The sequence below is a fragment of the Rhipicephalus microplus genome, chromosome X (genome assembly GCF_043290135.1).
Source record: "Rhipicephalus microplus isolate Deutch F79 chromosome X, USDA_Rmic, whole genome shotgun sequence".
In the NCBI taxonomy this organism is placed as follows: Eukaryota; Metazoa; Arthropoda; class Arachnida; order Ixodida; family Ixodidae; genus Rhipicephalus; species Rhipicephalus microplus.
In genome coordinates, this window is record NC_134710.1 from 408865808 (window position 1) to 409154165 (window position 288358).

General features: G+C 44.9%; 2 protein-coding genes and 2 long non-coding RNA genes across 4 annotated transcripts; 3 read left to right on the forward strand and 1 right to left on the reverse strand.

Annotated features, from left to right (window-relative positions):
- Positions 1–63217: 63217 nt before the first annotated feature.
- On the forward strand, positions 63218–66295 carry LOC142777399 (uncharacterized). The gene is made up of 3 exons (XR_012888072.1): positions 63218–63447; positions 64421–64500; positions 66093–66295. It is a non-coding gene; the product is annotated as an uncharacterized LOC142777399 (long non-coding RNA).
- Positions 66296–72241: 5946 nt separating this feature from the next.
- On the forward strand, positions 72242–221068 carry LOC142776483 (pituitary homeobox 3-like). The gene is made up of 5 exons (XM_075880251.1): positions 72242–72599; positions 100825–100851; positions 115628–115651; positions 124011–124291; positions 214544–221068. Exons 1-5 carry the CDS (start codon positions 72368–72370, stop codon positions 215060–215062), a joined length of 1083 nt encoding a protein of 360 aa, XP_075736366.1. The 5' UTR covers positions 72242–72367; the 3' UTR covers positions 215063–221068.
- LOC142777046 (endothelin-converting enzyme 2-like) lies at positions 131988–137488 on the reverse strand. Its single transcript, XM_075881350.1, has 3 exons — positions 137105–137488; positions 136007–136693; positions 131988–132953 (listed from the first exon to the last, which is right to left on the reverse strand). The coding sequence occupies exons 1-3, from the start codon at positions 137486–137488 to the stop codon at positions 131988–131990; spliced, it is 2037 nt and encodes a 678-aa protein (XP_075737465.1).
- On the forward strand, positions 168443–171660 carry LOC142776484 (uncharacterized). Its single transcript, XR_012887566.1, has 3 exons — positions 168443–168716; positions 169692–169771; positions 171366–171660. It is a non-coding gene; the product is annotated as an uncharacterized LOC142776484 (long non-coding RNA).
- Positions 221069–288358: the final 67290 nt, after the last annotated feature.

The following is a 288358-nucleotide window of genomic DNA, read 5'->3' on the forward strand; positions in this document are numbered from 1 at the left end:
TTTACAGCAACTTGACTTCGCTCAACGCACGATGAAGAAACGAACGACAGTCTAGGTATTTTTGAAAAATTCGGTTCACAAATGATGATGATGGGAAACTTATTTTCGAAAATGAATTGTCTGAACTCAGGCATTCTTGACTGTAGACCTCTTGCGTTCCACTGAATTATGGAAGCACGCTTGTCTTTTTCTCGGAAAGGCTGATGTAGTCTATGGTGTGCCATCTTGTTACTGAAGTCCAGCAAGAACTGGTTCTAGTGTGTCCAAGATTTGCAGCGCGCATTTAGCGGCAGGGATCTGTAGACTATCCAATAGAGTGCGAATAACATTCATGAACGACCTCAATACAGAAAAAACTTGTACCTCTTGGGCGGACAGACTGCCTGCTGGGGGCATATTCGTTGTTGACTGTCCATATTGTGGTTCCGTAGACACGTGTACCCGCGGTAAAGTGGGCCAGTTAGAGCCGGATGTTCTCTGTTAGAGCCGGATGTTCTCGGCGGTGGTGGTGGCGGTGGCGGCGTAAGTGAAGGCACCTTCGGCACAGGACTGCTTTTTCTTTTCTGGAAGAGAAGTACTTGCACCGGTATAGGTAAAGTGCGCATAGAAATCTATGCCCGTATGACCAATGAAAAAAATGGAAATATACACTGACCGAGTAAAGCTTAAAAACAGCGAATCTGGTCGATCTTGGGGGCTTAACGTGACATTTTTGTCCTTGCTAACGCTATACGTCGTCTCTTGGCATATAGATAAAGTAGAACCACCGCCTGTCACAGATTTTGCAAGAATGTTCCGACTCCAACGCAAGAAACTCACGTGCAAACCTAGCTGCGGCACCACAAGTAAGCACAAGCCTTTCGTCTCTCGTACCCTGCTCGGGCCATGCCGAGCGAAGTCGGCTGCTCCGCGATGCATGCACGGCAAGGTGAGTTTAGACCCAGATGATGCGCATTCGTTCCTTGGTTGTTTATAGGCAACGGCGCGGAAAGTTTCTTGTGAATAAAGGAATGTTTCACTCTTTAGAACACGCACGCATTGCTCGAATCGCATAGTTTGACACCTGGCGTGATTAAACACTCCACAAAATACACGATGCGTTACAAGGACTTCTCCCGCTACAGCATTTTATTAAAGGCGTTCTCTTTATTTAATGCAATAAATAAAGAAAGAAAAATAAGTGGTTCGGTGATAGAACACCTGCTTTCCACGCTGATTCACTCACTCAATACTCACTCGGTTCCGGAAATTTTTATTATTTATTTTATTTGCCTCTCACAATTTTATTATTATTCATAATAATAAAAGCTCCCGCCCATAGTCCGTCATATGGGCGGGGGCTCCGAGAAGTTGGTGAGGCATAGTTTTAAGTCAGGTGGAAGAACATACTCCAGGACCTCAAACATGAATTCTTGGAGCCAAATGCTGCTAAGCTCCAAGGCAGCCTTGAACTCTTGGAACCATGACTCGATACCGGGGGTGCGGAACGGCGTTAGGGGTGGGTCAAAGTGCGGCTGCAAGGCTTGAGCTGGCTGAAACGAACATGGCCGCGAAGCTCAGAGGCAGTGGTGCAGTGCCGGCCGCTTGTACGGTGGTCTGTGATCACCAAATATTGAGGAATGTGAGACGAGACGACAGGGATGAGGTTGTGCACTGGTCGCAGCTTTTTCACAACTGCCGCCGAGCTCCACGATCATGTTCCAGCCAGTGCAAACCTGGCAATTCCAATTCGACCCGCCACTGCCACTGTTCCGGACCTCTCGCTATAGTCATGGTTCGAGGAGTTTGCGGCGGCCTTGGATTGCAACGACACCTGGATACAAGAGCTCATGTACGAGGTATTGGAATATAATCTTCCACATCACCTGAAACGCCACCTCACATACTTCTCCTGGTACCCTTGCCCGTACGATGATCTGTGAGACGCCGTATTCAAGTTTTACGGCATCAACGTGATCTTTTTTTCCCTAAGGGCGATACCACAGCACCTGGCTCATCACCTTCCAGGATGCCTCTCGCACCATGGTCACTCTATACCATTGTCCTGCCGGCTACCGGCTACGTCGGTGTTGGAGGCTACCCTCTCGCTTCGATCAAGCCGTTTACCGAGAGACCCACGGCCCCGGAGTTCATGAATCCTACCTCCGATGTGCCGGTTCTGCCAACAAAGTCATTGCCACTTCTCTCCGTCACAGATTCGACACCGGCCACTGCCTCATGCGTCGTCCAATTCCCTGCAGAGACCTGGATGGCTGCATTGTCTCCACTGGGCGATTCGACGACCTCAGCTGGGCCGGCACACCTGCCTGCAGACTCCACGCCTGTCCCGGTACCTGTGGAGGCCCGTTTCACCACTCCCACTATAAACCCAGATCGCGCTGTGACGCTGCACGCCATCAGATTCCCCAGCACACCGGTGCCTGCTGCTCAAACCCTCGTGGACCGCCAGGCCAAATACGACTACTCAAACGTCTCAGATGGCAGCCAGAATTTTACAGGCTGGACGCTACAGCTTCGACCTCCCCTACGCCCACGTCCCAAATAATAACCGCGACCACGGCCCCATGAGCTGCCGTCTCATCTCACGTTCCTTTAAATTGAATATTAGCAGCTTAGAAACAGGGTTTTTATAGTTAGGCAACACTGGCACTTTTAGGTGGAAGAGAGCACTACTTATGTCACCATTCTTTTTTTTTTTCAGATCGAGACATGTCCTTTAAGAGGCAGCACAAAATTAACGAGTTGATAACTAGGCAGGGAAATTTTCCGCACAGTGGCTTACTCCTAGCCACACCCCTGCCGAAATGTGCAAATCATTTGCATAAAATAATAAATTGGGCTGCAGCGAAGTCAGCTTGTTAAAATTGAGTCTCTCAGTGATCACTGACAAGTGTATGTGTTTCTCGCAAAACACTTTGAATCGCGATAAATTTGCCCTATACAAGCTCGTCGTTTGTACGCATCATATTGCACGGGACACATGATAGGGGGTTGCGAAGACAACGCGCTTATCCTTATCCTCACCGGAGGCACAGAAATGGGTATACATCTAGAGACCTCACTCTATACTACGCCAGAAAACGTCGACGAACGCTGGCTACGACGTGCACCATAGGAACGCCTCAGCGCACTTCTCTGTCTGCCATAAGTGACGCCGGCACTCGTAAGTGGTGGCGAACATTATGCCCACCATGATCTCTGTCTATGGGTTACCAACATGCCCAGCGTTCAGTCTTCTGAAGCTATAATCTGGGCATAGCTTAAGTGCCACGGCATATTCATCGCATATATGTATAGTCGGATTGCCCGTACGCTGGTAAGCCGCAAAGCACAACTCAATTTTCTAAAGACGTCAGTAAAACTGAACTTGAAATAACGTAGCATAGTTGAATCCAAGTAATCTGTGTGGCGTAACATCGATTCTCAAAGTTTCTGGAACAATCAAGAAACGCATCCAACTTCTTGTTTGTTTGTTTTTTTGCGACTGAGAACTGTTTCTTTTTTTCATGGGCAGAAGTTTTTCGGGCGGAAAATGAACGTAGACCACACAAAGGGAATCATAGTGTTCGCTTTATTTTAATAACTTTTATTCTAGCCTCATTTTGTGAATGAGGGAAAGCTTACGAATAGTGAGACAACGTGAATTTTCACTGATAATGTGGAATGATTCAAAAATATTACATCAGTAATTTAGCCTGCAAAATGTCACAATAAGATTCTGGGATACTTTTTAGCAAGTGGCGTGATAAGATTGGGCATCTTTCGGTTCTTTAACATACACCTAAATCTGATTATATCAGCATTTTTGTTTTCTTTTATTTCCACCACATTACCACACCAAAACGGCCTTGTTGTGGCCTAGACTCGAGCTGACAAGGTCGTGCTCATTGCTTAAGCAGCGCGACATACGATACGTAAGATAATTAGTACTCAACGTCTCTAAGAATGCTCATGGTAGATCAGTGGTAATCTTTAAAAAAATCCGACATGAAGTGGGCAATCAGCACGAATTTTCTTGGTAGTATTTTTGCGACTCGGGATCAACGTCTAACAAAGGACGCAAAAAAAAGTTATCAGTATGGCTTTGCTGAAGTGCCTGGGTTAATCGATATGCCACACGTGAGAACAAAAAAAAAATGTTTATAGCACAAGAAAATGCACATCGCAATAATTTTGTTGCTTATATGCTCACAAAATTCTGAAACTTGCATGCTTTCATTTTTATAATTCCGAATATATATTCATCGCTATATATGCTGATCTCACTCGTAAGTTGCTTAAAGAACGTTCCGGCGTTAGATATGTGGGGTTTAACGTCCCAAAACCACCATATGAATATTCGAGACGCCGTAGTGGATGGCTCCGGAAATTTCGACCACCTGGGATTCTTTAACGTGCACCCAAATCTCAGCAGATGGGCCTACAACATTTCCACCTCGATTGGAAATGCAGTCGCCGCAGCCGGGAGTCGCTGCTGTACTCTTTCAAGTTCTTGTATTTTTTTTTTTTGTAGTATGAATCCCACATTTAATGATCGTCGTATGGATGCCCCACTTCATAAGCGGAAAAAAATCGCAGCATATTCACTGAGTTAATAACGATCAGTGGGCCGAAACGCTTGAGGGTTTCATCGCTAAACCATGAACCATCCGTGAATATACATCATCAAACACGAGACAAACACTTTATATATGTATACAAAAAATATTATTCGTAAGTAGTATCCGTCACTTGCGTTCCCCCTTCATTATAACGGCTTTAAGGTCGGTGAATTGGTGGTTTGGTGATGGGGCGTAGTTGGATATTTGCAAGGATGAAGTAGTGGGCAGTTTGCAAAGGTGGAAGTATAGGCGGTCACGTACAAACAAGGGATGAACACAGTGGGATAATCTATGGTTCTTTAACGCGCACTTGGATACAAGTTTACGAGCATCTTGCTCTACACATTGGCTGCTTATCAACAGTATTTGCTTTATGGCCGCTGAAGTAGTGGATCGGTGATGGGGGCAGTGGGATGTTTGCAAGGACGAAGTAGTGGGCCGTTGGCAGAGGTGGAACTATAGACGGTCACGTACATACATAAAAGGGATTGACAGACGCATGCTTTTAGGAGCTTCGCCATTAAAAAAGCCGGTCGTGCGCAGTCATAGACATCATGTGCACCAAACCACATGACAACTCATGAAAGGATGTCGCCATTATTCATCAAGAGAGTACATTTATTGCACAAATAGCTGTTATAGATTTGCACAAATTAACCCTTCATTGCACTTTGGTAAGTGACAGTTGCTTTAGCCCATGACAATTTCAGTAAATCACACGTTTGTCTCGTTTTGCTTTCTTTCACGTCATCTTCGTCACCATCCTGTATTGTCATATATATATACGTCGAAGCGAGATGACGGTGGTTAACCATGGCACCAAGAGGCGATCCACGGCAGTATTCGAACGTATATGAGACTCTCTTTCGGAAGGGCCAACACTGCTGCAGAACCAGCGCACTTCTAGGAACACTCGTAAAGTGAAGAATGGAACATTATTTCGGTACTAAGGACAGATGCTCACACAATGATATGTATCGTCGAACAGGCATGTGCTAGTCCATAGAGCACGCCGATCGAAAAAATAGTGCCACAGCTTGTGCATGCGCACCTCTGTGGCTAGCAAGCCATAGCACATACGATGGGTTAATGCCTTGCGCCAAAATACTAGCTTTACGTCTATCTTAGCGGTAGGCAAAACGTCGCACTTTGCCAGGGTCATTCACAAACGGGCACCATAAATATATTTCCCAAGGTATATGTACGTTTGTAGCGTAACTTCCATAGAAGACTGTGTATCCAGTTGTTGGCGGCTCGTTGCCACAGTCGCCACCTACGCATGGAGGGAAAAACTAACAGCAAACAATTGTATTTGACGTCAATACTTGAAGTGGTAGCGACGTCATACATTTGCCCTGCATGGCGCGAACTTGATTTTCTTTGTTAATTGCTGACCTTGTACACACTGTAATAGATAAGCGATTTTATTGCGCCCTATGGCTCACCAATTATGTGCGCGAGAAAAAAGAAGGCTAACAGGATATTTTGAGAAAGCTGTGTTGTTTTATTAGCTGAATGGCGTACTTGCAACACACACCAAAAAATTTGATGTCACGATGTGATGTCATGATCACAATAGCACAATAGCTCGAAAAGTCATGTTGTCCAATCACAGAAAACCACTGCAACGAGACAGCAGCCTTGATAATATCGCTTTTTGCCGCCGTAGACAAAAGAATCTCGTTGCCTATCGTTTCGCGTTCACCGTCACTAAAGACCGAGTGCGAACGAAGGCAATCAGCTGTGACAGGAGCAGCTATTCTCTGAGAGATATTTAAGCTGTGAAATTTCACGTCAAGGAACTACATATAAACAAATAAGTAAAATATGGAAGGTACGCGCGTAAAAACCTCGCAAAAGTGAGAGATAACTCATTTACCCGGCTATGCGCCGAACTAAACACAAACCCTGATAGCACATTGTGATATCCCCCCCCCCTTCAGGCCCTCGACCAAGAAATGAGGCAATCAGCCATTTGGCCATGAGTGAGGTAAATCGTAAAAAAATATATTGTTACGTAAAAATGACACGAGGGGTGTTTACTTAGAACCCATATTGACACTGATGCGTATAGCATCGACTAAGATGGAGGACAGCACGCACAACCGACAGACCACTTCCTCGCTGCGTCTTCTGACCGCTGATATGTCAGCTACGTAGCATTACCCCCCGGTGGTAAAAGCGCCGTCTCGGTGCTCATTAATTACGGTCTTCAGAAGGCAGGTGGTAAGGTTTAAGCCTGCTGACGTGCACAACATCACTGGGTGTGGTTGCAGGCAAGCTTGTGGTCTCAGATGCAGGAAGGATCTCATGGGTGACGTCAGTCACCTAACGAATGATACGGTAAGGGCCCATGTAGCGAGACAACAGCTTCTCTGATAAGCCAACTCGACGAATTGGGCACCACAGGAGAACGAGAGAACAGGGAGAGAAGCGATCGTCAACATGCCGGCTGTTGTAGATGGCTTTCTGGGTGGCTTGCGAAGCCCAAAGTCAAGAGCGGGCGATCTGACGTGCGTGGTCGGTGCGAGCAATAGCGTCACGTGCATAATCGGATGACGGCGTTGTAGGGGTCGGAAGCAGGGTGTCGAGTGGTAACGTCGGATCACAGCCATAGAGCAAATAAAAGTGTGAATAACTAGGGGTGTCGTGGCGCGAAGAATTGTACGTGAAGGTCACGTAAGGTAGCGCCAGGTCCCAGTCATGGTAGTCGGAGCACACATACATCGCGAGCATGTCCGTGATAGTGTGATTTAGGCGTTCGGTAAGGCCATTTGTTTGGGGATGGTATGAAGCGGTCAACTTGTGCTGCCGGTCGAGGAAGAGCCCAGAAGGTCGTCAATCACTCGGGACCAAAATGCACAGCCGCGATCCGTGAGTAATTGGCGAGGAGCGCCATTGTGTAAGATGACATCGTGGAGCAAAAAGTCCGCAACGTCAGTTGCGGTACTGGTGAGGAGTGCTCGAGTGATGGCATACCTAGTCGCGTAGTCTATAGCAACGGTGACCCACTTGTTGCCCGATTTCGACTCAAAAAAGGACCAAGAAGATCTATACCAACGCGGAAGAAAGGTTGGGTCGGGATGGAGATCGTTTGAAGAAGTCCAGCCGGGGGCGCTGATGGTCGTTTCCTACGTTGGCATTTATCGCAGGAGGACACGTAACGGCAAACGTACCTAGCGAGACCGCGCCAAAAGAAGCGGCGACGCACATGGTCGTACGTCCATGATACACCCAGATGACCAGCAGTTGGTTCATCGTGAAGCTCGTGCAGCATGGTTGAACGCAAAAGTTTCCGAACAATAAGGAGCTCTGGCCCATCTGGCTGGAGGCTACGATGGTACAGCGTGCCATTCAGGAGGACGTACATGCGAAGCGACGCGTCGTTTGGAGCAGATTTGAGATACTCAATAAGTTGTCGCAGGGAAGCATTACGACGCTGTTCATCACCAATCTGAAGAAACTGGGACATGACATGGCGCTGAGGCTAGACTCGATGTCTGATTCGTCGGGCTTATCAATAGGGTAGCGGGATGAGCAATGGGCGTCCAGATGGAGACGTCCAGACTTGTAAACAACCGAGCAGGAATACTCTTGTAGGCGTAATGCCCAACGGCCAAGTCGTCCAGTGGGGTCCTTCAGAGACGAAAGCCAACACAGTGCGTAATGATCTCTGATGACACGGAAAGGGAGGCTACACAAGTAAGGACAAAATTTCGAAACGGCGCCCAGACAAGAGCAAGACATTCCCTTTCTGTTATAGAGTAATTGCGTTCATACTTTGAAAGCAGACGGCTTGCATACTCAATTACACAGTCGTTGCCCCACTGAATTTGCGCCAAAACAGCACCAATTCCATGACCACTCGCGTCTGTTCGCACTTCTGTAGGAGCATCGGGGTTGAAATGTCCAAAAATAGGAGGTGTGGTTAGAGCGGTGAATAGCTGACAAAAGGCGTCAGCTTGAAGAGGGCCCCAACGAAATGGGACGTCTTGTTTAAGAAGGTCTGTGAGTGGCAGTGCGAGTGCCGCAAAGTTTTTCACGAACCAGCGACAGAAACAGAGGCTCATGAAAGTGCGAACATCATGGACAGAGCGTGAGACTACGTACTTTCACAGTGTCTGGTCGTACGCCGGCAGCGTCAACAAGGTGACCCAACACAGTAATCTGACGAAGACGGAAATGGCACTTGGAAGAATGGAGCTGCAGGCCAGCCCGTCGAAATATAGATAGAATGGTCGAAAGGCGTTGAAGGTGCGTTGCGAAGGTAGGTGAGAAAATGAACACGTCGTCCAGGCAACAAAAACATGTCAACCAATAAATATTTGTATAAGCGTGTCCATGTTACGTAAAAATGACACGAGGTGTGTCTATTTAGAATCTATATTGACACTGATGCTTATAGCATCGACTAAAATAGAGGACAGCATGCACAATCGACAGACCACTTTCTCGTTTTCGTCTTCTGACCGCTGATATGTCAGCTACGTAGCACTATAGTTCACTTTGACATACATAAAATTACGACTATTTGAAAAAAATTTTACGGAGTTTTTTGGTTTTGGTTGCTTTTCCCCTCCTCACCTAGTCGCACTTGAATTATCGGCGGCCATTTATGCCTGTGGCAATAGGTTTTCAACACTCCTCGTTCCAAGTTTCGTGACCTACGTGATTTCACCATGTAATGCGTACTCAGGGCAGTGATGGGAAAAAAATGAAAGGCATGCACCCAAGCACCGGAACTCCCACACAGGAGCGTAAGCACACACGTTCCGAAGCGTGCTACACCCACACTGTGCATCACGGATCCGATCAGCCGATCCCTGCGCTGGTGGTGTTGATATGCTTGAAATGGATGTGGTTCTGGTTTAATGCAAGGCCAGTACAAAAGAATCACTATCGGGAGCGATGCTGGCTTGTTAGAGAGACCGCGCACGTGCAGACCATGCTGGTATCATTCCACCAGTGTGCTCCGTCGAAGAGTGGCTGCCGCTATAACAATGGAAATGCTTTTCTAAGCCCCTTTATTCTCAAAATATGTCGCCGTTATTCTCTTTTTTTGCTAGTTAGCTTTTCGGCAAAGTGGTTTAAATATGCGTAGCTGGCAAGGACGCGCATTGCTGCAAAGCGAGTATACGTCTATATACCCACTAAGATGAGCTCAACTTGACCAGGACATACCCACGTGACAGTAAAAGGATAGCCTTTACCCTGCGAATCATAACGGTGGTCTAGTGATTACGGTGCTCAACTGCTGATTCGGACGTCGTGGATGCAATGCCAGTCGCGGCGTCTCAACTCCAGAAAATGCTCAGTGTGCTGGCAACACTGGTCGAAAAAACAAAGATGGCTGCGCTAAACAGGGTCCACGCGGCACTTTCCTTTGGCGCTGCGCAGAAGTTTCTTGATTATGTCGTCGGATTGCATTGTTTCGTCGAAGGCGGAATGTAGCAGGCCGCGGACTACCTCATTCTCATTGGCATAAAGGATCTTACTCGCCGAACAGCGCAATAGTTGTTTTTTTTCCAAGATTTAATCTACATGGTGTAAATGCTCACGTGTCATCTTACTTGATGTGTGGCCGTATTTCATTCTTCACTGCTTTATTGCATTACTATTATTTCTTTTCTTTGTTTTCCACTGCAAATGCGAGGGTATACTGTTGTTGGGTTATTTATTGTGTTATTTATACAAATAATCTTTATATATTGTGTAAATGTATTGCAGTATTGTATAACTGCAACACTTTTTTGTAAATATAATCACTCTTTTCTGTAATATCTATTTTTCTAAGGGTAAATAAATAAATAAATAGTGGCGTGGCGCGTGCAACAATTGAGCCTCTTCTCGGAACTGCATCCGATTTACTTCAAGTTGGAGATCCTGTACAGCGGGCCCAAGGTTGAAGAAGGCAACTGTTTATGTTTTGTGGTCTTCCCCAAAAGGTGCTAGCACTTTTGCGCTGCGTTGCTACATCTCATCATCATCATCATCATCATCATCATCATCAGCCTGACTACGCCCACTGCAGCACAAAAGCCTCTTCCATGTTCCACCTGTTAACTCGGTCCTGTGCTTGCTGCTGCCAATTTAAACCAGCAAACTTCTTAATCTGCCCACCTAACCTTCTTTCTTCCCCCAACTCTCTGGCCTTCTCTGGGAATCCATATAGTTACCCTTAATGATCAGCGGTTGTCCTGTCTACGCGCTACATGCCCGGCCCATGTCCATTTCCTTTTCTTGATTTCAACTATTATATCCTTAACCCCCGTTTGTTCCCTAATCCTCTCTGCTCCGTTCTTGTCTTTTAAGGTTACATCTACCGTTTTTCTTTCCATTGCTCGCTGCTTCGTCCTCAATTTAAGCTGAACCCTCTTTGTAAGTCTCCAGGTTTCTGCTCCGTAGCTAAGTGCCGGCAAGATACAGCTGTTATATAATTTCCTCATGAGGGATAGTGGCAATCTACCTGTTATAATTTGAGAGTGCTTGCCAAATGTGCTCCACCCCATTCTTATTCTTCTAGTTGCTTCAATCTGGTGGTTCGGCTCCGCGGTTACTACCTGCCCTAAGTACACATAGTCTTTTACAACTCAAAGTGGACTATTGCCTATCTCAAAGCGTGGCTCTTTCTTTCAAGGAGAGAAGAAAGGCCCACCTTTCTGCTCTCCTTGTCTAACTCCGTAATCAAAAGTTTCAATTCGTCCTCTGAGTTACTCAGCAATGCAATGTCATCGGCGAAGCACAGGTTACTAAGGTAATCTTAATTAATTCTTATCCCTAACTGTTCCAATTCTAGGCCTCTGAAAACCTCCTATAAGCATGCGGTAAATAGCATTGGCGAGATTGTATCCTCCTGCCTTACACCCTTCTTGAATGGTATTCTGCTGCTTTCTTTATGAAGCATTATGGTAGCAGTTGATCCCCTGTATATTTCTTCCAGGACGTTTATATATACTTCATCGACGCCCTGATTCCGCAGTGTCTGCATGACTGCTGATATTTCTACTGAATGAAACGTCTTCTCGTAATCTATGAAGGCTATGTATAACAGTTGGTTATATTCTGAGCATTTCTATATTACCAGATTGATAGTATGAATGTGATCGATTGTTGAGTAACCTGTTCGAAATCCTGCTTGTTTCTTTGGTTGATTGAATTCTATTGTTTTCTTTACTCTGTTAGCAATTACCTTTGTAAATAGCTTGTATAATACGGAGAGCAAGCTGATCGGCCTGTAATTCTTTAAGTCCTTGTCATCTCCTTTCTTATCTACTAAGAGGATGTTAGCATTCTTCAAAGACTCTGGTACTCTTAATATCAGGAGACACCTCGTAAACAGGCTGGCTAGTTTTTCTAACACAATCTGTCCTCCACATTTCAGCAGATCTGATGTTACCTGATCCTCACTAGCAGCTTTCACTCTAAGCCGAGATTTGACAAAGTAGGACTAACGGCAGTCGTTAAACCAACAGACGAACGGTTGGTCCAACAGGAACTAAATGCGTGACAGTGCATGTCGTGCGCAAACGCCCGGCAATTAATGGACCAACGGGGAGGGTAACTGCGCCGTGATCGCCTTCCGTCGATGCTGCACTGCAATGCTCGGCGTGGTCGGCGATCACGAAAACAAGTTATATTGGCTCTACGCGACTGTGAAAGCGAAGCACTATGAAATGAACAGAAGATGTTATGAGAGGCAAGTACAACGCGCAGTCAGTGCACACTGCAAGCGCTTTCACGTTTCCACTATGCCGGCACGGACGGGCTGAAATCAAGTGAAAGTCTCCGCGAACACGGGCAATGCGGATAACTCGATCGCTTCAATGTGCTGAATTAGTTAGAACTGCGAAGTACACTGACAACGCTAATAAAAGTGAGCAGTTCGTCCGCGGTAGTGTACCCGCACAGTCACTGGCCAAAACTTCAAAGCGTTATATAGAAAAAAGTAGGCTTCGCACGTCATCGGTATCAAGCTGGCTGCCGGTGTGAGTGCATTGCCGGCACACGCGAAGGAAACGTCGAATACATTTTCTTTCGCAAAAAATAATATCTCCTGCGTTAAAGCTCAGACAAGCTTATGTCTTTTTCTCCGTGCGACAATCGTTGTCAAACATCAAGCGTGAAGGCGATCGCAGATACGACTAATCGTGTGGCCGGCGGTGCACAGCGAGCGACTTACCAACACGATAAAAGAACCGCGCCTGCGGACGGTCTCGTCGCTGTAAGTATACAGATATCTACATCACTCCGTAAGACACCCCGAACATTGGACACCTACCTATTGTTGATTTGCGACTATAAAATAACGACGACGCAAATTCCACACGAGCCGCGTGTTGCGATCGCCGGTGGTCGTTTAGCCGTAGTTCTCGTAGGCCTAAGCGACGCCGTCGGCAAGCCGACACGGTATCCTGTCGGCGTGGCGCCTGGCTGCTTCTCCGACTTTCCTGCCTGATCGCCGCTGCTATATATGTTTGTGCTTGCGGACTCGTGCATCAGCAATGGGAACACTGGTTCAGCTGACTTGATCGAAAGCCAGCTGATGATTCGTATACTCTGACTGGAGGGATGTTGAAGATTATTAGATGGATCCATATTAAATGATCGGCGCGCTTCGGTGCTACGAATTAGCCCGTGTAAATTTTTACGTTACGGTGTCAATGTTTATTGTTTTTTAAGCTAAGTAAAAGTCGCCCACTGGCACAACATGGGAGGTCAAAATACTGTGCTATATATATCCGATAGTTTCTCTGTAGTGTAGCACGGTAGTGTTTGCGGTGTTTCACTTTGAAAGAATAGAGCGTATATATATATATATATATATATATATATATATATATATATATATATATATATATATATATATATATATATATATATATATATATATATATATATATATATATATATGTATATATATATATATATAGTGTGTGTGTGTGTGTTTCATGACCAAAAACTGGGTTTTTCATTGCTTATTTAATTGGCATAAACATAAAATATACTGCACAGGTGCAGGGTCGCCACTTTTTTGCCATTCTTCCAGACGGTTCAACTGTTAGTCCCACTGAAGCATTCTACTTGGACCAACATTTAAACCAAGTGGAGTAAGTGCTAGGGGGTAACAGATGAACCCTTGCAGTTGCTACCGCAATTAGTCCTAATTCATTCAAAATCTGTGGCAGCGCATTTAGTCCCCTAAAGGACCAATGGCATACCCCACTTAAGTCCTTTCCGGCTTAGAGTGTTTCCTCTGCATGCTCTCCAAGGCTTTTCTGACTTCTATCATTACTGGTGGGTTGTCATCTGGGTTACTGCTAGATCTTATAGTATTAGGGTCGTGGTTGTCCCGGCTACTGTACGGATCTCTGTAAAACTCCTCCGCTATTTTAACTATCCTATCAATATTGCTAGTTATTTTGCCTTCTTTGTCCCTTAGTGCATAGATTGGATTTGTCCCTATCCCAAGTTTCCTCTTCACATGCTTTGACGCTTCCTCTGTTTTTCAGAGCGTGTTCAATTCTCTCCATGTTATACCTTCTTACATCGGATACCTCACGCCTATTAATGAACTTTGAAAGCTCTGACAGTTCTATTTTGTCTGTTCTACTTGAGACTTTCATGCTTTCATGCTTCTTAATGAGGTCCTTCGTTTCCTGGGAAAGCTTGCCAGTGTCCTGTCTAACTACCCTCCTCCAAATTCCACCGCACAATACATAATGCGACTCGTTAGATTATCATTCATTGTGTCTACGCTAAGGTTGGTTTCCTCAATAAGAGCCGAGCACCTGTTCTGAAGCGAGACTCTGAATTCCTGTACTTTCCCTCTCAGTGCTAGTTCATTGATTCGCTTCTTGCGTATCAGTTTCTGTCGTTCCTTCATCAAGTCTAGGCGAATTCGAGACCATACCATTCTATGGTCACTGCATCGTACCCTGCCAACCACTTCCACATCCTGCACGATGCCTGAAATGCACTCATTATAAAGTCTATTTCGTTCTTATTTTCGCCATTAGGGCTCCTTCATGTCCACTTACGGTTTCCTAGTTTTCGGTAGAAGGTATTCAAATTCAAAATCCGTAAATTATTGCGTTCTGCAAATTCTACTAGTAGCTCTTCTCTGGCATTTCTAGTACCAATGCCATAATCTCCTACTGCCTGGTCTTCAGCCTGCCTTTTCCCTACCTTTGTATTTGTCTCCCATGAGTATAGTTTACTGTGTTTTTACCTTACTCATTGCCGATTCCACGTCTTCATAGAAGATTTCAACTGAAGCGTCATCATGGCTGGATGTAGGCGCGTAAGCCTGTATCACCTTCATCTTGTATCTCTTATTGAGTTTAATTACGATACCTACCACCCTTTTATTAATGCTATAGTATTCCTCTATGTTGCCAGCTATGTTTCTGTGAATTAGGAACTCCACCCCCAGATCTCTTCTATCAGCCAAGCCCTGATAGCAATGAACGCGTCCATTCTGTAGCACCGTATAGGCCTAATCTGTCCTCCTAACCTCACTGAGCCTTATTATATCCCATTTAACACCCTTTAGCTCGTCGAACAGTACAGCTAGACTTGCCTCACTACATAAGGTTTTAGCATTAAACGTTGCCAAGTTCAGGTTCCAATGGTGGCCTGTCCGGGCCCCGCCACGGTGGTCTAGTGGCTACGGTACTCGGCTGCTGACCCGCAGGTCGCGGGATCGAATCCCGGCTGTGGCGGCTGCATTTCCGATGGAGGCGGTAATGTTGTAGGCCCGTGTGCTCAGATTTTGGTGCACGTTAAAGAAGCCCAGGTGGTCGAAATTTCCGGAGCCCTCCTCTACGGCGTCTCTCATAATCATATCGTGGTTTTGGGACGTTAAACCCCACATATCAATCAATGGTGGCCTGTCCGGATCCAGATATTCTTAGCACCCTCTGCGGCATTGCAGATCTGACCGCCGCCGTGATCAGTTGCTTCGCAGCTGCTGGGGACTGAGGGCCGTGAGTTAATTGACGTATGCATGTGCGAGGTATACTGGCCAGATACTGCACCAAGGTGGCCAATCCTTCCCTGGTGAGAACCCACCCCCCCGTTTGCTTGGGTCCGTGGTGTCGATACACACCAAACACCTGCTTACGCAGACGGCCCTGTGTAAGCACACACCGCAACAAGCAAGGCCTTAACAGTTTTTGAAGGAACTACGCTGCGACTTGCGCTGCCAATTGCATGTATCCCTTTGAGTTCTGGCGTCCTGTGAAAAGCTAAACACGGATACCATTCACTTCATTTTAGAACAGAGCTATGCCTGTGCCAGTATATCTTAAGATAATACAAATCGTAGTTTCGATTGTAATAGGAGTGCTCCTTTCCTTCCGTTCGCGATCATGTTACTATGGCTACGATGAATAGGGCCATCTGCACGCATATATGCACGCACGTTACAAACACTACGAATGCACAGACTTGCTATTGTCACGTGGTCGTGACGTCAACGAAGGGAGCACACCGTAGGTTGAAGATGACACTGTTTACTTGGCCGAACTTGTGACCAGTGAAAGGAAAGTCAGAGTACAGCGATACACCAAGGTATGCGTAAATTGGTAGCGTAACTTCCTTGGAAGCCCTCACGTATGGAGGGTACAACTAACACGTAACAAAAAATAAAAGATGAATATGACGTCACAACCGGACGTGTTAGCCACATCGGGCATTTGCCCTTCAAGGAGCGAAATTGATTTTTTTTTCTAAATTGCTGACGTTTTACGTGCCATTTTAAATACGAAGTTTTATAGCGTCTCGTGGCTCGCTCATTGCGTGTGTGAGAGAAAGAAAGATCAACAAGAAAGATTTAAGAAACAAGGTTTTTCTTAGCCAAACAAGGTGCTTGCAATATACACCGAGAATTTCGCAGGTGAAATTGTGACAAAACTGTGGACCAGACCAACAGCATAATAGTCTGAAAACTCACTTTGTCCAAATGTGTAAAACCACTGCAACGAGGCAGCAGCCTTGAGAATATCACTTTGGCAACCGTAGAATACAGCTTCTTGTTGCTCAACTTGTCACATTCACCGTCACCAAAACTGAGGGCACACTGGCCGTGCACAAGTGGAGGCAGTCACAAGCGGCCGTGCACAAGCGGAGGAACTACACATTCTGTAGTTCCACTTTGAAATGTCACACCAGTGAACAGCTCATAAGCAAATACACAAAATACGGAAGGTGCGCACTAAACTACCACGCCAAAGTGAGTGATGCCTTGTTGACCCGGCAATGTGAAGCCCTGACGGCATATTGCCTGGATACGCCCCCGATTAATGGCACTCGGCCAAAAAATGAGGCAATCAATGATTTATCCGAAGTGTTATTTAAATGGTACAGAAAATTTATAGTTAACCTTGACATATGTAAAATAATATCCTTTTTTTAAACATATTGAGTTTTTGGTTTAAGTTATTTAGCGCCTTCTAACATTGTCACGCTTCAATAATCAGTGGTCGTCGATGCCAGTGGCAATAGGTTTTCGTCACTCTTTGTTCCAAGTTTCGCTGCCCATATAATTTGATCATGAATACACATTGGCACTGATAGAGGCGAACAGAGCGCCGGCCGTCGATCGATTCACAAGTGTTGAAGCATGTCGGCATTCATACATGTGCCGTAGAATATTCCAGCGTTATCGCTAGCGGGCACATAGGTTCCAAAACGATCTGTAATGTTCACGTAGTGGGCGTAATCTTAACAAAATTATCTACTACAGTCCTGAAATATTCTCAAACACCGCAAACGTGAATTTTCGCTGAGAAAACTTGCAGTCAAACGGGTGATAAGAAAACTTGAGGAATGAATGTGGCAATATGTACACGCGCAAACACACACGCGCGCTACGTAGGCTCGACCCTCGCAAGCGCGTTTGTGGGCGTGGTATACACACATTATAAATAAAAAAATGTTCTGGAGGAAGGATTACAGCAGCTAAATCGGATAATGAGTAGCTCTACCTCTTGCAAAGGAGGTGATTGACATGTGGAGTTCAACGTCTAAAAACCACCATATGATATTGAGAGACGCCGTAGTGAAGGGTTCCGGAAATTTCGGCTATCTGGGGTTCTTTAACGTGCACCCAACTCTTAGTACACGGGCCTAGAGCCTTTTCGCCACCATCGAAAATGCAGCCGCCGCAGCTGAGATTCGATGCCGCGACCTGCTGGTTAGCAGCCGAGTACCTTAGCCCCTGAAACACCAATGCGGGGCTTGCACAGAAAACAAGCATATGAGAAAAATACAGCCACCAGCACGTAACGCAACAAACTTTCTAAAGCTCTTGCTTACACACACGAAACTATACTCCATGCTCAGAGAAACCTCAATACTAGTAAGAATGCACACACGCTAAATAATGGTGAACTCACGGAGGAGAATCGAGTCGTCACGAGCGAACTGCATGATTAGGACAAACTGTATACCGTATGCCTGTCACTTTCTTTCCAATGCTCAAGTTTCTGATTTGCGCCATTATTCATCGCGCGTCTTTCGCATCCTTCGGGAAGTGACAGAACGATACGTTGCTATCTTCCCACCGCGATGCCAAGCATTGCGAAACATTTTATTGGTGTTTGGGCATCACTTTCTTCTTTTTCAGGCTCCCGTCGTGCGTGTGCTACGGTCAAAATGAAGAAAATACGCGGCCACTTGGTAGCAATCTACTACTAGTAATAGATACGCGCACAACGTGGTAACAACCTTCTTTCAACGTTGACACTGTTAGCGCCATTTCCAGGCGCGGCCGCTAGGTGGCGAGCGCTTAGTTGGAGCCCCGAATAGGCAAAAATGTTTCAGGTCTGTGTACTTAGTTTTTAGGTGCGCGTTAGTGTACCTTGGGTGGTCAAAACTTCGGGTGCACTCCACTACGGCGTCTCTCGCAATCACATCATTGTTTTGGGACGTGAAACTCCCACGATTAATTTTTGCTGGACAAGGACGCGACCGAGCAGCCGTGCTAAAACTCGCTGGGAAGAAAAATCGAGAAGAGAACCTTCCCTTCAATGTGACAAAAACCATCTTGACAATGTGCACTTGTTTGAGTCAAGGAATGGATGAACCTTTCGATGTCTTCAGTGCCTAATTCCCAAGAGAGAAAAAGGCGAGTCACGCATGTATACGCTCTGTGGTGCGGGAGCTATAGAGGGCGCCTTGAAAGGCGTGTGCAGCGCCACTTGTGGTGTAGCGGGTGCGCAACGTTGTGAGTCGTAGCAGACAGCAGCGCCTAATTTCCCTAATAGCTATGATGGCACAAACGCCCACGGTCCACGGGTTAGTGTGTGCTTCCAGCAGTATTTAAAGATATCGCAGGAGGAGAATCTTTCGAGATGCCACCATGAATAAATGGGAAAACTTTCACAAAAACAGGCCATGTTTTTTGCGTTAGTGAGCGCTTTGCTGTCCGTCGCCAGGAATGACAGCCAAACGCGTGTGTCAAGTGTGCGTAATGCATGAGGCTTGCTGCATAAATATCACGGCACGCTGTCATTCGTTCAAACTTAGATTATTACAACTGCCTGCGTACTTGCAAAATACTCGGACCGTTTAGAAGTATAAATGGCTCCATGGGCACTCGCCGTGGAAACTGGCGTGCTTGTTTGTTGCAGCGTTATGCCACGGCGATTGTCTGCCACCAAGTCTCGCGAAGTGCTTTGCTTCATCGTCGCTCATCATGATCATATTCTTTACCTCGCCACTCGCACAGCTCATGCTAAGGGCTTGAGGCGCGGGCGAGAAACGGAACGCGAGAAGATTTAGTCCAGAGAGGACGGCGCATGCCCCGCTCCGTCTTTCGCTTCGCTTTACTGACAACGACGGCACGGTCACTTCGCCCACCGTCACGTGTCTCTCATTCACTACAACCTCTTGTTTTTTTATGTTGCTTTCCGAAACAAACACAGACATGCACATTCGTCGCTACAGCATTCGCAAAGCATCGTTTCTTACCATGTATAGTTCTGCTATACTCTACACCCTGCATCATTTCTTCCTAGAATGCAGATTGTTTAACAGTTAAAGAAAAAGGCTTTTCAATGAACCAAATCTGAAAGATAGGATTCAATTGATTACTTCCGGTAGTTATTTCCTTTGGAGCTACAGGATTTGCTTTTAGACATAGCAGCGTGTGGGAAGCCATATGCGATTTGCTACGCGAGACGAAACGAATTGAATTGTAAGGTTATGTAAGTGAAACGTATTCTGCAACGACATTACGCTTCTTTTTCGGGAATTGAGCTAATTTATTGTTTTTAAAATGATATATTGCTAAAGATCAAAAGATTTATAAACAAAATCATTTATATAACAAGGCACTGCCCATTTCATGGCCGATCCCCCATGCTGCCTTGTGCCAGTTTAATAGGGACCAACCGACCAACTGCTGGGTGGCTACTTATGGTTACGGTAAAATGCTTCGTAATTCAGTTCACCTCTTTACTGATGGACCCATCAACTCAGAAAAGCACTAATTGACCTCACATTGCATTCCTCAATACTGCAAATGGTACACAGTGAGGCAGCAATTATTAAGGTCGATTAAAACGTCCCATCAGCCTTGATCTGAAGTAAATATTTTTGCATGCGTTTTTTTTTTTTTTCACCAACTCTATGGCAGCAAGAACATCACATAAGATCATGGCACCTGTAAAGGGTGTGTAAGACCAATTGAAGCACGCATCGGCAGAATGCGAGACGGCAGAGGAAATGCGAACTAAACACTTTTTACATCCCCACAGCCATGATCCACTTTTTTCGCTGCCCAATAAAGCAGGAACAAGTAAAGAAGGAGGAGGAGGAAGGAAGCAACAAAAGGGAGAAGGCAGGGAGGTTAACCAGAAAGACATCCGGTTGGCTACCCTACACTGGGGGATTAGGGAAGGGGACAAGAAAGACGAGAAAGAGGGAAGATCGGGAAAAGAAAAAAAAGGGTGGGGGAGAGACTGACAGTAATTTCACTGCAGCGTGTAGAACTCTACCACATGCCAGAGGCGTTCACACAAGCCTGTCTTTCTCAGGAAACACAGCAGGGCTTCCACTGCCTTGTGGGATGTCGAGGCATGTGGACGTTGCTGTAATAGCACCTGCACAGAAACAGGCCGATCATCCAGTCGCCGCATTGCGTTGGCAAGTACTTGTCTATATGAGGCGAAACGAGGACAATGACACAGCAGGTGTTCGATATTTTCATCAGTGCCGCAAACATCGCATGCTGCACTGTCAGTAATTCCAATTAACGTGGTATATAAGTAAAGTGTGGGATTGGGCTAGTTGGTAATCCATATAAAACTTCTAGGCGCGTAAAACTTCAGACAACTAACATAAGAGACAAGGACGAGCGCAGACTTTCAACTGATTTTATTACTACTACGACACACATATATATATTAGAAAGAAGAAATTTGTGTGTTGCTTATCTTCTTTCTAATATATATATGTGTGTCGTAGTAGTAATAAAATCAGTTGAAAGTCTGCGCTCGTCCTTGTCTCTTATGTTAGTTGTCTGAAGTTTTACGCGCCTAGAAGTTTTATAACGTGGTATAAGCTTTCGTGAAGGCGACTCCCAGCCAAAGGCGATAGAGAAGCGAAGCTGCACGTCGATGTAGGCCGGGTGGAGGCTGCAGTTGTAGTGAAGGGTCGAGCTCGTGCAGTCTTGTGCGTCGTATGCTTGGTGTGTTCCACTCAGTCAGTGTGAGACTGCGGGCCAGTTGACGGATCTGCCTCGCCGCATCCGTTCTTGAAAGCGGAATCGGAACGTTGTTCACTTCTTTATGTGACGTGCGAGCAGCATGATCTGCAGAATCATTGCCGCCTATACCACAATGCCCTGGCAACCACTGAAAGACGATGTCATGGCCTTTTTGTATTAAAAGGTGGTGAAGTTTCACGGTTTGGTAGGTTAACTGGTCCTGGCATCCGCGTCGGAGAACTGATATCAGGCACTGTAATGCTGGTTTTGAGTCAGAAAACACAGCCAATTTACCTGTTCTTTCTTCTTAATTGATGAGTTCCAGTGCATTGCGCAGAGCCTCGAGTTCTGCCGTCGTTGACGTCGTCACATGTGAAGTCTTAAAACACCGAGTTACCCCTTGTGATTTTATAACCACTGCTCCACCTGAACTAGACGGCGTAGTAGAGCCATCCGTGTAAATGTGCACGTGGTTACTGTACTTTTGTTCCAGTAGGAATAGACTCAGTTGTTTCAGGGCTTGTGTCGGTAAGTCCGATTTTCTCCTCATTCCTGGAATCATTAAGTGAACTCGCGGCCGCTTCAAGCTCCAAGGAGGAAGCAGTGGCTTTGATGCAGGTGCGTACGTCTCAGTAAACGATGAACGATATTTGTAAACAGTAGTGCCATATGTCGTGCGGGGCCTTTCAGCAGCTAGGCTAAACTCTGAAACTTCGTTCCCGCAGGATGCGGCGTGTACCTGTTGGTACAATCGACTACGCAGCAGTTCATGATTCAGATAAACTACGTGGTGGCGAACGTTGGGGGAGTGTTTTGTTCGGCTCGGGCTCTCAACGTTTGTCTTCTCTGACGACCACGCGGCGGCGCGCCAGTCTCAGTGCACGGAGTCTATACAGGCAGCAAAGACCTGTTATATGAGCAGTGTTCGCTTTCTTGTGGTGGTTTCAATTTCAGAAAGGTTCGCTGAGAGCGCATCGTGTTGGTAGATGTGTTTCAAGTAAATAAGCCAGTTGTAAATAAACACGTGTATCCACTTTTATCGAAAAATTTTAAAGAATAAATGGTGGTGGAGCAAGCGTATTGGTCTTATTTATGTTAATTTACAGATATGAGTGAAAACTGTTCGCAGTTGTACAGTACAAGTTATTTTATCATTTTCATGGATGTACTGAAAATATTTCTCACGCGTTATTTTATAATGTTAAAACGTTTCTCGAAGTTCACGGAAAACAGCGTCAACCAGTCTCCTGCCTCGCTAGCGCACACACAAAAAAGGAGCTTTATAAGAGCGTCCATGGCCTGTCTCCAACTCTGGCCATTGCATACTAAAGCGCAACCGCAAATCTTCCTTGCGTTTCGCGTCCCACGCACCGGGTCTGCAGCAGCGGCCCGAAGCTGGAAGAAGCACTGTCAACAGGAATCCCGTGACCTGCAGAGCCTCTTGCGGCTTCCGTCTCGCTTGAACTACAGTGCGCCAGGCACCGGAGGAAGACACAAAGTTCGGCATGTGAGCCCGGAGGAGGCAAGGAAGAGGTCGAGGAGGAAGCCTTCGTGATCCCCAGACTATAATCCCTCCCGGACGTTATGTATGCGGGCTCCACGAAACGAAGGACGCGAAACAGGGCAGCTATCGCACCGAGAGAAGGCCAAAGGAGCTGGAGAGAAGGAAAGAAGGAAGCAGGCCACATTTGCATACGACAGGCGTCCGCCTTTGGCTCGTGGCTGTATCCATCGCAAGCACGTAGAAGGCACGCGCGTGCGAGAGGGAGAAAGAGAGTGGGCCAACAGCGCGTGGGTTAGCGCGGACACGCAGTGCCTCTGTATTTGCGCGAGAAACGGGAGCAACGTGGGAAGCAGGAAAAGCTGCGGTCCTGTAACTTGCTCTCTGCGCAGAGGACACGACGCGTTGTCCTCCGGGAGAGGAGGACAGCCTGCGATCCTTCCTTCGCCCGCACTCTGCTCCCCAGCGGGCTTCCCCACTTCTCTGGTCTCATCGTTTCATCGTCGCCGCTCGCAGCCACCTCCTGAGACCGCTGGTGCACACACAGCGCGCCAAAGCACAGCGAAGCACAATATACATGCACGCACGCAAAGGCACGCGAGTTGAGGCAGTGCATGGCGCTTCCACCCTGTTTTACTGCGTGCGTCGGTGACCGCGCGCGAGCGCTCCAGATGCGTCGCAAGAGCGAGGACACGCTGATGGCCGCGAAGGATGGTGAGGAGAGAGGCGGGCACGGATTTGGAGGGCAAACAAGAATCTCATTACGCAGCACCGCCGCTGCAAATCCCCCGTGCGGGGTTCTCGGGCACGCCGGCCGCGCCAGCCGTCCCCCCCCCCTCTCCTCCTCCGTTGTCCCTTTCTGCCTTGAGCTCTCCCTTCTGCTTTCCCCCTTCACCCGCATCCCTACGCGCCATCAGGCTACAGGGAAGAAAAAGGCGGAGAAAAAGAGTGGGGCGCTACAACTGCCACGCGCGCTTCTGCGTGTCGCTAATCCCGGCAGCGGTGGCCCCGGGACGACGTGCCCGCAACGTGCGCGCGAGCCTCTCCACGCGAGCGATGCAGAGAAGAAGGGAAGCCGCGCGTTTGGCAGTCTGCGCGCGCCTTGGCTGACGGACGCGGCCTGCGAGGCGCGTGGCCGGCACAGCCAGCGAGACAACGGCGACGCCTCGTGTCGCGCTGACGGCAACGGAGAAAGGTTCCGAGGAACGCCGCATGGAGGCGATGGCGCCTCAAACGCCGGCACGCTGGCGTGCCTTTCTCGTAAGACCCCAAACCACTCAAATTTATTGTACCCTGCACATCACGCAGACATCGCGTGTTCACAGCACGTTTTGCTCCCCGCCAGCTGTAAGCACATTCTACCACGCGAGCTTCGTGGTTGTCAATATTTGTCAATGAGCTGGATTAATGAGCCGATGATTTCGGTGGCGGTTAAGAAGAGCAGGTGTAACAGACGTTACCGGTCGCTTATTGCATCAACAAAATAGGCGCAAACGGACGCGATAAGAGGTGATTAGAACGAATGACGGTAGTGAAGTTTCGGTCATGATATGAGATAGGTTGACGAAGGAGAGGGGCTACTGTACGTCACATGGGTTACCACGTGCCTGTAGTCGATTCGTGCACCATAATTAACGCTACACTATTACGCAGTGCATCTGCTAAATATTATGGGAAATTTTGCGATAACATAAGTGCAAGAAATAGATAATACATGAATGACCGCAAGAGTCGAATGAGCCTGCTGCGGTGGCCTAGTAGGCTAAGGTGCTGGGCTGCTTACCCGCACGTCGCGGGAACGAATCCAGGCTGCGGCGGCTGCATTTCCGATGGATGCGGAAATGTTGTAGGGCCGTGTGCTGAGATTTAGGTGCACGTTAAATAACATCAAACTGGCAGGTTTTCTCAAATCTAACTCGTTTTTTTTTTGAAGTGTCAACACGGTTTCAGAAAAAACTATTCATGCGAGACTCAACTTGCATCTTTCACCCATGGATTAAACATCATTCTTGATCATTCATCCATCGCTGATTGCATTTTTTTAGACTTTTCCAAAGCTTTCGATAAAGTATGTCACAAGTTGTTACTTCACAAACTACAAAATCTTAAACTTGATCCGAAACTTTTATTTTGGCTTGAATGGTTCCTTTCTAACCGCGCTCAGTTTGTTTTAGCTAACCATAACGTCTCACCCCGAACGAACGTCTCTTCTGGAGTCCCTCAAGGATCTGCCCTGGCTCCCCTGCTCTTTCTTATTTACATTAACGACTTACCTTTATCTGTTACTTCTCACATTCACTTGTTTGCCGATGACTGCGTCTTCTTTCGCAAAATATCTAATGACAATGACCTATTAACCCTTCAATCCAATCTTAACGCTATTTCTGTGTGGTGTAAAACATGGGTAATGGAACTCAACACTAACAAATGCAAGTTCCTTCGCGTATCTAGAACTAACGGTATATTGCCCACTTACTATCTGAACGATGCTCCACTGGAATCTGTCAGCACTTACAAATATCTCGGAATACATATTACTACCGACCTCGCTTGGTCCGTGCATACCACGTACGTAATTAATAACGCTAATCGCATGCTCGGCTACGTACGTCGAAATTTCTCACAGGCTCCTTCAACACTAAAACTAACTCTCTACAAGACGCTTATCCGCTCCAAACTGGAGTATGCTGCATCAGTTTGGGATCCTAACCAAGAAAATCTAATACACTCACTTGAAATGGTTCAAAATAACTCTGTTCGTTTTATATTCTCCAACTACAACCGGACTGCCAGCATAAACACTATGAAATCCAGCCTCGGATTACCGTCCTTATCATCTCGTAGGATAATCCTTCGCCTTTGTCTTTTCCATAAGCTTTTCTATCACAGCCAGCTACGAAACGAACTCATTCCTCCTCCTCGGTACATTTCAGCTCGCATAAATCATGTCCATAAAGTCGGCTTGCCGTCCTGCAGAACTAACTCCTTTTCCCAGTCATTCATACCGCGTACATCACAGGAATGGAACTACCTACCCACACTGACGGCAACAATCTCGGACCACCAACTTTTTAAAACTGCTTTAGCTAACATTGTATAACGTGTAACACTGAAGTACATTGAATTTTCATGGTTTTGTTGTGTTTATACCTTTTTTTGCTCTGTTTTCTATTGTGTTTGTAACTATTGTAACCCACTCCCCTCTATAATGCCTCTGGCCCTGAGGGTACCTAAATAAATAAATAAATAAATAAATCAAGTGGTGGGAATTTTCGGAGCCCACCCCTACGACGTCTCTCATATCATATGGTGGATTTGGGACGTTAAAACCCGCATATCAATCAAGAGTCGAATGAGTTTCCAAGAAATTCGCGAGCAAAATCTTGTGATGCCCCTTGTACCAAGATTGATGTTTCCTTCTCTACAATCACGAATGACGAGTTGGTACTTACAACAATAAAAGTGTGCTTTTTTAGAAAACTTAGTACTTCGCCAAAAGCCATTCTGTATGCTTGTTATGCAAGTTCTCCAGCAGATGCCGATCGCCTTTTGTGGCTTATCTATAAATTCTTGTGCTTTGCATCTTTGTTATTGTCCATGTGACGCTGTAGTTCATTTTTTGTATAGGACAATTCTGTCGTATGAATGTTCGAAGAAGCCGCCGTGGTGGTTCAGTAGTGACGGTGCTAGGCTACACGCGTTCAATCTTTACCACGGTGATCGCATTCCGATAGAAGTGATGCACGGAGGTCAGCGCACTGTGCGTTGTCAGCATCAGCAGGTGGTCGAAATCATTCGAAGCCCTGTACTATGGTGTCTTTCATAGCCTGAGTAAAGCCCAAGAAACCATACACCAAGAAAAACTTCCAAGTAACTACTTATCAACAAAGTGACCGAAGGAGCGTTAGGTTTTAGAAGCAAAGATATTTGGGAGCGTTTACGTTGATTCATTTCGGCATTAGGCTGTGTAATTGTACATGCAAGATGTGACGACTTCACCTGTATTGCTTTTGACAAAGTGGTGCATTCACTACATGCTTCTTTTTTTTCCACATCTCTCTCCCTCTCTTTCTTATATCCGTTTTGTGTTCCCCCTTGCCGTAGCGCTGCGAATCAATGCGATGCTTTTCTGGTTAGTCTTTCCGCCTTTGTTTGCACTTCTACGTAAAGCTTAAAACGTAATGGCAAGGCTCTAGTGACCACTGCTCTTTATGCTAAGTGGCATAAACTAATAGGTGGACGTTAATATTCGCATAACACTCTCCTTTTATATACTGTCGCCATCTCAGCCTTAGATTTATACAAAGAAAGAGAGAAGCAAGGAAAGTCAGGGAGGTTGACCAGAAGCATGTCCAGTTTGCTACAATGTCTTGGCGAAATCAATATAGGGGTGAAGAGAGAGGCAAAAGATAAGAGTGAAAGAGTGGGATTGACAGAATCACAGGCCTACTTAAGGGATCACATCCAGTCAGGTGGTCAGTCAGCTATGTTGATTTGATGTTCTTAATAGCGCTTTAGTTCAGGTCCTCTCTTTGCTTTGTTGTTTCAGACCCACTTATCTAGAGACACCGAATCTGAATCGCTAATATGATTCTTGGCAGATATGCACGTAACGTTAGTCATGCCGGGGTTTGACTTTTACTACGGCGTGATCCTCTGACAATCTCATAGAATTCACAGAAAACAAGTTTGAACATCACCTTTCTAGTGTATCTACGTAACCAGAACAGCCTTCCTCGACAAACGAACCACTGAGAGCAACGTCGGAAGGTGGATGTGCAGTCACATAGTTCATCCCGCTGTGGGCAAAGAGACACGTTCATAGTTCATCTGTTCGGTGAGGTTAATGCGGCATATATGGACCATAAGTAATAATCTCTCTCCAGCGTCGAGTCGGAGAGGAGACGGGTGCATTATACGCCACATCGCACAGGGGCGCTGCCATGGGGGAGCGTTATTACGACTTTATATGGCGATGCCTATTTATGTGCGTGTTTCTCCCTAACCCCAGTGTGCGTGCGTAGTCGGTGATGAGAACGAATAGGAGGTGTGCGCGCTCCACTGAGCGGCTGAAGGCTGGGCGAGGGCAGAGTAGCAACTTGCGAGCCCAGAGGAATAACTTGCGCTCCATGGAGTCCTTATACACCTCGCGGCGTCGGTGCGAGGGGCGCACGTTGCGGGAGACGTCAGACGCGCGCTCGGTCGCCGACAGAGGGACGTCATCATTTATGAACGCATCGTTTAGCCGCTCCCCACCACGCTTTGTCTTTCCCGCGCCGAGCCGTTTATCGGAAAAAACAGCGCCCCTCGCTTCCTTCGTCGAGTGCGTTCCGAGACCGATGTGCTGTTGCATGTGCGGCGACGGTTTTGCGACGCGGTGTCGAACCAACTGTTCCTCTACGTTGCGACGGCAGCGACGGACACTACTGCATGCGTTTCGCGGGCCAAGTGAATCGTACGGCCTGCTGGGCGATTCGCGTCTCTTGGGGTGGTTGGCTCACTCCGTTCTGGCTTCTCTACGGAACCCGAAGCGTCAACGTCCGCTCATGAAGCTGGTTGAGAGTGTGTACAATCACTCCATATTGCTCACCTGTTGACACCACATAGGTGCACGCATGCCTTATTTGCCTAATCCTGCCCGTCCTGTCTTTTCTCTCTCTGCAGCCTGTGTTTGTGTGTGCAGGAAATCGCTTAGAAATGTTTCATTGCGAAACGCAAGCAATATATATATATATATATATATATATATATATATATATATATATATATATATATATATATATATATATATATATATACTTTGTCACTGTTACATTCACCTTGAATAGCCTAATTCTTGCGATTTCTTCACCATCTAATGAAAAGAGGTTGATGTTGAAAAGTTGTTATGGCACGACTATGTAAGTTGAGATATTGTCCATCGATTTCAAAGGTCCATATTCATGAAATATTGTAACAAAGCAAGCCAGCAAAACGAAACACCCCTTGGCGAAGAAGTGACAAAACTTGCATGGTCGTTCATTGTAGCACCACCCTGTCAGAACAGCTCATCATCTAAAATACACAGATGGGCTGCCTAATCCTTGCGCGTGATTGGCGCTCTTATTTTTTTTTTTTCGTTTCACGAAAAATAAACACTCTTACGCGTGTTGCAATGACTGTGAGAATTCATTAGCCAGAGGAAAAAGCTTCTTTGCAAACAAATCCTTACTGCCGGAAACCAAGCTTTGAAGGTTCACTGGCATTAAAGGTTTTATCGCTGATTGTTTTTCATTGCGCATCAATTTGTCAATAATGCAGCACGAAAGGAAAGTACAGCCGCGACCACATCTGTGTAGAGCACGCGAACAGCCGGTTTTTGCTCTGCGGGGCGAAGTCTTGGGGCAGTATCAGGCTCTGACGTGGTCAGCCTGACAACTAGGCCGTGCATGCTTCTCATACACCACTTCAGAGCCCGAAACTGCCTCAATGTCTCGGCCCGTAGAGCGAAAACCGGCTGCCCGAGCGCTATAGAGAAATTCCACCGGACTTACGTCAAAAAAATGTGGTGGCGCTGTTTTGGTAGGCAAAATACGCTCTGCGTACCGCAGTTTCTGTTGGGTTTTCAATGGTGCATGTGCTCAGTCAAGCAACGAGGAAAAAAAAACAGTGCGCCGACGAACTGCGTCGTGGTTGGATGTGAGTCGCGTCTCACAAGTTAGTTTTGTTTGTTGGCGCACATCGCAGCCCTCAGCGCTTATGGCTTTCACGACGCTTATCAGGTCTCACAACGTCGTTTTGTTGGCGCACATCGCAGCCCTGAGCGCTTATGGCGAAAGTAACGTGCGGACGTCGCTATAATTTTACTCATAATGTCGACATCGGCTCACCTATGTTTACAAACATGGAATGGGTCTATACACAGACGTGGGCGCAGTGGTACAAGTGATTTTGATCATTTTAATGTGCCAATGAAGTTTCCATTTTTTTTTTAATTGAGAAAAAACTACAGCTCCCAAACTTTTGCCCATTACCATGTCGCCAACAACGGCAGCGCCTGCGCCTTGCAGCAACACCGACAAGAACTCTGGGTACCACGGCGCTTTTGTTTCTTTTACATGCGAAGCAGCTTATGGCTGAGTTCAATCCAATGTGCGGCGTGACCTCCCTTACTGCTCATGCACAACAGCTGGCCCAAGCACTTCCAGAACGCGTTCACGCGCTAGTGCGTTCTTATTTTACTTATTTTTATTTATTTACAGTATACTGCGGTCACAAAGGACCATGCAGGGGGGAAGATATACAGTTTCAAATTTACAAGCACAAATGGATTGATTGATATGTGGGGTTTAACGTCCCAAAACCACTATATGAGAGACGCCGTAGTGGAGGGCTCCGGAAATTTAGACCACCTGGGGTTCTTTAACGTGCACCCAAATCTGAGCACACGGGCCTACAACATTTCCGCCTCCATCGGAAATGCAGCCGCCGCAGCCGGGATTCGAACCCGCGCCCTGCGGGTCAGCAGCCGAGTACCTTAGCCACTAGACCATCGCGGCGGGGCAAGCACAAATGGAGCCGTAAGGCACACAAGCTCACAGAAAAGGGAAACAAAGCAGTTTTATGGCATATATAGAAGTATTACCAGCGCAGCCTGTCAAAAAAAAATAATACAGTGCTTAGGAAAGTGATGCACACTATAAGAAGTATAAAAGTAAACAAAAAAGAACTCTTCCCGGAAAACGCCGGGTGCGAAAATGCAGTATTTGGAAACTATGAAGTAACACTTCATCAATAAAACACGCAGTGAAAAAACAACGAAATGCAAAAGTGAAAGCGATGAACATTCGCTGGTTTACTGCATTTCCAAATCAATAAGTAGCGCACTTTCATATGCACTTGCAGATTCTAAAGAAACAATATTTTCAGGCAGCGAATTCCAATCAGAAATGGTTCGTGGAAAAAAAGAGTACTTAAAAAGATTAGTGCGCGTTTGATAAGGATCTGTGTAAGATCTGTGTAAGAGGCTTGGTAAGACGCTGTGGCCACTCTCTGTGCGATAATGGGATGGCGTCGGGGAACGAGATTCTGTAAAGCGTGATAAATCAACGCATTGTATCCTTTAAACAAAACGCGCTGGCATGCGCCTGCGCGTAAGGCCTTTGATAAGCGGCTGTCAGTGCCCCTCCCCTTTACACTTTCACAGCAATAACGCAAAGGCACGGAAAACCAAATTTTCGAAACGCACGAAACGCACGACGAGCCCACGTGCTATCACGTGGCGTAGTGATGAACACCTGTAGCACGCTTCAACAAGAGTTAGGCACTAGTAAGAGCAACCGAAACTACAGTGAGTGTTTAGCGCGTTCCACTTTCGAGGACGCGTGAACATCGGGTACGGTGCCCGTGGTGAACGGAACATTAAATCGACCCATACGCTGTTTCGAATGCTACTCATGGTTCCGTTTAGTGGAGGATGATGTAATTTTTTATAGCTAATCAATTCACCAATGTAGTACCGTGAGGGGAAAGTATAAGTGGTTCAGATTTTTACAATGCACCGCTGCAGCCTTCACTGCTTTTATTGGGAAAAATCCACAGCTCCCCAAATTTTGCACATTATACCATGTAGCCAACAACTGCAACGCCTGCGCCTTGCGGCAAGGCCAACAAGAACTCTCGATATACTAAGCCACTTTTGTTTTTTTATAGTTAAGTGTAATTGAACTCACTCAGTTCGAAAAGGCCTGCTCCACAAGATCATCGCCAAGTATTTTTATTAAAGATTACATAATTGGTGCCCATCGCGGCCCGTCAGAACAGGGTGCTACACGAGCTTGATAGTTTTTTTTTTTTTTCGTATGCAATAGGAGAGTGAAACCTCCTTGTTCAGTCTTCGTTTTTCGATTACGACATGGTAACCAACAGAATAACCCATGGCATCATCCTGCATTAACTAATACCCCTTTCAGGCTAACACATTTTCATGACGCTTGAGCTCCGCCTTCAAGAGAAGAGTGAGAGAGTGCACTCTCGCCCCCCATTCACATCGCCTTTTCAATCACTGACTTGACTTTTCTTTTCTGTGGAGAGTTCAACCACACTTCAAGAAACCGAATGTCTGTGGGTGTAAAATAAACATTTAGAACTATCCTGGAGAGCATATGCAAGGACTGCTGTGAAGTGCCTACTACGTCACCATTCTTCCTTGTATATAGGCGAAATGGCGACATACCCAAGCACTTACACATGCTCAACGTGTAGACGTGGTTGCTGATTATTGCAATTAATTGCACTCTCCAAGCACTTTGTAATAGCTGGGTCTTTAAACCACCCAATCATGGCGCAATTCAGGTGTTTCAAAGCCTGGTGCAAGTCCACCCCCTTCAGTCACGAATTTTTCACGTGCTGTCGAACTGCGTCAAATTCGCGTGACATTTCAAGGAATTCAGTATTACATTTTAAGTAAGAAACTGAAGAAAAACGTTGTTGTGTGTGAGTTTTAGTAATGAAAGTTAATCATCGTGCAACTAATAATCTAAATATTCTGCCACCAGACAGCTTCAGTACTTGCCTAAAAACAATCCAATATTAGGTCCAAAATGCATGCACAGTTTGCTTTTTGGTAGTATTTGTTTGGAGCTAAAAAATATTTTGCGCGTGTATCTTGGAACGCGTCACGTCGAACAATCGTAGAACAGGATAGTGCATCCAGCGATGTGATCCACTGCAGCAACACGCAGCGTAGTAATGTTAAAATATCACCAGTTATCCACTTAGGAGGCCCGCATGAATGTACGCACTACGTTTACAGTCATTTTATGAAACACACGGTGCGTGATTTGCCATTGAAGTTATCGTCTCCATTTGTACACATGCACCATGACTGAAGGGTAGCTTGTTAGGTGCAATATTGCTTGCTATCAGGAGGCTCGTCGTACTGCAAGACACTTGTGTGATTTTCTTTTTTCGAAAGCATTGGCGTGGCTTTGTGGTAGAACGCCAGTTCATGACATACAATGCCTGGGTTGAATTTTTTATCCAACCGATTTTTTTATTTATTTACAGCTATATTCAATTTTCGTTCTAGGACAACTTGAGTTTTTCTTTTACAACCAATGACGCTGACACCGACACCAGAATTTCTGCGAAACGAGGTCTTTAAGTTTATTGCATTAGTCATTTGATTGCCTGTACCGCTATGACTATCCCCTTCTGCCGTAGTCATAATGCTCTGATTATGGCGCGAAGACATTTCAAAATAAAAAATGCAATGTCGTTTTGATTATAATTCGCTACGTGTTACGTATCTAGATGTGCGCGTATGACAAGCCCGATTACGAGCTCGTTCTTTTGCGTCAATAGAGAAAAAAATCAAGCTGAGGAAATAGTGTTTCATTGTTGACCTTCTGTCACAAAATTATATGGTTTGTCAGGAAGAGGGATGGCGGCCTAACAAAGGTATATTACTGGGACCCTCTGGAAGATATATACGGGAATGCACATAAGAGATGGCGCAATGTGTTATTGAGGCCCCACCTGTGTAAGGTACAGCCAGAAAAAAAAAACGCCTGGCCAGCGCGGAACAGGCAGCACAGTAAACTTGAGCAGTGGCCTTTCGTAATTTCGTTTTTAGCTATCTTGGGGCAACTGCTACAAATGAAGTTGCAAGAACCAACTAAGCCATAAGACATCATAATTTTGTCAAGTATGGGGGTTGCCGCTATGTGCCATTACTCGTTATTCTGCAGAGAATCTTGGTACAAGCTACACATCGGTAAAGCATTATTCACACTATGTTGATACTGTGGATGGTGGATGGGCGTATGCCAAATTTTATTCAATGTTCTGGGGGCTCGACTCAGTACTGGGCTGATGACAATAAAGACTCATGACTACGCTTTTTATAATAAGTGAGAAGCTTCAAACGACTCACTTGTTGTTCTATTTACATTGTGTGATGCCTGGTTCTTCGTGTACCCTGATTTCTCGCTACATTACAGTGAAATCTGAGCCGTTTTTTTGGTGCCCCAAATGTCCGTCACCACCACATCTGCTGCCATACTCCGCAACCGCTATCACGCAAAATAAGAACAAAAAATTAAATGCGAGATAATTTTATGGGACTTGAACGTGGGCCTCTGCGGGCAACCGAAAATTTCAAGCACCACATTCTCACGATAGTGCTTGAAACAATTTCGCAAAAACACCATAAGCAGGCGTCATTACAGAAAAGAATTCACGTTATCTAATAGAGCGTGGTAGAAGAGTAAGATAACCATGTGTCACACACATGGTTTAAGGCCGGCGATAAACATTCACCCGAGAGTTATCGCCCCATCTCTCTCACGTGCATCTGCTGCAAACTCCTGGAACATATAATCGCTTCTCATGTTTTCAGGCACTTAGAATCTAACCATTACTTTTTTATCAACCAACATGGATTTAGAAAAGGTTTTTCGTGCGAAACACAGCTGCTGGAATTTACGTCAGAACTACATTGCAACATGAACAATAACCTTCAGACTGACTGCATTTTTCTCAATTTTTCAAAAGCATTTGATCGTGTACCCCACTGTCGTCTGATTTCTAAATTATATTCACTCCGATTAGATTCGCTCACTTTATCTTGGCTTCGAAACTTTCTTTCACTCCGCCAGCAGTTCACGGTAATAAACAATATCCAATCCCCTCTTTTCCACGTAACCTCAGGTGTACCGCAGGGGTGCGTCCTCGGCCCCCTGCTGTTCTTAATTTATATTAATGATTTGCCAATCAGCACCTCATCTCGCATGCGAATTTTCGCCGATGATTGCATTATATATCGCTCAATAACCTGTACCGATGATCACCTAACACTGCAAAATGACCTCAACAAGAATAATGACTGGTGCAAAAAATGGCTTATGTCGCTAAACAAGCAGAAGTGCAAAATTATGTGTTTTACACGCAAGCAACATATTTCTAGCCATTCGTACATAATTGATGACTACCCTCTGTCGTACGCATCATCCTACAAGTACCTCGGTATTCATTTCACACCAAATCTTTCTTGGTCACACCATATCACCACCATTTGTGCGAAAGCTTCAAAATCATTGGGTTACTTACGCCGCAACTTGCATAGCTGTCCATCCCATGTTCGGCAGCTATAGCTTATCAGACCTTCGTTCGCCCACAACTTGAATTCGCCGCATCGATCTGGTCCCCATACCAAAATTACTTAATCAACATGCTTGAAGCTATTCAAAATAGGGCAGCCCGATTTATCTCACGAATTACGACTACCATAGCAGCATAACGGAAATAAAACTTTGCCTTTCTCTTCAACTGTTGAGTACTCGGCGGGATATTTCTCTCCTATGCCTCTTCCATAAGTATGTTTACAGTAACAAACCATTCCCATTTCAACTCGATAAACCTTGTGTTACATCTCGTAGGCTGCATAATAACTCAAGTTTCACGCGATTATATGGGTCAACGGACGCCTTTAACTCATCGACTCTTCCTCGCGTCATCCGCTTGTGGAATGGTCTCTCGAATGACATTGCATATCGATCTGACCCCGAAAAATTCGGACAACTTCTTCACTCTTTCTTTCAGTCATAGACACTTCGATTGGTTCCTTTTTACAAGTATTTGTTGCACCTCCTGTATCGTTCCAGTGTAATTATATTCATTCGTTTTTTTTCATTTCCTCCCGCTTACAGCCTAGGGCCTTGTGTTCGTTCAGTAAAGAGCACGCGCTCTTTTTTTTTTTTTCACACTTTGTGACCGCCTGCATTTTCCTACCTTATAATGTTCTTATACACACGAGAAAAACTCTCTTATCGCCCTTTATTATCCTGTATTTCTTAAACAAGAACAAATTGCTTCCTGCGCGCTGCTCTAAAATATTTTTGGCTACGTGTGTGCTAGGTGTTTTTTAGTAAGTGTATTGCGAATATTTGTTCTCCTCCCACCAGCAATGTTCCGATGTGTAACTTCAAATGACTTTTTGTACATTCTCTCTTTAGTGACATATAACGCGTTATTTTTTGTTGAGTTCTTTCAAAGTTTGATGTTTCCTTACGGTTTTGTCGCGACACTCACCCTCTGTAACCCCCCTTACACAATGCCCTGCAACAAGGGCCTGTAAGGTATTTTTAAATAAATAAATAATAAACAATGAAAACTGCGTGACAATTGTTGCAAAAACAATATCACACATTTCCAACAATCACGTGTGAAGATATACCAATTATATATGTTTTTTGTATGATAATACGCTATTAGTGTTTGAGTGTTATATGTGTCATGGGAAATTTTAAATAGAGAGTGGGTCGTTTAATGCTAACAATTCGTTAGAAAAGCTTCAGCCATAATTCTTCATTGGCATGATCTTGGGTGCTCCACCGGGAACATGGTGTGGCGAAGACCATAGAGTTTCCTAATATACACTAGAGGGAACTCTGGCGCTAGTGTCTATGGGAGCTGCAACGCACGGCGCTTCAGGGAGCAAGGGAATGATGGTTAGTACACACATTTGTCTAATCTTCGTACATCTGACCTGCTTTTGGCTCCGTGTGTGTGTGTGTGTGTGTGTGTGTGTGTGTGTGTGTGTGTGTGTGTGTGTGTGTGTGTGTGTGTGTGTGTGTGTGTGTGTGTGTGTGTGTCTGTGTGTGTGTGTGTGTGTCCTGAAGTTGTTTTCCCACAAAACAACTATTAGCAAATGTTCAGCGGTTGCGCTTCACCATTTCATTCTTTTAGACTTACATTTCCAAATAGGGTCACAAAGTTCAAAAGGGTTGAATATTTCTTTCAAAACAAAAGCGAAACACAGCAATAAACGAAGCCGCAAGTACGACTCGCCACCTGCAAGTACGGAGACTAGGCAAATGTGTGTACTACCCATCATTCCCATGGTCGCTGAACGATCGCAGCGCCAGAGTCCCTTGTAGTTAATTTTAGGAAACTCTATGGCGAAGACGTTGGGCCCATCTGTCCCGACGCAGGAGCGGCCCACTACGTGCTATATAGTTGATGTTCCGACTGACCTAAATAAACTTTCTCATACCATACCATCTGGCACCGCATAAACAAAGTCCACAGAATGTCTTACTGATTGTACCGGGTACTATGCTTCTCCAGGGAATAGTGAACAATGGTATCGGGTTATTCATGCCAGCAGCCTTTATATTTTTGTGAAACGCATTATTTGCCTAGCTGGTGGTACGTGGGTGCTAGCTCATATAGAGCTTGCCAAGGCGGCCGGCGCGCAGTGCGAGCTCTCTACGACGCCGGCTTGATACCGACGGCATAGCGAGGCCTTCTTACCACTTAAATCTTGCAGCCAGTGAAATACCGGTGACACTCCGAAAAGCCACCATCGGCAAAGGCGGGGTGAGCGCGTCGCCGGCGCAACTCTCACAACTCTTGCCGTGGTCGAGCGAAGCCTACTTCGGACCGCTTCCAAGTTTTAGACGGGGAAACTACGGAGGAATCGCTGACGATCGAAACAGCTTACTTTTGTTACCATTAAGTTAGTCTTCAAAATTTTTAGTTACTCGGCCCGTTGAATTGTGGCAATCGCAGCGTTTCATTGAGGAGTCGGACCGATGTCCAGCGTGATTCAACTGTGCGAAATATCTTGAAACGTCTACACTAAACACCAACTGTCGTTGCAAATCTTCACTGCACTGATAATTTCGTTGCCTGTCGACAGATGCTCACACAGTCAGGCACACAAAACACTGGTGTTTCACACCGACGTGCAAATAGATGCCCCGCAAACACGCACACACACAAACACACACACACACACACACACACACACACACACACAGCATTTCAAAAACACCACCAAGTAACTTTTCTTCCTCCTCTAGATTTACCTTACGGAACTCGCACAACTTCTGTAATGAAGTCCGCCCGGCTCCTACTCGATACATTAGCAGCAGTGGACAGCTGTGTGAAGACAACACGCACCACACTATCATGCGTGACATTGTGGCTAGTCCTTATCCGTGGCACACTTCTGACCCTCCCTTTGAAATATCTGAGAGAGAGTGTGCGATGAAACAGGGCAATTCCCTCTGCTCCTGAACACGATGAATCAACCTACCCATCCATTAAAGGATTATTTAAATACCATCCCCAATTTTTCTATTTTATATTCAATACCACCTTAAGAATGAGACACTTCCCGCAGGCTTGGAAAAGAGGAAAAGTAATATTCATAACGAAGCCAGGTTGTCCGCTCAGTTCGCCTAAGGTATAAAGACCAATAGTAATGCACTCGGTCTTCAGTAAAGAATTAGAAAGACTCTAAATCATCGTCTGTATTATTTATTGCACATTAATTATCTTCTTCACAAAATTCAATACGGTTTCACGCATATTAAAAGTGCTACTTTAGCACTGTACACACTCCGAAGCAAATTAGCTGCGCACAAGGCTTCAAAACTTCCTACCATACTCATATCTCTTAATTTTGTAGGAGCATTCGATAGCGTTTGGCTTCCTGCCGTCTTAAACATTTTATGCAAGCACAGGTTTCCACAAAACTTGAACTGCCTACTCAAATCCTTTTTATCGAACCGCAGTGTAAGTTTTTAACCAACGTCACACAAGAGACAGTTCACACAACTATTGGCAACCCGCAGGGCTCCCCTATCAGTCCGCTACTGTGGAACATAGTAATACACAGCTTACTCAATCTTCCCGTGCCACCCGGCGCACATATACAGGCGTACGTGGACGATACTATCATTGTCATCACAGATACGTCAAGACTCCGGTTGCAAGCAAAGGCTGAGCATGTTATGGCTTTAATATCCGGGTGGGCGCGAGAACAAAAAGTTACGGTATAAGCGCCGAGAAGCCCTTCTTCGTGTTCTTTAACAACAGACACATGGGTACATCGAAATTTCTCCCATCTATCAGCATGGATGGCATTTTTCTCAAACACAACAAAGAAATTAAGATTCTAGGCGTATTATTTGACCCCTCTTCAAATTTTCATGTCCCCATTGATTACATTAATGGAAAAGCTGAAGTGTCCATGTCCCGCGTCCTCGCATTTGTTAAATCGCACCGTTTACTAAACGGTACACTCATTAGACGACTCTACCGTCAAGTGATACTGCCCTCTCTAACATATGCATCTCCAGTATGGTGGCCAATGTTTCCATCGAAATTCATTAGGGCACGTGTTTTATCAGTCCAGCGAACCGTCTTAATTTCTTTAACAGGTGCATTTTACTCCACACATACGTCATCCCAACAGATTCTCGCTAACGCGCCTCTGTTACCGCTATAGAGTTGGACAGACTATACCTGCAGAATTTTCCGTATTCATACTCCGGAACGTAACGTACTACGGTGCAAAAACATTCAAACCGGCTGACATACTATATCCATGCAGTCCGTGGGCTCATCACTCCCAGTAAAAAATATAAGTTTAGTTTCATTAAACTCTCACCATCACAAGAAGCGGTTATTTTCAAAACAAAAGCCATTCACGTACACACCGAAGGTTCATACATACGCGGCGGGAGCGGCCCACATTGCTTTGACAAAAGATGAAAAAATCGTAACTGTCAGGAAATTCCAGACCCGCACCGCTTCAAGCGCATATGACACGGAATTAATTGCACTATAAGAAGCACTCTATTTCGTTTTTACAAATAACTTTAACACGCCAGCCCACATTTACACAGACTGTCTAGTGCTTCTAATAAAACTGTCAAGTATTACTGAAAACGTCGAAAGAATTTGTAACATCAAGCTGCTTCTTAATCATATAATCTCGCCAGGCAAAATTAGAAAACTGTATCATGTACCTTGCCATATGAGAATTTTCGGAAATGAACTATAGCTGAAGCAGCAGCTATACATCAGGAGGGAGATCAGGCTTCGTTCGGTACGCCAAAATATCCATTCGGTCAATACGGACTCAGTTTTATAAAATATTGAATTCACAGTGGCACACCCATTGGCAGACTGAGGGACCTGAGACAACGCTATTTCATTGGATATCAAGTCCGTACAAAGTTCTTCAATGATTCCTCCTCCTAAAAGCCTAACACACTTATTGTCTGGTCACGGACACTTCCAGTATTATCTTCATCAATTTAATATAACTGCATCGGACAGGTGTATGTGCGGTGCACCTTGCAAACACGCAACACATTGTGACCCAATTACGTGTGCACAACAGTGATAGAACACTACCAGCGCATTATGGGCTATTGGCCAATGAAAATTTTCGTTCGTATCTACTTCAGTTGGTGACTATCATGCACAACTCTGTTTCTATGACATTCATATGACACTCATTAGCTACCAACACTTTATCAGGACGTCACTTCATACTCCGAATCACCTTCCTTACTATCGTAGTCTATCATAACTTTTGCGTGAATGCTCTCAATTATAGTCGCAGTTATGCCGACAAAGTTAGGGAAAAACCTCTGCGACTGATAACGATAGCATCACTGCTCCCTCTTATACCTAAGTACATGAACCATAGCATCCACAACGCTTGCGCGAGTACCTATCCCTGTTTTTTTTTTAAAAAAAGCATGTCACTATTTCAAATGGTGTCTTGTCTAAGTCCGCAGTGGCAAACAGGCTGCTCAAGGTTTCCTGTTGCATTGCTGGTTGGAACGACAGCCCAACGTGCCTGGCTACACTGGTCCTGGTGAAGAAATGGGCTCCGACATTAGAGAGGCTGTTACTACCATCCACGTCGACGTTTAGCCCATCCTCAAGACCACTGGCTCGCATGCCACTTCGTCATATTGTTTGGACTTTTTCGCATTTAACGGCAACGCATTTTAAATAAACACACACACACACACGCACACATACACACACACAAACACACACATACACACACAAACACACACACACATACACACACACACACACGCACGCACGCGCGCCCGCGCGCGTACGTCATGGTCAAGGACTTTTAAAACTCTTATGGGGAATTTGTAACCACGTGACATGAAACTACGTGGGGAGTTCAACAAGGTCATGTCATTCATACACTCTGTCATCGAGTAGGGGGTGTTTTACGACCACATGTGCCGAGTTCATACCAGGGAGTAAATAATTGGGGCAGGGGAGTTTGGGGGCTCATATGCTGGAGAAACTCCCATCTCGGCTAATTTTCGCTTACAATTTCACTTACAATGTGCGGGTCAGCAGCTGAATACCTTAATTGCCAAACCACCGTGGCGGGGCTGGCGGATGGAAACTTGTGCATGTGGTCGGGGACACACATGGGGATGGACAGCCGGGAAGCAAGGTGGAATTGGGACAGACTGCGGTTTGGTTACCTTGGCGAGAGAATTAGTTTTAGCAGATTGCAGCAGAACATGTATGATGTAAGTAAGAAGGTTTCATCGAACGTGCTGACTGAAGTCACAGAAGCAACTGGCCGCGAAATAGGCAGGAATAGGGTAAAAATAACAAAAATGGGGAGGGGGGGAACTGGGATTCCAGGCTATATCTGACTCTCTGACGATTCAGACAATAGCGCACTTCCTTAATTATAACGACGGAAACTTCCCCCACAAGTACACAGCTACGTCCTGTTTTAAAATATACATATTGGGACTGTTTGCATATTCTTTTTCGCTGTGAACGAGGCTCTCGTGCAGAAAGTCAAATTCTCTGCTTCTGTGCGAGTATATATTCGTGGTCGGTGCTCATTTTAACTCCATAGGCTCGAAATAACAACCATAACGACACAGGAAGATAGAGGTGACAGTAGCACAGCCCGCGGCCATAACAGTGTCCTTACGTACACACTGTGGCACACCGCCGGTAACATTTGCTGCAACTTTCCGGATTGTGTAGTCTGTACAAGTCCGCACACATGAAGCCAGAGCAAAACAACGCTGTTCAAAAATTAAAACCGTGGTAGTCACGGTAAAAACAACTAATCCGATCGGCAGCTTTTCTTCGACGGAGCGAGGCGAGATCACGTGATCTAACCCTGCACGTCACAGCGATTTCAGCGCTCGCACTGCCATGGTTGTGGGCCTCGGGTCCAATAGTGTGTGCCAAAGAATTAACATGACTTATGGCTCAGAGGATTCCTCGCAAGTGTATTTGTAGTAGTCACCCTAAGAGAGAGTCTGTAGAACAGACTCCAAAGAGCCACCGTGCAACCTATTGGTCTTTAATAAAGTTCTTTCATCCATCCATTAATCTATGCATCCGGCCTTCCCTATGACTGCGCCACGTGTTCTGCGCAGGCATCGAGAATTTAAGATTTGTTAACGTGATTTCCTGCTCGACATGACTCCTGTATAGGGCCTTTTTGCGAAGGAGTGGAGTACAGGCACCAGCGTGGCTCTGTGGTAGAATACTTAACTGCACGCAGAGTGCCAGAGTGCCTGTGTGCTCTGAGTTGAAATCCGGATCGATCCTGGATGTCCTTTTCTGATTGCGCGTGATAGCGGCCATGGATACGGGGGGTGAACAAATTCGCAACCAAAATCGGCTGTTCTTATAATCAGAAAATGACATGGCATCTTTCGCTGCAAAAAAGAGTGTAATATTTACACGGCCATGACGAACTGGAAACCTCAATGAACTGGCAGCGCATGCGCTCCCGGCGTGTACGACAGGACAGCGGATTGCCGACTGGTATCCTCGTTTCAGGAACGCCCCCGGAGTGGGACTGCGTCGCTGCCCTGCACGCAACACTCTCCTTTCACCTTGTTGGCTCCCCAGACCCGAGCGGCTTTGAATACAATTTCTCCGGTCGTTATGGCCGGTATCATTCTGGTCCTCTTCTTCAAGTCAGGTTTCGATGGGTGGAGGAGGGCAGACGGCGGAAACTGCGGCAGAGTAGAGCACTCTCGTTTGTTTGGCCCGCGTCGCGAGGCACATCGGCGGGAAAACGACCAAGAGGTAGTGCAGGTCTGCTGGCAGGGAAGCGCATGGCGGTCCGAAGGCCGGCAGACAGCGCCGCGGTCCACAGCAGTTTCACGGCTAATGGAACGATCACGGGTCGCTGAGGAGGAACACGTCGGACGACGAGGCGGGAAGGGGAGCAGCCAGATTTATCTTTCCTGCCCCCTCTTCTCCCTATCTATCCATCGCCAACGCCAGAGAGTCCGCCGAGCGGCGGGACCGTGCGTAGCCAATTGGGGATTAGCGCAGGAAGGAGCGCGCACCGCCTGTTCCGCCGCACGGTCGCTCGTTTGTGCGCGCATCTATCTGCCTATTTATATATGTGCGTGTTCGTCTGCCCCGGAGCGCACGCCCTGAAACGAGCACTCGCACGCACATACACCACGTAAGAGAGGGAAAAAATAAACGGGGAAGGCAGGGATGCACAAGAAGACTCCGCAGCGCGAGACGGCTCGCTAGACGAAAGGAGCTGTTTTTTCTCCTCCCCACTCGGCACTGCTTTCCCCTGTTTTCGCCTAAGCGGGAAAGAAGGGGACGCCGGGATTTGACCGACGCTCATTTCGCTGGCTCGTTCGCGTCCCCGAGCGCGCACTGAAAGCTGGGGCACTAGGAGAGAAAGAGATAGGGCACGTCGGCTGAAACAACGCCGCCGTCTCCGTCGTTACGCTTATTGGAGTCGCAAGTTTTATTTTCCCGATGGGGATGGAGCTGTCTTTGCTTCCTTTCTCTCTCCTCTTCATCTTCCTGTCTTCCTCGGATTCTCCGTGCCAGGGTATTTTCTCGTACTCCTCCCGGTCGCTTGTTAGCTCTCCGCGTGTTCCTGTCTCACTGCCTGTGTGTATACCTTGCACGGTGGCTTCCTTTTGTCGCTTGCCGTTCTCGGTGGCGTAATGGCCACGCTGATGAGATTGTCGTTGATAATGATGGGAATGATGGTGCCTGTAGAGGTGAAAGCATGGCATGCACTAGTTTCTTGCGTCATCCCTCTATGATTTCTTTTCTTTCCTTTGCCTCGCGCCAAAGAATCTTGAGCACGTGCGTGATGAAAGTAGAGAGACAGTTTGGCTTTTATTTCCGTTTGAAGATAGCTACTTGGCAACTCTTTGTACGGTTGCGCCGTAACAACGTGGTCTTACTTCTCGTCGCGAGGCTGAAAAGTGATTGCCGATGCACGAGGGGTAGCCGTGTTTCTAATATTCCTTACAACAGTGAAAAAAAAACATACTAGCAGCTGCTTCCTGAGAAAAAAAAATATTGTAGTGCAAAGCGTCGAAACTAAAAACTAGGTAACTGATGTGTTTATAAAAGCGAATTTCTTCTGGCCAGTCATTTCTGCCAATTAACGCTAACGAACATTCCCAATCCGGTGTAGCTGCAAGCAGACTAAAGTGTAATGAACAAACCAGCACGCCCATTTCTTTACAGCACTCAGCGATGCACTCTTCACGCCACTTGTGCAAGCCCGAGGCGTTCTACTTCCGCGCTTGGAGGTTACAACTTTGGCTTTCATGCATTCAAGACCGGAATGTGGTTTCAAGCTGAAAGTTCATCAAACACGTGATGAAAGCTTAACTTTCTAGATGGGTTTACAGGGCCATTATTTACCACGAATGGCCATAGATATGAACAAAATGCAAGCATAAAGAATAAAGTAAAAAGGTAATTCATAAATTCAGACATCGGCTCTGTGTTTGTTTCGGTAGCCGTTTCACACCGTACTTTATTTCCACGTAGAAAAGTGTTTCTTTATTAAATTTTCACACAAACTGTGTAGTTTTGAGGTAAATGGTAAATATGCGTAGTTACCATGAAAAAAAAAGACTGTGTGAATAGCTTATAGCCTGGTCGCAATCTTGATCCCTCACAGGCAGACATTCGCCGACGCAGACATTCACGCGAAACGAGCAAAACACCATTGTGGACTTGTGATTATGCGATGCTCGGCTGCTAACCGGACATTCGCGGGTTTGATCTCCGACGCGGAGGTCACGTTTCGATGGAGGCGATATGCTAGATGCCAGCGTGAATAGATTTAGCTGCTTGTTACAGAACCATACATTGTCAAAACTTCAGGAGCACTTCGCTGTGACGCGTGTCTCATAACCATATTGAGGTTCTGTCTCGTAAAACCCTGGAAGTTATCCTAGCAGTGAGCAATAATCATACGTGCCCTGTGAACGCTTCTCTTGCAGCCAAGCTAGTTGGAGTCATTTACATAAAGTAAACACATACAATCCATTTACTCCTCATCCAGCACTTTCACCTTCACAGACTTAACGATGCATAAGAGTTTGGCACATAATTTTTGGAGAAGCGACGCAGCTGGTTGCCAAACCGTCACAGCGCTGTTTACTAAGTATCACTACATGTATATGTACAGTACGTTTAAGACAGTCCTGAGCTTATACTAGCTTCACGCAACTTTTGCATCAGTTATTGCGTATTTACCCGCTCAATGTAGTGAGAGATAAACAAAATCTGTTCCACCGGTGACATGTGCGAAAGATCGCACAGCCAGCTTACTCGCCCCTGCATAGAGAAAAGAAGCATAACTTGTGTACTCACCTTCCAGAAGTAATTGACCATGCACCGTGATATCGCAGAACTTTCGGTATGTTGTAGCTCTTCCTCAACGGTTGCTTGTTAAGCATTCTATAAAGGGAACCGTTGGACACTGAAGTGAAAAACGCTATAGGGGACACTCATTTGTAATTTATCGGCCATATCGAAGTGATCAGCATACAAATGAGAAGAAATTAAAGTGTATGAAAAATACGAAACCAGCCGCCGGCATGGACGGAACCTGCAAACTTCGGATAACGCACCTGATAGTGGTTACGGGGCTTAGTTACGCCGAAAGTCTCGGGCTCAATCGCGACAGCGCCGGTCGCATTTCAATGGAGGCGAAACGCCACGTGCCCGCGTATATAGAATCAGACGCGCATTGAAGAACCGTGGATGGCAGAAATTTCCGCAGCTTTCCAACGGTGTGCCCCGTAAACATATCGTGGTTTTGGAACAAAAAAAAAACCCTTATATAATAATAATAATAATAATAATAATAATAATAATAATAATAATATAAGCAATTATTATTATTATTATTATTATTATTATTATTATTATTATTATTATTATTATTATTATTATTATTATTATTATTATTATTATTATTATTATTATTATTATTATTATTATTATTATTATTATTATTATTATTATTGTTGTTGTTGTTGTCGTCGTTGTCGTCGTTCTTTCACATCAACCACATTTGCGTGTGGCAGGACGATGACGCTGTGATGACTACGAAAAAGCGTTTCCCTGGCTGCCTGCCTTGCACACCGGTCATATCGCAGTTACTTTCTAATTAGGTTAACTGACACCTTCACTATTGCGACGGTGCAGGGAACCGAGAAGGCGGTACGAACAAAGGAAGACAAGAGACTCGCCGTTGCCGGAGTACTTCTTCTGTTGCTCGTAAATACACATACGCATGCGACTCAATCTTCATGCATTTGGGTGGAGAGGGAGAGCGCTGCGCTTTCACTGACGCGGCACCTTTCATTTTTGGAGCTTTATCGCGAGTGAAACTATACCATAGACGCAATGTGCACAAAAACAGTGCCCAAAAATTGTTCACCTCGATACACCTTGTATCCATGCGGCAATCGTTTGAAAAGGACTCTCCACAGACGTAGATGTAACGCCTGCACAGGTTCATATATACAATTTTGCCATGCAGATAAATAAAGAAATAAACGAATGAATAAATAAATAAAGTCATAGACATAACTCCAAACATATAGAACTCTTCATGCTTCTATTTATGCTTCGTTCATGCTTCGTTCGGTCATTTAGCTGCTATTCCCACATTTAGGCGAAATTTAGCCAAGATATTCCTCAAGAGACAAACGACGTGTATTCGTTCTAATTGTCTGCCTTTATTCGTTAAATGAATCAAAGTTCATACGATCCCATGTGCCGCCGTATCATGGCGCGGAGGCAGTCATTAAAAGTGTGCATAAATTGCAGGCGTTGGCAGCCGCACGCAGACTGAGAAATCGATCAAAAACCACTAAGCGGATAAAACCTCAGAGCCTGTCACGTTGCGCGAGTAATTCACGCTAATCCTGTTGACGCAGACGAGATTCGGCTTAATATTTCATAGCTGTTGAAGGACATTGTCGATCTGGCGGGAAATCCTTGTGTTGCTTGGTTTAACCCATCGTGCCTGGTTTTTGTTTTTGTTTTTTGTTTTGCTTTATTTTAGTCATCGCAGAGAAGTGTGAGATTCGCTCGAACGGGTTGACAACCACTATCTTTTTCTCGTTATTGCTCGCGATTTCTCCCAATTTTGTGCAAATGAATGAACATCCAGGAAGTGCATGAAAAGAACGCGTGATGTTCAAAAAGGCAATGTTCAAGTATGCCAAAAACAGACCTCCATCTCATACCAAAATGCACTATCTTGTTTTTGTGTGGGGCTATTCACTCCCTCAAATAAGCCTATATCTTGCTCGCGCCAAAGCGTCAGTGTGATATACCAGACTTAAATATACATGTATGACGAAATTATTGTGCATTGCGCTTTCTATATCGCATGTAAGTATTTCACGCTTTATAAAATAAATGGATGGAAATTACAAGCATTCGTGCTCTCAACTTATACGCAAGTAGCTCTCGTGAAAATAAACTGCGACCTTCTGTTGACCTGAATTTTTCTCGCAAGCTTTATCCGTTCGTTGGCTTGCAAAGCACCCTCAAGAATGTCAAACTCAGCCATGTTCACAAACTCCACTACGATTGCACGTTCAGTCTGGCGTATGCCCGATCTTGCAGACCAGCCTGCGGGCCTTGCAGTTTGGTGATTTCGACAGTTAGTATCGTGGAATTCGACACTGCCCGCGTAGGCCTTCTCTGTTCGGGTTTACTATCTCCCTTGTGCTCACCCCCGCTTTGTAGATGTTACTAGTTTTCGTTCCCTTTTTATGGAACGGCTGCTTTCATCTGAATGACGGTCTCGTGAGAATAGAAAATACTAAAAGAAAATTCATATAACGCAACTGTGGACGTCGCAGCGTAGTTTTCTCACCCGCGATAACATATGAAGTCTACAGTCACTATAGCGATCAACTGTCTATCTTGTTCACACACACACACACACACACACACACATATATATATATATATATATATATATATATATATATATATATATATATATATATATATATATATATATATATATATATATATATTGTGAAGAAGAAGATGGGCCTGCAGCAAGCAGCATCGCCAACGCCCGGCTCTCTCGGCTCGTGCTTCGGTTCGTTGCTGTCTCGTCGCTGTCTTTAACGGCTATTAAACCTCTTCACATATATATATATATAAATATATATATAAATGGCCAAAAGGTCGCGGGTGCGATCGCGACCGTGGCAGTCACATTTTGATGGAGACCTGATGCCAGAAGCACGTGTACTGTGCACTGTGAGTGCACGCTAAAGAAGACCAGGTGGTCGAAAGTTACAGAGGCTTCCACGTTGACGGACCTCAAAATTATATTGTACTTTTGAGGCGTAAAACCCCGGATACTTCATTGTTAATAATTTTTTTCATAATTAATACGCGTTAACACGGCAATTTTCGAGCGGTGCCCACAGCATACACGCAACGGTATTCTTCGCACGTGCGGACGTGACGGCGCACGTTGCGACGTGGCCGCGCGGCACGGTTATATGGCCTCGTCGCAACCGCTGTGTTGTTCTTTCGACTGGCCGTGTTATCGCTGATGAGTGCTGGGCCATAAATTGTCCCCCGAATAAAATGTGGCCCCTCCGATAGGCACGCTCGGCGGCCCCGAGGGGGGGCAATCGCGCCTATCTCTTATACAACGACACGACAACTAAGGCGGCTGCAGCACGCCCATTGCGGCATATGGCAGGGCCACGTTCCGCCCGCCGAGAAAACGTGGCCGCTGCAGGGCTTCAGCGTTATAGATATTCACGAATCGCTATAACATAGACACGACGTCAAGAAAATATCTCGCTCCTACGTTGCTCAGTAGTCGGGGAAATCCATTGAATGGTTTGTGCGTGGCTTCGCATATCAATTGCGTGGTCCTTTTGGAAGTGCTTCTTACGTGTATAGTGTGCTAGCCTTCGTTAATCTTTAGTCTGTAGCGGCTGGGCGCTCAAGGACGGTTAGTTTACGGTGTTGCCAATTCTAGTCGGGCAGTGAAAGAAACCGCAGTGTGTCTGATGAATTCACCCACATTGGCTTCTGTAACGTGTCATAATATCGCACAGCGCACAGACATTTTTACCAGTTCGCCTCCATCGGAATACGACCACCGCCTCCCGAATCGAACCTGCGTGTATCGAAAGAGCAGCCGAGCATCGTAACTACTGAGTAACCGTGGCTGGGCCTAAAGTCACAATGAAGCATGAACTTTGAAATGTGGTTTCTTGTTGACGAATGTGAGAAATATATGAGCAGAAGACATAAATATACATAGGTGTTCTATACACTAGTAATAGCCTCATTGAATGGCAGATCTGCGCTTTTTTCTCACGTAATAGCAACGTTATGCCGGCTTCGCGCATTATTGTGACAATAGGTGGCTTGTATATCGCCATTAGCTGCAGGGGACACGCTTTATTCGCCGACGGCCAGCTCCAACTGCTCCGTAGCGCCATTCTGTGTATACTTTGGTTGCGTCCACCGCGTTGGAACAGAGGTAGGTGCTCGGCTGCTACTGAAGGCCGCTGGTTTTGATAAAGGTAGTAGAGAACCGTGTGCTATGTGATGTAAATGCACATCAGGGAAAAGCAGGTGGTCAAATTTTCCACAGCCCTCCAATGCGGCGTTCCTCATAGTCATACCGTGCTTTTCGGACGTAATACCCCACATAACATTATTATTGTACTTTTGGATTAGACCACAAATCCACACTAGCGCGGTGGCGCTACTGACACATGTAACCCAATCTCCTAGCGAATACAATGCGCGGGATCTCGACGGCTACAGTATTCTATTATAGTTCACTATATCTCGGTCACTCGCCTCCTTGCAGCCGCAACTGCCTTCGCGAGAACGCCGCCGCTCTCCATCTGTGACGAAAGTGCGCAGAGCACGCTCCGGCTTTTCTGCGCAGCAACACCTCTTTCGTTGCAACGACACGCCGAAAGTGTGGGAACTGACTGCTTGCTACGCTATAGCTATATTTATTGACCCGCTTTTTTTGCGAGTTCTCCCGTCAATAGCCAAGGGCAGGGCCAACGCATAGACAAGTAAGGCCTTCAAACATTCGTTCTGATTACGGGTCAAACATTTACTGTCTCACGGAATTTGTTTCTGAGAGATTTTTCAGGTTTTTAGCTTCCATATGAGGTTCTTCACTTTTGTTTTTATTACTTAGTGGGGGGGGGGCAATGAAGATTTCAAAAGAAATGATACGACACACAGGCACCTCTCATTTACACACATGAATTCTATGTCGATGTGTAAATACCTTTCCGTACCCAAGGCTGTATTGAAATCATTATTTACAAAAGCACTTTATGGCGTTTTTCATAGGGATATGTCAAGAGGCCACCAAAAGGCTAAAGCCAGCTTTTGGATTGCACCAAGCTGCATCTGCCAGTGCAATACGGGAATGCTCCGCGTAACATGGGACCAAGCGTTTTATGTACCCGTCATGGTGACCATCTTCTAAAGCAATTCCTACTTCCGCTCTTTGTGTTTGCGTGCCAATCTTGGTCGCCAGTGAAAATCGCGACCCAGGTTACTCGGAGAATCACAGGATTCATGCATTCTGTTCGTCCTGTTTCCATCCAAATCCATGACGTGGCAGCGGAGCGAGTTAAAGCACTCCGGCGTGGAACGTGTTGCTCTGAGACGATTAGAGAAACACGTGAACCGGTTCCAGACTGGTCAGTGAAATTCCGTTTCGCTGCTACTAAGAAAGGAATTCGGCTTTTGGTCGACAAGTGAACACTCTATTAACTTCCTAACTATTGATTGAAGTTTTTTCAATTGAGTTCAATGATATGACAGTTTATAAGGCATATCCTTTATTTAGAACTTGAAAAAACAAGTAATTTAGAATGTTAATAGCTAAAATCCTGGTATCATTAGAGGGCTGCCGGAAGTGAGCGCACCCTATGCGCAAAAAACGTTTCCGCTGCCCTTCATCAGATGGTATATTCACATGACGAACGTTAAAAAAAAGGAATGTCGCAGCAGAGAGTGGTGAGGAAGATTGGAAAAGGTACTCTCGAATACAAAAGTAAATGAAATATTTTTGCGTTTCGTCCGCGTACATTTCTTCGTTTTTTTAATTATAAATGACCACAATAAAGTCTGTCACTTGTCTGCAAGAGGAAGCGCCTCAGTGGCTGCCGCTGGCTTTACGCTTATGAAAAATGAATTAGAAATGTCAATTCTCTTGGGTCTGGCGCAATATATTCGGATAAGCACAAAACCTCGCAAGCAGTACATAAGCGGTCTACTTTTTTTTTACCATATTCTTCGCAAACGCAACTATTTTAAAGTTTGTCGCGTGAAGTTCCAGCCCGGCGTATGCGACGGCATATTTCGCGTGCCCGGTGAGCTCAGTTTCAATATTAGCTGGATCAGAGCCTCCCATTAAGATCATTATTATTCCAAGTTTCATGCTTTTATTACAGCTAAATGATGGGCATGTCAAAAAACGTCACTTCCCACGGCTTTTCCATAGACACAACCGTCCAGAAATGAATACCTAATTCAAGATTTATTTAACATTTTCAATAATTCCTTCTATCATTGTAATTTTTGAAGCACAAGGTACTTCCACCTCGTCTTGCAGTTCGTATATGAACCCGAGAGGTACTTGACTGTCATAACATTTATATCAAAAATCTATATTAACAATGAAAGTTAGGGATGCTTCGCACTAAGGATGCTAAGCCGGACGCACCAGCTGAGCTGGACGACCATCTTTGGAAAAAGCAGGCTTAGCTTGTATTCGCAAGCAAGAGCCACTACGTGGTGAACACAGATTCACTTCTTTTTAGCAGCTTGCTCGTGTGGCAAGCCTCTAGTTCTCACGTCTTATCTGTCCGCGTGTACACCAGTGTTTCCAGTGCACACTTCTCCGGTCACCGCTCACGGCGTCGTCTCCAGCGATTCCGACGTTGCTCCCTAGATGGCGCGTCACGCAGTGAACAGGCATCGTTACCCCTCGGCCGCATGAACAAACCAGAAACCAAGGCAGCAGCGCGGCCTTGGCTCCTGGACGCAAGTCGCCGCACATGATCACGTCGAGTCCCCCGAAAAGTTCGTGGAGCCTCTGAGTGATTTGTCTGAGTTGGTCTGCGATGCTGCCGAGGTGTCGGCCGACAGCATGCTGGCTTCATCGATGATGACACACTTGACGTGACATCGAGAAGGCAATGCATCGATATAGGACCGAGCTCAAACATGGTCCCTTCGTATTCGTTCGTTATCTCAACGTTGACATCATGCAAAGCGATTGCATAGTCCAACACATGATGTCCCGTTAAGCTCTCCGATGCGTATCATACGACTCTAAACGTCAAATCACCATCAGGGGAACCTTTATCGACGTTGCTTTCTCGAAGTTTTCGTGGCATCCCATCATCGAATATACGTTTGCAACATACTTTAGTGATCATAAAGTAATAAACTTTAAAGGTAAATGAACCCCCAAGCTCAAGGATGGAACGCCCTTCTTGTACTTTATGACGATGAATAGTGGGGTTTTATAGCGCAGAGACCATGGGTGGCCAACACCACCTAGGGTGTTCGTATATATAGTGCATGTATCATAAAGCAATCATCTTTAAAGGAATACGAGTCCCAGAGCTTTCGAGCAACGCCCTCCTTGTACTTTGCAAAAGAACATAACTTGTGTATATAAAGTGTATATATTTTATCAGAATATGTATAGTAGTCAAGAGTCCGACGGAATCCCGTCTGGTTGGGGACAAACATAGTGCAAAGTAACAAAAACGCCGACCAAGGCAAAATACACAAAAATTAAAAAAACGTTTTGGCTCCCCACACGGGAGCCTTGTTCACAGTCCTGTGAGCAAGGCTCCCGTGCATTCAAGTGTAAATAATTAACATTCTACATGTGATGTATATATAACAACGTTGCCACGTCTATATATGATGGTAGGAGAGGTGTGCAGAGGATTCCCGGGTTACCCGATCATATCCGAGCAACCTCCTCTATAACATCTTCACTTTGTGGATATAGCGGGGATTTCTATTCATTCAAAGCATTTCTTTGCGAACTTCTGCTAATATGAACGTATCTATCTATCTATCTATCTATCTATCTATCTATCTATCTATCTATCTATCTATCTATCTATCTATCTGTCTGTCTGTCTGTCTGTCTGTCTGTCTGTCTGTCTGTCTGTCTGTCTGTCTGTCTGTCTGTCTGTCTGTCTGTCTGTCTGTCTGTCCACCATGACTTTGTGCTATTCTGGCTGTTTAGTTAATGGAAAGTACACCTAATTTGGTATTTCACGCCAAATTTGGCTCTATAAAAACATAATTTACATGTCCTAACATGCAAAGCGTAACATGCATGTCATGTACGGTATGATTTTCGCGACATGGTCTTCTTGGGTTCTTCTAGCTGTTTTGTTAGCTGGATGTTTATCCCGAAATTATTATGGCTTGCCATGAGTGTCTTACATCAATGACAAGCCATGCATTGTATATACCAGAATATGCGTTTGATTGGCGTTATAAATACTAGATTTTACAGCATCAATTTTTATGACGGGGAACGCGCGAGCACGTGGCCTGAGCTCCGCGGCTGGTGCCTACAGCATCATCATGCGATAGATAAAAAAAAAAGCGCGTTCGCTTTCGGTGGCATCGCCCGTTGCGAGACCAGAGTGGAAGCTAAACGTAGCAGCTCCTGTCCAACGGTCGTGGCTTGTTACGTTTGATAACAGATGACGTGAAATTCGGTCATGCTTTTTTAATCGGTCGGTTGATGACGCTGTAGAAAGCCGCCATCGAGCGCAGGTCATGCGCTTGTCTGTTCCCTTTCATAAATATTTACACTGTACATGCATGCACGGATGACAAACATGCAACACGAATAACCGACATCGGCAGCGTTGACCCGACGCATTCAAATAATTAAAATCGGGGTCTCAGCAGCGATCGAACCTGCCCCACCGTGGTGGTCTAGTGGCTAAGGAACTCGGCTGCTGACCCGCAGGTCGCGGGATCAAATCCCGGTTGTGGCGGCTTCATTTCCGATGGAGGTGGAAATGTTGTAGGCCCGTGTGCTCAGATTTGAGTGCACGTTAAAGAACCCCAGGTGGTCTAAATTTCCGGAGCCCTCCACTACAGCGTCTCTCATAATCATATGATGGTTTTGGGACATTAAACCCCACAAATCAATCAATCAAGCCGCGATCGAACCCAAGCGTTCTGTGTCGCAGTAAGGTATTTTACCACAGAGCCACGCCATGTCTCGCAACTGCTGCGCAAAAAGGCCATATGCATGCATAACGTCAGTGCAACGTAAGTTTTGGTTGGAGGGCAGGCTATCGAACTTTGTAACAAAGAAATGAGCATTTACAATACATATGTACTCCAGCGATACGAGCGTCATGTTGGGTAAGCGTTCATTGTTCATAGTTCTATAGTCTTGGCTCTGCTATTCTAGCAGTGTGAACATGGTATTTGTATTTTTATATGATTTATCAAGCTAAGTTTAACTGTCGCTCGACCGCGGAGAAAAACGGCAACAAAAGTTATGGATAATATTCCGATCATTGCACTGTGAAGCGTGCTTTTTTTCAATAATAATGACGTTTGTGCTCTAAAGTGACCGCTGACGTAACTCCAAAGCGTTACTAACGTTCTAAATACCAGTGAAGTCGACGTTCCTGATAAGACCATGTGCGTACACTAACAATTATTATGAAAACAGGTTGACCGATCTATCTAGTAACGCCTGACTCAAAGCCTAAAAATGCCACATAGACAATCACACACCAAGTGTTATGCATAAAATTGGTCCCCTCTAGGCCACGGATTTGCCTGCTTTTTCTTAATGCTATGCCCGGAAGTGCTCGGCATTTCTGGTGATGCGAACCAGGCTACCGAAAAGCTTCACAGCTCTGCTGTAAAATAACAGCCCTGTATAAGCTTTCACCATTACTTATTCTGAAAACATGGAGTCTTCAGTCACCTTGTAAAAATTATGTATTCGATTGAAGTAAAAAAAAATATGCTTGACGTTTCAAAGCCACTATTTCTGAAAGTTTATATTAATCTGGAAGTGTATACAGAGCGCTCTAGCTATCTTTAGCCAGAGTTTAAAAATATGCCGGCAGATTCAATGACGATGCGATCAAACGCATGTTGCGGACTGTTAACCAGAGTGAGTCACACTATTGTGTCTTGATTGATTACCTAATTAGGCCTTTTTAATGTACTTTTGAAGGAACGAAGATGCTAAAAAGTTACAATGAGAAAGTTGCACACTCTAAGGCAAAAGGGTGCGTGGTTCATCCTTCTGGGGAATAATGGGGCTGCCACAACCATTCATCCCTTTAAGGACTAACGGCACTGGGTCTAACAGTTAGTCCCCTCGAAGGACTAAAATTTAGTCCACACACACCTTAGTGAGTAACCGTTAGTTAAAGAGTTCACCCCAAAGGACTAACATTTAGTCCTCACATTTTCACCCTATAGAGCAACTGTTAATCTCCACATTTACACCTTACCGGGCAACCGTTAGTCCTCACAGATACACCTTGCCGGACGAACGGTTGATCCACTCAAATACACCAGTCGGATGAACTTTTTGTCCCCGGTTAAAACATTGTTTTTGTTTATTTTCCGCCAGGCCTAATACTCTTTTCGCCTGTTTTTCTGCGCAGTGAGCAACAAATTGCGCAGAAAAGAACACGCGAAAAAGTAGTTTGCCACCTATGTGTAACTGCTTTCGCAGTCACGGCTACAACGAACGACGAAAGTGAGACATCGAAATCTTTTATTTTTCTACATACAGATGAAGTTTCTTCATTCTTTTAAGTGAATTCATGGTGAAGTGTACAAGTCCAGTCTCGTTGTCAAATCTTGTTCACTCTTTGGGGAGCTCCTCCGACGGAAGCGATAGATGACAGGCATTGCAGACGCCAGCGCATGCAGCCTTCTGCCTGTTGTGTTCCCACGGCTGCACGTACAATAATATAGTAAAGATAGTTAGACACACGTGACAGAAGATGAAGATGCACGCATATGACAAGAACGTGCTCGTTAATATAAAAACAACGTTAAAATATGACACCCAAATAACTTTACCTTCACATCTCGCACAGTCCTTCTGAAGCTGCTCTGACGAAAGAGATGGATGACAGGCATCGCAGACGCCAGCGCACAGTCTTCAGCACGCTGTGTGCCCACGGCTGCACAATAAGTATGTAAAATAGTGAGTCACACGTGACAGAGGATTAATACAAATGCATAGGACAAATACGTGCAACGTGAAATGAAAACATACGTGAGATTTGTCATGCTATAATTTCACCGTGATGTCCCACATCGTCCAAGACTCATTTCGATCCCCGTAGCGCGACAGCTTGGGAGCGGCGGCTGCAGCCACAACTCCACCAACCTCCGGGCCGCTAACAAGTCGGCGAGTCCTAAGCGAGCGACGTCGTTCAGCTCGAGCAAGTGAACGCGAGACCAAACACGGCGTTGCACGCTGAGAGTCTGCCGCCAGCGAACTTCGAACAGGAAAGCCAGCGTACGCTTCGCCGCCGCCACGAACAGCGCCGAGCTGGTTTGGAGCTAGCACCGAAGAAATCGACGGTAATGCGGCCCTTTTTCACAAACTCGAGTGACTGCAGCGCGCAAACACGAGTCCGCCGCCGCGGCCAGCGGACGGCGCCGAGCTATTGGCGACCGACTATAATGGCGACCGATTTTCAGTGAGTTCCGACGCTAGCGAAAGCCCCGCCAGCCCGTGCTGGTGTACTTACAGCGCGCGACACACTACAACCAAGCTCTTTACGAGAACCCGCAACGTGTTTTCGACGACTGCCAACACAGCGACGAGGTCTCAGCCCAATATAGTCCGCCCGGAGGTCATAGCGGCGGCGAAGACGGGCGAGCACTCGACGAGCGAACGTGCGGGAGGCCGACGGCAATGGCGGCCAATTTCCAGGCGGTCCCAAAGCGCAGGCGAACTGCAGACGCCGAAGCTGACCTTCGCGATGCATTTCGTGCGTGCGATATACAACACGACCGAGCCCCTTGTCGGCAAGCGCGATACGGATCGCGCTTGCCGACAAGGGGCTCGATCGTGGAGCAGCTGAGACTGGTGTGGAGCAGCTGAGCCTGACGTCACTCTTTTCTGTGGAGAAGTGGTCAGCTGTGTCGTCATCTGGAGGTGACCGCAAGGTAGCACCACTGCTGGTGCTCCCAGCGCTAAAAATGGCGGGATTGCCGGCAATTTTGAATAGTGCTGGATACCAGTGATACAAATCAAGAAAAGTGATAGTTATACATCCCTCAGTTGCGTTTTAGGTCGCGAGTCACTGCGACGTGGTCTATAGCTACTCGCTGACGCAAAAATCTTGGCATGAGTAAATTTGATATCAGTGCTCCTTTAATGTTCGTGCTGAGTGGTGGGCACAAAATTAGTTTTAGAGGAACTCTATTATAGGCAAACTATATGCAGGCGCACTGAAAGCAAAATAATTTATTAAAGTACTTGAAACTTGCCTGCATCTTGGAGAGCAAGCAAGAGGAAAAAAATATTGGGTTCGTAATACTCGGCTGTAGCTTATTCAAAACATGATTTCCTGCTGAGTAGTAACAACTTTATACAGATTTTCACTTTTTTTATTTGGATACAAATCTGGCGCTAAAATTAATCGACATAGCAACTTAGGCTACTTTCACCTTGACCTTTGGATCTCTCTCTCTCTCTCTCTCTCTCTCTCTCTATATATATATATATATATATATATATATATATATATATATATATATATATATATATATATATATATATATATATATATATATATAAGAGTAGATGCGCTTTATATATATGAGAAAAGGTACTGCGAGTATGCGAGCTCGCGCACTCTGTTTAGTAGTACGTATTGTCCCTCTGGTATGTGACTTATCGACGATTAAGCCTCGTCACGCTCGTTTATAGACTTCACTGTTATACGAGCGCTTTCAGTGTTGACGTGTCTTCGGGAGCGAAGGGAAAACAGCCGCATTTCAATGGAAACGAAATGGTTGAGGATCGTGTACTGTGCGATGTCGGTGCACGTTAAGGAACACCAGGTGGTCGAAATATCCGGACCCCTCCACTACGGCGTCTCTAATAATCATATCGTGATTTTGGGGCGTAAAACTTCCCGTGTTATTATTAAACGCAGACAGCGACGAAATAGATGAGTGCCGTTACCTACATTCATCACATCAATCTACATTTATTCCCCAAATTACATGAACGGCCGAACGATGTTCGCATGCAGATAAGGTTAAGCACCACCCAATATGCAGACAAAGCAGCAAAGGAAGACAACAGGGCGGGATATGTGCGTATATCTCTCATGTAAGATTTTACATGGGAATACGCTTATAAAATCACTTTTTATCTTTAATAGATGCAAAGCAGCTTATAGTGGAGCTCAACCTGTGTGTGAGCGGCATGACCACTCCTACTGCAAATGCGCGAACTCTCCACGAGGAGGTGGGAGGACCTTTTTCCTCGTGTGAGTAGTGTGTGAGGAGGTGGGGTGGAGTTGGTGGCGTGAGCGCGGCCTCCGCTCCACACACAACACTGCAGCGTCGGCGGGAAACGGCCATGAAAGCGGGGTCGACATTCCCAAACGCAACGGCAGCGTCGGCAAGCAAAGCCCGCCGCACACAACAGCGACGTCGAAGCCAAGCGTCACCGCCGAGCCAATGCGTCGGCCGCGGAAAGACGACGCGTGTCCAGAGTGCTTCCATAGAGAACTTCAACGCTCAGACTTCCACGGTGCAAACTCCCATAATATTGCCCGATCTCCCGATAAAAGGGAACCATGAGGTGATGCTAAGCATCACGGAAGGTGCACACGGCGTTTGTATTGGTTTGAATAGGGTCAATGTTAACTACGCCATAAAAGCTAGCACAACCCAAACCATAACTATAAACACTAAGACAAACCAATGGAAACGCGGTGTGCACCCTTCGCACCACCTCATGGTCGCGTTTAGCGCGAGATGGTGTAATTCTTCTGACTTGAAATTGTTTCCATGCAGCCTAAAAATCAAAATCTGGATGCTGTAATACTCAAAACAGGTCAGGTACTCGATAACGAACTGCATAGAGGTGGGACGCTCCTACCTACTGGATAAACTACTGCTTGTAGAAATCCCAGCGAAAGTAATCGCAGCATATCTACGGAGTAACTGATGATGAGTGGGGCGAAACATCTGTACGTCCATTCGTGCTTCTGTCCATCGGTCCGTGCATCCGTTCGTCCGTCTGTCCAATCACAGACATGTGGTCTGTGCGTCCGTCCACATGTCTGTCTTTCTGTCCATCCGTCCGCTTGTCTTTCCGTGCATGCGTCCGTCCGTGGAAGCGTTCATGCGTCCGATCGCGTTCGAGAACGCGGACGGCGCGCGGGCAACACCGACGAGACGCGAGTCAAGGAAGCCGAGTGCAAGCGTCTTCAACGTGCCCGACTCTCTGCTTCGTCCATGCCTTACCAACGATCCACCACGTACGGTGACTATACAGGAGACTGAGGGAGGCACTCTTTCCTCGCGCACCCAGGTTCAACCCGCGCAGCAGCCAATTGCGGAGCACTGGTACAGCGCCATCTAGAATACCTTCACTGAACTGCAGTTTGTATGTACTTGTACTCTCTAACCACTGCGGTGGTCTAGTGGCTAAGGTACTCGGCTGCTGACCTGCAGGTCGCAGGATCGAATCCCGGGTGTGGCGGCTGCATTTCCGATGGAGGCGGAAATGTTGTAGGCCCGTATGCTCAGATTTGGGTGCATGTTAAAGAACCCCAGGTGGTCGAAATTTTCCGAGCCCTCCACAACGGCGTCTCTCATAATCATACGCTGGTTTTGGGACGTTAAACCCCACATATCAATCAATCAATTCTACTCTCTGATTCATCATTTATTTGATCGATTTGTGGAGGTTAACGTCCCAAAACCCCCTATGATTATGAGAGACGCCGTATAGTGGAGGGCTCCGGAAATTTAAACTTCAGTAAAACAAAAAAAATGCAATTATAAGATTTTCCGTATGAAATGAACTGCTTATTTGTTTTCGATTGAGGTATAAAGGTGATTTTTAATTCGACCACCAAATGATGGAAAGTGTGTCTCAATTTGGACAAAAATGACAATTTTGCAAAATTCTTCATTTTTTATCGTGAAGTTTAGCAGCTTGAAAGGTAAAAAAATTTTTCTTCAATATATATCTTCTTTGTAGTAAGTATTCACTACTCAGATATTCATACAAAGTTCACTATTGCAATAAAAAATGCAAACATAACACATTTTGACTAAGTTCTTGGAGGCGTATTTGGCAGTAAAATTGCACTAATATTACTGAGCTTTAAACACCTTACAGATGAAATTTACTTAACATATAGACCAAGTTTGGTATAGAAAGAAGAAGCGGTGCTCTTAAACTAAATTTTTCGAGAAAAAACACCGAAACGGCATGCCGTGAAGTTCAAAATGCAGCCACGTGAACAAAAATTTTTTCTCTCCGAAATATTCTTTAATTCACAGTTTTCACTGCAGTAAATGATTCCGATTCTTTTTGGCAAATTTGTGATGATCGCCAAAATAGCTGGGACGTTTGGCATGGAATGACTTTTACCAGATTTTTACAAGATAGTACACGGAAGAAGAATGCACCTGTACATTGTTTGTGGAAAACTATTTCAAAAAAGTGCAAATGATTTGTGGGGTTTAACGTCCCTAAACCAACATATGATTATGAGAGACGCAAAAAAAAAGTGCAAAGTTCCGATAAAAACAATGACTGTGGGCTATGAAAAATATTCAAATAAAGAACGTTAATATTATAGAAACTTTGTATTTTGCGAAAGGTATAGTGTTGGAAGCAGCTACAGCTACATAAAATGGTCGATTCTCCCTGGTTCTAATACGTGGGCGAAATTCAACAATTTATACAACTAAGAAGTAGAAGGCTGGATATTAAAACTTGAACTAGCTTTCAAAGAAATAACAGTTCAGCGCGATTTCATCGGCAGTGAAGTGGTGACAGTCACAACATTCTAGCAGTGTTAGAACGAGATCCAGAGTCACTTCAAGCAAAATGATGGTTGTACATGTTATGAATCGTTTCTGGACGTCACTGAATAACGTTGTTGCTCGATTTAGCAATGCCATTCCATATCACGGATGCATATACTCAAGTTGAAGAAGACATATTACGGTGTACAATATGTGGAGGGTTGTGGGAGAACTGAATCCTCGAGAGATTCTGCAAACACTGCCGAGAGAACGAAGGCCTCGCATGGCAGCACGTTTAGAGAGAGCGGGAAAAAAATTTGGAAGATCCCACGTACTTGGGCATCGACGTTATGCAAAGAATGCGGAGGCAAAGTGACCATGTTGCATTTTTTTTATTGAGCGACACGCCACGAAATCACGCTAAATATATGTACGAATGTTGTACGCACAGCCATATGTTGAAGAGTTGCAGATGTTTATATAACCAGTTATTTGCACTTAAACAACAATGCCACCTGGAACATACGCATTAGCAACACCAAAAGCTGCTACGAAGCGCTGATGCTCGCAAGGATGCTGGCCCTGGAGACTGCTACATAAATCAACTTCAGCGCATGGCGACTAACCACGATTGGCGTTAACCCGACGTGACAGCTGTATCAAAGGAGTACATATATAATTAGATAGGCAGCACTGCAACCACTACTGACGTTTCACGAAGATTAGCGTCTAGTTGAAAAGTAGTTCCGTGACCTGGCGTAGCTCTGCAATAAAGAAAGAAAACCCATGGCGTAGCTTTGTGGTAAAATGCTTCATTGGCACGCAGAATGCTTGAGTTCGATTCCAGCTGGGACCCCGACATTTATTCTTTGCATTCGTCGGGTCAACGCTGCTGATGTCGGGTATTAAATTGAATGCTCGCGCGTTAAAATTGGCCATGTGTGTTCTCGTCGTTCCTGGTAGATAACAAGGGTCAATCACCTGTGGCACATACGCGCATACCAGCAGCACATACCCGCCCATGGGTATGTGCCACTGTCTGGCGGGAAGTGTTTAACGGCGTAACCGACTGGACTGTGACATTATACATGTCTTCACCTGCGCGTCATATTTTTCAAACCATCTTACCCTCCCATGGTAACTTTGGTTCACGCCAAGTCAAGGGAGTGACCACGAGAGCACCCAAACGTAAGCGGCTAGATACATAGAAATATAGATACGGTCAAAGTCGCTGAAGTTAGACTCTAAGCCAAAAATGGCCAAAATGGGAGCAACGGCTGTTTTTACTCCTTCAGACCGACTGTTACTCTCCGAAAAGACCAAGCGGAACAAGATGGCCGACTTGTTCGAGAATGGGGGAGCAACTGTATTCATCTTAAGTTTGTAAGGGAGCAACGGAAGGAGGAACCGCTGTAAATGCTCTCGTCACGCAACGGTTACTCCCCGGCAGGACACCGCACACAAATATGCATGCCGCCCACATTGATATTCATGGGCCAGATTATTGTTTGTTCTGTGTGCCAAACTTCACCAAACCAAAACAGTGATTTATTTTAGCATCCGTAGATAATAAGATAGCAGCGCTGGCTGAACACAGATGGCCTGAGAATACAGTACGGTAAATACCTAACACACACAGCAGCAGAATGGAGAGTTGGCACGTCAAAGCGGACCGAACGCCGAAACACGTGCAAAACAACAATAAAAAAAGCCTAGACACGCCGTTCGTTCGCGAAGTAAGGGCGTCAAAGTCGATCAAGCACCGAAACACGTGCATAAGGAGGCCCGACACCCCCCCCCCCCCCCCCGCCCAGATATATCGGAGAAGAAAAAAAAAAGCGGACCCAGACGCGCTTTTCATCAGCCATTCACTTAGTAGCACGCTTCACCGTGTAGTTTGAGGGCAGAATGACAAATCTGCGCCATCTGCGCCCGCACGACAAGTGTGGCGCTAGTGTAGCAAACGATGTAAGTTACAAAGTAATATTTATTCAGTGTTTATGTTGACTAGTACTAAATAAAAATTACACTCAACTTTTTATATTTATTTTTGAGTTTTAGTGTACCTCAGTTTTTTTTTTATAATTGTATTAGGAGAACACACTGAAATCATTGCGCTGACGCCTGTGCTGCCACTGCTCGACGTTTTTTTTTTTTTTTTTTTCTGCGCAACTAGGTTCGCGTTCGCACTACTTACTCATTTTCATATGGTCTGTGGTCGGCGAGCACATGGACGTGCGAGCTTGTAAGCTATGTTTTGATCGTGTGTGTGTGTCGCAGATTTGCGTTTCTACTTATTCGTGATGAAGGTTAGTGTATATTTATCTTTATGGAGCGCGAAATAGTTGTGGATTTTGCTGCTGGGTGGAACAAACACATCGTAAACACGTCTTCAGCTATCTGCAAGCCTGTTCGCTCGTCGGACAAAGGACTGTGCATGCATCAGCGTGCAGGTGAGTGGCATTTCCAGCAACATTTAATGCTCTTACAATACATTGTTGAGTGGTTGCGCTATTGAAAGAGAAACGATTTGCTCTTATTCACCTTATCTATTGCTAGCCGTATCGGACTAAATTACCTCTATTACCGCCTGCATACCCTCTTGCTTCCCCTGTCACCACTGCAGTGCCAGTGTACTTTTGCAATTAAAAGTTCATTTCCGCAACACTACCTCGCTTGAAAAAACATTGGGGCGGGGTTGTAGCTGCATTCATACTGGCACTTTTCTACCATTGGCTTTATGTAATGTTAACGGCTGAGTGTTGGGGCCTTGGGCCGCATTTTTTAGAGATGTAAAGTGTATGTAAATCAGTAAGTGAACAAATCATTGTCGCATCACTTCACTGGCATAGCCAGGCGGTTGCGCACAGAATTTTTTTAGGCTGGGCGTCGGGAGCCAAAATTGACGACCATATTCGCTTGCCCGGCCTATTCACATAAGCAGACCCCCCCCCCCCCCCCTCCCCGCACGCCTAAAAAAAAAAAAATCTGCCCACATCACTGCGTCACTTGCTTCACCTCTGCGCTGAACGTACTATTTTATAAGCGCACCATCAAGCGAGCAGTTTACATATTGACAGAACAATTGGAGGAGGAATGACCCAAATCTTTCAGATTTCTTTAGTGATGCAAAACCTTAGCAAAACTGAATATTGTAAAAGACAATCATAAATTCTGTATGTTCTCGTTAGCGCTGTCATTATTCTGCATCATGAAATCTTTATGTGCTGTGAAAACTTGGCATGCCGTTGAAGTCACATATCGACGTTTATACCAATCGACGAAAATTTCGACAACCTCAATAACGCCGTTTGGGATTTGCCGCATGCACATAATTAGGCTGATTCCCACTTGGCTGTTCTTAACCTGACTTCACTGCTACCAAATGAAACAATATTTGATGCATGTCTTTTACTTTTTTTTCAGGGATATGACACAAATTTGGTTATACTGCAGATAAAAGATGCTCCCAACGATGCTAAAGTACAGAAAGCAAGTGAATTTTGGTAAGTGCAGACTTTTTGTACTACGTATATGAAAGCATCGCTTTTTAGGGGCAAACTGTGCATGTGTTGGCCAGAGGATAGTTCATTATGCCACATGGTTACACTGGCACTGACAATTCGACATGGCTCCGCTGGCCCGTGTGTGTGCTTACACTGCTACCGTTAAGATAAAATGTTTATGTTTTCATTGCAGGGATTGCTGTTTGTACTAAAAAGCCAACTGCCAAGATTTGTTTACGCTGGTACTCCTAAAAGTATGCTTTCCCTATTTACATGGATTTTGGCTTGCACAAAGCATAACACTTGGGCCTAGATTCACAAAGCTGTCCATGCGCAGGCCTTCATAACAGCATTTCTTGACTTGCCTTTACCCTGTTTTCTGCAAATGTTTCGTGGGTTTAAAAGTGCCACAGCATGTTGACCTCCCCCACTCTGAAATATTCGCGTTCAAAGTTCCGCAAGAGTGGGCTTAACTTTCTTGTGCACCTCTTTGCTAGTCCAAGATACTGAAGTGTTATGCTCTTACTAGAGGTGGCAGTGTTTCTAATGTTTGTATTTCCATCACATTGACCAAGTATGCGATCTTGGCTTGACTGGTAGCACATCCTCAACAAATGTCTTTGTGGCACATGTAGAAGGCAGTACAAAATAAATAGGCAGACATTCACACCGGGAGCTAACTTCTAATAATGCTTTTTTTTTTTGGAAACCATGGTGTGCTTATTCCAATTTGTCTAACAAGCAGTAACCTGTTTGGCTGTGAACCAACAGGACGTTGAACTAATAAAAGCTTCACATCTTGTTGCTCTCAAATATATATGTATTGGCAAGCTATCTGTGACACTGTCAAACAAAGAATCAGAATATCTGTGCATGCCTTAAGATATATTGCTTCGTTTACATATCTCGTGGCTGTGACTCGTCAACCGAGTGAACAAATGCACCCTAGTTTTCTAAATTTAAAGCATTTTTTGAAGGTAGCACGGTCTACATTTATTTGTCTATAGTTTTGTCCAGCCGTTTGCGTCAGGTACAAAGAAATATACTGAAGATTATCATGTAGCCTCTGCAAATGGTTGCTTTCAAGCAGGCTTTGCATGCTTGGCTTGTGCCTACAGGTATTGCACAATTCAAGACGCAGCAGCGTATGATAGAACAGTAGAATCGAGAGCAACTATGTGCACGAGCTAAATAAGTATTTTAACAAGAGCGGACAGTACGTGTTATTTGCCACACACATGACCTCATTTAGAATGCCCATTGGTGAATGGGCTCATAGAAATGTCACTCAGCTGTGTATAGGAAACAAGTTAACTGAACCTAAGGGTATCTTTAACTGCTACAAATGTGCCTTGTTGAGGTGCTGCACATTTTCTTCCAGAATATTGCTGTCTGAGACATCATGTGAAGAGCGTCTACCACATCAGCATTTATATGGCTTGCCAAGTAACGTTGGCCGAACCTTCCTTTTTTTCACATTTCGTTTTGCAGTAGACATCCTAGAATGTAAGCGCTGCTGCAGTGTGTGTGACTCATTGTTATGAATTGATTCTGGCATGTTTAACCTCACACTTCTATTTTTTTTCTTGCAGCAATGAGATGCTTCACATATGCCTGCGGTGACGTTCCGCTGCGCTAGCCTGATGGAAACACCAGCTGCGAAACTTGAGTTCTTCAGAATTGGAGAAGTTGCCCTTCTCTCACCAATGATGACACAGACTGCCCTATGCTAGAAATTCAAGATTGTTTTTCCACGGATGACGCAGAAAACCTTTGATGTATTATGGTGTTTGTTTGGTGCTGGCTGTGGTGTGGTGAAGTCTACTTTTACGTGTGGTCACACGTCGCCTCATAAAAAGAACAATAAAGCATTTATTTTCCTTTCAATAATGTCCACTTTTTGTGTTAGAAGCACCCAAGCAGTGCTCTTCCAAGGAGCTCTCGCCATGTGTTAAGCGTGTGACAAGCATACTCGAGATAAATACTCATTTCCCCAAGGAGTAACTGGAAGCATGTGCAGTTGGTTTTCAGAGAGTAACTGCGAACACGTGGGAGGAGGAACGGTAAAGAGTAACTGTTGCTCTTAGAAGAGCAACTGGTGGGAGTAATGGTTGGTTGGCAGGGAGCAACTGGTGGGAGTAACTGTTGGTCTGCAGGGAGGAACTGGAGGGAGTAACTGTTCATCCCCCAAAGGAGGAACTGAAAGGAGAGCAACGGTTCCTCCCTCTGCAGTTACTCCTTTTAGGAGAGTAATGGGAGTGGCAATGCAATTGCTCCCTGAAAGGAGCAACCCCTATACCCCTGTTGCTCCGTTTTGGCTTAGAGTGTAACTAAAAATTATTGGCATTTAAAATTAGCATGTTATATATATACGAAGGAACACCAATATCATGGAACTCATAAACCTTACGTAGCGACACGGTATTGCCAGAGTATATAGAAAACAGACCATATGGATGTTTGGCGAATACAGTAATAAATTTGGTGTTTGAGGTATTCGTGGAAAGCTTATTGTTGTCACAGCATTTGGAAAAAGAATACAAACGGGACTGCTGCAAGCATCAGTCAGATATTATTATAATGATAATAATCTTGAGTGTCGGCTTAAGGGCGACACAGACAACAGGCCTGTTGAAACCAGGCGGTGGCTTGAATGACTAGGCCCGGAATATCGGCAAACGAGAGATGACACACATATTGGAGAGCATGTAACGTAAAATGATCAGGGAAAGAAGACATGTACCTCTTTTACACTACACTTAAGCATAAGAAAACACAAGAATAAAACTAGAGGAAGCAAAACTACATGAAAAGCAGAATGTTGAGCTAAAGGTTGAGCAATTCATCAACAGATTATACCCGGCGTGAAAGATCCTAGATAAATAGTCACGCAGTAAGCGTTGCAGCATTGAAGTGATTTTAGGACATTTAGTAGGTTGCGTTTCGTTGTTACTGAAAACTCGCGGTCGGGAAGGTCATTAATAACAGAAGGAACATAGACCTTTCTAATAGTTTTGCCACATCGTGTTTTGATGAATCGTGCAGAAAAGCGGGAAGCGCTTTCTTGATATACGAGGAGCAATGCACTCTTTTTTAAACTCAGAGTTCCAGATTTGCCGTATTACCACAGTTTGAATAAAGGACGCTTTGAAAGAAGGCAGGCAAAGTAAGAAAATGAATTTATACTGTCTGTTAAAGTACGATCGTGAACAATGAATTTGAACGTATTTTTCTAAATGTTATCAAGCCGACACTACCATCGCGAGGAACAAAAAGCAAATGTAATTATTCCATAACGCAGGACTCTGTACACAAGAGTGAGCATAATGGTCCCTTTAATATTGGCGGCCGCAATTGATCTAATATTAAAAAGCAGCCACGAGATTTTTCGTAGTCTGCCACAAATGCAAGCCATATGATCATTACAAGACAGGTCGCAATCGATGAACACAACGTGATATTTTAGAGAATTACCATATGCACTCGGAGTACACACACTGGAAGCGCAATTACGGACATGAAATAATAATAATAATAATAATAATAATAATAATAATAATAATAATAATAATAATAATAATAATAATAATAATAATAATAATAATGACGATGATGATGATGCTGATGCTGATGATGATGCTTTAGTGTACATATCCATAAGCCGTACAAAGAAACTGGCTTGTCTTTGCCGGGCCTAGTTGCACAAGTCCTCGGAGATTTAGGTGGTGGTGGTGCGGCCTATTGCAACACCCCAATAACCAACCGCCCTACCTAAGTCTCCGAGGAATTGTGCGACTAGGTCAAAGCCGGTTACAGCGATGTGTTTATATGATCACAAAACTATTTTTTGTTTGTTTTTGCAAACAAACAGACGAATAAGTGAGACAATTTGTTGTTTGCAGGCAGTAAATCAAAAGAGAAGGAAGAAGGAACCAAGACCACATATTACATACAAGTCGATCATACTTAATGCTGTATCCCAGCTCAGAGAAGAATTTGTTCAACTGCTTTGTCGAAGTAGCCGCCCCCCCCCCCCCCCCCCCCCAAAAAAAAGTATGCTCGATCTCCCCGAAAAAAACCATGATGGGATGCGAAGCAGCAGTGGTTCTCGCGCCATTGACCCGGCTGAAACAGGCGTCGACTTGAGGGCTGGAAGAACGGTTTGAAGCGAAACTCAGTGTAGCCTTTACTCAAGTAAACGTTTCATTGAAACGCAAAGACACAGGAGGCGGGTTCAACTTGGTGTAAGTTTCATCGCACATAAATGAGCCGAAAGAGTGTTTCCACTCGACGTGCGGTTGCGCACGTGCGGTTGCGGCCGGTGGAGAGGGTGAATAGAGAGAAGTGTGTTGCGACCGGGCGGAGGAGCAACACCACGTAGGTGTGCTGGGAGCAGCCGGCAGCTGCTGTGGGTGAGAGTAACGTCAACGCGTAGCTCCGACTTGACCTACTTGGAATCGTTCCAACAACTGCGGTGGGCGGCACGTTAGCACGGAGACACGGGGATACAGCGTTATACAGGCTAGTCAAAGAGCTGCTGCGCTTTAAAAAAAAGTAAAACTCTTCAGGCACTTCCTTGAGAATTTTAGGAATATATGCAATTCTGCACGCTCCTTCATATCTGGCAGAAAACCGCGGTACAGTAAAACACAATCTGCACATAAATACGGCCACTGGGGCCGGGATCAAGCATCATACATGTTGCACAGATGCCAGAGACAGAAACTCATGACATTTCATGCCCTACATTTGCTTTGTATCGGCGCTAATGTCACCTCGTTTGGTGAAACAGCAGAAAAACAACCTTACGTCATCTAGTGATGATGCAGAAGCAAGCATTACGTGCTATTGCTGATGTGCCCTACAAAGAACATACGCATGATCTTTTTGCCCCGCCGCGGTGGTCTAGTGGCTAAGGTACTCGGCTGCTGACCCGCAGGTCGCGGGTTCAAATCCCGGCTGCGGCGGCTGCATTTCCGATGGAGGCGGAAATGTTGTAGGCCCGTGTGCTCAGATTTGGGTGCACGTTAAAGAACCCCAGGTGGTCGAAATTTCCGGAGCCCTCCACTACGGCGTCTCTCATAATCATATGGTCGTTTTGGGACGTTAAACCCCACATATCAATCAATCAATCGCATGATCTTTTTCTCAAGTTCGAAATTACGCGAGTTAACCACACATGAGTATCAGCCTGTGTTCCCTTAAACGTTAAAAGACTAAGGGTACTACTCAAATAAGGAACATCGCGAACTTGTTAGCCAACTAATCATCTCGACTAAACTGAAATACCGAATGATAATCAGTTCCACGACCACACACAAACAATGGCCTTCAAACTTCTCTATGTATGTGTCTTGCCTCAACGCTAAACAAATATAAAATACCCAATGAAAGCATGGGTTATGTTTCTAAAAACGCGCAACTGATGTTATGAACGTTAACCTTGCTTCTGTGTTTCTTGAAAATGTGCGTTTCTTCTTGATTTTAATCAATATATCCTTTGTGTTCCTATTTTAATATCGCAACAAGTGGAAGTTTTTGTCATGTTGCTGCTGCCATTGTACTGCAGGGATCTGCCTATACGCCGCTTTTATCCCACCATCATTGCTGTTTATGTATATGTTGTATCTATGTGGCAATAAAGTTCAAAATCCACTTCAGTGCTAAAAAAAAAAAAAAACCTAGCAGCCTTCGGGTCAGCAGCCCAGCACGGCAATCCCTAGTTCACAGCTGTGGACAGCTGTGCACAGATGAGCCGGCTCTGGTAATAGATACTCCAAAATAGTGCAGTGCGACATAAGTCAATATCTTCTGCAAGGGTATCATAAGTATTCCATGATTTTATCCGAAGATGGCGAGCCAGAGCAATATGACAGGAAAATGATCAAGAATCAGTAAATGACCCTGTATATAGCATGCATTGTTCTGCTTATAATTCATTGTAAGACGTCAAGCGCCTGTAATACGCCTGTAACGTGCCGTCCGTCATTTCATTTGGTCGTCACACTTTGAGCTTATTTGTGTTGTATATAGGGTCAAGACTGTGAGTGTCAAAACATGTTTCTTTAATATGATGATTGCGGGAGTCTTGACCAGATGTCATCCCGGGGCTTATACGGCTCCTCAAGCTGCGTCTTTTATATTTGCCCCCACAATTGTTTAAAATGGAAACTAACAAAGAACGAAGGCAAAAAAAGCATATGGTGACTGACGCTATGCGGTGCAACCTCGACGGCTTCATCTTCAGTCGCTGATATAACTGACGGTATTTGTTCAGGAGTGTCACCTCATCCGTTCACATGACATCGCAATGCCAGCCATACCAGAATGAGGTGTTCTCGTGCCCCTCTATACACTTCGTTGCACACACCAGGTGCAACCCCACGGGAACCCTTCTTGACGTGGATGCGTTCGCACCAATGAATAGTTCAATGATTGTACCCACGTATTGCCTTTTCTCGTTTTATAACGAGAAATAAATGAAGATGCTTTATGCCTAAGAAATAAACAACCTTCATTATCTGTATACGGTTGTCAACGGGCAGGTTCTCGATCACTTAGTGTCATTGTTAGAGTATCGTGGCCTCAAAAATTAATTCCGAAAGCGTATATAGCCGGAGGCATTCCCGGAGGCATTCCCGGAGGCCACGTTTACGACTGCGACATCCGAGTGCTGTCGTGCGCACGTGCACATTTTGCTGGCCGAACGTCTTCCATATAACTGCCGTCTGCGTTATACCTTACGTATGTAACAAAGGATATGTAGTACAGAGATAACAGGCGTGCCAATTTATCATGTATGTTTACCCTTCGTAATTTGTCGCATTATTCGCTGCTTCCTTAATCGAACTTGAAGGAGCCATGCTGCTCGTGATTCCAATCAGGCAACATTTTGCTTACTTGAGTACATGCGTGTTTGTGTGTGTGTGTGGGTGGGGATTGTGTGTGCGTGTCTAACGCGTATTTGTGCGCTACACTTAAGCGTAGCCCTCGAGATACACATCCTTCAAATTGCCGCGCTATGCGAAAACCCCTTGTTCGCACCTCGGACTTGAGGTCTTCGCGAAGGCCAAATTCAGCGACGTCCGGCTTAAAATCTGCTTCGCGCAAAGCAAGCATACACCTCGTTGGTGTTTCCCGCTCGTGGCGAGTTGTATAGTATCCGTTACCGCGGATGTTTTCTTGGCGCCAAATAACCGTAATCTGCGTGCGGAAACGAGACGGAGGAGGACAAGCCTCTCCTTCTCGCGTCATGTCGCACAAGAAAGCCCGCGGCTGGTTGCACCTGCGACACTCTCGCCGCCGCCAGGAAGCGCGAGGGCGCGACAACGAACGGGCTGCGGGCGAGCAACGCCACACCGGCGGCGCTTCTCCGAGGTGCGGAGACCGAGGCAACCGCGGCTCGGCGCGCCGGCGGCGGCGCTGGGTGCGCGCTCCGCGAGCATCTCTCACTCTCTCGAAGGTGTGAGGAAGAGGCGGAGGTTGAGGGCGCTCCGGAGCGCAGAGGCGGGCTGAGAAGCGTCGCAGGAGGCAGGGCGTGGCTTCTCTCTGACCAGTTGTCGAGCGCGTAAGAGGAGCGGTCGAAGAGTCCCCGCCCTTCGGTGACGCGTGGACGCGCGTTTTTCCCGGCGTTCCGCGGCGCGGGGTCCGAAGAGGGAGGAGGACGCGGCTGGGACGCCGGGTGGTTTGGGCCGCGAGGGAGGCGGTGGCGAACGTGAGAGAAAGGCAGACGAGGAGGAGGGCGAAAAAAAGAGGCGGCCATGGAGGTCCAGCGTGGCGGCGCGCCTTGGGAGAAGGGAAGAGAGGCTTCGCGTAAATCCCCCCGGCGCGGAGAGACGCGCGAGCCGGGTCGTGTGGCGGCGCGGCGATGGAGTCCCTAAGCGACCCGCTGTGCCTGCAGGATCTGGTGGCCGGCGGCGGCGGCGACCCGATGACACCGTCCATGACGCTGGCCACCCTTGCGCCGCCGGTGGCGATGCACCATCACCACCACCATCACCACGCCGCCGCCATGGCGGGTCACCATCTGGGCGGTGCGCTCAACACGGCCTGCTCGGCCGTACTGCAGCAGCACCACGACGCCGAGCAGAAGAAGCGAGGTGAGCACGGTGGCACAGCGCCGCTTGAGGTCATTGCGACGCTAAGAGTCGATCGACTACCTGTTGATTATCGTTTGCGATGCAGATTGCTATCGCTGTATACCTCAAGGAGCGATGAGGGAACATCGTGTGACTCCACGTTTATAGGGAACCCTGTAATGCGAGAGTTGCTAAGTCCGGCGACCTCGGGTCGCTTTGAGGCTTGTCAACTGCAGCTCGCGGGTGAAGTGCTGTTTCCCTAGAAGTACCACAGGCTACGAAAACGCGTCGGTCAATACCTAGATGCGCTGTCTTTAAGATCCCACCGAAATCCACCAAGCTACCGCTTGCCGCGCACGTTTGGCGTATAGCTACACGTGGGTGGAAAAGATCAATCAGCTGTGGTGTCGGAATGTGATGGGGTCGTACTGGAAGCTCCAGAGCTGCTTTCGTGAGCGCCCAGTTTCTTACGAAAATTCCTGAGGGCATGTGCTGGTCGTTTCCAAATCTGTCTAATTTCGCACAACCACTGTTTCGAACAGGAAGCACGAGTGAGCATTGTACTACATCCCTGAGGACATACACTGTTTCCTGCGAAGTCCTTAAATTTCGTGGTGCCTGTCACTAAAGTGATTCTATATTTGAACAAGACTCGCCTTTTCGATGAAAAAGCATGCCTATACAAAACCGAAACAGTTCTAAGTTATGTACATAATCAATGTGCATCACTTTCCGAGCTTTCAAGTGCGTGGCTGAATTTGCCCTTCTGGTGGTGGTGGGGAGTGGGTATACGAGTATCATGATATACGTGTCCATTATACCTCCTCACTTATCGGCGTTTCAAATTACCTCATTTGTATTGAAAGCATCATGTGTATACGATAGGCGGCTTTTGTCATCTGTAAAATAATCCATTACTGTCTATCTGTTCATAAGTTATGGAGATAACACATGCCAGCTCCATGGAGATTGCGACGTGGTGAAGCTGCGCTGTGGAGTACGCAGTTGAAGTGATGATCCGAATAGCTTGCCTAAGATGGCGCCGCCAAGACGAACCTTAACGCGTTGTTTGTTAGGCTCTTGTCTATGCGTTTCATTTTCTCGCAGGAACGCGTGATCACTATATTGGTGGCATACGTAGGTACTTTTTTTGCGTCTTCCACAAAAGGACAATATGATTTTTATAAAGTGTGTACGTACTTAAAGTCTACATACACTTGAATTAGCCTTCCATAATTGCTTGTGTTGAGGCGAGGTGGTGAGAAACGCCTTCTATTACGATCTTTCTTGGTTGTCAGGATTTTCCGCGATATATAGTTGTATGCTGCAGGTGTGTTTCCTATTGCATCATCAAGTGTTATATGAGAACACCCTCAAGCATTGCTGCTCGCATATATATTCAATTGAACGAAGGCAGTTCTCCTTTCTGCATGAATTGTACGTAGCATCAAGCGTAAACGTCTTAACATTGCTCTGTGAAAACAAATCATTCACTGCAGTCGTGGACCGTGCTGCTACGGGCCTTGAGAAGACTTTTAAAATCCGTCGACTGCTTTGTTCACGCTATGCTCTTACGTGTGGTTCAGTCAAACGCAGCGCAGTAAATGAACCAATACGCAGATGGACTGCCACTCAAGGAATACTATGCAATATACGCAAGCGAAAAACGCTTATCGGTATCACCATATATGTCAGTGTAATTTACCATATAATGCATGAGTTCACAGTTCATTGCTGAACGTGGCTTTCGATGATATTATGTAAAAACAAAATAATGTTTATGTAACTACGCGACGAGTACCTACTGATTTTGCTGATACCCCTTGATAAGTCTGGCAATGAGCATGAAATAAGGTCGATGTTTGCACCACGAGGTGACATTTTAGCAACGATCCCAGAAATGTTTATACAATGACGCATGAAAAACATTTGGGTGGCAGTTCAGTTCATCCTATGCACATTCAACAGCCATAATGAACGGTGTGTGCTCGAAATCGCAAGAGATAGAAAACAGAGAGCAAAACACAGGCACAGCTGAGGCGCTCCTGCAGAGTGCCCCAGCTGAAATGTTTACTTATATGCATACCACACGTGCACCCAACAGGTTGACATAAACTGTTGCATTTCAATTTGATTGTTCTGTCGTATTCAGGGCTGAAGCGCATGATGTTTCAAAAAGGCGTTGTCAGACCTGCTGTGATCTATCTACTATATATAATGCAAAGTCACCACTTCAGGGCACCAAGAAGCAGCCTTCCCTGTCAATTTTGCGAGGGTCTTTGTGTGCCGATGCTTATACTGATCTTTCCATACCAAAAGAAGTAAAATAGTAATTTTTGAAACAAGATGTGTGCATCAAAATGCTGCTTTCGTAAGTAGTACAACAAGATGATGTGAAGTGCGATGCTTTGAAGTGTACAAAACAGGGCACTGCAGATCACTTCATTGCCAGGAAAGAAGTTATCTGCAGTGTATGTAGAATAGGCTTCTTTCTTTACAATATAGGCGCATTTTCTTGCGTTTGTTTGCTTATAAATAGCTCACTCATATATGTACAGAAAGTGATCTTTATTTACCTGTCTGGGGTACACGTGTATACGCTTTTATACTATGTAGTGCTTAATTGTAAATGAAGGTTCAGCATGCCATGCATTTACCCGCGAGCAGGAGGGAAAGAATACGGTACTTTGGAAATCGATTCTTCGCGCACTTTCAAGAATGCCTACATCTTCTCTGGCTTTCAGTTTCAGACTCCTGATGAACACACGGATTTTCACTGCGAGAAGTGTACGCGCAGATTATGCTATGTTGCTTTTGCCCGACGCAGCGTGAATACCGGCGTTAAGTATTATTTTGTAAAATTAAGAACAAAAATTAAGATGTTCACCCCATAAAGTTCTTACAGAAGAATCCTGCTGAACATTTCGAGTGAGTTTTTTGTTGAATTCAGTATAATTACTGTTGAAATACATTTCTTTCAAGATTCGTTTCCCAGTCGTTCGCTGTGTACCCGCTCTGTGAGCATGAAGTTTCCATGAGAAGTGTCCCGTTGTATGCATTATTATAAAGCAAGGTGAAGCAGCCTGTTGTATACTCTGAGCTTATATGTAGTGGGAATTAAATAAATGTAACCTCTATACTTCATTTCACAATTATAGCGGCACATGAAGACGCACTTCTACAATGTCCTTTTGGTTTGTGTAACAACTTCGAGTTCTATCCGGAGTACGACTGAGCGTAAACATGCGTAGATTTAGGCGTTTCTGTGCGCTCAATTTGTGCCCACTTAACGATTACATCCTGCTGGATGACCCTTCCAGCTTCTTTGTAAATAACGTTGCCCTTGCAGTGACACTCCGTGTGAATTTTCGGCGTGTTTGTATATAATGTGTTTTGACATAATGTTAATGAGATCTAACAGACAAGAATGCCAAGGAAAGTATAGGGGAAGTTATTAGACCGAATGATAATGCAAATGTAAGAAACAAAAGTGGGTGAAAAGATAACTTGCCATGGGCAGGAACCGAACCTGCGACCTTCGAATAACGCGTTCGATGCTCTACCAATTGAGCTACCACAGCGGCCATCCCCCCAACCGCTTTATTGAGTATATAGTTTCGAATTAAACATGGAAGTGTCAGTCGGCGAGTGTTATAAACCTGTTTGGTGTCACGTAGCACGTGAACTTATTTCGGCCTGACAGCTGACCAATAGTCCCTCGTATACAACCTAACGGCACGAAGTCTGCCATGACGAGACCCTCGTTAATGAATTAAGGAAAGAAGTGCATACTTAAGGGCACGTTTTTTCGTGTTTTGACAAAATATTGATGAGATCTAACAGACAATAATGCCAAGGAAAGTATAGGGGAAGGTATTAGACCGAATGGTAATGTAAATGTGAAGAAAGAAAAGTGGGTGAAAATATAACTTGCCGTGGGCTGCAAGAGAACCTGCGACCTTCAAATAACGAAAAAGTTATTTTTTCACCCAATTTTCTTTCTGCATGTTTACATTACGACTCGGTCTAATAACTTCCCCTATATCTATAAATCCTTGTATATATACTGCGTAACCTAAAGGTAAACGGTACTATGGCGCGTTTAGGTTGTGCGTATTTTGCCGAGTCCTTATAATTCAATTTCCCTTGAATGGCACGCTTGTTTAAATGCCTTCTTCAGAAGGGACAACCATAAAAGCTGCATTAAAATTGTAATTGACAAAGGCACTAATTGGCATAGCTAATCACACCCCTACATTATATAAATAGTTCCAGAGGTTCTTTTCTGTGTTTAGAATTTCGTAGGTGTCTATGCCCCTTCTTGTGATGCATATATTTCAGTGACTGTAGAGGTATAACTTTTTTTTCATCACTGCCAGTGTAAGTTTGAACAAATATGCCTGTACACCGAACGTTCTCCTCGCAATAATGTTTTTGGGAGTTCCCCATGTTCATTTTTCGGATCGTCTATAGCACCCTTTCGCCCCCCCCCCCCCCCCACCTATTCACCTCTGTTTGGTGGTTACCATACATGTGGTCATGTGTATTCTCAATTTTTCGCTTTTTTTTTTACTTTTTAAGACTTGTGTGTGGAGAAGACGTTGAATCGTGTGCGATTCCAGGTGTCTTCACTTTTTGGCTAAGAATGCATGAAAAAAGAAATGAACAAACGGGCGAAAAAACGGAAAAAACGAAGATTCGCTTGTTTAAAAAACACACGCAAACACAAACATGATAAGACAGTCTTGAATGCACCGACACGTCAATTAGGTTGATTTCAATCTAACTTATAATAGTGAAGACACACAAAATTCCTGATGCAGCAGTACCACTCGTTTTAATTTGCACTCTGTACAGTATAGTAATGTAACATCATAGGTTGCATCAAGATCCCTGCCAATGGATTTTCACATGTTGCGCAAACTATTGCATCCATAAAACATCATTCAGTCCTTCTAATATAGCACTGCTTTTGGAGGTTGGTAATCCGGCTTCTTCGTTCTGTTACTTAACACATATGTGATGCTATAATAATCGAATAAATTATTTATTGGGATGAGAGTGCCCAAAAATAGTCACTGAGTCAAATCACAGAAGGCTGAATCAGCCTCACGAAATTCCGTTTTTGTGCCAAAATGATTGAACCTTTCTGCACAAGAGCCGTATGAAAATGTGACTCAGTTGAGTTCAAGCATGTACGAGCACTAATGTTCCGGAACAGTGCACCATGTGTGAAATGCGTATTCATTAAGATTGAATATTTGCACGTCACTCAAGGAAGCGCCAGCTTGCCCGTATCAGTGTGCAGTGGATGTAGGCACCCAAACACGATGAGCTTGCTGTGAATGTCGAGCCTCAGATTCTAGTGACGCGTATTCACTTGGCAAGTTTGGCCATGCATCGAGTAGCCTGTATGTTATCATAGTGTAATAACGGTAGTAATAGACGTTCATTCACACCAATGAACTAACTAAATCAGGTTGTGTATATAGGTAGCAATCCAATATCCAGAGCATCAGGAATTATTGTATTAGGAAAGCGAAAAAAATGAATCGTATAATATCCATATATGCTACAATAAATACAAATCCAAAACTAAAATTGGCGATAAATAAACACAAGGCGTATATATATACTTGAGAGAATGTCATCAAAGTTTGCCCCTGAATGACACGTGTATTTCGCTCGTTCACTGTGCCCAAGAGTCTGCTCAAACATTTGCCAACTGCTTTTATTCGACTTTTTTTCTTATCCAGGCCTTCCTAGGTGGTTAGCAAAGCTGCTAATCTCCCACACTCATGTGGTCGTATGGCACAGAGAGCAATTGAGATGTTACTAGGAGCAAATGTACCAATGCACCAGGTATTCATTTATACACTGCGCAAAAGAAGATCAAGACAAAAGAAACAAAACTACTGAACTGTATCACGTGTGCATGAATGGACCATTACGAAAAGGGCACATTATTGCACTGTATACCTCTACCGGAAACAAGATAAGCGAGCGACAATGCGCGAAAGCAGTTTTATAGGCACACTATTGCAGCCCTGTACCAAAGCCGCATCATTGTATAGTGTAAACAACGTTACTGTACCAGAACAGTACCGGAAATTTGTTCTATTTCACCGTATACCAAAAGAGAAATCAATCTTATAAAGAACGAAAATCAATGGCACTATATGAGCAGTTGAAAGTGTTTTTAAATATACCATGAAGTGACAACTCAAGAACACTTCAAGGTAGCAGAATCACTTAGTGTATGATTTATCACGCAAGTGCATACTTACGCAGTGATGAACTAAACAACACATAGTGAGCATGAGAAAGCGCTGTGCTGTTAACTTGAAAGTAATAACTTGTACCGAAATTGGCGTCCGTCTTGACTATACAGAAAGTGCCTTTAATAGTGTACTAATTTTACAGGGTTGAATTTCGACTTACGCGTTCGCGACTTATAAATTCGGGAACTATGGAGATATGCTGAGTCGTCTGAATCCTTCTGGCGGTGACATTTCAAAAATCACAGGTACGCACATAAAATTGAGTGCAGTTATTTGGCGTAAGCAAGCGAAGTAGCTGCCGTGCTACATGTCCACTAGTATATCTGGGGGATACTAATGCGGCCGCCAATGGTTACGGGTTTCCAAGGGCAACTGCTAGTGAATGCGTTTAATTACGAGTTGATAACTACATTCTCGTTCGCGAGCGGGTATAATAAGGTAGCAATCGTTTTCCCGCTTCTTACTCCAGGAATAGCTCGTGGCATACCCTGACGCACCTTTTGTCATTTGAACGTATTTGCTCCAGAAGACGTTGTACACAGTGGGTTGAAAAAAAAAGTAACTTCGTTCGAGACAACAAGTGCAACCTAATGCGCAGTAGACGTCATCAAACCGCGAAGCCATGGGCCTGAAGTGAGGGGTCTGAGCCTTCAAGAGCTCCTGTTTGGATTGAACGACAGGTGATTCAACGACAGGCGACAATGGTGATGCTCAGGAGAGGGCACATTGAAGAAACGCAGATCGACCACATATCTTCATCCTGCAATAAACCTGGTGTATATTAGCTCCTCCGTCCAAGACTCAATCTGATAAGCTATACAAAAAATTGATGTTCCAATCGTTAGTACGAAAAAACTATCCCGTTGCTTTAGTTATTCAATGAAGCACTACGCAGAGGAGACTGTGCTCTCTTAAAAAACGAGCTAGAAAACTTCTTGTAGTCTACCGCGGTCTAGCATGAAGAAACGGCCGTAAGGGAAAAAAAGAAAAGTAGGAATTTTGTCGATGGTGATCTTCGAATACCAAACCGAATACAAATGGAAAAGCACCAGAAGCAAATTATATATAAACAGCTATATTGGAAAACATGTTCGAAAAATGAGCACCTGTCTTATGGTCATTATTGCCCTCAGTGAAGTTTCTACATTGAAAAATTTAATAAAAATAGGTAATGAACCCTCCTTCCAGACTTGGTGAAAAAGCGCATCCTGCGGAAGTTAGACACTGCTACGAACATTTCAGCCAAATCTTGCCGTCGAGGTCGTGAAGGATAGTTCAGAAGCGGTGCGCGAAGTCGCCATCTTCACAGGCGTCCTCTTTTCACACGGACCTGTGTTCGCTCCCTCCGGAACTACCAGCGCCTGCTGTTTATCACGCTATTTGCCAACAGCCGAAACAAATAAGGAGTGGCGTTTGGATCAGATGCGTTTGTTGTCACAGTGTGCCGCCACGGGCCGGCGCCACGATAGGGGCTAACGTTACACAGTAAGCGCAACATTCCGCAAAGGAATCACAACAGGAGAGCGGCCGCGTCTTGTCACGCACACTGACACAAGTTTTGTCCGTGGCATGCCTCCCTGCTTAATGTCCAGCGCCCTATTCGGGCCGAGAAAAAATAGAAATCCCGTGACAACCTCCTGTAATTTCCGTAGTTTCTGAAGACTTCGAGATTGTTTTGTGGCACTTAATTAGTGCGAAAATAAGCTTCAATGCTGAGGTTATTCGATGATTACTTCGAATAGTGGTCCAGAAATGGCATTGTGCCTACCTGCCTTTCTCTTTGTTTCGCGGGCAATCATTTGTAACTTATTTTATCGCTTATAATAATAATAATAATAATAATAATAATAATAATAATAATAATAATAATAATAATAATAATAATAATAATAATAATAATAATAATAATAATAATAATAACAAAAAATTTCAACATATTTACGAACTGAATGATGATGAGTGGAACCAAGCGTCCGTCCGTCTAGTGAACACTCAAAGTACAATCATCTCGCATCTTTTCATAATGTATTGATTATATACAAGTACCGTCATCTAGCGGACATTCCAAGAACTAAACGAGACGTGGCTACCTATTACATACATCGAGGACGCACGAACCACGGGTTTCAGCGCTTCGCCCCGTAAAAGTTTATCCCCTGCGACACATACCCGCCCTTACAGGTATGTGCCATCGGTGTGGTTACAAACGTGTATGTGGTTCTGGAGGTTAAAAACGATAGCGGGACGAATGAGCGACGCCAAAAAGAACTTCGCCTCTACTACTACTACTACTACTACTACTACTACTACTACTACTACTACTACTACTACTACTACTACTAATAATAATAATAATAATAATAATAATAATAATAATAATAATAATAATAATAATGTTTCCCCGGAGATTTTGTGTCCGTTATTACCCATAAATAACAATGCCAACATTGGCTACAGGCTCATAACCTGTGTAAATGTTGTACCGTATAGGTGTTCTGGTACTCTGACAAGTTTGCGCTGATTGAATGAGGGTGGAACTAGTGGAGCTCGCTGTCGGAGGGCCATATCTGTACAAATGCGAGCACGATGGGTGTATAAATCACGTAGAGGAATTTCAACGACTTGTTTTATAGAGCTTGCCAACGGATGCGATTGCAATACATGCACACCTACACGTATATACAATCTCTTCTGTCAACTTTGCGTCGAGGTCCACACGAACAAGTTTAAAATATTTGACTAATAGTCTGTCACGAGGTGATTAATACAGATAATGTACCAATGTGCAGCCGGACGCCGCCACGGTTTTTGCAATAACACGGCCGCCAGAGCTGCATGCCCGTAAAGCATGTGGTTTCTTTCTCGAGAATTGCAGCATGCAGGTCACCTCAACACTCGTATAAGCGCACCAGCGCCCAAAATGCAGGTTCTGTGAAATAGATTTAATTGCAATATACTCCATATTAAATATAACGAATATTCTATTGCTCTACGGAACCGACGCACCAAACAGCGATATACCATTCACTTTGAAAAGGCCCTCAGTGATGACACTTCCCCTCGCCGTTACCAACCGTCGCTGTAGACACTTCGCGTCGTGGCCGCTTGTCGACGCTCGCTCTTTCTTTTTCCCCAATGCGAGGAAAACAGAGTCGTCACTGGGGGCGTTTGCGAAGTGAATGGTGCAGGCTCTGTTTGGTGCGTCGGTTTCAGTTTCGCACACTAAAACTAAATTAGCCAGACTTCATCACTCCGCGGTGATTACCAGAAGCCGCTTTTTCAAAATTTTGAAGTGGCTATGGCCTATTCGTACGAAGGCCTTAAATTCACCCTTTTCATTCGACTTGAAATTTCCACTAATCGAAGAGTTAATAATGTAATTTTTAATTACTACGTAATTATTGTCAGTCCTCATCTGAAGGTACCTTCTGCCACAGGAAAGGCAGAAGGTACCTTCAAGAGGTAGCATGCAGATACCTCCTTTTAATAATTATTTGAAAATTATTGGGCACAATGCATAAAACACCCTAAATATATATATATGGAAAGAGGTGTATACTTAAGGGCTCCTTTTTCCGGGTTTTACACAATATTAATGAGATCTAACGGACAATAATGCCAATGAAAGGATAGGGGAAGATATTAGACCGAATTGTAATGTGAATATGAAGAAGAAAAGTGGGCGAAAAAATAACTTGCCATGGGCAGGATATATATATATATATATATCTTATTATATACATTACATTGGCTCTAATAGGTTCACATATTCAATCCTTGGCATTATTGCCTGCTATATCTCATTAATATTGTGCCAAAACACGCGAAAACGAGCCCCTAGGTATACGCTTCTTTCCCTTAATCATTACCGAGGGTCTCGTACTGGTAGACTTGGTGCCATTAGGTTGTATACGAGGGACTATTGGTCAGCTGCCAGCTCGTAATAAAAAAAAGTTCACGTGCTACGTGACGCCATACAGGCTCATAAAAGAGTGTGCCACACTCGCCGCCATGGCTACAGGTGGCGCTGACTGACACTCCCACATTTAAATTCACTTATAAACCCAATAAAGTGAATGGGAGGATTGCCGCCGTGATAGATCAGTGGTAGTGCATCGAACGCGTTATTCGAAGGTCGTAGGTTCGATTCCTGCTCACGGTAATTTATTTTTTCACTCACTTTTTTTCTTATATTCATTACATTGGTTATAATAACTTCCCCTATACATTCCTTGGCAATATTGTCTGTTCGATCTCATTAATATTGTGTCAAAACACAGAAAAACAAGCCCTTAGGTATACGCTTCTTTCGCTTATATATATATATAAAGAAGTTACTCAGAAAAGTCTACTGAACTTTAGAAAGACTGTTAGCCATTTGCAAACCCCAACCAGCTTTGAGTCCCGTCCACCAGTGAGATTTCTCGGACAAGCTTATAGACACACAAAGCTCAAAATTGCTGACCGTCTATTTAGCCCCTGCAGAGGTCACGTGTTCACTGCAACATCAGCAACCTGACTACGAATGGCAAAGGTCTCGCCCATGTCTCGTCAATTGACCGGCTCCTTTGCTTACTGCGACGACGTCATCTGCACGGAATTGTGAATATCATCTACCCACCTAACCCACTGCCTCCTCCTCGAGTGCTTCGAAATACTAAAACTGAGCAATGCAATTGGCAGGCCCTGTATTAGCGCAGACAATCATACTCGGAAGCTAGAGAACACGAGTGGGCATTCGTATATACTGCGCACGCCTCTAGATTATGCATGCGCGTCCGCATGCATTATCTCTGCAGCTCGTCATCAAAGGGGCATCTCTAGTGCCGACGAGGCTCAAGTGGCTTACTTCCGCATAGCCAGAAAAGATCATCATCACAAAGAAACAGTGGGCAGTGACAGAGAGGCGGAAAGACACAAGGTAGAAGAATAAGCGAGACCAAAGAAGAAAGGCTGACGAGTTGGAGGAGCCAAATGGGGGACTTTAAACAGACTGCTATTTGCGCCTTGCCTATATACATTGTTGCGAACCGCTTTATCTCCTCAGAGACACCTATAGGCGTTGTTGTTCACTGGGTACACATACCTCCTCTTGGTCCAGATCAGGCTGTAGAGATAAGCGTATGCATGTTGCCGTGCTTGCGACGCGAGACTTGTACTGCGATCGCCTCTATCGCGTAATCACCGTTATTTTCAAAGCAGTATTCCCTTACTACTGCCCTTTGAAGGCAATATCTCAGTGGCAACTCTGGCGATATGAAATTATTGGGCTGTATATTGTATAGGTATCAGCACAGAAAAACAAGGGCATATAGGTAGGACATAGAAAGAGAGTTGTTATTTGTACCTGCGTCTCCTCAGTTTGCATGTTTCTGAGGCCGAATAAATAAGTACACCTTCATTGGAACCTGCGAATGTTTCCATACTTAACGTCTATACGTTTTATGACGCAGTTCGCATGTAAGAGAGACACACCTCATGAGCATTTGAGCACGCCATGTGACACGAAGACTTGCAGTAATAAACTCTCATCGATGAAGATAATTTCAAAGCTCAATTAATGTGGGGCTCGTATTACACAACCCTCACCTTCAATTACGTAATGCGTTTTCTTTCTTTTTAAGCGAAGCTATTCGCATATACTCGTGTATAAGCCGCCTCTTTGTATAGCCGGCTACCCTCAATTTCAGACGTGAAAATCTAAAAAACAAAGAACAAGAACGTACAAAAGCAATGGCTTCTGAGATTCCATGCAGATCTCGCAAGATATCCATTGCCTTGTTGGAGGGTGTGTGGACTATACTTGCGGAGTTTGTTGTTTGGCGTGCACCGCGTCACTCTAACGTCGTGTGGCAGAGGACGATCAGACAGGGAGGCAGCCGATGGCGTGAACCCGTGCGACAGCGATTAGACATTGAACAGTGAAATCAGACAGTCATGTTTATCACCATTTTTTTTAAATTTAAATTTGAAGAATTTCTTAGCGAACTTCGGTGACTTTGACCGTGTCTGTATCTATCTATCTATCTATCTAACTATCTATCTATCTATCTATCTATCTATCTATCTATCTATCTATCTATCTATCTATCTATCTATCTATCTATCTATCTATCTATCTATCTATCTATCTATCTATCTATCTATCTATCTATGTAGCCGCCTCCGACACTTAGCTCTCCTGGCCGTTTCGATAATGTACTTATACCAAAAGGGGTGGGGTATAACATGACTGTATAGCGAGCATAAGAGAAGGGTCATAACATAAAAATCATGGCATGTGTCATGAATGTGATTTACATTTCATGGTCTTGCTGCTCTTGCCGTCTTTCCATTCACTTGGCATATTGCAAAACTGATATGGCATGACATTACTGCATGGCGAACATAAGTGACAAGCCCAAACGTGGAAATCATGATATGCATGCCATGTAAGTCATGACTACACGCCACTCTTATGGTGCGCTCGCAGTCGTTTCGCTAGCTTCACATATACCAAATTTGGCATTATGTGACCTGAATGGATGACGAAGGTATATGACTGGTGCAAACTTGATAATCATGACGTGCGTGTCACGTAAGAACAACACATGACACGTTCATAGCACGCTCGCGGCTTTTTTGCGAGCTTCACATATACCAAATTTCGTATTACGTGACGTGAATGGATGACAAACAGAAATGCCAAGCGCGAACATGATAATCGTGACATGGGAGTCATGTGCGGTATATTTACGTCCACCTCATAACGTTGTGCTGAGTTTAAAGTTATATATCAACCTTCCTCATACGTGCTTCGCATATCATCGATTACCACGTGAGATCTGCCAATTTTTACAGTGTGTCTTATTGTGTGCCGGGCCCGATTTGCGTATACTGGAACATGTTCTGATGAAAAGAAAACTGCAGCTTACTGACGAATGCATACAGTGTAACTGACAGATATCGGTGGAGAGTATCTTGGAACCGGCGAGCGCACAGAAACGCGGCCATCAAGGCGGGCTGGTCAGTAGCGTATTTGTATACGTAGTTCTGGAATAACTGATGCTGCATGTCGCGATAATTGGCTTGTTGGCGGTATGCCATTTCTGATGTGGCGATCCGATCTTTTATTGAGGCTACTTTTCATTTTACACAGCGCAATTTTATTGTGACCCGCATATGAAAGCATGACCACCATTTTGCCTAAAGAGTAACTGAAGTTTTATGATGATAGCGCCGGCGTGAAACCGTAGAAGCGTTCGAAATAATAAAAGTGAATACAAGTGGTGAGCCAGCCTTCAATTGCTCTCACAGATGCTGAGGTTTTATATCTACTAATAAGAATTGTTGTTTAACGTCCCAATGCCACGATATGATTATGAGAGGTGCCATAGAGGGCTCCAGAAATTTCGACCACCTCGGGTTATTTAACGAGCACCTAGATCTAAGCGGGCACACAGGCCTGAAGCATTAATTCTCGCCTCCATCGGAAATTCTGCCACCGTTACTGGGATCCGATCCATTGACCATCGGGTCGGCAGCCAAATGCATAAGGTATTGTACAACTGTGGCTGGTCTTTTCTATACCTACAACATACGTAATTAGATGCTCGGTCGGAGTATACAGATAAAGTTTTGTTAGTACCTCACAAAAATCTGTTTACACATGCCACGTTGTTTCCATAAGGCTTTGACTGGTTAGACCGCGCCTGTGTTTTGTATTTTCGTGTTTTTCGTGTCCTATTGCGCTGACCGCCATGAATATATGTTACAACTCGCCCATTTTGCTGCATTACTTCAGCACTCATGCAGACGTGGTTGCCCACTTCGATCCTAACTCGCGCTTGCTGCTTTCTCATTCTCCTGACATAAATAAGTAAACAGTGAAATCGCCCATCACTCTCATAGAATGCTGCAGACAAAGCATCATGTATGTTTTTTTCTTAATTATGGAGATCAGCTGCAATAATTTAGTCCCACCTGCTATACCTTGTCTCCGAGGATTTGAGAGGGTACAGATCTTAAAAACAATGTAAAAAAGCGACGAATAGGTTGCTCTCGCAGTGCCAGGATGCAAATATATATACAGCAAACGCAAGCGTATACGTTTCAATCTTACGGGCCCCAAAGCGCACGACAATGACGACGACGATGACGGGATAAATTTGAGTTGAAAGAAACCCGCATCTATAGGGAACGCCGCCATGCTGGCTTTGTTCCGGCGCTACCGTGTGCTCGCGTTTACTTGCCCAACATGTGCGTGCGGACACTATGGGATGTAGAGCAGACTACGCGGCAAAGATGGTGCCATACTAAAGCGACACTGAAGGCAACTAATAACTGGACGTTGAATGTTGAAATGACGGTCCAGAAACCCCGTAGTGTTACGTTTTTGCCAAGGAAGTGTTTGTTTTGAAATAATAGCACGTTTTAGTGCTCCGCAATGCGTTAGCGCACTTCAATTTACCCGCCTCAAGCGGAACGTCTCACGTCACTGTTGCCGTGCACAACGTGCCCGGCTTCACTGCGCGTCCGCCGACACTAGCAGCAGCAGCACGAAAGTAGCGGTATAGCCATAACAGGAACAATGGTCATTGAACAATTTTAAGCCATGGCCTTTAAAATAGCAAGCGTGATTGGTTCAACTAGGTCCCGCTAGATGGCACGACCTGTCTAGTTTAATCACGCGAAAATTGAATTTTTGAACCACTCACGCCCATCCCCATAGTAATGTCCAGTGGTTCTTTTTTTTCATGAACCGAACAGAAATGACGAACAAGCAGCATTTTATTACATCTCTTGATGAACGGAAGGTTTTCTGTATAGTGCAGCTATTCCAATTACTAGTGATTAATTGTAGGTGGTACCTCTCACGTCATCGCAATCATTTTACGAATGTCCTACGCGTAGCGCATGCGTTCTCGTGCATTTACCTTAATTTCTCGGTAAGTAGGACACTGCTATTGATAATATTGTTGTTTTATACGTCATATATTGAGCTTTCACTCTGACACAAATTGTTATTTAACTTTAGTGTCCCTCTGAGCAACGCTGCCAAAAGCCGCGTTCCAGGGACTGAAAGGCCAGGTGTCGGTGGCACCATCTCATTTTAATTGCGTGAATTTGCTGAAGAAAATTATCAATAAAGGTGAAGTGGCCAGTTCAATTAGGTTAAATGAATGGAATAAATAATAGCATGAGAGCACTTCAACCAACTGCGAATAGGGCTGTAGAGCAGGAAATGGCTGTGGTTGCCTCTCTGTCCACTTTAACGTTCACAGCTCGGTCAAGCATTCTCAATGCGACAAGGAGCTGTACTTTCAGCTACGTTCCCAATTCGTGGCGCGTTTGCACAGTATATCATGCTCTATATCGCATGGGTCTTGAGTACCTCATCCTATTACCCTTCACATTTTCACAGAATGCGTCTGTTGGATGCTTTGTTTAGTTCCACATCAGTGGTTTCGAGTGCAAATATGCCCACACTGAACATTTAGTATAGTGAACACACGTAATTAAGCTGTTTGTTTTATCTCGACATACAAATTTATGTTATGGTAAAGGTTGAGAATCGCTATGAAATCCAGCCATTTTGTTGTTAGGCGATTTACAGTTTCATGAGTTCTCGGTGATGTACTTAAATAAACACATGGTTTGCCTCCGGGATTTTAGGGAACTGCAACGCGTCTTAAATTTAAATCACGCACTTTCCGCACGCCGCCGCAGTCACGGTTTCTTGACCGTATACCACACGCCAGTTGTTACGCCCTATATAGGAGCTATATATAAGGCACCAGCGCGGTATAATATAAAGACCAAGAGGCTTTCATATAAGCTCTGTGCTTGTCTACTTGTGGGATCTTCTGGAATACTAGCAAACCTGAATTCACATGCTTTCGAACGGAATATACGTCACGAAAACCGAGACTATATATTTCTTGTGAAGTGTAAGATGACTGACCAAGATGCGGAAAGATAGGATATGTAGGACGAAATATTTGTTTATAAAGAGATAATTACAAACAACTTGTACAACGAAGTCCCCATTTGAAACGTTTGAAGTGCCAAATCCGATAAGCGCTCACTGACCAGATGTCTGCTGTATTTTGGACATCCCCTGTTGCCAGCAGGCTCTCACGCAACCGACGAAGTGCAGACAGCTCAGTCATCGTGGCGCCTATAGAAAGGGCTTTAGATAAGATAAGAAAATTGGCAAAGTCAGCGTCGTAATGGAGGTCGGCGCGTTTTATTGATCCACTCAAAGTTGTTGACGTGGCCTGAGCGCATATCGACGACGTGGCGAGAGTGGCTTGGAGGAGCTCGAGGCAGTGCTAAACCCACCTGAAGGTGGCGCAGCGTCCTCGCTGGTACTGACCCAATTCATATGAAAAAAAAAAGAGTCAATAAATGAGTAACGCTATTCACAAGAAAAGAAGAACGTCAACTTCACTTCTGAAAAACTCCGCAGATCCCACGTACCTGAGAATCGACGCTATGCGAAGCATGCGGAGTGAAGGTGACAGTCTTGCAATTTCGTTATCGAGCGACACGTCGTGAAATGACGCTAAATATATGTACAAATGTTGCACGCACAGACATATGTTGAAGAGTTGCAGATGTTTATATAACCAGTTGTTTGAACTTGCGCAACGGTGCCATCTAGAACATGCGTATGAGCAACACCAGAAGCTAATTTGAAGCGCTGATGCTCGCGGGCATGCTGGCCCTGGACACTGCTACATAAATCAACTTCAGCGCATGGCGACTAACCACGATTGGCGTTAACCCGACGTGACAGCTGTATCAAAAGAGTACATATATAATTAGATAGGCAGCACTGTAACCACTTTTGACGTTTCGCGAAGATTAGCGTCTATTTAAAAACCAGTTCCGAGATCTGGTGTATATATAGCTCTTTGGTAAAATGCTTCGTCGCCACGCAGAGTGCTTGGGTTCGATTCCAGCTGAGACCCTGCCATCTATTCTTTACATTCGTCGGGTCCACGCTACTGATGTAGGATATTTCTTAACGCTCGTGCGTTAAAGTTGGCCATGTGTGTTCTCGTCGTTCCTGGTTAGATACCAAGTGTCAATCATCTGGGGCACATACCCGCATATACCAGTGGCATATACCCGCCTTTGGGTCTGTGCCACTGTCTGGCGGGATGTGTTTGACGATGTACGTGACGGGATTGTAACATTATTTATGTCTTGACCAGCGCGTCATATTCATCGAATCATGCATCTTACCTTCCCACGCTAATTTTGGTCCCCGCCAAGTTAAGGGGGTGACCACGAAAGCACCCAAACGTAAGCGGCTAGACAGATACATAAAAAGATAGATACGCTAAAAGTCACCGAAGTTTGCTAAGAAATTCTTCGCATTTAAAAAAATGGGGCTCGTGACATTTAGGAACTTCTCCAAGCACATCCAAAATCGATGGTACCCCCCACCCCTCCCATCCAAAAATGTCCAATTTCGCATTTGTATATACGCACGCGCGCATTCTAATCACACACGCAAGTATACATAAAGGTTTGTAAAACAATCAACTTCCCCCTTCTGCCAACCATTTCGACAAAAAATCCCGGCAACGCTGCTGATTGACGTTGCAGGAGCTCGGCTCCTTGAATAGTGAAACGTGCTTTGTCGCTCTGCCGCAACTACAAAAACATGCAGCGAAAATGTGGTACGGCTCTTATAGAGTTTTCAATGCTGCAAATATTTTATTGCTTTAAAAGAATCTGAGGCATACAGCATATTTTTTTATAGCAGGACTGTCGCACTGACTTGGGCTACATGTGAAGGTATTCTCGAAGAAATCACGATGTCACTTGTTTGGACTGAAAGTGTCATTCCTGCACAGAAACAGACATATGCTACTCATATGGTTGATAGTAGCACTTAACTAATAACCAGTGTTTGCTTGCAAACTAAACAATGGATGAGGCGTGGTCTGCTTGAGTAACTGAATAAGAAATGTAACACACACTATAATGAAGCATTATTCAATCAACGTTCTGAGTTTTCCGTTGGCGTTATGTTCAGTATATATCGTCCGCCGTAACGTATTGAGGTATAAAAATCCACGTAATACAGTCAACAGTTTCTTCAATATTTCCCTCACGTAGTGGGAACCCAAACGAAAAAACAAAAAAAAAACAAACAAGCTCACTGTATTTTGTAACAACTATTGAGGCACATCACTGACATAAGGAAAACCAGTTTAGGACTTGGAATTTGATACCCGTATCAATTGGTACTTACGGGGTGTTGCACGTTGTCTGTCAGCTAATGTCTACTTCTTCAAGTAGTACACTTAGAGAGGTGATATACAGCTGCATTGCAAACAGATAATTCGTGCTGCAGAGTCGCACTTAGTTTCTCCCTCGATCACTGGACACAGCTTCATGCATAAATTTAGAAATTGGCTGTTTTTCGATGCCGTTTCTGTCATTGTCAAGGCACGCCAGATAAGCCAATGCACGTTGCCTCTGTTATAGGCCTTTCAAAACTGTCAAAGGTTCTGGACAGCATCCGGTTTTGTGCGCCGACGCAGCATTGGCGGGGAACGAAAGTCTTATAGCCCGCTCATTTTCAACTCTTTTCTCCCAATGACTGGCCAAATATTTAAATACATTTTCTTGTAGACTACACGTTCAACTGTCAGACATAGTACTTCATTTTAGGCGCCTTTCTTATAACTACAGGCTCCAGAAGGGTTTTTCTTTACTCTACAGGAACATCAAAAACAAGCATTCTGCTTTGGTGTTTGCGATAATTGAATTGTACGGAAGTTTCTTGGAAAAGAACACGTGCTGCTGCTATTGTGATCTCCAAACCTAGTGAAAAGATGAGTCGCTTACAACGTTGTCAAATGGGCTGACATTCAGCTCACAGCGATGAGAACTGAACATTTACAAGAGCTGACCTTCGATTGAGCTTTGTTAGAAAAAAAATAAGTTGTCTTTGTTCCCTTCTCTTTCTTCGCCCGTTGCCCGTTTTTACGCCGTTTCCTGCCAAATAGAAAAAAGTCCTTTTGAGACCATTGATTCGCGAGCAAGTTGGTCGCGGTACTTCTGCCGATCTCCTGGTGTGAATGAGTCTTAATACTTGGTTGTTGTGATCCTCGAGATAAGCGATTGGTCTCATCACCTCGGGCAATGAGCCGTTTGTAAATAAAGATGATCTCTCTCTATAGGCTGATGATTTCCCGCCGCCCTCATCGACCGACCAGCTCGGTGTACTCTCGACGGCACCTCGATGATCGCACGAAGTATCAACCATGTTATTATTATCTTTTTTTTTGTCGTTCACTTATTTTTACGCTCGTCTGTAATGCTACTCAGCTTGTAGTATTCTTTATATCTGATCGGCTCGTCTCTGTATTTTCTGTAAGGTCGAGGTGCAGGATGGGCATGTGCCACACATCTCGCTCAAACAGCGTAATTTAAACCGAAAAGCTTGGATGCCTCACTAAACCAGATCTCCTTTTTTATCTTATTCCAATTTCTGTACTGTTGTACTGAATTTGCAATGACCTGTATCATCTAGTACTCGTGCATCATAGTCACCCCCCCCCCTTTCCATGATGTGCCACATTAAAAACGCGGGATGCATTTGTGAAAATAATTAACTAAATGATAAAAGTGACCATCGGTGTCGGCGGCGTCAGCGTACACACCAGCGATGCAAAAAAAGACAATTAACAAAAAGCTCGTGTTGAGGTCATCGCGACGTCACAGGTTCCGAGAATTCCGACGTCCTTGCTAATATGAACGCCATCATACGACATCGTCACTTGTTCGAAAATGGGCCGAGACTGCAGGGACTGCGAAACCGCGTAAGGTGTATAACACAGCTTTTCTTGTTATATTTACTATACGAAACTCTGGCACTGTGATCGTTCAATCACCATTGACATGATCAGTATAGTATAACCGGACTTGCCTATAGTCTTCGCGCTTGCGGGCCTCGAACGCACTTAAGGCGTGGTTTATTGCTACGTTTTGGTTTTGTTTCGAATGAAAGAACGGACAGTATCTGTTGCGAACGTCGTAAGCCGATGTAAATTTTTGAGCTTAAAGACGTCAAGGTAATAAAGCGCAACTGCTGCAATTTCGCTAAACTTCGTCTTGCGGCAAAGCGGATTCTAGCCACACGGAGCCAAATGGAGTCGAAAGGACGAATATTAGACAAATACCTGCACTATTCATTATGCTCACGCTGGCTGAAGCGCCTTGGGTTGCAGTTCCTATTAGACACTAACGCCAGAGTTTCCTCTGCGGTGTATTATGAGGAGACGGTGGTGCAGAATGCTTCGAGTCTATCAGTCCCGGAGGCAAATTTCAATGCCATGCTGGGTGCAGAGGGCTTCGAAGCAGGGGAGACGCAACACAATCGACTGATAGAAAGAAGAAGACACCTTCGAGTCGTCTTAAGGCAACGAATGAGGGACGGTGTGACGTCTTGAACTACTCGTGAAAATGCTAAAACGAATCGCGCCTGTATACGAATTGGCCGTATGTCATAGCTCGTGCAAGCACGAAGCGGCATCGTGGCGATACGAGCACCTCGATAATGTTGGGCAAAAGAATACAGTGCTTCTCAGGTGACGCTTGATAAAACTTGTCGGTGCTGTCTTCGGAACAGGATAGCCCAATGCGGGTGTCCCTATGATCTCTTTCTGATGAAGTTCGTCACTTTGAGAAGGATTCATCAGTACACGTCTCTATGTGGCACCGATCTCAAAATATTGCCTGGGAAAACAAAGAAACGAATCGGAATGAATGAAGGGCTCGTTCTTGATTGTACACAACCTAACGAATGCAAGAAACCATAATGAAAACCAAGAAAAGCACACAGGACCATATTTGTAGATTTCAACCATGATGTGTAAATTATGATATGAATCGAAAACAATTAAAGTGGACAAAAACTAGTTAGGGCCGCTTCGTACTATAGTGCTGCCAAGACTGAAGGAAAGTCGAAGCTTGGCAGCCTTCTTTGTTTTTCATTGGTTTCTCTTTCTTTCCTCCTTTTCTAGTTTCCCTCCAACTTTTTCTTTTATTTTTTCTTTCCGTTTCATGCTTCATTTCTATTTTTTCGTTTTACTTTTATGACGAGTTTTCACTGACTTACGCCAAAACACGACAGCATACGACAGCCCGGACACATAAAGTGCTCCACGCATCGTATCATCATCAAGGCGCTGGAAGAACACAAGGACGAATACTTTTTTCTGGGGTGGTCAACAGTCATTTTATATTATATTGTCACCGTTTCCATTTATTCAGGAAAAGCATACCAGCACCACCTCTTCAAAAACTGGGCTTGCAATTATCCGAACCTGCTCTTCTTTCATTTGTAGCCTCTACACTGGGTTACAACCACAGCGATGTTTTATTCGCCGTTCAGAAATACAGCACTGCGACTAAACGATTTTCTTGCTAAATTTTGGTCTCACTACTTTTCTTCTCCTTCTTTTTTTTCCCTTCAAATTCGCAATTGGCCCTTCAAATCACAATTAAATAACTAATAATTTTTAGGAACGAAGCAATGCAGAAAGTATCGGGCAAATTCACCTTATAATCGGCCAATAACCTCTTTTGGGTATGAGCCATGTGCAGGGGCAAACAACAACAACAACAACAACAACAACATGCTACAGATGGCTAGGCTATAGTGCTTTTGCCTGCGTTACGCCAGGCGATGGCATCGTAAGAGAGCCCGTGCCCCATAAGTGATCCTCACTTAAAAACAACTTGTGGTCAGTACAGAACAAGCACTGGATAATGCGCCCGATGCTCAACCAATCGAGCTGTGTAAGGCGGCGGTCATCCTCCCTTCTACTTCATTGGGCATTTCTGTTTTTTGTTTGTTATTCGATAAATTTGGGTTTCTTCACATATTCCTTGCTTTGTTTGCTATAAACTCAGTCTTGCAGACAGGTCTGTACTTAATAAAATGTTCATTTAATGTTTTTTTATAAGTACTTATAAAAAAATTTTAAATGCGGCTGCTTCTTTGTTAAAATATTTAAATTATGTGTACATACTGCTTTTTTTTGCGCTTTATAGTCTGGGACGGGTTACGGCACCTTGTCAGGCTTTAATTTGCCTTTTTGCCAACCCTGCCCCTTACTTGTGTCTACTGTACTTTGTGTACTTTTGTACTTTGTAATACTGGGAGTGTTGGGCAGCGCCTGTCGTATAGTCATGACTATACGAAGGCCCACAGGAGGGCGAAACATACAGGCCTCGGTAAACTTCACGTGCCTCCCATGCATCTCGGTCACCTACACAGCCTATATGGATGCCGTAGAGACAATGAAGGATATGTGGCGGCGTTATCTTTCTCTTCATCTGGTCGACGGCGATAATAGGTTCGTGTAGTACAACACCATCGAGGCTTGTGGACGGCACACGCTGCAGCTCCTATATTTGACGACGTCAGTTATTCGCCAGCTATCGAATATCTAATTGGTTGAAGTGGAACTCTAGCGAGCGTGCAGCCCTAAATTAGCCAATGGTAGGTGCAACAAAGTCAAAAATATGGCAGTACAGTCGTGCTTTGGACACCTTAGATCTTCATTCAAGCGTTCGGTTCGCAGCACACTGCAGGACGCGCAGCAGGAAGGCTCGCGTCGCTGGGCGCCAGCCTGAGCGAGTGAGCATGAGGAGGCGGAGCGGGCGGACTCCAGAGAAGCAGGTTCGAGACACCAACGTTCGGGCTCCTGGAATCCGTCGACGAGCTCGCCTCAGCGGCTTCCATCGATCGAGACCACGCGTTGGGGCGAATGCGCGGCGGCGCTCTGCAGTGAACCCGCCTTTTTTTCTTTCTTCTCATTTCGCTCGCGCACGTTCGACAGCCACGCTATATATACGCCACTGCGTGGTTCGATCTCTGTTGTTCCATTCGTTTTTGTTCTTTTTTTTTCTTTATCATTTCCCACCATGTTTGTTCTCGCGCCCGCTATGAGTATTTGTCTGTCGCCATTTCCTTTCACTTCTGCGCGGAAGAGGCGTCGCAGACGAGTCTCTCGCAGAGATCGTTCCCACCGTCTCGTTCGTGCTGCTCGGCATCCCGCACGCGCACACGTCGCTTTTAGAGCGGCCCGGCAGACTGACGTGCCAAAGCCGCGTATTGCTCTTCGCGAAGACAGCAATGTCTTGCTGCCTGAAAAGTGAATTTCGTGGAAAGGTAGCATTATATTTCATTATTTTCTTACCGGACGGTAACCTTGCGGCCGGTGCGAGCAAAGTGTGCAGGAGGCCAGCTATTTGAGCTTAGACGAATAGTAAATGGAAGGTTCATACAAGTAAAAATTAGGAAGTTATAGTAGCCGTATTGAAGCTGGAAATGAGTACTGAATCAAGTGGTCGGCGCAGGCTTTTAAAAAAAAAGTGTATTGTTAGCAGCTTCAAATGCGAGCGCGTCAATCGGCATTATTCGGCGCATTACCTCGCCCGATGCAAGAGAAACAGATGCGTTGGAAATTTTCAGTGGCAAGATGAGTCGATTACACTTTAATTACATCCTCGGACTGCATGTGGCAACGCCTCCTAGTTTCTTTCAATGGCAGTGCAAAGGCGCACTTCTCAACGGGAGTCCTCGGTCCACCTTATCTCAGGGAGTGGTCGTGATGGGGCGCTGCATGATGAGCATAGGTCGGCAAAACTTGTGCATCTTACTCAGACTCCCCCGTGAAATATATTTTGAACTTTGGACTCACTCGTACTCACACTCACAAATATTTTCTGCAGCTGGACTCACTCGGACTGAAAGTCACAAAAAAAATCATTCACTCGGACTCGCTGAGACTCAGATTGAGACTGACGGATTGATCTGAGTCAGAGTGAGTCCGAGTGAGTCGACTCATGAGTCTGTCAGCCTATAATTAGCTTTTTCGAGCGTGGTGTCAATGCTCCTTAACACCAATATCTCTCGTAACCGGCGCTCTTCTTGGTGCCGTTTGACATAGCATCTCAGAAAACGAGATCTTAGGGATTCCAAGCTATAGGTACTTTTTCTTAAAATAGGGGCCAGCATAAGATATAATAATCAATAAATCACCTGGAAGAGTTGGTGGGAGAAGGTCAATGCACTACCCTACGTAATTCACACCTCTAATTAATAAATATTGAGGCGATAAATGAACGACACTGCTTTGGAATACCTGTGAGTTGACGTGAGTATAAACGTGACAGTATGGTTTATTGGGCGAATTGGTGATACATAATTGTTTGAGTAATAAGTAATAAGTAATAAGTAAAAAGTAATCGCTCTAAGGCATAGTGGGCGTTGATAAGGTTGGGCTGGCACACGTCATGTTTTTCGCTATTTTGCTTTTCGATTAGGTCTTATCGTATGTACGTACGAAATTGTTTCATGTGTCAGTATATATTTCACATCTTTCCGAATAAACATTCAGTTGGTAGTAAGCGCTTGTCAAGGGCTATCCTGTCCGCGTTCATTTCAAACAATTATATAAACGTGAATCGAGGAAAGGTTGATAGTATTGCTGAAAATGACTAGATATGACTTCAGGTCGGCAACAGAAAGTGGAACTCTCTCGGACTAACTAAAGAAATATATTTTGTGCTTTGTACTCATTCTGATTCAGACTCACAAAATTTTCCTGGGCTGAACTCACTCGGACTCACACTCACGAAAAGTTTCTTAAGCCGGACTCACTCGGATTCAGACTCACAAAAATATTACTCGCCCGGGCTCACTCAGACTCAGGCTCATGGCTCTATCTGAGTGAGTCCAAGTGAGCCGACACATGAGTGAGTTCGCCGACCTTGAATGATGGGCAGCGCTGCCAGCGTCACACCTGCTGCCGAGCGCTTTCCACCGGAGCTGCGATACACGCGTTTCCCGCTCCCATATAATAGGTCTGTCAGATTTGCTCCTTCGTGCTCCTTCTTTGTGACTCGAAGCCATGCCACCGCCGCGTTGCAGCGCAGCGCGTGCAGTAGTGTTGCAGTGACGCATCCCCAGTGGTCGCCCACATAGCGCCACGAACGGCGACGCGCTATCTCAAAACATCGTATCTTTCACAGAGGCAGCGTGACCGCCAATATTGCGAACACGAGAAATACAAGACGCCACCCCGCAGACCTGTGCACAACTGAACCAAAAACTATACTTTATAAGATTTTTCTCGTGAGGCACTGCATGAGGAGTTCTCTTCGCCATGACCACAAAAAACACGTGAAGGCTAGGCGATGGGCGTGAGCAGGAAAGGGCGAAAGGAGACCAAAGGAGACCAAAGGAGAGAGTGGTGAACGGCTGGATAAGGCCAGCGCATCTGGATGGCATTGATAAAATGGACGAGGCGTTACATGTGCACTATGCAAAATTTTAATGTCTTTTTCAGGATGGCTTTCAAATCACAAAAAAAAGATAAGTAGATTCGTATTCACAGGCGCATACCCGGTGGTGCATCTGCTCCACTACACGGCAGACGCTGAAGGGCTGAGCACTGCCGAAATGCCTATAGTGAGGAGAAAGAATTGTTTCTTGAAAGTAGTGGTTCAACCGCGGCTCATAGTGCTGCAGCATTTGGCATCGTTCATCGTAACGGCATTCTGACCTAGATGCGCGTGTTCACTTGAATGTTAAAACAAATATTGGAGATGGTTTAGGGGCCCTGTAAAATTACTGAGAGAGAGTGCTTTCGCACAGGCACTGCATTCCGCGCACAAAAGAGGTGTCGCTTCTAAATGTTCAAGCCAAATTGACTGCGCTGAATCAACAGAGAGAGAAGAACTGAGGACTGGAGGCTGTTCTTCTCTGTTCTTTCTTCAGCCTCCATTAACGCAACATGAAAACATAAACTAAGGCTAATATTTGTTTTATAGAGAACTACGGTTCATTATTATTTTTTTTTCATTTAGTGAAGTTATATTCTCTGTATTAATCTGGAATCGCAAACCGATAAACCTACACTACAATTTTAAATCTAAAAAAGAACACCATCGCTGTTAGGATCTATTCGAAGACTGTCAGTTTGCATTGACTAAGTTGCCCGATGTACACTCGATTGTTACAGCTTAAAGACCCCTGGCAACCCTGGAAATGAATTTCGTGAAGCCTAAACTGGCCATTAAGCGTATACCTGAGGACAAACGCGTGGTCACATGAAGGGCGGATCGGTACACCGCCTCGCTTGTTTAAAAGACACGCTCAGCAACATACATGCTCGTCCCTGGTGGCACAGAAGGAACCGCCTCTGTGCAGCCTTGAGCTGAGCCCCGCAATTATGCGATAGCGATAAAGCATCGCTAGCTACACTGTATGCATGAACGAACGTGCTTCTCCGCCCAAGATCTGTAAACAGAGCTTCTAGAAGTATCTAGTCGGGAGTCATTTTCCTAGGGCCGGCCGAGGCGATGATACGTAAATGCTCTTCGTCCGTTTGAGTGGCTGCTCACGAAAGATGTTTAGCAGGAAAACGTGCGAAGGCGTGGCTTTGAACGGCACTCTTTGACCGCCCATGCACTGATGAACCACAGCCAGATGACGATAACAACAATAACTGCTGTAGTTTTACGGGCCGATATGATTACAGGGCGCGCCGTAGCGGAGGTCTTCAGCATAATTTCGGTTATTCGGGGTTCTTTAACGAATGCCTTAATCCGAGCACGGAAGCGTTCTTCGAATTTCACCCCTATCAAAATGCGCTTTCGAGCTTTGCAGTGGGAAAACTTGCGAAATGCGCCGAGAGTTGAACCTGACGTGCTCATAAAATCTATATGAGATGAAGCAAGTCTGGGTCATTTTCTTAAATGCGGAATAAAAGTATACATAGAACAACTACAGAGACCTATGGATAACGGCTAATACATTGTGCCGTGCAGGCAGCCAACTACAACCACGCAGGTAGTCAATTGAGCAGTCAAGTAAGCGATTTATCAACCTCCTGATTTTTCATCCCCTTTAGGCAGCAGATAAGGAGGCCTCCGAAGATCAGGACAAAAACGAGGAACAGTTATTCTGCTATAAGCCATACATGTTTTGAAGAAACATAAAGACATGATAAATTGGGCAGATAGACTTAGTATATATAGATCAAAAGAATGTACAAAACGTTTCCCGTGATGACAGCATGCGTGTTGTAGGCTGGTGTGATGTTAACTTTGAATATACTACTAGCATTTCCGCTTTCTGTTGTTTATGTATGCTTCCACTCTACCGACACATTAATCTTCGAAACATATCTGCAATGGGACACAAAGCCCTGTTTAGTTTACCTGGTGCGTGCATATATACTGCGTAAGTGAGCGAGTGATCTGCGTGAACCACTTGTTTATGTTATATGCATGTATAATGTGTATTCTGTGTTGATTATATTAAATATGCATTCTGTGTTGATTGTGTAATGAAGTACATATTCAATATTTGTAACCAGGAAAAGTCGATGTCATCTTTTCAGTTTTATCGCTTGTATATTGAGCACAACTCATTTTTTTTTAATGTGCACATTAGTGTGCATGTTTTTGAAACGCTGCACGAATTGAACGGTGGCGGAAGCCTCGTCAGGCTGTTTAAGCCTTTATTCGCTGTCTCCGCAGGAAATGCCCTGAAATAAAATGGTTTTGATTTGACTTGATCAAGTGAACCGCATACCAAAAGATGCCCGTTTCCTACAAGCGATGAAATTTCTGCGCCCGCTGGCACTCGAAATCGGAGCAGTCGAAGTTTCAGCAGTCTTGTCACAGGGTGCGTGCTTTTAGAAAATTTAGCTGGAGCGGAGTATACGTTTCTTTACTTTTCAACATTTAATATGCCTAAATGGAAGTCTTTCAAGATGAAAGCAAAGGTGGTGTGTTTGGTTGATTGTTTGTCACAGTGTTATTCAAACAACTGTGGCCATATTGAGATTGAGAAGGCAAAGTATATTGGTGGCGAATGTTTGAGAGCCAGCTGAAAGATGTCTCTGCATTAGTACATATTTTCTTGCATTTTTTTTCAGACTCCTTGTCCTTCTACTCATCGAAACGTAAGTCATGCTCATTTTCATTCGTTCGTCACCCACCTATAGCTATCTATAGTAAGTTCTAATTGGGCACGTATTGTTCAAACTTCTCTTAAGCTGACGCTGGCTTGCAGGCGTGTACTGTGGCCGTATACGTTCTTGTGACACGTGCGCCAACATCACGTGTGAGTACAGCCCTCACGAGCGCAAGGCCTTCAAAACGAGGCTGTATGTAGCGCAGAACCCAGTTGTGACAGTTGGAAGAGGCTTTGCTATGCACGGTGGAGATTAGGCCAGGCCTCCTTTATCGCAACTGCTGTGTGAGTTTCACCGGCCGTCTCGGTTGTCGTTCTGATCTTCGGGCAGACTCTTGCGCTCGCCTGTAACAGCACAGATGCAACTGACCTTACGGCCGCTTGCTCCACGTATATAGTGCTACATGCAACGCTATAATTATGCTCTTTTGTCACATTTACTACGTGATGTGCTGTAAGAAACCAAAAAAGCAAGAAATTTGTTTTCAGCCTGGTTGGCCTTACAGCGTTGCACGAAGAAAAAAAAAGGTGATTGAGAGGGTCTATGTTGAGAGGGGTGTTGGGAATGTAATAATTAAAATAAAACAACATGGCAAACAAAAATCCGACCGTTGAATATACCAATATATGCGGAAAATGTGTTTTCTATGGCATCTGTTGAAATTATTGTGAGATTAAGCTTGCGAGGCGCGAAGTATCCTGGGCTTGTGAGGAATTCGTGTTTACTACAGCGTGTAAAATTTTATCAGTCGAACACAGGTCTTCATTTTTTTTCCCTACCACGCTGGCTTCGCCATTTCACTATCTTTGACCATCCTAGGCTATTTGGTCGTAGTGGGCTGTTGTGTTTGTTTTTGACTATTTTTGGTACAAAAGGGGCTAATGACATATGCTTTCTGTTGAGAAATGTTCATGTTTATTCGAAGTAATTAAGACTGGAATAAAGCATGAGCTGTTTTTTACAAACAATACTTAAGAGCGAGCAGGTATACTGATCATCATGGAGTCTGCGTGCAGTTGCATTGTGAAACGGTCCACGACTTGTATTTTAGAACAGTTTCGTATGAGATATACAGTACTGTTCAGTGTCAAAAGGCACACTCTAAAGAGCACCTGTCATATTGCGGGCCCGATAACTGCTAGTAGACGTAAAAACATTCATCGTGTGTGGCCCTATATCTTATCAAAAGAAATCAAGACGGTCAAGCAGCAGTGGTCTAATGCAAATCTAAGCCAATATAATTTTGCCAAAATCTAGACATGGTGCGCATGAAAGTGTTCCCTTTAACAGTGAACCCGTCTGTACATATGAGGCGGCACGTACGAAATAAGAATGATACTTGAGCAGAAATAAGAAATACGATTGGAGAGGTGAGAAAAAGTTTTCAGGAACTCCGCGTAAATAAGAACAATGGCTTCATTCTGGGCCAAATTGAGTGTATACTACGTGCAATTGGCGATCTTAGGCCGAAAACGGCTTTCACGGTTTCGTTTATTTTCTGTCGTGAATTGGGGAGCTCACGCACGAAGGCGAGCTGAACCATTTCCGAGAGGAAGTGAAAGGTTTTTTTTCTCTATGCATGTTAATCAAACACAGCATTTAGGCGGCAGTTCAAAAAACATCTTGTCATTTCGTCGTGGAAGCCATTTTCATCCTCTTCTCCAGCACAAACGTTCCACTACGGTGGTCTAGTGGCTAAGGTACTGGGCTGCTGACCTGCAGGTCGCGGGATCGAATCCCGGCTGCGGCGGCTGCATTTCCGATGGAGGCGGAAATGTTGTAGACCCGTGTGCTCAGATTCGGGTGCACGTTAAAGAACCCCGTGTGGTCGAAATTTCCGGAGACCTATACTACGGCGTCTCTCATAATCACACGGTGGTTTGGAACGTTAAACCCCACATATCAATCAATCAATCTCCGGAAAAAACAACTACAACACAAGTTGTAGCCGATCTACGATGTGAATGCTGATGATAGAGTGAAGCTATATGTCTTAAGGTTCATAATGTCGATGTTGAAGTGGCCGACTAGTAGGCTTATATCGGACGGACAGATGGATTCACAGTCGAACGAACCAATGGTCGGATGAACGGATGCATGGATGGACAGATACATGGACGGACAGATGGGCGCATGGATGGATGGTCGGACCAAACGAATGAATGAACAGAGTATAGGGTCCATTTTCTAAACCATATGCGTGCTATGAACGCTATATGAACGGTATATAGCGGGCAGGCCGATGGGGAGCTACGACGACGGCGACAACGGCCATCGTACGAACCCAAGAAACTGGGCTCCTTGAAAAAAAAAAAAAAAAAAAAAAAGACGCCTGTAAAAGTCGCTGGAGTTTTGGCCGAAAGGTCAGACAACATGGGAAAAGTCTCTGCATGACTGCTCTGCGAGGTTTATCCCCTCCTTCCACGTGCATGAGTGCACGCCAGTGCCAGCACAACGAGTGGGCAGTCATATAGATAGAAAGGCAACTGAAGCTGTGATGTCTTTACTTCCAAATAATAGAGCCCTCTTCCACCGTTGTGACATCTGCCGCCAGAAATATAAAACAAGCAAAGATCCTATGTCAGTGCCGCGTCGATTCACGCAGGACGTCGTATGTGTACGCGCACGCTATCACGTTTGTTCGTCTATGAGGGCGAGGGAACGGCCGCAGCACAACGCGCCGTCGGCTTCGAAGTGATAACAACGCTATCCGCGGGCCGTCTATTATCGGTGCGCTGTCCTAAATCATTACTTTAATTGTCCACCGCGTCGGGCAGTTCGTATGGCGTATGCCTTGGCGTTTTCACGTCCCCACGTAAGGGTGAAACTCGCTATACCAAGCACTCTTTCTATATATATATCATTGTACATGCGCCTCTACACTCGCCATTCTTTTCGTTTCACCTCTGCAAATGTCTCCTCCTCGGGCGATTGTAAAAATAATATTATTTAAAAACTAACTGCAGCCGCGCGTGCCTCCATGCCCCCAATTTTTGACCACGTGGGCAACATTACAAACGCGTTAACTGGGCACCCTGTCCCCCCCCCCCCCCCCCCCCTATTTCCCCGTTTTTGCTGAATCTGCTGAACCGGAAAGACGTTCTTTCTTTCTCCCATTCCTTTGTTGCAAAGGGGAGAAGCGCGGGGGCGTTAATTTTGCATGTGTGTACGCGCCCCATTTGGCAGTTTTTTTTTTTTTGTCCTTGCGGGAGCGGTCGGTGTGTATATAGAGGTGCCAACCCATACACCACAGACCTCACTACATGGCCACGTACGAGCCGAAATTCGCCCCCCCCCCCCCCTCGTTTGCCTGTCAACTCGGGAGGGGTGTTCAACAAACCCCGAAACACGAGCAACGCTCAGGCAGCGACACCGTTGATCCCGGCTCCTCTTTTTGCCCCCGCCTCCCATGGGAAGGTCAGCAGGCAACGTGGAGGGACACGCCATCCGCGCGCGCTACTGTCCTCCCCAGGGACGCAGCCGGTGTCAAGCGCGATCAGGTCGACCAGGCTCGAGAGCACGCGTGGACCCGACTAAACTCATCAGCGCGCGACGACGTGTCGGGTTTCTCCCGGGTCCCACCGACGGAACGCTCTCCTCCGAGCGCTCGCTCGCAATCTCCGCGCAGGGTCCACACGTGCGCGCGTACGAACATTTCTTTCAGGCTATTCAACTTGCCTCGTTCCTTTTGCAAACGCTTATGCTTAAAAGTCCCCAATGTATATCAAAACCGCTGTCATTTCTTTGTCAGTAACAATTATGACGTTCTTACCAAATAAGACAAACCCTGAATACACATCGAGTTCGTGACGGTGCCTCGTGCATCGAAATCACGTTTCTGTAAAGAGGCGTGCCATGCTTGATGACTACAAATTAATTATGATTACTCAGAGTTGGTTTGCGCTATAAAAAAAATATTGGTGAACGTGTTCTCGGCCATGGTCTTAAAATGGCAATGTCATAGCCGCTATGCTGCCTCGGCTCCTTATGACAATCTGTTAGACTGGCAAAAAAAAAAAAACTGTTGATCAACAATAGAAGATTGAAATGACTGGTCGCCCCGCCGCGGTGGTCTAGTGGCTAAGGTACTCGGCTGCTGACCCGCAGGGCGCGGGTTCGAATCCCGGCTGCGGCGGCTGCATTTCCGATGGAGGCGGAAATGTTGTAGGCCCGTGTGCTCAGATTTGGGTGCACGTTAAAGAACCCCAGGTGGTCTAAATTTCTGGAGCCTTCCACTACGGCGTCTCTCATAATCATATAGTGGTTTTGGGACGTTAAACCCAACATATCAATACAATCAAATGACTGGTCGTGGCCAGCATTATAAACCTACAGCCTAGTACCGTTGGTCAGGACATCCCAAAGGCACGTGTTATCAGCAGGGAGGATAGTTTATTAAGAAGTGATGATTAGGGACGGTGTGTGTCTGCACTGCAGCTGAGCTGTATCCACAGGACTTCGAATGGAGAGACGAGTAAGAGTGGGTAAATTGCGTCGAGATGAATTGTATGGTGCCCGAAAGCATCATGTGTAATGATACTGTCACACAAGGCACTGGCACCAGCGTCCTCTCGTATAGTTTCTGCGTCTGGTTCGTGAAAGCTCAGGCACAGGCATGGGTGGCTTCGTTGCCTGGCAGGTGCGCATGCAATCCCACACGTGTGACTAAAGAGTGAATTACGGGGTTGGAAGGGAACTGTCGTAAATGAGCCTTCCTTTGTCATGTTTTGTTTATTTCTTTGTTCGCTTAACATGGAGAAATGAAGAAACAGCGTAGCTGAACTATTATTTACCGCATACTTCTCTCTTTGATCCACGTATAACAGAAAAGACGCTGTACTCATTTGCAAAATAAGTTTTCGAATGTGGCAAAGTGGGAACTGTCACTGCCTCAATTCGGTGGCTCGAAAAATACTGGAAGCGCCTCCCACGGTTCGATCTGATAATGCCAGTATTAGTGTTCCCCCAATGTCATTGGAAGCTGTACGTTCTTGCCAGGAGAAAAAATAAGAAAAGTAAGCTTCTCAGAAAATAAATGATATTGAATGGTGAAGGAGGTGTGTGTGTGTGTGGGGGGGGGGGGGTGTTAAGCCTAGCCTTCATTATTACTGAGGCCCCATTGATTGCAGGAATTACAGACAATACCTTGTGTCCGTTGATATTTATGGTTTTAGTTTATGAATCATATCTGACAGATAATGCTGAATATCTGAGGGTGACGTAAAATAAAATTAAATATAAGAGCTCACTACAGATTGCTTGTGGCACGTTTGGTGTTCTCCTACGTATAATAGTTTTGCTTAGTTAGTTAGTTTGTTTCTTTGTTCGTTTGTTAGTCAGTTTGTTGCTTTTGTAAGCAGGATCAAGTCGACAACTATGATCTGGGTCCACCAGAAATAAACGTTGCCGTAGATTAAGACATCATATGGGTTTTCCTTGTGCTGCTCGTGCAAGCTATCGCCAATCTCACTGTTTCGTGCCGTTTACCGTCAGAAAAGCAGTGATGTTAGGCAGACTTAGAATTAAGTATCCAAAGCATTGCATTGTCGTTCGCCGTCACTGTGCCCGAGTCGTATTGATATGCGGACGTTATAATTCGAAGATAGCGTGCGTTATACACAAGGAACGTGAACCTTACCGGCATGTTTGTAAAAATCTCTGTTCCTATAAGTCAGGTTCACTGCTGTTGCGACGTGAACGGTGGCGTTCACATCCGACTGGCGTGTCCACCATGATAGGGCAGTGGACTATGGTGCTCGTCCGCCGACCCGAAGATCGCAGGTTGGATCATGGCCTGCGGGGTGGCGCTTTGGTGGAGGCGAAATGCTATAGAGGTCCATGTACTGCGTGATGTCATACGATTGCCGAAATTTCTAGAGCCCTCCTGTACGGCGTCCCTCCTAATCATAACCTGGTTTTGACGTGTAAAAGGCTGCAAATTTTGTATTATAACCAACTGGCGTCAGTTTTCTCTTCCCCTTGGAACTGTCGGTGTCTGCCCCTATTCACGCCCAGCCAACTCCGATGCAATACAGACTGTGCCGCGTGCGAAAGTGGAAACGGACGCGAGCGAAACCTGAAGAGGTTGCAGGCGCGCGATGCCACCGTCGGTGGAGTACGCACGCACCAGAGTCGCGAGAGCAAGGGCAGCCGATAAGGCCCCCTTTATCGGAGCGTCATAAAAGTGACACGGCAAAACGACACTGAAAAAGCACACAACTCACGGAGACGCGACACCCGCTGCGGCATTCCGGACTTGTCTCGCACGGAACCCAGTTTCTGGGAAAAGGGCCGCTAATTGCACTCGCCTATTTGGTCGACCGCACGACTCTCGTCCGGCGGGCACTTCGTTTAACGAGTGTGCACAGCCCCTATAACTACGAACTTACTTTTTTTTTTCTCTAGTCGGCAGCAGACTCGTCTAATGGCAGCTCAAACAACTAGAGACGTGTGTTTTACTTTCTTTTTTTGCTGTATTTTCCTCAAAGCTCTCTTGACTTCCGCTGAAAAGACAAAAAAAAATAAACAGGGCCCAATTGTATATATGCTGCGAAGGGCGAGCTAATTTCGAGGCCATTGCTCTAGCGCAAAGGGTGTAAAATTGTAACTGACAAGAAAGAACCGTCAGGTTCCTCCCTTGTTTCGTTAATTTTTCAGTCTCTTCCTGTCAGTTTGAACGCAAAGATTTACGACGTTGTAAAACAAATCCTAATGCGCCGTAAGATTTCTCGACTCTCCTTGTATCACGAAATGTATCATGCCTCATACGTTCCAGTGTAACTCCCCTATTCAAACAGCTCATCGTACTTCATCCCGCAGAAGTCCCCACAAGGCCCCAGCTCTTGTTTGCACCTCGCACCATGATTCCTTTTTCGCCCAGGCAGCCACGGACTGGAACGATCTTCGCTCCAGCGTCATCTATAATTCATACACGAATAAACTTAGAAAAGCTATTGAATCATTGTTTTATTCACCATACATTGTTTGCACGCACCCAACTGTAAAGAGCTCCTTAGGGGGAAATTTAGGTATAATAAATATATAAATGGACCAAAATGAAGCCGCTTACGAGCACGGTGTCATTCGGCCTCTTGTTCCATAAGGCCTGTTTGATGGAATGCCCTCAGTAATGTTGCGGGGGTGCCAGAACTATTGCCTCTTTAATTCGCAGTCTCATTTTGACTTCCACCAGTGATTTAATTTTAATAAATTGTGAGAGTTTAACGAACAACATGTGATTATGCGGCACGCCACAGACCAGGTGTCCGACAATTTCGACCGCTGATGATGTGTAACATGCGCTAAATCTAAGTACATAGGACTCGGGAATTTTCACTCCAATCGAAAATGTGGCCGCCGTGGCCGGGATTCGATCCACTTACCTTCAGGTCAGCAGTTGAGTGCCATAACCACAAGGCCACTCCATCTGGTGACTTCAGTTGTAATCTTCGGACACGTACACCATACGCCTGGCATATTCCGCCCCACAATCCTTTACGTCGTGCAATTCAGTGGACTTAGTGAACACGAAATACACGTTGCGCTTGTCCATTTGTGGTGACTGAGAGACTCTTATACACTCTCGCTTTACAGTGCCACTATACCGTATTGGTATAAGACCATTCGGTCAAATCGACTAACGTTTCATTGTCCGCCAAATGAATTGAAAAACAGAGAGTAACTAATGGGACGCATTGTTAGGGATAGCCTGGTGAATACGAATTATTCCTTCCTTAAAGTTAATGACTGATTCTGACGCTTAACTTGTCAGCTCAACAACGATAAATGAAAACATCTATGTCATTACCAGTTTATTCAGCTTAGGTACGTGCTTACTTAGCACCCGACTAGGTTACATCCGACAGGCACATCTTTTTGATAGTGGTTTCATTATGCGAGGTGTTCAATACTGACTTTTACTAAGATTACTTTAAGCTTCAAACATTTTGCTTATGCCCCCCGAAATAAACTTAATAATATTTCATCTCAATTTTACTGTAGAGAATGTAAGTTCAACGTCAGTGTGCATTTAAGTTTCGCGTTTATGTGTAATGGAATTAATGTGTTTAGCCTCCTACTTATGTGCATTAGCTCAATATTTTTTCATTTACTTTTATTCCTTTATCTGTTTTTGTATAATGGCTTACTACTCCACACAAAGAACTTGTCTAATTGTTGGTATTCTATACCGATAAGTACAATTTCCTCGTTCTCAAACTGCTTCTTCTTAATTTGGCGCCGAGGGTTAACTAATAATTAACTGCATTTTTAGACAACTAGAAGCTAAATTTGTGATTATATTTGCGTGTATGCTAGTAAGCCGAGTTGTGCTGTAACAATTATGTTTTCGACACGGGTCACCAAATAAATCAGCAAAATATCTCTCTAACCGAAAGTAGGGTCTGCAGCATTAGTAAAGTAACGATTTGCTTGTTAACTAAGCATGATGTCAGGCGTGTCCAAGAAAAGAGAAGCATATTTCAAGCGACTACTGGGAATAGCACAAGTGTCACAACGCTAACGTGGACCCGCCACGGTGGTCTAGTGGCTAGGGTACTCGGCTGCTGACCCGCAGGTCGCGGGATCGAATCCCAGCTGCGGCGGCTGCATTTCCGACGAAGGCGGAAATGTCGTAGGCCCGTGTGCTCAGATTTTCACGTTAAAGAACCCCAGGTGGTCGAAACTTCCGGAGTCCTCCACTACGGCGTCTCTCATAATCATATGGTGGTTTTGTGATGTTAAACCCTACATATCAATCAATCAAGCAGTGGAATGGAATGAAAAAACTTTATTTCAGTCCTGCAGGACGCGCTTAGCGCGTAGCGGGCGTCTCCCACGTAGGGACCGACAGAGAGTACCAATTAATTAATTAATTAATTAATTAATTAATTAACACTAACGTGGCAAAGAACGCCTGTCTTGGGGGGAATAACCTTCACAGGTTGGTTCGGCCTTCTGTGCATGTCGAATACTTAATATTTCGCGAACTATCAGCGGGAGAAGAGAGCGCACATGAAGCAAGCAGGGGTCTGAGCTCGCGTAGGTTGCAGCGTCTGCCACGGATTATCACCAAGACGGAGTCGTGGATTGCGCGTGTGTCCAGCCATGCGTGTAGAGCCACGGCTACAGGCTTGAGTAGGAAAGCACCCCCCTAAAACTGGCAGACGTTAATATCGGAGCGTCCGACATAATACGTAGTTATACTGAAAATTCTCAATCAACATCCCATCTTTACATACCAGCAGGTTTACTGACACGTGCTCCGCGTGGCAGAACAAGGAGAAACGTGCAACAATGTGTAACAGTTAACCTTATAGTGCAACATATATGTTCGTTGCTGGGTGTACTTAACGAAGTTACGAGGTTGGAACGCCTACAAAAGTTATATGATCAACAATGCGTTTCGTTGCTTAATATAGCCGCCGAGGTGGTACAGTGTTTAGGTTTTTCTGCTGCTGGCCCGAAAGTCACTGGTATGATCCTGCAGAATCATTTTAAATAGAGACCATAATACCAGAGGCCCGCGTACTTAGATTTAGGAGCACGTCAAAGAAAGCTCAGGTGGCCGAAATTTTCGGAGCAATTCATTATGGCGAGCCTCATATTGTAGATTTGGCCCGTAAAATCCCCGCAATTAATTATTGCCACAAAATATTAATGCGCTACAAATGCCATTGTGCTCCATACCTATTTAGAAAACAACGCGTAGGAACGCTTGCCTTTTTCCGTTCCTTTTACTCGTATTGATCGTCTCCCCCCCCCCTTCTCTACTAAATAATATAATAAGAAATACGATTGCCTGGTCATACGCGTGACTCGGTACGTGTTGAAGATAAAACCTCTAAACATTCTGTCAAAAATTTCTAGCTTGTGAGACTAACTTTCACAATTTCTTGGATGGCAACAATATAGTCACTTAAGTTACTCTTAGAAGAAGCTAGAAAGAATACAGAGACTATAGCGGCGCGCTTTATTTGTTCGACGTGCCCAAGGAAGGAATCAGTCACACTGATGTTACGGAGATGCAACCTAGATCCTCTTGAACTACGTAGAAATAAATATTGGCTGAAAGTATTGTTCCAAATAATGCATGATCAACTGAAGATAGATAAGCTCAAATATTTACAATCTCCAGGCAAAAGAAATCCCCTAACTAACCACGATTGCGTCATAAAATCATACCGAACAAATACTGACACATTTCGATATTCTTTTTTTTCCAGATGTCATAGAAATGCGGAACAAACTGCCGAACGAAATAGTTGTTTTAAAAGATGTCACTGACTTAGAAAATCATGTAGAAGCGCATTTACGTGGTTGCTAAACTAATTTTTCTTTTCGGTGCCAAGTGATGTAAGTGACTTCATGTTCATAGCAAATATTTCGCGATATGACTGTGAATTCGGAACTGTTATTTTGAATGTTCAGTTGTTAATTAAGAGAATATGGGTTTTCATTGTGACTTGTGAAGGTATTAAGAAATTTTATGAATATTGTAGATTCTTTATGTATGTCTTCTCTGTTATGACCCTATATAGGAGTTAACAGTATTACGAAATAAATAAATAAACAAACAAATAAATAAATAAATACATAAAATAATTCTACACGTCTCCTAAGTACACGAATTTCCTGTTTATACAGTGATCGACAACTAAACGATCCCAATCGTCACATTTAACCTGTCTTGTACTCGTATATTCCCGACGTCGCCTGAGCGGGAACGCCATCGCAGCGTCCCTGTGAAAGCGGGTAGGCACCTCACCTTCTAAAGGCGAAGCCACCCAAAGAACGGGAAGGGGAACAAAGTGGGATAAAGTGCGTCCTCTTCTTGGAGAGATGAAGACAACGTCGGTCGTCGAATCTTAATAGCGTCGCTCTCCAATCTTCCCGATGGTAATTTGTAGGGGTTGTCCCGTGGCGATTCGTCGCAGGGGGGTGCCCCTTTTTCTTTCTCTTTTTTTGATTAGTCTTTCTTTCTCGCCCCCAGAAGTAAAAGAAGAAAACGTCTGCTGGGCCAACTTCAATTGTCTCCACCGCTTCCGTGTGCGAAAGGTGACTGTTATACGACGACGCTGTGTCGCTCGGCAAACGATTCTCATTCTCCCCGTCCCTATATACAGCCTACACCTCGCGCGTGCAGCAGCTAAAAAGAGCAGTCTCGTAGGATCTCCGCTTTTTTCGTTGCGTGCACCACTGCAGAAGCCGTAAGCGCTTTTCTTTTACGTCGTCTAAGGCGCGCTCGCGTTAAGAAATTTGTTCTTTGTTCATTCCACATTGATCGGCTGCGCGGCACGATTGTCGAATGGCAATTCATGGCCATTGAGTCTTTCAGAAAAGCCCCGTTTCGCCAGAAAACAAAGGATTGGAATGTCTTAGCGAGCAAGTGATTTTTTCGAGTGTATTTATATACGCTCGTGCATCGCTTGGCAAATGGCAACTAAGGAAGCTATGTGAATGAGACTCTTGAAGCGGTGTTCTTTCTAGACCTTAAATTGAAGAAAGAGAGAGGGAAGTCTGGGTTAAAAGAACAAAAAAAAACAGGAAACCTATATGTTTAGGCGCATGTATCTTGCAATTAAGGTTGCATCATGAAAACCAGTTGCCTGCTCCCCACCTTATCATGGCATGGCAGGCTGTTTTGTAAACAGTACTTGAAAAGAGTGGCGGGAGAACCGGAATACGCCTTTGCGGTATGCATGAACCTGACTCATGTATTCCATAACACGCGTGCTGCGTAGTGAAGTTGCTCTCGTACAGCCGATTACTTCATTCATCGTCTATGCCACCTTGTTGTGTTTTATTTTCTGGAAGGCTACATGTCTAAAGGGATTGCAGAAAGGCTAACTACACTGGCATCATCAAGTCGTTATGGTGCAGATGTGGTGGTATTGACCACACCACGTACTGACCGCACCGATTGCTCACGAGCTGCATCCCCTTGGTAAAGCGTTTCGTGCAGAACTCGACATAGCTGCCACTGCACACAAATGAAGCCCAATCCACGTCCTCTAGTTGCCTGCACCGCGCGCCCCTACCATAGCACCAGTGCTCCCGCGGCGCGCTATTTAAAGCGACCGCTTCGCGCATGCTCCACACAAGCGAAGCGCGCGAGAAATGGAGATGAGAATCGTAGCAGTAGCAGCACTCTCCCTCCTCCGTGCTCTCGCGCACCAGGAGGGCACCCAATAAAGCCACACCACCCTTCTCGACACCCGGGCCCGAGTCCAGGCTATAACACACGAGACGAAGTCGATACGATGGGCCCCGCTCCGCTATACAGCGGCCGCCCTTCCCTGGCTGTGCCACGGCGCTGGCTCTTACGTCGACTCCTGCCCCAATCACTCCCTTCCCGACCTCCCTGTAACGTCGCTGCCACCAACGCCTTTCACGGTTTTTATTAAAACTAGCCGCTGCGGCAGTCTGTCCCTGTTTCACCGACGAGTTCTCTTCTGCCTAGAGGACGCTGTCCATGGACGTTGTCCCTGAGTTATACCTGCCATGTTTCAACGCTACTGAGTGACTGAACAGCGCACCAGGAGCGGTGGTAGGCAGTCTCGGTGGCGTAAAACACAGAACGTTGTATCGCTCCGCAGTTATTCTGTCGAATATATTATATTGGGAGCTTTAAAATTGAGGACCCAAGAGGCTCGGGCACCCGCGATATTGGCGAGCTGCCGGTGCGCATCCCCAGCACTTGGGCTCTCACGTTCGCGCTGACGCAAGACCCGAAAATCGAAAGCTATCATGGGTCCTCAAGATGGGTTGCGCCGCTATCCAGGCGACAACACATCAGCCTCAACGTTCTAACTGTCATCCTAAAACCAAGAACACAACTATTTTTGTCTAACAGCACATCTGCGTTAAGGCCTCAAATGCCGGCTATATTTGGGAAGAACCCCTCTACAATTGGTTGCGCAGCGCGACGCCAAGGTCCCGCGTATATAGTTATAGGACTCTGAAGAGCTGCGCAAACAAGATGGCACAAATCGATCGTTCTGGGCTACATCATACGAGTCGACATACATCGCATGAGGCGATAACAAAGCTTGGCTGGCCAACCACATTCACAGCAAACATTCGGGCCCACATTTAAATGCGTGGACCTTCAGGTGCCTGGCTTGTATTTCATCCACTGTCTCTTGTCGCCTGCTCACGCAGTAATCAATACAGGCCTAAAACAAGACCAACAGTGCTCTAAACCAGTGCAAAATAAGCTAACAAGGTCTAAAATTACATAAACTGCAGAAGCAATCAATAATTATTTGCAATAAGTCACCTAAAATTGGCTGATATCTACGCTGCGTAAGAAAGGGCATGCATCACCTCGGCAGACGCATAATTGCCGGAGGAATATCTGGGTTACTCGTGCTACAAACTCCTTTCTTTTCACAGTATTAAGCGCAGCACTTGGTGAACTTTGCTAAGAGCAAAGTTCTCCAGCTTACTAACAAACGTCCCATTTTTCATATGACGTATTGTATTGATGGTGAAAAACTGTCGATTGTACCAAATTACAAATATTTAGGTGTTTTGTATAAGAAATAAGAATGATTTTTTCTTGGAAGGACCACATTAACTATTTAGCAGCCAAGGCTGGCCATGTTCTCAACTTTTCAAAGCGAAACTTCAAGAAAGCTCCTCCTAGGTTAAATAAACTCTCTCTCTCTCTCTCTCTCTCTCTCTCTCTATATATATATATATATATATATATATATATATATATATATATATATATATATATACTTTTCAGACGTGTGCACGTGTGCACAATTTAGAATATATGGATGCTCCACATAGGACCCTGGTAAAATGACTTGCATTGCTGAACCAGAACGCACTGAGAAGCGTGCAGCACGGTTCGTTTCCTCGAACTGCGACTTTTCAATAAGCTCATCTGATATAAGAGCCGATCTTGGATGGCTGACTTTGCAATATAGACGAAAATACATATACGCCTAAAGCTCTTTCACAAAATTTACATTGAGGCAACAGGCACTAGGAAGGAAGCATATATTCTCAATCCCTCATACAGGACAGCCCGTTGTGATCGTTCGCTGAAGATATGAGAATATACTGTCGCATTAACTTATATAAGCATTCCTTTTTCCAAGAACATGCCATGATTGGAATAGTCCACCGGAGAAGGTTATCTTGTCGCCAATCAGTTCCTTCGTCAGGGCCCTTGCTGAGGTTTTGCTCCACTAGGTAGTCCGTCACCTCTACACGATATTCAATAAAATGGTCTATCTCTGTTTTTTTAATCTTTTTTTTTACTTTTTAGTGGTTTTGTGGTAATGTACTGTTCCAGGTTTGACGCGATATATTTTTCGAGTGATCTGTTCAGCACGTACATGTGTCACGTCATCTGTAATCTTAACACATTGCTGATCTTGTTATGTTGACTCTTGATGTTGTACACTACCTGTAATGTACTATCTTTTTTGTTTTTCACCATACAATTATGCCCCTTGGGCGATGTAGGTATCTGAATAAATAAATAACTGAACTTAGAGCAACACCAGGGCCTATGAGAACGAAACGTTTTTTCGACATTTCCATTCTCCTTTAGAAAACTGTTTACTTACAATCATATTTGTTCCTTATTTATCCTTCGTAGACACACACACACACACACACACAAATACACACACACACACACACACACACACACACACGCACACACACACACGCACGCACGCACGCACGCAAATGAAGAGATGCTTTATGGGATTGTAACATTGGTATTTCTTTCTCTTTTCAGACGCATACGACCGGAAAAGCCCATGTGAGTACTGATATTCTCAGTGATGTCTGTTGTAGACGTTCTCGCGAGCAAACGCTCAAGCGCCTAATAGAATGTTACTTTTAAGAACGGTCCACACAGTTTGTCCCCAATAAGGGCCATGACAGACAATGCAAGACCACATAAATAAATGACCTAGCACTTGAAGGGGATCGCCGGCAATTTTCGTTACGTTAACCAATTTTCATAAACATTTAGTATATGTTCTCTGTAGCATATTGATAATATGTGCCAAACTACATAACCGTAAGTGATTTAGTTTTCCAGAGAGCAAATTTTAAAATTGGTAGTTGATTTTGGAATCACGTTTGTAAACGCGGCCCACCCTGTGGATGTGTCATGTGGCGTATATACGTGTCTGGTTTTTTACCCGGCCTCGCCCAGCAAACGGATGCAGCCCATGCTTTCTGATACGAGGCGACAATGACGCGAGAATAGTTCGGTTTATTCAGCTGCATAGCGTATTAGCCGTCGTTGGCACGGGGTCTTACAGTAATATTTAGCAATGATGGGATTGATGCGGGGCAAGTCGGCTGCTTCACGTGCCGGTGCGTTGAAATATAAAAGCGATGCTTCCACGTTCATTTATATGTAGCTGAAATCATCGCTGAACTCGTTACTGGTAAGTTCATATGAGCTGGCACAGCTTAACTCCGTGTCGGATGACATCGACAGCTTGCATTTCGCATGATAGAAAGAGAACGTGGGCTATGCTTATACCTTGGGAAACCATAGTGGCGTGTAGCCATGGTTTTGTGGCGCCATCGTGAACCCAGCACGAAGCAGCTCCCTGTTCTGGTTTCGGTTTTGACTCATTGTTTATTGCTTATTTAAAACTAATGACGAGACTCAGCAAATCGAACCACTCTAGCTGTTACAGGGTTCTAATACTATTTTAAAACGACATTATCTCATTACAATCGAAAATACACTGGTGCTCCCATTTAACCAGCCGTGGTACCCGCCACGGTAAGTCTATAGTGGTCATGGTGCCCGAATGCTCGCCCGAAGGTCACGAGATCGAATCTCAACTATGGCGGCCGCATATTCGGTGGAGACGAAAATGCTTGAGGCCCGTACGCTCAGGTTCAGGCACACGTTAGACAACACCTGGTGGTCGAAAATTTTGGAGCACGGTGTCCCTCATATTCATATCGTAGTTCTGGGAGGTTAAACCCCAACAATTATTGTCATTACAATAAACAGCCGTGGTGATTAGCTGCTTCAGCATTGAGCAGCTAAAAACACGGGCGCGGGTTTGCTTCTTGGCCATAGCAATTACATGTCGGTATAGTTTAAATGTTTTGTATAATCGCCCGTGTACGTATATGTAGGTGCACCATATATATCAAATTCGTTCTTTCTTCTTATGATTTCGCAATATTTTACTTTAAATCTTCACCAAACGCAGCCATTAACGTGCGCCCAAACATTTCCTTCCATTGTTTTAAATAATCAAATGCCACTAGTCAATAAATTATTACAGCGCTGCAATTTCATCTCGAGTTAAACGAGGAATAAAATATTACCATTGCTATTACAAGCGCGTATTTTGGCGTATAGTACAAACTCAGTTATGAATAAACCTACGGTCTCTTTTAACATTGAAGTAATCGCTGCCGCTGTAACTTGCCATTGAGCCATATCTTATTCACTATTTGGCACGGGGAGTGGGACATAAAATAAATTGACACCGGGTAAACATGAATATGGGTGTTCTGATGTGCGATTTGAACTATGGACATCTGCTATCGCAACCCGCGGCTATAGCCACTACGCCAAAAGCACATTGTTCTTTGTGAAGGTGCATTCATGCACTTGCCGCGTTGTAAAAACGTTTGGTATCTAAGCCATTTTCACCATTTCTATGAGTCGGTGCATATACCTAGGCGCCGACAATTTAGCGCTTCGCTGGTAGACTTCTTAACTTGGTACATACCTAAGTTGGCGTATAAGGGCACAAGACTACAAAGACACAATTCACAGGTTCACATATGATACAGTGACACTGTTGCGTACATCTTGAAACGCTTTGCGCCACTCACGTATGGAGCATACCCACATTACACAGCCCCATCGCTATGCGGTTACGCACAACACATAATAAACAGTCGATATCAACGCAAGAAAATAGCAGGAGTATAGACATCGAAATATTTATTAGACACTGTGCGTGTGTTGAAACAAGTGAAAGAGGGTGTTTGTGATATATATGACCATTGTGAAGCAGCAGATAAATCCTGGGAAACCTTCTCCAACGACCCCAAGCCACTACGTGGTACATATTGTAAATAAGTGTATTGCACCCATGGTCGCCTCACACCATTTGTGGAGGTGGCGCCTGTCCCACGTAAATTTTCACTATACCAGTGCACGTTATCCACTTCATAACAATGTAATAAACGTTGCATACCTACTTTTATAACTCGGCAAGGGTGGTCTAGCGTTGCTAATCATGCAGGGATACGCCCACAATCACTGCTAACACTTCGTTTCGAATATGAAGGCCACTTTTATGCTGCAACATGAGTGCGAACGTTACAACGAACAATGAGCTGCACTTTACCTCTCTAGTGTATAGTCAACATGCCAGGTGATCCTACGATGCGCCCACAAGTGGCATATGGGCAGCAATTGTTGACTGCTTTTAATGAGAGCGATTTGAACGATGCGTTGAACTTGCCAGAATATTTTTAGAACGCCGATGGTCTCCGGAAGAATTTTTATTGCGCCAGCAGGCTCACTACAAAGCTTGCTGTGATCACGCATCGATGAAGGGATGTGGTCAAGTCACCGTTAGACTATTCACATTGACAACGATAATTCACACTCGTGCCTCGTGATGGTTCGGTTGTGCAAAACACAGCAGTGTGCGCCTCTCAGATGCTCCATTTCGTAAAGCGATTCCGGCGCCTACCCAGCACCTTTCCAATCCTTATTGGAAGCACTGCGACGTAATATTGCCCGTGGGCAACATTACGTAGCACCGATTTCGTCAATTCGGCCTCAGTACTACGAACCGGAGCCTTGCTTCTGCGATAGTGCATGTGGTTTTGGCTCCGCATTTTCCGGGCTTCTTTATGCCGCTAGGTTGCCACTCGCTCCGCTCAAGCACGAGAGACACGTGCAGGAAGCCTTGCAATAGGTCGTTGGTTTCTGAAGAATCACGTAATTGCTGACGTTGTGTTAAGTTGCCAAAGTGGGCGTAGTAACGACGGTGGGCTACGTCTACCTCTTTTCGCTGCTGACAAACGCAGAAATGTCGAGAAGGAAAGCAAAACCAGCCGAAGCGGATTGTTCAGTACCCTATAATTCACTTACTACAGCCTTTATTTGCAAAAAGTCATGCGGTAGCATGTTTACCAAACGCAAGTGCATAGTCATCACTCCATCACACGTTTTGGACCTCGGAGAGTTTTACTGGCCCTTCAAACTGGACGTGTAGAAGCATTGCATTTCGTGAGTTCTGTCATACGGCCCAGAACCACAAAATAACCTGGAAAATAGCAATGAAACTCAATAAGTGGAGGACCACACAGCTTGCGGTGGAACGAAAGAAATGATGTAGGCTTAACTGTAAGATCTAGAAGGGCAGAAGTATAGGCCATGGATCAAAAAGGGGTAGCGGATGTCCTAGTAGACAATAAAAGAAAGAAAAAGATCAGGGCAGGTGATAATATGCGGTGGACGGACGACCGATGACGAATTAGAGCGTTGGAATAGATACAAAGAGATGTGAAGTACTGCCAGAGATGGCAAAGGTTTGGCGTAGAGAAGAAATGCGGAAATTTGCTTTCAGGAAATGGCATCAACTATCGCAGGGCATGGCTGCGTTCGTGATAACTGGGAGCGGGCTTCTTCCTGCAGTAGACAAAAGAATCTAGTGATGATCAGGGTGACCATGACACAGCAGTCCTGGAGTGAAGTGCGGAAAAACTATCTTTAGAAATTCTGTGTGATCAGATCAAATGTAGGTATTTTTCAAACTATAAAAAGGTGTGTGGAAAGTAATAATCACTTCATTTCTATCAATCTTATTCGAATTCAATGAATCAGCATGTCATATAGGATGACATACACGTATGCCATGCTGACCGCGAATCCCATGGGTGGTCAGCATGTCAGTAAGCCGACAGCAAGTCGGCTTTTCTGTGCGGCAAATTATTGGAGTGTTTTGTTGGTGAACTGAATGATAAAGGCGAATCATAGGTAAAAGGTAAATAGACTTACTGGAAGAAACATGCGCACTTTTCAACCCTAAAATGCGAAAAAGAAGAGCAGACAGAATGCTACAAATGAAAGGGGGAGATAAAAAGAGCGGGTCTTCAGAAAATAAATAAACACAATAAAAACGCGCCATTGCTCAAAAATAAAACAAACACACTAAAACGCGCGAATGTTCAATTAGGCTAGTTTGTACTTCAAACACGCTACTGAAGCACCAATTCAAAAGCGTGTTTGTCGCTTTCCGACGTGAGAGTGATATGCTCCAGCATTTCAATGTAGATTGCTTAAAAGCGGTTCTTCATCGATGCGCCCTAACAGTGTAGAGAGGGACTGTCTCCGGGAGCAATGTTGAGGGCAGTGAAAGAAGATGTGTCACTGCAATTAACCTAACCACCAAATAAATTATTGCAATGTGGCTACGAAATATGTCTATAAAGACACTTCAAGGCATTGGCGTTGCGGACACTGGCCTCGATACGAGGTAGCTTCAGGTGTAATACGTTATGAAGTAGGAAAAAAGGAATTCAGGTGGTAAAGCCGAGCATGCACGAAAACCGAGCGTTGCTCACGTGGTTCGTGTGACGGCAGGCGTTAGTATGCAAGTATTTGTTGTTGCATGCACCAGTTTCTGACATTCAAATGGGTCCCTGCGCACCATTTCCTTGGGTAAGCATGGCAGTGTGATCTACATGACTGTTGCCATTGATGCCGCAGTGGCCTGACAGTCACTTAATTTCTCCTACTTATTTGTTAGTTGACGCAGGCACAAGTGCCTTATTTTTAGCACTAGTTTGTATTGTCGATCACGACGTATACAATGCGGATAACTGATATTGCGGGGCAGCTGCCTTGAAATCCGGGAATGCGTTCCATGTTAGCAGTGCTTCTCTTTGAAGTCATACAAAGTGCGTTGCGAAGTTCAGGAAACTGTAGACGGCAGTCAACGTTATTCAACAAGAGGTTCCAAATCACGTGGTTGGGATTTTTTCTTTCCGGGAAAAATCGGAAGATGCGCAAACAGGCCCGCGATTGTCGAGCCATCAATGTTATAGATTGTCCTGGCATTTATCCTGCAGCATAAGCAGAGAGAGCAGCTTTATCGTCGTCGTCTGAATCCCTCGCAAGGTCGACAGGTGATCGGTATGCTATGGAGCGCTGCCCAGTTGCATTAATTCATGATACTGACCTGCACGGCAGCTGGAAGATGCGTCCCAGTGCGTCGAGAATAGCACATAAAACATGGTGTATTCAGACCACTTCATTGTGGGAGCAAAAAAAAGTGCGTGAACTGCTTCATAGTGACACAGTTTAAATGTTCCAATATATTCACTACAATATTCTATATTCTTCGTGATTGAGAGTAAAAAAGATGCACTGTGGTTTTTTTACCTACTGTGTGGTTCTCGAGTGATCTGATTTCGCAGACGTTCTGAAGGTAACTCATTATGAATGAACTTACCACCTTAAAGAAGAAGCGTTTGCTTGCGGTCGTCATTCAGGTCATGTCGCCAAAGCTTTCACGTGCATTTGTCTCTGAGCTGTCTCACCGAGTACATTCTATATAGTGATCTGGTAATAAGTATCCCTTAGAAATAAAAAAAACACAAAGAAATGAGGCGCACAAGGACGACACGCGTGGGACTGAGCCAAAGCGGCTGCCATGAATCGAACGAGCGAAATAGGCAAGACAAGCAGCAAAAAAAGGGCAAAAAAAAAAGAAGGGACAAACCAGAAAGGCGAAATCAAATGGAGATTTTGGGGAAGTCTAAGAATACGGTTGGAACGAGAGTGAAAGGGGAGAGGGTGAGAATAAGGAAAGCGCCGGGCAGCTGGAAGCAGGGAAAGACGAAGGCCCGGCCATCAATACTTGGGCCAGCGCTCGCCGAATTCCGCCGCGTGGCCCGCGCGCCGGGAGAGCCCAACAAAAACGGGAAGAAGGGCAGAGGCACCGGCAGCAGTGGCGTGGCACTCGCGAGGAAGGCCGTCGCTGCGTGGCGCGCGTCGCGCCTTCCCCTTAAGCCCGCACCATAAAGTTCCATTAGGAACTGATGGGGACAACTGGACCTATGGGGAAATAGAGCTAACAGATTGACGATTGCCGGCACCGCTTCTTCTGGCCAGCTGCCGGGCAATAACCATCGCTGTCCGTTTATGGGAGGCAGCGCCGGCACTTTGCTTGGTTGCTTTGCTCGTTCGGTGTCGCGCAATGCCACGCTAGTTTGGAAAAGAGGGCGCAAGTAGAAAGAAGAGGGTGTCGATGCTTCCAGGATAACACAACAATGGCTGCCACAGGCCTTGGCGCGCCACGATAGAAGCGGAAGAAGAACAGCGATCAGTATATTTAGTGGGCCGAGAAACCGAGACCAAAGTGGAGCTGACTGCGATGCCCCCTCGCGGCTCGAAGAGCTGTCGATGTCCTGCACTAGCAGTGCCGCGCACGAGGAGCTCTGTCGAATCTTTCCTATTTTACCACTCTCTCTCTCTCTCTCTTCTTCCTTTTTATCTCCTTCATTTCTCTTTTAACAAATGAATGGGTTTTTATTCACTATATTCTGTGATGTTTAGCAAATAAATACTATTTATTTTCATGCGCTCTTGATTCGCAGCTACAGCGTAGTGTTGAGGTGACCCGAGACAGCCCAACACCAATATTCAATAGAGCCCTATGACTACCCAGGAAATCATAACGGCGCACGATTAACGGATGTGAAATGTCGCGAAACAACAGCAGACCTCTATTATTCATACAGCACACCTGCAAACAGATACTACAGTAACTCACTGTATTGACAGAACGTCGCACTGCGATCGTACCTAACATGATAGTCGCCACTTTGTGAAGCAAGCACATTCGTAGATCTAAACATCAAGTGACCATAAATGTCGGTAGTGGAACCGAATGTACAGGTCACTAGTTATCCAAAGCGTTGAAAAGATCTATCCCAAGATGATCCCTCTCAGTACTATTTTTATCTGGACTGCATGATAATGATCTGCACTTGTTGACAGCGTCGTGCTCCGTAGATTGACGTTCTGTACACTCGAGAAAGACTCAATTAGAGTTGCTTTTGTGGAGAGTGCACTATTTGTTAGCTTATATTTGGCATTGTTGAGCATGTACGCAAATTACTGGGGGTTGCTGTGCTTTCCTTTTTTCCTAACGCTTCTTTAAAATCATATTTGGCATTTAAAATCATATTTGGCATTGTTGAGCATGTACGCAAATTACTTGGGGTTGCTGTGCTTCTCTTTTTTCTTTAACAATTCTTTAAAATCATATTTAAGGTGACAGCTAATTGTTCTTTCTTAATATTTGTAGATGGCCTTTTGGCAGTTTGACACGATATTGAAAATGAAAACAAAATACCTACAATATTGCGCCCGTTTTCGTGAACGCCATTAGCAAACCTAGCTGAGTGCCTCGCGCCGGATCGGATGACTTCACAAAAATTCTTAAGTAGTATCTTTTTGTAAGTTGTTGAAGAAGTATTTGCTTCGAAACATACTTCACAGCATGTTTCCGCGAACAACCTAGCCAGTTTCAGGGATCATTCATACACGTGCCCTAATGGTTCTGTTGACCTTGGCATTTGCGCGGAATCGAAGCGTAGTACAAACTTTACATGACGTTGAATGCGAGGTGACAAAGAAGTAAAAAAGAATGCACACAGTTTAAATGGCAGTGACTACCTACGCAGCGTTCTATCAAGTACCCGCCTAAGTGTTCAAATGGTTATGTTGCTCGGCTGCTGACCTCATAATGCGGCGTCCAATCGTGGCTCTGGCGGTCAAATTTTCGATCCAAGGGAAAATATTTGAAGCTTGTCCACTCTGGCTTTTAAATGGTACATCAAATCTCAGAAATTTGCGTCCTATCCAGAGTCAATCAATTTGACTCTTTAGTATTATTCATCGCAGTTTGCTGTGTAAGTGACCCGCTGAGAAATTCGCTCTGAACTGCCAAGGTGATCACAACGCATTTTCGCACTCCGAAGGGCTTATTTTAGTGCGCTTTTCCTGTCATCACCCTATTCGCCACCACGTAAACCCTTGTAAATTCTACAGGACTGCAATGTGCTCTGTTCTCGCCACTGACTGGCGCTCTCGTGTGCAGATTCGATATCGACGTCCACCGTACTGCCGGACAAGGCTGCCGGCAGCAACGGCGTCGACGGCGGCGGGGGCCACAACGGTGCCGGCGGAGGAGGCGGGGCCGTCTCCTCGGAGGCCGACGATGACCCCAAGAAGAAGAAGCGGCAGCGGCGCCAGCGCACGCACTTCACGTCGCAGCAGCTGCAGGAGCTGGAAGCGACCTTCGCGAGGAACCGCTACCCGGACATGTCCACGCGCGAGGAAATCGCCATGTGGACAAACCTCACCGAGGCTAGGGTCCGGGTGAGTCACTCGCTCAGGCACTACGCAGAAGCACGTCAGCTATGAAGACGGACTGAATGTGTGTTGAGGTTTCCAAAGCTCCTATTTGTCTCTACTCGCGTTAATCGCGTAGTTTACTAGACGATGCCTGTTCATGACGCCATACTAATTGCTTCTGCGACATAAATTACTGTTCATGTCCTCTTCTATCCCTATTTCACAGAAACCGCAAATGTCATTTTCTCCTAGGATCGTTGTCCCTGGACACGGCCACCGCGTAATACCAGAACCTTTTTTTTTCTGACATGCTGCAAATGAAGCGCGTAGACCTTCCAGATAACGCTTCACGTTGAGCTCACAAGGAGCGGAAGTAACAGAAGCATGCGCGACCGTCGGCGATGCGTCCCATGTCCTTTTGCTCAACACGTGCGCTTTCAGGGGTTGCTTAGACAAGGGACAGCGCTGTGACTTGCTTCCGTTTTCGCGTTCTGCCGCGCGATCGCTTTCAATTGATAGGTGTCAGTTTAAAGGGCCGCATCACTGGCGTAAGGGGGACTCATATTTGCATGTTTAAACATGCGCACACTTTACCTCTGTCTGTCTCTACTTCATTTTCAATGAAAGTGTGAGAATGTTTACACTTGCAAGGGTGGTCGGCTTCGAGGAGAACTGAGCCAGTTCAAGACAAAAAGGTATCAAATATTCTTTCTAGTCTCAAAGCGTTGTTAACTTTCACCGATTGGCGTCACTTGAGTGCAGATAGCTTTAGCAAGGCGAGGCGTTTTTCGCAGAGAGGAACATCTGTATAGATACCTCTTGAGCAGGGCTCTTCATGCAACCCATAATATATATTATGGGTTGCACGACAATGTCTTTTTGTCTCGGTTGGAAACGTTCGCTAAATAAATGAAGTGTTCCTGAAGCGCCACCTGTTATACTTATACGGCAACCACTCGAACTATATATATATATATATATATGTATATATATATATATATATATATATATATATATATATATATATATATATATATATATATATATATATATATAAGAAGCTGGTACACGTACGAGAAAACAAGCAACTTTCTTATTGATTCACGTTTCAGCCATGGCACGGCCTTCCTCAGAGAATGAAAAGTGAACAGGGCATATAGCGCTTTCAAAAGCCACTAATAGCTCAAAAAAAAAAAACGTCAGGGGTTTCAAAGCAAACATTGGTGACAATAGAATTTGACCTGTCACCTCATGTGACAAGATAACTGCTGTCTCTCAAGGCACATATGAACAGGAAGCCATCGCATTGGTCAAACATATAAAACAGTAAAACGACGATTAAGCCTCCAAAGAGACACGAGAGATCAGAGCGAATATGCACACCTATTTCGGTACACATAGAAATATAAAAAAGCACCAAACAAAATTTTACAAGTCACTATGCTCGCTATACAAACGATAGAAAAGGCGATTTTATTGCAATATGTGGGGGAGATAAAGGGGGGGGGAAAGAGGTGTGTGTGGCGAGAGAAGTGAAGCTAGCGTATGAATATGACGAACTTTATAACTCAGAAAGAAGTCTCATGCTTTCATTTATGCGAGCGTGAAAGTTGTTGAATTTAATGATGAGGTAGGATTAAAAAATTTCTCGGTCGTCATGAGTTGTAAATCCACACTCTAGTATGGTATCCTTGATGTTTTCAAAGGAGTGACCTGGTATCTGGACATAATTTGATAGTGGAAGATGAGGTAGGTTAGAAGCGTGGGCTCTATGATTGTTAAAGCGTAATCTGAATGACGCTTCGGTGTGACCGATGTATTGCTTGTGGCATGTGGAGCACTCAAGCTTGTAGACAACATTGGCGCTGTCGCAAGTGAAGTCTCCGTTGATGCTGATGAAAACGCTTGAAGTGCTGCTAGTTACGGAGTGCGAAGTTGTCACGTGTGGGCAGACCTTACAACGGGGTTTATTGCAAGGCTGACAGCCAGCATAGTTCAATCGGTTGTTTATTTCGAACGAAGTTAAGGTATCATGCAGATTTCACGTTAGGCGATGAACCACCCTGAGTGGTTCCGCAAAGATGTCTTTTAGGCGGTTACTTTGAATCAAGAAGTTTTGGCGTATCTTGAGAATGTTGGCCACATTAAGATCTCATGCTGAGTGCGTTAAAATGAGATTCACACTGTTACGCGAAGAGCTTGCTGATGGTTTTTTACCCGTGAGCAAATCTTTGTGGTCAATGTTTTCCGCCTTCTTGAGGGCGTCGTCAATGATTCGTGAGGGGTATCTTTGTCTGGTTAGCGCACCTCGCAGGCACTCGCAGCTGCGAACGAATTCATTTGTTGTTGGAGCAGATGCGTTTAAAACGACTGGCCTGACTTTGTTGAATACTAGTTTTGCAGTGTTTTGTGTGACTATGTATACTTTGAAAATGAAGGTACTGATATTTGTCGGGCGGTTTCTTGTACAGCTTCGTTGTCAGTTTTTGATGGTGCATTGTTACCTTCATGCCAAGAGAATTGACACTGATAGCTGAGTATGAATTCGGGAACGAGATGTTTGGATGTGCATTATTGAAATCCCCAATGAAAGAAAGAAGATCAGATTCGCCATGGTGCCATATTAAAAATATTATCAATAAAGCTTTTGTAGTAAAAAGGCAAGTCACGGCGTGAAAAAACTCGTTTTCTAGGAGGCCCATAACAATATTTCTGTAATTAGGGCCAATCTTTGTGTCCATAGAAGGACCGCTAATCTAGACGTATACTGTTGACCATTGAATTCAAATTTGTTTAATTCAAGAATTTATCTTTAGAAGCGTAGCTAGTGTGGATGAATCAATCGGTTATGGGGCTCAGCTAGTGACCTGAAGGTTGCGGGTACGATCTTGGCTGCAGCAGTCACATTCAAATGGAGGCAAAATACCACAGGATTGTGTACTGTACGACGTCAGTGTCCGCTAAACCAGATTGTCGTAATTGCAGGAGCCCTTCACTGCAGCCTCTTTCATAAACATATCGTGGTTTTGGGACGAAAACATGCAGATATTATCGTTGTCTAAATTTAAGAAGCTTTCTTTGCGAATAAGAATTTAGCACTTCTTTTGCGACGTTGGAATCTGTCGGTGCTAATGCATATGTTTCACGTGAATTGTAAGAATCCTGAAAGCAGCACCGCTTTACCAGATTCAAGTCAGCAATATGGCAGCGAAATGTATCCATGAACAGAAAAATTAAAAGTCTAAGGATTATTTCAGGGCTACCAGTGGCCTAGCTTGAACACTCGACCACACCTTAATTGCAGGGTCGTACCGTGCGTGGTAGAGTTCTGTATGAAAATGTAGCTGCCGTAAATGGGATGAATTAAATAGCGCAATACCGCCTCATCATAGCATGGACACAACAGGACCAAACACTTATTTTCGATTAAACACATTATTCTTCTCCTGATAACTAATTTGGATTACCGCAGTGCCTAAGCGCATGCAAACTTTGTCTTCAGGGCCCCTCAAAACGTATGTCCTCGATGGGCTGCATATTATGTGCATAGCAGCTGCATCAGAAGTGTGCTTAGATCCTCTACTAATATATCTAATATGTTGACCATTCAAACAAATTACTGGCTTTAGAGTAAGCGTTATATGCATACATTAATATAAACATAATTAGGGAAAACTGATTTATCTGCAAAAATAAAAAGGCGAAACGCCAACCCCAATAAAAAAACTTTGAAACAAAAACAAGACGTTTCGGCTTCCACATGAGAGCCTTGTTCTCACTGAAGCTAAAGAATGAAGCTTAAAAATGCCATTTTTTAGCTTCATTTTAAACAAGGCTGCAGTATGGTAGACGAAACGGTTTGTTTTTGTTTTGTCGTGTTTTTTTTTTGTGTGGTCGACGTTCCGACTTCTTTTGATGCCTCCTCCCGATGAGACAGGATCCCGTCAAACCATTGACTGCAAATGATTCATCTATACGACAACAACGGCAATGACATTGCTGGTGAAAACAACAGTTACATTGCAAATAAAAACAATAGTTTATAGCTTTGTTAGGAGATTGCGGCCAAAAGAGACATTTGGAGACAACATCAAGAGAGATAGATACACGCTATACGATTGTTGTATTGCTGCTAGCAGGACTGCACGCTGCTTCTTCTCAGGGGCAAAGAGGCAAAGTGCTGAACACTTCCACACAATACGATCATCCCGGACCACGTATACGTGAACAGGTGTTCTTCGCACTGATTGGGCTTTCATCACGCCAGTCCGACCGGGCACGCGCATGATAGACAGACGGCCGGTGCATAGATCGAAACAAGAAAGGGACGCTGCCGCTGCAAGAAGCGCGCTTTATTGTGCTCACCGAATCGGTGACGTCGGGATTCGAAAAAAAAAACGGCCGCCTATATATACTGTACCATAATATTGGAAGTAGTGTATGGTTCGGAGCCCATCACGCAGCACGCGGATCGGGCCCATGCGCCGTATGCTGTTGGGCAGACCGAAAATTCGCGCCGCCAGGAGCTCAGCGAAACCCCCAGGCGCAGCGGGAGAGGCGCGGGAGGCCGCTGTCATCGACGACGACGGCGCTGGCGCGTAACGCGCCCACCGTTGGCGTACAGTCGTCGCCACCTCGCCGCGACGCCCTGCGGGGCCGCAGGGTCGGATGACGCCGCAGTCGCCACTGACTGATGGCAACTGCAGGCCGTGCCCTTGCCTTGGTCTCGTGAGTTCGGTACAGCGTCGACAAGACTGATCAGGCCGTGCGGCCACGGAGATACAACTTCTGCGATCGAGGAACGGTGCATTGAGCACTCTCTATTGGCTGGGTGATTGGGCGTTCGAATCAGGGAAAAAAAGAAGAAGATTCGGCAGTGAGATCGAAGCGACCGCGAAGTCGCGCAGACCTCGAGAGGCAATCCAGCACCTCTGCTGGCCGCTGGTGCAGGTTGTGGAATGCTGCGCTGAACTTGCAGCGGCCCTCGCTTTATATAAGCTAGGTGGCGAGCGAAGCGCTCGACGTGTCCGTTCCTCAGGGCAGGGACGACAGGGGGTCGGAAGAGGAGGGAGGAGAAGGCGCTACCTATTTTCGTTGCTCGCACCGCTGGGCCGCGTGTCAGGGTGGCGAAATGATATGTGACGTGTGCCGTTTGCCGAGCGCACGTGGCGAGCGGGAGGCGACGCCGGCCGCGTGGACGCATACGTGGGCCATCACCCGCCGAAACATCCGCACGGGCTGTCGTCGCAGCTGGAGTGCACTGTTTCGACGGGTGAAGGGCGAGGGCCCAGGCCGCTTGCGTCTGAACGCGACGATGCAAATGAATTTACGCGTCCTCCGTGGACGAGAAGGAATAAACGCGGATGGCGGAAGTGCATCTTTGAAGATAACTCGTGCGCGTATCTGCGAAAAGCTGGCGTTGAATGAAGTCGCTTGAAAGGCCTCACCTCTCGTGGAGCAATGCAGCACAACCGTGACCGGACAGCACATAGACGTGATCTGGCAGTGTATAGATCGTTTGGCTCACGCACTCACTGAACATGGGGGAGCGTTTGTTATTTGTTCGCCAATAGGGTGCGCACAGAGCAATTTTAGCACATTCGGCTGTTAAAAATAGGGGATGGAGATGTGCCCCATCTTTCAGAGAATGAACCGACATCGACAGGATGGACATCAGTTGCAATGGGAGCAAGCTCTCAATAGTTGCGGTATATATTGAAATGATCTCCTTTGGTATTGCATGCAAAAACCACTTATGTCAGAGACACCGTAGTGGGGGCTCCCTAAAAAATTTGACGCCGTAGCTTTGCATTGGACTCCTAAGTATGAGTGCAGGGTCGCCTTTCCATTTCATCCCCATTGATGTGCGGTGGCGCTGCCATGAATGCACCTCTGAGAACGCACGTAGAGTGATAAGTAATGATTTGATTCGTAGTGTAGCAAAAAAAAAAAAAAAGCCGGAAAAGGGTGCACGTTATCCCTAAACTCCGCATTTGTCATGCAGAAGACCCTTGGGACTCACGAAAGAGCGAATGCAAATTTTCATGGCACTTCAGGGCTTTAATAGGAGACTTGTTGCTGTGCTGCATTCCGGTCTCTGGGACAACAAAGCGCTATCACTTTGTTGCTATGACATTGTTTCAATGTCAGGTAAAGCCGACACCAGTCGTTTGTAAGCACCAGTTAGCTTGGCGGCTTGTTGTATTTTTCTCATATGTCTAGGTGTGGCTTGTGATTAGCGCGCTACATAGCGAAAGAGAGTGAAAGTTGTTTATTGAAAGCAGAATGCTTAGCCAGCGTATTATCTTCTACTTGCTATTCTGCAGGAAATCTGGAGAAGGAGAAAAAGGACCCTAGAAAGGTGTCGGTGGAAAGATAGAATAAAAATATTATTATTAATTATGAGCTGCCACTTATCTAATAGCTGTCCAAAATGATATATAGACAGCCTGGATAGTTACTAAAATGAAAATAATAATTTGAAGAAAAAAGAAATGACATGGTCGCTATGTGCACTTAATTATTGAAGGATCAAAGTTTGATGAGAACAACAGAATATCTGATGTATGCGATTGAAAAGTTCGGCCTTCTGCTGTTTGAATGGGCACGCCCAGTGTTCAGCATCCGTGTTAAAGTAAGGAGGCCTTGGCTACAGCCTAACGTGGAAATAATTGTTTGTTGTGCTGAAGACTAATGCTGAATTTCAAAATAATGCTACCGGCTGTTTCCATTGAATTTATCCTAAACAATTAGGACTTGACAAAATGTGATGTATAACCTCAAGCAAAATGTAACGGGGCGTGAGATTTTTGAGAAAGCTATTTCCGAGATTATAGCCTCCAATTAAATGCTCCAGCATGTAGCAGTCTTTGCGACCCATACAGTTACCCGCTATATTAGAAGCGTTATGCACCAACCGAGCGAAAATTCGCATTTACAGTGGCGGGTGAAACAAACACGGCGGGCGGAACGTGGTGCGGCGCGTTGGCACGGAGACACGGATGAACAGCGTTACAAAGACTAGTCAAAGAGCTGCTTCGCATCTGATAAGGAGGAATCATGCCGAACTCGCGCGAAAGTATCCGGAATCGAATTCCCAAAACTTCTTATTCTTAAATGCTGCTGACTTTTGGTCGGTGACATTGGCTAATAATATGTGCAGTATTATGACTGACTATGGTGGACTGCACCATTGTTTCTTTTTTATTACGGCGTGATCACGCTGTGCTGGAGCCGTAGTGCAGTCGAATATAGCAGTGAATGAAATGCAGCAGGTGAGATTCGTAGGCGAGTGAAATTAAATATGTTTCCGGGCCAAATATGAGATGATTAACACAAATTTGGTGGACATCGATAAGGTGAGATAACTATGAGGCGCGCGAGAAACGCGCTCTTGTGTGATATCACAGTGAAACACGCCAATTACGGTGATGCTTCAAATACGCCGAGTTACTGCATTACCAGAAAATATCGATTTCTCGTTTCTTTCAACAAAGTTTGCTGACCAAATCATGCATATAACTCAAGTACCTGGTTTAGTAAAAAATTTTCAAGTCGAAAAATGTCATGTCAATCGAGCATCAAACGAGCTGTTGAAGACGCACGTAGGCTAAAAGAATAGATGATTCCATAAAGCACAGTCACCTAGTAAAACGAGGGTGTATGATTCGGCTACTAATGAGGGAGAAAAGGAGGAAAAACTGGAAAGCATATTCAGTGGTCAGTGGAAGTTGCAGCGTTTGGTGGGATTGAGCACCGCTCCCTCGGTACAACCAAAGGCCGCTGCGAAGCGTGGCTCGTTGGCAGCCGGTAGGTTGCAGCGCAGCGCCACGGCCGGGTACAGGCCCATTTTGCGGTACTCATACGCTTTTCGCGAGCAGAACTCGAAGCACGACGCGACGAAGAAGAGCTGCTCCTGCGTGTAGCCCAGCAAGCCATTGTTCGGCGGCAGCGTCCCGTAAGCCAGACGCGCCTTCTGGATGCCGGCGGTGTCGGCGAAGGTCTCTGACAGGGCGCTCCTCGCGTGCACGGGACTTCCCGTGTATTCGAGGAGCTGGTCCTGGACGCAGCTGAGCAGCCTGGTGAAGTTCTCAAATGAGCCTTTGCTCCACCAGGTGATGGCGTCGCCCTTCCTGCTGATGTTGCTGAGCCGCGGGTCAAAGCTGTGCGAGAGCTCGTGTCCCAATACCTTGCCTATGGCTCCGTAGTTGATCGCTTTGGGCATCGACAACGTCACGAACGGGGGTGCTATGATAGCCGTTGGTATGACCATGAGGTGGTTGATGGGCATGTAGTACGCGTTCACGGCGACCATGGGCAGCGAGACGTCCTCGCGGTGCACGACGATGCTGGCATTCGGCCTGAGCAGCCGCTTGTACTTGACCAGTCGACGACCTACCGTGTCGAAGAAAGACGCCAGGAAGGGCTGCGAGAACGTCGGCAGGTAGTCGTAGAACTCATCGAGCGCCTCCTCACTCCGGAGGTGCGCCGGCATGGACACGACCGCCATGAGTCGCTCCACGTGCTCGGTGGCTCCGGCGGCCGTCGATTTGTCCATCCAGGTTAGGTTGGCGAAGTTGCGCTTCGTGCTATCGCGCAACACGGACCAAGTGTGCCCGGCAGCTTCAACGGCCTCGGAAAGACGCAACCCATCGAAGAGGAGGCGACCCAGGGCGTACGGTGCGATCTGAAAGGGAAACCTCTTAGTACAACACACGTCAAATATGCGCGGAACGTTGGATGAGTAAAATCTAGCGGGCACACTTGCACGGCGCGTTTACAGTGGCTGGACAAGCTGACATCTTGGCAGAGAGCCAACTGGGGAACAAAACTCATGCGTTAATTAAAATCATGCTGTCTATATTTCGGCACTGCAAACGCTCAAGTAGAATCAAATAAGACATACTTCCCAAGAAATAGAGGTGAGAGCAGCCGACACGAAAGCAATATAATTCAGTATTAAACATGCATTGAAGAATTGTAGTATTCAATACCACGCGTAATAACTTTGCCTCATTTATAAAACGTTAAGACTAGTTGAACGACATACGGATGAAAGGAAAACATGCACTGTAGGTACTTGTAGGGAAAGCGTGCGTGAATCAAGACATTTGACATGCCATTATGTTCATGAACAAATAACATCCGGGATATTACGTCGCCAAATCACGATATAATTATGAGGGGTACCGTTGAGAAGCATTCCGTAAATTTCGAGTATCTAGTGTTCTATATTGTGAAACTGGTGTCACACTGTACACGGGCATCCACCATTTCGCCTCCACCGAAATCTGACTGCCGTGGCCCGGATCGAACACATGACCTCCGCGTCAGCAGCCGATAACCGAAGCCATTGATCCACCGTCATGGGTGGACTATATTCATAAGTTTAGTAAATAATGAGATGGATGGACGCGATGCGTCCCCGCACAGGATAACGGGACCTAATCAAACCCATTATTCAGCATGTAAAACGCGAAAGTAAAGCGTGTGTTTAAGTGTGCCGCAATAGCATGAAATGGCATGAAATGAATCTGCACGCTTGCTCTAATACGAGCCTATATCCACGTGTTTCTATGACAGCAATGTAACAATATATTTTTTTAACTTCATGTAGGAGCATTCTTTATACTGCAAGGCAAGAACAAATTAACTTGCTTGTGACATCTCAATCCTCGCTTGTGCTCAGACGTGAACAATTTTACTTACGAAATACAGAATGGCGTTAGCACGAAGGTCGGCAAGTTTTGTATATGCTCAAGTACATACACACTGCTCAGCACACTGTCCATGCTCCTATAACGGTATTCAGTTTTTTTTTTTTTGGCTGATAAGTGCGCTTTGTGACCGTATGCATTAGCAAGCTTAACACGAATGCTCCGACGCGTAGCGTGGACTAAGTTGACTGATGCCAGCCGCGAAGCGCTAAGCGCTGTTGCGAAGATACTACCTCGGAATGATTGGATATGGTGTGTCGGCATACATGGGTAACATCTCGGCGGCAGAACCTAAAACTACGTTGTGCAAGTGTCAATCAAACACGTTCAGGACATGCTGTGGAGCGTTCGTGCTAAGTTTGCTGAGGGTTTTACTTCATTTATCGGGTTGAACGTAATGACGCGCGCTCGCTGCCATTCATAGCAAATAAATGGTGCGTTTAGCTGCTGTCTCGTATGAGTTAATATTGTACGCGAGTATTTAAGGGCTAACGCACCGATCTTGCGAAATGGTTCTGCCATTGTGGTACCATTATGCCCGATGAGACGCACCGACATACAAACATAATATTCTAGCTTCTATGTCTCTGTCAAGCAGTGTAATATGGTGACCTTTTCGTTAAGATTTTCGTTAGTTTACCTTTCGTGTACGTGAGGAAGTAATAATGATGATTTCTGAGGCTTTACGTGCCAAACTAAGGTGAATAGTTCATGAGGTCTGCTGTATACTGTGAGACACGGAATCAATATTGGCCATGGGAGTTTCCTTAACGAGCATTTGAACCTAAGTACAGGGATGTTCTTGCACTTCAACCACAGCTAAGTAAGGCGACCATGGTTTGGAATGAAACCCGCCTCCTCTAGCTTAGGACCGTTAGCTAAGTGGGTTGCAAAACATTCGCTGTCGCATTTAATGCAATTCAATTTCCTTGGTTACTGACTTCATTTAGATGAAGGTGGGAGAAAAAAACATAATTGCACAAAATACTTGCGTTAAATAAGGAATAATATTTTAACACTATAATAGTACCGCTGGTTCTTTACAAGCTAATTGCCAGTGCTCCTCAGTAGAACAGGTCGTTGTCTCAGTCGCTATTAGACTTAGTGAAGTCAAATGAAGGTTGATGAAGACGAACACAAATACGGACACTGTCCTTGTCTGCCTGTTCTTTGTGTCCGTCTTCATTTGCGCTAATTTCTCTTTGTTGAAATGCCAGTGCTCTAATTGTGTTAACAGTGCCCGGCCTACAAGTTAAGAAAGGCATAGCGCTTATATACATCTGCTTCAATAGTCACGACCTCAAATTATTACAGGTAAATTATTTATGCAAAATCCCAGACTTCGTCATCAAGCCCTACGCAGGACATGTCAGAAACACAATTTCAAATGTCCAAATGACGCCCATATATACACCTGAAAGTGCTAACACACATGGTCCTGCTAGCTAACCTTGCTGATACAACTAGTCATCGGTGGTTTCAATTAGCCTCACGGTAGCAGTACCATGCTTGTATACAGTGAATAATGTAGGCATCGCTATCCCTTAGCTTCACATTGCTTGTAGGATTGCATTTGATTGAGTACCTTTTTCTATGTCGACCTCAAAGGGTGCCCTTTCGTTAAACCGACAGATGGCCTCTTAACGAAGTCATGACAGGTCGATGAAAGCGATTTCACCTTGGCGTAGCAGTAGTACAAATACGAAGGGCGAAATGGCCATATGGAGGGTGCAAAACGGCATTCCAATGAACAGGCTTTACCGTGTCGCCCATACGGCTCGTTTGATGAACAGGAGGTGGAGGCTTCGTGGTGCAGTTTTTCCGCCCATATGAATCCGTCCACTCACACGGTGCCAGACAACGCAATCACGCACTTCTTGGAAGCCCCCTGTGACTGTTAAGGCACGAAAAATTCTGTGGCATATAACGTCTCTAGAGGCGATGTGTCCAACTGATGCCGCAAAAAGTGAACTAATGGAATCTAGCTTGCGATGCTGAATGAAATAGGAAGTATGTACTGCACCTCATTGGTAATCGCCAAGCAGCCAATAGCCGACTGCACAATGCTGTGCGTGCCGTGGAAGCACTTCATGAGCGGGTACGACGCCCCCGTGTACAGCTGCAGGATCATCGTCCAACCGCCGAACAGGACCAGGTCGACGTAGTCCGACGCCTTCGTCGAACGTAGCAGTTCGCCCAACAGCACGCTGGCGTTGCCGAATGCGTACACGTATTCATGCTTGTCGATCACTCTGTCGGGAGGCAGGTGTTTGTTGATGGCGTGTAGCCAGCCATTCAAGTCCGCCGGCTCACTCAGGCCACTGGCCATGTCTTCGACGGTGCTGTAGTTTCGCATTACCCGCCCCGTGGGAAACATAGCGAGGATTATTGTGAACATATCTTGAAAAACACTCTGCACACGCCGGGCAATTGTCGATGCTGTGTCCTTCCCTATCGATGGCGAGATGGTGGGTATGCAGCGCTGCAAGATCCCTTCCTGAAATGTTTCGTTCTGGTCGATGAACGAGAAATCGAGCGTTAAGCCATACCGCTTGTCAGTCTTTAGGTAGGGCTGCAATGTCAGCAGGAACGGCGTTGAAATTCCATAGTCCAGCGGAAGGCCAAGCAAAAAATCCATCACGTCGAAGTCATTCGGGAGTGTGAGCGAGGGCCATTCGACATTGAACTTCTCGAACACGTCGAAGAGGACCTACGCATGACACAAGAATGCGGGTTTGTGAGACATCACTCGAACATTCAATGGTCAGTGGCACACGAATCCAGACGACAAACAAAAGTTTACGATTAAATCAATCATGTATGGAAAGTATAATTCAATTTTTGTTCATGACAAATTGGATGCAAAATTTGTTCCATGGCGTAAGTAAAACCTAGCGTTGCTTCCTTCCGCTCGCCATTCTTCAATACGTAAAATCACTTCAACACTTTCCTGGTGATCACCATGTCTGTGCTCCGTTTCTCTGAACAGTCAAGCGACTATATTAACTGAGCCCTGACTCATTCAGGGTTCTTTGGAAAGGAAGGAAATATTACTCTATTATGAACTTCTGTGTTCGGTAGCCTAACCGCATCTCGCATAATCGCGTACATTTCTGTATACCTTCAAGTCATCTCGGTGCTCGTCGTGAACCTTGCGGCACGCCTGGAAGGCAATCACGCTTTTGCGGACAGAGTCAGAGTTCAGAGTGTGCGGCGACTGCTCCAGTAGTCCGAACGTGAAGGCTGAGATGCGTGCCTGGAGCAGCGAAAACTGGCCAGATGCCGGGTGCAAGCGGTCCCAGCGGCCGCAGACATGCTCGTACAGGTTCTCACACGGGTCCACGCTGCGATCCAGGCTGGCGAGAAGTTCATCGGAATAGTTGAAGCAAAGCGTAGGATGGTCGCACCAGGGATACGCGAGGAACGCGGCTCGCTCCACCAGGTACTTAACGCAACCGTAGATGATGGCGAGCCCGATCACCAACGTCGGATTAAGTACGCCCATGGTAGTATCGTGGTTGGTTTTCTTCTTCATAAAGAATGGCGCACTCACAATATGGCTGGTTTTGCAAAAATCTGAGTAAATTTGCACAGTGATTCTTCCTGTTCTAGGTCCTCATTAATGACTCATACCCAGTACGGATGTTATCGTGGCGTAGGTGTTGTAGATGATGATGATAATGACTCCAGGAAGAATGACACAACGCACGATGATTAATCGGCCATGAAACATGCGGCAGTAAAATTCGCAAAACAAAAAAATATAAAGAAAAAGAGAGAGATGTTGAGATACTCACAGTCATTAGGAGATGTAGAAGATGATGCCATTCACAAACGTCGCTCACAGCAGCAGTAGACACTAAAATAATTTTTTTTCCATTGGGGAGACTGGACCTCATAACACAATAACCGTATATCACAAGGGGCGCTGTCAACGCAAATTTAATATAAAACTAGATTACCTATTTGGAAGATTGAAAGATGGCGGTTAGTGTTCCTTCACTCTCATTTTATCTGTAGGTGGCGCGTGTACAGATAAAATGAGAGTGAAGGAACATTGGAGCTGATAGTCTATAGACTATCAGCACCACGATAACCCGATATGATTATAGCCACTCGCACACGTGCGGAGTGTGCGAGTGGCTATTTTCACTGCATCTAGCTTCTGCTTAGCCCGCTGCTCTACGATGCTAACCGTACGCTAAAACCTCGCGAATGCCCCGTCGGGTGTGTGGGCTACTAATTTATCGAAGCTAAAACAACAACAGCAGCGACAAGCGCGAGCAATCTGGCTACATTTCTGTTAGCTCATTAATAAGGCGCAAGCCTCATATATCTCATGTGTTAAAAAAAACGGAATTCGGCGAGTGCTGATGACCCATCGTGATACCTATTTTCGGCCGCGGCGTCATACCGAATGATGAAAATAGAAAGCTGAATCATAGAATGTGATAAAAAAAAATGACGCGATAGACGAGTGAGTCTATACGTGTGGCTGTCAGGATACCTAAAGTTACAAGACTCCGATCTCACATGACGTCATAAATTACGTGCCATTGTGAGGTCTCAGATGGCCAAAATTTGATACGTGATGATGTTATGTGATGACGCGAAACATCTTAGCTTGCATTGTCATGAGAAGTCCGATTCAGTGCGAAGCCATTTCAGGTGAAGAAAGCTTTCATGGGTGGGGACATGGCTAAATTCGATCGACTAACAAGCAGAAAGAAAAAACGAAGGTGGATTTTGCATATACGAGTGTTATTAGGTGAATCCATAAGAAACTACGCGACTTTTTGTTTTTGCAAAAGTAAGAAAAAATAAAGACCCTGGCAAGAATGCTACTCGGCGTCCTAGAATACTCTGGTATGCCGCAGTAGTGCAATTCGCAGTTATTGTGCTTTCACCGTTTACACTGACCGCCAAGGCTTTTGATATACATGTATAGAAATGGCGTTCTTTAGCTGGGCATGCGGCAGGGGCCGACCATTGTGGGGGGCATCTGATGATGATCATCAGGAGAAGGATGATGCTTTAGCGTGCTGGTCGGGGGGTAGGCAGAGATCTTCTCCGGGTGAGGGCGGAGGGGTACCACCATCTTGATTTTGAGTGGCGGCCGGGCATGTAGGTATGGAAGGGTGTCCTTTTGTGCCCTACATGCCCTGACTAAAAAAAATGCGGGGAGGGGGGGGGGGTACGGGCCCAATGTGATACCCCCTAGCCACACCACTGCTTGGCGGCGTATCTAACCTTGAAAGATTTGGGTGCAATTGTACACGCTGTTTCCTCCTTTCAGATTATGTTGAAGTGATGTCCTTCATAGAGTGAAGCGCGGGCATGCCAAGAAGTCACGCGCATCACAACGCAACATAGCACGTGCCGGTGGCCTACGGCCTGTCTCGCTTACACTTTACAAATTGCTTGATTGGGCTGGTTGGGGCTGCATAGTAGACGAAGAAAGTGCTCAACAGCGCAAAGGACAGGAGGGGATAGAAGAGACGAGAACAGAGCCCTTTGTTCTCGTCTCTTCTATCCCCTCCTGCCGTTTGCGCTGTTAAGCACTTTCTTCGTCTGCTTGCTTACACCTTTTTGCGGGACCCCCAATCACCACGCTATTCAAGCAACCAAGACATTGATGAAATTCCTAAGGACAACAGACTTGCACGCATGGCTGTAGACTCGTAATGACGTCGCAGCGCACTAGACTTCCGCTCGGTTCTGTGAAGTTGTGTGTGTGCGTCCATGTGTGTTTGTGCGCCAACGCTCCCCCACATTTGCTTTTTTTATTTTACTCTTCTTTCAACCCCCACGCCATTCTTTCCTTCTTGTACAGAGGAGCATACCGGTTACGCCAAACTGCTTAAGGACCATGCTTTTCATCTCTCTCTTCTTTTACTTCCTCCCAACATAAGTGTACTTCATCACCAGCAATGTGCGAGTTCTGTAACGATTAAAAAGTTCAAAAGTAGCCGCGCGATACATTCTCCCTTACTGTACAGTGACCACGCGGAAGCACAATATCATTTGCAATATCAATATATCTGCAACACAATATTGTTGAGTGGCAAGACAAAAGGTAGGAGTGCTTTGCAGAAACATTCATAATCATCGGCAAGTTACCTGCACGTTAAGCATATAATGCTCACCATCACCACGGTTGTTGTGAACCGGTTACTATGCATGGGGTCAGGGAAAGTCAGTTCTTTTGGAGCCAAGCCGGTGTAAGCGTTGACCCCCAAGCGATTGGAATGTAACAGAGAGGTTATATCTCGGTAAGCACTTCTTTCGCACATGCCTGGTGACGTGTCAATTATAAAAAAAAAGGAATCGCCTGTTGAGAGCTTATCTTGGGCTACATTCATGCTCTCCAGGAGCGTTCTTAGTTGGCTGAATTTTGAAATCACTCGGGGCAAGTCTGTCAAGTCAAGGAGTGTTGTCCACACACTGTGATTGGAACTAATCGCGAAGCCCATGGCCGAGAGGGTCTAAGTGACACTAACGAGAAAAATGATTTTTCTCGTATTAGAGAGGAATGGCTTCGAAACCCCCCAAACACCACTCTAAGTACGACTTGGTGCTCGATAAGTCAGAAAACGCATTAAAAAAATGCGAGACGTGACGCCACCTTTAGATTCCTACACCAAACACCATGACTTCATGGATTTTGAAGGCCTCTTCTGGATTTTATATGGCTTTTAATCAATAAAAGTGAAGTACATTTTTATCGATGGTGCTATATAGACTTAGCACATGAAGTTTCAGAAAAATTGGTTGAGCCGATGCCGCGAAAATGCGTCAAACTTATTTTGAAAAATTTGACGTCATCCTCCGAGATTTGAACGAAATCCATTTCAATCTGAACAAAATTGTTGCCCCATTAGTGTCTAATGAACACCACACTATGCAACGGTAGGTGGTGTAGCGCCACAGTAGCGTGTCGCTCTGTGGTGCACCGCAGATCCCGCAAACGCATGTGCCCGACAGTGTATATCTGATCTCAATCCTTTATTTCTTGCTTTGTTGTAGTCCGTCAATCTCCACTACTTGCATATATACATATAGCGACACTATGCGACACACTGCTCAACTGAATCTATGCAGGTGGTTGAATTGTGCATATCACTTGGGTCTGCTCGTCAATATCGAGCAGTGGTTCGTCTGTGGTGTGCGGGCTGATCTCGAGTCTGGCCTTACGCTTGTATACCACAGGTATGCGCACAAGGGCTTTGAAAACGCTGCGTGTATATGGGTAAAGCGCTTTGTTAAAGTTCAATAGTAGACGGGCACTGTGATCATGGGGGTCTCTTAATTACATGTAAAAAAACGGATTAGTAGATGGACTGGTGACATCCATGGATGTGACCACTTCGTATGGCCAATGACCATGTCCTTGCTGCATAAACCCAAACAAGACAGGAGTTTGCGAAAACCCTGCTTAACATAGTGAAAGATTGTTGAACAGGAGGTGTAGATAGAGCCAGCGTTTCTACAAGTAGACCAGTCTACGTGAAGACCGCAGAACAAGTTTGATGCCGGACATAAGTTGACTTGTCAATGCGCTAGCTTTGTCGAGAATCTATGTTCATTACTCATCACTCCTACTGAAGAGGTGGTGTCACGTCAGCAGTGTGCCAATTTTTAGACGTATCACTGCGAGTCAAAAGGGGCTAAATTCACGAAACATGCTGGTGGTAAACGTTCTGTGCCTTTGGATAGCGTTGCGACACAGCCTCTCGACAAAAACAAGTCTCCTCATGAAAACGCTGGCTCCGGCGACACTGCGTAATGGACGGCTTTACATCAAAATGTCTACATGTTCCTCCTAGACTTCCTTATTGTTTGAGTTTACGAACCGAATACGGTGTTCGCGCTTTCATCGTTTAGTAATGACGAAAAAAAAGTGCGGGCGTGCTGTGACCATAATAATCTTTAGAGGTTGTTTATAATCCATAGCAGCTTCGAGCAGCATACTTGAATGTGCTGTTTCGGTATTGTTGTACAATGCTCACGAAGAACAATATAAGTAGTTTTCTTGAAAGCTTTTTCTATAGTTGTACCGATTGACATTGATAGTGTTATTTGCAGTGGTGCGTAAGAGGGACTCTCTTCAGCGCAATTCAGGTTAGAGATACCGGAATGATCAGGCGCGTAGAATTTAGAGCGGATGATCAGTTTTCATTTTTCTCTTTTTGTTGTTGGTGGCATCTGCCGGTATCGATATTTGCGCATGATTTATTACGCTATCTTATTTCCACCTCCTTCGCGAACATTTGTCAAACTGCGCTATGTAATTGATGTACTGATATATATTTTATCAGCAAGCCCTTTCATATAGGTTTACCCCTAATTCCTACAAGCTCTTTCTGTCTGCCTTTATCGAAAGTTTATTAACGGCGTTGGATAACCACATGTATATTAGCGAATCAACAACTGTAAGTTGAAATGTACTGCATTAAAAACTAACATATATTTATATATTTATATGTGTACTCTGTGTCTAAGAATACAGTTTTGACCAGGTTGGGAAGGAATTGCTCACCTTTTCTAAGAAACTTTTGAACGGAGGGATGGTATAGGACAGACCATACCTTTCCTGCACCCTTCATTCCTTCAGGTTCAGTAAAAAAGGTTTTGCGTTGTCGTAGATGAATGCCTTCATGTGCCATCCATATATACTTACGTCACTTGCGTGCGTCCTTGCTTAACAATAATAATATGTAGGGTTTTAAAGCCCAAAATCTCGATAATATTATGAAGATCGCCTTAGTTGAGGACTCCGAAATTTTCACCCATCTGTTGTTATTTGACGTGCACTGACATCGCATTGTAAACGGAGCTCTGCCATTTCGCCTGTACCGAATTGCGACCGCCTGTATTGAACTCGCAACCTCCGGGTCAGCAGCCGAGCACCACAAGTGTACTGATCCGCTGTGGCGAACGGCGTGCGTCTTCTGCGTTGGCCCCAACTTAACCTGTTTACCGAAAGTTACGGAACGGAGAGATTATGCAACTCAGGTTTGGCTTGGTGAAGGGCAACAAGAGCATTTCAAGCTGTAGCTGAATGCTCTGGTATACCCTGAATAAAAGAACAGTAACAACATGAAAGAAGGATTTCATAGGTTTGTTGTGTGCCGTATGCTTACGGCTTCTCGCACAAACTTAAGAATGGGCCGCCGCTGCATCCTCGGAAGTGTGCTGTGATGTTGCCGTCTTACTTGCAGTTTCCGGAAGACGATGATCATTGATTGATTGATACGTGGGGTTTCACGTCTCAAAACCAACGTATGATTATGAGAGCCCATGATCATTCCTCGTATTCACCGTGTGCAAATATAGTCGAGCAGCCGTTGCCACAACCATTCTCGCAGAGCGGCTGGCCTAACAAACGGGTCCCTCGTGGTAACTTCGAGTCAATCTGTTAGCACGTGCGCTGAATTGCACGCCAGGAGCACTGGTGCGCAGGTTGAAACGAAGCAATTCACAGAAGCAGATTGAAATCATTGTAGGCTTCCTATAAACTGGTGAGTATTATTAGAACGGTCATAGTTCGAACTTAACAGGATGTTGGTATTGTTTGGACTGAAGACGAGGGCGTCCATTGGTTTTCTTGTTAAACACAACACAAGTCACTGTATGCATGCCCTTGCTTTACAGTCGGGTTTAAAATGAAAGTTCAATGCTGGGCTTTTCAAGCTGAAATTTTGATGTATTAAGCGTATGTCGTAGTTGGCTTTAGAATAATCTTAAACTACTGGAGGTACTATACTTTGCTCGTGAATCGAAAAGCACTAGTCGTTTTTTTTTCTTCTGCATGCCACCTTTGAACATGCAGCCGCGACGCCTGGGCTCGTACCTGGGGCTTCGAGCATGAAAGTAAGCCATGTTTCGGAGAGTAAGATAAGACACCGGAGAGAGCTTTTAAGCTGAAATTAACTCGTGTTCGCATGTACTCTGACCGCCCATTCGAGAGCCCCTGCAACGTATTGTACAGGAAGGGACATCATCGAGCTGGTAATTTGTACGAGCAGTGCGTGCCGATATGTGTGTGCTTACATGTATAGATATTTTTGTGTTGTTCTTTTGTTAGTGTATACCGAAGTTTCCAGCCACTTTATAACGACATTTTTCAGTGGTCGGCACTTCTTACATACCAGAAGCGTAAAACAATGACTCGTTGAAAAAAAATTATTGTCATATATTTTAACGCTTACTCAATAAGACAGTCAATTTGCTGATTACATTGGTGTTGTCTTTCCATACTCTGTCACTTATACATGCGCATTCCTGGCTGAATTCACCACCATAATGTTAGTAAAAAGAGTTATGAATTAGTACTGGACCGATATGCGGGGAAAGTGGTAAGTTATGCTAACAATTTTAACCTCGTTTTGACGTCAATGTCAGCTTATCCAATGCTAAGAGATATCCATCATTTCCTTGTGGCCTCTTATTATCTGTCCCGGAGAGTTCGAGTGCGTTGCATTCATTAGAATTTGCCTCAGTTCAATCTTCGTAAGATGCTTCAGTTTTTTTTTTTTTTCATTATACTTTTGTGAACGTACCTTACATGATGCCCGTAGCTGTTCTAATTTTTACCACATTTTCGTGCATATCACTGGTTTCTCCACGGCTAAGAAACTCTCTGCTGTGTCATAGAAAGCCTGCACTTGTGTAAACCGTGAAAATTCTGGCATATTATCACCGCCCCACTCACCGTAACTTCTTGCATATGCCACTCCAGGGCTGTGCTGCAGTACCAATAGAGGTCATACAGTAGCACCTACCGCGACTCTCGTGACGAAGCAGGAACTCGCTTAAAGGTTGTGATAATTATTGGTTACGTAAGTGTATGTGTGTTTTCAGTATGATGTTTAAGATACTTAAGTAGTACTGTTTACGATAACAAAAATTCATGATTGTATGGTACTATTGAGTGCCTCACTCCTCTTGATAACACTGTAAGCTTGTAGGCGCCAGTCAGGTTTCTAATGCTAGTTTTTTAAGCTCTCTAAGAAGTTCCTTCCCTTGTCGATTCAAGAACACCATCAAGTAAACCAACTGGCGCACCAAATACTTCGTTTTTTTTTTACTTTTACTTTGTTTGGATACGCACAACCAGCGGTAAATGAATACGCTGATCTGCTAAAGGACCATAAGATGAAAAGCAGGAGCAAAACTCAACCTTCTACTCACTCCATCTAGCTGTTCTCTAGAGCAGAATTCTCTCAGATGCGTAGCTGCTGCTGCTACAGAAGGGAGTGAAAGGTTGGTTGCATGGTGTCTGTCTTTTCTTGTGGCTGCTGCTAGCTGATTGTCAAGGATGGAGACCAGCGTCTTTCCATACGTCGCAACAACTCGACTTGATGTACAGGACTTATGTACAAATTTACAAGACGCTTCACCCTTGGGACCGTCGAAGGTTACCTCGGCAGAGCCTATAGTACAGAGCATTGTTTGCTGCGACTATAACAACTGTGAGGAGCCGGGAGCCCGATTTTAACCCCAGGTTGCCCCTCCCATTCAACTCATGGCCGACCAAAACATATCAGTCGCCTCCTTGGACAAACCTAACTCATCTTCTGCCGTCCTGCCCTCTCTCTCTTTTATTCCAGCACTTGAGCCCCCGGTCCGAGAGAGAGACGAAAGGAACGACGTATACAAAAGACAATCCGCGAACTGTGTGAACACACATGAATTATGACGCCGTTCGGTAGCCCCGATCATGTTCCCCGAGTGCAGCTGCTTCGTTGGCGGGCCCATGCCGTTACTGTGAGATGGTATACGCTGCCCCGTGCGACAGCCACAACACGGACTCTGTTCGAGATGTATAGGTGTCAACACACTGTACGTTTTCATACCGCAGGCCCTCTCGCTGGTAGTTAAAAGCGAAAGCCCCCCCCCCCCCCCCTCGAATGGTCACGGGAAGCAGGGGGGAAGGAGGATCTATCACCGCACCACGTTTCTTGTACTAGAACGGGCATCTATACGCCTGAATTCTCGCTTACCGATAATTGGCTCCTTGGAATAAGTGCACTTTTCGAACAAAGAAACACTCACCCCCCTTGTCTGCGACGCCAGACTTTACAAGCAGACATAATTGTCAAGACACCAAGCGTGAGGTAAACACAACAGCTTTAGAGGATGTGATTTTGGGTTGCTCTTGCGCAGTCGTCTTCATGTAACGGAAGGGGTCGAGACAACAGCCCCATTGAACTTCTTAACATATGGATCGAAAAAAAGACGAAAAGTGATCGCCACATTACGTCGTAAAATTTGAAAGACAGCGAACGGGACGACCAGGAAATGGCTGAGATGTTAATGTCGCTCATGTCGCTGCATGCAACAGGAGCGGCAAAAGAATGCAGAAATATAAAACTTGCCTAAATATCTGCCATACTAAACTAATTCTCCAAATATTGCAAAAAAAGGTGATAATTATGCGTGAGAACACAAAGTACGCTATCGCAAGTAGTGTTCGGAAAAAAAAAAAACGTGGAAAGTGACACCAGAGATCGTGAACATGTTGAAGACAGCGCACATGCCACACGGTCATCACAAAAACAAAATATTCTTGAGGGGTCCTTGTCAAATATTAGTGCTTTTAAGATATTCGGAAAGCATTACGAACTAGCTCAGCTATCCACTCTAATACCGAGGACCGCATATATATGGGTAACGCGGGGGGGGGGGGGGGGGGGGGACTGAAACTTGTGGAGAATACTCAAGCCACTCCTACTTTTTTGTTATCGACTATGGTTAAGAAGTTGGCTGGAACTGTCACACCGTGATCTAAGAATACCTTAGAAAAATGTGACGTCATGAACAGCTCATGATTTGGCAAAAAAACAAACAAAAAAAAACTTTCACGTGGGATGAGGAGCGCTTTCACTTGGGGTCACATAAATGGGCTTAAGATACGAGGTGCCAGGATGTGTACAATTCTGAAAAATAATTTACCTTGACCACTAAATATGCACTAAAGATGTGACATTGGGGACATGACGTATAAAACGGAAGAGTAAAGAAATGCAGATAGTACAACTTCAGTGTAACTAGAAAAAATAAAGAACTTATGAAATTTATTCTGAAGGCGAGAAAGAAAGCAATGAAGCTGGTCTCTTCCTAATCATAAACACATTAAACTTACCGCATCAGGTAAAGAAAAGGCAGCCAAGACAAGCACTGATATCATGCGTCTTCCAGAAGACCAGTTCTTCTAGGGCCCAGAATAAATGGATTAAGCTGCTCTATAAATATGGGGCAAATATTGGTACCACAAAAGATCACGATGGGTGCGGACTTTCAATTGATATGAAAGACAAGGATGTCAGCCCAACATTAAAAGGCGCCTCACTAACGCTCTAGTTCTTGCGATGGCGATGTGTACGTGCTAATAGTGTGAAGTTTAGACCTGATGATAATACGAAAAAAAAAAAAACGCCAGCCCTGCCCGGAAGCCGAAACACAGTCACAGCGAAAGCTATAGAAGAGCGGCCTTTCAGAGCCTCTTATAAACACTCATTGGGTAACTGCTGCAAGCAAGCAGTGGTTGCCGAAGCTATTAGCGGTGAGATAGGGCTATTGGTGTCAGCACCACCCCCTCGCAAGTTTGGATAGGCGGTCGGTGGCGCGTTCACAAATATACGCAGCGGTGCGTTCTTGCTTGTGGTCTGAGCCGATTGTCGGCGAACAAAATGCATTGACGGCCGTTTACTGATAATATCTACGCTCCTATACCGAATTGCTGCACGAAGCCTATGCAACGTTACCATTACTCACGTGTAAAGTGTATTCTGCCTTTCAAAGGGATGCTCGCCCTGGGTGACTGTCTCCACGCTTTCGCACTAAATCCCGCCTTTGCTGTGTTGTTTGTAGGTAGTTAGCTTGTGTGCCGCCTGCTACGCACTTCTGTATAGTGACTGAACTGCTTACTTACTTCTTTCTCATTTATACACCGCAAAAAAGTAGCCATAAAGAATGATCGTAGCAAGCCCTCATATCCGTGTGATTAGCTCAGTACCACCCTTCGCCCTTTATGCGCATATGCGTTTTTTTCTCATTCTGTTTACCATGAAATGTGGGACAGTGGATAAGTCTAGTCAGGAAAGTTTAGTGGCTGACGGCGCTTCCCGCTATACTGCATTTACCACGTATACGCACATGTTCTTGCACCAGTAGAAATAAAAAAAATATGTTATAAGAGTTCAGCAAAAAGCTTTCATCGATGAATTACGTACATCACATTGCTACAACAAAGGTCTGGTTAATGAGACAAGCATGTTTTTTTTATACAAAAAGCAGCCGCTGCCTTCCGTCGCTCACTAACAATGCCACAGAAACGCTCAGGACAATGAAAAAAGATGAGATTTTCATGAAAATTACACAACATTTTATGTAAAGCATGCCGTCTGAATTTCGAACGTCCGGGTTCTTTAAAGCGTTTTTAAATATAAGCACACGCTTGTGCCCACCAACTCTGTTTTAAGCGCCGCCGCGGTGGTCTAGTGGCTATAGGGTACCCGGCTGCTGACCCACAGGTCGCAGGATCGAATCCCGGCTGCGGCGGCTGCATTTCCGATGGAGGCGGAAATGTTGTAGGCCCGTGTGCTCAGATTTGGGGGCACATTAAAGAACCCCAGGTGGTCGAAATTTTCGGTGCCCTCCACTACGGCGTCTTTCATAATCATATGGTGGTTTTGGGACGTTAAACCCCGCATATCAATCAATCAATTAACTCTGTTTTGAATACAGTTTTGGTACGGAGTTCATATAGCAGTAATATTTCTATGTAGTGGTACCTCGGTCACATAAACACAACTAAGGCTCCTCGCATGATCGATAAGCTACAGTGCCATAGCTGTACACTTATCTAAAGCGCGCTCCGGAGCCTTGTTTTTGTTTACTTCTGAGTCGCTATAAAACGCTGCATTCACACACCTATAATAGTCATCATGCTTGGGAGGAGGCCAAGAGCGTTTTGCGATGTGCTTGAAGCAGAAACCAGCACCCACTCTGAAATTATTCTGATGAATGGAGAGCACGAAGACAATCAACAGCACTCTGGAAAATCGCACTCACCGATATTATTACGGTGCATTATTGGGCGAGCAGGACCAAATGCTTTCGTACGTCGTTTCAGGCATACGTACAAGCAGTAGCACTCGTGCCCACATAACTGGAGAAAGCACCTTTAGAGAACGTGCATGATGTACGCGCACATAGAAACACGACGTGGCCTGCAGACGACGTACGGAGCAATCCATATTTGCGCGCTTCAGTCAGTTTCCGCCAGGTGGCGATTCCGCTTGATCTCGCGGCGAATAGGTAATAAGATGCACGATGTCGACGTTCAAGTCGCTGACTAGTGTAAAGGGTTTGTGTTTGTAGGTGTTTTACATTCTGCTGTCACACGTATAATTGATATTTGTCTAGTAAACCTATTTTGTGACTATACCGTACGTTACCTGAGTGTTGCCTCATATAATGTCACCATGACGACGGACACCAGACAAGTCTCGCTCTTAGTGTGCTTCGCTCCTTTAGAAAAAAAATCTCTGTTCTTTCGGTCTCAGATGCCGGCATCTAAGTATTGAGAACTCCGTGTACTACTGACGAATAAAGGAGATTCAAGCCGAAAGTTTTTTTTTTTTCGAAGTAAGGACCCTGAGAAGAATTTTTGAAAGCTAAAAATGTTGCACATGTCACGCAAGATACTGGTTCACTGGGAGCTGATTGACATATCGACGTGTACAAGTTCGGCTACAGGAGTTTTATTTCCTGGAAACCAACAAAATTTCGTGTTCAGAATATGTTGCCACATTAGCTGAAAATGGAGCAGTGTCAATTTCGATATGACGACATACAAGCTAAATGTAATTGAATGGTGTATTATGTGCATACCTTGGCTCACAAAGGACAAGAAAGTGAGTTTACTGCCAGCGTACTTCCGTGTTACAAAGTAAAGTATACTTAGAAGTCGTATGGATGCTTCTTTCAGCTGAAAACGCTCGTCCTCTTCTCATTTTGCCTCGCGAGGACACGTCGGCGGCGAGAGTGCGCGTATTGCAAGGCCGGCGAGGGAGCATCGGGAGCCGTTAGAAGGGGAAGAGAGGGGTGTCGATCGCCCCAATATTCCCGGCCCGCGGGTGGTCGCCGGACTCGCGCTTCCTGTCAGCGCCGCGGCAGGCGGTCGGCGCCTCCGCGGGGCACCCAGCGGCGATGGCCCGACGCCAGCAACCACGGACGCGCGGCCAGCGACAGCACAATGCGCGTGTGCGCGCTTGCATGCGGTATATGCTCACGCCTGTGCCGGAATCAACAATGGGGAGGCCCATTGGGTTGCGTGCTGTCGGGGAAACCGACGAGCTGCCTTTTTGACGAGCGTGTGCCGCAGGAAGGATCGGCGCGGCCACCGGCTCAGCCAACCTGGCTGCAGACGAGCAGCAGCATGCGACGCGCACGCTTTGTGGCCCCGGAACGTGCTCGCTAGCTGTCGCGATTACTCCCCCACCGCAAGACTGCGATTGCCGTTCCAGTATTCAGTATTTTTATTTTTTTTTGTTTTATTGTTCATTGCCCGCATTGCAGTAGTGTATGAAGTCTATACTCTTCAAACTATTTGCTGCAGTTGTAGTATGTGTAAAATCTGATCTTGTTTCCTGCGGGTTTTTTGTATGTGTGCGAGGCACCAAATGATAATGCTGCAGCTTCCAAGAATGTACGCTTTGACACATTGTTATTAACGTTTCAGCATGTTTGCACGTATTGTTTCTTTTCTCCTCACACTTCGCCATCGGCTCGGACATGCCGTGATTGTCTTTGGTATCAGTCACTAACGTGACTTGCGGCATGAAACATTTATAGCCGAAGTTTTATTTTTCATTTGGTAATGATGTGCAACTTTGGTAACTGGTATGCAGTTACCAAAGTTGGTAACCAGTATGCAGCTCAACGCTCCTGGCTCAATGTGCGTCGTCGTCTCATTGTGTTTTCTTCCCTGTCCGAACTCTTTCTCGGTTGTTATTTTCGTAGTTTCTGGGTAGCCGACTATTTTGGTTGACTTGACTTGCCTCTTCTGTCACCCAGTTGCAAATATCCACTACATAGGTTCGTATTTGGTCAACCTCCATGTACACCAATTGTATGCCCAATGTCACATGCCTAAAGCCAAGTTAAATATTCAGAAATATGCCCATTTTCATATGTTGAACAGATAAAGTCCATTTCTTGCGTATATCCCGTGACAAAGTCGTATGAGAAGCAGCCAGTCCTCAAAAAGTCGGGGAAATGTGCAAAGAAACCTGGGATAGAAAAACAAACCTCGTCTGATTTTTTTTTTTTTTTTTGCTTTCGATCTACAGTTGTTCTTGTGTCTTCACTTCGCGTGTGCTTTAAATGTCTTTATCATCATAAATTCGAAAGGAAGACACATTTTTCAATACAGAAAGAATGAGAAGAATTCGAGAAAAGCGTCATCACTACTCATACGCTTAAATACTCTAAGTTGAGACATTCTAATCTCAATATGTCGGAAGTTTGAAGGTGAGCTTTATAGTTTTTTAGAGGACAGCACTGCGAAGAACACGAAAACCACCTTTGACATAGCTTACGTATCCAGAAAGGCACAAAGTTAGACATTAACTATATCGCTGTTTACCGCTCAGTTAAGTAAAATTTAATAATGAGCTTTTTAGTGACAACAGGAAGCTGGTATGTTAGCATTACAAAGTTGGAGGCAGTATCTAGACAATCACACTTCGCACGATTCTCACAGCATGTCTGAGCTCCGAGATATCTAATCCGCTGCAAAGTTGAATTGCGGTTTACATGATTACGTACCGAAGACAGCCAGCCCCGATGCATGCAAGCAAGCTCCGATGCACGCGGCAGTTGCGTGCGTCGGTCCATCTGACAATGGCTCGAAGGCACAATCAAATAGTTGAAAAATACACCTACGTTTATTACACTTCGTTCTCACCGAGGGCGCTGCGCTGGACAGGGACAGGGCACTATAGCAGAGGGAGGGGGTATCACTGCGTCCGTTTTATTAACGGATTTTAGAGGTTACCTCTGAAATCCTGCGATAGCAAGGAGTCCATTTTCCTCCCATCAGAGAGGACCATTGAGCCCATCCTCATCGAACTGCATGCGTCATCAAGACAGCTGCAGTTAAACTTTGCAGCGGGATATCTCGGAGCAGAGATATGCGGAAAAAGTTCTTCGAAGGGAAATTGCGCATAAACACGAGTGCCTCAAACTTTTGAATGCAAATATGCCCGCTAGGTTATAGTCCCTAAATGTTCATTATTAAATCTTGGTTAACTGGTGACTGACAGTAATAATTATTGCCTTAATTTGCGCCTTCGTTGGTACATGAGTTATTTGCAAAGGCAGTTTCCATGTCCCTCGCGGTGCTGCCTTTATATAAAACCATAAAGATTACCTTTAAACATCGTTTTCTTCTTATTGATCAGTTTCTAAAGTGATGGACCCCTATCTGAATACGCAGGCAAAAATTTAGGCATTAAAGGTCATTCCTTTGCTTAGTGACCCCCCCCCCCCCCTCCTGCACCTTGCAACGGTGTAGTTGCTATTACTTGGCTGGTTTTACAGAACTCTGTTTCACAGAGTTGGGTCATGCACCCGAACAGAAAGCTTGAACCGTGGAACACGTTCGATGGGTATGTGGCATTGCGTAAACCGAATTGTTTCGGCTAATCCTGCAGAACGGAACGAGTGGCAAAAAGTCCGCAACGCGAAACAGCTAAGTGTAGAGAGATCAGTGAAAAATGTGGGACCGGTCTGTACATTAATTCGGGAGTGGTGTACTACGATAGAAATGAAGAATTAAAGATAATTCAGTAAAAATTCAAGGAAGTCGCACTTATCAGTTATCCACATATTCGTGAAAACCACGGTCTTGTTTGCCGCTTTTTATTTTTATTTTTTCGGAAAGAGGGGGGGGGGGGAGGGGGCATTGACTTCACGCAGGTAACTACATACGCTTGTGCGCACATCTGTAGGATGCAAGTGGAGTGGATGGCTTCGCTTTTTCCAGCCACCGCTGCACGTCACTCGAGGCAGGCACGATCGTGAACGTTAGCACGTGGCTGCGAGCGTATACATATTGCGCGGTTCCGGCTGCTGCGAAGATGTGAATGTGGCGGGGGAGAAAGCAACAGAGCGGCAACTGTGGTTGGAGTGCGCCGCCCGAGGTAGGCACGCTATGCTGTCCCAACGACCGACGTCAGTTTCAATAGGGGAGCCAATATTTCGCACCTTCGGCGCTCACCGGGCTCGCCACCCTGGGAACATTTTCGTGCAGGGTAAGGGCGCACGCTGGGGTGAGTGCACGTTTACAGGCGTTCAAAGCGAGGAGGGTACAGAGAAAGAGAGAGCGAAACACCATGGCCCAGTAACGCACTCGGGATGACGACGCGCCACGGGGTGCCTTGGCTGCAAGGGAAAGATGTAGTGGGAAGGGCGCCTCTTCTTTTGTGTGTGTGTGCGTCCGATTTCGAGGTATTTCTTTAGGTGTACTTGTATCGCATGATTTTCACCATGGACGCGTCGTACCATGTCGGGTGGTACTGCTTGTACGTGTCACAGTCGTAAGCTTGATTTACTGTTTTTTTTTTCTTCTTTCTTGCCTTTGGCTCCATCTTCATACTTGGTGATGTGAACGCGCCACCTCGAAGCCTACGTCTTATGCTGACCGTTCGTTTGACAAATTCGTGGATGCTAGACACCCGTCCGAAATTTCGCGGAAACTCGTATAGATATTCGTAGATGTTGATGCAGGCGTGCAGCAATGTGCGAAATTACTTACGGATGCGGTAGCTGCTCGAGTTGAGTCTTTAGCTACACGGCATGCATATGTATGCGTACGATTTCCCCACTTTTTTTTTTTTTTGGGGGGGGGGGGGGCGTTTGCTGCCGGGCATAGTGGTTCTTCTTTCTTATTCCGCTTTTGCGCAAACTTAACAGAAAACGTAGTGTATTGACCCAGCCCCAAGTTGCACCCTACGCTGAGGAAATAAGAGAGAGAGAAAATATATCTGAGAGTGACAAACTATAGGTGGCGTGGCTAATACTGCGCGGCTGAATGTAATGGCGCTTGTTGCAGCCAGCGTCATTTTATTGAGTTACGGTATATATGCTTTTCTATGGGCACTGGTGCCCATAGGACGAATCTTTTTTGTAATTTATTGATCTAGCTTATAACGAAACTGAGATTATCTGGGTGTTGATTTAATTGATATTGGATGTTTAACTTCCCAAAACCACCATATCATTATGAGAGACACCGTAGTGGAGGGCTCCAGAAATTTCGACCACCTGGGGTTCTGTAATGTGCACCCAAATCTGAGCACACAGGCCTACAGCCTTTTCGTCTCCATCGAAAATGCAGCCGCCGCAGCAGGAATTCAATACTGCGACCTGCTGGTCAGCAGCGGTGCACCTTAGCCACTAGACCACCGCGGTGGGGCTTGTTTATATACAACTTTGAAAGTATAACACATGTTCTGAGGTGCGAAAGCCCCATATGATTACATGGCTCGCAGTTGTGGGAACGACGCATTGATTTAGCCACACTAGGTTCTTCATCTTGCGCACCCACTACACGGTATGCATGGGCGTTTGTCGCTCCCATAGAAAAACATTAATCAATGTCGAGCCCAAGACTGTGTGCTTAAAAACGCGACGCCGCAGGCGCTCAAACACATCGGCAGGCCTTACGACCTATACGTAATAGGGAACATAAATAATAGGGAAAAACGTGTCTGACTAAGAGAGTCATTTTTACGTGGGGCCAGCGTATCTCAAACTGTCTATAATTTGTCAGTTCACGGAGCAACCTAAGCTAATGGTAGGAGCTACACGCTGACGATGCAGGAAAATACGACACACACAGTGTTACTCCCAGCCAGTTGCCTTATGAGTGAAGAAACAAAAAAGCAAACCAGTGTACACTATACAGGGCGTTTCGTTTATAGACGATGCAGATAAGTACAAAAGAAGTCTTGAAAGTCAGGCACTTATCGTCCTCATGGGCGCGCTTTACGTCAAGGTGGAAATGATTTAACCCACCTGAAACGGCATCCGTATGATTAAGTAACAAAACTTCGTAATTAGGCTTTCAATAACCCACTTGAAGGGAGGTTTATAAGTGGCCAAGCAGTAGGTGTTCATTTTGTGTCATCTTCTTTCTTCATCTAAAAAATCAGGCTTTATTGAAGATAGTCATAATCTAATTGCAAGGTCCCGATCCTGGTGGTATCGAAACCATGCGCACTGGTGAGGAGTAAAGGCGGTCTCTCCGTTACAGTATTTTCATTGGAGCAGAACGTCCTGTTACGAAGCGATGTACTTTGAACACAGACCCTTCACACCGCTGTTTTGTAGAGAACAGCAAGTCATCTCAGTCTGCGCTGCATGCATCGAAACTGCAGTGTTCCTCTTTTTTTTTTTTTGTGGTATATACAGCAAAAAACTCAGAACAGCCACTGCGGTGGTTCTTTCTGCAGTGTGCAATGCGCCTATTTGCCGATGTTTTGCGTGCCGGATGTATGATTGTATTAGCAAGTCTCAGGCTGGGGTTATTTACCATTCACTTTAATCTGAGTGCATCGGTGTTCTTGCATTTTCACCCTCATATAAATGTGGCAACTGTAGCCAGGAGTCGAACTCGCGTAATCAAGCTTATAGCTATACAAGACACCTTGCCTGCAGTATGTACAGTGGCGGAATTCCGCTTCAACGTATTCAGTATGCTTGCCAAGGCAACTGGTTCCTCACTGTTACTTTGTGTTTAAAAATGGTATTGCCTTTAAAAAAAGTGAAATGTATCGGGCTATACAAAATGTAAAAGTTCTTATTTGAGGAAAGGGTTGTGGTATATTCATGAGCAATGTTATACGGTGCATCACTGTCGCATACTGTCAGGTTTACAGGCTGCTTCTCAATACGGTGGCGTTGTTGTAATTGAATACGGTCGCTAAGGAAGCAAAAAAGCATGCGAAGACGGCGGCTCATATTTCACCTTCGCGCCGGCTAAAGAGACACGTCTTCGCGTGGAGGTCGAAGCCTGAAGTGCGTCGTGGAGCTGTTCTATCGCTTCGGAGCGAACGAACACGCAAACACAACCCTATAGAGACAGACGCTCTCCTGCGCTGCAACTCGGCGAATGCAAGGTTGCGCGTAGCATTCACCGTGCCACCGTTGAAATTTTTTTCGCCCACGGTGCAGCCATCGATCATAACGGCAGCAGCTAATGGCCTCGCCCGCCACCCATGCGGAGCCTCTGCGGCACCCTGGTGGTGCACGGGGAGGGAGCTAGAATCCCTAGCGATGCCTAGGGACCGTGTACGAGAGCCCCCGATGCTCGTTCCTTCCTCCTGCGTTCCCGAATGAACCTAATATCCCCATTCACGGTGTGCAGCGAGCCACATCAGTGGTTTCTGTCACGTGCGTGCGCGCAGATCGCACTCTGCGGTAACGATGACAGGGTGTTTGCGACACGAAAAAAGACTAGCTCGAACAAGGAAAGAAAAAAAAATCGAACCATATATTGACTCGGGACTCTCGGTAAGGGCTCTTTTACCCGCGGGCATTCCGCAAAAGGACACCCGAGCTGCACAGCGCTGCCGGAGCTGTACGGTGTGCACGTATTCATGTCGTCGGGTCAAATGAAAAAAACCCCGTGGGCTGAATGTATGAGGTGCAGTTCTGACGACAACAGTTCTTCCCCGCATATGTGCCTTTGCATCCCGAGTAACCACTCGGATAAGGGGCACAAGTTGGCTCGTTATATCGTCCTGTAAGTCCCAAGTCTTCTGTACCGCGACACTTAGCTGCGTGTGTTCCTCTATATGTGGCTGGTTCGTCTCTCCTCCGGTTATGTGTCCCCAGAGATTAAGAAAGCCCATTGCCTGCACCGTGTTTGCTCTCAGGCATCGCAGCGCCGATGTTGTTGTTCTTTCTTTTTTTCTCGGCCCCTGGTTGTTTTTAATATAGTTAAACAACCGTTGTAAGTTCGCACCTGTGCAAAGCAGGGCTTGGTAGCTTACTATCTGGATCGAAGGTGCCGAGTAGTTCATTTAGCGCTGCATTCCATGGGAAGCTTGGGAACACTTATTCTTTTGTTTTGCAAGAATTTGATACCTTTCAATTATTTTGTGAAGGAGCCCTGCACAGAGGTACTCTCAAAGGTAGCCGCTATCAGCATACCCGAATTAAGGTCACTACCTGAAATCGCGGTATACTGACTGCGATTACAGGTAGTGAAAATCGGTCTTCATCACCTTCACCACTGTCTAGCCATGTCGTCTTGGTGTTCATCTGACGTTCGGCCGTCTCGAAACCGTCATCACTCCGTCTCGAAACCATTATCGATGTTGTTCTCGTTATAATTTTGCAATTGTTAATCAGATTTAAGCCCTCTTTGGGGACAAACTTGGTTACAATGGTTTGTTTGAGAACTTCATTCGCGAGTTGTATCGCCAACTTGTTTCAGTCGTCACTGCTATTGTGATACGGCGTCAGTACAACACCCTGTCATAGCTAAGAAATCTTTCAACAAAACTTTAATCATCTTGTGAGTGATTTTTCTGCCTTCCACCTATAATTTTTATCCTTATCATTTAAGTACGGCAAACAAACAGTGATGATATAGGGCACAGAGGCGTTCACAGTTAAAGGGAACCATTCCTTGACGAGCATATCTGCCCCGCGCCCTCTTGAAAAACTATAGTACGTGCCTTAGATTCGCGTAAATGTACTGCTGCGGGTTGACTTTTCTGACTTCTTTTCACAAACTAACTATGTGCACAAATAATGTTTCCTCCACTTTCAGTGAGGAGGCCCGCAATACGAAATATGCATTTTAGTATAATAATTTTTCGGGTTTTACGTCCCAGAACATTGATATGATTGTAACAGACGCCGCGATCTGGAAATTTCCACCACCCGGGACAGTTTCAGTTTCGTTCTTCGCGAAGTGCGTGCAGTGGGGTGCAGTGAAAAAGGCTGAAGCAGTGCCTTTGTTGTTGGAAGAGGCTGATGATGACTAGATATCGTAATTTTCTGCGGCATTGGAGTTTTACAAGTCGTATTTGAGAGTTTAAACAAAGCGTCCTCCACTCACCGCTGCGCATAGATGTAGCGTCTCACGCCAGTGCAGGATATTGCCTCGAGTACATGTTTTCCACGAGCGCGTCTTGCTTAGACTCGTTTTATATTAACTTATGAGCGATGGCGAGGCTAACTAGACGCACCTTCACGCTCGCGCTGACTACTTCCACAAAACCAGAGGTGCTTTGGGGGCAGACCACTGGGACAGACGCACCTAGCGTCGCAGAAAACGGAACGATAAGTGTTTCTCCCCTAATACTGTACTGTTATTTTCATAAACATATAATAAATACCTTCGAGAGAAAAACGAGCAGAATTGTTCTCATGTGTCGTACAAAATAAATCATAAAATCTTGATGCCAAATCTAGAACGCAATAGCAGAGCGATGCATACCCTGATGGTTTAATTTGCCCACTGCAGGTCTCACTTTTGCTGCCTGCAGTCACCAAATATTTTTGCAAGAACGTTTGCGTACAGATAATTAAAGCAAGTTTTAATTGAATTTAAGTTCATATCGCTTTGTTTTACACTCGAAAAAGAAGTGTCACGAATCTCGAGAACGTAATTGATCCGAAGCGGATCCTAAGCCTGTACTTCCCATAATTCCAAGGGGGGGTACAAGCGCCGCTGAAGGAGCCCACGCAGACAGTAGCACCAGATTTTCTCTATAATATTGTGTGAAACTCTATGAGAAAATTAAATGTTTTCATCTAGATACCGCTCATGATTCTCGTCTCTGAGTTTGGTTATGCGTTATCAGAAGTAGCTATAGCGAGCCATGAAGGTTATATATGATGGGGCTTTACTTGCAGCTTAGTGCTTGAGGAAATGATTGTTCGCCGTGGAAGGTGTTGCAAGCCATGGCTCACAGCTGAGTTCATCGTTCCACTCTTCTACCACTTCACATCCATAAAATGTTTCAGTGCCGTCACGCGCTCACTTTCGGCACTCTGACGATACTTGTTCAGTCACGTACCCGCGTATGCATCCTGTAACTCCAGAGGCTAATTAACATATTTTCTCTGTAGCCATTGGAGGCCATGCACGAGCAAAAAAATATATCTTAAATGGTTCACATTGCGCACGGGCGTGGTTGATTTCCGTCTCAACGCAGCGCATCGCTGCCTTGGGTGACGTGCAAACGTGTGCCAGCGCTACCTGGCGGTTTCCTCCCAAGGCGCTACGCGCTAGCCGGCGCGTTCATCGCACTTCCCTATTCTAGCCACTGTAGTGTGACCGTGGAAGTGTCTACTTCCGACGCACGTGGTTCGTAGTAATCATGCTAACGACACCGTCAAAAATAGCGGTAGAGAGGTATTGTGTGAAAGCACCCATGAGGGGACATTTCTGGTACCTTTTTTATGAGACGCGCCTTGTGATTGCAATCGGTATTTGACGTCAGCAGGCGAGTGATATGCAAATAAAAAACGTTTCGCGTCGTCATCTGCTCGAGTTCTGAAAATTAAGGACTCATAACTTCACTTTTCGTGCACAAATTTCCTCCATTCTTGTTGCGTTCGTCTCAGCAAACATTGCTACACGTGTTTCAGTGCTAATAAGGGCTGTCGCAAAAGTATCGCATGACCCCATTAAGTACATTACAACAATCTGTACACGCCTAACTTGAAAAAAAAATATGCGAGAGATGTGCGAGAGGTCCTTGCTGTTTTAAAGAAGAGTGTCCGTTTAAAGCTGAGTTGGTTGCTATCCAAATTTCGGTTAGCAAGAACCATGCATGTGTGGAATAAAGTAGTGAATATAGTACCAGAGGTTGTTTTCTGGCGCGAAGGAGAGGACTCTGGGGCTACGGATGGTGGTCTAAGACGTATATCTGCTTGTATATCATTTAGAAAGGCTGTCATCTTGAAATGGACGCTAATTTGGTGGATCATGCTAATTAGTGTGTCAGAATGCAGTAAGTTTTTACCTTTGACTTGAAGAGGGAACGGCAATTCGTATAGCGTGCAAGGAGATTGTTTAATTGATCAAAAAATGATGTGAACAAGCATTCAGCCATTTATCTCTGGTGTAGCAGATTTCTGAAGATATAGTGATATACGTTGCTTTAAAGGTCATAATGCACGACACTTGGGCTTGTTGGGAATTCTCTATCCTAAATGTTGAATAGCGCAAGTGCTGAATAGCACAAACATGACACGGACTAAAAGAAGAGAGGACGACACAGAGCGCAAACAACGAACAAAAGTTTATTTCCCGAGTACACAGTTTTCAGGCCCCACACAGGTGCCACCATGTGTGTACAACTATAAACTTAGAAGCGCGGGCTCTTTGCGAAGTGCTGACGCATTCGGGATCTAATCTGACAATGTTTTCAGCTTCCACGGTTTCTCTAGCCAACTTATCATTCACAGATACGACAACCGTACGTGCGCTGAAAACAGGTTGACAACCACAGGTCTTGCGATGTATCGCAAGCCATCCGTGGCGTCCATCGGAAGGAAGTAAGAAACATGAGAGAAATGAAAGGAAGGGTTGTTAACCAGCCTGGAAGGACAAGTATACCCTGCACTGAAGAAAGGGACGAGGGAGTTTTAAAATAGAGGAGAGAGACAGAGAGAGAGAGAGAGAGCAGAGACACCCAGTCACACACCTCACAGTCACAGCCCCGTTAGTTTACAATCGCCGGTGTCAAGCATGATGACTCAAGATTTCAGCACCGCCTTTGTCGCCTTTACCCACGATGACCTCTCAAGACAACATTCCACAATGGCTTCCGCCGTCATCGGTCTCCTATATATGCGGGCTAGCATGACTGCGAGTATTTTTCTCTGCGTATTGCAGGGAGGACCGGCGCAAGGTGTTTTGTAGTGTCTCCTCGAAACTACTCTTGTTACAATAAAAGTTGTCTGATGTTCTGATACGAAAGGAGAATGACTTCGTGAAAGCCACTCTTAGCCATAAACGGCAAAGCCGAGACATCCTTTCGGAATCCACTATGCGTATAGACGTAAAGTGTTCGGGCTGTTCGGGTTTTGACTGCGCAGTATATATATATATATATATATATATATATATATATATATATATATATATATATATATATATATATATATATATATATATATATATATATATATATATATATATATATATATATATATATATATATATATATATATATATATAAATATATATATATATATATATATATATATATATATATATATATATATATATATATTGGCCATATCAATACCAGGTGTATTAATGATAGGCTTAGAGACCATAAGAACAAAGTAAAAAATGGACGTGGAGAATGATTTGCGATACATTGCAAGATATGCGCATGTACAGTTGTCTCATGTGACAATGATAAGTTGACGAGAAAAGTATTCGAAGCTGAAAACATTGTTCGACTAGTTCTCCCGAATGCGTCAGCATGCCTTCTGCCAATGTTTCCAGTGAAGGGCTTCTAATTCTCAATAGTTGATTGTTCTACATGCCTGATGGCGCCCGTGTAGTGCATAAGAACTGTGTGCTCAGTAAATAATTTTTTCTTGGTAGCTGATGCTCTGTGTGTCGTCGCCTCTTGTTTTAGTTCCCGCCTCGTTCGCGCAATTCAACACTTTGGGTTTTATGGTGCTCTGAGAGGAATTCAAAATATTTCAAGGTAACACAATGGTTAAGTACTCTTTTGTAAGGAGGTCATCACTGAAACATTGCCGTGTGGCAATGGCAGAAGCAATATCCTTCCCGTTCTTTATTTTGTCTATTGATATCGCGTAACGTGTAGGCGAGACAAAACTAGCAGGATTGAGCAACCGCGAAGTGCCTGATGTCTTTCTCAGCCTCCAACAGATGCTCTAAAGTCACCCATGGTCCTCCAATTCACACGCGTTCCTTCTCTCTCACGGGATGAAGTTTGCGGCTTGGTTCGGAACATATATGTATTAAGGGAGCCCCAGTTGGAAACCTCATGGTTCACTGTTGGACCACGGTTCGTGCCTCCAGCTCCATATATATGCTGTCATCCTTTGCATGCGTCGTCTCCGTCTTCCTGCGGAGTCCGCCCCACTCGCCCTCCCCCCCCCCCCCCCCCGGCTTGGTTCCTCTGGAGCGGGCGCACAGAAGCGGAACATTGCGGCTTGCCCAAAGTTTTGGGGGCAGCTCATTTCGAGAGACACATATTGATGGTCGCTCGACCGACCGGGCGAACAGTCCAGATTTCTTCGGGCACAGACCTGCTCCCGCGGGATTAAAAGTCTCCACAGGCGGGCAGCTCCGTACTTCCCGCTGAGACACCCGCGGCCACGGCAAGCCTGCTGGACGCTGTGCGCGCTATAGTGACGGTGGCCGTCTGAACGCGGCAGCGTTGGCGGCGGGTCCGTTCAAGTCCAGCGCGGTGAATAATGAACGGCCAAAGAGCGACGGCTGGTATCGCTACCCCGTTGGTCACTGATGGATGGACGCACCTCGGAGCGGACACACGAGCCGCGTGTCAGATTTGCGGCAGCCGCAGGTGCCCGCGGTGGTCACTGTTCAGGGTGGGCTGGTGCGCGGCACGCGCTCAGGGGAATCGGAGTCGGGATGAACCCGCGTACTGTCGTTAAATGCGGCGTGAATGGAAAGCCCATGTGTCCACGAATCGCTCGATCGATTCGCGAACGGATGAGGCTATGCGGTTGGAAGTGGGCCATGGTCGGTGGTCGTCTATGTCGGGCGCGATTATCCAGGAATAAAGTACGAATTTATGAATCTCATATGCACTGCTACTTCCGCATACGTATGTTGAGAATGAATGCTATGCTTTCCGGCACTTCGGATGAGCGTATACTTGACGTATTATGCCTCTTTTAGTGAGCATAATCGGAAATCACAGCGATGGTCCTGCTGCAAATATGAGAACTTGCACACGTTTGAAAAGAAGAGACGATGACAGAAAAATGGTGCTGCATGTAAAGATGCCTGCGTCCTGTTCTCGCACATTCTCTCCACGTGACTGGTCATCTGCCTTGTATTTTCTTGTATCTTTAAATGCATGACCAAGCATGTGTTAGCTAGCATTCAAAGCTCTGTCTGTATCAGAGTTTGATGTATGCACTTTTTATGCACCTATGCTTCACGGCTTAAGCGTACAGCCAGTGCGCTTGGTGCGTTCTGACGTGTCTCAAATGACATATGCAGTATGCCGTAGCCATATAGGGAAAACACGCGCACTCTCGTCACGCCTCTTTCCTTATAAGCAGTCGTCATTTGTTTGCTGCATTTGTCAAAGTAGTTGCCCCGCTGCATGTAATGTTTCTTCGCGTACGCGAGGTGTTTGCTTCACGGCCGACATATGTATTGTTTCTTTCCATCCATTGCATGTGCTCTGCATGCTGTAAAACGGGCGGATTTACCTCTACCTATAGACCATATGGCTGAAACATCCTTCGGCGCACACTGTTTTGCTTACGCTGTGCTGTTTTCTCTCTCGTATCCTTAGACGAAGGTATTCTGGTGTTTAGCTCTCTCCTATCGTTCTCGGACGTGTGCGTACACAAGTACCCGCCGCGAACAAAAGGTTGCAGTAAACATGCTCCCCTTCGTGTGGAAAGCGCTTTTTAAAAGGCATTTCCTTTTCACGCGAGAAGAGCGCGCAAAGACGGGAATAAGTGAGACCAAGCAGCCACGATGCAACACGAACGAAGCTTCGCAGCGTACGTAAAGCAGTAAACGTAGGAAAAATGATATGTTTGGGGTGTGACAACACAATAAAAGAAAAAGGAAGCGAGGCAACCATGTTCCCCATCCGGGGACGCGCGCGAAAGCAAATGAGCTCGGGCAACGGGCTGGTTTCCCCTCCCCGAGCGTGCACAACTGAGGATGGCGTCAGCGACTGCTGAAAACACGAGAAGGAAAGGAAGCGCCAAAAAATGAACCAGCGTAAAAACCTCATTCTTCGGAAGGCAGGCGCCAAATCCTTCGCGGTGCCACGCGAGCAAACAAGAGAGCGCACGGGCGACGGTGGCGCGTAGCACCACCCAAATCCTTCCGAGTGCGTTTTTCATCCGCCTGTCGCGCGCGCGCTCAAGACGCGAAGGGAAAGTAGGGAGCCTGGGGAAGACAAGGAGCTTGGAAGGACGGGAATGCTCGTAGCATGCTGTACGAGTACGTGCGCGGCCGTGCGACGCCGCATACTATGCCACGTCTGATGGGGGGGCGCCTAAGCAGGTTGGCGCTAACGTGCACCAGCCGTGCAAGCGCCCTCGGTGGCGTTTTCTGGTGTGAGACGTGCGCAGGAGAAAGCGGAGCAGGGAAGAAAACGACCGTGGCCAACAAAGTGTTTATGCAAGACGCGTCGTCGTCTCTGAGGGAGAGGAGGGCACCCGCCGACGCACGTGGCTGCTTACTCGCTTTCTCCCTCCTCTTCACTGGCCAACCAGAAAGCCCCGAGACGTAGCGCCGCTCGATCACGCCCCACCCGCCGCCGCTTGCAAGCACACCGCTCGCCTAGGGGTGGCGGCACCAGTCGCACAACCACAAGAAGAGCAACGACACTGTTCGCTTATTTCGGGCACACCAACGGAAAGAAATCAAACCGCAGAAAGATTAGATTACGCTGTCATTAGCGTGCAGCACACACGCGCTGTTTGCGGAGTGTCAACGAAACGACTCTCAGTAGGGGCAAAAATAGCTTAAGAAATTTATTTGTTACATACTGCTGGCCTTCCATGATGGCCTTAGGCATGAGTGGGGCATAAAATACAAAGAAGGGGTCGGGGAGAGGGTTTAGGATCATAGCTACTCGATCAAGGATAAGTTCTGTGCTGCTGAGAAATTGTTACGGCTAATTCCAACCAATTAACAACGACTGATGCGACCCACCCTAACTCTCTCTCTCTTTCTCTTTCTATCTCTCTCTCTCTCTCTCTCTCTCTCTCTCTCTATATATATATATATATATATATATATATATATATATATATATATATATATATATATATATATATATATATATATATATATATATATATATATAAGAGAAAGAAGTGTATACTTAAGGGCTCGTTTTTCCTTCTTTTGACACAATAATAATGAGATCTAACAGACAATAATGCCAAGGAATGTATAGGGGAAATTATTAGACCAATTGTAATGTAAATGTGAAAAAAGTGGGTGAAAAGATAGTTTGCTATGAGCAGGAACCGAACCTGCGACCTTCGAATAACGCGTTATTCGAAGGCCGTTAAGGTTGTATACGAGGCACTATTGGTCAGCTGCCACAGCTCCTTATAGGTTTACGTGTTACGCGACGCCAAACAGGCTCATAAAGAGTGTGCCACACTCGCCTCCATGGCGACAGATGGCGCTGACTGACACTCCTACGTTTAAATTCACATATACACCCAATAAAGTAGCAGGAGGGATGGCCGTCATTTATATATATATGTATATATATATATATATATATATATATATATATATATATATATATATATATATATATATATATATATATATATATATATATATATATATATATATATATATATATATATATATATATATATATATATATATATATATATATATATATATATATATATATATATATATATATATATATATATATATATATATATATATATATATATATATATATATATATATATATATATATATATACATAACAAAGCGACGACCTGTCTATAGGTGAGGAGCCTTTGAATACCTCTATATATATAGCGCGTTTCTGTGAAGTTCAGATTCGAAATGACCTGCTGCATGCTTCAACTCTTAGTTCATACTTAGCAGCTTGTGTTGCACCTAGGAAGCCCAATCTTCCTGTAAAAGCAGCCACGAAGCATGTGTGCGCTGAAACATTTCGCTCAATGTCATGAAATCTTTAGAAATGCCTATTTGGACCTTCCCGTATATTGTACAGAACGACTACCGGCATGGTCTAAAAGACTCGCTACACACGGAACAACAAATTTACGCGAGTGGTGTTCTTAGTACGCAGGATATTGCTGAATGGGAAAAGTGCAAAGTGAAGAAGCCAAGGGAGATAGTACCCGACAAAAAGCGTAAAACGTTGCATGGTCCGTGCATGGTGGCGTGGACCTCTCGTTTTTTCCCAAAGGAGCTTATAACGGCAGTGCGGGCAAAATTATGTACTCAGGAAGAGGATACAACGCCGTCGTCCACTAACCAGTCAATATAGCAATTTTTAATTTGTTAAGAATTTCCAGAAGTTTTCACGTAACATGTGCCCATGAGAATATTTCAATGACCATCCACCCACTATAGTGGCATGCAGCCAGTTATGTTTACGAGCAACTGTTGGACCCTTTTGTATTACGCGACAAGTAACGAGATATATATAGATATTCACTGAAGCCGCTCAACGCGATGTCCTTGAAGTCTACGAAACGCAAAGATTGTTTATATGACATATTTCGTTTGAGGAAGTGATGGTTTTTGCGTCACTGGCTGAATATTTTGATAAAGCTAGCCGACAAAGGTTGCCCTTGTAATTAAGAGCAGAACAAATTATGTAAGTGAAGCTTGTTGACAGCTTAATAATCGAATTATTTTACTAGCACCAGATCCAACTCAACAGTTCAAAGCAGTTCACAAAGATATTGTCAACGATCACGTAGAAGCTAACCAAATAGGTGATAAGGCTGTATGTTTTCTTGTCCCATCAGTCTCGTTCCGGGCAGCTTCTATGCATAAAATGCACTAAAATCTGTTTGTTTTGGACGTATGACACTGGTACAGGACAGCATTGCCACGGCGTTGATGTAATAATCAATAGTATTTCTTGTATATCACAAACCATTTTTTTTTCTGACATTCAGGGCCTCCATATACCACATTTTCCTGCCCGTTACTTCACATGTTCTTTCACTGTATAGCAATATGCCACAAACGATGACATGCAGGCTACACACTAACAAGGAATCGTCTGACGAAAAACCGATTTGAATTCACACAATAGCAATTTTATTTAAATTATTCTAAGAGCGGAATATTTTGGAATTTGAGGCTCTAATTATTTTCAAGGAGAACATTAATGGGCACTAGTATTGGACTTGATTACGCTTGTGTTGTCATGTAGTTCCTGAAAAAACTTTACTATAAATCACGTGATAAAGGTTCTTTATTATGAGAAATTTACACATGAAAAATTTTTTGATCTGGCCCCATGGTGAAAATGAACTTTTATTCTTTGTAGCTTATTACAACACTGCTCACTCACCTATTTCGTTTTGTCATGGTTATACTTTCATACCACCGTTAACTTTCTAGAAGTCACAGTTTCGATATCAGACAACAAATCACCAATCTTTACAAAAAACTAACAGACAGGCCGTTACCCTCATTTAAAAGTTCGAGTGTAAAACGTAGGAAAACCAGTATACCGTATAGTCAGGTGCCCGCTTTATACACTCTAAGCCAAAAATGGCCAAAATGGGAGCAACGGCTGTTTTTACTCCTTCAGACCGACTGTTACTCTCCGAAAAGACCAAGCGGAACAAGATGGCCGACTTGTTCGAGAATGGGGGAGCAACTGTATTCATCTAAAGTTTGTAAGGGAGCAACGGAAGGAGGAACCGCTGTAAATGCTCTCGTCACGCAACGGTTACTCCCCGGCAGGACACCGCACACAAATATGCATGCCGCCCACATTGATATTCATGGGCCAGATTATTGTTGGTTCTGTGTGCCAAACTTCACCAAACCAAAACAGTGATTTATTTTAGCATCCGTAGATAATAAGATAGCAGCGCTGGCTGAACACAGAAGGCCTGAGAATACAGTACGGCAAATACCTAACACACGCAGCAGCAGAATGGAGAGTTGGCACGTCAAAGCGGACCGAACGCCGAAACACGTGCAAAACAACGATAAAAAAAGCCTAGACACGCCGTTCGTCCGCGAAGTAAGGGCGTCAAAGTCGATCAAGCACCGAAACACGTGCATAAGGAGCCCCCCCCCCCCCCCCCCCCGCCCAGATATATCGGAGAAGAAAAAAAAAAAAAAAGCTGACCCAGACGCGCTTCTCATCAGCCATACACTTAGTAGCACGCTTCACCGTGTAGTTTGAGGGCAGAATGACAAATCTGCGCCATCTGCGCCCGCACGACAAGTGTGGCGCTAGCGTAGCAAACGATGTAAGTTACAAAGTAATTTTTATTCGGTGTTTATGTTGACTAGCACTAAATAAAAATTACACTCAACTTTTTATATTTATTTATGAGTTTTAATGTACCTCAGTTTTTTTTTTATAATTGTATTAGGAGAACACACTGAAATTCTTGCGCTGACGCCTGTGCTGCCACTGCTCGACGTTTTTTTTTTCGGCGCAACTAGGTTCGCGTTCGCACTACTTACTCATTTTCATATGGTCTGTGGTTGGCGAGCACATGGACGTGCGGGCTTGTGAGCGATGTTTTGATCGTGTGTGTGTGTCGCAGATTTGCGTTTCTACTTATTCGTGATGAAGGTTAGTGTATATTTATCTTTATTGAGCGCGAAGTAGTTGTGGATTTTGCTGCTGGGTGGAACAAACACATCGTAAACACGTCTTCAGCTATCTGCAAGCCTGTTCGCTCGTCGGACAAAGGACTGTGCATGCATCAGCGTGCAGGTGAGTGGCATTTCCAGCAACATTTAATGCTCTTACAATACATTGTTGAGTGGTTGCGCTATTGAAAGAGAAATGATTTGCTCTTATTCACCGTATCCATTGCTAGCCTAATCGGACTAAATTACCTCTATTACCGCCTGCATACCCTCTTGCTTCCCCTGTCACCACTGCAGTGCCAGTGTACTTTTGCAGTTAAAAGTTCATTTCCGCAACACTACCTCGCTTGAAAAAACATTGGGGCGGGGTTGTAGCTGCATTCATACTGGCACTTTTCTACCATTGGCTTTATGTAATGTTAACGGCTGAGTGTTGGGGCCTTGGGCCGCATTTTTTAGAGATGTAAAGTGTATGTAAATCAGTAAGTGAACAAATCATTGTCGCATCACTTCACTGGCATAGCCAGGTGGTTGCGCACAGAATTTTTTTAGGCCGGGCGTAGGGAGCCCAAATTGACGACCATATTCGCTTGCCCGGCCTATTCAGATAAGCGGACCCCCCCCCCCCCCCCCTCCCCGCACGCCTAAAAAAAAAAAAAAAATCTGCCCACATCACTGCGTCACTTGCTTCACCTCTGCGCTGAACGTACTATTTTATAAGCGCACCATCAAGCGAGCAGTTTACATATTGACAGAACAATGGAGGAGGAATGACCCAAATTTTCAGATTTCTTTAGTGATGCAAAACCTTAGCAAAACTGAATATTGTAAAAGACAATCATAAATGCTGTATGTTCTCGTTAGCGCTGTCATTATTCTGCATCATGAAATCTTTATGCGCTGTGAAAACTTGGCATGCCGTTGAAGTCACATATCGACGTTAATACCAATCGACGAAAATTTCGACAACCTCAATAACGCCGTTTGGGATTTGCCGCATGCACATAATTAGGCTGATTCCCACTTGGCTGTTCTTAACCTGACTTCACTGCTACCGAATGAAACAATATTTGACGCATGTCTTTTACTTTTTTTTCAGGGATATGACACAAAGTTTGGTTATACTGCAGATAAAGATGCTCCCAACGATGCTAAAGTACAGAAAGCAAGTGAATTTTGGTAAGTGCAGACTTTTTGTACTACGTATATGAAAGCATCGCTTTTTAGGGGCAAACTGTGCATGTGTTGGCCAGAGAATAGTTCATTATGCCACATGGTTACACTGGCACTGACAATTCGACATGGCTCCGCTGGCCCGTGTGTGTGCTCACACTGTTACCGTTAAGATAAAAAGTTTGTTTTCATTGCAGGGATTTCTGTTTGTACTAAAAAGCCAACTGCCAAGATTTGTTTACGCTGGTACTCCTAAAAGTATGCTTTCCCTATTTACATGGATTTCGGCTTGCACAAAGCATAACACTTGGGCCTAGATTCACAAAGCTGTCCATGCGCAGGCCTTCATAACAGCGTTTCTTGACTTGCCTTTACCCTGTTTTCTGCAGATGTTTCGTGGGTTTAAAAGTGCCACAGCATGTTGACCTCCCCCACTCTGAAATATTCGCGTTCAAAGTTCCGCAAGAGTGGGCTTAACTTTCTTGTGCACCTCTTTGCTAGTCCAAGATACTGAAGTGTTATGCTCTTACTAGAGGTGGCAGTGTTTCTAATGTTTGTATTTCCATCACATTGACCAAGTATGCGATCTTGGCTTGACTGGTAGCACATCCTCAACAAATGTATTTGTGGCACATGTAGAAGGCAGTACAAAATAAAGAGGCAGACATTCACACCGGGAGCTAACTTCTAATAATGATTTTTTTTTTTTTGGAAACCATGGTGTGCTTATTCCAATTTGTCTAACAAGCAGTAACCTGTTTGGCTGTGAACCAACAAGACGTTGAACTAATAAAAGCTTCACATCTTGTTGCTCTCAAATATATATGTATTGGCAAGCTATCTGTGACACTGTCAAACAAAGAATCAGAATATCTGTGCATGCCTTAAGATATATTGCTTCGTTTACATATCTCGTGGCTGTGACTCGTCAACCGAGTGAACAAATGCACCCTAGTTTTCTAAATTTAAAGCATTTTTTGAAGGTAGCACGGTCGACATTTATTTGTCTATAGTTTTGTCCAGCCGTTTGCGTCAAGTACAAAGAAATATACTGAAGATTATCATGTAGCCTCTGCAAATGGTTGCTTTCAAGCAGGCTTCGCATGCTTGGCTTGTGCCTACAGGTATTGCACAATTCAAGACGCAGCAGCGTATGATAGAACAGTAGAATCGAGAGCAACTATGTGCACGAGCTAAATAAGTATTTTAACATGAGCGGACAGTACGTGTTATTTGCCACACACATGACCTCATTTAGAATGCCCATTGGTGAATGGGCTCATAGAAATGTCACTCAGCTGTGTATAGGAAACAAGTTAACTGAACCTAAGGGTATCTTTAACTGCTACAAATATGCCTTGTTGAGGTGCTGCACATTTTCTTCCAGAGTATTGCTGTCTGAGACATCATGTGAAGAGCGTCTACCACATCAGCATTTATATGGCTTGCCAAGTAACGTTTGGCCGAACCTTCCTTTTTTTTCACATTTCGTTTTGCAGTAGACATCCTAGAATGTAAGCGCTGCTGCAGTGTGTGTGACTCATTGTTATGAATTGATTCTGGCATGTTTAACCTCACACTTCTATTTTTTTTCTTGCAGCAATGAGATGCTTCACATATGCCTGCGGTGACGTTCTGCTGCGCTAGCCTGATGGAAACACCAGCTGCGAAACTTGAATTCTTCAGAATTGGAGAAGTTGCCCTTCTCTCACCAATGATGACAAAGACTGCCCTATGCTAGAAATTCAAGATTGTTTTTCCACGGATGACGCAGAAAACCTTTGATGTATTATGGTGTTTGTTTAGTGCTGGCTGTGGTGTGGCGAAGTCTACTTTTACGTGTGGTCACACGTCGCCTCATAAAAAGAACAATAAAGCATTTATTTTCCTTTCAATATTGTCCACTTTTTGTGTTAGAAGCACCCAAGCAGTGCTCTTCCAAGGAGCTCTCGCCATGTGTTAAGCGTGTGACAAGCATACTCGAGATAAATACTCATTTCCCCGAATGAGTAACTGGAAGCATGTGCAGTTGGTTTTCAGAGAGTAACTGCGAACACGTGGGAGGAACGGTGAAGAGTAACTGTTGCTCTTAGAAGAGCAACTGGTGGGAGTAATGGTTGGTCGGCAGGGAGCAACTGGTGGGAGTAACTGTTGGTCTGCAGGGAGGAACTGGAGGGAGTAACTGTTCATCCCCCGAAGGAGGAACTGAAAGGAGAGCAACGGTTCCTCCCTCTGCAGTTACTCCTTTTAGGAGAGTAATGGGAGTGGCAATGCAATTGCTCCCTGAAAGGAGCAACCCCTATACCCCTGTTGCTCCGTTTTGGCTTAGAGTGTAGAAAATTGTACCATGTTAACCTCCCATCGTTTTCCTTTTCATCTCTTCTCTCTTTGCTCGGAACAGCCAGCCGATGCGCTGAATAGCAAGAATCAGTTCCGCGCTAACAACCAACCATTCATTTTATGAAATTGAAGGTAATTTCAAGCACGACACGTGCATCTGTCCGCAAATTACAGTGCGTTGGACAAGCTGAAATGCCCTTCAGATCCCCATTCAACAATTATCACAGTGCTGCAATTCGTAAGCTTCCGCCACAAAACTTGTGCACAATCATTATCCTCTAATTTGATGAAATCATATCTAAAATCCTTCAATCTGGTTTTCGTTCCCAAAAAGAGAAGCACGGACTGCTGGGGGAGTTGCATGGTAACTCTCCTTAACGGTGGCGCACGAAAAAGCGGTAGCACAGAGGGAAGGATACAAGACTTTGTATCCCTCCCTGTGTGCTATAGTTCTTCCTCGCACCACCGTTTGGACGAAAGAGTGCTTTGAGAATCGTATTTAATTTGCAAATTGAAAGCGTTTACCAGGTGTTGATATGCATTAAGGTGCTGGCAAACTCCTCTATATTTGGACTGGAACCTCCCACATTTTAAGCAGCTGAAACGGCATAAGACATATGTTTGTGACATTCTTCTTCTTGTTCAAAACTTTATTATTTATGCTATGCATGACGTGAACGCACCAGCCTGGCTAGTGCGATAACGGGACAGAGAGGTCAGGCATCCTGGCGCTATCACGGGTGCCTTTCAATGTCTAGACTTTGTTGTGATGAGTCGGTGATTTGTCAAGTCTTTGAACATGGCCCCGCGCAATACTGCAGGGCCCTGTGAGCCGCAGTCACAGAAAATGTGTTTTAACTCTCATATATTTTCTTTCTGAGTGCCTGTCGCACCGAAAGTGTGGCCCATACTGCCTTACCAAGGCTTGGACAGCGCGTGCAGGTGCACGCAAGCGACAAAGAGAACGAAAGAAATAGTACAGCCTACTCAAGTGATGGTTTCGAGAAAGACAGTAGAAATTTCCCTTCAATTCCCGGACATAGGCGCCTTGATTTCTGAAGCCGGATGCTGAAATGCAGAAGTCCTGGATAACGCGTTATACGTATGCATCATCACCAACAGGCATCGTGCAGATGATTTCACTGCTTCTGCAACCGGGGTGGTTCGCACAACAGAGCCGGCGTAACCGTGGCGTACCACGTCACAACAAAGCGGCAAGAGTCCTCCTTTGCGCGATCATGATCACCAGAAGATTTGTTTATTTTTCATCGCCGTCGAGGCAACTCTATTGGCGCGTATGATTTTGTTTTTAGGGCTCGTGTTGTGTTTATGGTTTTGCGCACTAGGCGGCGCCTCGATACGCCGAGAGAAAGAAATAATGATCTCAAGCAACAGGGCTTCGGTCTGTAGGCGCCATCTCTCGGCCGTGGTCCTCGTTATACACGCGGGATGTTTCTTTGGTCAAACCGCGTTGCGGTGTCTGCAGTGTTTGCCCTCCTCCGGGCTCGTTCCTTCTCGCAACCTCGTCTTTTTATTGACGTCCGCTAGATAAACAAAACTGAGGAAAAGCGCGTACGAAAACATAAATTTTACGCGTTTACAAAGCAACATAAGCGGATATTGAGTGTGGAGCATCGAAAGTTGACTGTAAGCGTTACGGACATGCAGCAAAACGCTCAGCCGGTATACTTCTTGTACCGGTGTCCTTTTCCTTCACATGCATACGTTTACTCAGTCATGTGTTTACTTTCTTTTTCTTGCTGGTGCTGCTGCTGAAGAGGCTGCAGGCCGCAGATCGGAAGCGTCCGTGGCTCAGCGTGCAATATATCAGGCCCGCCTCGATTCCTTTTTATGCGCCATGCGCGGAGCGACGGCAGCGCGTAAAAAGTAAGCGAACCATTTTAAATTCATCCAGGAACGCCGCCAAGTGCTCGTGCGGCAGAATCGATGGACCCGGCGGTTTCTCTTCGCGGGGGTTCGCGGCCTCGTCTCTTATACATTCCTTCGCCTTCCTGTTCTCTCTGCCTCCCCGTTTTCTTTGCTTGTTTTTTGTCTTTCACCTTAAGTCTTTGCTACCGCTCGCGATATCATTTATATTTGCAGCTTCGCAGCGCAACCAGCCGCCTCTTCAGCGCCGAAAATACAGTGAAAAGTTTCATGAGATGCCGCAACCCGAAAAGAAAGAAACGAGAGAAATTCATAATAAAGAACTGCCACGATGATCAAGCACAGAAACTTCCTCTCTGATCCAGGCCTGGTTCCGGAGGTGCCTGCGGTTTTTAGAAACCTCAGAAACAGCGAGCCGCGAATATACGCGACCAAGTTTAAGCGAGCCTCTGACGTCTAACGAGAGTTTAAACCCCCGTCAAACGGCGTTGGCAGCCCTGGACCCGACGGTTGCGCAGCCAGCGCTCGAAGCGGTGTGTCGGGACGGGGTGGTATTGCTGTTCCTCTTCTTTTTTTTTCTCTCTCTCTCTGACGGAGCTTCCGGTTCAGGCGCTTCTACTTCCGGCGCGAAACGTCAGCATCAGCTTCGCCGGGCCACCCGCGCGGTTTTTCGAACCTAAATCGCCCGGTGAATGGTGCCGGCTTTATTAATATTAAGCAGGCTGACAGCGAGAGACTGGCAGGCAGGCCAGTGCGACCGGCGGCACAAGCAGAGCATAACTGATGCTCCAGAGGACACCTTTGCTTCTGTTCTTGTTTTTAACATCTTGCGATTGATGTACAGGTTACTCTTGAAGTTTTTAGGACGTCAAGGAACTCGATCACTCACAGAGTGTTGTAATTGTTGCAACGAATTTGGGTCTTGAGATATATCGAAACACAAAAGTGAAGTGATTGAATTTCGGTGTGTCGCAACGATTTGAAGTATTTGTGGATTGGTTTTATTTTTGTTCTTTACTCCGCCTGCGGACACATGAATATAAGAGGTGTGTATTTTATTTTTATTTTCGATTGGTACTCGGCGCTCTCTTTCCGAAGATTTGATAAGCGCTTTGGCCTGTTTCCGTCCAATAATTTAGGCGCATCTCCCCTGCCAGCTGTCCTAACACAGTAGAGGTGTCCCGCAAAAAAGAGAGTTCCGCTACCGCAGAACTTTTAAAGAGCTTGAGGGAGATACCTGTATGCCTCAAATAATTCAGTGAACGGGTGCGCAAAATGACTAGAAAAGTGCTGGATCGATCAGTTGATGATATTTTAAAAGTCGTTAAATAAGGTTGGTGAAGCAGATTCGTTGTTAAAGCTGGTGTAATGAATGCGTAGCCTCCTGCTCACTTATAATTTCGTGATTCTGAAAAAGGCTTTCTCTGACAATGGTCAGCTGTTATCAAGCTCTCGTGCATGTGCGAGAGTTTTTTCAGAAGGCCGTATTAAGGACAGCCGCACAAATGCGTTCAGCTGGCGTCTCGTACATCACAACTACTGCAGGCATCGTTATCAGCTGTTCAGTGATCATAGCATTTGCTTCATTGTGCTGTCTCGGCAGGGCTGCAACGATGGTGGTGCCTTTACCAAGAACACGTTTTTTTCCCCCATCGGCCGCATAAACGATAACCGCTGTGACTGCTTGTCGCTGTCATAAACCGTTGCGAAGGAAGCGTGTCGTTCGTAGGCAGAACGTTAGGGAGCACTAAAATCATCGCGCGCAATGACGCGTGAGCGGGTTTGTCTTGTGGTATTTTTTTGTATTTCGCGGGCGTTTGTAATTAGGAGAAAAACAGTTGATTGATTTATCGATTTGTAGGTTTAACGTCCCAAAACCATTATTTGATTATGAGGGACGCCGTAGTGGAGGGCTCCGGAAATTTTGACCCCCTGGGATTCCTTAACGTGCACCCAAATCTGAGTACACGGGCCTACAACATTTCCGCCTCCATCGGAAATGCAGCCGCCACAGTCGGGATTTGATCCCGCGACCTGCGGGTCACCAGACGAGTACCTTAGCCACTAGACCACCGTGGCGGGGTGGAGAAAAACAGTAATACTTAACAGATATTAAGTTCGAAACTATCTATTTAGACATTTTGCAAACTGAGCTACAACTTTCTCATAGAAGTTTTTTATTCAACTTCGTTCCTTCCAAAGTTAGTTATTTAAACTTATCTAATTAAACAATATTCGAGAACACAAAAATAGTGTGACTAACTCCAGGCAATGGTGAGAAATATGCATTTGATCATGTCGTAATAGTGTGGTGGCATAATTTTTAAGCTCTGGCTATAGTTGCTTGGGACACCTTGTATATAGATATACTTCTTGGCTGACGCGGCGAAAAATGCCGCACGAAAAGCTGCAGCATGCTGAAGGCAAGTATATGGCATTTCTTAGGACAACCGACTGTTCATGAAAAACCGTCAGCTTTTTCGATAGTCTACCCATCGGTATAGATGTAAATGGGGTCAATATATTTATCATTAGCCAGCATAGCTGTTTCTCTTTGAATTTATTATCTATACCTAGTACCACGATATACAATCTGGCTCTAACCAAACATAAAATGCGTATGACTTAGATTCTGCATGGATACTTGATGAGACACTGGTGTAATAAACAAAGATTTGAGTATAAAATGACAAACGGCAGCTTTCTGAAGGAAGCGAAGCAATATGGTTAGGTTGCCCTCATGTAAAGGTGGCAATGCACCTTTTCACCATTTAGCGCCCGAAATGTCTGCTAATACATGGTGTGGTTGCTGGCTATTAGGACTGATGCTGCTCTCGATACGTATTCCTAATGAACCGTGACAAACCGTAAGAGCCAGAGCTTAAATCGTCTGCAGTGTGCGAACATTTATCCTGTAAGTCTTTAGCCAGTCATGGCAAGCTAGAACCCTGAAAGTAGAAAAAGAGCTAGGGCTTTCCATAATGTAAACATTGCACTTGGTGGCGTAACTCACATTTTTTCTCGTATGAAATTGATTGAAAGGACGAGCGTTTTTTTTTCTTCATATAGAAGTACAAGGTTTCCCTTAAGAGGTGGCTGTCATTGCCTATACCCAGAAATCTGTCAGTGTTTGTGTAGGACATAATCTGGCCGCTGATCCAGGTGCAGTATGTAATTGGTTTGCAAGTAGAAGTCGAGCCCTGGGGATGATATTTTTAACCCTTGCTCGCTAAAGTAAGCCTTCCTTTGAGTACCATACTTCTAATGCTTTGCCCCTATCGGGGGGCTTGCCACAGCTTAAGTCCAGACGAACGTGTATTCTTTGTAATACCGGTGTCACACTGGCACTTTCAATCGCGATCAAGGCGATCCGGATGAGTTCTCTTGATCGCAATCAACATTATGACCGCTGCTACACGGCCCAAGCTAATACGGTTCGAGCTTGGGTCAGATGAAATGCCCCAGGTGGCATTTGCGTGCCGTAAAACATGCCGCAGACAAAACTCACGTATACGATATAGCTATAAAGCCCTTTATCAACAAAGTTACTTGTGCAAGAACCACTCGAATGTCAAAAACTTTGCAGGCCACAGCGATAGTAGTTTCATAAATCCATCACTCGATAAAATTTTCCTAGCACTTACCTGTATTGCTGGGTGAGATTCTTAACCTTCGCTTTTTTTTTCTTATGGCCCCCGCTCGTAGCCGTGCACGTAGTCGCAGCGAAGCGCCAATCTCGTTGTACGCGCCAGTGTTTCACTTCTGGCGCCTCAAGTCTTTTCCAGTCGCTCCTCTGGCGGTGAATCAATGTAAAGATATTTTCGTTTGACCACGAAGCGCACTTACGTTGCGACGTAGCCAAAAGGCTTGCGAAACTCATAATTAGTTTGCTTCTAGTTGCTCCAAAAGCTTCTTTGGAGCGAGATTTGAACTAAGCGCTGAAGGCAACGGTTGACCGCTTGTCGTCTGCATGCTTGCCGTCTGCTTCTCCCGTAACTACATGCAGTCGACGTGAATCCTAAGATATGCAATGCTTTAGATATTGTTTCAATTTAAACAGCTAATAATATGCTTTTTTGTAAGCATCTAGCTGTTTTAAAGCGTTTTTATCGAACTATTCTCCATTTTATTGTTTATTGTGCTATCAACAAGCTAAGCTATAGGGGGTGCACACGGCCCCGAAATCGCGATCTCTCAGGCAGATCACGATTTGCGGGTTGCGATAGTCTTGATCCCAATCACGCCTGATTGGGAATAATAGTGACCGTGTAACAGCACCTAATCTGGGTCGTGGTTAATCTGAATCGACACTGATCGTGATTAAAAGTGCCCGTGTGACACCGGTATAAATTGAAGCTTATTGGGAAAGAGAAGGCAAGTACAGGAAGACCTAGGAGATTAACCAGACGAGCATATGGTTATATGTAGCATGCGCTGGGGGGAAAAGTGCGGAGAATAGAAAAAGAAAAAAGAGAGAGAAGGTGACAACTGTTCGCACACACGTGTAGTCATAGTAACCATTGTTTCTCTGTAAAATACGGCTTCATAGATGTAGAAATTCAGTATGGAATCCCGGCCGTTATGAGGGCTCTGACTTAGCACAGATTACCGAAGTCCAGAAAACACCCTCCAGCCGTTGTATTGCAGTTTGGACTGTCTCACTATTAAGCCCATACATATTGGGAGTATGTCTACAAGACCAACGCGTGTGAGGTTTATCACGTACTCCGTGTTGAGGAACACCAAGTGCGGTGTCACGTGGTTAATGAATACACACGATGAATGACCACCTGAGGCGAGCTGGGATCCAGAAAGTAGAAAATCAACCGGTTCATGGAAAGTCTCGATCTTCTAGGCCATCGATTTTTGTAATGCTGTGAATCGCCTCATACAGCTAAAATGCATTATCATACGCCAATTTGATTTGAAGGAGCAAGAGAAGTGGAAGATCTATGGTTACGTGATTTTTTTTTTAATTTTTCACACGTGTAACTAAGGCTATTCCACGCTTTCTCAATGATCCACTTTACTTATGTTGCTGGTGCTGGCATGCACTGCTGGCAAAGTCATGAAAAGGTGAAGATTAATCCCCTGATCCACAAGAGCGTCGAAAGAATGATAGGGGTCCCTTCCAGTACTGGTACCGAACGCCTTATGCAGTTGGGTATACACAACACGTCGGAAGAGATCATCCAGGCACGGAATATGGCTCAGATGGCTAGGCTCTCCTTTTCGGGCGCAGGCAGGAGCATCCTGAGAATATTATAGTGTGGTAGAAGAGGAACGTAGCCAGTCTCTCACTAAGATGCAAATGGCCAACATTATGGTCGATCCGTTCCCCCGCAACGTACACCCGCAGTACAACGCGAACAGGCAGAAGGCCAGGGGTGAAGCCCTGTTCAAGACCGTTCGTGCAAACCCGGAGTCTGCATACTTCGTAGAAGCGGCGCAGTACGAGCGATCAGCCAACTTCTCGGTCGTTGCATTTGACCACGCAGATTGTGTTATTCACTCCGCGTCCATCAGGAACACCACTCCCGCTAAAGCTGAACAGGTAGCCATAGCTCTCGCTCTCCTTGACGACTCCCGGCAACACATCTATACAAACTCACGAGTGGCGGTCCGAGCCTTTGCAACTGGATCGGTATCGGCTGAAGTAGCTTTCATCTTAGGTCCTAAGGATATTTATGAACACACCATAATTTGGTTTCTGGCTCACCTTGGATCACATCTGGCCTCTATGGCGAACCTAAACGAGATCGCCCACGCCCGAGCTAGCGAACTTACCGTGCTGGGCAGCCTGCGGGATCTTCAGACTCCAACCTAATGGTATTTAGGAATGTTCTCCTGACTTTGAACGAGGTGACCAAATATTATCAGCTGGACAGAATGTGCTTCCCCCTTCCTCATATGAAACCTTGTAAGGCACAGGCGTCTACCCTCTGCTTGCTTCAAACCAGGTCGTACCACAGTCTTCATCGCCACATCCAGTTCATTGAAGACATTGATCCAATGTGCCCAGATTGTGGCGCCGTATCTACGTTAGAACACATGCTCTGGCAGTGCCTCTCATTACGCAGTTCTTAGCGCATGACAGAATGGAAGTGGAGCTCTGCGTTCAGGAGCTCAGAACTTGCACATCAACACCAGGGCTGTCCAGAGAGCCCGCGACGTGGTGGTGAGGCTTGGCCTACCCGTTCCGACGTGAGAGGGGCCCGCTGCTCTACTTCCAAGAGGTATACTATAGTGTTCCTCAGCACCTCAATAAAGCTCTTTGTCAGTCTACATATGTAATGTAATCACTAACACGGTCGATAAATAAGTGGTCCAGCTTGAAGCCAGATAATTTGGCCTTACCTAGATAGGCTGGTTATTGCGCAGATATACCAGTGTCACATCTATAGAGGCTCAATTGCTCTAAATGTAAATCTTAGCATGCGGGCCATATTCTTTTCAGCACGACGTCGTGTATAGCCATTGCAAAGTGCCACCTGCGGCGACAGTGGTGCATTGGTTAGCGCGCGCTCAGCTACGGTGTGGTATAGGAAAAAATAGCAATAAACAATAAACTGAGAAGAAAAAGAAGCAAATGCCTTCAAATTGTCTAAGGTGGATGCGCATTTGACCAAGACAATTGTGAAAAAGGGACCCGTAGGAGCCCCGAAGCGTCATTCTATGTTTGTTTTTCTTAGGACAGGGCGAGTGTCTGTCTTATTTCTTCATTGCTTAATGGACAATATCACTTTTATTAGTGCCTTGTAAAACTTTCACTGTCTCTTTTACCTGTTGTTTGGCTTCATCTACGGTGCATAGTTGCATGTCAAAGCCTGTTTTTGGCGCGTATGCGCCACGCGCGAGAGGGTGGGGTGAATGGTTTAAAGATGTATGCGATTGGAGTATTATTTTATTCATGCCGTACTCTGTCAGTCACCTTTTTCATACACTGATGTGATCCTATGTAACGTTTTCAATAACAATATCTGGGGTTGAGCGTCCCAAACTCACGGTGTGATCATACGGGCGCCGTAGTGGAGGACTCTAAAAATTTCGACCACCTCGTGTTCTTTAACGTGCACGTGGGCCTCAAGTATTTTCGCCTGCATCGAACAAGCGGCTGCCTTTGCGGGAATTTGATCGCGCGACCTTCGAGTCGGCAGTCGAGCGCCATAATTACTATCCCACTGTGGCAGGGTGTGCTACATTTGGCGCGTACAAGGTTGAGAAGGTTACCATAAAAGCACCTTGATGTACCGTAGGCGCCCTTTAGGAACACATGCTCAAAGTGCGCTTGATAAGAGCTACTTCGCATTTAGGAAGCTCGAGCTCAATCGAGAGCTACGTTTGTATGGTTACGATGGCGGTTACATCTGGGATGACAAGTGTGTTCACAGAAAACTTTAGTGATAGATGATAAGAAAGAAAGACGTTGGTGACATGGGTTCAGATATGGTAGTGAGGACACCTTTTACAGCACTTTAACAGAGATAGAATGTATTCCGGTAACGGACTGGTTTTTACAATTACTAGGTGAGGTTCAAAGTGTATGGTCAATTTGTATCAGCAGCGATGCTTTCTCGAAGAGAAGAAACTCTGTCTCGAAGTCTGCGTTGCGGTGCGTATCTGGATTTGACTTAAAGCTGAGGCGCAATTTCAGGTGCTGGAAACGTATCATGGCCGCCATGATTTGAGCAGCACTTCTTGGGAAAAAATAAGCATCAGTGGAATCCGTTACACGCAAACTACAAAGAGACCGTAAAGCGTAGCTGGCGTTTATGCAGGCGAATATAGGGATGTGATCGTTGCTCACTTGTTTGAGATACGTGGACCTAGATCATGTGGGTGCGTATAGCTTGCTTTTATTCGAGTGGGTTTGTTGCATTTACTTTTGTTTAGTTAATATTTAAGAATAAAGTGTAGGTATCTGCAATGTGAGTGAAGCGTGGTGTGAAGCCAGCAGCACCAAAGCAGGACCACTTTCTGATAGCTTGAAAAACTCATTATTGATCGCAGTTACTCAGGTCGTGGCGAGGCTTTAGGCCAGCGATTGCGGAGGTGGAAAAGAGTGAAGGATTTGAGTCTTTGCCATGAGGCTGAGGGTGCAAAGCCTGCCATAACCCAGTTTAGCCAAAGGGAACCTACCTGAGACAGTATGAGCCCTGACAGCTCTTTAAAGGGACACTAAAGTCAACTATTAGGTCGACGTTGATTGTTGAAATGGTGGTGCAGAGACTTCGTAGAGTTCTTTTTGTGCCCAGGAAGGACCTATTTTGAAATAAAATCACGTTTTAGTGGTCCGCGTCGGCTTAGCGTTCTTCAAATTACCCGCCTAAAGAAGCAGACCGACGGGGCCGATTACGTCACTGTTGCCGGGCACAACGTTGCCCGGCCTAACTGCGCTAATAGCAGCAGACCGAAAGCAGCGGGAGCCACAGCAGCAACAACAGCCATCGATCGATTTCCCGCCGTTGGCTTCGAGATTTCAGACGCTTTTGTTTCAACTGCGCCCCGCTAAATGGTACCATCTGTTCCGTGTAACCAAGCGAAAATTGAATTTTCGAACCACTCGCGCAATTCCCCATAGTAACGTCCGGCGGTTATTTTTTCCATGAATCAAACAGAAACAAACAAGCAGCATTTTATTGCGTCTCTAGATGCATGGAAGATTCTTTATTTATTGTTGTTAGATCGATCACCACTAATAACTGTAAGCGGTTCGTCTGATGTCATCGGGATGATTTTGGAAATGTCCTACTGTGACGCTTGTGTTCTTGTGCATTTACCTTAATTTCTCGGTAAGTAGGGCACTATTGTTGATAATATTGTTGTTTTAGATGTTGTCATGCATTGAGCTTTCACTGTGACGTAAATTGTTATTTGATAGTGTCCCTTTAAGCATATATACCAGACTCTTGTCAACAAAGCGTGAGTGCCATTTAGCCGTTTAGTTTATCCTTAGCCATTGCGAGCCTTCCTTTTCAAACACTGATAGAGTGTACTAGAAGGGGGCACTGGGCTCACGGCCCTATTCTTGTGCTGCGCCGCCATGGCCGTCCCTGCGTCGACAGATCGGGTGCCCGCCAGGGGCGCTGCCACCAGTTTCTTCTGAAGAGGTCACGCTAGAGATAACAAATAAATACAAATATCTGGGCGTATAGATAAGCAATGGGACCGAGTACTTAAGAGAACACGAAATATACGTGCCGACTAAAAGTAACATGAATGCAGCGGTAATGAAAAACAGTGCACTGTGGAATTACAATAGGTATGATGTTGTGAGAGGAATACGGAAAGGGGTCATGGTTCCTGGTCTGACGTTCGCCAATGTGGTCTTGTGCATGAGATCAGAAGTTCAAGCAAGATTAGAAATTAAGCAATGTGGGATAAGTAGGCTTGTCTTAGGAGCTCATGAGAATACACCAAATCATGGAGAACGAGGTGATACGGAATGGACATCATTTGAGGGCAGGGAAGCTGGCAGCAAAATAAAATTTGAGAAGTGATTGAGAGAAATGGGGGAGGAGCGTTGGGCCAGTAAGGTATTCAGCTACTTGTACATGAAGAATGTCAATACAAAATGAGGAAGCGAACCAGAAAATTGACTGATAAATTCTTGGAAAACAGCTGGGGGCCAAACCAAAAAGAATTATCGGTTAAGAAAAAGGTGAAGGAAGCCGAGACCGATATGTGGAGAATTGGCATGATTAAGAAGTCCGCACTAGAGATCTATCGAACATTTAAGCAGGAAATTGCCAAAGAAAGGATATATGATAATACTCGGGGTAGTTCTCTACTGTTTGAGGCCAGGACGGGAGTATTGCGAACCAAGACATATCGGGCCAAATACGAAGGGGTAGACACGGTAGGCAGTGTGTGTGGAGAGGAAGAAGAAACTGCCGAACACTTGATGATGTTCTGTAAAGGGTTTCACCCTATAATTCAGGATGATGGCGCAGAGTTTTTCAAAGCACTGGGGTTTAGGGACAGGGAGGGGAAATAGGCTTTAAGCGGGTAGAATTAACTAGAAGGAGGTTATCTGATTGATGGCTATAGTAAAGGCACGAGTGAAAATTAAACCCTTCACTGCAAAGTACGAGTCCTCAACCTCACTATTTAAAGGGAAAAAAATAAATCTAGTTTTTGGTTCACTAAGTACTGCGGCTTGGTGGCGTAGGCCACCGCACGATCTAAAGGGTACAGCCATATCAATCCATCCATCCATCCATCCATCTGAAAACTTCTCTTGCTGTGTGTGAAACGCATCCGCCCGGCTCGGGGGTTTCGGGAGTTCGGTGGGCATTAAACTCGGAGTTAAAGGTGGGAAGAGGGGCTACACAAAGACGCAAGAGATAAATATGTGTATTGATATATATAAGGGGCCAGGGGTCTTGAATTTTTTTTTTTTTTTAATTTTCAATCTGGGCCAAGTAGTTGAAGGTGCTGTTTCTATTCGTGTGTGCCGAGCTGCAGCGCATGTTCACGCCATTCATTCGTTTGAAGAACATTTGTCGGTATCACACGTGCCGCTTCGTTGCACTTGTGAATGCGGGTTTTTCTGAAGGATCGATATGTGTGTCTATCCGCAAGACCCAGCTGTCCCAAAAACAGCCTGCCACTGCATCTGTACGGGAAAGACTCGCTTTCACCAGCATCCGGTGGTCACGCACACAAACCCGGCCGGTTACGTACAGAAAAATTTTCGTGGCAGAGTTTGGTGACAAAAAAATGCTGGATCATCTAGGAGTGACCGAATTGTCAAGTGCGTTTGAAAAAAAGCAAGAAACAACGAGGGAAGTGACCGCAACGCCATGATCGGGCTTTGGGAAAGCCAGAGAAATCGATCAGCAACATTACAAGATCGGCCTTTTTATATTTCAACTTCTGATTAATGACAACTGCGCCACCGAGTCACCTACATTATGACGGGAAATTTGCTTTTATGGGTGGTTTTGTGTGGATTATTTCACTCTTTCGCCTTTTTATTTTTCTCACTATTTTTTTTTAGATTTCACGATGGCGGTTAACTGTATGTGGGGTTATTCTTTTATTGCGTGCGCATCAATTGTTTTTTTCTCCGGAGTTGCATAGTAATGACGTTTCTGTTTTTGAATTTGGATGCCTACTGATAGTCATTTGAATTACATTCATTATTCTGTGCATATCTCTTTTTTTATTTTAATTGTGGCCAATTAGAATATGTTCATTCACGTTAGTTGTATCAGTTTATTTTTTTTACCTGGAGTGACAAGTTACGTATTTTTAATCTGTACAGTGATATAGCAATGTCGAGTGTCTCTTCGTGTCCTGTTTTGTTTTCTCGGTGCCGAAGAACTGGTGCAATTTAATGCTATGATGTAGTAAGGTATGTCGATGCACGTGTTGGATACTACTTGCTATGTACTGATTAAAACCATGCGTTTTTTCAATAGAGTACCACATTCGTCTACACGCCAACCGGCCTTGATAATCTTGTGTGATCTACGTCTCTCATTAAAAAGTTTGTGAAGGTTACGATGCAGATACAATAATTACAAATCTAAGTGAGTCCACCAAAGAATGATTGAGAAAAAAAGCATCAATTAGGTTTGTTACAATTAGACCCATTCATATGCGAAAAAAAAAGAACTGCAAAATGAGGCGTTGTTTGTATATGCAACGTGGTGCTCGAATGGTGAGAGTGAATTCGCTATTATCGCTACAGTGGTGAAATAGCATTAAACATCATATCGATTAGCAGGTCAACAAAAAAAAAGCTTGAAGGCTTTCAACTACACGCCCTGTTACTGCAGCGGCTGTGTAGGAGCATTCATCCATGCAATAGCCGCTTAAAACATCGCCCTCCCTCCGTAAATCAGTCGCAATGGTAGTAATTTATTTCGCTTTACACAGAAAAGTGGTGCACACGCCACAACTTTGACTTTTCTCACGCACAAAACAGCAACACGCAATAGGCGCACCTTTCAACCTGCCGGAAAGCTTCAGGTGACGCTGCGAGCCGCGCTGCCTGTCGGTGACGACATGAAGTGCGTCACTCTCCACCCCTCATTGAGCACACTGCCTCATTCTATAGTACAATGTGAACCCTGAACATTCAGGAGATCTGTACGCTGCCCTGTAGAGCATCTAGAACTAGAAGCGCACTTTTATAGGGTGCTTTAAAAATGACGTTTTCATGCAACCTCTGGGGCCTACTCAAATACTTGAGTCTACACGAAGTAGACACGAGCTTTGCGTCTTTTTTTAGCGACATCCTCTTACTGCTTAAAATTTTTTTACACCAACGCAACTGGTTTCTTGCAGCATCCACTATTAGTGACTCTTCGTGTGCTAACAACAGTGGTGAAGAAAACCAAGAGCGTGCTAGCGAAAGACAATAGCACGCTTATCAGGGTCAATGCGGCACTTTTGCTTGGCGCTTTGCTGAAGTTTCTTGATTGTGCCATCGAATCACGCTGCTTTTCGTAGGTCAAATATTTCTGGTCGCGCACTGCCTCATTCTTATCGGCGTAACAGATTTCAATGGAGAAACAGCGGAAATAGTTGCGCTCTGCGCGCAAACATCGAGCTTCTTCGGTGAACCGCATAAGCTTTACTTCAAGTAGAAGAATCTGCCTAGCGAGCCTCAGGTTCAAGAAGGCAGTGCCTCATTCAATCCTCATGTGTAGCAGGCCTTTCGTAAAATGTGTAGCAGGCTTGTCTGACAGGTGCTCGCACTCTTGCACTGCGTTACTGCACTGCTATGACCTTGACAGTTTTTGAGATCACTATGCTGCGACTCGTGCTGCCTATTGCTTGTATCCCGATGAGATACGTTGTTCCGTCAAAAGCTGAATACGTATGCCGTTCACTTTACTACTGAACGCAGCTATGCCTGGACCAGTGCATCTTGAGGGAAGGCAAATACTACTCTCGATTGTAATAAGAGTGCTCGGTTCTTTTCGTTCACCGATTCGTGCTATGGGGTTTTCAATGAACGTCGTGTGCTTCCAAGCATTCGCTAGTTCATGTTGGCAGTATTTAATATTCAAATCAAATATATGCATGCACACTAAGCACGCTACGAGTGCAAGAACTTGCTGTACCTACGCACGCACATACATGCACGCTTCGCACGCCCGACCTTCGCGTTAGAGTTTGCGTACGCGTATATACACACATTTAAAATAAAATAAAAAAAAGGTTCGGGCGCAAGGATACAACAGCTTAGTATGAGAATGGGCAACACAGTGACTTCCCAAGAAAACAAGCATTTGCGAGAGATACACTCCCACACGTAACAGACCAAAATTTTAAAGCGTTTGCATATATAAACGAAAGTATACTCTGTGCTCCAAGAAGTCTAAAAATTGATGATAGTTTACAAGCCCTAAACAATGGTGCACTCACCAAGGATAAATAAGTCGTCAAGAGCGAATCCGTTCGAGCATACTACCGTATACTGTCCACCCCATTCTTTCCAATGCGTTGGTTCCGGTGTGCCCGTCCCCTGTCGCGCGTCGTCTGCACCCATCGGTAAGTGATAGAACAATACGTTGCCATTTTTTCACTGCAATGGCACGCATCGGGGCACACAGCAATGGTTTTCGACATCACTTTCTTTTTTTTCCGGCTCACGCATGCAGCATGGCGAAAATAAAGAAACTATGCGGCCACTTTCTAACACGCGCACTGTGGTAACATATCTCTTTCCGAGATTGGGCCTGTTGGCACTGTTTCCAGGCGTGGCCGCTAGATGGCGACCGCTCAGTTGGAGTCGCGAATAAGAAAAGATCCTTAAATTGATTTGTCTGCTGGTGTGATCTATAGCCTTTTCATGCTCGTTTAGGTTATTTCCTTACTATGGTTGTGCCGGTTCAGTTGCCAAGGAAACGCTGTACGTTAGGTATTCTGATTCCGAATAGCCTTACTGTACGGGGATGAATGATCGATACTGGGCTGTAAGTCGCTTAGTGCGTCTTCTCGTTCCTGTCTTTACATTCTACATGAATAAATACGCACAGCATACTCTTCCTTGCTTCCTTTTCGAGATGCCCTTTCATTTGGCTATGATCCTAATTTTCAGAAAGTGCTCCCACAACGTGGCATTATCAAGACATTTCGAATTTATTATTCTGTAAATAAAGAAGAAAAAAGTCGTAGGTGACTGAAACCGCTATCCACATTTCACACTGCCTCCAATAGACGCTAAGTTATTCATTGACGGTAGTCTCGTATTTTGTGTAAAAGAACTCCTTACAGTGATGGGGCCAATGTAGACTAAGTGGAAGACTAACGATGTCATTTTCCTTCTTTCCTACCAATGATAACAGCCTTCAGAATAGCCTCGCCATGGTGGTCTAGTGGCTAAGGTACTCGGCTGCTGACCAGCAGGTCGCGGGATCGAATCCCGGCTGCGCTGGCTGCATTTCCGATGGAGGCGGAAATGTTGTAGACCCGTGTGCTCAGATTTGGGTGCACGTTATAGAACCCCAGGTGGTCAAACTTTCTGGAGCCCTCCACTACGGCGTGTGTCATATTCATATAGTGGTTTTGGGACGTTAAAACCCCACAAATCAACATTAATCAATCAAGCCTTCAAAATAGAATAACGCACTCGTTCTGCATTCAACGTGGCGCATTGAAACGTAGTGAGGGAGTAACTGGGCTAAGAGGAGCGTAACAACACCGCATCTGAGGCCCATAGCCAAAAGAGGTGCCATATAGGACTTCTTGCTCCCCCCTTTCCCTCCTCTTCTCCAATTTCGAATGAGGGGTATTACTGAGAATAAATGTTGAGAATAGGCGTTTTAAAGTCCTTCAACAAGTGCTCTTCCCCCCCCCCCCCAAAAGAAACTCCTGACTATGGACCAGCCATGCCGAATAACTATACTGACAATACTATATGACTCTGTACGCTGATAACTATATTCTTCATTTATTCCTCTCAGCAATAGCCATTGTTCTCTCCTCTTGTACATATTTTGTAAACAGAAATGTGTAACGTAAAGTATAAAAATAAGCTATAGAAATGCAACGGCCTCCTATACAAGCAAAGTAAATAATTGCTACGAATTGTACTCCTAACTTTTCTGATTAGCGGCCTGCAGGATGAGCTCCTTAGATATTTTATTTGTTATTTATGCAGTATTCTCCTATCTTCTCAACAAGCCGCGCTGTACTGAGTATATTATGAATCGCAACCAACTAACTCGCCAATGAGCGTCAGCCGATTGTTTCTTATTCTATCAGCAGTCATTATTCTTATGAATAATTGTGTTCTACCCTTGAGTAGCTTACGGATGCTTTCAATTCGTAGTTTGTTCGATAATAAAGGGGCGGCATGACGCTTTATGTATGAACGTCATAAATGCGGACGATGTGGCCGGAGCTTCCTTGCAACTGATGGCCGAATTTCAGATTTGTTACACTGTACTATATTCAGTAACTGTTGTTGATGATAGATTGACAACTGTTCAGTTAAAAATGTGATTTAAGTAGAACTTCAATGTTGGCCTGTCAAACTTCAAATTTTTGCTCAATATTTTGTGAGTATATTGTCTGTGTTTACTAAGCCCAATTGTAATGACGGACAACATACGAGTTATATTTGTCGCTGAGTTTTTGTTCCGGCTGTCATCTTTTATATGAATTTGTATTTGTCAAAATACATGGTTGCTGATCGCAACCCCGCGCGTAAACTTACCCAACAGCGATGTAAAAATTTAGGTTACAAGTACCATTTGCAGACTGATTTTGATCCACCGCATTTTTGAAAGGATTGGGAGACAATTGTTTACGTGCATATACGCTCAGTACGTGCGAACAATAATTTACATGTTATTCACAACAGTTCGTCTTTCGCAAATTTACGTCACATAACTTGCTTTGCTAATGCATGCGAAAATCGCTTATTGTCTACTCTATCGAAATTAACGGGTTAATCAATACAATTGGCAAGGAATAAGAACCAATTCATTCTTGGAGCAATGATACTTGACCAACAAAGCTAAACAGCTACAAATTTCTTGGCACGCATTCCATAGGGTTCAGGTCTTATGTAACGTGGAGAACATTGTGCGCTGCAGTCGGCGATGGCGTGTCATTCCCGCGTTAAGTAACCACTGTGCCTCTCAAGGAAGCATATAAGAGCATCTTCAACTTGACATTTATATAAACGACATTACTACTAGTGCAAGTGGGTAAAGGCTTATTGTTCGCGCTGGCAATGTCATTCTCGTTGCATTATGAGATAGTCTAAAAATACATGTTTTAACCGAGTAATGGGAAAAACTTATTATTCTGAAGTTTGAAATGTTAATCCGTTTCCTTCAACACTAATGAAAATTCAAGTTTGAGCTTCACGTACGTGACGAGACCATTCATGCACCACCAGAAGTACATAAGTTGAGAATTGTTCTTAGCAATTATCTAACAAGGAATAAAACTTACCCTAAAAACGTAGCAACAATTTCTGCAGTGTTCTGCGTTTTTCGGCCATTTAATGCATTTTTCTATGATCTGATGCTCAATACTGTGGTCACGTTTGTGTCTCAACGCTCCTGTGCAAAATTAAGAAAAACCACTCATTGTAAAACACGGCAATACATCACTTAGAAATGTTTACCGCATATCGCGTATTTAAGGAAGAGATTGCTATCTATTGTGCATATATTGAAATTCTTGTGCGGGAAAGCATGGGGAACCTCTGTGGCCTCCATGCAACAGTTTTACAGGGCTCTAATTCTGGGTCTATTGCGCTACATTGCCGGTACTGTCGAACGCTTGCAAATTCAATATTCGTTAATTAGAGAATTCGCGGGGTCAGGCGCTGCGTATCTGTTGAGGACGGCCCGGATGGGCTTTTACCTATGCCTCAATCGTGCTTGCCAAGGACCATGCAGTAAGGACACATACCGTTGTTGATTGCCTCAGAGAGCCCATTCGACATACCTGCCATGTCTTGGCCCTTCTACCCTCTGAAAGACCTCGTGCTACGTTTTCAGAGTCATTGCCAAACACCTAAACAGCATTGCGTCAGGATATATGCCAGCTACGAGAATTGCATGTCTTTTGTGGTGCCTCACCAGGCACAGTTACGTCTATAAACTCCTGGTATCAGAAAGAGAAGCAATCACTCCAGAGTAGCATCGAAGAAAGCCACAGTGCTATTATGACATGACGTGTACTTGGATTGAACGCAGATATACACTGATGGGTCGGTCTCGTCCATCAGCTCATCAGGTGCCGCTGTAATTCCTGCAGCAGCATGGACAATGATATTTCATTTGTCGCATATGACTACGTCTACGGCATCAGAACTTGCTGCTATAAGCACCGCTTACAATTTGTTCAAGAGCGTCCAGGAAAGTAGGCCGTATTCTGCGATTCGAAGGCAGCACTTCAGAGTTTGCAATTTGCCATGCGTATGAGAAATCATGAGCAATTGGTGCATGAAATAAGACATTGCCATAATTAAGCTCTAACAAGAGAGCATGATATTATATATCAGTGGCTGCCTGGACAATTCGGTATTACTGGAAATTAATTAGCCGATGATGCAGCCCGCTCAGCCCATGAAGGAACCCGTGTGGTCCCGATTCCTCTTCAAGGACTGATACGGCAAGACGACTTTACTTGCCGTCTTGACATCTTACACGCGCGTTTTTGTCGTCTACCAGCTTCCAAAGGCGTCACTTATATTAACTGGATCTTTCGCTCAAGCTACAGCTACCATCGCAACTTTCTCGCTCTAACGCGACGCTGTTATGGCGTCTTTGGTTGGGTATTGCATTGACAAAGGCGTACTCATTTCGCATCAGGATGGCAGACACCTCTACATGTGACTCCTGCGGAGCTGAAGGGACCATCGAACACGCCCTGTGGAGCTGTGCTTGCTACGACACCCAGCGATGTCAGCTCCGTATGGTTTTGAACCAACTGGACTCTAGACCATTCTCTGTGCAGAAGCTTCTGGGACCTTGGGCGTGTGCTTCATTAGGGCAGAAAGCGACTGAAGCGCTATTGTAGCACCTGAACACAACAAACCTGAGCGACCGCCTGTAGACTGCACGTGCTCCCTCGAGTGTGCTCGTAATTGTGTGTATCCCTCTCTTCTATCTCTTTTTTCTCATTTTCTCTGTGCAGGGTAGCAAACAGGACGTAAATATGGTTAACCTCGCTGCGTTTTCTTGTATCATTATCTCTCTCTCTCTCTCTCAGCCTCAATGTGCTAACAACATTTTTATCACTGCTATTGTTGTTTCAAAGTTTTCTTATTTGTCCTTGTTCTTGTACTCCTGGTATGTACTTTTAATGGTTTTTGTATTATTACCGCAAAACTCATTTACCTATTTTTTCCTTGTCACTTGAACACGTATGTCAAGGCACATTCAATTTGTTTGCGTATTTACCTCCGACTGTTATTGTTACTGTCAAGTTTCACTATCATGGGCACATTTCAAGAAGTTTGTGTGTTTATTGTTTTGGGATTCCCGTTTTATATGCCATGGCACTGAGCCTTGTAGGTACTACCTTCAGTTTTTTTTTACCTTAGATCTCTTAGAGATCGTGTGAGAATGAAATAAAATTATGTTGCTGTTTTCCTTTCATGTGGCTTTCTCGACACTCAGTCTCGAGGCTGTGTCCGAAATCTTACAAAATAGTGCATAGACGACTATGGCAGCATCCGTACTTCTTGAGGGAGCTTAGTATATTTGATTGGTGAATATTTAAGGTACTGCTTCTGCCTAATTAAAACACTGTGCTACAGTTACCGCAAAATACGAAAAGCCCAAGATCTCATTTTTCTTTCTGCTTCTGCTATTCTACTGCTAATATTACCCGCCACGGTGGTCTAGATGCTAAGGCACTCAGCTGCTGATCCGCATGTTACGGGATCGAATCCCGACCGTGGCGGCCTCATTTACTATCGCGGCGAAAATGAATGAAGCCCGTGTGCTTAGACATGGCGCACGTTGAAGTATCCCAGGTTGTCGAAATTTTCGGAGCCATCCACGATGTCTTTCATAATCTTATCGTGGTTTTGGGATGTAAACTCCAACATTTCATATATATAACCACTGCTAATAACTATATAATTGTTGCTATTAGTCTTACTGAGCTTTTCGAGTGCACATAAAAATTTTGGACAAATTTGTGACATTTGCTTAATAAAGTGGTGATTATGCTAGCTTATACCGTCGTCTTTCCCCCCATTAGTTCGTCAACGGTTACCGACAAAACGTATCTTGATGATGAAGTCGATCAGTTTAGGCAGCTTACCCTCAAAAGTATGCGCGATATCACTCCACAATACTAACCTAGTCACCATATATATCGTCATTGGTTTTCACCTGAACTTGCACTGAAACAAATATTGCTCCCACAAGAAGCCTAAAAGTTAGCCGTCAAGATAGTCGAAGGAAGAATTCAGTATGAACGCCTATTCAGATGTCCTTACAACTCATATTACGTTCACAGAAAAAGGAGCCTCCCATGACTATCTAACTGAGCTTTTATAGTACACGCGCAAACGGTATAAAAACAGAGAGAACCGTCCTTTTTAATGTTATTTCAAAATAGATTGAAGCTCTAGCAGTCGCTCACTGTTTCGCTGCACATTTCTCATCCGTCAACAAATCCTTAGACTCACACACTCGTATCAGACCACAGCCCAAGACAATTACTACATATGTGCTCTGTCGCTAGATGAAAATAATACTGCATAGCACGCATCTTCGGAGCCATATAATAAACGTTTATGATAATATGCTTATCCTGGTACTGAAGATAACATTCAAACGTCTGAATACTTCCGCATTTTTTATCGTGTAAAAAACAGCTCCTGTTTTTTTTTTCTCCTGTACCTACCTGAGTCTGGCTGTAAACTGATATTTCAAATGATCACGCTATTTTTCTTCATGTCACAGCAACTGTCTTTGAGCTGCTTTTTGCACAGATTAGCTCGAAAATACTCGTTAGAGTGATGAACTCGTCGATTCCAAATCAACAGGTATTTCTTACTGGTACTAATCTATAACAGTTCTTGCTAGTTTCATGACGCACATCTTCATGCCTTTAGTTCAGTGAAGGCCGGTTGCCACTATTTACTACGACATTTGCAACGTTTTTGACATAGTGAGCCACCCACTGCGTATGGTTAAACTTATGCACATTGATCCTGACTCTACAATTGTGAATTTCCTACATACATATCTTAATAAATTTAGGCTTGTTCCCGCAAGTAGCAAGAGATTTTCACTGTACAAATCAACTAGTGGGCTGCCTTACGATCAGTATCAGGTCTAGTCGATGTTATTCTCAATTTCTGTCAATGATGCTTGTTTTATCTTTCGTAATTGTTCTTACCTTCCACATGCCGATAGCATCAATATATATAAGGAAGTTCCTTCCGGTAAAGACTGCAGCATGTCGCAATAAGAATATTTTCTTCTTATTAGTGCAGGTGCAGTAACCCCTCCCTGATTACTTCTGTAAGACAAAAGTAATGAGTTTCACTTGAAAAACTTCAAACGTGTCAGCATCTTACTCTGTTAATATTGCACCGCTATGTAAGATTTTCGCGCACATGAATATCGGTGCCCTCTTTCGTACAACATTATTCTCCTGCTCACAGTAAGTGCATTGCAAAGCAGGGTCTTCATTATCTTGACCCTGTTTGCAGAATGCCTATAAAATTCAATTATCGTATACCTTATGCAAGCTGTGCACCTCAACATGAGATCCCCAACTTGAATATACGTCGGTGATCGATAATGACATTTCAAAATTTAGCAGTATATCCTGAGCATATATAGCCTTTGCGTCTCTAGAAATGACCCTGTTGGTGGCGTTGATGGCAAGGGAGTTGATGGTGAAGGTTGGTGGCGTTGAAGGCGAGGGAGAAATCGGAGGAACATAAAAATAGAAAACCGCTTTGAGAGCCGGAACTGAACCCAGGTATTCTGCGTGATAGACAAGTATTCTTCCACACAGTTAGGCCAGTGCTTCAAACTGCTTATGAAGAAGACCCTATATTGATCCCACATCACGGCAACGTTAGCTGACTTTGCAGTGTTCGCTAGAGGCTTTTGTATTATTGTAAGGAACCTTAAATATTAACTCGTATGACTCCACCAATGCCCAACCCAGAAAAATACGATGGAAATCATTTATGATATGCCAAGCACGTAGCCAGAAATTTTGCACATAAGGGCGCGGTAACGGGCACTTCGGTAAAACTAACATCTCTGCTGTAACGTGAGTACCGATGTTACGCCTGGACATCGGATATTTTTGGCCGTCACTGAAGTCGAGGTGCTTAGTATAGGTCCACCACCAATCCCGTCGCCAAAAAAAAAACAGTGTAGAGTTGGAGCATTGCTTGTACCGATGCACCCCACGTTTTTCCAGCAAGAAACCTCAGTACGTGGGTGATCATGGTGAGTTTAGTTTTCATGTGGGCGATGTGAGGGCTCCAGGAGAGGTCGCGATCAACTATGACTCCGAGGAATCGGTGGGTCTTCACGTAGTTGATCGTGTGTCCGTTGATTTTAATAACATATGGGCTCATAGCCTTATGAGTGAATGCTATAAGCGAGCATTTCTCTGATGACAGCTCTAGTCCCCGTTCTTCCAGGTACTTTGTCGCTATTTTTGCCGCTCTCTGAAGCCGGGCACGCGAATGAAGGCGTGTTACGCCTGACGCCCAGATGCAGATGTTATCTGCATATATTGATAGATGGACAGATTCTGGAAGTGCATCAACCAGGCCGAGTAGCGCTAGATTGAAAAGTGTGGGGCTAAGAACGCCGCCTTGAGGCACACCTCGACGGTTGCAATGGTGCGTTGTTGTGCCATTCTCCGTCTGTACAAAGAAAGTTCTGCCTTTCAGATAGCTGTGGATCCATTGGTAAACCCGACCCCCTAATCTAACATTTTCCATGACATCCAGAATGGCTTCATGTGATACGTTATCGTATGCACCTTTCACGTCCAAGAACAACGCTGTTTTGTTCCTCGGTTATATGCGATACAGCTTACCCGTGCTTTGCGGGATCCGAAGAACAAACTTGCTCGTCCTCCAGTCGATGCAAGCCCAAGCCCTGAGGATATGCCTTGGTCTCCCGAGATGTGCGTCTACAGCAGCGACAGTCATCATTGCGCGTGATTATCCAGTCAACGCATACATCCGCGTAGACGCTTTGAGAATGCACATAAGACATTTCGCTCGGCTTCCATCTCATCACCTAGCTTCACTTCGAACTTCCAGGCCCCACTCAGCGTTCAGCGCAACTGTGGCTCAGCATTGCGCAGTGCTTCCATTGCACTTCACGCATGCAGCACAGCCGCCGATACCATTATAGTGCCTACACCCACTCAAAGCCCTTCTTACAATTCCTGGCATCCAAAATAAGAAAAAGTCGTCGCATCTAGCCCTGAAACAGGCCACATTACTTTTTCTGCAAGAGAAGCACAACGGACGCCTTCACATTTACACGGATGGCTCGGTGTCTTCAGTAAGCTCTGCAGGGGCGGTGGTTATTCCCGCGAGGCACATCACAATTAAATTCATGACATCGCATTTGACGTCGTCGACAGCTGCAGAACTTGCAGCCATTCGTGCAGCTCTGGAGTTTATAGTGAAAGAACCTTCGGGAATTTGGTTGATCTTCTCGGACTCGAAGGCATCTCTTCAATGTCTTATATCACCCTTTCGCCATGGACCTAATGAACAGTTAGTAGCTGAAATAAGGCTTCTTCATCACCAAGCAACCGAAAAACAGCACAGCATAGTGTATCAGTGGATACCAGGTCATTGCGGTATATATGGAAATGACCGCGCAGATGAGGCCGCTAGATCTGCACACGATGGTACCCAATACACAGCCATCCCGTTCTCAAGAACCGACGCAGCTACAAGACTTCGTTCGCTTGCACGTGACCTCACACTGGTACAGTGGAACTCGACAGACTTCACAAACGCGCGCCTGCATAACTTGGATCCCGATCTGCAGCTTCGTCTTCCCCAAGGATATCTTGAGCTGTGGAGACTCTTCTATGCCGCCTGTGGCTTGGAGTGGCCTTCACAAACGCATACTCTTATCTCATCGGGATGGCCAGCTCTCCTACATGCACTTACTGCACTTACGAAGAAACCATCGCGCATCTTCTGTGTGAGTGCACCTATTTCAACGTGCAAAGACAAGAACTCACTGCAGCTCTGGATAGACTAGACAATCGGCCTTTGTCGGAACAAAAGATTCTGGGTTATTGGCCGAGCCCATCCTCAGCCCAGAAGGCTTTGAAAGCTTTGCTGCGCTATTTGCGGACAACTGGCCTCAGAGACAGACTTTAGTGTCTTATACTCTTTGATGTTGCCTTTCCTCTGTCGCATTTTTTTTGTAATTTCTCTCTCTCTTCGCAACATTTATTTTTAACATCTTTCATTCCCTTCACCCCTTTCCCCAGCACAGGGTAGCCAGCCGGTCTAAGAACTGGCTAACCTCCCTGTCTTTCCGCTTAAACTTTCTTCCTTCCTTCCTTCCGTCGCCAAGGCGGTGTAGAGGTGGAGGGGCCTATGAGCGTCTTACACCTCAAAATCGTTGCTTTCTCAAATGGGCACATTTCTCAAATAGCTAAGACCTTCAGAAAGTGGTTACTCTCTATCAAAAAAAAAAAACTTCTCGCTACACTGCAGGCCTCGCCATAATCACATAACTATTCAAGATGCACAAAGAAGTCGGTGCGACTCGACACACTTCTCTGAAAACAATGAAAAATGCTACGTAAGTTACTATTTACCTACTGTTTCGCATGATATCGAGTAAACATTGAGCTAATCCACCTGCCGGACATATTACCAGCAAGGCCTGCTTAACAAGGCACATATATTAATTTTCGTATCAGGATGAGACTTGCCCTAGGTACAAGGCTGGGCGTGTTTGTGTTTTATGTGTGTGGCAAGGCCTGTGTTGCGTAATAATTACGAACGTTGGGCTCGGTGAATTGGACACAAATTTCTCATTTTTCACGAGTTTTTCGCCCTTAAAGTGGAATATGCAGTACAGTCGTGTACAGCGTTGTCGCACTTTCCAGAAACCTACTTGTGGCCGTTCATTTGCCCTTGAGGTGGTGAGGGGTACTCTCAGCTCATAATAACCATTGACTCAGACTCAGGAGAAGCACGTGTGATTCGTCTTTCTCTATATTAGGGTGGCCCGGCAAAATAAAAGGAAACGATTCTACAGCAGCCCCGTCTGGCCATCCATTTGTATGCGTCGAGGTGGCGAAACGTCGGTCGGTCCTGCGTGGAAAACAGCGATATATATGGATTTCGTGGCTTAGTCGGCTTGCGAAGAAAGGAAAGCCAAAAAAAAAAAGAAGAGACAGACGATGCGTGGTCTCGATCAGCTTTTGTTTTTGTTCAAGACGGCGGTGACATCATTCCTTTTCTCGCTACGTGACGCCCTTTGCCCGCTGGTGTCGTCACAGCCAATCTGTCACGGCTGCCGTGAAGACACGAACGGTATCCGTCTTCATTGACGCCACTGGACCCGCCATGGAAGGCGGCGGCGGAAGAAGACTGTATACCAGGGCCCAGGCTGTCACCAGTGAAGTAGCAGACGGGACGGCACCTCTATGACCGGGGCAGCGCGTCATTTTCTCAAAGACGCTGCTACGGGCAGTCGTCGGCATTCGTCGGCCACGCACCTGCTTGCAGCCCGGATGCACAGCCCAGATTCATCTACGCTCGACCTTGTGTACCACACAAGAATTGCACCGATTAGCAAAAAAATAAGAAAAACAAGAACAAAAAATACGTTTTTTCGGAGATGGTGCGAACAGAAACGTTCGCACTATCTCCGAGTTTCCGGAAAAAAACGTCAACGTTCAGCGTGTACGGCGGAAACAAACACAAAACACAGTTTTTATTTATGTTTCACTTTTTCACATTTCGATTCTTTACGGTTGAATGTTGGTGTTGTGATTTACGAACATTTAGTCTGTTGACTGTGCATTGAAAGAAATGTTGTCCTGGCTTATGATTCTTGCCCAATATCACTTCCGTGCTGGACGAGGGGTGATGCACCCCGCCGTAGTCCACGTATTTATTTAATGCGGAAGAAATTGAAAGATTTCCAGGCATGCGAATGAGACAAAGGATGTTTCGCAATGAGCGCATTCGTCTTATTCTACGGGAGCTTTCATAAATGCTTCTTTTCGTATCTATCACGATGGCTGTCTATTCAATTGAACTTGAATATCCCAACCATTCGATGGGGCACATAGAAGAGATTAACAGAGAGGCGGTGTGACCAGTCGGATTGTCCCGATAGTCATTCAGTATTATAGCATACGAGCGCACCAAATGTTCAACCTTAGTTGCTTATACATTCAATGAAATATACCATCAAGAGAGACAGCGGTAGCTGCCGATGATAGTGAAAATCAAGAGAGAGAGAGAGAAATAGAGAGGAAAGGTAGGGAGGTTATCCAAGCTTGGCTCGGTTGGCTAGCCTACACTTGGGGTGGGGGAAGGAGGGAATAACAGAAAGGAAAAGGATGAAGTGAAAAGAAGAAGAGTAAGAAAGAGATAGCTAAATTGTCAACTCGAGACTACACAGCATGGTCTCATGCAGTTCTTTCACAGGCGCTCGTGAAGTCCGGTGCTCGTGAAGTCCGAGAGCTTTCGTGGCTGTACGCGTATGCGAAACCGGCGGCCAAGGTCCCAGGATCTCCTTTTCTGTAAGAGGTCGTGTATCCAGCTGACGGAGCTTGGCTTCTATAACACGTCGTTCTGACTGGTATTCTGGGCAGTGGCATAGAATGTTGCCAAGCGCCTCCTCGCAGGCGCAAATGATACATGCCGAGCTACTCGCCATTCCAAGCAGATGAGAAAACGTATTCGTAAATGCCACATCCAACTTCATGCCACACAGCAAAGTTTCAACGCGTCGTGGGAGCCCGGATGGCAAACGAAGTTGTAAATTTGGGTCTATTGAATAAAGGCGCGCGTTGGAGAAACCCTGCGTATTCCGTTGTAGGAGAGTTACACGGCGAGCAAGTGATTGTAGTCGCCTAACAGCGTCCGTTCTCAAAAGTGGTATGGGCGTCCGCAGGTCTTGGTGACTCGGCAACCATTGAAATACAATACCGTGACGTTCCTCGAGCGCTTGGTAGTAGTCGTGTCTTATCATATATGCTGTTTGTTCAAGTAATTCGTGCCGTAAAGCGAACCGTAGTGTCTGTAGGCTGACCTCGAATCGCAAAAAGTGGCCCATTGATTAGGTTACTGCTGAATAATGTACTTGACCACACCTTGAAGCACTGCGAGCTCTGCTGCTGTCGACGTCGGGATGTGAAAGAACTTGTAATGTAGCGATACTTTACCAGACGGAACAATCACTCCTCCTGTAGAGCTGTTGCAATTAGTGGAGCCCTCGATGTAAACATGTATGCGGCCAAAGTACGTTTCATCTGATAGACTCAAAGTCAATTGCTTCAGGGTTAGCGGTTACATGCATGCCCTCTTAAAGCTTCCAGGAACCGATAAGAGCAAGTAAAGTTGCCTGAGACTCCACAACGCAGATGCCGGACGCCACGCATGAAGCCAGCCGGTAGTATGTCCTGGTGTTTGGCCACAATACTACAGAAAGAAGCATGGGGCCTCCGCGCTGTCAAACACGCTAAATAATGACACGGAAGCCGTGATAAAGGCTGATTGTGTGCATTCAGCATGTCGACAATGATATACGTTGTGACTGGTTGTTCTTGAGCGATAGCGATAGTTGCAGCTGTTGATGAGCATCTTGGAGGGCCAAAAAATGACCTAAGTGCTTGGGCATGTACGCTGTGAAGTGCACAGATGCTATTCTTGCACGTGTTGGACACGGTAGGAAGGCTATACTGGCCAGAAATACTTCATCCTAGCCAGCAATACTTTGGGAACAACTAGTATTCTGAATTGAATCTCCCTTATTTTCTTGCGAGTGCCTACACAATTTAGTTGCCTTACGCTAGTTCTAGACCCTTCCTATAAATTTCTCATAAGAATGCTGTTAGGACTGTCACCACTCACGCAAACAGAAAAAAAAGGCGCGTTTCTCAGAATTCATAGTGCTGTAAAGGCACTGTCATTTAAAGACTAATTTTATGTTTCAAGTTTATTAGCATAGCGAAGTAGCAATACGCAAAATGTAAGAAGTCATTTTTCAGACTAGGGTGCCATAGACCAAAAGCCTCAGACAACCCACGTTTACGTTAGCGATATGCCGCCATCGTTACCTGGTGCATAGGCTTGCGCAGGATTCCCACTGAGAGGGGGGGGGGGCGAAGGTTCGTCGCGGCTTCCCCCTTCCCAATATGTTAGTGTAGGGGGCTGATTTTGCGCCCCCGCCTCTTTACATGACTAAGGAGGCGGTCTCCCCAGCCCCCGCGTGTACGTCCGTGATACTGTATATTTGTCATATTCTAAACCAACTTTGACGCGAAGGTGGTAGCAGGCATCAAAATTAAATACAAATAAGTACTTGCTGAAGTTTAAGATTACTGTCCCGCGACAGTGGTCTATTGGCTAAGGTACTCAGCTGCTGACCCGCAGGTCGCGGGATAGAATCCCGGCGGCGGCGGCTGCATTTTCGGTGCAAGTGAAAATGCTGTAGAGCCGTGTGCTACGATTTGGGTGCATGTTAAAGAACCCCAGGTGTTCAAAATTTTCGGAGCCCTCCACTATGGCGGCTCTCATAATCATATGTGATTATGGTGTGGTGGTTTTGGGACGTTAAAGGGACGCTGAAGCACTTTTCTAAAAAAATGACTTAAGAGCGTGTAAGTACAGTTTCATCCCTGCTGAATTAGAAAAGCGGCGTGAGATTTCTCAAAAGAGAACGCCAATAGCACGTTTTGGTAAAAAAAAAAAAAAAACAGTGGCTCTGACCGCCGCGCTCCTTGAGACGCCGAGCGAACACGCTGACGTCATTCGTGGTATGCCGCGCCATCTGCAACGGCAGCACTGCTGAAGTGTGGCCTCTTCGATTAGTTGCGGCAACGGCACGTCATGGATTAGTCACGGAGGCCGTAGTTGAAGATAAGAAAGAACTCGTACTCCAGGCCAGAGGAAATGGAGATGACGTATGTTTCCACGCCCACGCTTTCAGCGCGCTCGCGGGGGTGGATCAACACAAACTGTTATTTCGCCTGCTCTAAAGCTCCTGCTGCTACAACCGCGAAAACAATTATGTCATTGTCATCAACTATGCCAGTTCTTCCTAAACACGAAGTTTCAGTTAATTTTATAATCCCTTCAGCTTCCCCGCATATCAAGCGTAAGCCTATTAATAATACCTCAGGAGCTGTTGGCATTAGGAGTTTCATTCGTCAAAGACGTTAAAGTTTAAGTCCACTAAGTGGCTTCCCACGAGCTCTTGAGTTCTGCTGTGCCCTCTTTAGCTGCTGTTAGCGAGCTGAAAAAGGGTGGGGAGGGTACAAGAAAAAAACAATGAGTAATGCGTCAACCCAACGGCTATAGGGATTCCGACACTCAAACTCTCAAATTTTTTCTTGCCGCACACTTTTGCTTTTCGTCGTATCCGGACAGGTAATTATTTGCCAATTGTTAGCTTCCTTGGATCTGATCAATATGCTATCCACATTGTCATAATAAGTATCAGTAGTATACGGAAGCACTCCTGCTTTTGCACACAACGACCATTCCAGTCGTGTGAGAGCAATGGCTAATATGTTGCACCGAGAAAGCCTGTGCAACGAAGAGCCCTGTGGATTTTGAGCCTGAACTTGGCCTTGTGCCAAACAGCGTGAAAAGTGGCGTTGCCCTATACATGACAGCTGCCGCAGGAGACAGCCCTGCAAATGAGGCAAAAGGGACATATCGAGAATTTTACTCACAGTGGCGCGAAGTGTCGACGTTGAGTTGCTTACAGAAGTTGCGGAATAGCGATGAAGTGTGAACTTCTAGGTGTCGTAAAGAAGATGCCGCTGTACTTCTCTTTCACGGTTCAAAGGCACTGTGCAAGACTTTCTCAAGTATTCATAGAATTATTTCACAATCGAACTATATTGCTTCTCGATTCGATTGCCGCAAAAGCTTTATGAATTCTTCAGCTTTGTGAGTATAGTTGGAGGCTTTTCGCTAAATATTTTAATCTCCATTTCCTGTTCTCCCGATGAGCGCACCAGCTTTCATACCGGGGCAATGACTAATGGGTTCGATGCCACTTCAGCAATTGTGATGACGCCTAGCATGTTCTCGTGATTACCAAATCAGCCAGTGGCCGTACCTTTTCCTACTGTGATGTAGTCTTGCCCGTTGATGACGTAATTGGCCTAGAGAAGAGCAAGTGACTTGCAGCTGTCCATAAAATGTTATTGTAAAATCCCTTCCGCATACCGTAGTATTATATTTTGACATGTTTCCTGAGGCCTCGACTACCGGTCAGCATGGTTTCCTGCATAATTTCGAAAAGCGCTGCAGCAGCACTTAGACGTTGGTTCGCACGCTGCTGACCGAAGAAAATCAGCAGCCACACTGCACTTTGTTTTCTTTTTCTAAGGTAACTAATGGCAGAGACGCTTGACAACTGTGGCCTAACACGGCTTTCCTGCAAAACTTTATTCTTCCTTGCTTATTTAGCGATGTCTCATGTAAAGGCTGGTTACACTATTTTGTGGGTGCCACGTATCGAATCGCGGTTCTTGCGGTCGCACTTCATGATTGCTGGCAGCATCGACGTGGATGCCGTATGCACCTTGCGCAAACGTTCTCCGCAGTTTTAGAACCATGAGATCAGTGAGCGGTAGCATCAAAATGGGAGAAACCTGTTGCACACTTGTTACGAGTCTTCTGAGACATGAAAATGTCGATGTGCACACGGCCCACATGATTGGATGTACTTCACCTCGGCATACTTCAGCGCCTAAAGTTTCTGAGATGGAAGAAGCGATGGTGGTTAATCGTCGCAATGTCTGTTCAGTTCGTGTGCATTACTCGTAACCGCCGTCGGCCGGTATAGCGCTGGGGTAATAAATTGGATCCTCGTAAGGCAATAAGCTCGAATCAAGACACCAATATAATATGCTGTGTTTGCTATACACATGCCATAGCCAGAAAATTTCTGACGGGGGTCTCTGGAACACAAAACATTAACGCGGTAGCGTCAAATAGCTCGTGTCGACACCACAAATTCTGGTGTCGGTGTCGTTGGTTTTTAATAATAATAATGATAATATCGGGGGTTGAACATCTCGTAGCCACCATGTGATTAGGAGGGACGCCGTAGTGGAGGACAGCACCAATTTTGACGATCAGTGTTCTTTAGCATGCCCTGACATCACGGATCTTCACCGCGGCCGAGACCAAACCCGCGATCAGCGGTTCAGCAGCCGAGCGCCGTATACATACCTTCTACACCTCCACGCTGACTCGTTGTTTTTTAGCGAGAAATGAGCGTTGTCAGTGGATGAGACTTTTAACTTGATGCAAATGAATACATAAAGAATATAAATCTCCGGTTCGCTTAAGGATCGAGCTGCAATCGAGCCCAGGTTTTCCGCATGGCAAACGGGGTTCTAGCCCGGAGACGTGCGAGCGCTTGAAACTGTTCCGAAAGGAGCGGTATACGAATGTCACGCAGTGCGAGGAGTGTGTTTAACGCATGTGCTACTGCGTGAAGGAAGTCTGAACTAATGACGATAATTGTTGGGCTGTAATTTTCCCAAAACACAGTATGATTATGAGAGACGCTACAGTGAAGGGTTTTGGAAATTTTCACCATCTGGTGTTTTCTTTAGCACGCACCTTAATCTGAGCGCGTTGTGTTCTGAGCGCATTTTGGCCTCATAAAACTTCAGCCGCCATCGCCGAGAAAATAGCGCACACCCCATTGATCCAAGCTGCGCGACATCTTACGAACAATGTTGCCACGGCACGACTACAGGACCTAGTGGATGGTTAGTTGCCGTTTGGTGACTTCACTGTTTCACTATTAGCTGAAATCACCAAACACTGTCTATTTACGTGAAGTGCATTTAATGCCGTGAGCTGGTAATCCAGCTGTAGGTCTGGTGCGCAAACACCTTCCTACGTAACAGAATCGCCCGACAATAAACATTCGACTGGCCAAGACGCCGTACTCAGAACGTAAAATGAAGCGATATCACCACTTTAACACAATTTTCTCAAGCACGGATTCAGCTGCTATAAAAACGAAAGCCCAAAGACGAACAAAATGGAGACACCTCAGTGTCAGAATCTCTTTAGAGTATTATTGCAGAGTTAATGCCCTTTCGCGATACGGAGATTGGAACCCAACATCGTTTAGATTATGTAGAGTGCAACTCAATAGTTGCCTTAGGACATTCCTGCTCCATTTTGAATCACAAGTATGAATATCTTCGAATGTCGAAAGAAACGTTTCATGAAACTGCTAGCAGTAATGCTGGCTCTTGCGCTGGAGCGACGAGAGAAAGAAAAAAAAAAAGACCGCATCAACGGTTCACCTCGTATGTCATCTCAACCTCAGCTCGTTTAATAAGAACGCCCCCAGGCTTCCATTTTCTTTCCTCTCGGCGCGAACCTCATGTACAGCGGCTAATAACACTCTCGTGCACAGCGACTCCCGCGGGAACACTCGGCGACAATGAGAACAAAAGACGAGCCGACGACAGGGCTCTTGGGCACGCAAACGGTCGCTGCAGAGCGGGACCGGAGGAAAGACCGCGGCCTCTGCAAGGCTCGTGTAGTACGTGCGGCTGCAGCTGGGAGGGCGCGCCTGCGCAGTGTCTGTACACTCGGTGCCTTTTGAGCGAAGCCGGGCGCGCCGCGAAACGCTGTTCTTCTTGTTCTCGACATCGTTCCTTGGGCGCTCCTGCCAGCGAACGCCAAATGAAGACGGATCGCCGCTCTGCTCCGGTGCAGTAGGCAGCAGCAGTAAGCAAAAGGAGGCGGCGCGAAAGCAGCAAGCAAAAGCCGCGGCTGTCCGTCGGGAGGCCCGCCGCGGCCGCGCTGGGGATCCGTCCCGGACCCCGAGCGTGAGCCGACCCGGAGAAATCCGGCGCTGCACCTACAGCCGCATTTGCTGCAGCAACAAGCAAAAGAGCCGCGTCTCGGTAGAGAGTGGGGAATGGCGGGATTTCTAGGCTCTGAACGGCGAAGGCCGGCTTGAAACGAACGGCCTCCCTCGCTGTTGGCAGCTCCACGGGCCGTGTGTAGGTGTACCGCTGCGCCGCGTAGTTTGTACGTGGGGCGCGTCGCCGAGGGCGGCTCGTTTACCGTTCGGTCTCGCGCTTGTGCTATTTACTCCGTGCTGTTGCTGTCTTTCTGGGCCTTTTCGTCGCGTGCGTGGATACAGGTATACGCGAGCGCGTGGCCTTGGTGGACGCGTGCCTTGACGTCAACGAGCGTGGTAGTCGACTATTATATGGACATGCAGCGCCGAATACAAGCGCTGTACAAAAGAAGAACAGGGGAAAAAAAAACAGACCTGTGTGTGAGCTTGTCGAGGTCATATATATCAATTACTAGCCGAGGGTGTTGCGCGGGCTTCGTCGGGCTCGTACACGGACTGCGCGACATCACGGTGGCGTTCGTTGAAAATTAACACGAGCCGGTGGTCGGTACCACGCTGCAGGCAGCTACGTGAGCGAGGAAACCGGCGAAAGCAGGCCGCGCCGAAATCGCCTCATGAAAAATGAATCGCTGACGAGTCGCGCCGCTGAGGGCACCGCACAGCACAACGGCGCACCCCGGAGAGAAAAGTAGTATAGGCCGAGAAAAAAGCAATAAAAACTCATTGCGGCCCGTAACGCGCGCGCATAACCCTTTCGAAAGGAGTTAACGCGCGGCTTGAACCGCGGTGCTCTCTTGATTCTGCTCGCTCGTCGTGTTGCTGCTCATTACTTCCACCACCGCTCGGTCGAGCCCCATGCGCTTGAAAAGTTTGGCGACGGGGCGTCGTTGCTCATGCATGGTGATGGGCTTTCTGGGTTCCATTTCGCGGGCTCCCACCTCACCCGCCTTTTCAACTTGATTTTAGGCGTTCCTCTTTATTTGATTTCTATTTTTTGTTTTCCAGATTCAAGGTGCTGTGCGGTTCGAAACACGGTAATGTTGTTATAGTAAGAATTTCATGTTGGTAAAACCACCCCCAGAACTTTTTCTACCAACTGATTCTGCTGAGAAATCCTCTGCCGTGGCGAGTCCTACGAAGCGACTGGTGGTAGTGGAATTTTTCGCCACTCCGTGAATCTCGGGAATGCGTTCCTTGCTGTGACCGAAAAAAACGAAACAAAAAAAGCATATTAACCCCATGAATACTTAATAGGCGAGTCCCTAATGCCAACCAAGTCACACGTATAAGCTTCGCACCTTTACCTGTTCCCTGCTATGTGCAGTCTTGTTAGAATGGTGATATATACCCAGTCTATTCTTGCATGGAGATAATAAGCGCTGCGGTTTCAGTTGTTTATACGAATGAGTTGGTCTGAAACTATGTCTTAAGCTGCAAGGTATTGCTGAGACGAAGCCGAGGGCATTCGAAAATTTTGTGAAGTGGGACTGTCGACAACAAAGTCAGAAGCCGCTTAATGAAAAGCGATCGCACGCGAGGTAATTTGACTCCGTTAAAAATAAACATTTCAACTTGCAGTTTTTACCGATGTAAAAACAACACACGAGCTCTATTTTGTAATCGGCGCAACTTCGTATACCTCGACGATCCTTCCTTATACGCAGCTCTTTTTCTCGGCTGAAAAGTTGACTTGCTGTGTGGTGACACAAAATGTTTCACGATTAGTTCACTTAATCTGTGGTTAGAGCCTTTAAAGGTAAGCTAACGTATAAGTTAAGTGTTCAGTTATTCATCGCACATAATAATCTTAAAATAAAAACAACACTGAATACAGCACATTTTCATCATCGTACTGGTTTCGCATGATGTCGTAGGAAGGTTAGACTTCTTAGCTAACTTACAATACACGTGTTTGCATAACTGAGAAACATTGGCGATGCGCTAGGTTTCCGCAGTTCCCAGCATTTTTGTCTTTTTTTGTCTGTTTTTTGAGAGCAGGTCATGTGAAAAAACTGGATAATATATATGTTGCTTCGTAGTACATACTCTTGCATGGACATGGGATATCTATAATAGATACTATAGACTGCCAAAAACTGCATCTTTGACATGATGAATGACAGCACACATTCTGGAAGTCTCTTTGAGACGGGGCCGTATTATAACTTTCATGCCTGAGCATGAAGAACATTCTGACTTTCTTCATGAAAAATCAGCTGAATGCCGATTGAAATTGAAGCTCAAATGGCCAAAATAAAAAAAAAAACTAACAATACAAATGAAGTATGGCGAATATCATTTGTACACATTATTATATAAACGCGAATAAGTTGGGCGGACAAAAAAAAAGTTGCCGAAAAGGGCAACCGTACTTGGAACCTGTATATAATTCATCCGGGGCTTTCATAACTGAACCATACGGCCACTAATCCATTTCAACCGTCCCCTATATCTGTTCATTTTAGACTGATTATGTTGGCGGGTGCTGACTAACACTGTCGTGCCCAGTATAGCATAGACCGACCCGATAAAGTTCAGAGGAAGGCGACCGCCGCGGAAACTCGATTGGAAGAACATCGGACGCATTATTGTAATATTGCTAGTTCGGTCCCTGTTGGCGTGAAGTTATATTTTTGTCCACATTCATTTCTTCACGTTTACAATATATTTAGCACAAATAATGTCCCCTGTACTTTTTTTGGCTTTCTTGTCTTTCAGGTCTCATTAATTCTGTGCCTAACAAAAAGAAACAATCTCTTAAAATTTCCCTCCCGTCGTTCACAAAAAAACAAAAGAGAAAAAAAAAGTACACTGGAAGCTGTTAGTACGAGGCCAATTCAAAGAGTAAGAGCTGTTTGGGTCCCCTCCCTCCACGGCCAAAAAATCAATATTCGCGAGCAAAAGTTTTCATTGGCAGGGTTTTGAACAAACTTACTTCACAATATACTGCATAATCACCATGAATAATCGTATGCTGTTCTTACCCCTGCACCATTCTTTTTTTAATTCTCTAGCGTAAAGTTTGCCGCCTCAAGATTCTTCACTGTATCAGTTGATCGGCAAGCATTTCTAATGCGACCTTCGTACCATTTCTGATATCCGAACTTTTAATCTATATAAAATGTTTCTTGTAGGGCAGCCAACATAAGCACATTTATCCGACAGGCCAGTAACTGCCAGTCATCGACCTAATCGCAATCCTAGGTCCCCTTGTTAAACCGTTTCATTGGTCTTGATTTTGGGCTTGCCACCACTTCGACCTTCATTGTGCACATGTATATTTTTAGGGCCATTTGTGAATTCATGGCACCAATTACTTACCTTTCCTTCACTCAACACTGTAGGTCTATAAACTAGGCTCAACGTCCCCTGAATCGGAGAAGCTGGAGATGATTTTGCATGCAAAAGCAGAATTACAATTCGCAGTTTACAACAGGCCGGTGCAATGATTTTCGCGGATATTGTGGCCAGTATGCCTCGACAAGCAGACGACTACAGAGGCTCAACAATAACTTTAGTACCTTCGCAAATAATCAACAGTTGGAAATGCACAACTATTTCTTTGTTCTGACGCAAAAAGAAATAAATATTAGCAAGTGGCCCTTACATTATGAATAACCCTCCTACAATTGTATTGAACATGTTCACATTTTTCTTCCCTCATTTACACGCTAGTTTGTCTGCTCAAAAAATTTGGGAGCCTTGCCAGGAACGTTAATTTGGTTTATTTATTTCTGGCAGATTTCTGCAGACACGAGAAATTTTCCTCAACAAGTCACAATCACTTCGATGTAAAAGCTAACATTCGAATGGGGGGGTTTACGTGGTAAGGGCCCCATAGGATTGTTATGCAGCGCCGGATTCTGCCATCAACTTCACCATTAATGGGGTTCTTAACGTGCACTTAAATCTAAGTGCACGGGTGTACTGCAAGTTCGCCCTTATTACGATCTTCACTTCCACGAGAGTTCTTCATTACCAACCTGTTTCGAAACATAGCCAGCACGCGATGGTGCGCTGCTAAAAGCTACCGCGCCGCGGCGACGCTGTTCCACAAAAGTCATCATTCTTGTGCCAAAACGCTTGTGTCGTGCACGTGCAACGAGATGATATAGTGCGTCCCTCGGAAGTGCTGCGCTATTTTTTTGTGTTAACGTAAGCTCTCCGCTGCACTCTAAAAACTACGGAGGGTATATCGCAGGAGTAAAGAGGCCAAGTTACTCTTCAAAGTGTTCTACTCTCGCAAAACATCAGATAGAGTGAAATTCATATTCACTTTCTATGAAATTAGAGAGTGAAACAGCTTTCTACTCCTCCTCTTTTTGAGAGAGTAAAATGCCCATATATACTCTTCAGACATGAGGGAGTAAAACGCGATTATACTCCAGTCCTTGATTACTTTTAGATGCGTTGGCATACCGCAAGTGATTAGCACTACCTAAAATCCACAGATATATGCAGGAAAACGCACTGCTTTGTTTGTTCAGGTGTTAGAGACTATCCACACACACACAAAAAAAACGGCGTTTCCAGCGCGCGCCAGTGAATTTCAGCGCACTGTAAAGCACTGGGAACTCTTAATATCCACGTTTTTAGCTATGGATCTGTGTAGTGAAATAAGCGAATACTATCTCATTCAATCGGTCACGACCGAAACTCAACTCAAATGGCTATATAACATACTCCTTATATTATTATTCATGTTTTCGCTGGGACCATCGCACACGGGCGATGGTGCTGTAAGCTTAACGTATGGTATGGCTACAGTGACGTATAATGGCTTTAGTCGTAGAAGGTGAACAAGAATGACCGATAATATGTCCAAGGGTATGAAAAAAAAAAACTAAATTGTTTGGTGTACATTTCAGAAGCGCGATGTTTTGTATGCAGAAATGACTAACTACTTAGCGAGTCAGCGCAAATGACGTTCATATAATTGGTTGCGCTATTATTCCTTTTCCTGTGATAAAAAACGTGGCGAATAGATGCTCTAATCTCACGAAGCACCAAACAAACACAGTGAACACATTAGGTTCAGTCCGGCTGGTATTTAGAAACACGGAGACACTCAAATGTATGCGTCTAAACAAGAAAATTTAGACATGTCACCAACATTCTTTACAACTTGAAAAATAAACTATCATTACCCGTCTGCCAGGTGGTGTAGTGGTTATGGCGAGCTTACAATCCGTAGTGCGTCTAGAGGTTGAAGGATCGAGTCCTTGTAACATTTACTTTTTTGTCATAGTGTTCGTATTTAGCTAACCTTACAATCCTTGCACCCGGAGATTTGTCGAAAACAATTAAAAAGCCAAATTTCGGCTCTTAGTTTTTAGAGTGTGGGATGACGGAGATGAACACTGGCTGCGTACCCGCGTGCCGTTCTGTTGTACGTTCTGTTGGCGGTTTCAGAAACAGGCTTTAAGGGTAAGTCGAAAGGCAGTGGCAGAGGGTATTAGTCGGTTCGCGTGACAGTGGCCTCACCTCCGGAGGTTGCCGTTTTCAGTTTCCCTGGCGTGGGCTTGTGCCACTGACACCAGGAAACCCAAAGGCGGGTCGGGCGTCGTGCGTTGATGCGGACGGACGAAGTGATGGTGACCGTGACAGTCGCCGCGGCGGGACAGGAGCGTCATGGCTACCTCCCAAGTAATCCGCTATTTCTTGCGGGTGCTCACCATAGCGTGGACAATGGGCACCTGGGTGCAATCCGCGTAAGCCTAATCGTCGGTAGTAAAAGTCGCGGTACATGTGTCCAACTTCGCCACAATGATAGCACAAAAGACGATTGTCGGGTGCACGCCAGACGGTGATCTTCCGCAGGCCAGGGTGAAAATCGGCCTGAGAAGGTGGCCGATGGGCTTCCAACTTCCGATATGGGTGGCACCAGGTTCGATTTCCAGTGCCAACCAGGAAGCCGCCAGTTTTTTTAAATGAAAAGAGGAGTAAACCGACCTGACGCTCGGTTGTTCATGCTACTCATCACGAAAGATGGCCTCATAAGGCTCTGCAAACCCCCTTTGGCACCTTAATCCACCACACCTTATTGAAATCATTAGGCATCCGCCTCTGCGGTTTGAGGCAGGGAATTGTTGCCGCGGGGTACCTACTGGTGAAATTGGTACAAGCGCACTTCCTGCCTGGTGCACGGCTGAATGAACTACACGCTTAGGAGGGCACCCAGCCTGTGGGAAACTCACGGCATGACACCGGCAGACCTAAAGATAACGCCATTCTCTTAATCACTTTTTTACATGCACGCAAATATTCAATAAAGTGGACTGGAGGACGACGGTTGCTGTACCTGAATGGATAGACTGTGGGACGCGTTATCCAAAAGTTGTCTCAACTAACAAGTTTCTTTTCGTTCACTTTTGTTTCTGGTCATTCATATCATAATTACCACATCACAATTAAAGAACACAAATATTTCCCCTACACCTTCTTTTTGTACATTGAGTGTTGGTTCCATTATGTTGTCTACATTAACTAACGCAGGTTGCGGGATCGAATCCCGGCTGCGCCGCCTGCATTTTTGATGGAGACAAAAATGCTGTAGGCCCATGTGCTCAGATTTGGGTGCACGCGTTAAGCAACCCCAGGTGTTCTAAATTTCTGAAGCCCTCCACTACGGCGTCTGTGATAATCGTATATATGGGGGTTTTCGGACGTTAAACTGCACATATCAATTATGATCAGTGCTGGTGTGAAGCGAGTATTTTGGTGCATGGTTCAATATCCTGGAGGCTCTGTAACGGCAAGTTGTAGCTGGGTGACTTCTTTAGTGCAGCTACGGTACATAGCAATGTATGATGGGGCTACACGCATGAACAGTTTCTACACGCTTTATAATTCTTTATTTCTGCTTACTCTGACCCAGTGATGCTATTGTACCATGCGTGAACCATTGCCGAAATCAGTGCAGCTCTTATGGAGATTCTTCAATGAATTTCATTCATATGTGGTCCATCGGCAATACCTGTTTTATGTCGCATCGTCATTTCATTCAGGCATTGCCATAGCTTGACTCACACAGGAGAAGTTCAAGGGAGTATTCATTTAGCACCGAGGTACGAAGACAGTGTTGATCGCAGCAGCATCGTCGTCTTTTTTATTTTTTATCCTGCCTCCCTCAGTTTTTCATATTTACCTTAGGCTAAATACATTTCTCGGAGGAAAGTACCCTTGAGTGCTGTAGTTGGGTAGAAAACACACAGCTTTTAAAGCGTCGTTTATTCTCTTTTATCAATGTAAAACACATAATTCGTTGGTAGAAACGGACATTTCTAGCGCACCTTTGAGACCAACTGGCGTTCTTTTTCAGAAAAGAATTTCGCCTCCCCCCCCCCAAAAAAAAAATAAACGTACGCGAAGGGCCATATTTCACTATGGCTGTCGCCTTTTCAGTTACCCACTCACATTCCTTAAAACATTACTATTTACAATAAGGATTACGAAACAAAAAGCACCAGCGTGATTTCGTCGGGTGCGATTCATTAAGTGCGGCGGGATTGGCTGAAGTGCCAGGTTTCCGAGGATGGTCAAAGGTTCCGCACGGATCAACGTTTACGCTACAATATCCGAGCTATGCACGCGACTGCCATAAGCTCTGATTTTTGAAAACAGCCAAAGGCAGTCACTTAGTCAGTCAAAAAACTTTAATTCAGTCCTAAGAAACTACAGAGTTGTAGGTGCTGACCGAGCAAACGTTGGGAACGGAAGGCCGTGGTCCTGAACCCGTGCGTGGGCTCTTTAGACAGCCCTTAGTTGTTGTGGGAGGTTGCTGCTTTTTGGTGCTTCGTCCCAGTATTCTTCCACTAAAAGAGGCATACTAACGCCGAACATCAATTGCTAGAGCATGTACGCTAACGAGCAATACTCTTCATGGCATTCGGGGCAGTATGAACCGATGTCTGGAGCAAAGTGACTGAAACTTCCCCTGAACGGGAAAGATCTCGTTTGTAACATTCTCAGTGAAAAATATTGCGGTATAGTGAGTTTCCATGCGGGAGCGGGAAGTTCCTGTGCCCGAGCTGATAATGTTATGCTCAGTACCCGGATTGTCTTGCATATCGGGACAAATTGTAGAGTCCGACATCGCGTTTCGTCAAGAACTAGCTAATTCGAGTTGTGTTTATTCAAATGTACATTGATTCCCATGCACGCTGGAAACCATGGGATAGTGTGAAAGGCACCAGATGGTCTTTGCTTGTTTATAGTCGCCGCTTCTTTGAGACTGCACTAGAAAGATACGCTCTTATGTCTTATTCTAAGTCAGTGCAAATGTAAGGCCGACGGCAAAGGAGATGCTTCACGATAAAATGGCAAATCAACAAAAAGAGGCAAAACATACAAGCGTTCTCAAGTCAGCCACACAATCACTAGGCCGCAACTGCTGACGGGCATTATAATGAAAGACAATGTATTATCCTCATTCCTTGAATTGCATGATGTGTGGGTGATTTCGGTACTACATGTTAGCCTCTCTGCGCAGGTGTGGTTCAAGAACCGGCGCGCCAAGTGGCGGAAGCGCGAGCGCAACGCCACGGCCGAGCTGAAGAATGGCTTCGGCAGCCAGTTCAACGGCCTGATGCAGCCGTTCGACGATTCGCTCTACTCGGGCTACTCGTCCTACAACAACTGGGCCTCCAAGGTGCCCTCGCCGCTGGGCGCCAAGAGCTTCCCGTGGGCCAGCCCTCTGGTGCCCGGCGCGCAGGGCATGGGCTGCTTCAACTCTCCGCCCGCGCCGCCCGGCATCTCGTCGCCGTCCATCGTGCCAACGCCCGGCAATGCGCTGGGCGCAGCGGGCGCGGCCGCCGCCGGGGCGCCCTGCCCATACGCGACGCCGGCCTCGCCGTACGTCTACCGCGACCAGAGCATGACCTCGTCCATCGCGTCCCTGCGGCTCAAGGCCAAACAGCACGCCGCTTCCAGTTTCAACACGTACAGCCCCCCACGGCAGGCGAGCGCCTTGTCGCCCTCCTGCCAGTACGCGGACCGCACAAGCGTCTAAGACGGTGCGGGGCCACGAGGGCTGTGCGCTGCCGACATGGACTCTGTCTTTCTCCCTACCCCTTGTGTCGCTAAAGGTGTTCCGTTCGCGGACGCAACCTGCCGCACAGATGTATCTGCCGTTGCGTGTGGCTCAGGCCTTTACTCGTGTGTACGGCCTTTGCTGGCTGCTCGTACGCGCAGACAAGTTCATGCGGTGACCGGAACAGAAAGCGGCAGGCGAGTGTTCTGGACTGGCACGCAGCTTTGTTTGCGAGTCCAGACATCGAGCGTCTTACGACATGGACAAACGCGCACAGAACCCCCCACCCCTCTCTCTCACTCTCTCCGTGTTCCCCCCGCATTTGGCGTTGCTACACGGGGAACTGTTTTGCGCTCTTGGAATGGACAGTCGAATAATTGTAGGAGCACCTCATCACCGCTCACAAAAACTATCGCTATAATTGAGAGAATGCCTCTATTGATTCGGTGTGCTAGCTCTTGCTCTTGAATTTATTAGTTTCTAGGTTTACTGCTGAAAACCACGGATCCAATCACAAAGCATTTTCCTCCGGATCAATTTCTGGACGTTGTATGACAGTCCCAGATGTACACTATTAAATTGATAATGTATCTCTATAAAACAAATCAATATGCTGTCTTTCGAGAAGTTAAGGGATTGAGTGATTTCTTAGGAATGCCTGCCCTTATTTTCGGTGTCCGCTCAAAGGGAGGCGACTACTGTTCATTATGACCAAGCTTTGAGTGTTCACGAGGTAGGACATATCTATTAAAGATAATTAGTTGTGAATTATTGATTATAAAAATGTTTCCAAACTTAATTAGCCGACTCATAAAATTATTTCTAGAAAAGATAAGCAATTTGCTTACACATTGAACATCTATTTTTCAAGAACCTGTGTTATCCTTCAACAGATTGAGTCAATTGGATTTCCCCAGGAAAAAAGGCATCTGCCTAACGTGAGTTTGTCAGCACCTATGTATTAAATCATAAAACGAAATCTTATACGCTGCCAACGCTGTCTAGCTTTGAACGCCATTCCACATTGTGAGATTGCCTTTGCAGTTGAAGCGACAAGTGCAAAAGTGCGGAAAATGACAGCTCTTCGGTGAAGTACAGGACTGAATAGAAGCATAAATGGCTTTTTGTACAGTTTATTTAAAAGTTTTTATTGAAGTTATTTAAAGGAATAAATAAAAAAACGTACTGAAGCAGTGACGTGATTACGTCACCGATACATATAGTTCGCGTGGCCTATTCCCGCGTTACCCTTCTGTATTTCACGATATGTCGACGTGCTGTGCTGCCGTCGTCAAGTATGCCGGCTACTAGGTCCATGATCGAATGCACCACGTGACCTCAGCTTACTACTTACGGGAAAAAGAAATGATTTACCTAAATAAGGAAGACTTGGCTAAATTATTTCTCATTATGGCATCTTTATTGTCGGAGCCACGACTATCCCTGCTCTCACAGATTCTACGCTTGCAAAGAAATTGCATGCCTTCATGCAGTTTCTATGTCAGCTTCATTTGCGTTTTTTGCTCAAACTGCAATGTTTTATAACGTTTGAGGTCTTTTAAATTCTTTTCTGTAATTCACTGAACCGCGGTAGTAGTAGTTAGAGGCACACAAATTATTCTCTTCGCATCCGTATGTTCATTTAACATATCATATTGTTTTTATCTAATGATCGAATAAAGTCGAGAAGCTTTAACACTTGGCTGGAAATCCTCCCGCCAGGACATTTGTATTCGGCGTAAAGTAGACCACCAAAATATGTCTGCCAAAGTCAATGTTCCTAATTATACCTATTGAGTGCTTGTAACGTGGTCCGACGTATATTTCAAAGTCATTCACACCCCATCCTTGAGCGCAAAGCAGTTTATAGTGCGGTGCGAACACACCATTTTTTCTAATCCGGCACGCTCGTTTGGTCCTCGAGGCAGGGGCCCACAGACGCTCTCACGCAAACAGTCTTGGTGCAGAGCAGCCTCTGAAATGTGGCAACGACGACGACGACGACTGAATCGCAAGGTGTACACGTCCGCGGACCACGCCACAGACGTCTTCGGACTTTTTCAGCATCGCCATTCTGTGGTGCGGTGCAGAGCATCGTAGCTCTACGAGATTGCGTCGAAGGATGTCGTCCTTTTTCACCCTGGCGGTTCTGTGGACGAACGCCGCTCATTCTGTACACGGCGGCGGGACGTCGTCAATCTTCGTGTGTGTGGTTGCATGACTTTCGGGACACGCATGTTCGCGTGCCAAATGAGTCACGTGTGTATTTTTTGTTTCTTTTCTTGTGCCGGTGCGTACGTTCCCTGCACGCCTTTTGTGTATACGCTGTATGATGAACCACCATTCCAGATCATTACATGCATGCGCGTGTAGTTATCTGGAATGATTGCGATGGGACGAGAAACCCGGAGCCGGAGCGTCTTTGTCTTGCTTGAGGAAAGTGACGGGGAGCCCATGGCTGATGCGTCGGAGCGTGGCTGCATCGGTGCAGGGACGCTTCGCCAGCGGCAAACATTCGCAGCCTATTGCGTTTTCACAGCTCTAAGCGACAGCAGTCGCGTGACGTCACCACTGGAATCTCGACAGAAGTGTGTCGTCGGGCATTCTTCTATGGAAAGGCGCCTCGTGAACTTTCTTTCCTTGTCCCCTTCGCAGATCGCGACGCCTCTGTTAAGCACTGCTACGGGTCAAGCTTCCAGCTTAGCCTGCGTGCGGAACAATGAAGCGCATGATGTCCAGAACCTTTCAGCCACGAACTACGAGCCGACCGTGAAGTTCTACATGCATCGCTTTTCCAGTGACGTCAGCGATGAAGTTCAATGTCATAAGGATCGTGAACCTGTTGCGGTTTTTAAGGATATACATTCCTAATCGATTCTTTGTGTAACAGCTCTAGTGTAGCAAAAAGTAAGGTTGCCACAAAATAAAGAACCATTGTAAGCGTATATAAGTTGTGGTGCCTGGGTAGCTATGGAATGTCTTCTGTTCTGTTTTGAAGCATCAGTGTTTTCCATACACTTGAAAAAGAATTATTTAAAATATAGCACGAATATATCTTAATACGTAAGGTGCGCAGCCTTTCGACACACTAATTCTAGACTAAACGCTTTCTTATTTCACTGTCACATCTCGTATGTGCGTTCATATATGTATAGGTATAGGTACTGAGCCTGTTTTGCTTAAGTTAGAGCCGGTGCTATCTTTTTCCATATTTCAACAACTAAAAAAGCGAGACCTGTTGAGCACGAAAACAAACAGCGTAATTTATCGGGATAAATGTGAAATTCTATGGTCACATTGCGCCGAATAATTCCGTTTACCTTTAAGTCATTGGTGATACGCAAGTTTTTCCGGCACTTGTGTAAATTTCAGTAAGTGCCGTTCAACGATTTTGAAAGGCCCCTTGTTCAGAAGCTTAAAGAGTCTACACGATCGTAGAATACATATCTCACAATGAGGCAGAGACTTCGAACCACTTGTTTACTTGAAGTACAAGCGCATAATGCAGACAAAGAGAGCTAAAACACAGACAAACGACAAACCCTTGTCCGTGTCTTAACTGTCCCTGTATGCGTTACGCGCTAACATGAGTCACCAACTTGCCCAATAAGCCACTCTACTTAGGCCGGCATGTTGAGACTTTAGGTGAGGTAATGCTACGTTCGACGGAATACACTTCATTCTCGGGCTTGCAGTTCAGTTGTTATTACTCCACTGTACTGTTACCTTTATGTTCGTCGTGGACTTCAAGTGAGTGGATATGGGTTGGCGCCTACAATGTGATCTGGACACCGTAGTTATGGAAGTGACCTATTCACTGCCAGCTACTATGACCGTAGTCAAGCAACGAAGGTTCAAACAACGAATATAGGTGCAACATGCGCGTCGTTCCCAAAATAACAAAACTCTCTCAATAATCTCAAAGAAGGACGCCCACTTGAAAACCTTATTTTGGCTCAGTGAACATGCTGCAGTGGACTGAAACTTCATCTTTCAACGAGAACGCTGCACACAGCTTGTTGAGAACAACAATAAAGATGCATACATAAATTTGGCCAGATGTCAGCGTGTCGCATGACGCCTCCGTCACATCGCCTGACACACAAAATCTTCGAACCCCTACAGTGACAGCCGATGAAATGGGAGATAGAGAGAGAGAAAATAAGGAGAAAGGCGGAAAGGTTAACCAGGGTCGAGCCCCGGTAGTCTACCCTGCACTGGGGAAGGTGAGAGGGGGATGAAAAGTTGCAGAGGAGGGGAAAAAGTCACTGACAGGCCGACGCGTAACAGTTTCACATCACAAATGATGAAACAGGCTGGTGTCTTAAAAAACGCAACAGCACTTTCGTTGCCTTGCGGAATTGGGATGGGCAGTGCCACGGTCCCAATACTTTCTCGACAGTGAAATGACTTCTGTCCAGTTGATTTAGAACCCTCCGCAGGTCAAGCCTCTCGTTTGTGTATGCCGGGCAGTAACATAAGATGTGTTCAATAGTCTGCTTGATGGCGCAGTCGTTGCACTCAGCGCTGTCGGCCATCCCAATTAGGATATTCTGAGGTCAGCGCAAGTGGTCAGGATACATTACAGTGGGACTATGGCCCAGATCTACGAAAACGTCTCACTGAAGTATTGTTGCAAACGGAAAAGTCGAAGAAGTCGTGATTTATGATATGTGAATAACCAGCCGGCTGACCAATCGAAAGAAGCACTTACGAGTGAAAAGCTTTGTTGGTTGGGCCCCAGAGTCGTTACATGCGACGAACGAAGTAAGTAAGCAGATAGATTTTGCGAAGTGAGCTAATCGCTGTGTCACGTAGGCAGTGGAGCAAGGCGTCACCGCTACTTCCTAAAACGAGCGCTGCAGCATTGCAGTAGTTTTTGCGCATTGCCAACTGAATAAATCGTGGTCTGCGACTTGAAACGACGACATAGTTGAATCTCGCAGCCATAACCATAGATCTCTCTACACCAAATTGAAAATTCAGCGCGCATTGATGAAATGAAGTTCTCTTCCCTGTGTCAAATAGTTCGTTTATCAACGGTTTTGTTACAGTGCTTAACAGTCTCGCCAATAGGCCACGTTGCATTTTAAACGTTAGCGATAGTATAGGTGGAAGTATTTCTAAATCATGACGCGGTTGACATCAGACAGTGTCTCATGACGGCATGAGAGCTGAAATGTCAATGCGAGATAATAAATATCGATTCAGGTCACAACTAGTGTTACAAACGCCAGTGGACGTTGTCAGCATCGTAAGGGCTAGTTAAGACCAGCTCTCTCTAGAGCCAGTTGACACTTTGTGTTATGCCAGCCATCCGTTTCGCACGCAAGCCAGCGGAAGTGGTTCTCGCACGTGTGTCTTCACATGACTTGGGAGGAAAGAAGTTGGATTTTCAGAAATCTTATCACCGGTCCATCACATCACACAGTGTGTCAGCAGCACACCGCATCAAAATGTACATGTCGCGTTCCATCCCTTTAGTAAGCCAAAGAGCTCACCTGACCGGCAGTCAGCTACTCGCAAATTATGACTCGTGTTGCACAATGGCGCATGTGCGTTAGTCAAAAGAAAGTTCCTTTAGTTCGAGGCAGTTGCATCCCGTGTGACTGAGTGTATGCCAGGGGCAAACATGGCAGAGTGAAACATGAACTGCCCTCTGTGTACAGTGCCGTGGGATGAGCGAAAGTACTAGCGTATCGCGGAGAGCGCGAATTCGTGGTACTGTTGCGCCTAGTCATGACCGCGAACGCATTTCTGAATGACACTTCATATGTCCTCGTGCAAAAACGATTGCTTGAAAGGCGCGAGGCCTGGAATATTGTATAAAGCTATTGTCGCGGTTACGCGGTTTTTCGCAGAGTTTTCTTTTCCTCTTCCTTCGAACATCATTACGCAAATGTATGCCCGCGAAGTGGTCATTAAGAATCACAGAGTTGTCCTCATGCTCTTTTCATGCCAATAAAAACAAACATGCGCCTAAAAGCTGTGTCCACCCCTTGCTTCATTCAGCTGCAGTTGGTTAGAAGCCCTGCGGAACACACCCTGTTGTTGGTCGATGCAGCACTTTGTATACATCCCAATAGGTTTTAACTCTCATTGTCTTTTCTATTGTGCTGAACGACTCTATGAGGGCCCATAAGATGAGCCATTTCACGCTGCTTGGCTAGCTTGACGTGGAGCGAATGGAAGTTTCTTGCTTGATTTGTTTTGTGTATTTGTTTCTTCACCGTGTTTGCAAATTATCTCGTTCACTGCAAGAACAAACCGGTAAATCGTTGCTTCCACTTTCCGGAATATTAGGTACAATCCATAGCTAACACAAGAAAAATGACGCAGCACCTGTCATGTGCCAACTGGTGGTACGTCTACACACTGTGAAAAATGCCTGTAAAAACAAGTACTCCTACGCTTCTATATATGTCAAAGTTTGAACGCTGCTAGGCAAAGATAGAAGGCTTAGAAATTATATGCGCCTTATAAAATTTTCGCACCTTTACGTTCCCTGAGATACTCACACTATTTTACGTATCGTGCAAAGCAGTATAAAGGCCACATACATGAAGAATGCCGCATAACATAAAGCAAGATAGTAATGATGTCATCGAGAAAAAAACACACACACTAAGATCAGTCCCGTAATAACATTATTGTCAACACAAAGTACAGACGTGAAGAAACGATACATTCATGTTTAGGAAGAGCGAAGAAATACGGGTGAGAAGCAAAGAAAACACACATGACACGACAAGCTCTTGTTCTGTGTCTATTTTTGCTTCTTTTCCGTGGTTTAAAACCCTTTCTGGGGCAGCGCCACTCATGTTCCACCTGTTTCATCACGATGGTTTAACTTTTTACATCAAAATCACTGAAGTGATTGCTCTCAAACTTTAAGTGAAACTGAGTTTTGTTTAATGGTATTTGAAAGGCGATTGCACACGCACACGCACACGTACACGCACACGCACACGCACACGCACACACACACACACACACACACACACACACACACACACACACACACACACACACACACACACACACACACACACACACACACACACACACACACACACATATCCACAATAAAACAATCTGCGCTTCGACGGGCTGTGCCATTTTTTCATCAGATTGGGTGCGCTCTCCATTCGATTCAGCATAAATAAGCAAGCTTGCAAAATTTATTACATACTCACAAGTTTCTAAACCTGCTAATATAGTGCTTTTCTAAGTTCCTACTCATAAGATATTCTAAAAAAATTTGTGCACTACTAAACTGACAGCCACATTGTGATGCATTTCTGAAATCTCAGCCTGCCCAACAATGTGTACAGCTGAGGGCTGTAGAATGCAGTTTTCATTTTGCATTATGCGTTGAAGCCTCTTACTGAGAAAGAAGCACTTGAAATTATCATCATCATCCTCCACGGACCACCAAAGTTCGACTGTTGCAGGCATGCCAGTCCCCACATCTGCTTCGGGACTGCCGCTTTAGGGAGTGTATATACAATAGACATTTAGCTATCCTTTTGTGATAGAGAGTTGGCGTTTGTAGGTTCTGTCCTTTGTTGGCTGTAAGGCAGCAGGTAATTCACAATAAAATACTTATAAGTCGCGCGTCGCATTGTATTCCTTTGACGAAACAAATCATATGAGTACCTATAGTAGATCTGCCTAAATTCACATGTACCTGTGTCTATGTCTAGTTAAGCATAAAGCTTAACATTCTTTTAGACTTAGTCGATGCATACAGCTGATGGAGCATTAGCGCCATAAAGCGACATCTTTCTATTAGCCTACGCGAGCGAGCTTAAATGGTAAAGTTCATATATACGGCATGAAAGGAACACAAATTCAGCCACAGCGTGTTTTTTATGGCCTTTATTGCACAGCATACTCTTTCGTGCATTTCACACCGCAGTGGAGCATGATGTCACTGAATATACTGGCTATGCACAGCATTTATACCTACACATGACTAAAACTATGAACAATCTCCCCGAAGGGAACGCTGATGGGATGCGAAGCAGCAGCGGTGCGCACGGCGTTGACTTGGTATAAACGAGCGTCGACGCGAGTACTGGAAGAAGGTATTGTAGCGAAACTCGGTGTAGCGTTTACTCGAGTAAACGTTAGTTTGAAACGCAAAGACATGGGATGTGAGACGCGTTCAAGACGCTCGCACTCGGCTTTCTTTTCTCGCGTCTCGTCGGTGTTACGCGTGCGCCATCTCTACTCTCGAACGCGATTGGTGTTCTAGATTCGCACCTCGTAGGGGTCGCTGGTCTTCCACTGACGACGCTTGCGGTCGGCTTCCCTTACTCGCACCTCGTTGGTGTTGACGTCACCATTCGCGAACGCGATCAGCTTTGCTAACCCTCGCAACACCGGTGACAGCCAGCAATGGCACGCGCACACTAGTGGGAAGCATGCCACGGCAGCGTCCGTCCCGTCGGTGCAATGGCGCGGCAAGCAACGGCGCGCTGTCCACATTGTCAGCGCCGCGAGATTTCCAAAGCGCGCTGCGGCTTCTTCTCGCCGAGAGATGGAGACAGGTGTCACCGCGCACTGCTAGGAGGGCGTTAGCTGCTTGGCAACGCTCCAACACCTCCGGTGAGGGAAGCGGTGCGAACGGAGGGACAGCGTTAACCAAGCTAGTCATATAGCTGCTTCGCTTCTAAAAAAAAGTATTTTGCTTCTGAAACAAGTGTCTTTGAGTGGGCAGTGGCCCACATAAGGCCCATTTTTTTCCTTAAAAATTGTCAACATTAGAGTGCTCAATTTTTTTACATAGTATATGAAGCGGATACCACCCTTAATAGCTGGCACACGTTTTTGATAACATTAAGGCCCCATAAAGAATTTCACGATGCAGTTGAAAAGGTCGTTTCACAGACATTCCAGCGTCGGCGTCAGCGTCGGTGTCAGCGTCGTTGTGAGCGAAAAAACAATGCCCACGACCAACCAATCAACACATATTCAAAGAAAAGAAAGAATAAACAAGTGCGGGTCCGAGTGAGATTTAAACCCAGGCCATCTGCGAGCAGACGTTCTAGTACTGAACCACGCGGTTTCCTGAAACTGATTAGGAGAAAACAATATGTATACATAAATGTGAGGTGGTGAAAGAAGCGTAGAATTGAGCCAGGCATCAGAACGCGTGAGTTTTGCATGAGTGGGTGTTTTAGAGACCCACTCATTATAAAGCGCCCGAACAAATTTATCGCCAGAAAAAAAATACATCATCAAAGTTAACACTTGCGTAGGTCTACGTGTTGCGTTACGGACGCATAGTGGGCCCATAATTACTTATCAGAAGGAGCAATTATGACGCTTTGGATACTTAACAACTGTACTTGCAGAGTATATTTTGAAACGACCAATGTTACGAGCACAGTTGTTCGTTTGCTTATTGCATAACTGAGACATACACAGAAAACCAAAACTAGGATAGCATGGTGGTGCGAACGTCGCACGATAACACCTTCGCGTTCTAATCCTGAAGGCGAAGCTCGAGCGTCCTCCAAGCTTCTAAAACGCACTTCTTAAACTCGAACTACGCCAAATAGCTGCGTTGAAACAAAATATCCTCCCACGAGGGCACGCAATGTTAGGAACATAATAGAGCAATGTTTTCTGAACACATGCAGTGCAGCTTACAACAGATAAACTACGCTCGCAATGTGATCGACTGGGCTGGCTGAGGCATAGTAGAAGACGAATGAAATGACGCTTACGACGGGACGAGGTGTAGACCATGTCAGCTCCACGTTTGTGTTTTCAACTCAACTCTTTCTAAATGCTGTGTTCTTTTGATTGGTCTTTCATTTGCAATGTTTTCCGAAACGATTGATTGCTTCGTGGAAATTTGATACTGCTAATGCAAACGTTTACAGAGGTGCGTTCTTAATACGCCTATGATATTTTTTACTCAGAAGGGTGTGTGTCAATTTTCACTAAATTACGCAAGCGTACATGTCCTTGCATCGAGGACATCATTGCAGAAGATGCTGCACGCCTTATGCTGGGATGGTTTGGTAGCAGGTAAGTGAGAAGAGATGACCGTTAGTGTACTTTTCACTACATTTTTTAAGTATACGAGTGCACATGAATGTGCCGCAAAGCAGTGGCTCTCCGTTTAGGTTTGCATTACGAGGTAGGTAACACTTTGCTATGTCGACGATAGTCGTTATTCATTGAATGATATGTTCGAGTGCACTTGAAGCTCTGTGCACATAGCTTAGAAACATTTCTAGGCACACAGTCTGACCAAATTGATACTGTACTTGCACTACCATCTACAGTACAATTGTTGGTTTTTATTACCTTGGTTTATTGTTACTGAAGTGAGTTACAATTTGCATGCGCACGCACAACATGGGCAGTGTACACGATCCATGCACCCTCCAGGACCCCTTTGGTTCTGACCGATAACAAGAGCGAAATCTATTCGATGTTTTTAGGTTCGTTCACAGTGACGCCAATACCGAATTCATTCAATCGTCTTTCTCATTTCTCAAATTTACATTGTAAAATTCCCAAGCTAGAGTAGAAAAGCGCATGAATTGTTAGATAACACGGAATTCAATAGACATATACTCCTTCATGTCTCTCATCTCAAAGGAACGTACAGACCGCTTTAATTTTAATGCATGCTTATTAAGGCATGAGCCACAGATGGTTATGCTGGAGCTTCCCGCCGCAGCACGAGGCTCGTTCCGAATATTAGAAAATTGAGACAAGCGGAAGCGTCAAACATAACACATATACGGGGGCTTTGACTGTTAAGGATATTCAAGGGGTACGAAGATATTGGAGAACATTGAATAAAAGGTGTATTAGAGCATATTAGAATGGCGCAATATTGTACTTTTTGCCCGAAAACATCTAATAATAAACACCAAAGAAAAAAGGTCGAAAGAACGAAACAGTGGAATAGAGATGAATCAAGTTTTTTGTTTTAATTATCAAATTAACATGTTGATTTCAGTCCAAAGTTTTACGTGTTTTTACGGGATTATCGATGCAATAGTTATCAGCACCAGATAAAGGTGTTTTTGCTTCAGACTTTGTGTTTCTGAAGCGACAGTGTGATTGACTAAATGTGTCAATCATAACATACATGATGATGATGAGTGATAAATATAGTTTAATACTTATATATTAGATTTATCTGAAATATTTTCACCAAGTGGCACCTTGAATACTGTGGTTGCTGCAATACTTAAACCTTCAGTTTCAAAACACTTGTAAGGCTTTGCTTGCTGCTTTATAAAAGCTTGCCTCATTTCACCCAACTGTGGCATTGCTTTTGTTTTCTTTCCTTTGTTTTCCTGGTTAAAACTTATCGAAATTTTTTTCATAAGAGATGGTAAATAATTGTTTCAAATAATATGTCGAATTCTCAGTCTTTATCAAAATGATTGCATTAAAAGTATGAGGCTCCTCTCAAAATGGCTGCGTTACTATTCGAAAGTTATTCAAATTGTATTCGATATATATTTGCGTTCGCTTCGGTGTCACCGCTGTTCAATTGATACTCAACTAGGCACAAAATTTAACTATTCTCATGCTCTTTTCAAATCCACGGGCAAGCAGAAAAAGGCCTCCATAAGGCACTGAAAGTATCTCCTTTAATATAAAGCATAAGTATACGTACTCCTCATGTCAGCACACATTGCCTTATAAGAGAGCTGTGCGGATTTTGCGTTTCGCATCACAACAGTGTATCCGCTGGTGAATTTTATTCCTATTTTTATGAACCTTTCACAGAGAGGTATCTTGATGATACTCGGCAGGTGGTTATCATTCTCTTTTACATGGTGTACATTTTCGCTTAACTCGTTCACTCAGTTTCGTGGGTGGCAGCAAATGCTGGTACTCTCATCTCATTCACTACAATAGCACTGGAACAAAGGGCGCATGTTCTCATTCAGCCGTGTGCACTCCCACACAGTAGCCAATTAAAAATAGAAACATGTGCAGAAAGACACAATACTTTTTGAGAATTTGAAAATGGTTTTCGATTCCAAAGGTGCTTAGACGACAACCTATTCGTTCTTACTCAGTGCACAGAAGTATCTAAAAGAGACAGCAGGCCTTGTATGTGGAGCTTTCAGAGACCACTTGAATGCATGACAACGTTAGTAAGGAAATATAGTGGGATATATTAGAAGGAATGGGCAGAGGTGACGTCTGTTAAGACGTTTTCAGAGGTACCAAAGAAATACAGTTTGCATAGAATGGGATGTGATAATTATCAAAGGGAACTTTGAGATTAGCAAGGGGCTAAACAGGGATGTTCCTAGTTTCCGCTGTTATTCATTGTCTACAGGGGAAAAACAGAGAAGCGCTAGAAGCTAGAAACATTGGTTTTATTTGCCACACAAATAGGGTGGTTTGGAGATCAAGCAGAAGCTTTCAAGTTTATTTTATGCTTACAATAGTTCCACGTTCCATTTCTCAAGTTTTGTTATCACCCCGTTACACTACGTTCAGTGCATACCGCGCCTAGGATGTTCAAGAAGCTTCGAGGCTTTTGTAGATCGTTTTGTTAAGATTATGCCCACTTCGGGAACGTCACAGATAATTCGGGAACTACGTCACCGCTAGCGATTACGCAAGAGTGTTTGATGGCAAAAGTACAAATGCCGACACGATTCGCCACCTGTCAGTTGATCGATGACCAACGCTCAGTTCGCCCATATTAGTGTCTTGCTGTAATCTCATTTTTATTACGTGGCCACAACTTCCAGTGAATAAATAGTTTAAACTTGTTTTCATCGTTGTCACTCTACCCCGTGACATCTGGTGAAGGTCGCTTCTCGACCCAAGTACCGCACGTCCCCTTCCAGCCGTGAACCAAGTACACGTCATAGAGAAGACACCGACGCCAACCACGACCAGCGAGTCTGCCGTAGGCAACAAGGCCTACCACAGGCGCACGCCCTTTACCCAACAAGACTCGCACGTCCACCATGTTGACCGCTGCTGCAACGATCATTGCCACGCTGACTCCGCCATGACCGAGGACAAGAAGGTCTGATTCCTTATGCAAGGTGTTAAAGAAGAGTTGTTTGCGGGGCTTGTGTGCAACCCACCGAAGACGGTCAGAGAATTCCTCACCGAGACTACCACAATCGAGAAGGCACTTGAAATGCGCACAAGGCAGTATGACCAACGTTCTTCAGTGGTACACTACTCCGAGTCTCATGCTCTCAGGAACGATGACCTGCACGAGACAATCCGAGCGATTGTGCGCAAAGAGCTGCGCAAGCTACTATACTACGTTTAAATGAATTTCACAATGTTTTTGTCGACAAAATTACGGGAGGCGTACTCTTTGTCTCTACTTTGAACCATATGATATAAAGCATTGAAATGGAATCACCTAGCTTGAGTACCAGCCCGGGGACCATGTCTCGTTATGGACGCCGATACGCCGACGTGGGATCAGTGAAAAACTTCTGTGGCTGACAACCGACGCTCAGTTTGCCAATATTAGTGCCAGGGTCTTGCTGTAATCTCAATTTATTTTACGTGGCCACAAGTTCGGCTGAATAAACAGTTTAATCTTCGACCTACTGTCTGCTCACTATGTCGTTGTCACGACCCCGTGACAATAGTGTTTTGTTTGCGGATGGTTGGGATGATATAGAGCGGCTGGCGAAAATATGTGGAATGAAAGGTGAAGCTTTAGCACTAAGATTTAGTCTAATAAAATGTGTATTGGTAGTATTCAATGACCCCGATGATAAGGTGGTGTCCATACAGAGCCGAAAAATACCATGAGTAAGCCAGTACATGTACCTCGGAGTATGTGTAAACGATGGTTGGTTGGTTGGTATGGGGGGTTTAACGTCCCAAAACCACCATATGATTATGAGAGAAGCCGTAGTGAAGGGCTCCAGAAATTTCGACCCCCTGGGGTTCTTTAACGTGCACCCAAATCTGAGCAGACGGGCCTACAACATTTCCGCCTCCATCGGAAATGCAGCCACCGCAGCCGGGATTAGAACCCGTGATCTGCGGGTCAGCAGCCGAGTACCTTAGCCACTAGACCGCCGCGGTGGGGCGTGTAAACGATGGTGAAGTGTACATGGAGGCACAGGAAAAAGCCTGCGCATGAAATGTAAATATAAATGTTGAAATAATAGAGCATAAAGCGTTGTGGGGATACAATGGATACGTGGGGCTTTGAAGTCTGGGGAGAGGTGTAATGGTTCTGGGGCTTATATACACTTGTGAACTCAGTGGTGTGCATGATGGCAGAGGTGCAATCACGAATGGGTGTGAATCAAAAGACAGTACGATGTCTCACGTAGAGCACTCACATAAAGACGACAATAGAAGCTTTAAAAGGAGATACGGGATGGGCAATTTCTGAGGTGACGAGCGTTCAAGCAAAGGAAGGTTCCAAAAAAAGCTAATGAATGCGAAAGAGACTAGATGGGCAGAAAAGGCGTTCGATTATTTCTATCATAAGGGCACTGACACACAGAGGATAAAAAGAACACGGAGGTTTACCAGTAAATATAAGCTTTTGGTGATATGGAAACAAAGAGCGTTAGTGAAACTTCAAAGAAGCGGAAAAGCTTTTTTCGATGGATGCCACGAAAAAAAAAAGATGGCTCTGAGCGAATACCAGAAGGGCAAAATCAAAATAAGGAGGGAGGCACTTTATAACGGCAATGAACTGTTTTAAACGAGATCAGGTTGCCTTAAAACACGCAGTTACATAGCGACACTCAGTAGAGAAGTTCAATGCACATGCTGTGTGGAGGATCCGAAAATCACGGAGCATGCTCTGACTTAATGTAGAGATATCCACCCAGGTGCACGTTTGGGCACGAGTCTACATGAAGCCGTGGGTTTTAGGAACAATGGTAAGCTGAACACGTTCGCGGTAAAAATCAGTAAGCGAGGGTTAGAAAATCAATGGCAGAAAACTTGACAGAAAACCAAAAATAATTAGCCGGAAGAACAGTTCCAGTTTCGCCGCAATGGCGAAGCAATGGAGGATTGATTATTATGTAGGGTGTAACATCCGAAAAGCACCATATCAATATGAAAGACGCCGTGGTGGAGGACTCCGAAAATTTCGACCCCCTTGGGTTCTTTAACGTGCACCCAAATCTGAGCAAATGGGCCTTTAGTATCCCCCTCCCTCATCTAAAATGCGGCCGCCGCAACCAGGATTCGATTCCACGACCTGCCGGTCAGCAGCAGAGTACCTTAGCCACTAGACCACTGGGGCCGGGCAAGATATGAAGGAGATAACAATAAATTTCAATGTAATAAGAAGAATAGCAATCAGATGAATAACTTACAGTGCACTGTTCAAGCACAAAGAATGCACGAAAAGAACGCAGACAGGATGAGGGCGAACTGAGAGCTGTCACAACTCAGCACTTGCAGCGAGCTGCTCAAACACAAGAAAGGATGCACGAAAACAACGTCAGGTATACATAGAACTAGGGCGAACTAGTGTTGACTGTGACAATTAACATTTCTACTAGTTCCCGTTTGGCTCTTCTAGATTTAGCAGCTTATTCCATTAGCCAACCGAGCCACTTCAGCGAGTAAAGTGACCTCGGTGCCGTGTATAGCCTCAACGCAGACTTTGTGGTGCAAGTAGGAATTGTACAGACCTCTCCGTTCACAAGATGAACCGGCGAGCACGTGTGACCACACCCTTTATGTCTGTTGAAAGTAGAAAACAATTCTTTTTGCGGTTTCGATCTGTCCCTATTACGTAGAGCATGCATGAACCGCTTGACGGAGTCACTGAACAGTTGTTTTCACCATATATATACTCAATCATATATTTTGAATGAGGAGCCTTTCTGAGCGAATTTCGGTGACATTTCCCGTACATTACTGTGTGTCTACCTATCTGTCTATCTAGCCACCTACAATTTGAAGATATCCTGGGCATTTCTATAATGCAATTTATAATAAAATTGCCATGACCTAACATGACTGTATGGCGAGCATAAGTGGCTAGTCGTGGCATGAAAATTATGATATGTATGTCAAGAGTGTCATAATTTACATGTCATGGGCTTGCTGCTGTGTCGGTGGTTTCGTTCGCATGACATATTGCGAAAGTGGTGTAGTAGAATATCACTGCATGGCGAACATAAGTGATAAACCATAATGTCAAAATCATGATATGCATATCATGTAAGTCATGACTACACGCCACGCTCATCGTGCGCTCGCAGTCAGTTCGCTAGCTTCACGTATACCGAATTTGGTATTACGAGGCGTGAATAGATTGATTGAGTGATATGTGAGGTTTAACGTCCCAAAACCACCATATGATAATGAGAGACGCCGTAGTGGAGGGCTCCGCAAATTTCGACCAACTGGGGTTCTTTAACGTGCACCCAAATCTGAGCGTGAATAGATGACGAAGGTACTTGACTGGTGCGAACGCAATAATAATGGCATGCAAGTCATGTAAAAATATGACTGCATGCTACGCTCATGCTGCGCTCGCGACCGTTTCGCTATAGCTTCACATTTTCCAAATTTGCTATTACGTGGCGTGAATGGGCGACGGAGTTGAATGACAGCGTCCAAACTTTATAATCACGACATGTACGTTATGTAAAACACGACTACATGCTACGCTTACAGCACGCTCTCGGCCGTTTCGCTGGCTTCGCATACACCAAAACTAGTCTTACGTGACGTTATTGTACGACGAACACAAATGTTAGGCGCGAACATGATAATCACGTGATAATCATGTACGGCATAATTTACAGCCCACGCTCATGGTGTGTTTGCAATGCAGCCCGTTCGCTACCTTGTTATACACCTTAGTAGGCATCGAGTGACATCACTCTATTGCGAACAAGAATTGCAGGTCCTAACATACGAATCTGGACATGCATGTAATGTACGGATTTACTTACATGTCAAGCTCATGATGCGCTTGTGGCCGGTCCGCTGGCTTGATATACACCTTAGTCTGCATCGAGCGGCGTCAGTGTATGTCCAACATGAATTATCAACATTTCTCAGTTGTGCCCCGCCGTGGTGGTCTAGTGGCTAAGGTACTCGGCTGCTGACCCGCAGGTCGCGGGTTCAAATCCCGGCTGCGGCGGCTGCATTTCCGATGGAGGCGGAAATGTCGTAGGCCCGTGTGCTCAGATTTGGGTGCACGTTAAAGAACCCCAGGTGGTCAAAATTTCCGGAGTCCTCCACTACGGCGTCTCTCATAATCATATGGTGGTTTTGGGACGTTAAACCCCACAAATCAATCAACATTTCTCAGTTGTGTTTCCCATATTAATTAACACTGAACTTTGATCTATCTATCTATCTATCTATCTATCTATCTATCTATCTATCTATCTATCTATCTATCTATCTATCTATCTATCTATCTATCTATCTATCTATCTATCTATCTATCTATCTATCTATCTATCTATCTATCTATCTATCTATCTATCTATCTATCTATCTATCTATCTATCTATCTATCTATCTATCTATCTATCTATCTATCTATCTATCTATCTATCTATCTATCTATCTATCGACGCTCGTTCGATGCTCTGATTCAGTGGTCGTATAGTTCCCTTGCTCTCCGTTGAACTACAAATGAGCATTATTGATTGTAAGCACGCAGGATTTGGGTCATCATCCTTTGCAGCCGACCACAGTTCACCGTGAAAAATGCAATTATCCGAGCGCAATAAATTTCCGCTACTCTCGAACAGCGTTGCCCAGGCTTATAGTCCTACATCAATGCTTTTTGCGGTAATAATGGTGATAAAGAACCTTCGCAAGCTTCATGGCTTCAAAGTATCTTTGAAAGGCTGTAGCATTTAGGTACTATATATTTCAAAATGCAATCGTCTAAGGGAAGGCACGTGTCCTTGCGGTGGAAAAAGGAATGTCAAGACGACTTTATGTAAGAGCCGCTAATGATACAGACCATCTCGCGCACTTTAAACAGAAATGATGACAATCTACCGTTAGTGTATGCGCGCTGCCTGCGTGATATATTCAGTTGTACGTAAGGTGATCAGCTTACACAAGTTTTCATATTACTTGTGAACAAAGCTCCAGTGAGGAAGTAAAAACATCGTTTTATGTATGTTTTAAAATTCAGTTTGGTTGGCGTAGTGACTACCGTTTTTTACCTTCACTATAAAAACTTTGTGATATTTAGAGGCCATAATCACAATATTATCGTGAAAGATGACATGGTCGGAGAGTAAATATTGATTTGACCACTTTTGCTTTTTTAGTGTGCTCCTTAATCTTGGTGCAAGGGCATTTTCACGCAAATTTGAATCTCTGGTCTCGTGCTTATAACCACAGCCGCTAAGCCATCATATATCATCGCACTTCTGAAACCCTAGTATGAAGTCGGAAAGCGAAAACGACGCACCTTTTCTACGCACCCGTACTCCGGTGCAGTCACCTAACGTCGCCATATGAACGCCATTTTGTAAAACTGTACACAGTTTCCACTGTTCTGATGTAAATACATTCGCAGCAACAACGCAGATTGTACCATCCCAGTCATTATTGACATGCAGACGTCACTGCGTATCTGATGCGGAAAAAGCGAATCCCCGAACCAAGTGTGCGTGTACTTGAGCGCATAGTATGAGGGCTGCGTTCATAAGCGGTGACAAGTGTGTGCTACCATAAATGTGGCATCGGGAGATTTATTTATACGACCAACGATAATACAATCTAAACGCTACGGTGACGTCATAACATATAGCTGAACAAATGAAGGTAACCGTTTTAACGCCGACTCAACCCAATGCATCCGAGAGGAACGTAAACAGACTTCCCATCATGGGTCGGGTGATATTATTTCTTTTTCTCTCATACAGTTGGTGTCTAGCTTTCGCAAACAGATATACAGGGATGCCTAATGAAGGATACAGGGCTCTTACCGAAGATGTGCTCGCACAATCGAGCGCTGTCTCTGTGACAGGGGCCCATACTCACGGCTGCGTCCAACAGCGGGCCAGATACCACGCCGCCATGCGTATCGAAGTTGGAGTGCTCCGAATATTGACCGGAACGCTGCGATAGAACAAGATGATAACTGACACATTTCATCGTCATCTCCTTCCCAGCCTCTTAAGCGTGAATGCAGAGCTTTTTTTTTTAAAGCGGGTTTTCTCTGTCGCACACTCCCCGCGGTCACCCTGTGTTCGAGAAATTCAAGCCCACAATGCGCAGAAAAAAAGGTGTGTTGCCGTTCAACCCAGGGGTATACTATTGCCGTGTCCTCTCAGACCCAATCTGACGAGCCCGTTTGACGACAGCTCGAAAATGTTCTGGCAGCTCTCCCAGTCAACCTGCCGGCTCTCTCAACGTTACGGCTGGTAGTGAGCCCATGTGCCTTGTTTGCCGCGAGGGTGCCCAGGCGAAACCTCCCATGTCACTGTGCAAGTGCTCGAGCACCATCGGAGCAGGCATTAGCGTAGCAGGCGGACTGGCTAAAAGACTGGAAGGGCAGCTGGTGGGCCCACAGGTGATGTTGATTATCGCGGCTGGACGCGTCAGGGAGATGGAATGCAAAATGCAACGTCAGCGAGGAGGCGTACGACTGCCACATGAAGCTGTGTCGGAAGTCACGCCGCAGCAGTCAGTGTACGCGCTCGGGCCATTCGTAGTATCTTGCACTAGTATTGATTTAGCTGGTAGTTTTATTGAGCCTTCTTGTTTTAGTGTTTGAGATTATTGGCACCTGAAGAATTACGTGAACATTTTTTGGTGCCCCACCGCGGTGGTCCAGTGGCTAAGCTACTCGGCTGCTGACCCGGAGGTCGCGGGATCAAACCTCCGGCTGCGGCGGCTCCATGTTCAATGGAGGCGAAAATGCTTTAGGCACGTGTGCTCAGATTTTGGTGCACGTGAAAAAACTCGAGGTAGTTGAAATTTAAGGAGCCCTGCAGTAGGGCGTATCTCGTAATCATATGGTGGTTTTGGGACATTGAACCCCGATATCTATCTATCTAACTATTTTTGGGCGGAATTTTAGCGCTCTGTCCGAACCTGTATCGACATAATTTTGTCAAATGAAGTTTCCGCGCGTCTTAAAAAAAGTCTCACTCTCGCTTCGTTTTCGCAAAGCCTTTTCAGTGGTAAAGAACACCCTGAGAAAAGAAGGCGTAAAAACAGTGTCTTTTTCTCTCACAACAATATTATTAATCTACCCTAATTGTGTTTCTTTTCTTGCAATATCACCCCACGCCCGGCACTTACCAAGTCACGAATGACACGCGGCCTATAAGCGTCACTTATCACCCTTGATAAGAAAGTCGCCAGCGCCGAGTTTTGAAAAAAAAAAGAAGCGCAAGCAAGCAGAATGACGGCTATTGTTGTGGTATGAAAAGACACTTTCTGCTCGATCTCTTTTGAGACTGATTAATTTTTGTGGGGCGATTAGTTTTATACCAGTACTTCACTGCAAATAAATTTTGTGAGATATAGACAATTATCCGCAGTTGATTTGTTCAATTCAAACCAGATGGCATCACCGCACCGTGGGGGTCTCTTTATCACGGCGTCTGTGCACGAGAGTAACAGTGAGCAAGCAGCAGAACCAAAAAAGTCGACATGACGGCACCTGTATATGCAGTTTCTTTCCGCCTTGAACTTATAACGTCGTCGTTCTTCGCTGTGCGGCTCGTCAGTTCGCAAGTAACGCATTTATTTGCTTTCTATTTACGTCCTGAAGCTTCGGGAGCAATGTACTCATCGTCATTTGGCCGTGTTTTCAAGATTCATTGTAAGATTGGGACAGATGAGGCTTAGCAGGCATGGCTAAACGAGCACTAATCTTCAGCAATAAAGACGGAACATACCCGACGATTTGTCCTCAGCGTGAGATGACTCGGAGCGATAGCTGATTTCACCATTTATTTATTGCTGTGAAGGCAGTTGGTGAGTAGCAAGCGCGAAATTGGGTCGAAGCACGTGGTCGCCTCTACATGGGTGCTCCCATGTCAGCTTCTAAACCAAGCTATTGGCACTGAACGGCCACGGCCGCTTCACGGGCCCAGTGCGTTGGCTGGCACAACTGGCTGGGGAAAGGTCACTTATGGTCACGTGACAAAACATGGTAGCGCTCGTGCGCCGCTGTGGAAAGTCACGTATAGACAATTTCCACCAGACATACGTCAAGAAAATGCGGTGGCACTGTCGTCAGGTGTTTGGTTTCGCTTGGTAGGCAAAAGCCGCTGCGCCTACCACAGTTGCTGCTTTGTTTTCGCTGGTGCGTGTGCTGTTTGTGGCCATGTAAGAAGAAAAAATGGTGTGCCGCCAAGCTTTCACGGTGATTTGCGCGAAAAGGCCCAAGAAAGCAGGGCCAGGGCTTTTTTCTTTCTTTTTTCAGTTTTCTGTTGACAAAAACCATTGCAGATCAGCCGCAGCTGTGAAACGCGAGCACTTGCCTTCCACGCCGCTTGATCGGTTATGTTTCAATCAATCAATCAATCAATCAATCAATCAATCATTTTATTTTTTTTTGGTAAGGAGGAAGAGGATTGAAAGAGAAAAGACAGGGAGGTTAGCCAGTTCCCGGACCGGCTGGCTACTGTACTTGGGTAGGGGGCAAGGGGGATTAAATGTGAGAGGAAAGAGACGTTGTAAAAAAAGGGAGAGAGAAGGTCATCAGACGATCCACGACGCTGCTTACAGTCTGTCTCTAAGGCCACTTGCCCGCAGAAAGCGCAACAACGCTCTCAATGCCTTGCGTGCAGAGGACGGCCTCGGCCAGTGTCATAATACCCTTTCTTCTGACAATTGGCGATTGTCTAGTCTATCTAAAGCTTTCGAGAGTTCTTTTCTTGGCACGCTGAAGCGAGGACACACGCAGAGAAGATGGGAGAAAGTCTCTGCACAGGCACAGTTGTCACATGTCGGGCTGCTGGCCATTCTGATTCGAAACGAATAAGCATTCGTAAAGGCCACCGCAATCCACAGACGGCACAAAAGTGTCTCCTCAGCTCTGGTTATTCTTGATGGAAGACGGAGCTGTAGGTGTGGGTCCAAATTATGAAGGCGGACGTTGGTGAATGCTGGTGAATTCCACTGAGCGAGTGTCAGTTCTCGTGCAAGTGATCGAAGCCTTGCAGCGGCGTCCGTTCTTGATAATGGTATAGCTGCACAAGGGGCATCATTATGAGCAGATCAGGCTGCTTCATCTGCACGGTCGTTTCCATCAATGCTGCAGTGGCCTGGTATCCATTGATACGCTATGTCATGTTGTTTCTCTATAGCCCGGTGATGAAGCAGTCGTATTTCGGCAATTAGCTGTTCGTTTGGTCCATGATGATATGGCGAGGCAATGCCATGGAGGGCTGCTTTGGAGTCGGAGAAGATTGACCATGTATGTTGCGGTTCTTCGACTAGGAACTCCAGAGCGGCATGAAAGGCGGTGAGTTCTGCCACCGTGGATGATGTCAGATGCGAGGTCCTGAACTTTATCGTGATGGATTTCTCCGGAATCACCCCTGCGCCTGTTGAACTTGTTGAAGTGACCGACCCATCCGTGTAAATGTGCAGAAACAGTAATGATTCTTCATTCGAGAACAGCGCGTCGAGACACCTCTCGACACGCTGTTCGCAAAAGAGGAAGATGCAGAAACAGTAATCCAGAAACATTAATGTTGTTTGTTTTAGGGCAAATTTGACAAATTTTTCTTCTTTTGCATTCCGGGGATGGTTATCAGGGCTTCCAGTGGATGTAGCCCCGCCGTGGTGGTCTAGTGGCTAAGGCACTCGGCTGCTGAGCCGCAGGTTGCGGGATCGAATCCCGGCTGCGGCGGCTGCATTTCCGATGGAGGCGGAAATGTTGTAGGCCCGTGTGCTTAGATTTGGGTGCACGTTAAAGAACCCCAGGTGGTCAAAATTTCCGGAGGCCTCCACTACGGCGTCTCTCATAATCATAAGGTGGTTTTGGTTTGGGACGTTAAACCCCACATATCTATCTATCTATCTATCTATCTATCTATCTATCTATCCAGTGGATGTAGACACCACAATGGTAACGACGTTCTGGCTCCGTGCGGGAAGTTCGTGGGAATCACCGTGCGATGTGGGGCAATAATAGAGCAGAACGCAGAGCGTAGCCTGGAAGTTGGAAGGGAGGCGAGGTGATGCGATTGAATCCAGGTGGCATGTCTTATGTGCGTTCTTAAAGCATCGACTCGAATGTAGGTTGTGATAGGGTGTTCATGAGCAATTGCGACAGTCGCTGCTGAGCATGCGCATCTGGGAAGCCCAAGGCATATTCTCAGTGCTTGATCTTGTAATGAGTGGAGGACGCGTACGCTTGTTATGCGGGCCTTGCCAAGCACAGGTAGGCTGTAGTGCATGAAGCCAAGAAAAAGTGCAGCATACAGTTGAAGCATGGCTTGTACCAATGCACCCCATCATTTTCCCGCAAGAAACATTAAGAAGTGGGCGATCATGGTCAGTTTCTTCTTCATGTAAGCGATATGAGGGCTTCAAGACAAGTCACGATCTATTATTACTCCCAGGAAACGGTGGGTCTTTTGATAGCTGATCCCGTGTCCATTAATTCTGATGCGGTATGGCGTCATTGTCTTGCGCGTAAACGCAACCAGTGAGCATTTCTCAGATGACAGCTCCAGTCCTCGTCCTTGAAGGTAGTTTGACGTCAGTGTAGCCACCATCTGAAGCCTGGCTCCTATACGTGTAGACGCGTGACCCCTGATGCCCAGATGCAGATGTCGTCCGCGTATATCGACAGATGTACGGAGCGTGGCAGGACGTCAATGAGGCCAATAAGCGCAAGGTTGAAAAGTATGGGGCTTAGGACCCCACCTTGAGGTACGCCGCGATAAGTATGATGGTGCCTTCTTGCACGATCTTCTGCCTGAACGAAGAAGGTTATGTTCTTCAAATAGCTCAGATTGGTAAACGCGGCCTCCCAATCCAATGCTGCCCAAGGCGTCCAGGATGGCTTCATGTAGTACATTGTCATATGCAGTCTTAATATCCAAGAAAAGTGCCGCTGATAATCTCTTTAGGCTTTTCGGCTGTTGTACAGACGTGAAAAGATCAACAACATTGTCCATGGAAGACCGTCCACGTCGAAAGCCGGTGAAAGCATCGGGGTATATATTGTAATGTTCCAGGTACCACTCCATGCGAGTCAGCACCATTCTCTCCATCACCTTTCCAAAACAGCTGGAAAGCGCGATGGGGCGATAGAAGGCCATGTCCAGAGGCGATTTGCCTGGTTTGAGCAGGGGTACAAGGCGGCTGCACTTCCACGAAGGAGGAACCAAACCGTTGCTCCACGAGTCATTGTATACAGCTAGAAGGGCACGCCTAGCTGTTTGTCCTATAGGTTAGCAAGGGCCATGTAAGTGACTCCATCGGGTTCAGGAGATGACGAGCGCTTGCATGCTGAGGTGGAGTACAGGGTGGAGGGTGGATAAGGTGGAGCGGCCTACCCAGAAAAATTGATTAGCTCTCTTAGGCGTTGGAATAAACTATAGAATTAAGCATTTTTAAAAATAAGCCGTGGAGGCGTATCAAGCACGTTTACCTCAAAACACCTTAACATTCTGGATAGCATTGACATATGTGAAGCATTTTTCACGGTTGCCATTGGTGATATACTTGCAAAAGCCTTCGACACACCAAAAAGATATTCTCATACTGCCGTGAACTGAAGGTGTCACTCGGTGATCGAGCCAATGATCGAGCATGCGTTTCTTTCTGCGTGGGTGCGGTTCATTAAAGTAGCAGCGAACAAAATGATGACTTAAGGCTATGCTTTCTTTATTATATGCGGCTGCGATGACACACCTGGCACGAGTGTATCGGGCAGGGCCATTCTGGCTGTAGCGCGCTTCACGATATTTTTACGTCTGTGTGAATTCACAGAAAAACATCACTCGGGAAACTCGCCGAGCCTGTCTACGGTCCGTACGCATTTTGCGGCGTCGGCTTGAGTGCACTAAATGAGCCGCGGACCTTACAGGTACGTAACCGTATTGTCCCCAGCATGCTGTTGAAGCATTATCGCAAGCGTATTGCGGATGAAAGTGTCGCCGAGGTCGCCCTTATCGTTTGCATGAATAACTTGTCCGGCACAATTGTTATATGCGAGGATTTACCGTATAACAATTCGTGGCTACGCATTTTTGCACGCGCATTTGCATATTGTACCTTGTCCTTGCATTAGTAAAAACTAAAACGTGCATGTGTGACGTTCGCTGCTGCAATGATGATGATATTTTGCAAATGAGCTGCATTTCTACCGTTACCTCATATGTTTTGATGAGTTTCTAAAAGCTAGAGCTACACGTCAACATAGCTGATATGTTAATTTTAGAACCTCTCTACAGCCACTGCATCTTCCTCTTTTGCGGCCGCCGCTTGTAAACATTCGAGAGGTGTCCCGACGCGCTGCTCTCGAAAGCAGCTTGTGCACCTGCTGCGCTCGTCGTCACGTGATCATAGAGGCTGGTGGCACGCTTTTAGCTGAGACGACTGGGCGGAGCCAACACACCGTGACGTCACTCGGCGCTTACTCTGTTCACAAACATGGAATAGGTCTATACTGGTGCCGTCCTTCGTTGCATGTGCAGAGTTGCTGATGCTTGTTCATGCTCCTAATAAACGGCGGCGAGAGCATGTACTAATACACGTATAGATAGCCATCGCTTCATGGTTACTAAAGTACAAAAAATTAAAATGAAGTCTTTCGCTTCCGGAAGTGCTTCTTTCAAGCTGTCCGACATTTTTATTTTGTCGTTTTCCTCTCGCAAATGTATGGTTGTCTTTTCTTGCGCTCGCACTTGAAGAAATTTGACTTTAAATTTTTTAAGGAATCGTGTAAAGCGCATCAGCATAATTTAAAAACAATGGTCATTAGCCTCTTCATCTCCGCGGTAGCTACTTATAAAATGTCGCTTAATAAAAAACACACGAGCCAACAAAGTAATAAGTTACTTCTGAAGTGGGTTACACAAGTGCATACACTGGTTTTCTAGATTAATAGGTGTTCACTCCCATTGTTGACATTATATCTGAATAACTACACTTCATTTTCGGATTGTCATTCTTTGTTTAATATTGGAATCATTTTTATCAGCGGACAATAAAATCACCAATTACATGAGTGATCTTGTAATAAAGGAAACAAGAGGAGCCTTTTTATTTTCCCCTAAAATTGAGCCGGGTTTTGCTTTCTAGAGTTTGCTCTTTAAATGTCGTTTCCTAGCAGGTGCCCTTTTTCATGCACTTCCGAATGGTGCAACTGTAGTACCATCGTGGTCGTATATTCGTGCAAAGTGGCTATCACTTTCGGCCTTTGTTTAGCGTCCTATTTTTTTTTTGTAAAGTGGGAAGATATTGGTGGCACCACGGTCATCAATTATGTAGAGGAGTGAATGAGTATACCAGCTGGTTCAAGTTACTTGAATAAAAGCCAACAAAAAAAGCACGGGGCACGGGAGAGAAGCAGACACACCGCTGTAACTAAAAACTTGTACATGATACTTATTTCCGCTTCACATGCGTTCTGAGGCTCCTTGGCTGAATGCTCCATTCACTGAAACCACAGTTGTTAGTTTCCTCCTGTTTCACTCCATTCATAGCAGTGCATCGAAGGTTTTTGCCATTTACACCCCCGTAGCGTCTTTCACGACACGTTTATTTTATCAGCGCACTGGCATGTTCCATTACACTAGTTATCTCTATGAGGTAAGCATTCCATTTTAAAAAGCCTGAAGTGCACGCACGAAACGAGTTGAATCACTTCACTAACTGATAATAATTGTATTCGTGGCGTAGTAGCCAACATTGTAGAAATACTAGTCGGTGGGAAGTGTGTTCGTTGTTCTGTTTTACTGACTAATTTGTCACCTTTTGTTTGTTGATTGATTGATATGTGGGGTTTAACGTTCTAAAATCACTATATGATTATGAGAGACGCCGTAGTGGAGGGCTCCGGAAATTTCGACCACCTGTGGTTCTTTAACGTGCACCCAAATCTGAGCACACGGGCCTACAACATTTTCGCCACCATTGGAAATGCAGCCGCCACAGCCGGAATTCGAACCCGCGACCTGCGGGTCAGCAGCCGAGTCGCCTTTTGTTTGTGTTTTGTCTGATCTCCTCTTTATAGTTCTTAGTCTTATAGTAAATAAATAAGGAATACATAAAAAAGCATTCTTTGTACCTGTGGCTTGAACACTAAGCAATAGAGAAAAATGTATTTATTTTTTTTTGGTCGATTCAAAATACCTCAAGGACCATGAACACCTGGTTTTGCATGAGGTGTGGCAGAAACAAACAAGTTAGTAATTTTTACAAAGTATGACTCAACCGAGTTCTTGAAATGAGCATGGCTGACATGAAGAATGATGTCTCAGGGAAGGTTGTTCCATTCGATGGCAGTCATGACAAATACTTATTGCACTGCGAGGCAGCACTGGCACGGGGAAGTTATATACGACTTTATCACGGCTGATGCGTTCGGAAAGGCGATGAGATGGATTGTCGGGTGAACAGTTACGCAAAACTTGAAGAAAAACTTATCATTGAGTGAAAGCCTTGCAGTGTTGCGTGGTATATGAAGACTAGGAACACCTGCTTTTTTCTTTAGCTTGGTTGCACTAGTTGGTTAAGAATAGTCAGAATAAATAAATTTACTGGCAAGGATTTGTATCAATTCTATAAGATGGTTTAAACCGCGTTCAGGGGGATTCTAGATGGAACAAACATACTCCAATTTAGGATTACTAGTGTTTGTGAGCCAGTACTTTCAACGTAGCAGGTGCACGTGTTAGAGTTCGCTTAAGATAGGCCGAAGTACGGCTAGCGGCATTAGTAATATTGGTTATGTGAGTGGTCTGAGGGAGGTTGTTACGGAGAGTAATACCTAAGTACTCAGCACCAGTTTCTGAGGATATGACGCTGCCGTTAAGAGAAAATAAAATTTCGGGTACTCCTACCATAAATTAAATGAAACCAAGAATTTTTTTTAGCATTCACCTGAATTAGCCAGTCACTGCACCATTATTCTAAATTTAGTAAGCCGTTCTGGAGCACTAGGTTATCGGTGACGTTGATGACTGGGCGATAAATGACGCATTCTTCGGTGAATAGGCCTATTTTTAATGCATTATTACTGGGTATGTTGTTCATGTAAATAAGGAAAAGGAGTGGACCAAATACAGTGCTTTATGTAACTCCTGATAAGGCAGAAAATTAGGATGATGGTGAATTATTTGCATACCGAAATTACCGTCGGGTATTGACAAAGTCCTTAATCTAATCGAAAACAAGAGAACGTAGATTAAGTCACAAAATTTCTAATAGCAAGCGTAAACGCGGCGGTGCTTTGTGGAAAGTTTTTTTTTTCAAAATCAATGAAAGGGGCGTTTACGGGTATGTTTTGATCAAAGCTAACATGAATATTGTGAAGAAATATCGTGAATATTGTGGAGGTATCCCAGGAAAATTGTATTTCAACAATAAAGTTGAATGCTGGGTCAGGTGGTAAAACACAATGTGGAAATATATGAGCGCACCAGGTGGATGAAAAAGCACTTGACAGGAAAGACGCTTTTTTAACCCGACGTTGACTTGGATTTAAAAAGTTCGCAGAATTGAGAAAATGGACGGTATGAGTATAGATGACATGTTCTATGATTTTTTAGCAGACACTGGTTAAAGAGATCGAGTGGTAGCTCGAAGGGCCTTTCTTAGGAATTGGAACAATCTTACTTAACTTACATTCATGAGGCAGAATGCGTTTTAAAAATATGGAACACATCACTAACACTGGTTGTGTGCACTTAGTATTTATTATCACTTTGGAGTGGGTACGATCGGATCTAGCAGACGGAGTTATCTTAAATGAGTCAATATTTTTTACAATACATTCAGGTGAAAATGCAATCTAGGGCACATTGGGGTGAATCAAGAGCGAAAATTGAAGAAAGTGATTAGGAACTTCTGTGGTAAAAGCTGAGCAAAACGTAATTTTTTAAGCGTTCACGACTGCGATATGAAAACTGGCACTACCAGTGCCGTCTTTGAGATACGCAAAAGAATTGTGCTGTGTCGAATTGGTTATTTTTACAAATTGTTTGGGGTTAGTAAGCCAAAAACTGAGGCAACGTGAAATTGAAAAAAGAGCGCTTGGTCTGGGCAAGAATCGCATTGTATACCTTAGCTGTAGTGTGATATTTTGCCCATGTGCAGGTCGTCAAAAGTTTGTGCTGACTTGAAACGACTACTTCTTTATTCTTCAGCCTCTTTAGCTTACGGTGAAACCAGGGTGACGTTTCATGATCTTTAACCAGAACTGTGGGAACGTACTTTTGTTTTGTAGGTCTGTGCATTTTTGTTTTAAAAAAGAACCAATTCGTTTCAACTAAACGTGATCAGAGGCCAACTTATAAACAATGTTTGATTTCAGTAAGCACCTCTTCCTACTTTGATAACCTTCTTTTTCATAAAGTGTAAGGATTTATTTAGTTTTTGCATGACGTTTATCTTGCACAAGAAGAATTCGTGAATGACTACATGGCCACTAAAATCATCATGATAAGTGAGAGGAGGCATTGGTATTTTTCGGAATGTGACATTAGCATCAGATAAAGAATGTTCAATTAATGAGTACTCTGCCGAGTGATGGAAGTAACATTTTGAGATAAGCCTAATTAAATCACGTGCTTAAAAAAAGTTCTGATTATTGTATTTTAACGTCATCAACAATAAATCAGACCAAGTAATTGCGGGAAGATAAAATCACCAAAGATCAAAATGCTAACGTGACTGTAAACAGACGTTACGTATTGAAGTGCGTCATGGAAACGTTCGACGAACGACCCATGTGTGTCGGACGGACGATAGCCTATTACGATTGACGAACATGCAGATGACAAGAGTTATTTCAAGGGTTGAGGAAACTGAAATATGATTGCAAATAATGTCACAATAAGCGGTGATGATAACGCCTCCCCATCGTTCATTTCCACGATTTCACCTAAATATGTCAAAGTGAGGGACAAAAAGAAACCTCAGTATGTTTGATGAACGGGTGGAGTCATGTTTCAGTTAGTACCAAGACACCAGAATTGGATGATTGTAGAACGCTGCACAATACAGTTTTACATGGAGAAAATGGAAGTCATGTACAACTACCTCGGAAGAGAACAGGGCTTCAAGATATGTAGCAGTGCACTTGAAGTTGTAAAACACTACGTCTACTTAGGACAGGTTGCAACCGCTGAGCCGAAACACAAAATATAAGTAACTAGGAAAATAAGAATGGGGTAGCGCACATTCGGCAGACATTCTTATACCATGAATGGTAGATTGTCATTATCCCTCAAGAGGAAGGCATATAAGAGCTGCATCTTACCTGTACTCACCTACGGAGCTGAAACCCAGAGCATTATAAAGAGGGTTCAACTTAAGTTGAGGACGCCGCAGCAAGCAATGAAAAGGAAAAAAAAAAGGCAGATCCCACGTACAGTGGGAATCGATCATATGCGAAGCTTGAATGAGGAAGGTTGACATGTCACTTTAAAATCAACACAACGTCACGAGACGCATGAATGTAGTACACACTAAACCCAACTAGAAATGTTACGTGCACTCATGTATCTAGATAAGATGCAAGTATGTTGTTTATAGTCTCGTAACGACGGCTCCACTATCGTTTGCAATACCAGCACTTGTAGGCATGCCATTTATGCCGTATATCACTTCCATGCCATAATTATCATGTTTGCGCCTGGTATTTGTGTTCGTTGACCATTCTCGTCACGTGATGCTAGCGACACAACTGAGAGCATGCTATGAGCGTGGCATGTAGTCATGTTTTACATGTCCCGCATATCTTGATTATAAATTTTGGATAGGTTCTTTACCTTCACCATCCATTCACGTCACGTAATACCTAATTTGGTGTATGTGAAGCTAGGGAATCGGACGCAAGTGCCCTACGAGCGTAGCATGTAGCCGTGTTTTTACATGACACACATATCATGAATATCTCGTTTGCACCAATCATATACCTTCGTTGTCCAATCGCGTCACGTAATACCAAACTTCGTATATGTGAAGCTTGCGATACTGTCGCCAGCACATCATAAGCGTTGTGTATAGTCTTGTTCTTACATGACGCGCATGCCATTATTATCATTTTTGGACGGGTCACTTACCTTCGTCGTCCGTTCACGTCAGGTAATGCTAAACTTGGCATATGTGAAGTCAGTGAAACTTCCGCGAGCATGTTATGATTATCGTATTTGGCCGTGTCATTTACCTTTGTCATTCATTCACGTCTCGTAATACCAAATTTGGTATATTTGAAGCCAGCGAAACGAACGCGAGCGCACCATTAGCGTAGCGTGTAGTCATGTTCTTGCATGCTACTCTTGTCATGCATTCCACGTTAGGGCCTGTCCTTTATGTTCGCCATGCAGTCATGCCATACCTTACCAGTTTTGCAATATATCATGTGAACGAAACCACCGCAAGAGCAACAAGACCATGACAGGTCAACTTCTAAGTCATGTCATTCATTACATATATGTAATGGTTATTGTGTTATAAACAATCCACTTATTATCGTCATACAGTCATGTTATGCCATATCTATTTTGGTACAGATACCATTATCGAGACGGCCATGAAAGCTAAAAGTCGTAGGCGGCTAGATAGATATATAGATAGATAGATAGATATTTAGATAGATAGATAGATATATATTTAGATAGATAGATATATAAATAGATAGAAAGAAAGAAAAAAAGAAAGAAAGAAAGAAAGAAAGATAGATAGATAGATAGATAGATAGATAGATAGATAGATAGATAGATGGATAGATAGATAGATAGATAGATAGATAGATAGATAGATACGCTCATATTAGCAGAAGATCGCAAAGAAATGCTTCGAATTAAAGAGAAAATCCCCGCCATATCCACAAAGTGAATGGTGTTAAAGGAGCTTGCTCGGATATGATCGGGTAACCCGCGAATGCTCTGCACACATCTCCTACCATCATCGATATGTCATGTTCGTTGCTTGCCTTCCACCAAGCCACACTAGAAACGACCACGAGATGCTCGAATGTTTTCTCGAGAAATATCCAGATAGGTGTCAGGTCAGATGTCCCGGATTTGGCAGCTTACATGTGAAGACATGGGGGAAGGGGGTAGAAAAGAGTGCTTTGAGGCGGGAAAGTGGTGCTGTAGCCGAGGCTGGTTGCAGGGTGGTTGCCGTGAATTGCTCGCAGAAGTGGCCACGAGGTTTTGACGATTCGAGAGGCATGCACTCGATGCCTTTGTCTCAAGACATGGTGCTGCAGGTCATATCATGTGGTCACCATGGAGTGCCACTGGTCGACCATGTACGGGACCAGGGTTGGTGAACAGCAGACCACGGTCAGCAGCTGCACGAGAAGAAACTGAATGCGTTGTGGCATGCCCGTTGATTGGGTGCCACCAAACCCACTGGAAACTACTACCAAATTTCAATATTTTTCCGCATTTAAAATCATATTTGTTGTGTAATAAAAACTCTAGTCGTAATATCGCTGTTTAGTTGGCTACAAATTTGGGGTTGAAGTCAAACGATATTGCCACTTCGTTTAACTTGAAATCTGGCTGATTTTCAAATTTATACCAAGCGGCAACCACGCACAAAGTATAGCCACCAACAGCTGCCTTACGAGCCGATAACCCGGTGCTGGCACGAAGAAACGCTGCAAAAAGGTAAACACCGGGACAAGGCGCTTCCCCACTGTTCATCCATACAGGAGCGACCAACAAGTGTTTCAGGGTTTTTGTGGCAGACAGCTCTGATTTTATCTTCACTCCAGTCTCGCTAGGATGGCTCGCACAATCACTGCACTCTTTCTCCGCGTCTTTGCGGATTGTCATCTTGTTCACATTTTTCACATTACCGTCTTTCTAATCGGCATCGTCAGGACATGTAGCCTCCCATGTCCGGGAGACACCGAAGACTATATGTGCAGAGCATCCCCGAGCTGCCTTCACTGGTATTTCACGTGCGTAGGCGTGGGTTAGTGGCAAAAATAGTGGTAGCTCTTGAGTGTTGCGGTATTACGATTCTAGACGTCGAAGGACCCAAAAATATTTTAAAATTTTACAAAATTATCATGCTATAGAAATCATCCTTTTGTGGACACGATTTCGTTCATTGGCAATTCAAATGTATTATGACATAACTCATTCATTTACCCTAAGCAACTTGTAGATATATTGACGTTACCGGCTATAGGTACAACCATTTTGGATGCAGCAGAAAAACATCTTTCGTCACCGTGAAAAACAGCATGCTACTTCTCTGCTAGCATTAATGTTTAATAGCGGAGCAATTGTGAAAAATGCTTTCCCTTAAAGAACTCATTTCGTGGAAATTCTACTGTCGACGTCTTTGTTTTTGAGTAAACAATCTGCGTTGTCCATGAAAAAACTTCAAAGTATTAAAAAGCAATAAAAATGTTGTACTTAGGGAGGAAGACCAGGATTTTCACTGTGTGACCCGTTATATCCGTTTAGCCATTTACTCACCGTGTATATACAGTTATTAGAATTTTATTAGATGCCAAGAATACTCTTTCAATCCATGCACAAAATAGCTTACATATTAGAAGACTAGACGAAGCAACTGAAGATGCCATGACAGCCATACGGTAATCCTGCATTCTGCTAACGTCCTTCCATGTGCCGGAATATCAACCATGCTAAAAACTACCCAATGTCTTTGAGGCGCACCTACTCGGGAATCGTGTAATAGCGCCCACGTATCCGACGTAAATTCGGAGTGACCACACTAAGCGTGTCAGGTCTGTTATTTCTATAACATTTCAAATAAAACTGTGGAGAGTAATTGCTCGGTATGATGACAAAGCTGTGTAATATGTTTTGAAAAGCGCAACCTACACTGCGAACCGATTTCGCACCTTTAAGGGCAGATTCTAAATAAACCACCCATCTTACACCTATTATTTCTGCCAAAATTATCTGAACGAGTGTAACTTACGTAATTAAACCCTTTGTATACCCATATGTCATTTTAGGTGTACTAGAGGTGTAAGTTCACAAATTACTTTCAAGGGTGTTTCCTTGAATGTTACACCTATCCTATATGTATATAGCTTAGAGCATCAATACATATCACATCTCAACGGATACAATTAAACCACATTGCAAACTTTTGGTGAAAGGATTGATGTTTCGGCATTGTTTTCAATGCACGTTTCATTCGCTAAAATATATCGTGCTATACTATATCTATTATACTACGCCCTATTTACATTATTCAGAAGATTCCTCACATGTTGAAGGACTTCATTGATGGGTTGACTTTTTGGGATTTTTACTAAAAATATTTGGTGCCACTCATGTCCATTCATTCCCAATTCTCGCAGAGACATCGGTAAAAGAGTTTATGTTGTGCCTAAACATAACATGAAACGAATACGCATGGTTTTCGAGAGACCATCGTGTGCGCTTTCTCATTTGGAATTACACTAAGTTTTTCTCACCAGAGCACCTGTTTTATTTACAATAGAATCCACATAGTTTCTCACACTGACGTATTTCGCATCAATCCACAAGTCGCTGATTTATTCAGTGGGTTATATTTAGACCTGGGATCACAGATTCCCTCAAATAACCTCTATGCAGCGTTAATATTGCCATAGAACCAGGCACGTTTACATTTAACTGTTCGAGCTCACTCTGATGCAGCTGCTGTGCACGAATGCCTCGGTGCAGCACAAGCTTGGCGCACATCCGCTAAGCATGGCTTAACTCGTCCAATCGGACGCGCCACTCTGTGGGCTCTTACTGCTCTCTTTTTGGTGTTTACACGTGAACGATCGCAGACGACACTAGCAAACTGTACCCATGTTACAAGGAGGGCGAGCAGTTGACTAATTGCAGCATTGTAATGGACAGTTCTTACTGTCCGTTACAAGCACTGATCATCGCACATTCGTATGGTCGCACGAAATGTAAGACTTGAAATAAAAGGAAGCTTCCTTCATACTGTGACGGTAAAAAAAACAGTCACCAGGTTCTTGCTGAATGACAGAATGTTATATCAGAGAAGCTGATAGCACAGCAGGGGTGTTGCTTGGATTTATGCATGGAGGGTGATAGAAAAAGGAAAGAAGGAGGCCTGAACCATCTGTAGGTACCTTTTTGCCTGTGGTTGCATACGTGTGGATCCAAATGAGGAGCTTTTTTTTCGAAATGTGCCATGTCCTGACCTGAAAGTAGCTCAAAAACACTCAATTGGTTCATATACACTTTCAACTTTCCTCGAAGGCAGTAATAATAAAACATTATTTATAATTATTACTGCTCTATAAGAAAGTTGATAGCATGTATATGCCAAGGCCGCGTTAGCTGAGCTTGTTTCGGTTCTATATTTGGTCCATTTTGCATAAACAAAGCTCATCAAACGAACATAAAAAGAAGCGGAGATGTGTCAAATACAAAACAACCTCCCTGGTGCCCTTTCCTAACTTCGTATTTATATATATGATGCACATGTAACAAATTCGAACTGCCAATTGTTGAAACAACGCCGCAATCATGCCTCAATTGGGGAAAAAATGTGCATCTCGAAGGATGGGCATTGGCCACCTGCACACGTCAACGAAAAAAAAAAAGCTTTGAAGCTTCACTGGCAAATAAATATGCTGTCAAGCAATAAATATTACACTATAACTCATCGGTTTGACAAAGCTTAAAAATTATATCATAAAACGGTACTGCTACAAATTTCGGTTTCAGTCTCGAGGTCTCGGAGCAACTGCGCATCGCCATGGTCAACAGGCAGAATTTGAATTGGGTGTTAACATGTCGGGTGCGTGTTTGCTGCAGCATGACGGTGGCGGGTTGTTTTACTATTCTCTTGCTTTGTCCTGGATGTGTACTTCTACGGCTTTCACGGTTTAACTCGCACTTACAGAAGATATAGTACGTCTCGCTGCAATCTCCGAATCTGTGGCGCATCGGCGAGTACGGAACAACGACTTCGGTGTGGTGGAATGCATGTCCTCTGTCAACGGCTTTCGTTGGAGCTTGTGCACACCGCAAGCTCAGTGTTTCCGATCGAGCATTCAACGGAATATACGCTGGGAGCTACATGAAGAATGCTTTTAGATTTCGTGCTATTGCTGAAAAGGTAAGCTTTCGTGCATGCGAACAACGACGTGCAGAATAGCGTGCCTGCCTGCCAACTCCCGATTTGCCCGCAATACTCGTATTTTCAGGAAGTGCCCATCTCTTTGTGCTGGTAGTTTCATGACTTTCGCTCGCTGTGTGCTTATCAGCTGCAATGTGCCTACAGTCCCAGCATTCGTAAACCCCGCTGTGGCACACAGATAAAAAAAATACGCAGGGGATGTGCCGTGCGCTGATAGACTTTAGGGTGCGTGGCAGCGGGTGTAGGGGGAAGGGGGGGAGTGAGCGAGCTGAGATGGTCAAAATGGCTGGCATAATATTAATAAAAAACGAAGTAGATCAATGGGCAAGGACGCGCCAGTTGTCAGCTAGCGAGACAGCAATGGACAAATGGGGCGCGTTGAATATGCGGGAGAAAAAAATCAATATTTGAACGACTGAAGTTAGGGGAGCGTTTATAATGCGAGTAAATACGCTATTTAAAGCAACAATTCACAAATATTTAAAATTCGTATCAGTACCCCTTTGATGCCTACGCTTTGCAGTGCCGTAACATGTGTTTCGTTGAAAATTGTGCAGCTAGCCAAAGCAATACTTTGTTCAGCAATTCGCGCTTTTTATGCCTTGTTAAGTTTGTTTGTATATATACTTGTATATCGTAGATAATCAGGCTATAGAAATATTGATCTGCTTTGGTAAGTGCTTGAACAGCCACACTAGATTTCACTTAACATCTTTTTGTATTTTCGCACCGTTATAGTGCACAACATAAAATATTGCGGAATAGAATATTTCTAAGCACTTTGGTGTATGCTTTTGGCGCTGTAATTAAATGAAAGCCTAGCCAAAGTGTACCAACACACACCCACACAAAACTTTTAGTTATACTGATACAGCATGGATGATAATGGTTTAGGCATAGTTAGCAACTAAAGAGCACGCTCACGAAAAACAAAAAGAGAATGACAACACAGGTGGCTTAGGATGAAAGAAGGGAGGCCTAACAGCACTTGTCTGTTTCATGCGTTTTGTCTGTGCATGTTTCATTCTTACAAATGTAAACAAACTGACCCAACTAAGAAGCCATCCATGCATATATTCCCGTTTGCATTTTCTGCAATAAATTGAGCATTTTTTATTATTCCATATTTATTGTCTAAGAGTGCAAAGCTGATTGAGCATCTGCTTAACTTACCTGTGATATATTATCTGTCACATGGTTATTTTCATTAATTAAAAAAATTCAACCACGAGAGAGCTGCTTATGCATGAACTCGAAGAAGAATAAGACTAGCATGTCTTACTGATTTGTGAGAGTAGTAAGCCTTACTAGTTGCCTCAAGTAATCATTTATATATTTATTTAAAAATACCTTACCAGCATCTGTTGAGGCAAAGTGTAACGGGGACAGTACAAAAAGTGAAATTTTTGAATCAATCACAAAATAGAAATAGGGGAGCATGCCTAATGAAACAAATAACAGAGCGGTAAAACAGAAAGCATTTGCGGCAGCACTTGTTACCGAAAGTAATCACAACACTAGCAATATAAAACTTAACAAGGAAACAATCACTGCTGTAATTATCTATAAAGGCTTGTTAGTCAAGCAAACTTCAGATTTTATACAAACAATAATTGACGTATTAAAAATAGAAAAAAAGGGAAAAAACGACACTACGGTGTTTTAAAATGATGACTTAAAGTACAAGAAAGAAAAATTAGTATGACACTAAGGGCACACAGATATGTCAGATTTTTTTGCCCTTCCCTGGCCGGATAACAAGTCAACGGGTCACGCAAAGTATTAGCGTTATCTAGAATTGCTATGTTATCTGGCAGGGAGTTCCAATATTGGACAGCACGTGGAAGTGCTGAGCTATCGAATGCACGTGTTGACCCGTAAATACGCGAAAAGCTAAAATAATTATGTAGCTTGTGTGGCGTAGAGTATGGCGGTTTCTAGCATGCCAGCTTTCGAGATGAGTGAATGAATTAGTGAAACAGTGTCAGGGGTAAGGCTAAGTAACGGCGAGTACTGAAAGGTTGCAATGAAAAGTCATTGATTGATATCTGGGGTTTAACGTCCCTAAACGAACACATGATCATGAGAGATGCCGTAGTGAAGGGCTCCGAAAATTTCGACCACCTGGGGTTTTTTAACATGCACCCAAATCTGAGCACATGGGCCGACATCATTTCCGCCTCGATAAGAAATGCGGCCGGTATTTGATCCCGTGACCTGTGGATCAGCGGCCGAGTACCTTAGCCACTAGACCACCACAGCGGGGCCAATGAAAGGGCAAGTTTGATTTGTGCGATAATATACTGATACTTGTAATTGTTGGAAATGAAGCGGCTCTCCCTGTTCTCAACTCGTGCTAATATGTTGAATCAGGTATTTCTGGTTAGGGTACCAAATTGGGGAGGTGTACTCGAGTTGAGGGCGGTATGCTAGCTTACGTATATTCGGAGGAGCATTTCTTAGATTTCGACGCAAGTATCCGAAGGATAGGGAAGTTTAAGCTGATACGGAGATGATGTGGTCAGGCCAAGAAAGATTTGAATTGAATGTAATTTTAGATATTTATATTGTGTAGCAGTTGCAAAAGTGTCTTTATTGATATGATATGAATACAGTAAAAGTGAAGCTTCGCGAGTAATTGACATTGCTTTGAACTTGGACGTGTTTAATGTCATTTACCAAGTACAGCACCACTTACTCAATTGTTGTAGGTCATACTGAAGACCCAGATGATAGTCTGCAGTTTCTATTTGGTGATAGAATATGCAATCATCGGCAAATATTCTTATAGTAGACGACACGTCATGTGGGAGATCGTTGATGAATATGAGAAAAAGTAAAGAACCGAGGACGCTTTCCTGTGGTATACACCAGATGATAGTTCATTTGAGGAGGTTGAAAAGTTGTTTGCAGCGGTGAATTGGTGACGATTAGAAAGAAAGTTCTGGAGCCATGATAAAGTTATACTTTTTGACCAATAAGCAACTTGTGAAAGACATAATATAAAACTATTCCGTGTACCAAATTTATGTAACTGGAGAACAAATTTAGAGGTGAGCTTCCAGAAATACACAGTGCTATGTTTCCAGCAGCAGTTGTAATCGTATAAGCGCTGTTTATTGCCTCACAATGGGGCTTTCTCGATGCTTTACGCTAGTTTCACGAAGTAGATGGAACATCTCTGATGTTTACCTGTCTACAAATGTATCCCTCAAGGTAAATGATAAATGTTGCTACTCTTTTGTCTATTGGTTTATATAATTTTTGTGTCACTCATTGTATGGCCTATTGATTAAGGTGTTCTAGCTAAGCAAGAAATCTTGGTATAAAGGCTGAAATGTGTAATTCAAAATTCTTGGTAGGTGCATGATTGAAGAGAGAAGCACTTTTTCGCCACCAGGTACATTCGCTAAGGTTATTGATGAACCATGGCGTAGACTCAGCTATGGCACTTGTATTCATACACTAATTTGCACAGTTGCTTGTAAACGTAAAAGGGAATAGTGGTAAAGCTGAAGTTGGGAAGCTAGAGCTTTCTATTAATAGAATACATCATTGTGAGGTTCTCATTGTTCCCTATATTTTCAAATGCTTAGTTGAATGTTGCACATGTATTATATGCAGAATGTTGAAAGGACAGCACACTACGTCTTCTAGGATGGACTGAGTGCGGACGATGCAGTGCACTCCTCATCACAACCTGAAAGCAGCTGATCAGGGCTCACGACCTCACTCAAAGCGTTGCAGCAGCGGTCGATGCTACTCATAGGGTGCACCATATATATTGTACTTTTTATGAACATTTCTCCGATGCGAAAGGTTTCGTCTCAAGCTATGTGACCTATATACCTATTTATTTTTCCAAAATGGTTATCAGCTTGCCATAAGATTTACAGCAGTGCGTGCACATATGCATATTGTTACCAGAATTGTATGATAAGGTAGAGACGGCCTGGATGTCTCCAACTTGAAATGTTGAGTCACTAATGGGTCAATCCACGCCAAACATCCAGCTATTTTGGCGACCATCTCAAATGTATTTGAAGACAAATGGCTAATTTATTGCATTGCAAAGAGTCAAAAGGGAAAATATTTTCGAGAGAAAAACTTTTTCTTGGTCACGAAGATGCCTTCTGAACTCACCGTAATGTCGTTTTAGTATTGTTTGTGGAACATTTTATTTTAAAACTACTGCTCCTTGTTTTCATACCAAACTTTGTCAGCATGTTGAGTAAATGTTCTTGTGTAAGGTGCTTGAAGCTCAATAATATTAGTGCGATTTTACTGGCACATACGCCTCCAAGAATTTAGCCAAACCGTCTTATACTTGCATTTTTTATTGCAATGCTGCAAGGTTTATTTTCAAGGAAAATATTTTCAAACCTCTCAATCTGCTACACTTCATGAGAAAAAACCATAAATTTTGCAAAATCGTCATTTTTGTTATTATTTAGCCGCAATTTGCCCCGTCGAGTTGTCCCATCAAAAATCACCTTCAACCTAAACGGAAATAAAATAAACAGTTATTTTCATACTCCAAATGTTATCATTACATTTTTGGTCTTAAGGAAGAAAATACTTTTTGAACTTTTCCATTGATGGCAAAGAATAATTTGAAGGCGGCAGCTGTCGTATGACCAACTAATAAGATAGGCAATAATAGGAAAGTTTGAAAGTTAATTCTTTCCTTAAAACAAAAATATCATGAAAAAAGTTGCTTTATGAAAATAACTGTTTATGTGCTTTCGATTTCTGTATAAAGGTGATTTTCTAATGGAAAACCACATGGTGAAAATCATGTCTCAATATGGACAAAAATGATGATTTTGGGAAATTTATGTTTTTTTCTTGTAAAGTTTCGTAACTTGAGAGACCTCAATTATTTTTCCCTCAAAATATACCTTTTGTAGAGTAAGTATTCGCTGTTCAGATATCCATACAAAGTGCAGTATTGCCATAGAAGAAATGGAAAGAGAACACATTTTGGCTAAATTATTCGAGGCGTATGTGCCAGTAAAATCGCACTAATATTACTGAACTTCAAACACCTTACACAGGAACCTTTACTCAACATGTAGACCAAGTTAGGTATAGAAACAAGAAGCAGTACTTTAAAATGAAAGTTTCCACAAACAATACAGAAACGACATTTCGGTGAATTCAGAAGGCAACTACGTGAACAAATTCTTTTCTTTTGGAAATAATCTACCGTTTCACTGTTTTCAATGCAGTAAATTAGGATACCTTTTTTTCAAATACATTTGAGATGGTAGCTAAAATATTTTGGATGTCTGGCGTGGAATGACCTAATAGTGAACCAACCATTAGTGAACCAAAAACGTTTGGCATCATAATCCAGTTGATTGATGTGTGCAGTTTAACGTCCTAAAACCACCATATGACTATGAGAGACGCCTTAGTGGAGGGCTCCTGAAATTTTTACCTCTTGGGGTTCTTTAACGTGCACCCAAATTCGAGCGAACGGGCCTACAGCATTTTCGCCTCCATAAAAAATGCAGCCGCCGCAGCCAGAATTCGATCCCTTAACCTGCGGTTCAACAGCCGACTATTTTAGCCACAAGACCACCGTGGCGCTGCCATCATCATCCGATCCAATACAGATGCGCCAACCGTAATTACAACTTCTTATTCACTATACCCTAACATTTCGGGAAAAGGAAAGAAAAAAGTAGAGTTTTTTTTTTTTAAAAAAGTTCTGCACCCCTTTCTAAGACGCATAACGCTTTTCAAGTCACTTTTGCCACAGTACTGTTTTGCTCTGCAAAAGAAGGGCTTTATGATTTGAAAGTGGTTTCTAATACTTGCTGTCACATGACACAAAACATTTTTTTCTTTATTACTCCCACATCCAGATGCCACAGAATAACGTGTACAAGTATGAGTGCTGACAGTCTTTCAGAGTGATGTATGTGGTTTCTGCGGCCTAAAAAACGATACATCAAATCGTATGCAATTTTTTTTCTTCATTTATCCACCCTCTTGATCTTCTCCTTTACGTATATCTCGAATTTCTGGATCATCTGTCAAACAGTTTGACAAGCTCGGCAAACGCTATTGTGAGTTTTAGCATTCTTTGCGCTGTGGGACAGTTCAAGAGACTGCTTTTATTGAAGTAGCTGCAGTCTCGTGTATTTTGAATGAATTAGTGGGTGCTAAATAATTTCTACATATATTTTCCTTTTGTTTATTTCAGTTTATTTGTTGTACTACTGTAAATTTAGATTTCAGGCTGAAAATTTTGCATTTATTTTTCTTGCAACCTGCTCCAATTATAAATTTTCTTTCTGGAAAAGCAAGATATGATGCTCCGAAATATTGCTCCATATCCTAGTTTGCCACCCCTGCTAGCTGTAAGTGGTTACTCTTTCACCCTGCTTTCATGTGTCCATATTATGTTTTCTGATGTTGCATTGTTTCAGGGCGACAAGTTATATGTGATGCGCTTAATACGTTATATCTATACATAAACTATTCAGCATGGTTGGTATGTAGTGATACTGTTAAATCATTGTAATTTCACCTATTGTTTTCACTTCTGCAATATCGTTTCTCCAGTATTCTGAATGTCTAAACACACAAGGTTTATTGTGAAATGAAAATGCTATCTTAAGACTGTTTAGTCAATATATTGATTAGAATACTACTTGCCTTGCACATAATGCATAAGGCATGCCACAACACATGCGAACTGTGGCACATCAATGTGGAAATCGCAGTGTGTTTTGATGTATTCTTTCAGTATATTGGGGAATTAAGGCAAGTTGCATTGCACTACTGTTGTTGCTGTTTGTATGCTTCACTGCACTGTGCTTTTGTGTTGCATTGAAGCATCTTAAAATCAGTTCATCATGCTTAAGTGCAAATAAAGGCTCTTCTGTTGTACTTTGATATGCATGCCTTGGTTGTTAGAGCTCCATGCCATACCATTCACGTGTGATTTCCGGTCTTCTTTTCTAGCAAATGGCATTCCGCTCTGCACACTTGAAGAAGGTTTTTGATTATGCTTGATTAAGCTTGATTTCATTTCGCACCGTGGGATGACCTTGTGAACGTCGTGTTATATGTTACAGCTCATTCTGAGTGATTTCTTAGTGTTCATCTAGGATTACAAGTTATATGTGAGAGCCTTATATGCCGTGCTTCAATTAAGCACCATAAAAGCAGTGCTAGAGCCAGGATTTCTCCACTGTGGCAGGAGCCACTACAATAAGACATTTGCACCTCAAAGGTCTAGCCAAAGGATAAGCTTTCTCGTGCTTCCATGAGAGCCTACTGGAAGGGGGTAACACTCCAATTATCGTATTGTTCGCATGGGTTTTAGGGCGTAATTCTGCATGAACACACCCACATGTTTTTTGCTGTTTGGGTGTATTACACCCCTACACCAATTTTGTTATTTGGGTGTAATCTTGCTATTAACCCTAAAGGCCAATTGGGTGTACATTTGCTTTTACACCTCAAAAATGTTCATGTATACCCTAGGGTGGAAGTTCGAAAATCCGCCCAATGTATAGGTGTAGTTCTGCTTCTTACACCCATCTCGTGGGGATGTAGGGGTGTGAGTTATAGAAAATATATTACACCTATATGGGTGTAATTTGGGTTACAGCGCTCTAGCGGCTGGACATCATAATATTGCATTTACCTGGAACCAAAACCACACTGGTTTAGTAGCACGTGTCATGCATTCTACCAATGATTGTCACGCTCTGAATATGCCACATCATTACTGTGGTAGTTTAGTTGCTTAGTTGGTAATGAGTTTAACGTTCTAAAACGGTTCAGGCTATGAGAGACGCCGCATTTTTAAGGTTCCGTTTAATTACGACTACCTGAGATTGTGCAACATGCTCCAACAGCACAGAGTACATGGGCATTTAGCATTTTGCCTTCATGAAATTGCAACCACTGTGCACGTTTGGTGTTGTTGGCTACATGCACTGAATTGGCCTCATCCCGACGTCGCCTGGCAAGGAAACTTTCAGATTGGCTTGACGACTACATTGTGATTGCTCTAAACTTCTATGCTGTTTTTTTATACCCCTATTTTTTCCTATTAGGCCATAAATTACGTTTGTTACAAGTTCTTCAGTCGTGTCAGAGCCGATTAGCGAGCGTGGCCTCCTCTGTGCAAGCAGAAAGTAAGCATATAGAGATCCCAAACCATATCGCCCCTGCAAAGATGGAGCGACGAAGTTGCGTTCATTGTTGGCAAATACGCAGATATCACGTATCTCGTGCTGTCCGCCATCTATGCAGACGCCATGAACCAGTCATTGTATACTGACGCCGAGCACGTGTTTTAAATTGCGCTTCAGATAAAGAGTGAAGCAAGAAGACGATGCTGTTCTGTTTCTGTTGAAGAGATTTCATCATTTCAAAAGCACTGGTGTTATTTTAAACCAACAGAGCAGTTCGTTGAATCTTGTAGTTCATAAATATTTTATTGCTCTCCCTTGAGCATGTTTTTATCTTGTTCTTCGTAATCGTTTCTTTCCTTTTTGTTTTTTGTCTGCTTTAGCTCACAAACCCGAGGTATATAACATCCTCCTAACGGTATCGTGGACGGTGGTTTTGACCACACTATGCATGATATTTAGAGCTCCCACTTCAACCTAACTTGTCCGTTTCACTACCCCATCACGATCTCGCTTCACTGCTGAAGTATAAGGCCACTTTGAGAGATCTGCTTCTACATCCTGGCTTTGAGGCTACAGCAGCTGCCGAACACTCCGTTATGGCTGTGGTGAGGTTTATAGCGCAGTCAATGGTAAATAAACGCAATGGGTTCGAACGCATAAGAAACTAAATGGAGCTTTTGGCCATGAATGACCCTATTGCAAATAAAAACCACATATAGGCACATTGGAAACTGAATCATTCACGCTAAGCGTACGCGCACCCTCTCTCGTGAAGCTAAGCTAGCAGAGTTTTTTTGAGTTACAAGTACATAATGTACCAGTAGAATAAGCAGTGCGAAAGAAGGAAATCCAATACACTGTTGTCATGGGCGACTTCACTGAAAAAGGAGAAGCAAAATAGAAAGAAGAAGAAGCAATCGCTATGCATGGTATAGATATAAATTGTACGAATAATAGAGGAGTGATGTTACTGAAAGGTTAAATTTCGCCATACTCAATTACCGGCACATAACGAAAAAGCAAATATACCAAATATACAGGAAATATAGACACAACGCAGATGTAAATGACGAAAACAAATTTTCAAGTAGAGGCCTTCGAGCCAAATATAGGATATAAAAGTATTAACCCAGATAAAAAGCTGCAATAATTGGACAAGGGGAAGGGCAAGGTGAGCGGGAGAAGATTACAGTGGGCTTAAAGCGCGCCCGTACAAAATAAATGCTTAAATACAGGCCAAATTACTTCGAACGAAGATAAAAATAGAGGAACTTCGAATCGTAAGTGAGAGATAGTACAATGCCTTATAACAATGCAATATTAGTGTCCAAGGTTTAACGTGTGAAAACCATGATATGAATATGAGAGACACCGCACTGGAGGGCACCGGAAATTTCGACCTCTTGGGGCTCCTTAGGGTGCACCTAAACATGAGCACACAGGCTCGCCTCCATAAAAAATGCAGTCGTCTCAGCCGGGGTTCCATTCTGCTACCTTAGGATTAGCAGTGAAGCGACATAACCAGTAGACCACTGTGGCTGGGCTTTGAACAACATGAAAATGAAGTCATAGGGTACATGAACAGAACCACATCTAAAGCAATTTCTGAAGCAGCATGTGAAATCGGATGCAAATCACGAAGAACAGGAAGAAAATATGCCCTGTGAAGGACTAGATAAAAAATAGAACATGGGGTTGAAAGGGGCAACCCCAAGATATTGATTGAGTGATTGATTGATATGTTGTGTTTTAGGTCCCTAAACCACCATATGATTATGAGAGATGCCGTAAGAAAGAGCTTCGGAAAGTTCCTGAACGTGCACCCGAATCTCAGCACAAGGGCCTACAAGATTTTCACCGCTATCGAAAACGCAGCTGCCGTAGCTGGAATTCCACCCTTGACCTGCGCTTCAGCTGCCGAGTACCTTGGCCACTAAACCACCACGGCGGGGCACTACTCCAACAGCGAAAATAGAATTTGCTAGCTCACAAATCTGATCAATAAAAGTAAACTTCATGACAAACAAAACTATGTCGTCCCAGAGGTAGAGGTAGAAGTGAAAAAAACGGGAGTGTCTATAAGGCTGACTGGAAATGCTGTATTGAAAAGACCAATATTCGTGCCTTCAAATATAAACAAAAGCCACATAAAACAATTTTTATGACATAATGGAGGGAGTTGAGGACTCTTATTCATAATTATATAGCTGAAATATTAGTTGCTCAAATGTCAAGATAACACCGTTGTCACAAGCGTAAAAAGACAGAGAAAAAATGAAATATTCGGGGAGCACCGTTTCAACACAACAGACTAGTCTCTGACTCTCTCGAGTTCCCTTTCAAGAAAGCCCTGCTCTCGCAACCTTCATATCAAGAATGATATGTGACGCTGATAGCGTGCATGTATTTGATGACCACAGAATGCGGGAATCGTAATGAAAACTGAAGGAACATGTTCAAAGTAAATGAATATTATAGATGTGGGGCAGAAATACTCCTCGAAAACTAGAAACCTCCCTTAACATTAGAGTATTTCTTAAAGTGTGCACGTCACTAATGAACAAAATAGAAAGCATCTATAGGGCTGGTTCCAGAATGGGTGGCTTGAGAAGACGACCTTGCAACCTGTTTGATTAAAGATGGTAAGGACGTTACAATAAAGAAAGTTTCCTCCCTCTATACATTGACTTGAAACTTTAGTTGAACTAGAAGTGGGGAAAAATTCCGATGTTTTACTAATACGCGGAAAGCGAGATGTGAAAGACTGGAGCTCGAGACCGATCAATATTCTTAGAACATTGCGTAAGCTCTTCACGAAGAATATTTCGAATAGTACAAGATTGGCAATTCTCCTAAATAAACCTAGAAAGCAACTGGTTTCAGGAAAGGTACACTAATACAGATAACTTTCATGCATGTTATCCAGTATACTAAGAAAATTCCAAACACTAAAAGCAAAAGAAAGTTCGGCAGACCCGCGCACGTAACTTGGGAATCGATGTGGGGCGAAGCATACGCAGGAAAAGTGACTGTGGTGCAATTTTTTATTGAGCGAAACATTACGAAATTTCTCTAAAGAAATGACCAGATGTTGAACGCATAGACATGTGGAACAGCCGCATATTGTTTTATATTTTAGCAATTTTTTACAGTACAGTAACGATACAAAAAGCAACGCAGGTATTAACACAAGAAGCGGTAAGCCGTTCAGCAGCGCTTATGCTTTTGGCATGAGAGATATTGCAACAAAAATTTCACTGAATGGCGCTTCATACAAGTGACGTTAACCCACACCGCACCTGTATCGTAGCAGTAGATGTATTACCCTCGTAATATCAGATAGCTAGCCCTGCAATCTCGTAGGACGTTTTGCCAACATTACGCCGATACAGGGTATTTTTTTAGGAAGTGAACGCGAGACCAAACACGGCGCTGCATGCGGAGTGTCTGCCGCTAGCGAACTTCAAACAGGAGAGCGAGCGTACGCTTGGCTGCCGCCACGAACAGTGCCGAGCTAGTTTGGAGCTAGCGCGAAGAAATCGACGGTAATGCGGCCCTCTTCCACAAACTCGATCGAGTGCGAGTGCAGCGCGCAAACGCGAGTCCGCCGCCACGGCCAACGGACGGCGCTGAGCTGCTTGCGGCCGATTAACGGGGAAGCCAATTGTAATGGCGACCAATTTTCATTGAGTTACGACGCTAGCGGAAGCCTCGCTAGCCCGTGCTGGTGCACTTACAGTGCGCGACATAGTACAACCAAGCGCTTTGCGAGAACACGCAACGCGTTTTCGACGACTCCCAACACAGCGACGAGGTCTCAGCCCAATACCGAGAGCCCGGAGCTCATCGCGGTGGCGAAGACAGGCGAGCACTCAATGAGTGAGCGTACGGGAGGCTGATGGCCATAGCGGCCAATTTCTAGGCGATCGCGAGAGAAGCACAAGAGAACTGCGGACGCCCAATCTGACCTTCGCGGTGCCTTTCGTGCTTGCGATATACAACACAACCGAGCCCGTTGCCAGCAAGTGTGATCCGTATCGCACACGCGACAAGTAGAGTAGAATAAAGAATGATAACCTATGCGAAAGAATCCATCACTGAGTTCCGCCCTGAGTCAGACTGAAGTCATGTATCCGATGGGCTGGCTGTCTTCTCGGCCACCATGTTGGCCTTCCCAAGAATACCAACTGTTACTGTCGTGTGCTTGGTTTGGAGCTAGCACCGAAGAAACCGATAGTAATGCGGCCCTTTTGCACAAACTCGATCGAGTTCAAGTGCAGCGCGCAAATGCTAGTCAGCCGCCGCGGCCTAGATCAAAACGGATGCCTTGTATGTCTTAGCATTTCCACTTTTTTTCATACATTCAGAAAAGAGCCTGTGATAGAAGGTATCTGAAAGATTAGTGAGGGGTACTGCCCACCAGAGTTATTGAAACTAAAGGCCATTATTTAGCAGCAAACATTAGTAATTCAGTGACACCAATTTCTGAGAAAATAGTTATAATCACCTCAATGTAAGCAGGTGGAATATAGCTACAATAGCTTTATTCAAAAAAATCTTAATTTATTTTATATGTTATCTGCAATGGATACTTGATAGAAGTCAATACCGTCATGTACGTGTTGTCTAATCACTGAATTGGCATGTATACGCACTATGCAGGAGCTCTATTCAAGCATATTTGTGACACACCTGTAATGTGGAAATTGCATAGTCTTTTTTGAAGCTGCAGCTGTGTTCACCAAGAATATTGAAGTTTTTCGTGTAACATGTCCGGTTTTTGTACATCCTGCTCTTCTGAGACACATTTTTCTTATCATTCTAAAAAAACTGCCAAACAAAGCTTTACTAACCGACACATTTCACTAAATTGTTTCTTTTTGCTTCCATCGCCGCTTATACATGCTCATTGTATGAAGAGTGTGGAAGACATTCGGACTAGCCTGTCATCAATGCTGGCTCGTGGAAAACTTGGCTGCTGGCACAGAGCAGCTGCACATGGTTTCTGTTTTCTGTGGAAACGGAACTTCACAGAACCACCTGGTAGCTGTATTCAAGAAGCACGCATTTTCAGGGTGTTCAAAATTAACCCTTTTGTTTTTCCATAAAAAGAAGTTAGCTCTGAAAGTTATGTGTGTAAAAGTCATCTTTGCAGATAGCGATGTATCCAGGCAGACGCAATGTGTGACAATAATTATCATTGTCAGCGGTGTCGTTGAGTAGGATTAATTAATGAACTTTTTAGTGACTGTAGCCGGCGGTCACGTATCTGTTAAACATTTCAGCCAGTCACATTTCTACATAACTTAACTGGCCAGAATTCTAGCATGCCTCGGCTCAGAGATCCTGCTGGAAAGTTTAGTTGCGGCTTGTATCATTATGTATGCAGGACAATGAGAACTAGGACAGACTCTCTGATGTGATTGATGCATTTACTCTGACCATAGGACGTAGGTAGGGGTGAAAATTATAACAATGGTTACCCTTTTACTTTTGGCTGGCGATAGTACGAACTGGCTGCTCGTCTCACAAGGGACTAATATTTTGTTGATCCTCACTGCCTTGGACACGCAATCATGAAAAGCAAAATTAAACTTTGGAACGGGTTATCTTGGAACATAAACATGTTAAAAATTTTTTCCAAGTGGGATTGTGTAGAAACACGACTGCCTCCAACTGCCAATGCAGACATACCCACTTCTTCCAGTTACTGAAATTTCATTATTCTTAGTTGATTAGGCAACTGACAGCATTATTTTCTTTCTTTGTGTCCCACTGGACACAAGTTATCTGGCAAAGTGTTTTTTCTGCTCTTGTAGCTGAATTTCAGTTAATCTAAAATTACATTTCTGAATGTGTCAGTGCTACTTACAAAGCTTTTTATGCATATTTAGTTTTTTCAAGATGTACTGAGTGAGTTGCCCTCCAGACTCGCATGTCAAGTTTTAATGGATGTCTTATGTGCAATGAGCCATTTAAAAGAAACACTTTTTGTGTTTTGATAAAAAAATAGCACTTTAAATATTTTATTTTCCCTTTAATTTTCACGGAACATTTTTTAATATGCAACCTTAGCTATTTCATTGTCTTTGATAAGTTCATTTCATAGATGCATTCAAGGGATTTCCTACTGTCGTACTTCATCATACCTATTTTGCCAATACCTAACCATGTGTGATGTGTCACAGTGATGCATACTCATGTTGAACATTGTTAATGGTAACTGATAGAAGGCATTCTGTACTATTGTAACTTGAGTTCATGAATGGGAGAGATGAATGGTGATATTTTTCTACTACATAGTAATATCTGCTTGCTTTATTTTTTGTGAAGTGTAATAATGACAATATTTGCTGAGTTTGTGTTAAAACCACGATATGAATATCAGTAGAGACTGGAACTATAGGCACGAAAAAACAATGTTTTAGCTGCCTCTCTTGGGTCCAAAAAACAACCATTAAGCATAAATGGGCGTTAAAGCTGGTTTAGAAATATATAAGCACAATTTACAATGACTTTAGTAGTGTGCTCAGGACAAATATTCAACTTTTAACAAACACAGCACGGAAATTCTGTGCTTTAGGAAAGCTAAATTTTTATTTGCCGTGAAAATAAATAGCAAAAAGCACAATCATTTGAAGAGATTTGGGTGATACGTGAGATAATTTGACATTGTGGGAAAAGCAATGAAAACAGTGACAAACCGACATCATGTCAAGGTTTTCGGACTTGATTTGTGCTTGCTTTCAGCCAGTATTTGCCTTTATGCGAAAAAAAAAAAAACGCTCGATGTCCTCTGAAGTTAGTGAAGCGTACTTGTAGCCTAGCACTTTCAATGCTTTAATTGCATCCAGAATATGTGAATCAGGACCAGTCGAAACATTAGACACTTGCTTTAGCACATACAATCTGGGATTTTTTCCAAGGCAGATTCAAGCTTTGAGGCAATCCTGTGAACAACGAGTCTTTTGGAGACGAGGCGGACCTTTCCTGCACGTCTGAAAAAAAAACAATAGGTATCCTTAAGCTTTCCTTTTAACGTTGAACGCAATAGTGAGCCTGTCCCTGATGCATACTTCTACCACTTAGTGCATAACTTTATTGCAGGATGTTACTCAGTAAGTTTAAATTGTAGATAACTATACAGTATAATCGATAAAGGTTAAAGTGGCTTGTGTCAGTGAAGCTTTCACATATGTGTAATATGTGTATGCGAGTTCACAGATGTGAACATAAAAACAACAACATAAATCTGCGTGCCCGTGCAATGACTCCAAAATACATGTTCTTCACGCAGATACACACTCTGAATTGGCTAAAGATACACATGAATCGTCTAAAGTAGGAACACAGGCCTACGAAACTACCGCGCAGTTCTTTTACGGTCGCCGGTTTCAGCTATTCGGCCATTGCCCGAAGCCTGGCTGGATTGTGAAGACTTCCGTCAGTTCATACGACTTCACCTAAGATTGTAAGTTGCCATGCTGCAAATTGGCACTTTTTCAGTATAAGTTGGAAGTCTGCATTAATAATACGTGCGAAAACTTCTTTCACACGTTAGAGATGTGTGGAGAAATTCGGGGTCAGAACAACGACGTCATCCAGGTAACACAAGCACGTGTGCCATTTCAAGTTGCGCAGAATTGTGTCTATCATTCACTCAAAGGCCACCAAACAGGCCAAACGGCATGACGCCGAACTCGTACAAGCCATCGAGTCTGACAAAGGCCGTCTTCGGTCGAGCTCCATGAGCCATGGGTACTTGCCAGTACCCCAAGCAGAAATCGAGAGAAGAAAAGAATTCGGCTCCTTGAAGGTTGTCAATAGCGTCGTCAATGCGCGGCAGTAGATAACCATCGTTGCGAGTGATCCTAAAGAGCCGTAGGAAGTACACAGCACAGAACCGTCCTTCGAACAAAAACAACAGAAGACGCTTATATGTGGATAGTGCTGGTATAACTGGTAGAGACATTCCCAGGAATTCTGGATATTCCCAGGAACGGGAGCCTGCCATAACTGAACCTTAAATAGGGAAGAAAAATCATATCACTTGAAAAAGGCTAATTAAAAAAGTGGCTCCGGGTTATATGCAGCAGAAGCCAACTGGTACATGATACCAAACGTGCTGCTTTCCAGGAGAATTGAACATCGCCCTCCAAACTACATGAGATCCCAGTGCTAAATATTAAACAATGTGTAAAGTCAGGTGGTTCGGTTTGGCACTGTAATTTTTCCAGGCTGTTAAAGTAAGTATCTGCTGTATAAAAGCGGAAGTCATTTTTTATAACTAGCTTTTCGCGTCAGATATTTTTTCGCCTATTTTCCATTCACTTCGGCAGGCCGCCGCTGTGGCCCACGAGATATGGCGCTATGTGCACATGTCCCCAAATGCTGGTCATGGTAGCTGTGCTCCCATTCGACTCTCAGGGAGCCGTTCGATCTCGTACCCTGCCATCTACCATGTCCCAAGACACTTCCCCGAAATCCCCCTTCACATGCCGCTAAATGTCGCGGTGTTCCACGCATCCGCGATCCACCCATCTTCACTGGTGCCGATGGCACTGATGTGGTGGACTGGCTCGCTCTTTACGAGCGTGAGAGCGTACCGAACAAACTTGACGATGACGACAACTTGACCAACTTGGTCTTCTACCTCGCGGGAGAAGCGAGTTTGTGAAACAACAACCACGAGTCTGATATAGCGACGTGGTTCAATTTCAAGACCACAGTCATCATCACTTTTGGCTGCCCTGCATTTTGTAAGCTGCATGCCGAACAGTGCATACGCGAGCACGCTCAGCAGGATGATGAGTCATTCACCAGTTGTATCGATGATGTCCTCCATTGGTTTAAAAAAGCCAGTGGTACCATGCCTGGGTCTGACAAGACCCGGTACGTCATAAGATATATTGACGATGATGGCTTCACTATACTGCTCGCCAAAAACCTTGGAATGGTGGCCATGGTCAGAACGTTGTGCCAGAGCTACGAGTAGCTCCCCCGGCAACCTTCGCGGACCCGTCGCTCTCCTTCACGAGAGGCTGAGCTTGCTGGCTTGGTGGCCAGCTCTGACCAGGTGGCGTTGCTTGCCGAACTAAAGTCATTCGTCAGTGAGCAAACTTTTGCGCCAGTTCTCTTTCCTGTCCTTTACCCTCCTACCGGCCGTTCACCAATCGGCCACACTCTTCTTCCTCCACTCAATCGAATGATTAAGCAGAAAATTGCGGAACCCATGCTTGCGTACCAACAAGAACATTCGGCTCCTGCGTCCCATAGTCACGCTCAAGTTGTCGCCAGGGAGCCTCAAGTACTTGCGGCAGCCACCCTTCTGAGTTACACAGAAGCCGACGCTCGACCTTCGTCCATCGAAGCGGATCTGCCGGCTACATATGCGGGCGTCATCCCTAGGCTTCGACTTCAGCTGACCATGCAGTCATTTCAGCCTCAGTTCCGTGCGTCAGGTCTTGTGACATGAGTGGGACTTACACCAGCGAACCGGTGGCGCACACCCGACAACCGGCCCATCTGCTTTGCATACCACTACGTCGCTCACGTGACACGTTATTACGAATACGTTCAGCCGTTTCCTGTCCCGCCTCCTGTCGCTGGACAGCTGAGTCGTCTCTTTCGACTCACTGCCATCTATTCCAACTACGACTCGCCAAGCGCCATTCCCTCCTATAGGTCCCCGTCTCCACAACGTCGATCCCTATTACACATGCAGCCAAGTTCGCCCGCTCAAGAGCAGGAAAGCTAGTCTACGCAGTCGACGAGAGAACGGCTGCATCACTATCCAACCGTGAGAGAGTTCCAAAAAATCCATCGAATGCCCTGGACGTGTTTGTGGATGGTGTGCGTGCACGTGCCCTTATCGACACTTGTGCGGCCGTGTCCGTTATGGGCGCAAAACTTTGACGCTTACTCCGAAAAGTGACGACGTTAGTTTTTGGGATGTCCCTGAGTACCGCTTTTCCACAGAGTATTCATCCTACAGCAGTGTGCACTGCTCGCGTCTTCATTCAGTGCGTTCTGTGTGTCGTCGAATTCATCATCATTACTGCATGATCTCACGGCGCCATCTTGGGACGAGATTCTCTCTCCCACCACGGCGTCGTCATTCATTGTGTCTCTGCCTAAATTCAACTAACGCCGTTCTCACATTCGAAGCCAGTAGACAGTTTCTTGGCATTGAACAAGGTCCTTGTCAGAGACGATAAGACAGTGCTTCCTGGCTCGTCAACGGCTGTGTTGGTCTGGTGCGCCGGTCTCTCTTGCGCAACAGCACTCTTTTTGCCATCTGACCGCGCTCGCAGTACGTTGCTGGTACCTTTTGGTACCTCTCTGCGTTGCTGGTACCTGTCCATGACAGTGCAAGGCACGTAGGGCAACAGCGCTATTTTTGTGAACAATCCATTCATAAGTTGTAAGGCCTCGCTACAACAGAAAAAAGGAGAAAAAGAGAAAGCGAAGGGCCATACAACGCAGGAGAAAGCACCGGTATCGAATGCCCCTACCAAAACTATTCAGCTGAGGACACCTGCCCATGGCTGCGTTTAGCGCGCATGCCAATGTCCTTGACGATTTCTCCGATGGGTTCGGTTGTAATGTAATGCTTATCTAAAAACGATTAAAATTGTGCGGAAGTGAAGAGGGTAGCAGACATCTCTCACGGTTGAGTCACTCAGGCTTTGTGCGTTTGTGCGTCGTCGGCAGATCTCTTTACATTTCGAGATTATTAGACAATACAATATTTCGCGCTCAGAGCTCGCGTAATACCATTAAAAATTCGCAAGGGTGTACGTAAAGGCAGTTAATATATGCATCCAAGCAATTTCAGCGTCTGAAAGAACGCTGTGCACTATCGACTTTCCTTGCTCTCTATAGGAAAGGGAGCGGGTGCGTAGTTTGTGCACGCAGTCAATTTAAATGGTCAGCCTGCAGTCATAGACACACTCACTCAAAAAAAACTTAAAATTTAAAGACTTTATCGTGCTGCCATGTGATAATTCGCGCGCCACAAATTATAAAATGCCCTCCCTGTTGCCTGCCAGAACATGCCGTCTACGTCCAGAGGCCTGAACGCTGTCACCGTCACACTTATTTTCAAGTGCACGTAACAAAATATGAAGAATTACTATTTTCTACCTTGATAAGGGGATAAGCCTTGACTAAAGCCGTGCATTATGCCCATACGTTAGCCTTGCCGGCTCTTGGCATACGAGACTCGTTTGTTTTCCATCCGAGTAGACAGCGCTCTTCACGCACACCTTTGGGAGCACGCGCAGTCGTACTTATGCAATGGTTAACTGGCATAGGGGGTATTTCTACTTCGTCGGATTCACAGAAATTGACGTGTTATTCACCCATGTTCACACCAACTACCACATGTCTCCAAGCACTTCAGTGCTACTGCGCAGTGCCCTTAGAAACTTGGTATGTACGAATGCGGCTTAAGTTCATGAATGCGCCACGTATACAGTTCGCAGTGCGCGCCTCGAACGTCTGAAAGCGCTTTGTTTTCAAGTACCACGTCTATCGGCCCCAATGCAGTCATCTTTGCGATGCTCCGAGACGCTTCCGCAATCGATATTTCTGCATAGCACTTCGCTTGACCTTGCGTAGAACGCAGTGCCGTTCCTGCCGTATAGTAAAGCAGAGGTGACGCCATCACGCCCTCAATCATGTTTCAATTTGTGACGTAGTAGTAAGCGTGAGAGACCTCTGTGCTAAAAAACTGCGGAGTCGGAGGTTCTACTCTCCATCTGTGACTGGAACCTGTTTCTGAATGCCTTTCTTTGTCACCCGCGTCATGTTTTACACATGTCTGTTCCATGCTAAAAATTATGCGCGTTATTTGTTAACTCTAAGTGAATATCTTATAAAGCTGGACTACATGCAGTCATTAACGTAGAAAATGAACGGTTCAATTCTCCTGGGAAACGAATACGTGCCTTCGTGGGCACAAGTTGGGCACGAAAAGAACCAACTGAGACACAAACCGCCGGACAGTTATCCGCAGCCGCACTGCACTGCAGACCAGGCAAGCATGAAAGTTATGCCGGAAAGTCACAGCACGTCCCGTGAGGGATTTTGCAGCTTATCGCCGCTATCCGTTCGCTTTATTTCATCTCCGATGACAATCTGAAGAGCTGTGCAAATAACTGTGATGATAAGCAGCGCACAATGAGCGTGAATCAATTATGCGGAATTTTTGCCAAAAGGTTATGGTGGCATTTTATGCACGTGCAGATCACTTAAGGGGCCCGGGCTGTCATCGCTTGACGTAACGCAGGCAAAATGAAGTATAAAAATAGGAAAAAAAGTGGAAGCAAGAGAGAAATAAAAAGAGACAGAAAAAAAGAAAAAAAAAGAGGAAGAAAATGGAAAATAATAGAAATAATGAGAGAAAATAAGACAGAAAAAACTAGAGCCGAGAAGAAGTAATAGAGCAGGTAAAAAAAAGAAAACCGAAGAGAAACAAAAAAAGACTGCTGAGCTCCCCACTTGTTTCAAACTTGGAACGACTAGCACGAATCTACCATAATTTTTGGGCTTGGAAATAGGTACTAGGTGAGGGGCTCATTACTTTAACAACTGCAGAGTAGGGACGTGCCAACGGCTACTTCATACGTATGGCGGCCGAACTAAGTAGGGTGCGACGAGGCATTTAGCCAGAAAAGCTTTGCCTGTGTTATTCTGGCACCAGCAGCATACGGTTCAACCACTGGCGCAGCATTTTTTGTGAGTAAAACTATGCCAGTGTCACTTTGGCGCGTGTAACTTGCGGTTGGACCACCTGCGCGTGTATGTAGTAACTGCTGCTCGTACGGTTAAACCCACTGCAAGCGTATGTGGTAACTGCTACCCCGCCACTACAGTGCAGCTGTTAAAGTGATGGGCCTGCTTACTGTTTGCGTGAATTTCGCGTCTAAACTCTCGGCCCCATTCCGGTCAATAAATGTGGGGTGGCCATGTGACGGGCGCAATACCAAACGTGTTTGCCCTCGTTGACATCCTTCATAAGCGCCCTCATCTTCAGGCGTTCTCATAGTGCCTGGCAACCTCCTTCACGCTACGGGAGACTGTGTCAACGCAACGCAACGCCTCGACTCGACTGACCTGTCAAAACACGTACAGACGGTGTTATTGTCACTTTAGTACATCAGTTCTTCCATCGCTTCCTCATGGGCATCAAGGGGTTTTGTCAGTTTCATGCTTCAAATACGCATTTTAAGCATTAAAATCATGGTAGCGTCTACAGAGGGGTTAATAACTATTGCATTAGGACTATCTCTTTCATGAGTTTTTCGAGAAAGTGAGGGGTTTTGCACGGCAACATGACGAAATCAAGGAGTTGTACTGTACACAGCTCCGATGTAAAATTACTGTTGGGAGATTTACGCTGAGCTTGCACTCACAATTTATGTTTCACACGTTTTAAACGAATGTTCCTCTGAAGCAGTAAACTTAATCGTAGTGCTATGTCAGAAGATGTCTGTATTTCTTCAGTAACAAAGAACGCTAACAAATACGGTACACTTTACGAGCAATGCCAAAAGTGGGCGCTTTGCTACGTCATCGCAATGATATTTTAACTGATTGTCATTGTTGCGGACATCATCAGTAATGCAGTAAATTTGTTTTGTGAGGACACAAAATCGTGTGGAGGTTTATTTCTGGCAACGAAAAAATAAGTTCCTCATTACAGTGACTAAACCACATCACTCGTCAGTGTCTTCATCACGACACCAGTGGAGTACTGATGAGGAAAGTGATGGGATTCACATAAAGAAAAATAACTTCAATTGTAAGCTGCCAATCAATGTTAAGGCTTCCATAGGCCCCAAGAAAAGAAGTACGGTAATATGAATGTAATTTCACACATGAAACCTTAATCCCATTGGCTTCAGGACAGCAGTCGAAAATACCTACAGACAAGCGTCACACAACAATGAATACGACAGGCGAAAACGAGATCAATTTGTAACAGGCGGCTAACTGGATATATTAATAACTATTGAGATTTCGTGCCCCAAAATCACGACATGATATCTAGGGACACCATACTTGGGATTTTCAGAAATTTCCGACAGCAGGTGTTTTTTCATAACCACCTAAATGTAAGTGCATGGACATCAAGCATTTTTGCCTCCATTGCAAATGTGGCTGCGCCCAGGATTTGATCCCGCGACATCCGGTCCGCATTTGAGTACCATAACCCCTAATCCACCATGACGGGTGCGGTTAACTAGATTGGTAATTCAACGAAATGCACGGCGTTTTACAATGTTTAGTTTTGTTTCTAATGAGTGGGGTTAACCTGTTCCGCTATAATATGACTGCTGGTAAAGTCATTCACAAAAATATCATAAATTAAATATGTACTTTTTCCATGACTAATAATCTTATTACGAATGATAGTGTGGGTGGTAAAGCTGCACTCACTTATTACGTAGCACTTTAAAACAGTGCTCCGCCTTAGTAAAATGCGACCAATGGCTTATATTCAGAGCCAAGCCTAAGGTCACTTTAGAAGAAAGATAGGTTTTAACCTAACTCGCTTTTGCCAAAATGGTGCCAACGCAGTGATTGGCCACTTGGCTTGATATTGGCGCATTTGATCTGTGCCCGCTGAATTGCTGAAAGCAATTCACAAGAATTGCTACAGACATGCAGTATTAAGCAGAATAATAAACAAACGCTTCTTACAGTTGCCGACAACATGTTTGCGGTGGAGGTACCTTCTCTAAATAGAACATATGGTGAAACATAATTGCCGGGTTCTCCAATAATTTAACGCTCCCAGCTCCATGCCAATCGCTTCTGTACAGCACGAGTCTTTATCTGGGTGGCCACTTGTCACTGGAACAATTTGTCATGCCCGACGCTCTTTGGCCCACAATATACTAGTTGCCCCATAGGCCGAAGCCTATAGCGTCGTGGGCCTCGGCAGCCAGATTGCGAATACGACCAACCGTTGGTCTGGAGAGAGGCGTTGTTAATTGCTGCGCTTCTCACACAATTTGTATCCTCTAGCGAGGCCTTATCTGAGTACCGCCCTGCAATGGTTCGGAGGTTATCTTATGTTGCTTTAGCACGCACTCGGACTGGTTGTAAAAGTCTCCACAGGAAGGCGGTCGCAGATGCTTATCAGTAACTCGCGTTACAGGTGGTAGTACATTTGTGAGACGTGCGTAGAAACTGGACCCAACGACTGCACGAAAATTCAAGAGGAAGCTAGCCTGTTTTTCACGTCCCTAAAAACTTCCGATTTCTCCGCACCGATTATTTATAACACTGTTCTAACACCTATGTAATTGTTTCCATTTTTTTCTAAATTCTAGCTCTCTATGTTGCATCTCGATTATGCACCTTGCGGCTCTAATGATCACACAGCTAACCTAAATCTGTAATGAGAGGTTTTCTACGCGAGAACGCACAGATTCTCAAAGTTTTATTTGAGCGAGACCTGTGCCAAAGTCACTATGTGTCCGATCCCAAGAAGCGCTTAACGACCATCTCGTATCTATTCTCACTCTTTTGAGGGAAAACATGCATTAAGTCCGTACACGCAATGTTGCAACTCAACAGGATCCAAGTTCTTGGGTATCTGTCTTGATGCTCAGTGGTGCTGACTTCGGCGCTGAGCTCGTCTTGCTTCAGTGTTTTCTTGTTTAGTTTCCCTTAGCCATGACTAATACCTTCCGCCTTAAATCTGCGCAATCAAGACGTCAGGGTAAGCAGAGTTTGTCTTGAATCACCACGCTGAATATTAATAGCATAGCCACCGCAACTTCTCTTGATATCATTCTGACAAATGCGCGTGGCACACCTGAGAACCATCAGCCTCTTTTGTACTCAATTTGCGGTTGGTGGACGAACAGACAAACACAGCGAGAGTGCATAAGAACGCGAGTAGATTGGTGTGCCGTAGAGTTAGGGATCCTCAACAGTAAAACTCTGTGATGAGTCCATTCGTTGAAGCTGCTGATGAATGCTTATGAGAGAGAAATAAACTTTTATTTAGAAACAGCGTTCTGAACCAGGCCCGGTATCACGCTCAGGAGGTAAGAGGGTTCCCTAGTCCAGACATTTTTTGGCTTCGACTGCCCTCTTGGCCCTGGCGATGAGTTGTTGCGGGTCTTCCAGGTCCTCGAGGATGAGCTTGGCCTCTTACGTTTTCATTAGGTGGTCCTCGTTTATTCTTAGGGCTTGGTCCCACTCCAGTTGCATGTCGTGGTTTGCATGGCACTGGTACTTCAGGAGCTAGTGTACCAGGGTGTCCGGTACGCTGCAGAGCGGGCACATTTAGCCATGTGTCGGTGGGTAGAGGTGGTGCATTAATATGCCATGTATGTAAGTGTTGCTTTGCAGGCGTCTGTAAATCACGCTCTCTTTTTGCTTTGTTTTGTATGGGGTGGAGGGTACACCCGTTGCTCCAGTTGGTAGTGTTAAAGTAGTGACGAGTAGGTGTTTTCTACTATCTCCATCTCTACAGCCATGGATCGGGTGTCCTTTGGTCCCAGGGCAGCCCGGCGGACGTGCTCGCGTGCAGTGGCGTGCGCCGCTTCATTTTCCTGTAGACCCTCATGTCCAGGAACCCAGATTACGCGGGCATATGAAATTGGAGAGCTTTGCCGATGCAGGATGTTAATTGCGTTGGCAGAGACGCGGCCCTTCGCATAATTCTGGCAAGCGGCTTGCGAGTCACTGAAGATCACCACGGCGTCTTTACAAGTGGTGGTGGCGAGATCGATTGCCGCTTCTTCCGCTGCGTGTGAGTTGCGTGCCTTCACTGTGGCTGACGCTAACTCTCGGCATTGGGAGTCTTCGATGCTGATAGCGTACGCGTTTCTACGGGGGTACTTCGCTGCGTCGGTATTGCGGGCGTTTGGGTATTGCCTGAACTTTCGTTGAAGAGCTTCTGCTCTAGCCTTTCGTCTACTTTTGTAGAATGTGGCATGCTTGCAGCGTGGGAGGCGTGATGGACAGGGACTCTCGAAAGTCCGCCGGGATGCGCTTTTTCCGGTCTGTATCCGCAATGTATGATTCGCTGTAGTTGAGATACCGGAGTACCGACTTCCCAGTGGGCGTGAGCTTGAGTTGTTCCAGCTGGCTATTCTTGTGAGCCTCCGCGAGCTCTTGCCACGGGTTGTGGACACCCATCTTAAAAAGTTGTGAAGTAGAAGCCATGGGTGGTAGTCCCAAAGCGGCTTTGGTTGCCTTTCTCATAATAACATTAGGTTTTTTTTATTTTCCCAGTTTTTAAGCTGAGGTATGGCATGCCATACGTGATGCGGCTGGTGAGCAGAGTTTGCAATATTCATAGGGTGTCACGTTAATGACAGAAAACGCGCTAAACTATTCAATACTGAACATACCGGAATACCAAACAACCTAAACTTGAGTGGTTAGGGCATCCTGCATTTGCCATTTCTGACAGCGATTTTCCATCAAAAGAAAAAAGCCCTTTCATTTTCGTTATTCTATACACTTCGCGGTGGAGTCCCATGAGATCACTGACTGCTACTACACAATAACATTATCGGTTACTTAGACGTTAAACTTATCACATGGGTGTGACTTGATGAAAAGGGGGTGAAACTCTGTTAAATTTGTATCATAGACAAGAAAATTTTATACATTTTTAGACAACTTAAGTAAGCTATACGCTTTGCCTTTCAGAGTGTTGAACAATGAACTGAAGTAAAGAAATAAAATGCGTACACAAATACTGCCGTTGAAGAGGCACCGGGAACGAGGCAATAATCCCATCGGTGGATTTTCGAATGTCCCTCTACACTAGAAGATCCTCCCTTCGTCACTGTTTTTCTACGGCATCGCGAGCGCTTAAATAAAGATTTGATTTGATTCGAAAAGTTGCGATTGCGAGCTTCGTCCGTGCAAGCTGAGGAAACACTTTTGCGCTTCATTAGGTGTTCCGGAGGGGACGCTGCCACGACGGACTTGGCCAATCGTGCGACTTACGGCCCCGCAACGGCACCAGTACAGTGGACACACCGTCCGCCGGCTTCTGTGTGGTGGCGCAGAAGGCTCTATATATTGAGAACCGCGACCGGCTTCGCCTCGAAAGCCTCTCAAGTTTTTCGTTGTCGCCGCGCCGAGCCCTTATAACCGACGTGCTGAAATCCTGCGCCACGACTGTGAACTGTGAAAAACAGAAGGCCAGACGGGGCTACCGGTAGAAGGAACCCGAGGGACGGCCGGAGGAGGAGCGCGCTGGCAATTTCCGCGCTCAAAATTGAAAGAGACAGGTCCAGCCGGACCGATTTGTTGCTGCGTCCTTTCGAGGCAAAACCGCCACCTCGTGTGTAAGGGCCTCCGCAAGGCAGGCAGCCGGCCGTGCAGGCAAGGAGGCATTTCGCTGCTCTGTGCAATCTTGTTCAACTCGGCGCCGCACACAAAGCTCCTCTCTTCTTAATAAAGACCAAAAAGTAAAGACATCCCTCACACCAAATCCGCCGTTCGCGAACGCGCTTGCACTCACACACAGAGAACGCACACATGCGGTCGCGCAGAAGGAACGGGAGAACGCACACGCTACCTACACAGGCTGTCCTTCTTGGCTATTCGAGTGGTTTGAGCAGAGAGAAGGAGTGATTTCCAGAGAGCGCCGTGGCGGCGGAGATCTCCAATCCCGGATCCCATAAGCCTTAGGCTCGGTGCTCGGCCACTGCGCGCAACGCGTTTCTTTTAAAACGACTCTCGGCGGTAACACTACAAATGAGATTGCTCGCCGCGCCGGAGATTGCTTCCCCGCACTGGGCCGTGCCCGAGAAGGAACCGCGCGCGCGCAACTTTCGCGACAACTGGAATGTTTGTGTGCGCGCGCTCGGTGCGTGGTCTGTTTCGCCGGTTCTTGTCCATTATCTTTATTGCTTTTATTTTTTATTACTTTGTTGCTTTGAACAGCGTATCGTATAGAGTGCATGGCAACGTACACACACACACACACACACACACACACACACACACACACACACACACACACACACACACACACACACACACACACACACACACACACACACACACACATATATATATATATATATATATATATATATATATATATATATATATATATATATATATATATATATAGATATATATCTGCTGCTCTGCTGACCACACACGCAATGGCGCCGTTGCTTGAAAGCCAGGCCCCTCACACTCCTTTAAATGAAACTAGCCAAGTTTGAAAAGAAAAACAAAAAAGGTGGGGGTGGGAGATGAAGTTCCCGAGGCTGGAGACTTTGCCATGCACTGTTCGGGAAATCTCTCCTGCATTTGATGTCGTATTGCCAAGTGGCATTTGCACGCTTGAAGATCATGTGGTTATTCTCCTGGGGATGCTTACTAAGCTGTGGTGAGCAATATGCGTACGACGTCTTTGTGTATAGCCCACAATATAATTTGCCACCGGATGCCCTTTGCGTATGCATGTTCTTTGCGTATGCATTTCCTTTGCGTATGCAAGAGAAAACTATATATGGTGTGGTTTCTTACTAGACGAACGCAAGTCTTAGCTACTCTGTCCTAAATGTGGTCTGTCGTATATAAAAAAAGAGGATGACTACTCTTGTATCTCAGACCCTAAAGCAATATTGGAGGCATGACCAACCTTACAGCTCTGCCGCACCTGTATAGGTAGCTGAGCAAATATGCAATTGTGTTCTGTCTCACTATAGGAATGAATTTTATAACACGTGCATTCAAGGACGTAAACAGGGCTATGGCAAGATTCTCTAAGGTGACACATATAAAATAAAGCTAATAAAACTAGCGAAATATACTTGAGTCTGGGTGCGCCTTCTTATTTCCACAAGCATCTAACCTATTACACGGATATCAATTGTGATACTATCACATACTATCACGTTGCCGTAGCAGTGGAGTTGCAAGTGATGCTCTCTTCATGTGCTCCAGTAATCTAACCACACCGTATTCGGAAAGTGCCCTGCGGAAAGATGCCCTGCGCACTGCACTTCTATACCTTCCGTGCATTCATTTGAGTAATTTGAAAAAAAAAAAGAGGTATCGAATGTACCTGCAAACTTCCAGAGGGCGCTATATCCCATACTTTATTTTTAGGTTGACATTTTTTCCCAAACTCACAAGCATCAAGAACTACCTACTTTAGTTCGATTGTCAGTTACAAACTCTGTCAATAGTTCTGAATGGATGCTATAGCTAAAAAAAAGCGAAAAGAAAAACGGAAGAAAAGAACGACCTGAAGACAGTGCTAACTGAGAACACTCTTTCTTCTAGAAGCGATAATTATATGTAGAGAAAACAGTAAACAGTGTGCGCAGGCCCATCGGTGCAGGCTCAGAACATTTAGTGAAGCAGGGATGGATACATAAATACAAAGTTAACATATGATGTCGAGAGCCGGTGGTCTATAGTGGTTATGGAGCACGTCTGATCGCCCGTAAGTCTTGAGAGGGAAACCCGGCCAGGCCGTCACATTTGCAATGAAAGTAGAGGTACTTCAGGTCCACGTAGTGTGGTTTAGGCATCCTGCTAAAGATCCCTAGGTTGGTGAAATTTCCAGAGCCCTCATCTATGCGGCGTCGCTCACAATCATGTCGTAGTTTTGGGGCGTTAAGCCCCAAGATTTGTTTCAATGTTGAAAGGAACGACAAAATAGAAGAAGACGTGACTACGAGATAAAGAGGCCATTGCGGAATGATATATTTGTTGAATGGCACGCTCTGCTTTCTTGCGAGAACCAGCGCTGCATATCAGCTTACCGCTCCGGGAGTTGCTAATATCCATGTTGCTGTCGGCATTGTTATGCATCTGTAAAAAACTGCCTTTATAAAACACGTGCTATACTGTTCAACGTAAGTCTGTGCGTACATTTGTACATACCTCTAGCACCACTTCCCAACGTTCACTTAATAAAAAAGTTAAAACAAAATCAAATTACATCCACACGCTTCGCATCACTTTTATTCTCAAGGTGAGTGGGACCTGTGGAATTTTTCGAGGATCTAATTTAAAGTGCACTTACGAACCTGTGTCCCCAAACTAACCATCTTGGCCACTTCAAATAGTTAACCGGCTTTTGGGGTTTGGCAGTACAAATATATGGGAGCACATACATAGCTCATATTAGGCTTGCCTTCGTACATAAACAAAATAAAAGTTAGTTAATTGGAATTTCAAGGGGACTATAAACTTCTTCAAACGGAGTTCAAATTAGCAGGTGAGTGCTAGAACGAACAGATATGGCACCACACTGCACGAGCAGAACCCAAAGAAGCCACCTCTGGACTTGTTATCGTGAATTAGGAGCTACATATTTGTTGCAGGTGACTTCGAAATAAAGTGATTGGAGATAAAAAAATGAACAGAATTAAGTGATCACTCAGTGACATGCCATCAACAAGCACCGAGATTCGTTAATGTGAGCAGTGAGCCTTACTGACGAAATACATGACGCTAGTCATGCTGCAAAACGTGTTAGTTGATATGGCAGAGTTAACGTAATCACCAAATAAATGTATATATTACCTCGCAATCCGTCGCGCTTCTTCGATCGCGCCTCAATGAACACGGTTTGCAGCTTGCCCACGAGCTCCAGCGCAATGCCTGAATTCTCATCTGCGGCGAAATGCTGCTGCTTTTCTGCTTTTTATCTCCAGTAAATTTGGTTTGGTTTGGTATAAAACCAACATATTATGATCACATGGGCTGACTTCTGCAACGAGCGATGAAAAGAGTTGACCACTGTGAATACCAATTCTTTCTAACAATCAAGAGTTTTCCCCCTTTGAACTTACAGAGCTGTGCCGAGACCACGGTGTTATGCAGTTGAATTAACTGTAAGTTCAAATCAAACGAGTTCGAATTAACAAAAGCGTACTGTCTAATGGTTCTGATGGTCCTTTCCCCCACTGCGCAAAGGATTCGGTCTCACGCAGCCTACCGTTTGCGCACTGTTCCTTATGGCTGGTGTGTTTATTTACAGCGGTCATGTGATGGTCGAGGTTTGCCGTGTGGCGTAGATCAGAAATCATCACCATCATCAAGTGGCGACATGGGCTTTCTATGTGATCTTTTTCGTCGTCTTTTTTTATTCTTCGCCTCTTTCCTATCAGAATGCATGCACCACTCTGTCTGGCGTGGGATGCAATAAATCTATTGGGAGAGAGAACATGTACAGACAGAGAAAAAGAAAGAAAGAGAAAGCGAGACGCAGACAAAGAAAGGAAACCAGGATATAGATAAAGATAAATTCTGCGTGATTCAAGACTCGAACCAGCGGTATACGTTTATCTGAAGGCAAGCGTCGGAACTACTCGGCTATCCAGGCATGCGCGCAAAGCATAGCATAGCTTTGTATGGTATAGTGAAATAAAAAAATGATTGAAAAAGGTAGAAGAAGAGAAAACCACAGCAGAGGAAAAGAGAAACGGAGAGAAAGAAAAAGAGAAGAGCCAGTTTCACCGAAACGGCGTAGTAAAGTATGTCGTTGCAACAAATTGGATTGCAAAGCGAACAACGGCAAGTTTTTCCAAACTTCTAGCGTGTAACTCAGACACGATGGACGCATGAAAAAAACACACGCACAAGACGACAGTGAACAAACGACTGTCACGTTTCTACACTTGAAGAAGTGTCGACAAGAAACTTTTCAAATGAGATAACGAGTGAGGCAGATGAGATATACACACACTACCTACGAAATATCAAGGGAAAACATAGCCTGGGATATAAGTCAATTTTTTTGGAGTACATGACACGTGGTCAAGCAAGATGGGACCACCTCGCGACGTCGACATCAACACGGTTATCGTGTAAAGAACGCCTACGTCACTAATTTGTGTTGGCTGGTGGCTGGCAGAAACCTTGCGTTACCTGCGGCCTATGTCCTTGCTAGCGCTGTTAAAGCTTTATTCCAGCGTTTCACAGTCGTGCCCATTGGCCTATGCTACGCACCACCTCTATTGATATTGATGCACTGACTCCGCGTTAGCAACGACATTGCTCAGCAGGTGCATGCATAATAGACTGTCAGTGCAGCACCCACTGCCGTGCTCTCTTGTGCGCTTTGCTCACGTCGTAGCTTTGAGTCGTCACATGGCCACTTGTGCTTACCTGAAAGCCCTAGCTGCTCCGAGGCTAGCTCGGAGCTCTTTGAAACTGAAACTGTGAGGGGGTGCTCTAATAAAGCCTCTAAATAATCAAATGTTGCGCACTCGAGTTAACGAGCTTCTAAGTCGTGATTATGCTCCTACTGCAACAAACAAAAAAATGTGCAAAATTTTTGTGTCAGTGCTTTATCATAGCGTGCTGCTCAAGCATGATGAACGCACAAAACGACTGCGCAGGTAGACACAAGAGGAGCGTGAACTGTCTATAACGGTCGTTAGCTCTGTTTGTTTGGGCAGCATGCTCCTTCCGAAAATGCGGCCACTGCATCGAGCGAAGTGACCAGCGCGCGCCCTGTAACTTCAGCGCGAACACTGCGGGGAAAGCAAACATGAAGCGATAAGCACGCGTGCAACGGGCGACCACACCCTGTCGGCCGAGGTATAACTGCTACAGGAGTAAAAGGCGCGCGCTCACGTCACAGCGAGTATGAGCAGAACCTTTAAAAGCGTACTAATACAAATTTTCGTGGCCGTGATAGGCTGCGGGGTCGGTTCCCGTGAACATTCAAATGTCGCCTGCAAAATATCAACAACTAATAAAACTTGAAAGGTAGTTTAAATTAATTTTGAAGTTTGTGGGAGCACTTGACTCCATCGTGTCATCGACATACTCAAAGGGAACTCTTTGGGGACCCCATACACTTCCTTGCATCACCAATAAAACAATTTATGATGATATTAAAACAAGTTATGATGACGTCATAACTGCCATTTTTCTTTCGAGCGCTTGTCTCTTCTGTGGTCCCTAGAATATACTGGCTAGTCCGCCACCGCCGCTCGGTGCTGCATGTGGTGGGGGCGCTATACGCTATCGGAGTTCATTGAGCAGACTTCCCTCCCGCGACTCCCACCTACGGACGGGCTGGCGAAGCCATTTGCAACGGTGCTTTGGCGTTCGCGTGCCTTTCCAGGCCAAAGTTCTGCTGTTTTTTTTATTACAAATGGAGACATTTTGTACAATTTAGTGGTGGCGTTTACGCCTTGGGTGCCCGTCTTTTCACTTCTTTGTCGGCTTCCAACCTGGACTAACAGTAAATGAACTAATTTGGTTCTGCCTTTTCACACAAAACTGCTGTAGCCGTCGCTTGTTCGAGAAACACCTTCGGGTCTTTCTCGGTGTTTGGTTCTCGTATCTTTTTATTGTGCATGTCTATGTTCGTTATTTATTTATTAATGACGTGTGCGCTTGCGAAATGGAGACTAATACCGGAACCTAAACGCGATAAGCCGAAATAAAATAAAGGAGAAATGCAGGGCGAGTCCGTCATGTGTGTTCACTGTTCAGGAAACGAAAAGGATTTCGAGTATCTTGATGGGCACGTACAGCATGAATTAAGCGGTCCCTATACCTCAATAAAGTCAAACGTAGCAAAAAAAAGAAATGTTTGCAGGCAAGTGAAGTGGGCGAGGGCTCGATCGATGGCATTAAGTGGAGCATATTGTTAAGAGTTTTTTTTTAATTTTGCCACGAATGTACTTTTCGTGAGCACGTGAAATAGTGATAAAGAAAAAAAGCATGTGCAGTTGTACATTTAGCTTTTCTGTGTTGTGTACGACCGAAAATATTAAAATTACCATCCACCGTTTGCGCAAAGAATGCTCACTTCGCACCTACTTCGCCTTCTTCCCTGCAGCCTTCAACAGTTTCAAAGGACGAACTCATGAGGGAAAGAAGGCAGAAATACGAACGACGACACGAATCACAAGAGCTTTTGATGGCTTGAGAAGCTTATACACATATGCTTCTGATAGCATTTTGTGTGAATGTACTGCTGTTAAAGTTTTAGCAAGAACTAATTTATCACTTCATTATAATATCTGGCTGTAAGGGTCATTTGAACTGAATATTATGAGCTTTGCTAACTGTGCGCAAAAAATAAAAAGGCCTGAACTGAAACATACTAACATGTGTGATGAATTTTGCTTCTAATTTTGAAAATATCATGGAGTTTTTTTTTCTCTCCCTCTGACACACCGAGAACCAATCTTTATTATGCAGACACTCGGCGCAGTCAACATGGCATTATGCTTTTATACTAAGAAATGTTTACGTACGGGTGGAAAAACTGAGCTTACAAATATTTCTTACGCTTGTTAAAGCAAGTTAACACTATTCAAGGTCTAATGGCAGCCTTTTTAAATACACAAAAATATAACATTCCGTCCTTTAGTTTTTCTTCAAGCAACTGCGTCCTGTTTATTGAGTGGCTAGTTCCGCTACAGTCATCACGTCACTGCCCCGAAGAGAAATGACGTTGGATGCAACGTTTGGTCGGTTGAAGACGGTTCAGTCTCCACCCACTCAAACAGAGTAGTTCATCCAGGCGTACAATGATAAAGGACAAGGTTTGATTGTCACAGAACGAGTGCTCAAAAAAAGCGCGCCGCCAACTCCTCGCGACAAAACGCCGAAGTGACGCCGCGAGGTCAACGATAAAAAAAGGAAAACAAACATCCAGACTCCCCGGGCGCGACTCCCTCCCTCGGGAGCGTAGATTCGCCGACGAACCTCCTCACCCCACAACGGCGGCCGAGCAAGCACTCGAACTTTCTAGATGCCGACGAACCTCCTCACCCCACAACGGCGGCCGAGCAAGCACTCGAACGCCCCTTTCCATCTAGAAAGATGGAAAGGGGCGTGGTTGAAGCCGGGTTGAGTCATCTGGCGCGGCCAGCTTTCAAGCCGTCTCGTCCTCTCCCCAGCCTTCGCTGCGTATCGCGCCGACAAAATGACGAGAACTTTCTGGAATCTCGCGCGGAGGGTATTTAATCGAGCAGCCGAGGCGAGAGATCAGGAGAAGACCGAAGTTAGTGCCAGAGCGCGTAGGGATTCCGCCGGGTAGTCGACGAAGGTTTTGTCCGTGGAGACAAAGCAGGAGAAGAAGAGGATTTCCACCTGAGGGGTGACGACTCGAGCTACAGGCAAGAGTGTGTGTTTACCGCTATCGAGCGAAGACGCGTGGCAACGGCTGCGTGTGTGAAGCCGACGTGTTTCCGGCGAAGAAGTTTCAAGCCTGGAGAGTGGCCTATTGAAGACGTGAGGTTTCCTGGAAGAGAAACTTCGAGGGCAGCGGAACGACAACAACACTGGACTTTGAGTGAGTGATTCTCCGAATAGTATCATCAAGACTTTTGTTCCAAGAACTTTGGACTGAATAGGTTTCCTGTCTCTTAAGTCTTTAAGTGTCTTGGTTGTTCAATGCATGCGACTGCATTGTAGTGCGTATTGTTGTCTGTGTCCGTTGTTTCGAGTGTGGCTGATTGTACTGTGTAGTACGTTGTTTGTTTGGTGATATATTGTACTCAACTATCGTAGAGAGTGCATACTTGTGTGTTGTTTTGATCTGCAATTATTGAGAATATAATTTCGTTTGTTTATCAACTCTCGGCTCTGACTTGTTCTTTGGGCCACAGCCGGCGTCCGCTGGCGCGCCAACTAGGACCATTTCTAAATTGTCCACGCTTTCGTGGTGCGGTTCGGCGGGCCGATACCTCGGCCCTTGGAATTAGACCAGCGATTGCCTCCCTAATTAACGGGACCTGTGCGACAACGATGCTCCATCAAGTCCCCCTGCGCAGTCTTGGCGAATGCGCCACAAGCGCGCTCCGATGAACTGCAGCGCCCCCTGCACATTCATCAGCGGCACTGACATGGTCTTGCATGAGGACGGTGCGGAGACGGCAGACTAGCCGGTATAGTCAAGGGACCATACAACCGTTGTCTGTATTTCTCGGCGGCTAACCGCGAGTGCGGGGGCCATTGTGCACGCTTTGAATGTTTCGTTTTTGGAGACACTGAAGTCCTGTTTCCTATTCCAAAGCACCTTTTGATGTGGACCATGTGGAAGTGCGTCACCGTTTTGTGTACTGACGTGGTCGAGAGCTGTTCACGCTAGCGGGTGACAATTGCACCTGGCGGCTTTTTGTTTTTGGAGCTATGTCAAACTGAAACAGAAACTGGTCGATAATCAGCGGAGTGTAATTAATTGTCTGTCGCGTGCTGCCGCAAATGATGTGTCGTGCTATGGCCAACAGGCCCCCAGCAACACATTGCAGCAGAGAAACGCGAGACCAAAGTTTGTCTGTTTCGCTGCTGGTCAAGAGAAACGCTCAAGCACTTTCAAAAGGTTTGGGCACTACCAGCGGAAAGTAAACTGTTCCTCGTTACTTTGCTGAAACGCGTGCTTCTACGATGCAGAATTGATATATATATATATATATATATATATATATATATATATATATATGAGATCTAACAGACAAAAATGCCAAGGAAGGTATAGGGGAAGTGATTAGGCCAATTGTAATGTAAATGAGAAGAAAGAAAAGTGGGTGAAAGGATAACTTGCCATGGGCAGGATCCGAACCTGCGACCTTCAAATAGCATCCAACGCGTTATTCGAAGGTCGCAGGTTCGGATCCTGCCCACGGCAAGTTATCTTTTCACCCACTTTTCTTTCTTCTCATTTACATTACAATTGGCCTAATAAATTCCCCTATACCTTCCTTGGCATTATTGTCTATTATATCTCATTATTATTGTGTAAAACACGAAAAAAACGAGCCCTTAAGTATACACCTCTTTACTTTATATATATATATATATATATATATATATATATATATATATATATATATATATATATATATATATATATATATATATATATATATATATTTAATTATACACTGGACATCAGGGTGACGACAAAAACTTGCCGGCAGTGTCCATATAAATGCTGTTGCAGTAACAGGCAGAAAACGAAAACAAAAAATGTGCTCAGATTTGCGTGCACGTGCACTATAAAACTGTCTTAGTTTACTGAAGACCTTGCTGGTAAATCGGTGCCGGAGGATTTCCGTAATTTAAATAAAAAACAGCAGGCTTTGTTGCACGGAGGGTCTGTAAATTTATTTTATGTATTCCCACACGAAGCATGCTGATTGAGAGATTGATATGTGGCGTTTAACGTCCCAAAAGCATCATATGAATATGAGAGACACCATAGTGGAGAGTTCCGGAAATTTCGACCACATGGGGTTCTTTAACCTGCACCAAAATCTGAGCACACGGGTCCACAGCATTTTCGCCTCCATCGAAAATCCAGCCACCGTAGCCGCGATTCGATCCCGCGACCTACACGCAGCATGCATCCGTTATTATGTGGACGTCATCTGTCTTCTCGTAGACACGGCAACTCTCTTATCCTTAACATAGTATGAGTCTGTAACTCAGAATATAGCATTCCTTTACTTGAAAAACAAAAAAGGGGGTTGACTTAGAAGGGGGGCCCGTTAATTATTCAGTTATTGAATGAAAACACGGGCTTTCAAATCTCTTGTCACCTTGGATGAAAAATTTAGACACAATACGAAGCACAGGAAGAGAGCAACATGACGCTCTTTTCCAGTGTTTGGTGGTGCTTAAGCGTCTAAAATTTTCCTCTAAGTCTTGTGCCAACCATCCAAACAACAAGCTCTTCGAGGTACTCCTGTCAGATTTTCTATTTCTCTTTACATTTTTTTCATGACTCAGAGTGGAAAACAGGCGGTTTCGTTTAAAGGGCTTATCTGTGCTTAACTGGGCTGTTTTGTTTTTTTCATTATTTTAAAAGAAGGTTGCTGTTCCATGGATAGTAAGGTACAGTTTGTTTTGGAGGTAACGTAATTTGGAAAAATAT

What these genes read in the sequence shown, in the direction of transcription:
- LOC142776483 (XM_075880251.1), top strand. Translation starts at nt 72,368, where the DNA reads ATGGAGTCCCTAAGCGACCCGCTGTGCCTGCAGGATCTGGTGGCCGGC. An exon ending in CGCCGAGCAGAAGAAGCGAG is followed by an intron (nt 72,600 to 100,824) that starts GTGAGCACGGTG and finishes ATTTTTTTTCAG; the next exon opens with ACTCCTTGTCCTTCTACTCA. An exon ending in ATACGACCGGAAAAGCCCAT is followed by an intron (nt 115,652 to 124,010) that starts GTGAGTACTGAT and finishes TCTCGTGTGCAG; the next exon opens with ATTCGATATCGACGTCCACC.
- LOC142777046 (XM_075881350.1), bottom strand. Translation starts at nt 137,488, where the DNA reads ATGGGCGTACTTAATCCGACGTTGGTGATCGGGCTCGCCATCATCTAC. An exon ending in AGCACCGAGATGACTTGAAG is followed by an intron (nt 136,694 to 137,104) that starts GTATACAGAAAT and finishes TGTCATGCGTAG; the next exon opens with GTCCTCTTCGACGTGTTCGA. An exon ending in GCTTGGCGATTACCAATGAG is followed by an intron (nt 132,954 to 136,006) that starts GTGCAGTACATA and finishes TTTCCCTTTCAG; the next exon opens with ATCGCACCGTACGCCCTGGG.